Raw genomic sequence first — 288,358 nt, forward strand, 5'->3', positions numbered from 1 at the left:
TTCCTTTGCTATTTCTGGATGTTGGAAAGTAAATTCAGTGACTCAGCTGACATGAAGGTGACGAATTTCATTGTAGGTTGACATTTGTAAAATGTATTTATAGTATCAAATATTGCACATGAAAATCTGAAGCGTCAATACTCCGTTGCTGGTTTTGCCACTGTCGAAAAAGATGGAACATTATTTTTTCCAGCTGAACCTTTTCAATGTGAGATAAAAATTATCTGGCTAATGTAAGCAGGTTCTCTCACTTAGTTCAGCTCTGTATCACTGATAGTGTCTAAATGTTTCCAGTATCTACCCTCTAATTTATAATCTTGAGTAACTACTGGCTTCTTCTACGCCCTCACAATTTCATGGCCTTCTGATTACCAGCTTTCATCCAATCTATAATGACGTCATATCACAATATTCATTTATACTATTTCTTATTAGTTTTTTCTTTCAACGGGTTTTAATTACTCTCTCTACATTGTCCACACCTGTATTCTGGTATCACTGGGTTTTGATTCAGTGTCAGGCTTCGCCAATATCAACTACGAAAATAAAAGAAGCACATTAACAAATGCAACTGCACATAACATAGAAAAATGACACAGAAATATATTCATTCATCTAATTATTTGTAGTCCGTCTGATATTTATTATAGCTATTGTTCCATTTACGTGTGAACAAGTATCTTCTGCCACATCCTAAACAACAAGGTCACACTAGTAGAGTAAGATATGCTTGCTTAGTGTGCATGAGTCAGTAGGTTAAAAAATAACCAACAATATTCCTAGATGAACAAGACTTTGGTCATATACTCGCTGACATAGGAGACTTTGATGCATTTCTTCTTCCTTAGTTACTTATTTTCCATATTGCACCTTTCTCTCTTGTGTGTTATGTATATGTGTTTTATATTGACAGTTTGCATCAGTAACTCTCTGGAGTACGTCTTCCTTCGTTATTATTCATATAAACCTTGCTCTCTGTTGTATGTTATGTATACAGTACAACTGTTTAATACTGGCAGTTTGAATCAGTAACATACAAGATGATTATTAAGGTCTGGTATGCAAATAAAATCACTACACAAGCAGTACATATATGTTTATAGATAGACGCCTTAATTTCAGAATGGGAGACCAGGAATAAATCTCCTCCTTGTCACCCTGTCTATCGGCATCAGGCTGTTCTCCCTCCAGCTCAAAAAAAATCTCTGAACGAACAGAGTTATGGTTCGTCTCCGGCAACTCTGCTCGGCTTAAGAGTGATAAGTTTTTGTACTAGTAATGTTAAGTCTCGAAATAACTCTTGCTGGAGGCAGCTCACTTTCCTTGCATTAACTTCTTGCCTCTACATCTGTGACTGTTGATTCTCGGTAAAACAAAAACAAAAATAGAGCTATGGTTTTGTCAGCAACCTGTCACTGCTTGAGGCTGAGGAATGGTGTCTATTGAGGTCCAGAACAGTGCGTGGTATTTTGAAAGATTATCTAATTTACACACAGGAAATGATAATAACGAAGGGATGATGATCTGGGAGAGGAATGCCGAAAAATGATGATAGGAGTCATCTTGAGGGAGCAACCAGGAAATGAATGAATCATGAAACTTGGGCACGCTGCCGACGAATCACGAAATGGTAGTGTGAAGATGGTGTGAGGGCCAGATCCAAGGATATCTGCAGCTCTTCCCAAGGAGCTAACATACAGTTAAACCTCTGGCGTGGGTGGTGGTCTCATCATAAATTTGTCCCTGCAAGAAAAATATTTTTTGTGTGTGCCTTTAATAGCTGATTTAAGTGTAAAATAGATTTAACATATAGGCTAAAATTAGATTATGACATTTCTAGTTTCACCAAATTTACTATAATATAATCACTTCCTATTCTTACAGGATATTTGAAACACTATCGTGTTTGATGCAATTTTCGGGCATTTATGATCTTCTGTTAATAAAATTGCGTGAATCATTAAATAGGGGCTCTGTACAGGAAACCGAAATAACCCAATTTAAACATATCATAAAAATGTCACAGTCGCCTTTACAGCTTGTTATAGGGACATTCGGCAGATGGGCTCTTAAAGAATTCAATGACGGACGAAAAAAAAAAAAAAACTATTATGCAAACCAAATAAAACACATCATATTTTTTTCACTAGTTGCTTAACTCAGTGAGTCATAATCGCTAATTAGCTTTTGAATCTTGTGTGTAGCTGTAAATTAACCTCTTTGTAAGGTAGCCAGTGTATCTGTAAGGAGACTAAGTAGGGTATAGGTGAACTAAAAGTGAATCCCATGATTTAGAACTACAAACTTCTTGCTTAGGAGACGGTAAGCGACATGCAGTAAGTTAGGCATTTTCCATGGAAAATCTCACGTACAACAAGGGTTAACTGTCTTAAGGTGCAGCCTACAATGCTAGTTGTTGATATGACTCAAACAAATTGGTGCTTTGTGCATTTCTTTTTCACCCTTGTGTGCCAAGGTATGTACATTTATTTTTGGTGTCGCCAGGGGTAGCACATTGGGGCACATATATGTACCTCTTGGGAGTTTGTGCACTCTTTGAATTAGTTTAGTTCTATATTTGGCATGAGAACTTAGCCCACTATTTCTCCTAAGTTTTCATGTCTCACCACCCACCGCTGGTCATCCTAGGGTAGCGAAAAAGGGAATGCAGACGAGTTTGTGTATAGTGACTACAACACACTATTATTATAACTGCTATATATAGTGGGAAAGCGGAATATGAAATACATGATAAATGAGTAAAATTTAAGTATATATAGGGCTTTGCAATAATTACTGAATATTTTAGATCATTATCAAGGTAGTTTATAACTTAGAAGTTGTAATGAATGCATGACAATAGTTATAGACATTGTATAACGACGTTATTGAGATTCTCTGTAATTAGCTAATTCAGCTAATTTAGAATCAAGTATTAAAAACGTCGCAATCGCCAAGAAAACGTCATTACAAGGATAGTAGGTGCATTTTCATTTTCACTCTATTATATTCCATAATTTCACAAAGCTACATTTTCTTACCAGAATAATCCCTGTGAGAATGAACAACCAAATGCCGTGATCCTTGTACGTAAGGCCATAACTCAGAGCCAAGACAGATTCCGCACTTTCTTTCATAGTGTTGATTATTAGCTAGGGTGGATGATGAAAATATATATATATATATATATATATATATATATATATATATATATATATATATATATGAGCTTCAAACTGACACGATATTTTTATCAAACATTCTTCTAAAGCATTATAGTCTGATCGAAACGACAACTTGGATAAGTGATAATAATCTAATAATGCAGCTTAAATAAAGAAACTACGAAGCTTCTCTTTTTAAATATAGTAGAGGGTAATATTCTTGTTCATTAACCACATACACCTCAGAAATAAAATGGGTAGGATTAAGGAATGGGGATATGAAATAAGCAACATCAATAAAATGAGTCTTCGGCAATATAAGTCATGTACCACTTTCTTGGTTACTGAGTCAAACTTCCATACTCAGTTCTAAGGGATATATCTCATGTATCTATTTTTTCGCACTTAAAAAACACGCCAGCTATCGCCAACAAAATGGTGTTATCCTTGTCGTAAGCATCTTTACACAGGTAACAGGATTTCACTCATTTCCTACTATCACTGCATCAGTGTAGCCCGACCTACTTACTGAACATTATCAAACTCACCCTGGGTCAGGCAACTGTGGTTTCCAATCGGGAGCCAAACCTCTTCATATTCTCCTGCACCCCGCCATGGGAACGACTCTGGATCGACACTGGTGAGGGGAGGTTTATTTCTCGTACAATTGGACGTCGAATCCCCACATTGTGTATGTACTGTACTTTACCTGCATGACGGCCCCACGGAAGCAATTGCTGCCTGTGGTCGACAGGTCTATTTGCCCAGGCAAACGGGGATAAAGTAGCAACCAACTATATATATATATATATATATATATATATATATATATATATATATATATATATATATATATATATGTGTGTGTGTGTGTGTGTGTGTTGCTCTTCATTTTGTTTGCTTACCAGGCAGTAACTGAAGTAAAGCCAAGACACAACATACTTGTATAGGTTGTCCATGGTGTGAAGATAGTCATATATCATACGTAGTAAACTTCACTATGATGGATCATCGTCAGGTTACGGCCGCCATACCTTAGCAAAGAAAAGAGATAAATGACATAATTTGCACCATCCAAAGCTTAATCTACACGTATGCAACATTTCTAAGGTCAAGAGCTAATTATTAGATACCCATATATATATATATATATATATATATATATATATATATATATATATATATATATATATATATATATATATATATATATATATATATATATATATATATATATATATATATATATATCATCTGTTCCAGATATTGTTCCTCTGCTATACGATTTGTCTAGTTTGCTGGGAATTCAAGTCACTACTTTAATACCTACACTTCGATTATATTCCTGACTGCTACACACAAGCATTAAAAGACAGCAGTTATTACAGCTGATCAGTTTTGTTTCTGTTTCTGTGTCGTTCAGAAAAAACTGTATTCACTTAATTTCATATTGTGCATTCCGTCATGTCAGCCTGTGTACCGTAGTGGCCGCAGTGTTGACTGCCGACGATGAGTTGTTGATGTAAATGAAGTGACTCAGTCCCGGAAGACAGGTGGTGCACTAATTGTTTGCTCTGCCGTCAGTTCCGTAACATCCACCTGTACAAATAATATTTTTATATCCTTACAGTTCTTAAACCCACTACTTCAGTGATGTCATTATTAAGCTTTTTGTTTTGGTATTATTATTTTTCTTTGCACTTTTTTTTGTCTTAAATCTTGATGATATTATACAGGAAGGCACTCTAGGGTAACCCAAGTACTTGTGTCAAATATAAATAACCCTGACCTATATTTGAAGGTCATATACTTGTTTTTGGTACAATAATTGCATACATGAAATATCTCAGAAACTAATTGAGATACAGCTGTTTGGTTCAAAATCTATGATAAAAAAGTTTGGAGAGAATTCCAACTGAATATTTTTCCATTTAGCTTAGTGGAAAGTGCCGAATTCAAATCTGCTCAGTGTTACCTTTGCAACACGTTATAGAGAAAACCACAAAAGCCGTAAAGCTGTAACTTCACAGAAATATACCTGTGGTTCCTCTCATTATCTGAATGGAATATGGTTACACTTAAGCATACAGTCAAACAGTTAATGAGACAAATGTAAAATGTATTACATACTTCACTAATCAAACTTTCATAAGTTTTGTATTTTGCACCACTGAACTATATTTAACATATGAAACTGACATATCTCAAACACTATTGAAGATACAGCTTTTTGGCTGAGCATGCTGTGATAAACAAGTTTGCTGAGAATTCTAAGTAAATATTTTGCCATTCAGCCTAGTGGAAAGCACCGAATTCAAATATGCCCAGTGTTTTCTTTGGAACACGTTTTAGAGAAAACTGTAGCTTTACATAACTATAGCTGTGGTTTCTCGCATTATCTGAAAGGAATATGGTTACAATTAAGCATACAGTCAACCAGTTATTGAGACAAATATAAAATGTATCCCATGCTTCATTTATGAAACTTTCATAAGTTTTATTTTGCTCCACTGAACTACAGTATATTTAATAACAACAAAACTACAGTATATTTAACAACAAAATAATTTGCAAATATCGATGTTGTGAAGAGAGAAACCTGTACTTTGCACACGAAAAATCGTCCAACATATTACCACTATGCCGGGAATCGAACCCAGGACTCTCAGGTGGGAGCCAGGCAGTATGCCACTACACCACGACCAGGTAAAAGTTATCTCTCAGTGTCACAATCTTGTTACCGACGTCCCTCCACCCCCACTGTGGGCCTCAAGAGGCTGTCAAAACCCCCTGGCACTCGAGCAATTAGATGCTTTATTCCAAGCACTTATGGCAAGTCAGAATGAAGAGAGAAACCTGTAACGGTATTTGACACTGGAAAACTCATCCAATATATTACCACTATGCCGGGAATCGAATCCAGGATTCTCAGGTGAGAGCCAGGCAGTATATCACTACACTACTGTACTTCACCTGAGAGTCCCGGGTTCGATTCCCGGGATAGTGGTAATATATTGGATATCGATGTTGTGTTCATGTGAAATTTGTAGGTAGTGAATTCAAAAACAGCATTTGCCTAACTACGAAGACAATCAATACCATAAATAGTTATAGCGAAGCTTCCGTACTGGGGCTACACAGTAAGTCAATAGGTAACTAGTTTATTTTACTCTTGTCCCTAGCTTTATTCAGCTCAAAACCCTTTGACCTGGAAGGGTTAAATGTAGGCCTCATTAACTCCGTCAGTAGAGCTGCAGTACTTGATGCTGGCTTTGCATTCAGGTCTACCATATCTCTGTATTGATTATGCTTTTAATACTTAACCTCTTTCTGTTTGATGATTTGTTTTTAATTTTATACTTCCTGCCTCCGTATGTTTTTGTTTGGCTTTCAAGAGGTCTTTTGTAATGAGGGGGTCGCAGTCTGTCTCGGTTAACCCATTAACAACCAAATGTCTCTCCCTAAGTTGAATTAATAAAACCCTCTGATTATATCAATAATAAAATATGACAATATATAATTACGCTGAAAAGGTTTACTACTTCAGTGCAGTAATGTCTTTATTTCATTCTTGCCATCTCCACTTCTGTCAGCTCAGAAGAGACTTTTTGACCTGGGGGAATTAGCTGGAGCCTCTATTAATTACTTCAGTATAAGTCATTCACTGAAGTTTGGCTCTGTGGTCAGAGCCATCACACCTGCCTGGAAGGATGATGTCACTGGTCATCAAGTACACTGTTTGGGAACACATAGGGTTGCTGCAGAAAGCATGATTTTTACAGTAGTGCAAAATTAATGGATATGATATAGCATTAGTGGCTTTGGGTTGAGAGGTAATCTGCGTTAGTGATGGTGTTTGTCTGTAGCAGTTTGACGAGATGTACACAAGCCAGAGGGTAAAAAACAGTATCGGTGCATAGGGGGGCCAATGCCTGCCGTATACATTTGCTGGCATGCACATAACAGCAGTGCTACAAATGTGTCACTAATACTTAAGTGCCCTTTGTTCTGTGGAGTCATAATGTTTCACGCTTATTGTGTATCGAACTTTTTTTTTTTTTTTAACCTTGTGAACGTCCATTAAGTTTGGGAGGCAAATAGAACATCTTGTCTTAGCTCATTTGGTTATTTCTCGCAACACCATCCCATTGGTCCTGGGTACTATTTCCACCGTTGTCACCAGTGTACAGTGATTCCTGAAAAGAATCTTTCCATGGAAATAAAAGGCAGAGGGTGGAAGGGTGGGGATAGAATCGAACCCACCCCCTGCAGGATGGCATTTTGCCACATAACCAAATCAGCTCAGAAGCATTAAGGATACAACTGGAAATGAAAACGAGAAAGATGATTTTTTTTCAGGAGAGCTACATAGAAGCCTCCTAAGTCAATGTCAACAAAGATTCTAAACATTCCACATAAGCTAATCATGTGGGACGAAAAAGTCAAGATGGCCACCATCTGCATGGGGAGTGTACTGTATATAGCTTAGTGACTAATATTCACACTAAGTCATGTAATACCATCTTTTATGGGTTTGAGGAATGATAAACTCATTTTTTATATTATTCTAAGAGTTCTGTGTCACTGATATACACAGAAAAAGGGCGCCAAACCCCCCAAATAGGAAATATGGATTGATAATTTTGTTGTGAATTTATAAATTAGAGTGTACTTCACCAGATGTTTTTACTTTTCCGGTTGGATACAGACTGAAGTATAGAGGCAGAAGTACACAGATGGATAGAAGACAGTGTGAATGGAACGAAACTGCAGCACAAGAGCAGTGTGATATTTGTAATTTTTGTGATAAGCCAATCATCTCTGACCGAAGTACTGTCACAGAAAGAGTCATGTTGAACATTAGTGCTGATCCGAGGGATTTACTTTATGATTAACAATTATCCCAAGTGTTGCCAGTTCCTGCTCATAAATGGTGCAAAGAACATTACATCATACCATCATACGTAAAAAGACCTATCACAATCATTTCCTGTTTGTAAGTCACTAGAGGCTTTATGTGGTCTATATTCTCAGACAGCTGACAAGCACACACACACACACCTACGGGAATCCACAACTGCATGTGATAGCAGACACTTTCTCAACTTTCGGAACTGCGTATCACACCAATCGCCATTTGCCTACACAGGTGAATACCGTGAAAGGCTGGTCTGTATTGTTACTGGAGTCGTGGCATCTGCTTGTGCTAATGCAGATTGTGCAATCAAGTCAGGTGAGGAGGCAGCTGCACGTATCACTGGCCTAAACTACGCTGATATTAAGCTCAAAAGGAATGACAAGGTTATATCTATTGGTGCTGCAACCCGTAATGCCACTGTCCGTGGTAATGACGTTGAGGTCGAACCCACACTACTCTTCATGCAGGTCATATGTGTGATAAAGAACCGATCAGATATAGAGAATCACCTTAAACATGAGTTTAGCAAACAGCCACCAGCATTATTTAATATGGGTAGGCTACATCGTACACAAACAATGAAAGTGGTCTTGCAAAAATGCTGAAGCTCCAGTAGTCCCAGAATCTACTGAAGTTCTTAGGAACCCATACTATGTGGTGAATGGAGGACATTTGCTGCAAAATGTGACAAGGCCTGTGGCGTGCACGTATGGTAATGTGTGTGACAACTATGTGAACCACGTTTTCATTAACTACGGCAAAGAATGCACTGTCTGCTTTGACGGGTACACAAACTTAACTCTGTCAACCAAGGTAGCTGAAAGGTACTGTGGCACTGATCCAAATGCCTCTGCTGAGATAGTGTTTCATTTCAATTCATCAGTCACGGACTATCAATGCTCCATTTTAGCAAATCGTAACAAGTCATGGCTAATCAGTAGGCTGAAGGACCAGCATACATCTGAAGGCATTGCCTACTACCGATGTCAGGCTGATGCTGACTACTTAATAAGTAGCACAGCAATGACATTTGCTGAGAATATTGCATGACCTATTGTACTTGTTGCAAAAGATACAGGGTGTAGACTGTAGAACCAGTCAAGCAGGGCGGTATTCCCAAGGTGGATGGAAAGCTGGTAACAGGGGGAGGTGGAGCTCCTGTTTCATCAGCCCTCGGGACTAGTTCTTGGCCATCCCCCTTTGCTGAACTTTATGTGTCTCAGCAATACAGAGAATAGGCCACCATACTCTCCAATGCAAGTTTAACTGTCAACACCAAACTACATGCACATTACTCACTGCACTTCCTATTTAAAATTCAACGAAAATTGCGTCATTTAATCAAGCCTAGGAGTCCTGGGGGTGGGGGGGTTGAGGACAATAAATGCCCCCACCATCCTTCTCTCTTCCAGTGACTACCCAGTGAGATGCCTGGGACCACTGTTTGACTCACTTCTTATTCATTTCTGCAACATTCACGGCCTTTCCTCTAACTTTCTTTCTGTTGAGCACCACCTCTCCTCCTGTAAACCTCACCTAATCTTCCTAACTGAGACTGAGCTGTCTGAGGCAACTGATAGCAAACCCTTTTCTGTATCCTCCTACTTTCTCTATACTCACTTAAAGGCCAAAGGTGGCTGTTGCATTTATATATGCAATGACTTATCCTACTCTCTTGTTCCTGAACTTGATTCTTCTGAATTTTCTACATGCTGGCTTCGGCTTTCCTCTCGTCCTCTGACTAAATATATTTGTGCTCTTTCCTTATCCCCTAATTCTACTGACTATGAAACATTTTTCGACTATCTTACTTCTACGATGAAACACATCCTATCCATTTCTCATTTCTCTGAAATCTCCATTCTAGATTTCAGTGTTCACCACCACCTTTGGCTCTCCTCTCCTTTTGCTGATATACCTGGTGAACAAGCCTAAATCTTTTCTGTCCTCAGTGACCTAGTGCAGCTTGTACAGCGCCCTACCCGTATCCCTGACCACCTTGGAAAGAGATCCAACATACTCGACATTTGCCTTACAACTAATCCTTCTGCTTAAGCTGTAAATCTTTTCTCTCCATTGGACTCCTCAAGTCACAACCTTAACACTTTAAACTGTCGTATTGCTCCACTGAGGTCTGTGGATCCTCCAAAGAAACGTCGGTTGCGGCACACTGGAGATGTTGATTGGGACTACTGTTTCCGTATCCGAGAGCCATCTGTGTGTGCTATGCGCATCAGAGTGGTTATTCTCTCGGGCGCAGAAGCATGTATTCCTTTCTGATATCCTCTGACTATGGTAAAGAGGCCTTGGTGTAATCATGCTTGTTCTAATGTTCTCCACAACAAAGGGCAGGCCTAAAAAAGGCACCAGAGCAAACCCACCCCTGAATCTCATCTGTCTTATGTTTCTGTCTGGAATCATGCAAAGTCTGTTCTTTGCTCCGCTAAAAATTATTTTTATCCGTTTTAAATGCTCTGAACTCTCCAACTCTAATTCTTCTCGCTCCTTCTGGCACCTTGCCAAAAACCTTCTAACAACTTTACCTCATCATCCTTCCCTCCTCTTTTCCACTCTGATGGCTCTGTACCTGTTTCTTCTACTGAGAAAGCAGATCGCTCAGACTTTCTCCTGCAAATCCACGTTAGACAATTCCGGTGCTGTCCCTCCATCTTTTCCCCCCTCTTGCTTGCTCATGGCTGACATTAAAATTTCTTTAATTGATAAATTTTCTGCCGTCACGGACCTCAGTACTAACAAGGCATTTGGGCCTGTTGCAGTCCCTCCTGTTGTCCACAAAAACTGTGCTTCTGTGCTTACACCCAGCCTAGGTAAACTCTTTCATTTTTGTCTATCAACTTGCACCTTTCCCTCTTGCTGGAAGTTTGCTCTCTTTCAGCCTGTCCCAAAAAAGGATGACCATTCCCAGCCCTCTAACAATCGCCCAATTGCTTTAACATCCTGTATTTCAACAGTTTTCGAGTCTATTCTTAAAAAAAAAAAAATAAAATAAAGCCTCTTTCCTATCATAACCTTCTTTCTGATCGTCAGCATGGGTTTCGCAAGGGATGCTCCATTGGTGATCTTACCTACCTTTCAGACTTCTTGTCATCCTCCTTTCGGGACTATGGCGAAAGCTTTGCCATTGCACTTGGCATCTCAAAGGCTTTTGATCGAGTCTGGCATAAATCTTTTATTTCCAAACTACCCTCTTACGATTTCTATCGTTCTATCTGTGCATTCGTCTCTAGCTTTGTTTCTGGTCGTTCTATGGCTGCTGTTGTAGATGGACACCGTTCTTCTCCTAGAACTATAAATAGTGATGTTCCTCTGGGCTCTAACCTATCTCCAACTCTCTTCCTTTTATTCATCAGTGACCTTTTATGCTGAACATCTAAGCCTATCAACTCATTTGCTGATGAATCCACCCTTCACCTTTCCATTTGCTTCCTGCAACGTCCATCTCAGCAGTTACTTCAACAAACAAGGGATGAGGCTATGGCACACCTAATGTCTGACTTGGCTTATATCTCTGACTGGGGTTAAAATATCCTTGTTGTTTTTAATGCATCTAAAACTCAGTTCCTACCTCTATCAACCCGAGAAAATCTTCTACAGGAGTACCCTTGAATTTTTAACAATATCCAGCTCAAGCCTGCATCATCTTTAAATGTTCTCAGGGCTTCATTCTCTCGGAATTTATCTTGGATAGAACATATTACCTCTCTTGTAAAGTCTGCTTCCAAGAAATTGGACGTGCTAAGCCGACTCCATACCTTCTTTACACTTGCACAGTTATTGACTGTATACATGAGTTTTATTTGTCCCTGTGTAGAGTACAGCTCCTACGTGTGGGAAGGCTCCCCACACACAGCTCTTCTCAAGAGGGTTGAGTGAAAGGCTTTTCGTCTCATTTACGCTCCTCCTCTTACTGTCTCCCTTCAACCTCTGTCTCTTTGCTGCACTGTTGCATCTTTATCTCTTTTCTGTCACAACTTCAATGGTATCTGCTCCTCTGAACTGTCTGCTTGCATCCCTCCACCACTATGGCAGGCACGTAGCACCCTCCTAGCAACAAACTCTCATCCCTTATCTGTCCAACTCTCTAATGCAAGAGTTAACTGCTACTCCCAGTCCTCCATGTATGCAACAGGCCAACTCTGGACCTCTCTCCCTCTGTCTGTTTTTCCTACTGCCTACGATCTCCAGTCTTTCAAACGCAGTGTTAATGCAACTCGAAATGAATGGATTTTGAATTTTGCTGTCTCTTATGTTGTTTTATATTTTTCCTTTGAGGGCGCAGTTTGCAGGCCCCTGGCCTTTGGCTCCTTCTTCCTTGCATAAAAAAGATCTGCTTGTGATGTTGGCTGATAGGGCCAAAACAGACAATATCTACTTGCAGTATGCAGGAGACTTTTTTTTTTTTTTATAGCATACACAGCATCGAGCAGGCAATGCATCCACACACCCGACAACACATATTGATAGCACATGCTATCAACCGATTTGACACAGTCTCTGCCTTATATGGTACTGACAAATAGAAGGCCATGACAGTCTTGGAAAGCGAGGATTGGAGGACGTTGGATGTGTTTAAGAAGAATGATGCCAGCCATGGAGAAGTAGTCAGAGTGGGGGAAATATTCTTACTGACGTTATATAATACCAATCCGACATGTACAACACTTGATAAGCTGAGATTAGTGCAGAACATGCAGAGGATAAGCAAAGCATCCAGCAGCTTCCAACTTAAGAGCTTAGTTCCCCATCCTTAGCTGCAAAGTACCACTCGTATCGATCCCACTTCGCAGTTCACGAGTGGTTAGGCAATGCTGAAGATCTAAATGCTACTGACTGGGATTATGAGTTTCAAGGTGGAATGCTCAGTCCCATTTTGACTGACAGACAGGTAGCAACAGAGTATGTTCTTCTCACTGTGCCATGTGGGTGTAAACAAATGTGTGGCAAAAGATACAGATGTCAGAAAGGAGGACTCTACTGTACACCTATGTGTTCCTTGTGTATTGCCCAGTCTTATGCTAATTCATATTCGCCTGATAGAGAAGATACTGAGTTTCCATGCTAAAATTGTGAGCATAACTAGTTATGATTCTAAAAAATATTTTATTTCGAAGTAGTTCAGTAACTGCTACTGACAAAGGTTGGTGCTGGTTGTTGACTCTGTGTTGAATTTACCATTCCGTTTAAAATGATACATTACCTTGATCATATATTGAAGATACGTCAATAAATCATTAAAATAATAGTAGAAATGTTTTACTTATACATAAAAACCCTTAAAAAGTGGGATTACAAGACCATCTGTGACTTCTGGTTCCAAAGCTATTCAAGCGTCCCAAGCCATTGGCAGCCATTTTGGATTTTAGTCCCACACGGCTAGCTTATGTGGAATGTTTAGACTGTTTGTGGATTTCGACTTAGAATGCTTCCAAGTTGTTTTCCGGGAATATATATATATATATATATATATATATATATATATATATATATATATATATATATATATATATATATATATATATATATATATATATATATATATATATATATATTCCTCTATTTTTTTTCCAGGTTCCCTTCGAATCTGAGCTAATGCTCCAGGCCTAAATGACCAATGAAGAGTACAGTGTACTTCATTTGCTTACCAAGCTGAACGGGAATTATTAGTCGACAACTCCGGAAAGGAGAGATTATATATTTGCATGGCTTCTCCAGAATTTGTTTCAAAGCAATACTGTATATGTTGATGTTTTTCCACACAAATGATTATTAGCAGAATTCTGTAATACACTACATACAAATGAGAAAGACATGTCAAGATCCTCGTTCGTAAACAGTAGTGTCTATATAAATCCAAGTCCATGTTCATGTTTTACAATGTCACTGAGTTATGGTGGAATCTGATGATAGATATGAGTTCAGTCTGTCTTATAGTAATGCCTGTGCTTTACAATACTTAATCATCTCACATGTATCATACCGTATCTCATAAAGACATACGAATCCCCATACACTTCTTTGTACTTACACATAACTTTTGTTATCCCCTCTCCCCAAGGAAAATTTCCTCAGGGTATTTACACACACCCACACACACACATATATATATATATATATATATATATATATATATATATATATATATATGTGTGTGTGTGTGTGTGTGTGTACGTGTGTGCGTGTATATATCATCATCATCATCATCAGCCGTATGAGTACCCACTGCAGGACCGGCCTACCCTGACCGAAGTCGGGACGATACAGCCAATGTATCTCTACCAAGTGGCTTAGGCTGTCTGGTAGAGATTGTATGTAGGGTGAGAGTGCTTGTAAATGTAATTGTAGCATTGTTGTTGCTTTGGATGTGTGTGTAGTCTGTGAACCAAGTGTAATCGGCCCGCCCAACCCGACTGGGTGCAAGCATACTTTACAGTAAGCGACCCTGGTTCAACCACAGCACCCTTTGTGTCCGCCAATGCAGTACGTAGCCAGGTGAACACTTCCAAAGTTTATTACCCTGGCGGGGCGCGAACCCTGGTTCACCAGTGTACGAAACGCACACTCTACCACTGTACCACAGAGGCTCCTTGCATATAAATATATATATATATATATATATATATATATATGTGTGTGTGTGTGTGTGTGTGTGTGTGTGTGTGTGTACATGTACATATATGGGTCTACAGTATATATATATATATATATATATATATATATATATATATATATATATATATATATATATATATAATAAATTACAATAGCCCTAGCCGTGTGTGTGTGTGTGTGTGTGTTTGGGGCAGTCGAAACTACACATTCAAATCGCACCAAAATTGACACAAAAATCACAAAAAGTTCGCGGATGTGAAAAAACTTGGTCCTATCACGATTGAAAAACTTTTACTATATTTAATGAGCAATCACACTTTGACCAAAAAATGCCGCCCCAGGCGCCTGGCATAGGATCTCCATAGAATTTTTTGCCCATAAGTACAACTAAAATAAACTACAGCAGCACGAGAGCCCTCCACAGGAGCAAGTGCAAGGGGACCGAAGAGCCCACGAGCACTTGTATATATATATATATATATATATATATATATATATATATATATATGTGTGTGTGTGTGTGTGTGTGTGTGTGTGTGTGTGTGTGTGTGTGTGTGTGTGTGTATATATATATATGAAGAGAGAGAGAGAGAGAGAGAGAGTTACGTCAGTGCCAAAGTAATCAAAACAAGTATTCAGAATCAAATTAACCATTGGCTCCCAGAGTTCCTGTGCTAGGGATTTTGCTGGAAGGGTGCTGGGCGTACCGCCCTCCACCTGTCGGCTCATAGTCACAAAGCTCATAGGTTCCTACTCCGGGTTTCCCTTCTTTATTATATCTTGATAATGCTCAGTTCCGTCCTGTATTTAGGACCCTGGGCGCAAATGGGTTAATACTAATTGAGTTGTTAATGAACCACAAACTTTTCAGGATGCCATGCTAGAACAAGCATGACTGTAAAGATACCTTATCCGTGTCGTAAAGTATGTCCCACGGAAGTGGAAAATGCACATTCCTCATCTGAGGCTCATTATCTATGAAATAATGCAGTTCATGCAGGTGCTACCTTCATTGCAAATTTATAAGGACACCTGCTCAACAATGAACTCAATTCCTATCATCAAAGGTTTATCTGAATGTCGGTTAACATGACCACCCCAGTTCATACACTCAGTCAGAGGTGAACAGATTCGTCTATAGATGCTCCAACAGGAAAACAATACTGGAGTTGTTCGGACCATAAGAGGGTTACTCTCGCCAGAAGAATATCAAGAGCTTTGGACTCCACTGCGGAGGCTTTTCCTGCCACTGAGTGGCCATTCCGGATTTCTGGTGAATGGTCCTGGATCAAGGACTGGCGGCAATGGTGTCGCGGGGGGGAAGCAAAGGAGAAAATTATGGCACTGGTTATGCATTCCCCCCCCCTCTCTCTCTCTCGTGACCGACGCCTTCTCGCAGTGACACTGATTTGGCTGGGTAACTCGCCTGTCTGGTTATATAATGTCCCTAATCTTCCTCCATTTCCCGAGGGAGGGATGGTGGACTACATGAACAGGGCAAATTTAGCTTGTAGTCCACTAGGTTCACGTCCAGTTGAGGTTGCAACTACTCCCACAACAACAACAACTATAACAACAAAACAACAAGAGGTGGTGCCATGGCGCAGCAAACCCGTCCCCGGTAGTCATTTTAGTGCTGACGAATAAACACGACAGGATATCTAGTCAAAGATGTAACATATCAAATGTGGAGTAAATTGGGTGAAAATTGACGATTTTATGCCCATTTAAAATTTTAGGCCCGACCCACCTGACATTGACCCCCCTTACCGCTAACTGGAGGGTGACCCCCTGATGTAATGAGGCATGTTACAGGATGCAGATTTGAACGATGCATTTTCAGGTTTTGGTTTCATGTCGCTATGACGAATTTGAAAGGAGTTATGAAAAAAAAAACGATTTTTTTAAAAGCATTCTTTGGCATACAGCCTGGGCCTTGGCCCAATTTGGCCCAAAATTAATCAGGTGATCAGAAGATCATAACCCATGATCCCTGTAATTTTAATCAAAATTGCAGCAGTAGTATTCGTGTAAAGTTGTTAACAGACAGACAGACAGACTGACTGACTGACTGACAAAGAAACAGACAGACAAACCGAGTGAAAACAATACCAGTCCCCGAACCCTTCCGGGGCTGGGACGGAACAACAACAACGACAACAACAACAGCAATTTCTACTACTACTACTGCTACTACTACTGCTACGTAACTATTATAGCTAAGCCTCAAAATGCCATCTCCTCATCTTAAATGCTGAGTTATAATACAGATCACCGATTGTAGGGCATATCACGTTACTCACGAAGATGTGCTATGGAAAGAATGTAGAGTTCTGGCGTTGTTTTTTCCTTTCACTGAGGTAAGTGAGGTAAGTTACCAATGTTGAAAACTTTGGCCAAGCAAAGGTAAAAGAACATTAGCTACATCGGTCAAATTTTTATGGTAAAAGCTGAAAAGGATATGTAACTCTTTCAATTATATGACGCATTATGTAATCTGTTCTTGGATCTACAGGGTCATTTACTACTCTGAGGACCCTGAATGAGTCAAATATTTCAGTTTTTAAAGAATCGATTTAAATGGAATTGAGTACTTGCCGTGTTCATCACAGTTTATGTACAGTTAGAGAAACTTTTGAAACCTATTATTATTCAGCGCTTAAGCGAAATTAACCGTCGTGGTCAAAAATAGAAAATTTTCTGGGATGGCTGTCTTCTCCACCGTAATGTGCTCTTTTAGAAAATCAAATGTAAGAGGCATGTTCTAAGATTCTTTTCCCTCAAGATGTCCACATAGCCAAGAAAACACTTTGATTTAAGTCAGGAAAACAAGAAGTACGTGGTCAGTTCCTTCTAGCACCTTGCCAGAAACATTTGTAACAACTTTACCTCATCATCCTTCCCTCCTCTTATCTACTCTGATGGTTTTGTAGCTATTTCTTCTATCGATATAGCAGATCTCTTCGCTCAGACTTTGTCATCCAACTCCACCTTAGATGATTCCGGTGCTGTTCCTCCATCACTTCCCTCCTCTGATTTCCTCATGACTGATATTAAAATTTCATCAACTGATATTTTCTCTGCCATCACTGTCCTCAATACAAACAAGGTGTATAGGCCTGATGGGGTCCCTCCTGCTGTCCTCAAGAACTGTGCTTCTGTGCTTACACCCTCCCTAGGAAAACTCTTTCACCTTTGTCAATTAATTTGTACATTTCCTTCTTCCTGGAATTTTGCTCTCATTCAGCCTGTCCCAAAGAAGGGTGACCATTCCCAGCCCTTTAATTATTGCCCAGTTGCTTTAACATCCTGTGTCTCAAAAGTTTTCAAATCTATTCTTAACAGAAAAAAATTAAAGCACCTTTCCTAGCACAACCTTCTTTCTGATCGTCAGTATGGGTTCCGTCAGGGATGTTCCACAGGCGATCTTCTCACATACTGTTCTGACTCCTGGTCATACTCCTTTCGGGACTTTGGCGAAAGCTTTGCCACTGCACTTGACATCTCAAAGGCTTTCGATGAGTCTGCCATAAATCTTTAATTTCCAAACTACTCTCTTACGGTTTCTATCCTTCTATCTGTGTCTTCATCTATGGCTTCCTTTCTGGTCGTTCTATAGCTGCTGTTATTGACGGCCAGCATTCTTCTCCTATATCTATCAATAGTGGTGTTCCTCAGGGCTCTGTCCTAGCACCAGATCTCTCTTCCTTTCATTCATCGATGACATTCTGAGCTGTACATCTAACCATATCCACTCATACGCTAATGATTCCACCCTATTCGGTTCCCATAATATCCATTTCGGCAGTTATTCAATAAACAAGGGATGGGGCATTGGCACACCTAATGTCTGACTTGGCTCATAATTCTGACGGGGGTAAAAGCAATCTTGTTTTTAATGCATCAAAGACTCAGTTCATACAACTATCAACCCAGCAACATCTTCCACAGGAGTACCCATTAATGGTTAATTGTATCCAGCTCAATCTTGCACCATATTTAAACATACTTGAGGTTTAATTCTCTTGGTTTTTATCTTGGAAAGATCATATTACATCTCTTGTAAAATTTGTTTCCAAGAGATTTGGTGTGTTAAGTCGACTCTGTACCTCCTTACCCGCGCACAGCTGTTGACTTTATACACGGGTTTTATTCGCCCCTGTGTAAAGTACAACTCTCATGTGTTGGGAGGCTCCCCACAAACATCTCTTCTCAATAGGGTGGAGTCAAAGGCCTTTCGTCTCATTAACTCTCCTCCTCTTATTTGATCCCTTCAATCTCTGTCTCTTCACTGCACTGTTGCATCTTTATATTTTTTCTATCGCTGCTTCAATGGCCACTGCTCCTCTGAACTGTCTGCTTGCATCCCTCCACCTCTTCGACGGGCACGTAGCACCCGTCTAGCAACAAACTTTCATCCCTTTTCTGTCTAACTCTCTAATGCACGAGTTAACCGTTACTTCCAGTCCTTCATTTATGCAACAGGTCATCTCTGGACCTCTCTCCATCTGTCTGTATTTCCTACTTCCTATGATCTCCAGTCTTTCAAACGCAGTGTGTCCAGGCATCTCAAAAAAATGGATCTTGGATTTGGCTCCGTTTTTTTTTTTATTCTTGTTTTTTTCTTAGAAGGAACTGTTTGCAGGTTGGCCTGTGGTTCCTTCTTCCTTGCATAATAAAAAAGTTATCGAGTATGACATGATCACCGAATCATTGCAGTTGACTAACTGACGCCCAATCAACACTGGGCTTTTGAGAGAGCATTATTTCAATACCGGTAACTTTATCTTTAAGTTCAAATGTCGGAGAGTTTCTTAAATGCAGTACAAGACTGACAGACTGAAGTTTATCAGAGAGAAGATTCACTTAATTCCATTCATTATTGTTACGTCCCCATTCCAAGCTGTCACAGGCTCCAAAAACGGCAGTTCAGTACAGCAAGGACTTCACCCAGTGAGTCGTTCTTCGTAGGGTCTGCTTTTCAATGTACTGTACACAAGATCAGCTCAGGCGTTGTAAACAAACACGGGCTTCTCACGTTTGTACTCTTTATTTACCAAACTTTTACACTTAATGCTTTCCAACTACTCTTTACTGTTTTCACAAGTACTGGAGCTATATAATCTGCCACTGACACTGAATTAAACTCAAAATGAATTGAAACTCCTCTTGTCCCTTCTCCATCCTTATATAATCTTGTTTTGCACTAGAATCGTCTAGTTTACTGTAGCTACAACAATTGCCAAATCAGAGACATCCAAAACAAGCCAGAGTTACATAACACTCTAAATGCTTTAGCATATGAACTGAGATAAAATTACGGAATCTGACAATCGCATTAAAAAAAACATTAAAGAGATAAGGAGCATGAAAATTAATGCATAACTTTACAAAATAACTCCTCTCACAATAGCAAGCTAAGAGGCAACTCTGACACATAACTGAAAAATATGAGAAATACTGAGAACCTTCCAGTACTTCCTATCTAGCAAACCATGCTTCTCAACACTATTCCCTCCCAAGTCCTTTGTCGTCCCTACAAAACTATACGATATATACAAACATAAACCATAACCTAAACTAAACTTTTAAATATACACAGAATAATCCTTCAACTTATCAAGTCTTCTCCTATGCCACTTCCGACGACATCCCTGCTCCTCCACACAGTCCACTTTTCCCGGAATGTCTTTGTCCTCTTCCTAATGCACTTCTTCTCTTAGGAAACTGTCACCATTCTCTTGTACTTCAGCTCTGTGGTCCTCCTCAACATCCTCGGCTGCAGGTGAGGACGATTCCTCGGAGACATCACAGCTGTACTCCCTTGGCCCAAGGTAATGCCACACTTGTACCATCTTTGGGCGAGTCTTCCTTCCTCCCCAAATCTGGTACGTTATGTCTGATAGGCAGTCCAACACAGTGTAAGGCCTGTCCATAGGCTTTGCAGCTTTGGTGATTGTCCCTTCTTTTGCTGTGGATTGTATAACTAAACTTTGTCACCATCCTTAAAGTTTGCCTCACATGCCTTGGCATCATACTTGCACTTCATCACATCACCTGATGTTGATGTACCTCAGCCAGCCTTTCCTGAAGATGTTTTGCATAGCTGGAGATATCTGTTGGCAGCTCTTCACCAGGTGCTTTTCCCAGTAACAGGTCAACAGGTAAATGTAACTCATGGCCCAGCATCAGTTTTGCAGGGGTGTAGCTGGTAGACTTATGGGATGCAGGCCAATATGCCATCAGCAATGCAGGTAATTTCTGGTCCCATTCCATTTGTCCCTCTAAGCAGTACTTGGCCAATTCTTTTCCCAGGGTCCAGTTGAATTTCTCCACTATCCCATCTGACTGTGGCCTTAGTGGGGTCATCCTGGCCATCTTGATCCCCAGTATCTTGCACCATTCACAGAACACAACAGACTCGAAGTTTTTATCCTCTTGTGGCATCCCAAAACTACAGAATAACTGGTCAACCAACACCTGAGCAACAATAGCGGCCTCTTGACAGAGCCACTTTGTGAAGTAGTCCATGGCGATACATATATACCAGTTTCTTCTTTCAGTGAGTGGCAGAGGTCCAGCAATGTCCACCGTGACTCTTTCCATTTGTGCACCCATTTGTTACAGCTGGAGAGGGGAGCATCCACGTTTCTTGGGTCCCTTCTTGGCACAACATACATCACAGGCCTGACACCACTCTTTAACATCCTGATGCACGCCAGTCCAGTAGAACTTCTGTTGCAGCTGCCCTAGAGTTGTCTTCACTTCCAGGTGCCCACTTGTGATCTGGTTATAGGACTCATCCAAGATCTTGGACCTCATTTTGTTTGAAACCACCAGTTGCCAAAATTTGCTGATACCATCAGGTGTCTCCCACTGATTCCCCTGTAGTCCGTAGTCCGTTGTTCAAACGAAGAAGGTCCCATTGACTTCAGCAGCTCTTAGTTGCAGAGTTGAATCTGGAAACTTCATCCCAAGATGGTCACACTGACCTTTGCTGCAACTACTCTAGCATTGGTTGTACACTTGCATCCTCTTCAGGTCTTCTTCAACTGACACTGGCCCTGTCACCACAGTACGGCTGCATTTCTTGTTATGATCTACTTTTCCACTACCCTGCCGGCACTCTGGGTCACAAGGCCGACGACTCAGGTTGCCAGCATATCCATGTACCCACCCAGGACCGTGTTGCACCTCATAGTTGTGTTGGTCCAGCTTCCCAAGCCAGCGTGCAAGTTGTCCTTCCGGATTTTTTAATGTCTTCAGCCACTTGAATGCTGCATGGTCCATCCTGATGATGAAGTAGGACCCATCAAAGTAGGGATGGAAGAATCAAGGCTCTTCATCACTGCCAAGAGCTTCTTACAGGTCACACAGTAGTTCCTCTCCGGTGAGCTGAGCTTCTTACTGTAATATGCCACCACATACTCCTTGTCATCCCTCCTCTGTGACAAGACTCCACCAATACCAGAGCGCTAGCATCACAGTCCAGAATGAATGGCTGACTCTGATCTGGGTACGCAAACACTGGAGAGCTTGAGTTCATCTAAGGCCTTCTGAGTCACTGCAGTCCTCATAAACTTCTACCTCTTCTCAAACAATTTGTGCAGAGGTGCAGCTGTCACTGCAAAGTCCTTGACAGAATGCCAATAGTAGGTACACAAGCTCAGAAAACTCCGTAGTTCCTTCAGATAATTTGGAACCAGCCAGAATTCCACAGCTGCCACCTTCTCTCACTCAGTATGGACGCAACCCTCGCCTACAGTGTGTCCCAGGTACTTAGCTTCCTACTGGAACAAGTAACTCTTCTTAGGATTTAGCTTGAGGTGCACTGCTCGTATCCTGTTGAACATCTCTGACAGACTCCCATTTCCTGGTCAAAGGTCCGTCTGAAGACAATTACATTGTCCAGATAGATGAGAGCTGTCTGCCAGTGCAGGCCTTCCAGTACACGATCCATGAGATGTTCAAAAGTAGCTGGGGCATTACATAGGCCAAATGGCATCACTTTAAACTGCCATAAACCCAGTACGTATGAAAAGGGTGTTTTCTCCTTGTCTCTCTCTGCGCCTTGATTTGGTGGTATCCTGCTTTCATATGTAGGGTGGAGAACCATTAGGCACCAGACAGGGCATCCAGCGTATCATCAATCCTTGGCAAGGGGTATGCATCCTTTACTGTCACATCAGGGCTCGAAATCCAAACAGCACCTTACCGAGCCATCTTTCTTCCTACCCGGAACCACTGCTGATGCCCAAGGACTGCTGGGCTTCTCTATTGCTCCTTGACTCTGGAGATTCTCCATCACCTTCTCCATTTCTTGCCACTCGGCTGGCACCATCCTCTGAGCTAGCTGTTTAATCGGGAGGTGATCCCTGGTCTCTATACAATGCTCCACCAGAGCAGTGCATCCCAGGTCTAGGTCTCTCATGGAAAAGACATCAGTAAGCTTTGTTAGCAGCTGCATCAACTTCAACACTTGTGAGTCATCCAGGCATTGGCAACTCCTTGAAAATAGGTCTTGTAAGTGGTCTGCCAGATACCCATCTTCATTACCTACACTCCTTTTATAGGCCTTCCTCTGATGTCACTCAGGGTCCACTGCCTGGCACAGTCCCACAATTTCTCCCTCATTGATCTTCTGTGGCTCACATGAGAAATTGGCCACCACAACTGGCACTTCACCTGCACCTGTTTCCACCAAAGTTCTCCCCACCATCACTCCGGCCTTCGTCTTGCACCGTACCTCAGTCTCCACTACCCTTAGACAGCTGTCAAAAGAGCCACTCACCTTCCCCAGGAGCAATAGTTCTGATCTTGGAGGTATCACCGTAGTGCGGAGGGCCCTACCCTTATCACCATAACTGGTACTTTTCACTGCTGTGACGAGAGCCGGCTTTCCTTGAACCTTCAGCCTCATGAAGCAAAAGTCCAGCTCACATCTCATGGACATCAGATAGTCCAGACCAAGAAGGCATGGATCCTCCATCTCAGCTACATATACTGGAAGCGTGGCCTCTTGCCTTGCCATTTCAATCCGGATATCCAAGGGTCCTCTCAGTTCTGTGCAGTTCCCAGTTATGCCACACGATTGTTCTGACGACTCAAACAGATACTGATGATGTAACACATTGGGCCTCACAGAAGTCTACGCTGAGTCTGAATCAATCACCACCGGACACTTCTTGCTGCCTATTCTTCCATCTGCCTGCATGCTGTCAATCGCGTTTCTCTTGCATTTTCTCAATAGTGGGGCTATTGGGGAAAAGCCGGCCGGTGGTTGCCCCTTAATACCAGCCTTCACTAGTTTTCAGCTTCTCTCTTGTCATCAGCGGCCTTCTTCTCATTCTCCTTTTTCTTCTTTGGACAGTCAGAAATAAATTGCCCTACCACATGTCGTACACCCTTTTGTTGCATTCACAGAATTCCTTGCGCTCTTCTCGTCTTGCTCCTTCTTCCATTCGTAACAATCCTCCTTCTTGTGTCCTGGCTTCTTGCAGAACCAGCAACTTCCTCTTCCACTTGGAGCAGTCCTCCTTCCAATGTCCTGGTTTTTCACAGTACCAGCAACTTCCTTTAAATTTTTTCACTTCACTCCCTGCCCCTTTCTTGCCTTGAATTCCACACTACTACTTGCCTGAAAATTGGACGTGCTGGACTTGATGTGGAACTAAAACTCTATAGCCCTGGTTAGTGATTCTTGCATGCTTCTTGGTTGCACCTGCTTCACTTGCACTTTCAACTCTGCACCATCAAGAGCATTGATGAACTGGTCCCTCAGAAGAATAGCCAACAGGTTAGGTGCTGCTCCAGAGTATGCCTTGTGTGCCATACTCTCCAGGTCATGAGCATGCTGCTGTAGGGATTCGTCTCGAGCCAGTACATGGCTCCTTTGTAAACCTCAGTCCGGTGCATGGTCCCATATCTGCGCTCCAGTACTTCTACTAAGATTGCCAACAGTTCCTCTTCTCTATTGATATCTGGTCCAGAATCTCCATTGCAGCACCCTTATGGCTAGTTGCAAGCTGCACTGCCCTCTGCCTATCATCCCAACCATTCTGATCAGCTAATTAAGTCCAGGACTCAAAACTCCTACATTCTGATTATTCAACCCTATAATGCTACCTTTAGATGCTTGAGATTCGTTAAGATTCACCATACACTGTCCTTTATATTCATAAGCTCCCTGAACTCTAATCTCAGGCTCAGGTGCGCAATATTTCTCTACAACCTCAATTCTCTCAATTATTATCTTTAACTGGTTGTCAATATGTTGTTTGCACTCTATCACAATTCCCTCACTAACCTTCAGCTGGTTGTCTTCATGCTGTCTGCACTCCATCACATTACTGCTTACCACATACTTCTGCTGCTCTAGCTTGGCATCTGCTTCCTCCTTAAAGTGTTGTTTTTCTTCCTTAATTTCCTGCATGAAAGCATCTAGCTGTCTTTGCATCCTCAGTTGTAATTCCCTTTGTTGCTCCTGTAATACCTCTTGAAGCTGTTCATATCATTCTTTCTGTTCTTCATCTTGTGTCACTAGTCGTTCACTGTGTGCTTGCAATTGTTCTTTTATTTCTTTCTGTCCTTCATTCTTTCGAGTCGCCATTTTTATAAAGCAAAATAACTATTGCATTACACGATGCTTTGTTAATTTTTATCTTTTTTATACACAGAAAATAAGTAGGCAAGCCTGTTTTGTACTTTTACTCCTCCATCCAACAGTAAATCTGCTACAATTCATTCTTCTCGTGGGACCTTCCCTCTTTTCATACTTTTAACAGAAATGTTTACTTTGTCTGGTGTTGCCTCAGGTATTTCACTTACGTCAACTGAAAAGTTAGCTATTGGTTATATTGTCTTTGATGCATACCGTTCTTTGTAAAATTCTTCAACTCTCTTCATCATCCTATCTCTGCATTTAATGACTTCATCTCTTTTGTCTTTCAGTGATATAATTTGTTGCTTTCCTAATGCAATTTTACATCGGACTTGTTTCAGATATTTCCTTTTTTGATGGTTTCTTTGATTTGATCCATATTTCTCTTTCGTTATTCCTTTCTCTGTCTCTTGTTGATATGCTTATTTAATTTTCCTCTTTGTATTTCATCATTCTTCTTCTTTTTCTTTATTTTTTCTTCTTCTTCTTTCTTTCATCTCCTTTCCTCTTTTCATGAGCTCGGGGGTCTTTTCTGAATTCTTGTTGGCTTTGGATATATCAGCTCTCCTCACTATCTCCTCTGATTCTCATTCAACTCATTAATGTCACACTCAGCATAAACATTGAAATTTGTTAGTTATTTCTAACTTAAAGGCTGTTTTTTTTTCCCTACTTCCATTAGGTATATATTGGCTTCAGTCTTGCAAAAATGAGACGTGGGTTGGCACCACACGAGTGGCATCAGATCCTCAAGGAGGTAGAATTGAAAAGCGATTTTGAGAGTGACCATTTGAGGTGGAGGAAGTTGAGCTGATGCCATCCGGTCAGCAAGTGAAGCTGCCCTGCCCTGGCTTCACCGGACAACCCTCCCCACCTCTAGGACCTGCCGGTCCCACCACTCTCTTCATCGGCTCCCAATATCCAGGCCCCTCTGCCCCCCTTGGTGAGCCAGTGTCACCGGAAGCCGGGCCATAGTTCGTTTTGATGGCCCCTCCACCATCTTCTGCCGTGCAGGATGCTACGGCGACATCCTCGCCAGCCAGGCCGAGGAGAATGGTGTCCCCAGAGCCCTCTGTCTCGTCTTCGTCCTTGTCCAAGGCGTCCCCTCCTAGACAAGGGTGTCATGGTCCGCTGCCTGAACACGGAGAACGTCCAAGGGGTCGGAGGGCAGGCCAAAGGGTGTTGACTGGCTGACTCGCTGCCACCACCGCCACCACCACCGAAGAGGATCCTGGGTGGAGCAGTGGCCTGTTCACACCGAACCACTGGCCGTTCACTGGCTCCCTGGGGATAAAGTTGGATATTCCAACAACTCCCCTGCAGTTTTTCCAGCTCTTCTGCATGCAGAAGTTGTTGTCATACCTCACCGCGGAGACCAACCGGTACGCCACATTCCTAGGGACTCAGCTGGATACCTGGTTCTCCTGCAATGAAGAGGAGATGGCCAAGTTCCTGGGGCTATACCTTTTCAGGGAGGTCATGCACATGCCGACCATCAGGAACTACTGGAGGAGCTCCAAGTTGCACGACTCCCCTAGGGTCCGGCGGGCGATGAGTGGAAGGCGCTTCAACTCCATCCTGCAGCTCTTCCACTCCTTCAACATGCCAGCCATTTCCCAGGACAAGCAAGATCAGCTCAGCCATGTTTGCACGGTTATGGAGTACCTCCTTCAGTGGTTCCAGTCAGTGTACCTAATCGAGGAGCAGCTCAGCCTAGATAAGGGCTCTCTGGGGTGGAAGGGCCGGCTGTCCCTCTGCATCTACAACCCCCAGAAGCCCAACAAATATGCCACCATGATGTACATGCTGACCGAGTCGTCCTCGGGGTACATCTGGAACCTGGAGGTCTACACGGGGGTGCAGCATACCCTTCAGAACACCGTGTTGGGCCTCGTGGAACCGTTGAAGGATCAGGGCTATAAGTTGTTCATGGACAACTATTACAATTCTGTAGCCTTGTATGAACGACTCTTCACTGCAGGATTTTACATGTATGGGACCCTTCGGCTGCCTTGAGGAGCGCCACGCCAGCTGCAGGCCATTGCCAAGGCTAAGAGCCAGCCCGAGGGAGGCATGGAATACGGGCACAAGGACAATGTGCTAGTCCTACTGTGGAGGGACAAGTGCAATGTGAACATGGTATCCACCTTCCACGCTGTGGACACCATTCCGAAGAGGGTTCGACGAAAGGTGCGGGGTAATGATGGGCGGACAACCTATGTGGAGAAGGTCATTCACAAGCCTGTTGTTGTACATGGGTGGGTTGCATCATTTCGATCAAATGGTCCAGTACTACCACATCCAATGCCGAACTGTCAAGTGAAAGAAGATCACATTCTACTTCATCCAAATGGCACTGTTCAATGTGTTTGCCTTGTATAAGAAGTACAGATGCGTGCAACTAACTCTCCTGGAATTTGTGGTGCAGATCATCTACGATCTTCTGCATTTCCACGAAGAGGACTGGCCTGCATCTAGACACACACTCCACCAAGCCCCAGACCTACCTACCCGGCGGCCAGCACTAGCAACAACTGGCATGCAGCAGGCACAACCACCAGCATCAGGATTGGCCCAGCCACCACTAACACCAGCACAGCCTGCAGGAGACCCCACACCAGCACCACCAGAAGCAGGGCCATCACAGGTGCCACCATCACCACCAGCACCACCTGCAGAAGGCCTATCAGGGGTGCCAGAACCACCATCACCTCCAGTTGCTGGTCCACTGGGAGAACCCGTGCCTGGGCCAGCAGCTCCTGCACGACAGGACCACAGAGCATGAGGGTATCCAAGCAAGTATCGCCGGGTCATCGACGACGACTTGAGGTTGGATCACACTCTGGGCCACCACTGGGCAAGGATCCCTGACAAGAAGAGGCTCAGGTGTGCCTTGTGCTTCAAGGAAAGACACAAGGAACATATGTCCTGTATGTGATGTGTCGCTTTGCATGGGTGATTGTTTCAACCGGTACCATACCGAGCGATACCTTCACTAGTGGAGCACACACACACACACACACACACACACACACACACACACACACACACACACATAGTACAAAACTCCTTACCTTCCAACCGATCTGGTCCTGCAGGAACATCATTGCCGCTGGAGAAGTACGTGGTATTCTTTTTTTATTTATCTATTTACCTTTATTTATGTCAGTATCTTTACATATACATATACCGGTATATTGTTTTTTTACCTCAACACAAATGACAGGGAAAGAAGTACAGCTTCAGTTTCAGTTGGTAGCAACAAGCTTGGTGTTCATGTGTGGTTTCTGAGAGGACTAAAAACAAAACAGATTTAATTATATGAAATAGTTGTTTGTATAAAACCAGAGAAAGTGAAACTAGCAACCATAAAGGGTTAGCGCGCTACGGGAAACTAGCATATGTGAACGCGGCTGACTGCATTTTTCTCAAAAACTGTGAGACCTAGGATCACTGTTCTTTACTGAGAAGACGATGAAATTGTGGATAGGATGATGAAATAAAAAACATAATGGTGCCACTGAAAGTTCTTCGCAAGCCCTCCTCGAATAACAATGTTGTTTTCTGTCGAAAACGGGTTTTACTTTCTCGCTTATTACTCGGACACCATACATCGCATCAAACTGGGACCTGACCCATTCGAAAGCTAATAAAATTCTCTTTCGACTGATGGTATAACAAGTAGAGATTGATAAGTAAACATTCGACTTGTGATGTTGGGAATTGAAATCTATGATCCCGAATGTTTATTCCGAGCGCCCTAACGTATGAAGTTTTTTTTTTTTTTTTTTTTTTTTTTGCTCATCGCGTAGAACAAACATCGGCGAATAGGAATATATGGGTTTTGTGGTAAAATAAATATGTGTGGGTGGTGAAAATGAGCCGAGGATACACATTTTTCTAGCGCGCGGCGGCCAGGGGGGGGAGGGAGAAAAACCTGCTTGTTAGAGCTGGGAAAATTTAAAAACTTATCCGCGCGCAAAAGGGTTAATAATCTTTCTGTCACTTGTATAATTCAATCTGGCTATCCAACGCACCATTCAGTGGTTGCTTCGTATATTTACCATGTTGATAGCTGAGACATTTATGGCTGTGCCATTCTTATCTTTTATAATGAAGTGGATTTCATTTTTTGTTCCTCCATTTTAATTTCTCTAGGTCCATATTCTCCCTGTTCTTTTGTGAAAGAATGTGTTCATTATTCTCACGTTATATATATATATTTCAGCAAAATTTTCCACCATTTCATCTCTCTCATTCTTTTCTTCCATTCCGAATACTCCCATACATGCCTCTCCATTTTTCGATTTGCCAACTTTTTTTTAAATATAAGTCTCCCATGACTAAAGGCTATCTTGTCTCTTTTTCTTCCGTAATCTGGGAGATGTCGTCATACAACATTCATATTTCTTCATCTGAGCTTTGAGAAGTCGGTGCATTTACCTGTATTATTTTCAGGGTCAAACTTTTGCATAGTCTAATTACAGTCCATGCTACTCTGTCAGACACATTGCTGAATTTAACAATCTTCTCTCTAAGAATTCTGTTAATTAGATATCTACACCACTAACTCTTTCTTCCTGTCGTCCTATGTAGTTAAGTAGGTGGTGGCTGTCTTGGAACTGAATTAGTTTTTCTTCTTTTCTGTGGATCTCACGTAAACTTACAATATCACAACTAATGTTTTCTAATTACCTCATTAAGTTATTAAGTATGTAATCTTCTGTGAGGCTTCTTATATTGTATGTATAGATCTTCATGGATTTCAGTTTGTTTAATGTCTCTGTCTCTGATTTGCCGCAACAGTGCGTAGTCATTTTCGGTGGCACAGTGCCCATAAGCAAAGGAGGCAGTGCGGTTGGACCTGTAGTAGACGATGATCCACCAGGAACGCCCGCGAAATCAGTAACAGTTGAATTCATGCCTGATTGGGAGGATTGTGACAAATTATCTCGCCTCCCTGTCACATAGTTTCTGGTGAGATGTAATTTTTTTGCCACCTTATTTAGTATATTCGGTGGAGCCCTATGTATCCACAGGGGATCACACACACACACACACACACACACACACACACACACACACACACACACACACGATCTCATATTTACTAGGCAAGAAAATGATATTGACAGTTTAATATATCACCCTCCACTCGGCAAAAGCGATCATGCAGTACTATATTGCAACTTCAAGATAGCATATGACATAGTTAACAGCGATGAAAGTTACAAAAAGAGCCTAAACTATAAAAAGGGAAATTATCAAGACCTAAAGAAGTATTTCTTAGAAGTTGATTGGGAAAATGAGCTTAGAGGACAAGATTTAAACGCTGTATATAAAAAATTCTGTGAATTTTATGAAATAGGAGTCCAGAAGTACATCCCACAGCACAAAGAAGCAGATAAGAAAATACAGAAATGGTTCAATACAGAATGTAAAAAATCAAAAGAAAGAAGAAATTTGTTGTGGACTAGATACAGAAGACACAATAGTGAAAGGGCATTTAATAATTACAAACATGCAAGACACGATTATTCAAGAATCAGGAGGGAAGCCCAAAAAGAATTTGAGGAGGATATAATAAATAAAAGTAGTGATCAACCGAAGCTATTTTACAGCTACATCAGAAGCAAAACCAAAGTAAAAGATATAATACAATCCATTACGGACGAGGGAATCACCTATACACAAGAGAAAGATATTTGTGAAGCACTAAATAAAAATTTCCAATCAGTTTTTACAAAAGAAAAAAAAAATGAGAGGGACTATGTGGAACATGCATGTCCACACACACTACCAGATATACAAATATCAGAAAAAGTAATCCAGGAGGAGTTAAGTAAATTAGACAGAGGAAAAGCAAATGGTCCTGATGAAATTTCATGTTGGGAGCTACGAGAATGTGCAAAGGAGTTAAGTAAACCATTATTTTTAATTTTCAAGAAATCCTTGAGTCAAGATAAACTACCTGATATTTGAAAGAAAGCAAATATTGTCCCCTTATTCAAGAAAGGGAATAGACAAAATCCACTCAACTACCGACCAGTATCACTGACCAGTGTTGTAAGCAAGGTATTAGAAAAGCTTATAAGAAAAGCTTGGGTAAATCATCTAGAAGAACACAATATGATAACAGAAAGACAGTTTGGTTTCAGAAAAGGAAAATCATGTGTTACTAATCTGTTGAGCTACTATGACAGAGTAACAGACACAATACAGGAAAGAGAAGGATGGGTGGACAGTATCTAGTTAGATTTCAAGAAAGCATTTGACACAGTACCACACCAAAGACTTTTATGGAAACTGTACCATCAAGGAGGAATTCGAGGCAAACTGTTTTGTTGGATGCAAGATTTTCTCATAAAAAGAGAAATGAGAACAATACTAAGGGGAAACTGCTCATCATGGAAAGAAGTGACTAGTGGAGTACCACAGGGTTCAATGCTGGCACCAATCGTTTTTAGTGTATATAAATGATATAAACAGTAACACTGGAAATGAAAGCTATCTAAATATGTTTGCAGATGATGCAAAAATACAAAGGAGAATTACTAACACAGACTCTTGTAAAGAACTACAAGAAGAATTAAATAAACTTCATGAATGGAGTAATATATGGCAAAGGAATTCAATGTGGACAAGTGTCATGTAATCTAAGTCTGGTAAAAGTGGAAAAAGACCTGATCGGAATTATACGTTAGGAAATAAAACCCTACACACATCAGAAAGAGAGAAGGACCTAGGTGTGATTATCAATAACAGACTATCTCCGGCTGACCACATCAGTGAGAAGGTACGGAACATGTATACACTGCTTGCAAATATGAGAATAGCATTCACATACATAAATGAAGACATGCTAAGAAGGATAATAACATCATTCATCAGACCAACCCTGGAGTATGCATCAGTAGTCTGGAGTCCTCATCTCAAGAAACACATACAGTAGACAAGATTGAAAAAGTTCAAAGGGCCGCTACAAGATGGATACCAAGCTTAAGGGATCTAAGCTACGAAGAAAGACTAAATAAACTGAATCTACCAACACTACAGGAGAGAGGGAAAAGAGGTGACATGATAATGCTATATAAATGCATATCAGGGAAGGAGAAAATAGACATAAATGATTACTTAACATACGGGGAAGCATCAGCAAGAGGACACTGGAAAAAACTGCATAAGAAGAGAGGTGATAAAGACGTAAGGAAATTCAGTTTTCCAAGCAGAGCAATTGATCAGTGGAATGCACTACCGAATGAAATAGTGTGTGCCAAAACAATTCACAAATTTAAGGATATGTACGATAAATATGGTTTAAGACACGGGACAGTATGAGCTTGACTCATTCCTGTAAAGAGAGAATTAGGTAAGGTAAGGTAAGAACACACACACACACACACAGAGTAAATTACGTCACCCCACAAGAAACTTCAGCATAAACCCAGCAGCTGCAGAAAAAGCTGGATGCTCTCTTCTACAACCTCTTTAACCTCCTCCTTGCTGTCGCCAAGCAGTTATTTTTGTTTTAGGACAAACTTCCCGAACTGGAGGAGTAAGATAAAAAACTGCTATATTATTACATCCTGCCTAATTTGAAGTAATCTGAGGAGCAGTGGAAAAAAAAATTACCTATAAAAAGACATCAACGCAACGTCAGCAGCCTTAGCCATTACTGGGCTTGACTTGTCAGAGGCAGTTGGGAAGAAAGGAACATTACTATGGATTACGAGAGATCTTTTCATTACATATCCTCTCTCTCTCTCTCTCTCTCTCTCTCTCTCTCTCTCGCTCTCTCTCTCTCTCTCTCTCTCTCTCTCTCTCTCTCTCTCTCTCTCTCTCTCTCTCAATTGTTTATTCATCCATATTCTATTTACTGCAACATATTTATTCTTCTTTCCTACCCCCAAGTTACTACTTGCCTGTCGTATTTACCCTCCACCTGACAAAGTCAGGGGAGGGTGTTGTTATCACTGGGGTCAATAGGTGTCCGTCCATAGAGTTGTGCAGCAGGGCAGCTGACAGGGCGTAGAGATTTCAGTTCCGGGCCAGAACTCAGAAAGTGCTCATTATAGAGCCATGAAATTTCACAAAGATATGTGTCTTATAGTGCACGGGTTCCTTTTGATAGGTAGAATGCTGTGTCTTAAGCATTTTTGGAAAAAAAATTAAGTAAAAAATAATCCACAGATTTCATTGCGACTTGCACAAGGAATATGAAGGTCCCAGGTAATGTGTCCCTAAGGCGTTCTCCTTACGCCCACCTTTAAGAGAAAAGATTGTGTGGGGGGGGGGGAAGGGCCGTTTTGCGCTTGGTTCAGTGCGCAGGGAGGTGGGGGGTGTGTCAGACGGAGGGTTGGAGTAGCGTAGCATTGCCTACGTTTAATTTATCCTGTTCCTTCATTTTGATGATGCATTTTTACCCTCCACCTAACAAAGTCAGAGGAAGGTGTTGTTATCACTGGGATCAATAGGTGTCCATCTGTTGAGTTGGGTGGCAGGGCGGCTGGCCGGATGAAGAGATTTCATTCTCAGACCAGAACTCAGAAAGTATTCGCTATAGAGTCATGAAATTTAAAACACTTATGTGTCTTAGAGTGAAATGGTGCATTTTGATAGGTGGGATGCTATGTCTTTAGTAGTTTTTTTTTATGATAAGATAAAAAAAAAATCAGAGATTTCAATGTGATCTGTGCAAGGGGTCTGAAGGGCCAAGGTTATGTGTTCTTCAGGCATTCTCCTTATGCCCACCTTAGAAAAGATTTGGTCGGGGGATGAGGGCCGTTATGAGCTTGGTTTGGTGCGCAGTGAGGTGCGGGGTCAGATGGACGGTTGCAACAGTGCAGCATTGCCTGTGTTTTTTTTATATATTATATTCTTTTCATTCTCTGATTTCAAATTCTCTCTCTCTCTCTCTCTCTCTCTCTCGTACCAGATCTTAATTTTTATTCCATATCAGTCATGCATCACTTTTTTTCCAGTTCCCTTTTCCTGACGATAATTTAATCCGTCTGTTAATTCTTTTAGCCCTCTAACTCCTCTGTTCCAGCCTAATTAGCACAGTGTACAGTAAGAGGAAGTGGAAGATTGCACTCTTTCCAAACAACAAGCTCGTATCGGAGGATTACACTGGAGGGGGACGCCTTCATGTAGTGGCATCCATATAGCCCACCTGTTTTCGCTGCCCGATTGTACAGACGTCCCTCAACTATCACCCTGTTCCCAGAAAGTAGAATGGTGGACTGCAGAAGGAGGACAAATTCAGCCTGCTGTCTACTGGGATCACATTTCAGACAAACCTTGTACAATAACAACTAATACTGTGGAGAGTGACGCCTTCATATGGTGGCACGGATATAACCAGGCGGCTCCACAGCCTGTTTATATGAAAGTCCCTCACAAACTTCCTTATCCCCTAGTAGAAGGATGCGGCTGCAGGGATAGAGTAAATTTAAGCCCGCAGGTGGCTTGAATCACATCAATAACAGCACTAATGCTTCCGTTTCTCAAATTTACTATAAAGTTCGAATTATTTGTGGCCTTTGGGAATTTTGTAATATCTCGTCCTAATAGATTCATTTTGCACATTTCATCTCAGTATCTTCTAATGTACTACCGTTAATGCAACCACGTCGATATTAACCCATTATAAACAACATACAAGAGAAAGCCAAGGTACTACATGCTAAGTAAATGGCTACGGAAGAGAAGCTAAGCAGACACCTATGCCGCCCAGAACACGACTTAGGGAAAAAAAAGACTGAATCATAACCTATACGAGTAGCTACTCTGTTCATCGTAACTAGGCTTAAAATTGCTAAATCTCCATCTTGAATGCTGAGTTATGAGAGTAGGTTAACACAAGAACATGGTGCTAGGTACAACATTGTGCTAACGAGATGAATGCAGAACCGTGCTTAGTCAAGTTCTGCCACTGAACTGCAGGAAGTAAAACTACAAAGAGACGAAAACCTCCGCCAAGTTAAAATGATTCTGAAACAAGTCAAGGGGCTGAAGTCAACGTCAGTGATGATACTTTCTTCGTAACATCGGCAGAATAACCACTAATAACAGTAGCAACATCTATAACTACAGATAACAATGATATTTGCAGCATAATGTCAGCAGCATAGCCACCGATAACAGTATGAACCAGTACCAGTGGTAATGATACCTGCAGCATAGTAGGACCATGACGACCAATAACAATAACGACACCTAAAAACACGATGCAAGCATTGATGATGTCTGTTGGTGTTGCCTCATGTTCATCTGGGCGTAAACCCAGTGGACCGCAGTCTGAATTTGCCTTTCTCATGCAGTCGATTATTTTCTTTTCGGGGGATAGGGTGGGAGGTGACTGACGATTGTATAATGGAGCACCGGAGCCACCGATACTATTAGTGCCAGAACAGGAAGATGTCCCTTTACAGCACCAGAAGTGTTGCCTGCATCGTAACAAGGGCAGCACTGCCACTATATATATATATATATATATATATATATATATATATATATATATATATATATATATATATATATATATATATATATATTGTCTCGGATTTTCATCCTTCTGCAGCCCATTTCACGTGCCTCGGTGGCAGAAAAAGATAATGCTACGGCTCTACCCCGTTTTCATGGAACTCTTCACGACGAGTATCTTATAATAATGCATATTTATTTTTATAACTCAGCATTCAAGATGGAGAGATGTCCATTTTAGGCAGAGTTAGTGTAAATAATGCAGATGATGGAGAATGAGAGGCTGAATAAGAAAGTGTACGTGATTTAGGTGATGGAGAGAGGGATGGGGGGAAGGAAGAGATCGAGGGTAAGATGGAGGGATGGGGTGGATAGGCATATAAAGGAGGGAGGTGTAAATTGGAGAGAGGGCAGCTGGAAGGCAGAGAACATGATGATGACATGGGGGTAGTTTCGTTTGAGGCCACATCTTACAGGATTATGGCGTCTGGTGATAGATGTGAAGAGGAAGAACTTAATCACAACGCCACTACAATAATATTTTTACTTACAGCACAACAGCAGTATATAAATAAAATACAGCAAAAAAATTGTAAAAACAAAGGTATATAAATCGTAATATTACTTAAATCCACAGTAACTGAAATAACTCTTGTAAATAACACCAGGAAGAACATGGGTAACTACATAATAGCATCAGCAGCATAACTACCATAGCAGCAACAGCACATTTAACAGCAGTTTTAATATCATTGCAGAGCATCCAATTATCAATTCCATTTTTGTCTCATCATGAGGATTCGGGCCAGACACTAGGTAACTCAGTATCTAAATTTGGGGTGAGGATGACTTGCCTCCCTCTGGGTAGCTTAACGAGCACTAAACCCCAGCTATCCGGGCCTCGGATGGAAACCTTCACGGACACCATCCGGCTGGAATACGCACTAGCCCAATAGGTGTTCATTTTAATTTATGGTTGCAACCCAAAGTTTTATATGGTTTCCTGGATTACAGAAACGAACACCTTATAAAAACAACGCCAAAAACGGTGACAATTCTCCCCACTACATCTGTTCAGCAAGCTCCAGAAACTGCATGAACAAGTATGAACACAGAGTCAAGAACAGTGTTACCTACTGTATAGTCTAAAATCTGCAGCAGAACCACAAAAACTGTAAGAATATCAACGACACTAAAAGCCATGTTAGTAGTGGGATAGCAACAACAACTCTGAGTAAATGACGGTCTAGCAGTTGCGACCGGGATCTGAGATGGCTCATGGCTGGCTCGATCCTACCTACCCGACACAGAGTCTCTCATTCATCATCATCAGTATTATGGTCGTTGTCGTTCATAACGAGCAAGTGAGCTTATGTAATTGTTTTCTCGTTTGCACAGTATTATGATGCGATAAAGGTTTTGTAATTCCTAAAATACAAAACTGAAGTAATCAACCTAACATCTATAGGAAAAATAACTTCTGTAGCTTCGTTAGGAAAAAAATTATTCGATTCTGAAAAGTGTGACGGTTAGGTCGGGCCGGGACACTCGCTGTAATTTTCTGCCCACACACTGACAGTAAACTTCGCTCGCTCACTTGTAATAATAATCACTGACAAACACATACAGTTGCGATTAAAACTACTTTTACATGTCTTTTGTCCAAACAAATGAAGCGAGATTTCTAGCCAGCTCTTGCATATTATAATAAGAATTGGGCTAAACCCTCAACTTGAATAGAAAATCGTGGTTGCGTGAAATTCGATGATTTTTAGTCATAAGGTAGGAATAGGTCCGTTTAATTACTAGTGAAATTAACCCCCCCCCCCATCTGACCACACTTGGCCACCAAATGAGCTGAATGGGGTTAGGGATCTTCGTCAGGTTTGAAGAAACGTCCTAAAGTGGTACGTGCAACGGAGCTTACTGGGTTACGGCGCAGATTTGAGGCGACGTAATGGAAAAAACTGGCAGCAACTACAGTATGTGCCCCACAAGAGACTGTTATAGTGTAACATGAAAAATAAATCGGTAAGGAAGAGGTGCTACGAAGATTTCTGCGACATTAAGGCAAAAATTCTTGTTAGTGAAGGAGGTTTTCAAGCATCTCTTTCTTAGCGACTTCTCTTGACTATTATACCTTATAATTCTCAGTTATGTTATTTATTTCTCCCTACTACCTATGCACACTGTATAATTAGATACAAGGGATACCTGAAGCTCGATCTGCAGAAATAAACCGGAAACAAGAGGTGCTAATAAGCTTCTTATGGCATCTACAATGTGCAGTTTACACCTCCACTTGCCCTTTGCACACCCGGCACAAACAAAGGAGTAGCACTCCCTCGGCTACCATGGGCAAAAACACAATCATAAAAGTGACCATAAACTCTGTCTTTTCTCTTACCCAAGGGAATCACTGCCAGGTCTGCTACCACACACACGCACACACACACACACCTGTTGCTTCTTCTGTATCATCTATTCTCCTTGCTTCCTCTCCTCTTCTTCCTTTTCTTTGGAGGGGGGGGAGAGGTCCATAAGTCAGTAAGCCTGGCTTGCAACTTAAAGAATCCAAGTTTGATTCTCGAACAAGTCAGACACTAGGACAAAGATGGTTTTCCTTCCTTGGGTCTGTCTACCTAGGGACCTGGATGCTGATTCAATAGCTACGCATCATATTCTGAGGGGAGGCTGGAACTCTACAGAATCTGAACTGACTGCCGTAATGACTCACTTGCAGTCGATAGGCACTGACCCTAATAATTCTAATTCATTTCACCTCTCATCCTTAATATTCTCTTTCTCATTTTTTTCTTTTTTTTTGTAACTATGTTTGATGTTCTAACTGAACCCTTAGAAATGTGTGTGTGTGACTTGCTAGACTAGATGTTGCCAGAGATGTAGGATGGTCTCCTATACTTAGGTAATATAGATTACGGTAACCTAAATTCGGGTCCCCCTAAGCTCCGAAAGTGATGAAAGGGGATCGTGTGTAATTCACCGGGTCGGTCATGGTTATGTGATGGTTGTAATTATCAGCTTTTTACCCTTCCGGAAGAGAGCAGAGAGCTCATATACTGTGTGTGTGTGTGTGTGTGTGTGTGTGTGTGTCTGGCAACATTATGGAAGATGTATGGCATGGAATCGAAGAAAAAAGCGAAAGAAGGGAGGAAAGAAAAAATAACACATAAATGCATCAATAACTTGGAAGTGTGAATGTTGGGAGTAGGGTTGCGAGAGGCAGATCGAAAAAAACCTGGGACAAGGTCACAAAGTGTGGATTCAGGGATAAGGGACTGAAAAGGGAGGCTGGCAGAGATCAAGCAGCGTGAAGAGCTGCCATTAGGTGACCAAGGCTGACCCATGTAAGCATATTGGAGCCTTTATTAACGATACGAACAATACGACTATGAATCATCGGCGGAACAAATTTGTAAATTCTGGGCAAAATAGATCTAAGGTCAAGGTCATGCAAAACAAGAAAGGGGCAATGATGGTGCCCTAGGGAAGTATTCTTGTTCTTACCTGACTGGGCGGTAGAGTGTGGTGGTAGTGTGTGGGCAGGGAGGGGTATGGGGTGGGTGGCAGGCCTGAAGTGCTGACAGTAGGCACTGTACCTCCCTGCCATGCCGCTACACCTTCTGGGATAGATAAGTACATAGATTATATAGAGAGATAGAGACAGTAAGATAGAGACATATAGATAAGCAACGGATTGATTGGGTGATATATACGCAAATGGAGAGAGAGAGAGAGAGAGAGAGAGAGAGAGAGAGAGAGAGAGAGAGAGAGAGAGAGAGAGACAGACAGACAGACAGACAGACAGAATATTGTCATTCTTGCATTTTCTTTCATTCTTCTGCCTCGGCCCAGTTCTTATTATAATGCGTTATGCCTTCAGATATTTAAATTTTCTAGTGTAATTGAATCTGTCTCACCTTAGGCAACTTTTCCCTCAGTCTTTCTCTCCAATTTTTCATTAAAGCCTAACAAAAATCCATCCATCTATCTATCACCCTAACCATCTTCGTTTACCCTGCCATTTTAAGGACGTACAGTCGAAAGCAAGAATCAGTAACCCACCCACCCCTTGTAGCTGAAGCCATGGCCAGCGAAGAACGGGCGAGCGAACAATCTCCCCCTTCCACCCCCTGCCCGCACAGCCCCACGCCACCCCAGCCCTGTTTACAGGTTGCCGGGTAGGTCTGTGAGGTTCGAGGCTGGCGATGTAACGGTTGTCCATATCTACATGATGTAACAGTCTCGTAAGTTACCATTACCGTAAATAACATGCCAGGAAGTAATTTGCAATAGTGTGTTAATAGCTACCATATGGACATAGAAATACAAAGTTATATAAATAAGGCAGATAAAAAAATAAATAAATAAATTGTAATTTTTACTGTTTTAGTAATGTCACGTATATAATATGCATATGTCAAGTGCGTGACCCTGTTTCAACAATTTACGATATGTTACCGTCCGTAACCACCACTCAATCACTCGCCACCACCGTCACTCTTTGTTGACACGTCTTCACTGCAGAGAAAACCAACAAATCCAAGTCAAAAGAACCAGCTAACACACTTGGAGAACTATATATTAAAAATGAACAGGCGAACAACAAGATACCTCACATTATAGGAGCGAGTTGTCTGTGGTGTAAGTGGGAAGGTGAAAAACGCACAGCAATATCCATTGTTAATGTCCCAAGACCAGAGTAATAGCATCAGTCATCCATCCCCTTATCACTGATTAGCCATGTCTAGTGTAATATTAGAATCCAACCAAAGTAATGAAAATTATCACCTCCCCTGTTTCTAACCACCTCCCTCATTCCCACTCCCACAAGTCACTCACGTTTGTATATTTTTTAAATAACAGAACAGAGGAAGGAAAAACAAATGATTTAAAAAAATAATCCATACACCAGATCATTGGCGTTCTTCATTCACAAAATATCTGTAACAGATGGACTTGTACAGCTGTAGACTGAGGTTTGAGGGGAAACAACTCATGGGAAGCGAGTTCCAGAGAGATGCAGTTCGGGGATAAAAAGAATTCTGCTAGACAGAAGTTCTGCAATATAGCTGAGTGACATCTCAGTCATGAGCGCTACCAGATGCCCGTATAGCACGAGGGAAGGTTTGGAGAGGTGGCACCATGGACGCAACTTCGTCTGAGCATTTGCCATAAAAATATCTGTAAAATGATGCAAGGGAGGCAACATTCCTTCTTACTTGTAGGGGAGGTAGTTTATTAATTTTATAATAGCAGGGTTATTAATAATTCTAACAGCCTTGTTCTGAATTTTGTCTAGTTGTTTTAATGCAACCTCTCCACATCCATTCCACAAGGGTGAGCAATATTCAAGCTGAGAGCGCACATGACTCTTATAAATTATAGCTAACTGCTCATCAGTGAAGAAGTTACGGACTCCGTACATTAATCCAAGTTTCTTTGAGGCACTTTTAGCAAGTGATGTAACATGAGAGGCCCAGCTGAGGGCATTCTTAAGTGAGACACCGAGAATTTCAATACTTCTGGAGATGAGAATATTAGTATTACTGAAGGTAATATACGAATCTGGCAATATCTATCTATTAGTAAATTGTATATATTTAGTTTTACCAGCATTAAATGAGCCAAGGTTGTTTTGTCCCCATTCACTGATCGTTGATAGGTCTTGATTCATGGAGATGGCTGTACTGAGCTGAGAGCTAGAGATATTAGACTTTGTAAACGGGTGTCTGAGTGTGAATGAACTATGTAGTGTTGAGTCATCTGCATATGAGTGAATGGGATTGTGGGTGCCAGATAAGAGATCATTAATATGAACCAGGAACAGGGTTGGGGCCAGAACTGATCCCTGCAGCACGCCGGTGCTGAGTGGAAATTGGAATCTACATCATCTACTTTTACTCTTATTTTCCTGTCACTGAGATATGAAGAGATCAAAGGAATAAAAGACGTTAGTCCATAGCAAGGGAGTTTGGACAGCAGGGAACGGTGCCATACTCTATTGAAAGCTTTAGAAATACCAACGGCTACTGCATGAGTTTCTCCATGTGGGTCAATTGATTGATGGGTGGTATGAATTAAGAGATTATGTCAATGGTGGATCTTTCATGGCAAAAACCGTATTGTCTATCACTAATTAAGTTGTTGGATTCAAGATGTTTAACAATGTGCTTGTTAATTAATGTTTCAAATCCCTTACCAAGAGAAGATGTGACTGCTGTTGGTCTGTAATCAGAGGGGTCAGAGGAACTTCCTTTCTTCGGAATTGGGTGGATATTGGCTTCTTTCCATGAATTTGGGAATGAAGAAGAGCTTATGCATAGTCTGAATAATTGCTAGAACAGAGGCAAGTTCAGGGGAACACTTTTTCAAAACAATTGGCGGCATTCCATCTGGGCCTGGAGCTTTGCTGGTGGGTAAATTGTCTAGGATGGATTTTAGGTATCATGTCTGTATTTTAAGTGAAACAATTTCGGGAGAGTCAAGTTCTAGTACTGGGGTGTTCTGGCTGGCATCCTCTATAGTAGAATTTCTGGCAAATGTACTGGCAAAAATATCTGCTTTCACATGTGGGTCATTTGTAATGTTGCCATCTGAAGATTTTAGTGGGGGCATGGATGATGACTTGTTAAAGTTATTATTGAAAGAATTAAGAGTTGGCCAGAATATTCTACTGTCATTAAAGTTGTTAAGTAGTTTTGATGCTTGCTTTTGAAGAAAGTTTGATTTAGCTAGGTTTATTACAGCTTTTGCATGATTTCTAGCAATTTTAAACTGATAGAGTGATTCAGATGTTTTTGATTTTAAGTAAGAGTTATATGCTAATGACTTTTGGGCTGTTGCTCTGGCACAGTGGCCATCAAATCATTTTGGAGAGTTTGATCTTTTAGTGAACTGTTTACTTGGCATGAATAAATCCATACCAGCTAGCATTAAGTTGCAAATGTGGGACTGGGTAGAACTGGGATCACTAGAGAAGAAAGACTGCCATGGAATGTCAGCAAGATAATTTCTAAATCCATCCCAGTTTGCCCTATCAAAGCACCATCGGGTCACCCTGACAGGTTCAGAACGGGGAAGTCTGGGGGGTTAACTAATGAGGCTTTGATGGGATTGTGGTCAGAGGATCGAAGTGGTGACAGTACCTCTATCCTGTATTGATCTGGATTGTCAAGAAAAAATCCAAGAGATGGGCATCATGGTCAGGATTATCAGGTATTCTGGTTGGTTGCTTTACCAGCTGGGTGAGATTAAACGATTCTGCAAACAGCTCACACTCTAGACCACTGTCATCAGTCCTGGCAGAATGGAATAACAATTCAACATTATGTATGTTAAAATCACCCAAAATGGTAATTTCGGTGCTAAGGGCAAGGTTAAGGTTACTCAACTGTGTGGATATGAAATAAAAAACACTGTGTTCCAAAGAAGCACTGGGGGAGCGACTACACAGAGATATTTGGTAATATTTTGTCAATTTAGTTAGATTTGCCTTGTATATTTCATGAAGTAATTCAACTGTATTTAGCATTGTAATTAATAAATACACTGTATTTGGTATCTCTTAAATCCTATGAGGGAGAAAAGACTCGCCATGTTTGCACTCTGTTTCCGAAGCCCGTTCAAGTTGCACACTGTAAAATCGCACCTAAAGACGCTTGGAAGCCCAGGCAATCGACTGAAACATCAGGCCCATCGTCATTTGTTGTTCCAACTCTATCTAGCTAAGTACCTTTATGATTTGGCGAAATCTGGGAAGAACTGGCTAGGAGATAGGAGAATAATTACTGGCAGGTTAGAATATTAATCCCACCTTGATCTCCTAAGAGACTTATGTACATTTACTTTAAGGTCGTGTTTAGACTAACACTCGTCAGATAAAGGGGTGTATAAAGATTTCTGACATTTTTGGTGCCTCGAGTGAGGATAACAGATGTGTGCCAGGGCTCTGAATGATTTTAAGGTCGGGTTTGACAGGCACAGCCTATTTCCACGTTCTGTTGGTTGGAGGACGTGGAAATACGAATATACAGAGCTCCTGATGGAAGGGCAAGTTCCTTATCTGATGATGAGCAGATAAATGCCGTATTGGACTGGGAGCATGACCACACTATCCTCTTCCTGGGAGCAAATGATATTTATGAAGATGTGGAAGTTAATGATATTGTTGAAAACATTCTAGCAGTGGTAGGAGCTATTGAAGGTTTATGTAAATCCTCGGTAACCATAGCCTTTGTTGAACCTAGAAACCTACCATATGGTTCACCAGTTTGCTATGGTACGTATAAGTTAGTTAGCAGGGCCGTAAATAGGAAGTTGCAGAGGATAAGGAAGGGAAAGGATTTTATCTACTTTAATATAAAGCCCTTCCAAGCAACTCTAAAAGCCGATGGTATACACTGGAATCACCATGGAAGAGATGCGGTTCTGCAGAAATTTACAAATTACATCGAGTTTAAGAAAGAACAATTTTAGGTTGTACAGGCTTTGGGTTGTCCTGCGTTATATTAAAATGATTAATCGTTCTGAGTTCTGGGAAATATGGGTTATTTGGAAACTAAGTGTGGGGATAAAAACATAAACCCCAGAGGTTTAACAACCCAGGGAGATAGGTTTAACACCATAAACCCTATACCTGCACTCCTTAAAAATTAAAATGATTAATAGTTCTGAGCCCAGGGAACTTTGGGTTATTTTGGAAACTGAGTGTGAGGATAAAGACATAACCCCAGAGGTTTAACAACCTAGAGAGATAGGTTTAATACCATAAACTCAATCCGTACTCTCCTTCAGATTTAAAATTAATAGATAACTACTGAGCTCAGGTAAATTTGTGCTTATAAAATTGAAATTATTGTTAACTCTAGTAACTTAGAAATCCGTCAAAATATCCATTTCCTTGTTACAGAGGTCATCCAGTCGTAAGGCAGGATGAGTAACAAGAGCCATAAATGATTGTTGGCAACCATTAGATGAAACACCTCAGTCCAGGGAAAAATTAAGTAGTCTTTTGAGTATACTAAAAGACAGAGGGACTAAGTTTTAAGAAAGTTACCTAAATTTAGAAGCAACATATAGTGAAGGGCGATGATATAGATCTTCTGGAGTCGGAGACTACCAAATTTGAAGGTAAATTAGAGGAATATATGACATTAGTGAAGATATTAGAGGCAAAATTGGCTGATACGACCACAGAAACACAAGTTGCGGATCAGCGGAGTAAAGCTGCACTACCACAAATTACGCTTCCAGAGTTTGATGGGGAGCAAAAATTGGAAATCTTTTGGGGATCAGGTCAAATACTTAGTTCATGACAGAACAGTTCTACCCAATGTGAGTAAACATTCACATCTGTTAGGACTGGTCAAGGGGACACCTGGCAAGTTGAAAAAGGAATTACCTATGGAAGAAAATAATTATGAGGTGGCACTGACTATGCTTAGACAGAATTATGAAAACAGGGAGCAGGTCATCACCCAATTACTGAAGGCTGTAATTGAATTACCCATACCTAAACATGATTTTGATTACTTGCAAAATTTTCGGATTGCGATGAGTTGTAATTTAAAGGCTTTAGGTACTTACGAAGATATTAAAGCGGCAGATTGGGTGCTTTCTAGAATTGCATCCTTGAAGCTTCTACCTAGAACCAAAGATGCCTTGTACAGAATGGTAGGTACCAAAAGGATTATTTCCCCTGTGAGGAGACTGAGGAAGGCTTAATGCAACTCTGTAAACATTTGCAAGGAACAGTAAAGCCTGCTGAAATTAAACAGAAGGCTGAAATAAGGAAAAGAGCCACTGACCAAGTGGTTGGGAAGCTTAAGTCAGGGACGACTAAGTCTGTACCTAAGGAAGAGATAGGTACTTTCCTTAGGTCTTTAAAATCTGAGGAATAGGCAAGCTGATGATAATAAGGAGGTAAAAATTTCCATGGTAAGGACAGGAAGGTTTATGCATTTTGTGGTGAACAACATTCCAGTGCATTTTGTAAACATTATTCTGATTACACTTCTAGAGTAGGGAAGCTTCAGGAATTGGGGTGTTGTATAACTTGCATGAATTCCGAACACACTTCTGCTGACTGCAAGATTAATCTAAATCTTTGTTTCAAATGTAAAAGAGATCATCATAGTGCTTTATGCCCAAGGATGAAATATGAGGTTCCTAAAACCGCAAGTGTCAATATGACAGTTGCTAAAGCGAATACTCCAGTAGTAATGCCAGCTGCAGTTCCGACTGCAGATGTAAAGGTAATAATTGGAAATAGAAACATATTAGCATGTACTCTTTTTGATACGGGTGCACAGAAAACCTTCATTTCTGCAGACATTGTGAAAAAATTAAAGTTACCTATTATTGGCAAGGTAAATCTAGCCATGACAGGATTGTTAACTACTAAAGAAGCTCAGTCCTTTGATTTAGTTAGACCTGTAATACAACTTGGCAGATATAAATGCCATATAACAGCAGCCTTTTTTTTTTTTTAATGTTTCCGACTCTGGGCATAGGCTTCACAGCCTGCTATCAAGGCCCAGTAGTCCTCCTACTGTACACGCCATTCACCTCGTCATGTCACCACTACAACGGTAACACCCACCATCCATATTGAATACATGCTAGGTCTGTCTCATACAGGGCTGGTGTAGTGGTATTAGCGGGGGTATTTTTATGACAAGTCGGCAGGTCTTCTGGTAGATCAGTAAAGTCTGATTTAGTGATATTCAAATCCTTAAACTGTTCCCTGCCTCAGCGGGGATTTGAACCTGGATCCGGTAGAACTGCAGGCCACCTCTCTACCGATTGAGCCACCGCCTCCCTCTGGATAATAGGGAAATAAGTATATATATATAAAAGGACTGAAGGAAACCTCTACAAAGCTCAAGGATAAAATTGGCAAAACAGAATGTGGGTCCCATAAAAATGATAATTGGTTCAGATTACTGGGGAAGATTCTTCCATAGGGCTTTCAAGAAGAATAAAGTACAGTTGTTCAAGAGTCCAGGAGGTAACCGTATTATGGGTCAGTTGCCTTTTCAAAAGCATGCTAAATGATAGCCAAACTGGTAGACTCAATCTTTGTTACCCCCACACAGTCATTGATGGTAGCTAGAATAGGTGCAGAATTAGAACCTACTCAGATAAATGACTTGCTGGATGAAATAATTGAAACTGTACACAAGTTGTTGGACCTAGACAGTGTAGGAATACACTCTGAGGAACCAACCCCTGAAGATAAAATAACTTTGGATTTGTATGACCAGTCTGTGGAATTTAAAGATGGACAGTATTAGGCAGGATTACCATGGAAACTAAACCATTCGGAGTTACTAACAAATTACCAAGCAGCTAAGGCTCAGCTAAATTCTCTTATAAGAAAGTTGAGAGACAAACCAGAACATCTAACCATACGTGATAATATTATAAAAGATCAACTGAAGAATAAATTCCCTGTTAACCACAAAGAATGACACTATTTACCACATCATGCTGTAAGCAAGGATTCAGTAACTACTCCCATAAGGATAGTTTTCAATTGTAGTAATAAAGAGTCCAAACGATCAGCTAGCTCGAACGATTGCCTATACTTTGGACCTATACTAACAGAGAAGTTAGGGAATGTATTACTAAGATTTAGAGAGAAACCTTATGATTATACAGGAGACATTAGTAAGGCTTATCGCAGAATAGGATTGAGAGAGGAGGATAGGAAATTTACAAATTTCCTCTGGCCTCAAAACCCTCAAAATGAGGACAGTCCATTGAAAACTTACTGTTTCTGATCGGTGCTCTTTGGCTCATGTGCTAGTCCTTTCCTATTTTGCAACACTTTAAAGCATCATTTTGGAAATACCAAATGCCCAGAAATAGGGCTGGCTTTTCATATGGATAATTTGCAAGGTGTTGCTGTTACAGAGGCGGAAGCATTGAAGGCTTATGAAGTAGCCAATTCCGAATGTGGGAAGAAAATTTGCTGTTACAGAGCTGGAATGCAAATTCACCGCTTTCGAGAAATAAAATACAAAAGGACTATCTAAATACTGACATTCCCAAAACTCAAAATGTGTTGGGTCTTAACTGGTATACAAAAGCTGATGAAATAAGTTTAAAACCAATTAAATCTCTGATGTCACTCTCACCAAGAGGTCCTTGTTAAGTCAGGCCTCCATGTTATTTGACCCATTAGGAGCGGTCAGTCCTAAAGTTATTAAGGGTAAATGTTTAGTACAAGAGGCTTGGCGAGAAAAGTTAGACTGGGACAGTGAATTAGGTGAGACATATGTGAAACAATGGGAACAGATTAGAAAGGAGTTTGAAACGACATCAAGCGTATGTATTCCCAAGAAATTAAACAGTAATGAAAGGTGACACTTACACATATTTTGTGATGCTTCTTAAAGAGCATATGGAGCAGTAGCTTATTGCGCAACAGGAGAGGATAGTAAGATTATTATGTGCAAAGCCAGAGTTGTACCAATTAAAGGAAGAAGCCTACCTCAAATGGAATTGGCTTCCATATAAGTAGGTACTAAATTGGCCGGGTATTTGACCACTACTCCTGATACTCAGTTTGAGGATATCTATATATGGACTGACAGTGAGATTTGTCTTTACTGGATAGGGAAGGAAGACAGTAAAATTCCTTTCATCCGCAACAGAGTGAAGCCTATTAAAGAGCTATCATCCAGATTTAAAATTATGCATGTATCCTCCAAACAAAACCCAGCTGATCTGCTCTTGAGAGGTTCGACAGTAAACAGACTGATCAAAGATAATTTGTGGTTTAACGTTTATAAAGGTCCTAAATACTTACTCATTAACCTGCCCCATCCTGACCGCTTTTCCACCGTTGACTCTCCCCAATCCTGACCATTTTTGGAACAAATTTTTTTTTGGGCTCAAACCTCCGCTTTTGGTGAGAAACATCGAAAATTCATAGAGAAATCGTTCACCTGAGGTTTAAAATACTCGATCCAGGTAGGAGTACCTCCTTACCTTACAGGGTTTTCTATCAGGCTGGCTGCAAAGAAAACGAGTTCTATGGGAAGATAACTATTCCACACCACTCATAAACGGTATTTATTTATTTATTTGGTACGAATTTATATGTAGTACGAGAGTATATTGGTTTTCAAACGGTAATATAGGCATTATAAGCATTGTTTCACTCATTAACTCATCACCATACCTGACTTTTTTTTTTCCCACATTACCTGATCATCATTTCTGACTGTTTTTTACTCTAATGTTTGTCCTCCACATTGTCATCGATTGGGGAATCACTCTGGCCCTGAATTTCATACCGTGGCATGACATGGCTTTACTGGCCAGGTCACTGATAACAGGTGAATTGATGAGAAAAGGGCATGCAGGGGGGGGGAGGAGGTCATGCTGGGTAAGGCATTGTCCCTGCCTGGCATCTTGTAGAGGAATGTGTCCCGTGTATACGTGCCAAAAATCACTAGCGAAAATTGAAAATTGTGCAAATTAGAGACCTTGCAATTGATTCGCGTTTATGTACGTTGACGGGATTGGCAGTGACAAAACGTGTGGACGTTAATTCACATCGACGGGACGCCGCGGGTTAAAGATTGGCCTGAGCAGAAACAAAAGTATTCCTGAGGTTGTTGTAGTGCACTTGGATCCTGTAGTACCTGAGCCAGATGTGATTGACACTAGCAGATTCTCATCAATAAGACAACTTATTAACACTACTAAATTAGTTGTAAAATTTTTGAATATGAAAGTGGTGTTTAAGAAGTCTGATCCCATGGAATATTTGCTGAAAAAGATCCAGAGGAATTATTACGGAGAGATTTTTTACCTTTTATGCCAGGGCAGTGGTAGCAAGAATAACCAGATAAGAGATTTAGGATTGTTCTTAGACAGAAAGGGTCTAATTAGATGCCGTGGCCGAATAATACAGGCTGATCTGCCTCTCCAAACTAGACATCCTATATTGTTACCCAAGAATGGTTATTTTGTACTGTTAATTGTTAAGGAAGCCCATGATTTGACTCTTCAACGAGGTGTGCCACAGATTTTGGTCTGAATCCGGGAAAGGTACTGGATCCCTAAGAGTAGATAGATCATAAAGAAACCTCTCAAAAGATGCTGTTAATTATTATCACTGTAGGGGGTCTTAATTATTAACTAACATAAAGTGGAATAACAACTCACCGTTATATACAGTACAAGGAAATGGCGTTTTGATCAGTACTCAGTATAAATATTCTAAGGCCTAATGTATATGCTGAGTACTTAGCTGTGGTGTTGATGGTATTAACTGGCAGAATAATGGCTGAAGCCGATTGCTGGAGAAGGTTCGAGACACATGTGTTTACTGTCTTTTGTTAGGGAGAGAACTCAACAGCTTCGAGCACTTCATGTGTGAAGTAAATTAAATTAAACATCATAAATGAATGTATAACTAAATATGTTGTTTTCTCCATGACCATATTTATCTCTAATGATAAATAATATCTTACCCAAAATATATCACAAGAACTTATTTACAAAGAATTGTGCTGTCTTGGGTGGGAAATACAAATCCGAAACCCACGACATACTCCCCAGGCCAAAATATGGACAATACTTACATCTGTCCCATCCCAATCAGGGTACGCCATAGTTGGTAGGAACTGAGAGCGGTCCGACGTGATGTCCTGAAAGGGGCATCACATCGGTTATTTAAGGGTGTAGGGGGGTGTTGGGTAGCACCAGTTTGGTTGTAATCTTCCTTCATTTCTAATTCAATATCTAGTGGATACAGCTTAACCACCGGTCTAGTGGTCATACCGGCGCTCGTCCACAGCTGCACTACCCTACATTCTTGATTAGGACCACATAACAATTTTGTGACCTGACATAGTCGCCAGAGAAGTCGAGGCCCATCGTCGTGTATCAGCAAGATGTCCCCAACTTGAGGCGCTGTCTTCCCTTTCTTGGATTTCAACTGACGATGTTCCTCCCTGAGCGATACTAGGTAGTCAGTGGCCCATCTCCCCCACAGATCTCGTGAGATCTTTGTCACATATAGGAGACGTCGGTATATTCGCGAGTTAGTCCGCCATGTGACGTCCATGAGATAATCATCCCTGACTTCCTTTTCGGGAACTGTCTAAGACACCTCCCATTACTAAGATGTGAAGAAGTAATAGGGAGTAGATCATCAAGGTCACCATATGTATATCCAAGTGGACGGTTATTGACTGTGGCCTCGAGTTCCAATAATACAGTATCCAACCTTTCATGGGTTACTAAAGCTCGACCCAATACCTTTCTCAGGCCAGCCTTTAGGATGCCTATCACTCTTTCCCAGATGGCACCGAATCATGGCGCCCTGGCCGATATAAACCACCACTCACAGTTTACTTTTACCAATTCATTCTGTAACCTCGGATCGTTTTTTAACTCCCTCAACACACTGGCTCCACGGAAAAATATAGTGGCATTATCACTAATTATGAGTTCAGGGAAGTCTCTCCTGCTACAGAACCGACGGAAGGCATGAATGAAAGACTCACAGGAGATGTTTGACACTGTCTCAATGTGTATTGCCCTAGTAACTGCACAGGTAAACAAGACTAGGCTACAGTACCCTTTTCTTTAATGGGTAGAGCACCTGTGTAGTCTACTCCTGTTACTTGAAATGGATTCACATCCTGAACCCTAAAGTACGGTAACAGCAGAGCCTGTACAGCACTATATCGGGCACCCTGTAACCTTTTACAAGTTATACATTTTCTTAAAATCTTCTTTACAACTTCTCTGATCCTAGGAATCCAAAATCTTTGTCATGTGTAACTTACAACATAACTTACTCCACTATGGCTACACACCTTGTGGCAGTACTCAGAAAGGAGAGCCGCTAACCTATGTTTACTAGGTATTAGGATAGGGTACTTTGCTTCATTCTGTAAGTCCGACAACTGTAACCTACTTTTACAGTGCAATAGCCCACCTTCCATATAGAGGCCTAGCTGCTTCACAACATTACTTGGCATGCCCTATCCAGTGGACAAATAATGGTAATCCTCAGGGTACTCTTCCATTTGAGCTAACTTAATCATTACTGCTTCTGCTGTCATTAATTTCGGCACTGTCAAATAAACCGGCATTGCCTCATGTGTTCTTTGTCTCCTATTTTTCAGTGTCTTGATAAATCTCAATACCGATGCCATCACATGCCTTGTCTTCATATAAGAACCATATTGGCCCAATTCAATAAGGCAGGAAGGGTTTCTGATACTGGCAATGACAGGGTCTCTTCAAGGACACAACCCACGGTGGCGTTCCCAACTTCCTTAAATGGACCATTTTCCGGCCACATATTTGGTGAGGTAGCCATGTAGGCCCTCCCCACCACAAAGAGGAACCTATTAAGGATGCATGTGACGTCCCTCTGGAAACCATATCACTGAGGTTGTCCTTTGTAGACACATAATGAAATTCAGCATCAGGGACTAATGCCTTTATTTCATCAATTCTGTTCTGAACATATACAGGCAACAGTTTTTTTTACTGACAACCAATATAAAGTTATCTGGCTATCCGTCAAGTGGTATATGTTCTCTGTGCTTAACTCGTTTGCATAGGCTTCATAAATATCCTTGGCGAGATGAGCTGGTAGCATGACAGCAGTCAGTTCTAATTTTGGTATAGTGAGGATTTTCATGCATGCTACTTTGGCCTTTGCCATAGCTAATCTATTACTTCCCTCACTGACTAAGTAGGCTGCTACACCATAAACAGTGGTGCTTGTGTCACTAAATAAATGCAGCGTGACCCTTTTACTATCAGTGATTTGGCAGGGAAATACAATAGTGGTACTGTTAATCATATCCTCATATATCCCCTGCCATTCAGCCTCCATATCTCCCGGTATGGAAACATCCCACCCACATTCAATACGCCATAGATCTTGTACAAATTTTCTTGCACGGATGGTCACCGGCAATAATACTCCCAAAGGGTCAAATACACCTGAACTTATGCTCAACACCTCACGTTTTGTCACTACTGTGGGTCTACTTTCGTGTCCCTTCACCTGCAACATCCCCTTGTCAGGTAGCCAATTAATGCCAAGTAACTTCACCTTGTCCTGAACTTCAGAAGCCAATCCCTTTAGGAGGAGTATCTTACACAATTTCACACTGTTACCTATTCTCTTAAGGACAAATTGGCACTTGAAAATACTCTCAGGGCATCCCAACACAGTTGTTGTAAAGCATCCTTATCTTCTTCGGTTCCTTGCAAATTGTCAGTATACAACCCTTTCCTTAATTTTTCAATCAAGGCTTTATCTTCCTGAAAAACTGATAAATGATTTCGTACGGTGGCATTCAAGAGGAATTGGGAACAAGTGGCTCCAAACAACACTGCCTTGAACCTGTATATCAAGTAAGAGCTATTTAGATTTAAAAGTTCAACAGGCCAAAGAAATCTAGTGGCACCCCTATCCTTTTCAGATAACCCCACCATAAGAAATGCCTTCTCGATGTCACTCACCCAGGCAAAACGATGACACCAAAATTGCAACAATATCTGTGTGAGGTCATTAACCAAGGATGGGCCTCCGTGTAAACAGGCTTTCAGACTATATGCCCTCTCATGCTCTCTAGATGAACAATCAAACACTAATTGGTGTTGTTAAGCTATCTTTAGTGACACCATGATGAGGTAGATAGTATACAGGATGGTCTACCAGACTCTTGTCCTCCACCTTTTCTATGAATGCTCTTTCTAGGTGATCCTGGATGACCTTATTATTCTGTTTGCAGTAACTGGGATCCTCTATGAATTTACGCTGCAAACCTCTTAATCTGCCCAAGGCTAACTTAAAATTATCAGGTAACTTATCGTATTCTTTCCACGGTAATTCCACAACATATTGTCCCTGTTATTTGGAATATTGCACCGTTTCATAGAAGTAACCTAGTACCTTCTCTCCCTTCTTATCGGTCTCATTTGGACTAATACCTATGCGATCTAAGGCCCATAGAGATCCTTGATTTCTGGAGCAGTATTCCTGTCATCGATATTTGCTAATTCCATTACTGGATCTGGTGCCGGTTTCAGAACAGTTACCAGCTCCTCATGAGTACCTTCTTCTTCTGACTGATAAGTGCCACTTAGTGTATAACCATAAATTGTGGGTAACAAAATTATGCCTCCTTCCCTTATATAGCCAGTGTGTACAAAGTGATAATAAAAGTGCGCCCCAATCAGCAGTTCGACCATATCTCCACTAGTGACACTTGGATCTGCTAACTTTTTTTTTATGTGAGGAAGAAGGAACCAAAGGCCATGAGCCCGCAAAACTGTTCCTTCCAAGAGAAAAACAAAATACAAGAGAGAGCCAAATTCAAGATCCATTCATTTCGAGATGCCTGGACACAGTGCGTTTGAAAGACTGGAGATCACAGGAAGCAGGAAATACAGAGGGAGACAGTTCCAGAGTTGACCTGTTGAATAAATGAAGGACTGGGAGTAACGGTTAACTCTTGCATTAGAAAGTTGGACAGAAAAGGGGTGAGAGTTTGCTGCTATACGGGTGCTACGCGCCCGTCATAGAAGTGGAGGAATGCATGCAGACAGTTCAGAGGAACAGTGACCATTGAAGTAGCGATAGAAAAGAGATAAAGATGCAACATTGCGGCGAAGAGACAGAGGTTGAAGGGAGTCAGTAAGAGGGGGAGAGTTAATGAGACGAAAAGCCTTTGACTCCACCCTATTGAGAAGAGCTGTATGTCGGGAGCCTCCCCACTTGTAGCCCCGAGAGTTCAAATCCAGCACATTATGTTGTAGCCCCTTCCCTGGTTTATAGTTGGGTAGTTCATTTACAACCACGGCCCTCAACTTGCTCACCTTTCTACGACAGCGGTAAAACAACTCCACTACCTGATACTCATCACTATCCTTACAGCCAGTATATCTTTGCAGTTGTAAACGTTACTGTCTCATCTTTTTTACCTTCAAGTTCGCTAAACTTGATCTTAGAACAAAGTTACATTGTGAGCATTGATCTAATAATGCACTAACCTTGTTCTGCTGGCCCGTTTGAGTAACCAATGGAATCTGAATCGTTGGCAACAACACAGCTTTACGACTCGAAGCCACAGCCATTGTCACTGTTGGTTCTTGGGTTACTGTTTGTTCATGAGGTTCAGAATGAGAAATTGGACACAAATAGTTGTAATGTTTCTGCTGTCAACGTCGGCATGGCCTTACTTTGGGATTTGTACAGCCCTGACTGCCATGATCTGCTGACAAACACCCGACACACAGCTTCAATTGCTTTGCTGTCTTTAATTTTGTCTTCTTTGTTTTATACTTTGCACACTTAGCCCCAAAATGTCCTAGTTTATAATACAGTTTACATCCACTCCTCTGCCTAGGTTCAGCATGTTTCACGTGCTTCATTGCAAATGCTGCCGTAGCGGTCACACCAAAATAATGTTCCAAGGGATTCTGTCTACTTTCAGTATTACACACTTCCGTCTTTAGCACACGAACGTAATCATCCACATCCAACCTCTTCTCTTCAAGTTCACGTTTGATCACTTCCAAAAGTGTAATAGGGAGTTTATTATGCAACAAAACAGCACAAATTTCACTCACAGTCACTTCCATTGTATGTAGTGATTCTAATGCACATTCAAAGGATGCAGAAAAGTCTTAGTTCATTCACTTCGTGAGCTGGAGGAGGTAAATTACATAATTTTGCAAAGTGAGCAGCCTTAATGCAATCTTCTTGACCATAGGTATTCTTTAAAACTGTGACTGCTGATTCATAACCAGCTGCTACCAAACTGAATACGCTAATAATTCGGAGCACTTCACCACTTAATTGTCCCTTAAGATATGTAATTTTCTGGATGTCTGTCAGAGCTGTTCGGGAGTGCACACTACAGTGAAAGAGCTCCTCAAACCCAGCCACTGAAACGGATCACCATCAAATATTGGCAATTTCAGAGAAGGCAGTTTAAGTCCCGTTGTTTTCGGACTCTCTGTTTTCTCTTGGACAACCGAGTCCTTCGCGGGTAATTCTAGAGTACTTTTTAATTCGATCAAGTGTCTGTTGACCTTATTAACATACTCCATGTCACTGACTACTACTTCTAGATCTTCATCAGGATAAAATTCATATAATTCCTAATTGTAAGACTCGATCTCAGCAAGGATCTCAACCGTCACTTTCATACCTTTGATGTCAGGAATGGTTGCCGCATGTTCTATAAATTGTCAAGTTAGTGGTCAGTTTAGTGATAGTTCCCCTTTTTGGCTGCTCTAAGCCTCCTTAAAGATTTTATTTTATCCATTTATAACAACAAGCCAATTAAGTGATAGAAGATGACAGCAAATGCAAAATTTTAAGTTAAATGTAGTCTTCCCTGGGCAAAATCCAAATAAAACGAAATAAAACCAGGCCGAAATTCTAAATTAAACTGTTGACAAATAATTTTGTCAAGTTCCCGTGAAGGCAGTATGTTGGGCAGTGCTGGAGATCAAATCCTAAACCTCCTCACGAGTAGCTTGTTGCCCAAGAAAGCAACACGCTCTATTCAAAAGTCCGTCCAACACCCTTTTGCTGCCTGGTGCATCCAGATGTACCCCATCCCATGACAGGTCAGACTGATTCATCCCCATGAAGATAAACCGAGCCTTTACGAAGGGAAAATTTCTCTTCAGATGCAGGTTAACTTTGTTTCTGGCCCGGCTATATTCTTCATATGTCATGCCTCGGGGGTTTGTCCTTTACTTGAGGCCAACAATGTAACAGTGGCCCCCTGTCTTATCCTCGATTTCCTTAGCCATAGCTTCTTTATCGAGGGCCAACTGATTCAAGGCTGAATCTCGGGACAAGTCGTTCCCCCCGATGATCAGGATAGTCAAGTCTGGCCTGTATGCTATAAGGTCCTGGTACTCTACTATTTCTTATTGTGCTGACTTTGGCACCAGGCACGCCAAAATTGGGGACATAAAAGGCTGGAGCATCATCTGGATACTGCACCAGACCATATAACGGGAATCTTTGGACATATGAATGCCCAAAGAAGGCAGGGAGGGTTCAAACCCTACCCTGACACCCCCCCAGCCACGCACAGCCTCTCTGGGTGCCCCACGCCTAGTTGATCGCCGACACAGTAACAAACAATGCTCCGCTCTCACACCCCGCAATAGACCCCTATTAATTATCACTAGATATAATCCTGGTCACAGCACCAATTTCTCTTAGTTATTATCACTGTAGGGCATCTTAATTATTAATTAACATAAAGCAGAATAACAACTCACCGTTATATACAGTATGTTGAAGTGGCGTTTTGATCAGTACTCGGTATAAATATTCTAAGGCCTAATAAATATGCTGAGTACTTAGCTGTGGTGTTGATGGTATTAACTGGCAGAATGATGGCTGAAGCTGATTACTGGAGAAGGTTCGAGAACGTGTGTTACTGTCTGGTGGTAGGGAGAGAACTCAACAGCTCGAGCACTTCAAATGAGAGGTAAATTAAATTAAATATCATAAATGACTGTATAACTAAATACGTTGTTTTCTCCATGACCATATTTACCTCTAGTGATAAACAATATCTTACCCAAAATATATCACAAAAATTTATTTACAAAGAAATGTGCTGTAGTAGGTGGGAAATACAAACCCGAAATCCACGACAGTTGCATTACCAGGTATATGTAGGTGGTATGAATAGTGAACATATGACTATCCAGGACCACCTGCTTTGCCAAAGGATAGGGTGAATGTAAGTCGGCCCTTTTAAGGTAAATGGAATTTATTACACAGGGCTATAACTGTTACGGGTGAGGGAACTCCCCATAATGTGCATATATGTTTGTTTACTTGCACCTACAGAAGGGCAGTCCATCTAGAAATGGCAGAAGATTTAAGTTCAGAGACATTCCTGAATGTATTTAGAAGATTTGCAGCTAGAAGGTCTTGTCCTAATAATTTAAGCGACAACGGAACCAGTTTCATTGGAGCAGCACCTCTACTTTTAAATATAATGAATGACCCAAAGGTTAAGTCGGCGCTGGGAATCCAAAATTGTACCTGCCAGTTCATAGCTTCAAGAGCACCATGGCAAAATGGATTTACCAACGAATGATTGGTACTGTGAAGAACTGCCTTAGGAATCCTTACACAGACCTAAGATCACCAGAGAGGCATTGAGAACAGTGATAACTGAAATTGAGGCTAGGATTATTGATAGACCTTTAACCTATTTAGGTGACACTAGCGTTTCGATTGAGGCATTGACATCGGCTAATATGTTATGTGGCAGAAAGCTCCATCCGGTGCCTTGTGTGGATATCCTGGAGGAAGAAGATAACCCTACAATGGAAAATAATGAATTAGGACAACATCTGCAAGAGGGATATCAACGTCTGAAAAGGGTATTGGACACCTGGAATAGACATTGGAGTGAAGAATATTTTTTGAGCCTAAGAGGAAGATTTCATGGGGCTTAGGCTGCTGGCAAAAAGTCAGTTACAAACATAGGAGATGTGGTCTTATTAAAAAAGAACAACCAAGATCCCAGTCGCCATTAGCTAAAGTGATCTCCATGCACCCAGATTCAGAGAAAGGTGCTGAGACTTGTAAAAGTTAAATGTAGGGGACATACCAATATAAAAACTACCGATAAACTGGTGCCCCTTGAGTTAATGGCTACCCTGGAGACAGTGGATGGTGTAGAGTGATTGGGTCAAGATGTGCGACCTAGAAGGGCCACAGCACAGGGTTCTTGAGACCAATGGAGAGAACTCCTGGCTAAGGGTCACATTACATGATACAGCATGTAATTTTTCGCCCAGCCCCCGAACTGTGGGAAATATTTTCCCCCAGAGTGGTTGCACTCTTTACCTTTTAAAACAGTCGTCCCTGTTAAAAGCAGAGGAAAACACAGAGGGCGTTAATGACTAATTCAAGTGGTTTTATAACCCAGAGATAATGTCACTTTAATAATTCTTCTTATTAATAAATTAAATGTTGCTGTGTTAACCGTTGTGGACAACTGTATTGTAAATACATGTAATTACTTAGGAACTTTCCATTGACCTAACTGCGCTTGTGTGGTATGATGACGTGTATCCTCACAAGAAAAACGGAAAAAGGTTTAATACATATTTACATAAATAAAGGGTATATTTGGCTTTAGTTTAATTAAAACTAAGATTAATTTAAGTTAGATTGACCTTGTACACTTCATGAAGTAATTTAACTGTATTTAGCATTGTAATTAATAAATAGTTGGCATCTCTTCAGTCCCATGAGGGAGAAGAGACTCGCCATGTTTGCACTCTGTTTCCAAAGCCCGTTCAAGATGCATGCTGTAAAATACGCACCTAAGGACGCTTGGAAGACCAGGCAACCGACCAAAACATCAGGCCCATTGTCATCTGTTGTTCCAACTCTATCTAGCTAAGTAACCTTTATGATTTGGCCAAATCTGGGAGGAACTGGCTAGGAGATAAGGAGAATTATTACTGGTGAGTTAGAATATTAATTACACCTTGGTCTCCTAAGAGACATGTAAATTTACTTTAAGGTCATGTTTAGACTAATACTCATCAGATAAAGGCGTGTATAAAAATTTTCCGACATCAATCTACAGTTGTGTATGATTATGAAAGCATATGTGCTAATGTACTTGTAATATTGATGTTAAACATATAAAAGGACCATATAGACAGGCATGGTTTACTGAGCCACATTCTCTGTAGCATTACAGTCCTGCCAACACACTTCTACTTTTTGTAATATGTTTATCCGTGCAAGTGGAACATTGGTTAATGGTGCATCAAACTTCCATCACCTTATGTCTCCACTGCCTCACCATAAACAACAAGTTACCTAAAGAAACTATTGTAATAATTGTGCAAGCCCAGTTGGGGTGTCAGAGCACCTTGCAAATCTCATCTCTACGCCTCTCCATGGAAGGACCAATTTACCCAGAAAGGTTCATCTTTGTGATCCGGATACCATGCTCCTTGACTCATCAGTAGGGGTAAGACCAGCCAATGGGGTGCTTCAAAGCTAGTACTCCGCTTGATGGCTCCACAATTTGGACAAACACATTCCCTGCACTATTTAAAAAGTATATTTTTCTTTGTTAAGTATCTACACTGTTGTGTGAAACTGTGAATCATAGTAATGTCATATACTACAATATAAATAATACAAGTAGAACATGTATATTATAATGTAGCGTGAATTGTTTATATTTATCAAAAATGGAAATTAAAATATCACTGATGGCATGTGATGGCAACCCACCATTTCAGTGGTCCTATATTATTTAATTTCTGCTACATTTAACCCGTGCCATCCCGGCGACGTGAATTAACGTCCGCACATGATGTGCACTCATGTCCCGGCGATGTGAATTAACGCAGCAACATTGCAAGGTCCCTAATTTGCACAATTTTCAATTTTCACGAGTGATTTCGCAAGTGATTTTTGGCACGTATACACGGGACACCTTCCTCTATTCCTCTACAAGATGCCAAGCAGGGACAATGCCTTACACCGCATAACCTCTCTCCCCCCTCCCTGCACGCCATTGTCTCGGCAATTCACCTGTTACCAGTGACCTGGCCAATAAAGACATTCAGGGCCAGAGTGATTCCCCAATCGATGACAATGCGGAGGACAAAGTTTACATAGCATTAGAGGAAGAAACAGAAATGATGGTCAGGTAATGTGGGAAAAAAAAGGTCATGAATGGTGATCAGTTAGTGAGTGAAGCAATGCTTATCATGCTTATAATACTGTTTGAAAACCAATATACTCTTGTACTACATATAAATTCGTACCAAGTAAGTAAATAAATACTGTTTATGAGTGGATAAAATAGTTACCCTCCCATAGAACTCGTTTTCTTTGGTGCCAGCCTGTTAGAAAACCCAGTCAGGTAAGGAAGTACTCGTACCTAAATCGAGTATTTTAAACCTCAGGTATGCAATTTCTCTATGAATTTTGGATGTTTCTCACCAAAAGCGGATGTTTGAGCCAAAAAAAAAAAAAAGGTCCAAAAATGTCGGGACTGGGGCGTACCACTGCCCAGAAAACGTCGGGATGGGGCGGGTTAATGCAAGTTAGGTTCTTAACCCGCCGCATGCCAGTGCCATTTTAAAACGGTCTGACATAATTCCATGGCCAGTGCCAGTGCATTTTTAAAATGGTTTAAAATGAAATACTTCACTGTGACCGCATTTTTCAAGATTCCTGGGTAAAAACTGGTAGGCATGTAGGGTAACTGTTCCTCTACCATCCCCTAGGCTGTCAAGGCCATACACTCACTTGCAACCCCCCTCATGCTCACCCTGCCTCACTCTGCCTGTGTGCCTCACCCAGTGCTGTTTATAGTGAAGGCATTTTATAAATATTTTCATGTAAGTGTAAGTTGTAAATATTTTCTTGTAAGTGTAAGGACTATATAGTGAAGTCAAGTCGTAAATACCTCCTTGTGAGTGCCAGGACTGTATGTAATGAAATCAGGTTGTACCTATCTTCAAATAAGTGTACGATAATGCATGCACAGTGAGAAAGACACGCAAATTGTGATAGATGCTGAAGTAATAAGAAATCAGAAAAGTGTACTGAACATTGCTATACCTTCCCAGCATAAACACATGAGTATACCTTACATAGAAAACAGCTTTCTCTCATGTACGTGGTGAGCATGAGAGAGCGGCTATACCTGTACACAAGTATGCAGGACTCAATAAAACTCATTTCCGAGCCTCAATGAGCATTTTAATGGCAAAATTCGTTGTTTCCACATTAAAATCTATCATTTTAGCCAAAAAAAAAAAAAAAAGGTCGAAAAATGGCCGGCACTGGGGTGACCTATAGGGCTAAAAATAGCCGGCATGCGGCGGGTTAATGCATAGTTTGTTCAGAGTGTAAAATATGCCTAGTGGGTATTTTGGCTCATTGAGTCTCTATGTGGGTAGAAATATAATATTGAGTAAATACTGGGACTCAACATTTTGCTCACTCCCCTCATGCATGTTCATCACAAGACATTCCCGTGTTTAATTTTTTAAATGAGTGATTTGTTTTCAGAACAAATGCATGAGGACTGATGCTTAAAATAATACAATTTAGACTACTTGTTCTGGTTAGGTTAGATGAAGTAAGGTACTGTAATTGCTTTGGAGGGTCTGAGGGGCAACACGGGACTGTTTTGTGGTGTGCATGTGTGAACAAAATGTTGAGTCCCAGTATTTACTCAATATTAAATTTCTGCCCACACAGAGACTGAGCCAAAATATCCACTAGGCGTAATTTACACTCTGAACAAATTATGTATTAAGAACCTAACTTACACTAAATGTAGCAGAAATTAAATAATATAGGACCACTGAAATGGTGGGTTGCCATGACATGCCATCAATGCTATTTTAATTTCCGTTTATGATAAATATAAACAATTCACACTACGTTATATATATGTGTTCTATTTGTATTATTTTTATTACAGTGTATGACATTACTATGATTCACAGTTTCACACAACAGTGTAGATGTTCTACAAAGAAAAATATGCTTTTTAAACAGTGCGGGGAATGTGTTTGTCCAAATCGTGGAGCTATCTAGCAGAATAATAGGCTTTTCAGAAGCACTCCATTAGAGTGCAGCTGGCAGGTGTTCACGGTTGCCGGAGGCAAAGAACATCGTTGCCTACAGTTTTTACCATAGCTAACACAGATAACAATGCAATGTGAATCATGCTAATACGTTTATGGTTTTTATTTTAGGTAATTCCTGCAAATTTGCTTGTGTACATTCCCGCCGACATGTCGTAAAAATACCCCCGCTAATACCAATACACCAGTCCTGTATGAGACAGCCCTAGCATGTATTCAATATGGACGGTGGGTGTTAGCGCCGAAGTGGTGACATGTAGAGGTGTGCGGTACGTAGGAGGACTACTGGGCCTTGAAAGCAGGCTGTGAAGCCTATGCCCAGAGTCGGTCACATAAAAATATATATATATATATATATATATATATATATATATATATATATATATATATATATATATATATATATATATATATATATATAAACGTCACCTGTATTACTGCCTCCTCACCCCGCCATCCACTTCTCGACAGGATCCTGTCAGTAGATGTGTGCCAGTATGTTTATAAAAATGGTATTTTAGCGTTGTTTTCGTATAATGAGGCACATAAGTAATTTCCAGGCCAATGTGGACACTAAACTAACCAAATCTAACTCATTACACACGTTGCTAAGGCTCACAACTTTATTTTCATCGTCACTTCTTGTGATCATGTTCAGATTTGTTGTAGTCCACAACTTTATCAGTATATTCTCATTGCAATATGTTCTGTTTCACAGGTTTCTATAAATAATGTATTTTATGGCCTTTATGTATTTTCTTTATATTATTAACCTTAAATGACAAGTTTGTTTTATATATCTACAGTATATGCAGTACAAAACAGTAATAAGTAAATCTTTTTAAGCGTCTTCACAGAATACAGATGTCACCGTTACTCTGCAGTGTTTTTCTCCAATGTCGTTGATCCAGTACAATTGTTTTACATCCTATGAACGTTGGCTCTTTTGTGTTATCAAACCTGATTAACATGTTGGATACTTTGTTTTATATTTTCTATACATTATTTGGAAAATGGTAAGGGAAAGGTGAATATCGGTTCCAATTCCTTTATCTGCTTAATATTGTCTCCATTTCTTATACTCCAAAATATATCTTCGTTGTTCTATGTGTTCACATTACAATTGCTGTCCTCCTATATTTACTGTGTTCCACCAAAGTCTCAACTGTTATATTAATTTGGTTTCATTCGTTCTGAATTCTTTCTTTCCTTTATGAGTTATGTAGCAATGTTTTGTCATATTTGTAGCTTGAGCTGTCGATGCTCCCACTTCTGCTCATACTGCACATTTTGCTGTTACATTGCCATCTGTAAAATAGCCCTGTAAATCTACTCTTAAAATTTGTCCTTGTTCACTGATGATGCATTAGGTCCCATGTTTGTAATTTATTATTACTGTGTCATAAATGATCGTTTACTGAGGTAAACGCGCTCTTACAAGTATGGAATGAAGAAGCAGAGGACGTGGTCATGCCTCAGGCACACGTGCAAATCGGCCAGAGGTTATTAAGCACAGGGGTGAGATCATTGGCCGCAATAAGGTTGGTCGATCACTCAAGAGCATCAGCAGCTGTATGGGCATACACATTTTGTGGGCTTGTGGGTGAGGAAGAATGAAGTCGAGGGGCTCACTGAGACTAGGCCCAGACCCGGGGACCTAGAGTTACATCACGTGATGATGACAGGAAACTCATAGCTGCATTTTTTTAAAATAACAGAACAGAGGAAGGGAAATCAAAATGAATAAAAATAATCTATACACCAGATTACTGGTGTCCTCCATTCATAAGAAATCTGTAACAGTTGGACTTGAACAGCTGTAAGTTGAAGTTTTGGGGGAAACAGTTCTGATGAAGCGAGTTCCGAAGAGATGCAGTTTGGGAAATTAAAGATTTCTGACATGCAGAAGTTCTGCAGTATGGCAGTGTGACATTCCAGTCATGAGTATCACTGGAAGCCCGTGGAGCACAGGGGAAGGCATGGAGAGGTGGCACAATGGATGAAACTTTGTCTGAGCATTTGCCATAAAAGTATCTAATATAATGCAAGGAAGGCAACATTCCTACTTACCTGTAGGGGAGGTAGTTTATTTGTAATTGTAAGGTCATTAATAATTCCAACAGCTTTGTTCTGAAATTTGTCTAGTTGTTTTGGTGCAGCCTCTCCACATCCATTCCAGAAGGGTGAGGAATATTCCCACTGAGAGTGCACATGACTCTTACAAACTACAGCTAACTGCTCGTCAGTGAAGAAGCTATGAAACCTGTACAATAATCCAAGTTTCTTTGACACGGTTTTAGCAAGTAATCTAACATGAGAGGTCCAGCTGTGGGCACTGTTAAGTGAAACACTAAGAACTTCAATACTTTTGGAGATAGGAATATTAGTAGCACTGAGGGTAATATGGGAATCTGGCAATATCTGTCTATTAGTAAATTGTATATATTTGGTTTTACCAGCATTAAATGAGACAAGATTATTTTGTCCCCATTCAGTGATCCTTGATAAGTCTTGATCTATGGAGATGGCTGAACTGAGTTGTTAGAGATATTAAACTTTGTGAATGGGTGTTTAAGTGTGAATGAACTGTGAAGTATTGCATCATCTGCATAGGAATGCATGAGATTATGGATGAGAGATAAGAGATCATTAATATGAACTAGTTATAGGGTCGGAGCCAGAACTGATCCTTGTTGCACACCGGCATTAACTAAGTGGAAACTGGAATACATATCATCTACTTTTATCTTTCAGTCACTGAGATATGTGGAAATCAGATGAACAAAAGACGTTAGTCCATAGCAAGGTAGTTTGGATAGCAGGGAACAGTGCCACACAGTCTAAAGCTTTAGAAATATCGAGGGCTACTTCATGAGTTTCTCCATGTTGGTCAATTGATTGATGGATAGTGTGAGTTAGAACATTGGGTATATCAATGGTAGATCATTTGTGGCAGAATCCATATTGTCTATCACTAATTAAGTTGTTGGATTCAAGATGTTTAACTATGTGCTTATTCATTACAATTTCAAATACTTTGTCAAGAAAAGATGTGATGGCTATTGGTCTGTAATCAGAGTAGTCAGTGGAATTTCCTTTCTTCGGAACTGGGTGGATATCGACTTCTTTCCAAGAATTAGGGAATGAAGAAGTACATATGCATAGTATGAAAAATTTAGCTAGAACAGAAGCAAGTTCTGGGGAGCACATTTTCAAAACAGTTGAAGGAATTCCATCTGGGCCTGGAGGTTTATTGGTTGATAAGTTGTCTAAGATGGATTTTATGTATCTGGTCTGTATTTTAAGTGGAGCAATTACGGGGGAGTGAAGCTAGTACTGGAACATTCTGGCTGACTTCCTTTAACGTAAACTTTGGGGCAAATGTACTGGCAAGGATATTTGCTTAACCACGTATGTCATTTCCAAAATTACCATCCGACGATTTTAGTGGGGGAATGGGTGATGACTTGTTAAAGTTATTAATGAAAGAACTGAGAGTTGACCAGAATATTTCATTGTCATTAAAACTGTTTTTTTTTTTTTTTTTTTTTTTTTTTTTTTTTTATGTGTCCGACTCAGGGCATAGGCTCCACAGCCTGCTCTCAAGGCCCAGTAGTCCTCCTACATACCATACTCCTCTCTACATGTCACCACTTCGGCACTAACACCCACCGTCCATATTGAATACATGCTAGGGCTGTCTCATACAGGACTGGTGTATTGGTATTAGCGGGGGTACTTTTATGACATGTCGGCGGGTCATCTGGTAGATCAGGAAAGTGTGCTTTCATGAAATTCAAATCCTTAAACTGTTCCCTGCCCCAGCCGGGATTCGAACCTGGGTCCATCAGGACTGCAAGCCGCCTCTCTACCGATTCAGCTTGGTTGGAAAGAAACTATTTTATTGGGGGAATGGGTGATGACTTGTTAAAGTTATTATTGAAAAAACTGATAGTTGACTAGAATATTTCATTGTCATTAAAACTGTCTAGTAATTGGATGCTTGGTTGTAATGAAACTTTGATTTGGCGAGATTTATTACAGCTTTTGCATGGTTTTTAGCATTTTTAAATTGAATGAGTGATCCAAATGTTTATTTTTTTTTAAAGTAAGAGTTATATGCTAATGACTTTTGGGCCGTTGCTCTGGCACAATTGCTATCACCACTTTAGGGAGTCCAGTGTTTTAGTAAACTGTTGACTTGGTATGGTCAATTCGATACCATCTTGTATTAGTCATTAATGTGGGACAGAGCAGAATTGATGTCACTAGAGAAGAAAGACAGCCATGGAATGTCAGCAAGATAATTACTGAATCCATCCCAGTCTGACCTATCAAAGTGCTATCACGTTACCCTGACACGTTCAGAACATGGAGGTTTGGGGAGCCGACTAATGATGATTTGATGAGAATGTGATCAGAGGATCCAAGTGGTGACAGTACTTCTATCCTGTACTGATCTGAATTGTTTGTCAGGAACAGATCCAAAAGATAGGTGTTATGGTCAGGATTATCTGGTATTCTGGTTGACTGCTTTACCACCTGTGTGAGATTAAACGATTCTGCAATCTGCTCTCATTCTAGACCTGAAGTATTATCAGTCCTGACAGAATGCAATAACTATTCTACACTATGTACGTTAAAATCACCCAAAATGGGAATTTCAGTGGTAAGAGTGAGGTTAAATTTAGCCAACTGTTTGGATATGGAGTCGATTACACTGAATTCTGAAGAAGCATTGGGGTAGCGATAGACGCACAGATATATTTGGCAATATTTTGATAATTTAGTTTATACAGTGAATAATCAAAATTAGTTGAACTGAAGTACAAAACAGTGTGAGCTGCAAATTCAGATTTCACATAACAACAGGTGCCACCCCTGTTTCAGGCACAAAGTCCCATAACACTACCTTCATGTTAACAGGGAAATTGGGGGTGGAAAGTCATGTATGAACAACACAGAGAAGGCTTCATGATGTAGGTATGCATTGCTACATTCTAGCCATTAAGGAAGAACTAACTGGTATTCCTCGAGCAGTGCAACTGCAGTTCACTGAGCAGTATGCAGATTTTGGCCAGGAGTTCAGGCGTACTGTTATATTTACAGACGAAACTACTTTCTCTTCAGTGTCTGCTCCAGCCCGTCAGTGCTGGAGATGACGTGAGTGCCGGTTCAATGAGGAGACGATCTGTGAAAGGGCTAAAAGCAGAAGGGTCACTTTGGCAATGTATGGGTAGATGTGGTGTGGAAGTCCTGGTAAGCTTCCTGTCATTGATGGCTACTTAAATGCAGTGGAATACATTAACATACTAGAGACCTACCTGACACTCTCTGTGCATGGATAAGCACTCCCAGAACCACACCCAATTAGGTTATTTGAGACCGTTGCCCCATCCACACCTGCCATGCAGTGAGGGGAATGGTTTTCCAACAAACTAAGCATAGATAAAATAGACTGGCACCCAAATGGCTGTGATTAAATTCCCATAAAGAACCTTTGGGGGTTTATGAAGAGGGACTGGGGTGTAGAGGAGAAGACCGGGGAATCTACAGAAAGGAAAAGCAGGAATTTGTGGGGTGGTTCAACACACACTCTCAATATTTGTTCAAAATTTGTACATTCTCTCCATTCACATCTACGGGATGTCATTAATGCAGAGGGGGGTGGACTGGACACTGATTGAATGTAATAATCTTTCATATGATGCCAATAAACATGAGTTAATAAAAAAAGTATTTAATCTACCGGGTACTCCATTTTATGTGACTAACCAGTCATAAGGGCATAGGATGCTGTATGTGTAAACATTATCTTTTTCATTTGGTGTTGGCTTTGCTACAATTATTTATGCACGGTTTACATATCAACTGCATTATACTATAATTAGGTTTCTCTAGTCACACATGCATGTTAATATGTAATGGTTGCCTGCATCAGTATTATGGTATATGTTCGAGGGCTGGAGGGCCCCATGCCTTTTCCTCCATGCCTTGTAAATGTTTTAATTATACTATCTTGATATCCTATCATCCTTTATAGCCACCAAAAATTACCAAACAAAATCCATGGTGTGTGGCATTAATTTTCAATATATAGTTCTCAAAGGGTGTTGGTTGATTGTGTTCGTGAATTTGTTGGTTTGCTCTCCAGTGAAGAAGTGTCAAGAGAGGGTGTCGGTGGTGGGGAGTGGTTAAATGGTGGTGACGGACGGTAACATATCGTGAACTGATGAAACAGGTTCATACGCTTGACATATGCAGATTATTTACGTGACATTAATAAAACTGTAATACTGATAGATTTTTTTTTAATCTGCCTTTATTTCTGTCGCATTGTTTCTCCGTGTTAATTTGCTAGCTATTAACATATTATTGCAGATTATTTCCCGGTATGATATTTAGGGTAATGGCAACTCACAAGACTGTTACATCATGTAGATATGGACACAACATTACACAACCAGCCTCGAACCTCAGACCTACCCGGCATCTTGTTAACAGGACTGGGGTGGGGTGGGGGAGAGATTGTTCGCTCGCCCGCATTTCATTGGCCATGGCTTCAGCTACTAAAGGGTGTGTGTACCGATCGTTGCTTTCAGGTTGTTGCTTTCGACTGTACCCATTTGTTTTAGCGTTCTTACCTTCACACAATTTTCCTCGATTTAGGAACGATATCTTACTGGCCAAGTATAATCGTGTGGCGAAACGAAGAATAAGAATAAAACCTAATAAACAGAACGAAAACATTCAGACAAGAATGACAGTAGAGATGTCAGAATGACAGATGAATGATTACCAAGCTCAACACGCTGTTAAATGGGCCAAATATCCATTTATTTATAAATGAAGCTTACCTGTCTTCATTTTTTCGTCCATTTTTCACATCTGTTTATCGATATATTCATTGGTCTATCTGTGTATCTAACTAATGTATAAGTTCTATTACAGCTCAAGCAGCTTTTTCTCAGCCTGCTAGTCTGGTAGCCTTATTGTATTGCTTTAACCTGTCCATATCAATCTGATATCTGCCTGGATGTTTATTTTCTGTGTTGAAGGTAATAATCTGTAAACCGACAATAATTAATTCTTGCATTCTCTTTAATTCTGTTCACTACCTATATTTTGGGGTGAAAGTCAAGCCACATGAATAAGGCCAGTATTCTAAGTGGCACAGACTTAATAGCATCTCTTCCTTAGCGATATATTTTACATATTACACCTTAACATTTTCTTGTATGTTGCTTAAGTTATTTTAATAATGATTTAGTTGGCGTCAATTATCATAGAAGGTACTGAGGCATAATCTGCAGAATACATAGTCAAGGAATATTTTTATATAAAAATCTTCATAGCATGTCCCCCTATTAAAATTGAACAGCATCTACATTTGTAAACTAAAGCTATCTCTCCCATTTCTAAATTATCATCATATGTATTCCAGTCTGTTCATTCCTTGACATACCTGTCATAGGTATTAGGTCTGGGTTCCCCTCGTCAGTGTCCCTTGATGTGGTTATCGTGACAGGTGAAGGTTGTAGTTCAATGATGCTCGTGGTTGTGGTGGCTATGGAGGGATGGAGGAGGTGTTGCTGGAGGTGGAGGGTTGCTGCAGGGGGTGGGGACACTTCCCGTTCTAGGTCCTCCATCCCATCCACAATGCCTTCCTTGCTCCCAACTTGAAGGTGTGGCCGTTGAGTTCGTGAGCGTAACTTAATGCCAACGTACAGAGCCGCCACCACCACCAATATTGTCCCACCAGCACCCAACACAACGGCCAGGATGGAGGTGGTGGAGAGTGGTGAAGTGTGGGTCTGGCCAGGGGAGGGTGGGGGTTTGACGGCAGCTGATCAAGAGAAAAACATTGAGACATATTCATAAACTCTCCTAAGCTTGTGTTTAAGATTCTATATGTAGACGTTTCATGCACTGATTAAGAGAGAGCATGGGGTCCTACCCCCCCTCCTCTTTTTCGGCAGACCAATGATTACTTATGATGAAAGAACAATTTACCAGAATACAATATGCATTAAATAATTAGGTGCACTCGCCTTTCCCTACATCACTGTATTCCTATGATTAAAACAAGTTATTTGAAGTGAAATTTGATTTTTTTTCATTGTTTAAATGCATTAATTCATAATTCTTGGTGGTAGGTGAGTGCGCTCACCATCCACTCACTCGATGTAATGCTGCTCTCGGGTGGCTGCTCTTTCCTCTCTTCCTTCCTCTTATATCCTTCTTTCCATTCTTTCTTTCCATTTCCTTCTGTCTATGAGTGACTCTACACTGAGTGACAAAGCCAAATAGTTTCCTGTACACCAGGAAACAAGTTTACTACCCTGGGTGGTGACCATATAACCAAACTATGGCGCCTGGTGATTTAGTAGGTAATTAAGGCGTTCCAGCCAGACTGAGCCTGTGTCGGTTTATATCCTTTGGATGGTTGGGATTAAATGCTCTGATAATGCTACTCAGGGATGAGTGAGGCTGGTCATTCTCATCTTAAATGTCAGGACCAACTTGCCTACCCCTGGGCTCCTACGCTTCTCATAGGAAAACATAAGATTAGATAATGTATGTATGTAGCCTATGGATTAATAATTCTACTAGGAAATGCCCACTTTTTCCTAGGAGCTGGATCCAGCCCTGGATTTGTTTTCACTCATAAAGTTATTGAATACAGTACTTAACGGTAAAATCAGAATGAATATAGGGTAAAAAAATGAGTTATTATAGCTGAGTGGCATAGAGGCTTGACTGTCATAAAAATTGGGTGAAGCTTATTAAATGTACGATCCGCTGTATTTGGGTTATTTCACTCAAGAGAACTGGGTCACTTTCTCGCTTTAAGATGCACGTCAATGAAATTTGATGGGTCTTACTTTTGAAGTAAGAACGAGTTTGTGTGTGTGTGTGTGTGTGTGTGTGTGTGTGTGTGTGTGGTTATTAGTCAAACGAACCCTCCAGCTGACAACCTGGGGTGGGATTTGCCTCCCATAGCTCCAACTGGTTTTTACAAGACAAGAAAGACACGGAACATTTTCACTGTTTTTCTTTTTGAAAAATCATGGTTACAACAAGGATATTGTCTTGATTTTTTTTTTCAGAGCCTGGAAAGGAGAAAAAAGTGCAGAAACTCCTCACGTCTTGCTCTCTGTGCAAACAACCTAAGTAACAACAAGGAATCAGACAAAATGCCCCTCCTCTACTTTTCTCGGTCGATTTCTCCTGTGTTCCAGGAACAGCTTAGCATTATCAGTGTCTAACATGCTTAATTCATTAATATCCTACTCCCACTGCCATACCCACCCACACCAGCAGACTGAACCATCCCCAGAACAGAAGATATCTCCATGTGCGTTTCTAATTGAGTACTATTCATGGACCACTCTATGAGATGCTATCCAGATGTTCCCAAAATTTGACTAAAGAAGGAAATAACTTATGTCAAGTCCTAATCACCACCTAGCACTTCAAAATAAGTCTCCTTGGGCATGCAGATATCAATCTCAGCACTTCTCCCACGATTGTAATGCGTTCTGGAAGTCCTTGAGCATCAGCTTGTTAAGGATCTTTTGCGATTTTCTCCTGGATTTCCTCGATGATGTCAAATCTTAGTCCTTTCAGCTGGATTTTCATTTTCAGAAAGAGATAAAAATTACAGGAGGCCAAATCTGGTGAATGTGGGGGTGATGGACAACTGGCATGTTTTTCTATGCTAAAAACTGCAGAACAACAAGGGCTGTGTGCACGGGTGCATTGTCATGGTGAAGTACCCATTTGTTTGTGCGCCACTTGTCTGGACGTTTTCACTACACGTTTCCAGACAAAATGGTTTGGCAAGTTCCACATGATTGTGTAACAATGTCACAAATATCTTGGACTGCCCTCCTGCAATATTTGAGGATGGTCGCGCCACAAACTTTTGCCACATTGTCACGAGCTGAACTGGTGGAAGGGCGACCAGAACGTGCATCGTAATCTCTTGATGTTCATACATTTTCAAAATGCTTAACCTCCCCGCAGTGTCTCACATAAGATTAGGAGCGTTTAAGGCTGGGCAGCTCACGTAATATTACGTTTTCGTGTTTCCCGCATTGCTTTGTATAATGACGTGGAAACTACAGGCTGTCTGGCAACACTGGGATTCTCCCAGCCATGCTCCTGCCCGTTGTGACTGACCAGCCTGCCTTGAGGGGCCTCAGTCATTGTCACGTTGTTGGTATGGATAGTTCATGGCCTTCAACCTCTCGTGCCTGCTCACCTACGTTGTTTTTGTTATAGATTTTTCCACCAGAGGGTCAGAGTGGAAACGAGCAAGTGAAGCCGTCAGAGTGGTGGACTACTGGCGTGTTTACTCGCCTACATCACTCACTGCAGCTGGTAGACGCTCTGAGCATGCCACGCACTGCTAGAGTGCATGCATTTCTTTATTTTTGTATAACATACCCTACTATATTCATAAGGTTACGATTATTTTCGAGATAGCTTAGTTTCCTCTAAATATGCCTGCCTGTGAGTTACCCTATGTAGCTTCTTTGCCCACTGTGGAGGGGTTAAACCAGTCATAGCTTTGTGTAACCTCCAAAGCAGTGTCACCAAATGCACGTTATAACATTTTATGAGTTTCTGCCGCGTTCTTCCAGAGTTTCACACAAAACTTGATGCACACACGTTGCTCTTCTCACAAAATTCGCAAACTAATCCAAACACAAAAATAAAAAAACACATGCAGTGAACACATCAACACTCCACAACGCTGTTTGACACAAAACAAAGGGTGTGTACACGGCTACCTAGTATCCACACACTGTATGACAAGCGGTTTCCACCCTGCTTTCAAATTTTGGGAACTTTTGGGTAGCGCTTTGTATATCCTGGAGAATTTCACTCTGGTTTTTACTTGCAGTGATAGGAGTCAGGGATCTTCCTCAAACCAGAAAAATAGTCATAGTGGTAAAATGAATGTGTTAGCCTCGTATTTTTGCAATCAGCTAAATATTATGGCATGCGTATGTGAAAGGCTGCAGTTCATTCACCTGCAGCCTATTTCTTGTAGCTCAGTGTCAGAACTAGACAATACTACGACCCTGCATCCTTTCCACAGCAAATCTTCATGAGTAGTATCATAATCTAGTGTTAATTCCTTCTGTATAGATTAGCATTCATTGATAGAGATAACTGCAGTTCTATGCTTAGTTAAAGTGAAGAGACTACAATGACCGAAAATGTAGGATACAGGATTAACTGTAAACGAGGTACTTTCAAAGTGGTAGGGGGTACTTAATCAGTTGCTTAATATATGGTTTACAATGGAATGTCCGTGTGGGAAGAAATTTATAAACAAGGATGATTAGGAAAGGTGCTGTAATCCAATTGTTGTGTAGACAAAAATAGCCAGCTGTAACACTCTTACCTATCTGACAGCTGTAATACTGCATTACATCATTATCATAATACATTACGGTGTCACATTTGTGTGGCTTGGATAGAGACCTGCTGAATAACTTAATTAGGGACTATGTTGGCTGTGAATTAGATATAAGTGTACAGAGAGATTTCGATCGTTGGTTCAGAGTCAGTGCTGGAGTGAGCCCAGGCTGGGTGTTGTCCCAGTGCCTGTTCAGTATGTGACTGTGTGGAAAGTGCAGTTAGTTAAAAAAAAAAATAAAGAGTAATAAGGCTTGAATAAATAGTCTTCAAATTCTAGTGTTATGCTACCTCTCAAAATTCGAGATGGAGACCTCTTAGGTTTCGGTCAAGAAAAAGTGTACAGTATACAAGAGGGAGTTTGACAAGGATGATGGTAATGAAATTTTCCTCTCTTCATTCTAAGAGGCCTGTTATAAATACTTGTTTTTGGCAACTACAATCAAAATTATGTCTCAGGGAGAAGCGGTTAAATTTTTTTTTTTTTTTTAATGCGAGGAAGAAGGAACCAAAGGCCATGAGCCCGCAGTAATAGTTCTCTCCAGGAGAAAAACAAAATACAATAGAGAGCCAAATTCAAGATCCGATCATTTTGAGATGCCTGGACACACTGCGTTTGAAAGACTGGAGATCATAGGCAGCAGGAAATACAGACAGAGGGAGACAGTTCCAGAGCTGACCTGTTGCACAAATGAAAGACTGGGAGTAACGGTTAACTCTTGCATTAGAAAGTTGGACAGAAAAGGGATGAGAGTTTGCTGCCAGACGGGTGCTACGCGCCCGTCATAGAGGTGGAGGAATGCAAGCAGACAGTTCAGAGGAACAGTGACCATTAAAGTAGCGATAGAAAAGAGATAAAGATGCAACAGTGCGGCAAAGAGACAGAGTTTCAAGGGAGTCAGTAAGAGGAGGAAAGTTAATGAGACGAAAAGCCTTTGCCTCCACCCTATTGAGAAGAGCTGTATGTGAGGAGCCTCCCCACACATGAGAGTTGTACTCCACACAGGGGCAGATAAAACCCCTGTATAGAGTCAACAATTGTGCAGGGGTAAAGAAAGAGCAGAGTCAGCTTAGCACACCCAATCTCTTGGAAGCAGATTTTACAAGAGATGTAATATGATCTTTCCAAGATAAGTCCCGAGTAAATGAAACCCCAAGCATATTCAAGGATGATGCAGGATTAAGCTGAATATTATTAACCCGCGCCGTCCCGAGGACGTACTTCCACGTCCTCACGTTTTGTCACAGCCAGTCCCGAGGACGTACTTCAACGTCCTGCAATTGCAAGGTTCATAATTTCCACAATTTTCAAAATTCGCGGGAGATTTTCGTTTCGCCCGGGTACCCAAGCCTCCCCTACCTGCCGCCAGGCGGGCAGCGTCCTAGACCCCGCGTGACCCGCGCTCGCCCTTGTCTCGGTCACTCACCTGCCAGCAGTGACCCAGGTCAGACATGGCGCGGAAAGGTCTCTCAGATGAGCAAATTGCATCCGTCCTGGAAGCCTTCACTGGAGACAGTGATTCTCCACTCGATGATGATGTGGTGGATCGCGATTACGTCCAGCCAGAGGAAGAAATAAGTAGCAGTGATGAGGAGGTCCCTTCGCCCCGAAAAACGCGGTATGTGACATACCGTAAGGCAAGGGAAGGCCAGGCTGCTCCCCAACCACGTGCACAGCTATCTCTCCATCACGATTCTGATCAGGACGAGGATGAGGACGATGAGGATGACGGAGTCCTAGGACGTGATATCGCCGAGTGGTTGGGAAAGGAAAAAATATCACCACGTGGATCAGAAGGTGGGGCGAGATGACACCCAAAGTATGGTTCAAGTACTTTGTCTGGGGAAGTAGCAAGTGGTGTGGTGGGATTGCTGGGAGAAAGGGAAAGTGTTGTGGTGGCAGCGCGGGGTGAAAGTGAGAGTGGTGTGGGGGTAGTGCGGGGTGAAGGGGCCAGTGGTGTGAGAGAGGCAGCACGAGCACGTGGTGCTCGTAGGCCTAGGGGAGAGCAGGTTGAGTCACTCCCCAGCACTTCTTTCGCCCCTGAATATTCACAAACTTCCTCCCCACAGCCCCAGGATGTGGGGAAAGGAAAGAAAGGGAAGGGAAAGGGCAAAGGAAAAGGGAGAGGGAAGAGAAGTGCGAGTGATGAGAGGCGCCGCTCTCCACCTCCCCAACCTCCCCCACCACCCTCACCTCCCCACCCTGACGAAGGGGACGATGGTGACGTGGCTGGAGACGGTGGTGTCACGTGGAACTGGGAGGATGGGAGTAATTTTACTCCCATCATTCACCAGTTCACTGAGGAGTGGCGGTCAGGTTGCACGGCTCCAGGTGTAAATGCTGGGTCGTCACGTTTAGATTTTTTCAACTTGTTTTTGATGAGGCGTTTGTTGGGCGCATAGTAGAACAGACAAATATATTTTCACAATCCCAGCGCCTTGAAAGTGAATGCCTAGGAACCACAAGCAAGCATGCAGAACAGTATGACTTTCCCGTGACTATATCAGAGATGTTCCTATTTTTTGCCCTGGTAATCTTGATGGGTGTGGTGAGGAAAAATCAAATTCCTGCCTACTGGACAACGGACCCAATCATCCTAACACCTTTCTTTGGAAAGGTGATGGCTCGTAATAGATTTCAGTTTATTCTCGGCCGCCTCCACTTTTTTGATGCAGATGATCCAGCCAATGCAAATAACACCGATAAAATGAGGAGAATTAGGCTGGTATTTGATCATTTACGGGAAATGTTCCGCTCCTCATTTTATCCCTACAGAGACCTCGTCATAGACGAGAGTCTTGTGTTGTGGAGAGGCAATATTTCCTTTAGGCAGTATATACCCAGCAAGAGACACCGTTTCGGGTTCAAGATCTTTGTTATGTGTGACTGTAAGACTGGTTATGTGCAAGACATAGTCTTGTACACGGGCGCACAGACAGATATAATAGAAGATCGGAGTATAGGACTCTCTGGGGCCGTGGTGAAGACAATGATAGAAGAGTACCTTCATCGTGGTCATGTTTTGTACCTGGACAACTGGTACACTAGCCCTCTTCCCGCTAGGTTCCTCCACCAACACGACACTGGAGTCTGTGGTACAGTCAAGAGAAACCGTCGCCATATGGTCAAGATAGGGAGGAAACTTGACAATAATGAGGTGTTTTTCTTCCAGGCCAATAACATCCTTGCAACCCTGTGGAACCACAACAGGGAAGTTTGCCTCCTATCAACTGTTCACAGCCCCCTGATGCACCGCACAGACTCCGTGGATCACCGTAGCGAGAGGAGGCGCAACGTATGGAAACCAGAGTCTGTACTTGCCTATAATCTGAACATGAGGCAAGTTGATCAGTCAGACTCGATGATTTCAAGTGTTGAGTGTGCCAGGACAACGATGAAGTGGTACAAGAAACTCTTTTTCCACTTGCTCGACATCACGGTCCTGAACGCCCACTACCTGCACGCAATGACCACCGGAGTATCCGAGACCTTTGAGGGGTTTGTGAGGGAGCTGGCACGTGAAAAAATCGCCAAGCATGCCCAGGAAAGACCCCACACCGCCCCTGCGCCCCCGTGCTGCTCAGACTCCCCTACGTCTTGCAGCCCGCCACTACCCCAGCGCAATCCCTTCCGAACCAAACCGTCGTAAACCCCAGCGTCGCTGCCATGTATGTAAGCACTCGACAGTCAGACCATCAACGCAGAGAAAAGACACAAGATACGAGTGTGTCGAGTGCAATGTTGCGTTGTGCCTTCAGCCTTGTTTCAAGGAATATCATAATCTCGTACACTTCTGAAACTGTGTGGGAAGGCGAAATGACGCTCATGATAATGGTAAGGCCAGTCAGTAGGTGCTAAGTCAAATATAAAGTTGAAACGGGTGTTATTTTTTCAGAAAAGTAATGTATAAGATGAGAATTAGTGTAAGTGGAAAGAATTGTTATCAAAACTACACCCACTGTGTAAATCTGGTCAGTAAATATGTGACAGCAAGGAAATAAAGTGGAAACGGGTGTAATGTTAGCATGAATAAAACGTATAAGTTGAACATTACTGTAAGTTGTCATAATTGATGTCACGAGTACACCCACATTCTGGTCAGTAAGTATGTGATAGGAATTATATACAGTGGATGATGCTGTAATGTTAGTAGTAAGGTATTTTATAAGTTGATTACTTGTGTAAGATGAAACAAATGATATCGCGATAACACTACCTGTGTAAGTACGCGCAAATATGATGCTAAGTTCCATCGTACGTTCAGAAATGATGTAATATCAATTATATCAAGTGTTTACATGTGCAATGTTAGTGTAGAATAATTATATAAGTAAAAAAATAGGTTGTAAGTTGAATTAGTTGTCATAGCGACTTCACCGTGTGTGTTACTATGCGCTATTATTACGCTATATATTTACGTAAGGCCTGAAATAATCTCAAAACAGTTCTGTAAAGTTGAAAAGTGTATAATAGTATTAGAAAGGTATTATGTAAGTAGAAAAAGCACAATACGAGTTGAAACATCAGTCACAGCGAGTTCACTCACTACGTAAATTAGAGCTAGCATTACGCTAAATGTTATCAAAAGGCCTGTGAATACGTAAAAACAGTTCAATATAATGTAAAATGGTATAATGTTATTGTAGAAGTATTATGTAAGTAAAAAAAATTATATGTATCATGATTTTAGAATGTTAGCGATTCATGGGAACCAAGTTGGCCGATTTTGCTCGTTTCTCACGATGGTACAATGGTTATTTCTGCTCTATTTTTGTATAAAATCCAATATACTCTTTTATCACATGTTTTTATGTTTGTAATAAATTCATTTCTACTTACTTTCATTGGTTTCCCAAACTTATAATACCATAGAAAACGTTTGATGCTCACACCGCCTAGGGAGAACACGGGGCCAGGTGGGACCATCGCATACCTGGTTAAGCTAATTAGGGACCCCGGGGACCACTTTCTTTGCCACCGGCCATTGTTTCTGACCAAAAGCGAAAGTTTAAGCAAAAAAAGAAGGGGTCGAAAATTGCCCGGGATTGAGGGGTACCAGTGGTCGAAAAGTTGCCGGGACGGGGCGGGTTAAACATTAGTGGGTATACCTGTGGAAGATTTTGTCGGGTTGATAGGTGTAAGAATTGAGTCTTAGATGCATTAAAAACAACCATATTAATATTACCCCAGTCAGAGATACGAGCCAAGTCAGACATTAGGCGTGCCATAGCCTCATCCCTTGTTTGTTGAAGTAACTGTTGAGATGGGCGTTGCGGGAACCGAATGGAAAGGTGAAGGGTTGAGTCATCAGCGTATGAGTGGATAGGGTTAGATGTACAGCTTAGAAGATCATTGATGAATAAAAGGAAGAGAGTTGGTGATAGGACAGAGCCCTGAGGAACACCACTGTTGATAGATCTAGAAGAACGATGGCTGTCTACAACAGCGGCTATAGAACGACCAGAAAGGAAGCTAGCGATGAATGCACAGATAGAAGGATAGAAACCGTAGGAGGGCAGTTTGGAAATTAAAGATTTATGCCAGACTCGATCGAAAGCCTTTGAGATGTCAAGTGCAATGGCAAAGCTTTTGCCAAAGTCCCGAAAGGAGGATGACCAGGAGTCTGAAAGGTAGGAGAGAAGATCGCCAGTGGAGCGTCCCTGACGGAACCCATACTGACGATCGGAATGAAGGTTGTGATAGGAAAGATGCCTTAAAATTTTTCTATTGAGATTTGACTCGAAAACTTTTGAAATACAGGACGTTAAAGCAATTGGACGATAGTTGGAGGGTTGGGAGTGGTCACCCTTCTTTGGGACTGGCTGAATGAGAGCAAACTTCCAGCAAGAAGGAAAGGTACAAGTTGACAGACAAAGGTGAAAGAGTTTGCCTAGGCAGGGTGTAAGCACAGAAGCACAGTTCTTGAGAACAACAGCACGGACCCCATCAAGCCCATATGCCTTGTTAGTACTGAGGCCAGTGATGGCAGAAAATACATCAACTGAAGAAATTTTAATGTCAGCCATGAGGAAGTCAGAGGGGGGAAGTGATGGAGGAACAGCACCGGAATCGTCTAAGGTGGAATTGGAGGAGAAAGTCTGTGTGAAGACATCTGCTTTATCAGTAGAAGAAATAGCTACAGAACCATCAGAGTAGAAAAGAGGAGGGAAGGATGATGAGGTAAAGTTGTTAGAAAGATTTTTGGCAAGGTGCCAGAAGGAGTGGGAAGAATTCGAGTTGGAGAGTTGAGAGCATTTAGTATGGATGAAATTATTTTTAGTAGAGCGAAGAACAAACTTAGCACGATTCCGGGCAGAAACGTAAAGATGATGTGATTCAGGGGTGGGTTGGCTCCGGTACGTTTTGTAGGCCCCGTCCTTGTTGCTGACAGCATTAGAACAAGCGTGATTAAACCAAGGCTTTCTTGCGTTAGTCAAAGGATATGAGAAAGGAATGTATGCTTCCATGCCCGAGAGAATAACCTTCGTAATGCAGAAGGCACACTCAGATGGCTCCCGGCCGTGGAAGCAATTATCATTCCAGGGAAAATCAAAGAAGTACTGCTTGAGGGCCTCCCAGTATGTGGCTTCAAAATGCCACAGACGACGTTTCCCTGGAGGGTCCACAGGCCGTACTAGAGTGATAGGACAGGTTAAGGTAATAAGGTTGTGATCGGAGGAGCCCAACGGAGAGAAATGATTAACAGAGTAAGCAGAAGGATTAGTTGTGAGGAAGAGGTCAATTATGTTGGAGCTCTCTCCAAGGCGGTCAGGGATATGGGTAGGGTGCTGTACAAGCTGCTCTAGGTCATTAAGGATAGAGAAGATGTAGGCTTGTTCACCAGGTGGATCCGTGAAAGGAGAGGAGAGCCAAAGGTGGTGGTGAACATTGAAATCTCCTAGAATGGAGATTTCAGAGAAAGGAGAAATGAATAGAATGTGTTCCATTGTAGAAGTAAGATAGTCGAAGAATTTTTGATAGTCAGCAGAATTAGGGGATAAGTAAACAGCACAGAAATATTTAGTCAGGGAATGACAGGAAAGCCGAAGCCAGAGTGTAGAGAATTCAGAAGAATCAAGTTCAGGAACACGAGAGCAAGATAAGTCGTTCCGTATATATACACAACAGCCACCTTTGGCTTTGAAATGAGTATAGAGAAAGTAGGAGGATACAGAAAAGGGTCTGCTGTCAGTTGCCTCAGACAGTTGAGTCTCCGTTAGAAAAAGAAGGTGAGGTTTAGAGGAGGAGAGGTGGTGCTCAACAGAGGGAAAGTTAGAGGAAAGGCCGCGAATGTTGCAGAAATGAAGAAGAAGAGAGTCAGACAGTGGTTCCAGTCACCTCGAGTCGTCATCGGGAGAGGGGCTGATGGTGGGGGCATTTATGGTCCCTCCCCCTGGGGACTGCGAGGCTTGATGAAGAGACGTCATTTTGTTGAATTTTGAATAGGAAGTGTAGTGTGTACTGTGCATGTAGTTTGGTGTAGATAGTTAGAGAAATTTGTACTGGAGAGCATGCTGGCCTACTCTCTGTGTAACTGAGACACTGAAAAAGTTCAGCAAAGGGGGATGGTCAGGAACTAGTCCTGAGGGCTGATGAAACGGGAGCTCCAGCACTCCCTGTCATCAGCTTTCCATCCACCTCGGGAGTACTGCCCTGCTCGACTGATGCTACAGTCTATTCCTCATAAAGTGTGTGTGTGTGTGTGTGTGTGTGTGTGTGTGTGTGTGTGTGTGTTCTTACCTAATTATTCTTACCTAATTGTATCTTTACAGGAATGAGTCAAGTTCGTACTGTCCCGTGTCTTAAACCATATTTATCGTACATATCCTTAAATTTATGAATTGTTTTGGCACACACTATTTCATTCGGTAGTGCATTCCATTGATCAATTGCTCTGTTTGGGAAACTGAATTTCCCTACGTCTTTATCACCTCTCTTCTTATGCAGTTTTTTGCAGTGTCCTCTTGCTGATGCTTCTCCATATGTTAAGTAATCATTTATGTCTATTTTCTCCTTCCCTGATATGCACTTATATAGCATTATCATGTCACCTCTTTTCCTTCTCTCTTGTAGTGTTGGTAGATTCAGTTTATTTAGTCTTTCTTCGTAGCTGAGGTCCCTTAAGCTTCGTATCCATCTTGTAGCGGCCCTTTGAACTTTTTCAATCTTGTCTATGTGTTTCTTGAGATGAGGACTCCAGACTACTGATGCATATTCCAGGGTTGGTCTGATGAATGATGTTATTATCCTTCTTAGCATGTCTTCATTTATGTATGTGAATGCTATTCTCATATTTGCAAGCAGTGTATACATGATCCGTACCTTCTCGCTGATGTGGTCGGCCGGAGATAGTCTGTTATTGATAATCACACCTAGGTCTTTCTCTCTTTCTGATGTGTATAGGGTTTTATTTCCTAACTTATAATCCCAATCAGGTCTTTTTCCACTTTTACCAAACTTGATTACATAACACTTGTCCACATTGAATTCCATTTGCCATGTACTACTCCATTCATGAAGTTTATTTAATTCTTCTTGTAGCTCTTTACAAGAGTCTGTGTTAGTAATTCTCCTTTGTATATTTGCATCATCTGCAAACATATTCAGATAGCTCTCATTTCCAATGTTACTGTTTATATCATTTATATACACTAAAAACATGATTGGTGCCAGCACTGAACCCTGTGGTACTCCACTAGTCACTTCTTTCCATGATGAGTAGCTTCCTCTTAGTACTGTTCTCATTTCTCTTTTTATGAGAAAGTCTTGCATCCAACAATACAGTTTGCCTCGAATTCCTCCTTGATGGTACAGTTTCCATAAAAGTCTTTGGTGTGGTACTGTGTCAAAAGTTTTCTTGAAATCTAAATAGATACTGTCCACCCATCCTTTTCTTTCCTGTATTGTGTTTGTTACTAGGTCATAGTAGCTCAACAGATTAGTAACACATGACTTTCCTTTTCTGAAACCAAACTGTCTTTCTGGTATCATACTGTGTTCTTCTAGATGATTTACCCAAGCTTTTCTTATAAGCTTTTCTAATACCTTGCTTACAACACTGGTCAGTGATACTGGTCGGTAGTTGAGTGGATTTTGTCTATTTCCTTTCTTGAATAAGGGGACAATATTTGCTTTTTTTCCAAATATCAGGTAGTTTACCTTGACTCAAAGATTTCTTGAAAATTAAAAATAATGGTTTACTTAACTCCTTTGCACATTCTCGTAATACCCAACATGAAATTTCATCAGGACCACTTGCTTTTCCTCTGTCTAATCTACTTTACTCCTCCTGTATTACTTTTTCTGCTATTTGTATATCTGGTAGTATGTGTGGACATGCATGTTCCACATAGTCCCTCTCAAAATTTTTTTCTTCTGTAAAAACTAATTGGAAATTCTTATTTATTGCTTCACAAATATCTTTCTCTTGTGTATAAGTGATTCCCTCGTCCGTAATGGATTGTATTATATCTTTTACTTTGGTTTTGCTTCTGATGTAGCTGTAAAACAGCTTTGTTTGATCACTAGTTTTAATTATTATATCCTCCTCAAACTGTTTTTGGGCTTCCCTCCTGATTCTTGTATAATCGTTTCTTGCCTGTTTGTAATTATTATACACCCTTTCACTATTGTGTCTCCTGTATCTATTCCACAACAAATCTCTTCTTCTTTTGATTTTTTACATTCTGTATTGAACCATTTCTGTATTTTCTTATCTTCTTCTTTGTGCTGTGGGATGTACTTCTGGATTCCTATTTCATAAAATTCACAGAATTTTTTATATACAGCATTTAAATCTTGTCCTCTAAACTCATTTTCTCAATCAACTTCTAAGAAATACTTCTTTAGGTCTTGATAATTTCCCTTTTTATAGTTTAGAATCTTTTTGTAACTGTCATTGCTGTTAACTATGTCATATGCTATCCTGAAGTTATAATTTAGTACTGCATGATCGCTTTTGCCGAGTGGAGGGTGATATATTAAACTGTCAATATCATTTTCTTGCCTAGTAAATATTAGTTCTAGCACTGAAGGTACATCAAGTCCTCTTTTTCTGGTGGTTTCCCTCACATGTTGCGTTAGGAAAAACTCTTGCACGAGATCCAGGAGCTTTTGGTCCCAACAGCTTTCTTGGCTAATTATATCTATAGTATTCCAATTTATATTTGTATTAAAATCCCCAGTTAGTATAATTCTTTCCAATTTCTCTTCCATTTTATGTAGTAATGATCTTAAACTCTGAATTGTACTCTCTGCCAGGTCCTCATATTCATCTCTTTCCCATGTGTTTGATCTGGGTGGCATGTACAAATTGGCTACAATTACTTTCCCTTCAGATGTGTTGATCTCTACTGCAATCAGTTCTACTTGTGATGGTATATCTAGTTTTATTTCATTGACTTTTAGATTTTTCTTAGTTAATATTATAATTCCTCCTTTTTTTAAATTTCTGTCTCTTCTCCATATACTGTATTCCTCTAAGTTTAGTATGTCATTGGAATACCTTGGTGTTAATTTTGTTTCAATTAGGCATATTATTTGTGGTTCATTTCTCTGACATAATCATTCATCTCTAATAATTTAGATACCATTCCATCCACATTTGAGTACGTCAACTTTATCATCTTGTTTATATACTTGTCATGACATGGTTTTACTACCTTCCTCCTTTTTATTCCATCCTGTTTGTGTACCACTTTCGTACCTGCAATCCTATTACTTTGTAAAAAAAAATGTATTCTTCTCCTCTTCTGATCTTCCCTCATTTTTTGTTTTTGCTTCCTCCCTTTTCTCTTTCAGTAATTCCAGTTCCTCTTGTGTTAGGCATCTTTTTATCCATACATTTTTGAACTCCTCTTTTTCCATAAGATTCTTTGCATTTTTTAGTATCTCTTCCACAGTGTTTACAATCTGGAAAGTCACCTTTAGAGGTCTTGTCCTGCTTTTCTCGTATTTCCCTAACCTTTTGTGTTCCTCTATATCTTTACTACAGATTTCCTCTGATACTTCTTTCAGTAAGCTCATTACATTTACCATCTCCTTTTTGTCTCTTGTGATCTTGTTTTTTACTTCTTCCTCTTCTATACCAGTGATTACTATAGATTTGTTTATATCTACTGAATCTCTGACTAACTTTGGATTGTTTTGGATTATTCTTTTCACTTCCTGTTTAATGCTTTTGTCCTCCACCTTTGTTTCTAAGTCTTTCTTTACTTTCACCATTTCAGCATATGTGGTTTCCACATCATTTTTGTAGCTTTGAACAGCTTCATTCACCAGTGTTATCTTCTCCTCAATATCACCGCTCTGGTCTATAAGACTGCTTACTTGCCTAATTGTCTCTGTGTCATTTTTGAACTCTTCCATAACACTCTCGTGATTGACTACTGTACTTGCCATTACACTCATTTTCTTTCTAAGTGTACTCAATTCCACTGTTAGTTCACTGATGGTTGTGTCTTTCTTGTTGGCCTCCCTTCCTAGTTATTCTATTTCTTCCTTTTGCAAGTGCATCTGCTTCTTTGTTTCATCAATTTCATTTTTGAAAGTCATTACTAGTTTGTGTACACGTTCAACCACTCTATTGTGAGTTTCCACTTCAACCAGTTCTTGGTAGAAATCATCATTTTGCTTTCTACCTTTATCCCTTTTCAGTTCCAACTTTGCTTTACTAAAGTATGTATCCATTTTGCAATACTAAAAGTACAGAGTATGTACTTACATTCCCCATGCTGCTGTAGTCTAAACAAACCTCAGATGACTGAGCGCATTCTTTCGTCTTGGTTCTCTCTTCTGTTTGAACAAGTCTTGTTTAAACTTATTATTTTTTTCTTTTAATAATGAAAAATCATTTAGTCTAACCTGGTACAGAGCTTGACTCATACAAAGATACTAATTTAGATAATGCCACTGGCCGTGTTGGTTTGGTACGGAGCTCCGATGTCGCACGTCTGCCTCAATTGACTCCCTGTGTGTGTGTGTGTGTGTGTGTGTGTGTGTGTTCTTAATTGTATCTTAATAGGATTGAGTCAAGCTCATACTGACTGTCCCATGTTCTGAATAATTTTTTTCGCACATATCTTTGAATTTATGAATAGTTTTAGCACACACTGTTTCAGTCGGTACTGCATTCCACTGATCAGTTGCTCTATTTGGGAATCTGAATTTCCTTACGTCTTCATCACCTCTCTTTTTGTACAATTATTTTGCAGTGTCCTTTTGATGTTGCTTCATCATGGGTTATATATTCATCTATGTCTATTTTCTATTTTCCAGTGATGCATTTATATAGCGTAATCATATCTCCTCTTTTCCTTCTCTCTTATAATGTTGGAAGGTTTAATAATTTTAGTTTTTCTTCATAGATCTCTTAACCTTGGTGTCCGTCTTGTTGCGACCCTTTGTACCTTATCAGGCTTATCTATGTATTTTTTTAGATGTGGATTCCAGACAACAGATGCATACTCCAGAGTTAGTCCAATCTGACATGATAATCTTTCTCGGCATGTCTTCATTAATATATGGGAATGCTACTCCTATATTAGCAACCAATATGTACCTGTTTCATTCTTTCTCATTGGTGTGATCACCCAGAGATTGTCTGTTATTGATAATCACTCCTAAGTCCTTCTCTTTTTTTTATATGAATAGGGATGAACTTCCTGGCTTATAATCCCAGTTCGGTCTTTTTCTCACCTTCACCAAACATGATTAAATGGCATTTGTCCACATTGACGTCCATTTGCCAGCTTTTGCTCCATTCATGAGGCTTCTTTAATTCATCTTGTAGCTCTTTACAAGAGTCTGTGTTTGTAAAATTTCTTTGAATTTTTACATCATCATTTAACATATTTAGATACCTTCCATTTCCAATGTTGCTATGTCATTTATCTATAATAATAATTGGTGTCAGCACAGAGCCTAGTGAAACTCTGTTAGTCACCTCTCTCCACGATGACTAGTTTCCCCTTAGTACTGTTCACATTTCCCTTTTTCTGAAAAAGTCTTACATCCAGCAGTACAGATTACCTTGGATTCCTTCTTGATGGTGCAATTTCCATATGTGTCTTTGATGTGGTACTTTGTCAAAAACTTTCTTGAAATTCAAATAGGTACTGTCTACCCATCCTTCCCTTTTCTATAGCATTTCTGCAACTTTGTCATAGTAGCTTAACAGATTAGTAACATGATTTACCCTTTCTAAAACCTAACTGTATTTCTGTTATCATATTGTGTTTTTTCAAATGATTTACCCAAACTTTCCTTGTCAGTTTTTCTGATATCTTACAACACTGTTCAATGAAACTGGTCGGTAATTGAGTAGATTTTGTCAATTTTCTTTCTTGAAGAGGGGTTAATGTTTGCTTTCTTCCATATATCAGGTACTTAACCTTGTATTAAGGATTCCATGAATATTTAATGTATTGGTCTGCTTAACTCTTCTACACATTCACGTAATACCCAGCCTGAAATCTCCTCAGGACCATTTGCTTTTCCTTTGTCTAATTTACTCAGCTCTTCCAAGACCTCTGATTCTGATATACGTATATTTGTTAATATGCATGGGCAAGCTTTTTTATTTTCATCACTCTTAAATCTATTTTCTTCCATAAAAACTGATTGAATTTTATTGTTAATACTTCGCAAATATCTTCTTCATTGCCATTCATTCATTCATTGCCAGACGCCATGTATCCCAGACGGGGTGGCCAATGGCTTAGAGTTAATTGTTTTACAGGGAGGGGCACTAATCCTCCACCAACCCCACTTGACACGTAGGGATGCCAACAGCATCTGGTGTTATCTTCTTCATTGCTATAAATTTTCCCTTTATGAACGATGGACTGCATTCTTTACTTTAGCTTTATTCCGTATTTAGCTGTAAAACAGCTTCGGTTTGTCAGTACTTCTATTTATAAAGTCTTCCTCAAACTGCCTCTGAGCTTCTCTGCTTATCTTTGTATAATAATTTCTTGCCTGCTTCTAGTTGTTGTATGACTTGTCGCTATTATGTTTTTTTTTTTTTTTTTTTAATGCGAGGAAGAAGGAACCAAAGGCCATGAGCCCGCAGTAACAGTTCCCTCCAAGAGGAATCAAGATACAATAGAGAGCCAATTTCAAGATCCGATCATTTTGAGATGCCTGGACACACTGCGTTTGAAAGACTGGAGATCATAGGCAGCAGGAAATACAGACAGAGGGAGACAGTTCCTGAGCTGACCTGTTGCATAAATGAGAGACTGGGAGTAACGGTTAACTCTTGCATTAGAAAGTTGGACAGAAAAGGGATGAGAGTTTGCTGCCAGACGGGTGCTACGCGCCCGTAATGGAGGTGGAGGAATGCAAGCAGACAGTTCAGAGGAGCAGTGACCATTAAAGTAGCGATAGAAAAGAGATAAAGATGCAACAGTGCGGCGAAGAGACAGAGGTTGAAGGGAGTCAGTAAGAGAAGGAGAGTTAATGAGACGAAAACCTTTGACTTCATCCTATTGAGAAGAGCTGTATGTGGGGAGCCTCCCCACACATGAGAGTTGTAATCCACACACGGGCGAATAAAACCCCTGTATAGAGTCAACAATTGTGCAGGGGTCGTCTGTATCAAATTCACAGCAAATCTCTTTTCTCATTGGCCTTTTTACATTCGGTATTAAACAGTTTCTTTATCTTTATTTCTGTTTCTTTGTATTGTGGGATATATATTTGGATTCCTGTGCCATAAAATTCACATAATTTTATACATATAACATTTATGTCTTGTCCTCTTGGGTCCTTCTCCCAGTTATTTATATAAAGCACTTCTTTAGGTCATGATAGTTGTCCTTTTAGTAGTTTAGCCTCTTTTTATAACTTTCATTATTGCTAACAATATTATATGATATCCTGAAATTACAATCTACCATTGCATGGACGCTTTTGACAAAAGGGCGGTGATAAATTATGTTGTCAATTTCATTTTCTTGCCTAGCAATATCTATCTATCTATCTCTCTATCTATTGCCAGATGCCATAATCCAGTAAGGGATGGCCACAGACAAATCGCCTGCATGTCACTCTGTCCCCTGTCATTTCACTGCCCTGCTAGCAGCTCACAAATCCCTCTCTCATATACCTCTCCATTTCATCCCTCCATCTCATCCTTGACCTCCCCCTCCCTTTCCCCCCTCCACCTCACATACATACATTCTCCTCGTCAGTCTCTCACCCTCCATCCTCTCCATATGGCCAAACCACCTCAATGTATTTCTCCTAACGTTTCCTATCACATTCACACCACAACACTTCTTCCCTTCCTTATTTGTCTGTCTCTCCAAGTGATTCCACATGCTTCTCTCAAATAACTCATTTCCACTGCTCTCACTCTTGACTTCTGTCCCTCCAGCAAGGCCCAAGCTTCATTTCCATCACTTCCATATTTTTTTTTTTTTTTAAATGCGAGGAAGAAGGAACCAAAGGCCATGAGCCCGCAGTAACAGTTCCCTCCAAGAGAAAAACAAAATACAATAGAGAGCCAAATTCAAGATCCGATCATTTTGAGATGCCTGGACACACTGCGTTTGAAAGACTGGAGATCATAGGCAGGAGGAAATACAGACAGAGGGAGACAGTTCCAGAGCTGACCTGTTGCATGAATGAAAGACTGGGAGTAACGGTTAACTCTTGCATTAGAGAGTTGGACAGAAAAGGGATGAGAGTTTGCTGCCAGACGGGTGCTACGGCCCGTCGTAGAGGTGGAGGAATGCAAGCAGACAGTTCAGAGGAGCAGTGACCATTAAAGTAGCGATAGAAAAGAGATAAAGATGCAACAGTGCGGCGAAGAGACAGAGGTTGAAGGGAGTCAGTAAGAGGAGGAGAGTTAATGAGACGAAAAGCCTTTGACTCCACCCTATTGAGAAGAGCTGTATGTGGGGAGCCTCCCCACACATGAGAGTTGTACTCCACACAGGGGGCGGATAAAACCCTGTATAGAGTCAACAATTGTGCAGGGGTAAAGAAAGAGCGGAGTCGGCTTAGCACACCCAATCTCTTGGAAGCAGATTTTACAAGAGATGTAATATGATCTTTCCAAGATAAGTCCCGAGTAAATGAAACCCCAAGCATGTTCAAGGATGATGCAGGATTAATCTGAATATTATTAAACATTAGTGGGTATACCTGTGGAAGATTTTGTCGGGTTGATAGGTGTAAGAACTGAGTCTTAGAAGCATTAAAGACAACCATAATTATTACCCCAGTCAGAGATATGAGCCAAGTCAGACATTAGGTGTGCCATAGCCTCATCCCTTGTTTCTTGAAGTAACTGTTGAGATGGGCGTTGCGGGAACCGAATGGAAAGGTGAAGGGTTGAGTCATCAGCATATGAGTGGATAGGGTTAGATGTACAGCTTAGAAGATCATTGATGAATAAAAGGAAGAGAGTTGGTGATAGGACAGAGCCCTGAGGAACACCACTGTTGATAGATCTAGGAGAAGAACGATGGCCGTCTACGACAGCAGCTATAGAACGACCAGAAAGGAAGCTAGCGATGAAGGTACAGATAGAAGGATAGAAACCGTAGGAGGGCAGTTTGGAAATTAAAGATTTATGCCAGACTCGATCGAAAGCCTTTGAGATGTCAAGTGCAATGGCAAAGCTTTCGCCAAAGTCCCGAAAGGAGGATGACCAGGAGTTTGAAAGGTAGGTGAGAAGATCGCCAGTGGAGCGCCCCTGACGGAACCCATACTGACGATCGGAAAGAAGGTTGTGATAGGAAAGATGCCTTAAAATTTTTTTATTAAGAATTGACTCGAAAACTTTTGAAATACAGGACGTTAAAGCAATTGGACGATAGTTGGAGGGTTGGGAGTGGTCACCCTTCTTTGGGACTGGCTGAATGAGAGCAAACTTCCAGCAAGAAGGAAAGGTACAAGTTGACAGACAAAGGCGAAATAGTTTGCCTAGGCAGGGTGTAAGCACAGAAGCAAAGTTTTTGAGAACAACAGGAGGAACCCCATCAGGCCCATATGCCTTGTTAGTACTGAGGCCAGTAATGGCAGAAAATACATCAACTGAAGAAATTTTAATGTCAGCCATGAGGAAGTCAGAGGGGGGAAGTGATGGAGGAACAGCACCGGAATCGTCTAAGGTGGAATTGGAGGAGAAAGTCTGTGCGAAGAGATCTGCTTTATCAGTAGAAGAAATAGCTACAGAACCATCAGAGTAGAAAAGAGGAGGGAAGGATGATGAGGTAAAGTTGTTAGAAAGATTTTTGGCAAGGTGCCAGAAGGAGCGGGAAGAATTCGAGTTGGAGAGTTGAGAGCATTTAGTATGGATGAAATTATTTTTAGTAGAGCGAAGAACAGACTTAGCACGATTCCGGGCAGAAACGTAAAGATTATGTGATTCAGGGGTGGGTTGGCTCCGGTACCTTTTGTAGGCCTTCTCCTTGTTGCGGACAGCATTAGAACAAGCGTGATTAAACCAAGGCTTTCTTGCGTTAGTCAAAGGATATGAGAAAGGAATGTATGCTTCCATGCCCGAGAATAACCTCCGTAATGCGCAAGGCACACTCAGATGGCTCACGGCCATGGAAGCAATAATCATTCCAGGGAAAATCAAAGAAGTACTGCCTGAGGGCCTCCCAGTCCGCAGCTCCAAAATGCCAGAGACGATTGTTTCTGGACGGTCCGCAGGCCGTACTGGAGCGATAGGACAGGTTAAGGAAATAAGGTTGTGATCGGAGGAGCCCAACGGAGAGAAAAGATTAACAGAGTAAGCTGAAGGATTAGTTGTGAGGAAGAGGTCAAGTATGTTGGAGCTCTCTCCAAGGCGGTCAGGGATACGGGTAGGGTGCTGTACAAGCTGCTCTAGGTCATTAAGGATAGAAAAGATGTAGGCTTGTTCACCAGGTGGATCCGTGAAAGGAGAGGAGAGCCAAAGGTGGTGGTGAACATTGAAATCTCCAAGAATGGAGATTTCAGAGAAAGGAGAAATGGACAGAATGTGTTCCATCGTAGAAGTAAGATAGTCGAAGAATTTTTGATAGTCAGTAGAATTAGGGGATAAGTAAACAGCACAGATATATTTAGTCAGAGAATGACAGGAAAGCCGAAGCCAGAGAGTGGAGAATTCAGAAGAATCAAGTTCAGGAACACGAGAGCAAGATAAGTCGTTGCGTATGTATACACAACAGCCACCTTTGGCTTTGAAATGAGTATAGAGAAAGTAGGAGGATACAGAAAAGGTTTTGCTGTCAGTTGCCTCAGACAGCTAAGTCTCCGTTAGAAAAAGAAGGTGAGGTTTAGAGGAGGAGAGGTGGTGCTCAACAGAGCGAAAGTTAGATGAAAGGCCGCGAATGTTGCAGAAATGAAGAAGAAGAGAGTCAGACAGTGGTTCCAGGCACCTCGAGTCGTCACCGGAAGAGGGGCAGATGGCGGGGGCATTCATGGTCCCCCCCCCCTGGGGACTCCGAGGCTGGGTGAATTGACGCCATTTTGGTAAATTTTGAATAGGAAGTGTAGTGTGTACTGTGCATGTAGTTTGGTGAAGATAGATAGAGAAATTTGTACTGGAGAGCATGCTGGCCTACTCTCTGTGTAACTGAGACACTGAAAAAGTTCAGCAAAGGGGGATGGTCAGGAACTAGTCCTGAGGGCTGATGAAACGGGAGCTCCAGCACTCCCTGTCATCAGCTTTCCATCCACCTCGGGAGTACTGCCCTGCTCGACTGGTGCTACAGTCTACTGTATCACAATACTGTTGGTATCACAATGCTGTCATATAGAAACTATTTCACTTCCATGATTACTTGCCTGTTTCTTATCACTGCTTTCAAGGAACCAGCAACCTTTCTTCCATGTTGTACAAGCAGTATGACATCTAATAATGAGTGTTCGTCTGGTCCTCTTTTTCTGGTGGTTTTCCTTACATGTTGAGTTAGGAAAACCTCCTGTATGACATATAGGAGTTTTTGATCCCAACAGCTCCAATTGTGAGGGTATATCTATTTCTATTTCTTTGGCTTGGAGTTTTTTCTGTTTTTATCATAGCTCTTCCTCTTTTTTTTTCTTTAATTCCCGCTTCAAAATATAAGGAGTTATTGGATATCCTTGGGGTTTATTTTGTTTCTGTTAGGCAAATATTATGAGGTTCCTTTTCTTTAATATAGTCTTTAATCTCAAGTAACTTGGATATCATTCCATCTACATTTGAATACATTAACTTAGTAATGTTGTTTATATATTTGACATTGGTTGAGTCTAATACTCATTTTTTTTTTTTTTTTAGTTACTGCTGCTTATGTGCCATTTTTTTTATTTGTAACCCTATTACTTTGTAAAATAAATTTACTTCTCCCTTCATCTTACCTTATATCATTCTTTAATTTTGCTTCTTCCCTCCTTTCCCTTTAGGTATCCTCATTCTTCCAGAGTTAGACATCTTTTCTCTGATTCCTTAAGTTTGCTAGCATTTTTTAACACTTCTTCTACAGTGTTCACACTTTGAAAAGTTACTTTCAAGGGCCTTGACTTAGAATTTCTCTCGTATTTCCCTTCCCTTTAAATCCCTATGTCTTTCTCACAGATGTCCTCTGACACTTCTTTTAATATAGTCGTTTTGTTTACCATCTCCTGCTGGTCTCTTGAGATTCTATTTCCTATATCTTTTTCATCTATGCCATGATTACTATAGCTTTCCTTATCTCAGCCGATTCTTGGATCAGTCTTGGGCTGTTCCTTATTTCTTTTGCGTCCATTCTCATGCTATCTTCTCCTCAGTATCACTGTTTCTCCTCAGTATCATTGCTTTCATCAATCCAACTACTGTACCTGCTTGCCTAATTAGCCTATATATGCATGATTTTTGAACTTCAAAATTCTCTCATGGCTGACTACTGTACTCCCCATTTTGCCTGAATTCTTTTTCAGAGTATTCACCTCGGCTAACAGCTCATGTATTGTTGTGTCTTTTCTGCTCAGTTCTTTTACTAATTCCTAATTTTTCTCAGTCTGTGGGTGTAGTTATTTTCTATTTTTTTTTTCTGTTTCCAGTTGAAAGTATTTTTCCAATTCATTTACTTTCTCCACTAATTTATGTTTCCTTTTCAGCCAGTTCTGGGTAGAAGTCGTCATTGTTTGTGTGTGTGTGTGTGTGTGTGTGTGTGTGTGTGTGTGTGTGTGTGTGTTTCAGTCTAATCTATGGCATTTCTCAGACTCTTTTGACCGAGTCTTAAAGGAAATCATCTGGCGTGTGTTGAAATAAAATATTGGAATAACTGTCATGACCACAAAAATATATGACGACGGTATTAAAACTTCAGGGTCCCGTGATTCACTCTTGGCTGACAATATCGTCTGTAGTTAGCCTGAATTTACCTGTGCGTTTTTCCGCGAGATCCTTGATAGTATATACCTTGAGCGACACCATCTCTCCTCGACCCTTCTCATTGCTGGAGTACACAACAGCCATCAGGGCCAGACCTGCCTCTAGCCCCTCCACTGTGAACCGCGGTTCCTGTAAAGGTGGAAACGGGAGGAATGGATCAATTTAGTATTCCTAGATATAATCATTACTCTCTATCCCCGTCTGCTTAGGATGTTTTCCCTAAATTCTCTAACCCTCCTTACCTAGCGATTTATTTATGCATTACATCTCATTACGGTGTTTTATGGTAAGTTATTTGTATGTTTCACACCTCTTCTGTTAACATGGAATAATATTCTCCTTTATGATATTTATGATGAGGTTGTCGAAATACATTACACAGCCAAAGTACATGAGAATACATACTGATTCTCTCTCTCTCTCTTTCTCTCTCTCTTTCTCTCTCTCTCTCTCTCTCTCTTTCACACACACACACACACACGCACACACACACACACACACACAAATACACACCTGGCTAGTAACATTGGCAAGGAGTGCGTTGGTTAGAGGATGGTAGAGCTCCATAACAAAGGTTTGGCTCAACCCCCCGTCGAAACCCGCCACACAACGCACATTCACCACAGACTCCGACAGGTTGTATACAGAGCAGTTGTGTACGGGGTCTGGCCGCCCTGGAAAAGAAAGGTAGGATAGTACAGTACATCATCAGCATCATCAGCATCTCACTGGTACAGTACAGTGCAGTAGTGACTTGGGAAATGCATTTTGTGTTGAGCTCAGTAAGATTAAAGTGTGTCTAGCACAGGTTGTGGTTCAATTCAGTTCTTTATTTTAATTCACTTTTTATGTACAATCGCCGATCATGAATTTTTCCTCTGTTAAAAGTTGCCAGTAATACAGCATTTCCATGTATTCCACGGTTGTTTTCTGAGTGTGACTGTATTAAACACTCTATTTACTTCTTGTGGGTGGATATGCTTCATAATGCATGAGGAAAAGTTTAAGAATCTCCTTGCTGTTCCATTAAGGACATTTGATATCTCGTTGTTTTGTTTCTTCTGTTTGCATGCAAAGTGTTATTTCTTGATATTGCCATCAGTTTTGATTCTTTATTATCATCGTACCAGATATCTTTTTTTAAATTATACGAGTATATTTGTATTGTCTGTACTTAAATATTCCATCACTATCATCATGATCATTACATCAACAGCATTATCATAATCACCTTTATTCTCCCATGAGATCTCGTCATCCCATGAGAGAGAGAGAGAGAGAGAGAGAGAGAGAGAGAGAAGGGAGGATGGGATGAGGGAAGGAAATGATTAAAAGCAGCGGAGTTAACCACTACACCCACATGACGTTTTCATACTTTTATTATTAATGTTGCCAGAGGATTTTACTCAGCTCTGAATAGGCTTTTCGAACTGGAGGAGTTTGATATAACCATCATAACATCTCCACAACTAAGGGTTGCTGTTGTTGCTCTTGCTGAGTAACCGCAGTCCGTCTGGTCAAGCAGACCTACAGTATCAACAGCAGTCAAGCAACCACCCCTGTAGGCCCGACCTGTGCAATAAACCGATGTTCTAATATTCCGTTGTGGTCGACAGCGCCTTGCGACACCAAGATGCAGGGAAAAGTGTGGGGGTTTGGTTCCTGGATGGATACTGCATCTGCGTTTCTCCAGCTGTTTAACAGGGACACCATAGTAGATTTCAGCATTTTTTTTTTCTGGTTATATAGTTACCACCCACTTTTATAAGTAGTCTCCTGGTTTACAGAAAACTATTATGCTTGTCACTCAGTGTACAGCCATCTAAGGTGGAAAGCTGCGTGACAAGCGGGAAACAGATGTAACAAGAAAGGATGGCAGACAGAATATAGGTGAAGGAAGAAGTAAGCAGCACTACTGTACACCTACATCAAGTGAGTGGATGATGGGCGCCCCACCTAACACCAACTAGTATTGTTATATCCTATATTGAATAAAATCGGATGGTGGTAACAATAATAAAAAAGAAAGATACCTCTGCTGTTAATGCAGGAACAAATTGAGGAAGTATACCCTGCTTAATGGTTGCAAAAATTTTGCGTTAAAAACCATAGATCATTCATCTGAACTTGGTACAGATTTTCATGCTCTTATTGCTTATTTCCCTTGACTGAATGGTATAATACGACAATAGAAAAGCTATATAATTTTTCCCTACACTTCTCCATGACTAGCGCCATATCATAGAACACATCTTTTGTTATAGCTCAGCATTCATAATGTGATACATTTTTATGTAACTTGGCTTAATAGTTCCTTCTTTTCTTCTTGAGTACTAACACATAACACTATAACGTCACTAGAACATGATGTTAGTTAGGAAGAAGTGCCATGTATAGGATGTAGAGCAAAAAGATTCTTTTTCTCATCTTTGAGATACGTGAAGTATGCTCCAAAACGATGAAAAGAGGCCACGTTAGCGTGAAAATGGTATACTTAAAGTGAATAGAGTACAGGACATGTAATCCACCTCAAGGATTAACATTAATTGTCATCCTGACCCGACACAGAAGCAAAAGGATATTATAGCCTCACCTGCCTCTACTTTACTGTCGCGTTATTAAGGTCGCTAGGCAGGCTTTCAAATTGATGACCATGGCGTCAGCTTATTGCTTCCCTGATAGCATATCTGCATTAAATTCATTTTGCAGATCTCTCTCTCTCTCTCTCTCTCTCTCTCTCTCTCTCTCTTTCTGTAAGATACGGTAGTCTTTCAAATTCAATCTGCATGTGGCCATGCATCAAACCTTCAAACTTGACACATTCAGTCCAGGGTCGTTTTCTCATTATATTCCTTCCTTCACATGACGAATTTATTCAGATTCAAGTGTCGGGCTGATAGGATTAGATGAAGAAATAAAAGACTTAAACACGAGAGGTCTTTCCTTAGTTGAGTAATCGTTCGATAGGAACAGGAATAAACTGAAAAGGACGTCATCCGGAGACAGCGGGTTAGCCTACTTACTCTTACTCTTCTATTCTCCGTCTTTCACAAACACAGTTGATTACCTGTGGAACAACACTCCTCAGTTTGACTTTTCCCCAGACATCGTCTCCAGCTTTTCTGACTCAGTTTATTCCTCCGGCATTTCTAAAGGAATGCATTATGATGTTAGCTTTCTTTTGTATGAACTTCTTTAGAACCGACGTCATAAAGAGCTCCCTTCTTCTTCTGTTTGTCTATCAGTCAATGTACCTGTGTGTCTATATATCCGTTTTTCTATCGGTATAACTATCCATCTGTTTGTTATTCCACTAGGAACACACAGGCCGGGGCTAGGCTACTAAACCCGGACATTTATGGCAAGAGTGACCAGTTACCTTTCCCGAATGGCAATGTGTGTGCAGTGGACCTCAATCTCCTTAAGATATAAACCTTTAAGGACCACCTCCTGTTGGAGCACATGAACTTACTGGCCATCAGGTGTCCATTTAGATATATGGTTACCCATTAGTGTAATGGTTTCCTGGACTACAAGAAACCATCTGACTTGTCACTCAGTGCAGCGTTCTTTGTGGGTAGCACTGTATCAAGTAATTGGATGGTAGCCACCCCCACCTACCACATTTTGTTAAAAAAAAAAATCATAGTGTATATTTTGATTTCTGTTCTTGTTTTTTTTTAATTATTTGCCTGACACTGCATTCTGTGAGGGTGGTCATGACAACGGGATTTCCCGTCGTTTCTGTTCCTTTTTTATTAAACACTTTTCTCGACAAGTTCTTTCGCTTGTGTCCTATTGACTGCACTACGATTCCCTTCTCTTTTTCTTAACACAGTGTCTTTATAGCAAAAAAACTGAAATAGGTACCTAAACTTGCAAGCAGACGGTTTCCTGTCATACTGTAAAGGAACGTTTGTTGGGTGCTTTCACTGTCATTTGAATACTTCCTCTTACCATTCCTGATCCTCTCGGTCAAAATTTAGCGTTCCGTCTCGTGTTCTGCCCTAACCCCTTCCCTTTTCTTCCTCCTGATTTTCTCTTCAGCTATTCTTTTAGAATTATGCCCCTCCCCCTCGTCTCTCTCTCTCTCTCTCTCTCTCTCTCTCTCTCTCTCTCTCTCTCTCTCTCTTTTGTACCACACCTTAGTCTTTTACGGTTTCAGTCCTGCTTCACCCTTTTCCATGGAATACAACTTATGTTTTATCCTGAAGCTCCGGAAAATTGTACCAGGCAATTTAAAAACATTTTATATGACAGGCAATATAGTAAGGTGTGTTACCATGGCTGTTTGATATGTACTGTATATAATGAGATCAGTGAAGGAGTTGAAATCAAGGATCCTTGGTAGGGGAGTTGATTTGATGATATGAAGTAATAACTGGAAACTGTTTGCCCTTATAATGTAATGCGGAGATCCCGAGCTCCTAGCTGTTGACGTGAAGAGTCGCTCGGTATGCCTCCACCAAGCCTTGCGCCGGAACTCGCCATGCAACTCCCATGACCCTGCTGACCTAATCAGTTCATCGCACCACCACCATGACTCCAATATACTAACGTAATCTAAGCAGACTATCGTAACCTAGTCCTAGAAACCTTAGGAAACCCCATCTGACCAACCTAAATCATCATAACAGAACCTCAACTAAATACCATCCTAACCTAGATACTCCTGAGGGGAAACCTGTCCATATCGATAACAACTCAGGGTGTACCGAGAGAGTCAGTAGTAATTACAAAGCTGTTCCCTCACAGGGAAACTCACTGTGCCAGGTCCAATCACGAGTCGGTAATTACGATGCATTAAGTCTAATTACCCAGGCACTCACTTCATTGTAATGAGACCAACTTGATCCTTGAAATTTTTTTAGTAGAAAGGTCAGCAGATAGAAAGTTTGCTTTCAAAAGGTTTCAGGAAAATTGCTCTTTATTTAGTGTCATAAATTAGTTATTCTGTTTCCTGACGGTTTAATCTGACTTAAGAATAACTGGTTGTGCTGGAAGGGTTTATGAAGATAGTACCTAACTCCATAAGTGGTAAAATATTCCCCATAATATAAAGAATATCGTCAGCAGTTGCAAGAATAAAATGTAGATGTTCCTCGGGTGATCGACGTATGTGTCAGTTTTGCTCAGTTTTTATATTGATCTGGTCAATACAGCGATTTGGCTTCGAGAAGGCTTTGAGAACGGGCCACAGGAAATCAGTTCTTTATTGAATGACATCTTGAGTTTAATCAACCAGATTGTTTGTTACGAATGACCAGGTACTGAAGGGATTCATGAAAGTTGTATCTCACCCCGCAGCAGAATAATATAGATTAGTGATACCCAGAATAAGAAAAAAAACTACTTTCAGGCGTTGATTTTTTTTTTTTTTTTTTTTTTTTTTTTTGAGATGCTCAGTAAAAGGACAGCGCTTAGAGGAGAAGGTCCTGGGAATTCAGCTATTTTTATTCACCTTTTCAGTGTCTTGACACATTACCTTTAGTTTGTATTTGTCATCTCCGGATGATTGTAAGGGGAGGTCTCTATTCAGCTCAGAAATGACTTGTGATGCATGAGCTAATGAAGGCTATAAGTGAACCTTCCCATCCGAAAAACCTCTCCTAAGCTGAATGAAATTGTCCTGAAGTAGCGAACTAGAGCAAGCAGGCCGCCATCGGAGTGATGTGGTTCATTATTTTCTTTTTTAACTGAGACCATCCGACGTACAAGACAGGGTTCCCAGGTAATGAGCTTCTTAATTATATCCTTGTTCAGTACGTTGTCGGACTATTGTGCTTCATGTTAGCAACCTCCAGATTTGTTCCAATCACTTGATGGCAGTCTTACCAGTATTAACACTCTCAGTCTCCAGTGATACACACTCAGCTGAATAAAATCGTCTGTCGTTAGGTGGAATATCATACTAGAATTTTTCCAACCATGAGAAGAGTAATGCTGAATAAATTTGCAGCTCATGTGGTTCCCTTTCAGCTGAATAAAATCGTCAGATGTTAGCTACAATAGAAAACTAGAGTTGTGCTAACCATGAGAGGAATTTTCAAATTATGCAGCAGATGCATGGATAAAATAAAATGCCTTGGTAGAAAATCTCTGCAGGAGACGTTGCAATAATGTAATAATTAGCTAACTGACTGGAAGGACGTCTGTTGGATCAAGCATATTGTGTGTGTGTGTGTGTGTGTGTGTGTGTGTGTGTGTGTGTGTGTGTGTTCTTAATATAAGGCCATTTTTTAAAAATAATCTTTTAAAATGCCCAACTTCAGACATTTACACGGATCAGGTTTTTGGCGGAACAGTACTTTTTGGGTGCCTCACCGGGAATCCCGGTTAACGTCATATACCCTTGCTAATCGGGGGAAAAATATTTATAAATGGGAGGTTGGGGATGGGAGAAAGTAATACTCGTATGACAAGCAATTGCGTGAAAAAAGAATAAAATACAACACAAACGTTCAGATTTTTTTTTTTTCTCGTTGCTGTGTTTTTAACTGTTTGGTTGTTGTTGTTGTTGTTGTTGCTGCTGCTGCTGTTTTTGTTATTTGTGGTGGTGTTGGTGCTCCCCCAGGCTCATCTACTTGAGCGCAGTGGACTAAACCGGCCACTTCAATCTGTGTTTCACGGGATCGTTTAGGAATTTTTACTGAAGGGATTTCTGTGTCGCTATTAAGAGGTGAGTAAGTGTATTTTGATGTGTTTTGAGGCGGTGCATATACAGTTATGTCATAATGGAATGTTTGTGAGCTGTATCATCAGTGTTTGTCCTGAAACTGGGAAGAGTAATGGGCACACGGTAGTAGTGACAGAAACAGGAAAAACCTGAGTGACAAACAAGAGCACAAAATTCTAGGAACACTGATGATAAAAACAAAGCAGAAGTTGGAAGAGTCAAGAGAAAAATAGGGAACACAGACTGTACTATAGTCGCTGCGCACGACTCTGAGGTTGTCATTATCGTACCCTGGCAACCTACCATTCAAAAATCCGTCTGATTTCGTATAATATTATACAAGAATCATATTATTATGCACGAATATATATTATACACGAATATTAGTATACAGGAACATATTATACATGAATCACATGTGTCTCATATTATACACGAAATCAGCCACACATTTAAATGGTGGGTTGCCAGGGTACAATAATGACAACCTCAGAGTCGTGCGCCGCGACTATAACAAATGGTGAGAGACCAGTACAGCAGCGTGGGTTGTTATTATTATTTCATCCTGGCACCCTGATTGTTTTCCTCCTATAGCCAGATGCCTTAATTATGAAAAAGTACCCGTTAGCAAACTGTCTCCATACTACCATGTCTTCTGGCATCACGCTGCCATCTCTTTAACTCACATCACTCTCATTCATTCACTCCTGTACCTCTCCTGCATATACCCCTCTTCCCCCCTCTCCTTCACTCACATACTAGTTAGTCGGTCATTGTCCATTCCCTCCCTCCACCAGATGATTTAGTCAACTTAGGAGACCGGAGTCAATGAGTGCCATAAAAAAAAAAAAACAGCGATTGTAACACCTCCTCCGGACAATCAATCCAAAGGTCCATCCTCACGATCAGTTGGTACCTATGGTCTTGGAGTACGGTACTGAAAAACTGATGGAAAACCATCATGTAGACGTGATGTACTGAAGTCCTCGTTTCTGATTTACTGTTTAAGGCGTAATTCGTCAGACTTCGAAACAGCTGGGCAACGTGCTTAGACACGACAGGTGCCAATTGATGTGTGAAAGGGCCTTAAGGCAGAATCATTGATCCTCCCTTGTTCCCTTTACCTTTGACTGATTTATCTAAAAAAAAAATGACATATTTCATACTTACCTGACCCTCAACTCATTCTCCATGTTTGGCTCATATCAGATATAAACTGACCTGCCGCTGTGAAATTTCCCTCTGATCTATTCATCCTCGCCTAACTTTAAATCTTTCCAATAAGTTTAATCCACAAAATATCAGATTTATGTGAGTTCAGAGGCCGGATATTTAACACTGTCGTTTGATCTTTACCTTCGGTTGTTCTCAAAACTGATTCACTTCATTCTTCCCTGTCCTTCATCCCATTCCTCCCCAGCCTCGTCAAATCAACATCGGATAAAAACTGAGCTGACAAACTTGCCCTTGCCCTTGACATACGAGTATGAACACTTTTGGCGAAAAGTTAATCACACACACACACACACACACACACACACACACACATACACACACACACACACACACACACACACACACACACACACACACACACACACACAAGGAGAGACAGGCAGACAAGCCGGACCAAACACACAACTCCCTCTTGCTTTTGCGCACTGGTGTGACCGAGAAAATGAGAGGGCTGTTGTATGTGCAAAAGATGAAAATCAAACGAAATAACGTAAAAAAAAAATCGAGTACACCAATATAAAAGGACAACCAAATTAATGGAAGAAAAATTTCGTATTTCACAAAAAACAAAGAAACTAAGTAGGTCAATGGTTGGCCTGTATGTACGAGTATATGAGTATATAAGACAATTCCTCAGATATGTTATTGTATGCAAATGTGCTTAATGTTTTTATCTCTGCACACAATTTAACTAACAGAGTGATTAATCACCAACAAAATAGTGCCAACAGATTCCCGTGATGCAAAGTATTAAGAAGACCAAATAAAAAGGCCATGCAAGGTTTTCCTCAAAAAAAAAAATAAATAAATAAATAAAATGTAACTGAGGTACTGAGTTTGGACGCAAGAGACATGCACACTGAATGCAGAACTGTATTCATCACCACAATCATCCGGATCTCTTTTTCCACCTTAGGGTAGTGTGAGGAGTAGCAACGTCCAGACAGCTTAAGTTTGCCAAGTTCGATGGGCCACGCCTTCATTCACTCATCATTCAAGCCCACGGAATCCTGGCTCCGTCAGAAAGGCCAAGAAAAAAAAAATCACCACGTTCTGTAGCTTTACAGATTTTTTTTATGTCTGACTCTGGGCATAGGCTTCACAGCCTGCTTCCAAGGCCCAGTAGTCCTCCTACATACCATACACCTCTACATGTCACCACTTCGGCGCTACCACCCACCGTCCATACTGAGTACATGCTAGGGCTGTCTCATACAGGACTGGCGTATTGGCATTAGCGGGGGTATTTTTACGACATGTCGGCGGGTCTTCTGGTAGATCAGTAAAGTCTCTTTTTATTAAATTCAAACCCTTAAACTGTTCCCAGCCCCAGTGGGGATTTGAACCTGGGTCCGTTAGGACTGGAGGCCACCTTTGTGATAGAGTCAGTCCTAACTCTGACACGTTAAAAAGGGGTGCCAAATCCCTGGTTATGTGCTTCTCCGCACAAAATTCATCTAGCCAGCTCATCTCTTGTCAGTTCCTTAGCCTCACCTACTTCCAAACCTCTCTTCATCACACACATATCCACCATATCCCTCCACCTATTTCTTGGGCTACCTCGCCTCCTTCCTTTTTCAAATTTGCTCGAAGCCTGCCTTTTTAACTAGTCTATTGTCATTCATTCTCTCCACATGACCATACCATCTCAGTACACGTTCTTCGATTTTGATGTCCACATACTTCTTCACTCCGCATCTTTCACGAATTGCAATATTCCGTATTCTATCCACTTTCTGTAACCCACATGCATTCCTCAGCAGTCCATCTCCACTGCTCTTACTCCTGACTTTTCATTTTCATGCCACACCATAGTGTCACATCCGTATGTTAAAGTTGGCATTAACACACCTTCATGGAAGCCTCGTGCAGCTGCAACGCTCAAGCCTCTGTTTTTATCAAGGCTTTCATATCACCAGCTACCTTTCTTCTTTGTGTCACTCGACTTTCCACTTCTTTTGCACACCATTATTGTACTTAGGTATTTTAACTCTCTCACCAATTCCAGTCTCACTCCATTCACTGTAACATCACACTGGGAGTCACCTTCTCTCTCAATAACCATCATTTTACTCTTCTTTACATTTACTCTGAGGGCACGATGCTCACAGACATCTACAAAATTCTGCATTAGTCTACCAAGTTCTTGTCCGGAATTTGCAAGTAGCAATGCATCATCAGCATACAAGAAATTTGAGATTTTCCGCCCATCACCATTCATTACCAACGCCATGGCTCTCTCCCAAATTCGTGTTTTCACTTCTCTCATCATCCCATCCATAGATATATTTAACGGCCATTGGGACATCATACAACCTTGTTGCACCATACTGATCGTGAACCAATCACTTAGATGCCCATTTACCTTTACACATGCCTTATACCATCATAAAAACTCTTGACGACACTTTGCAGCGTACCATCTACACCATACATACGCAAAACTTTCCACAATCCTTGGCTGTCTACTGTATCATATACTTTTTCCAGATCCATAAATGCTATAAACACCTTATATTGCTTCTCACACGCCTTCTCCACAACCTGTCTTGCTACAAATATTTGATCCACACATCCTCTGCCACTCCTAAAGCCACCCTGTTCGTCACTCACTAGGGCTTCTGATGTCTCTCTTACTTTCTCTACAATAATTCTTCCATACACTTTCCCTACCTCACTTAATGGACTAATGCCACGATAATTCTTGCGCTCACTTCGCTTACCTTTATTTTTGTACTGGGGTACAATCACTGCCTTTTTCATCTGTAATGGCATAATCTCACTCATCCATGCCTTTTTACGTATCTCCAACAAGCACTTCATTCCGCTCTGTCTACTACGTTTAATCATCTCTGCATGCACCTCATCAGCCCCAGCTGCTTTCCCATTTTTCAGCCGCTTCAAAGCCTTCTTCACCAGTGCGGGCGTCAAGTTTCCTGGCACTGCATTCCTTCTCTGTACATCCCCCAAAACAACCATGTTAACAGTCGCTTTGCTCTCTCAATTCCCATTCATCAGACTTTCAAAATATTCTTTCAAACTGGTCCTTACTTCGTCCCCCTGGATTAATAATGTACTACTTACATCCTTCACACTTTCACATTTTTTTCCACTGTCACTTCTATATTTCCGCATCTCTTTCCTGAGTAGCTTCCTATTTTTAGAGTAATTTGCATTCATTTTTCTTCCTAGATCATTTACATCATTCTTTTTCCTCCTCATTTGTTTCTTTACTTGCTTCTTGATCTCAGTATATTCATTTCTTATTTCAACTGAACCCCTGTCATGTATCCACTCTAGCTACTTCTTTCTCTCTTCCTCAAATGCTCTCTCAACCTCTTCATCCCACCCTGCCGTACCTTTCTTCTTTGTTATTTCTCTTGCCACACCACACACCGCTTTAGCATATCTAACTAAGCAGCCCCTATATACATTCCACAAGCTGTCCAGATCCATTTAATTCCAATTCACTAGTTCTAACTCCTCCCCTACTTTGGACCTGCATTCATCTGCCATTTCTTTGATCCTCAGCTTCTCGAAGTTCATTCTCTCTCCCTGATAGCTCCACTCTCGCTTGGTCCACCTCATTCCTCTCAACTTGATCTTGCATACCATAGTCACATGATCTGACAAACCTCCATATCTTCCTCTCATGACCCTCGTATCAGCAACACTACCCACCATCGATTTCTCTACGAGCACGTAATCAATTAAGCTCCTTTCAACATGATGTCCATTCCCGCTGTACCACTTATATTTATGCACATCTTTGTGTTTAAAATAAGAATGACAAATGCCAGCCTCCTTTCCTGACACATCTCCTTTAGTCGCTTCCCATTATCATTCTCTCTTGGTACTCTATTATTATCCACTATAACATTCACAGGATCAGTGCCTACTCTGCCATTCATATCGCCCATCATGAGTGGGCGATATGAATGGTAGAGTAGGCACTCTACTCCTGGGCATTTCTCCTACTACTTCATCCAGCTCATCCAAAAACCGGTCTTTCTCTGTTTCACTCCTGTCCGTACACGGTGCATACGCTACAATCACTACCACTTTCACCTTCTCAGACTTGAACTTGACACATACATCTCGAGCTGACATATCTGTAGTCTCGCATTCCACTCTGCCACGCTTGATTCATCAAGAAAGGAACTCTCTCTCTCTCTCTCTCTCTCTCTCTCTCTCTCGCTCTCTCTGTGTATATATATATATATATATATATATATATTATATATATATATATATATATATATATACAGAGAGAGAGAGAGCGGGGGGTGGTTGCTTGTCATTTGCACGAAATTGTAACCAAAACGTTAAAAATTTTCAAGGGAAGCAAAATTAATGCACAAATATAATAAATAACAATGAAAATCCGATACAAATCCATCAGTTTAAAAAAAAACTTATATATTCCAAAAAATAATATTAATTTCCTGCAGGGAATTTGTGACAGAGAACTAATAATGCTAGCGAAATGAAAATGCAGGCTTAATATAGGAGAGGGAACTTATATCTTGTGTGTCCGCGATGAGGATGCTGGAGATAACATGGCAGAGCGGAAATATGGGGTCACGGATTTGGCAACACATTTTATTTTGCATAGAAAAAATTTCGTGGAATGTTTCTTGCACGTGATGAAAATGACGTTCCATGAATAGAGCATGAGGGGACCACATATTGTGTTGAACATGAAATATTTTTATACAGTTTCTATACTCCCAATCTCCTGTTTTTAACTTCCTGCTGAATCATATCATCAGAAGTTGTAAAGATCATGAGACGGGTGTGATGACTTTCCTTTATAATAAGATGATGGAGACCTACATTATGTTAAGGGCAGACCAGTTTTATATTTCTTTCATAATTGCAGGATGATAGCAGATCGGAGGAGAGCTGGGGGGGGGGGTCTTGAAATCAGAACAAAGTAACTATCTTGATTCATATTCAAAAGCTAGAGAAAGCTTAGGCTTCGCCTATCGATTGCCCGAAGATATTTAAGGCAGAAGATTTTTTTTTTTTTTTTTTTGGCTTAAAATATTAAGTCTTTGCTGTCGAATATAATAGTCTACACCAAAGAAAATATGACATCTACACGTCAAACCCCACTGTCATTTTCCCAGTCATCGTATGCGTTTCCATTCTAGCTTGTTACGTTGTTACTGAAAACGAGTAACAGAACCACTTTTCTTCAGCGCACTGTCATATACATGCCTATCAACCACCTGCAGGCTCGGATCCCTTTGATTTGAACTCTTTCCCATCGTTCTTTCAGTAACCTACACCATTTTTTTTCCCTCATACATTCTCCCGTTTACAAAAACTAATACAAAATTTATGTGACTGAAGCTGGAAGTGGCTTACCATCCTTCCTGTTCTGTCTTTAGAATGATCAAACACCCTCTACTTCAAACGACCATTCAGCAACAAATCGCCTGTCAGTGTCGGCTGTCAATCCATTCGTCTCACCCACGTATACACATAGATGTACTTTTAACTTCTGGTTTTGATTACTAATCCGTTTTTCGCTCACAGTTTTACAAGGAGCAACCCACTGTCATTTTCTCCACCCGCTTTCTACACCACCTTACACTGGATACAGGATAGGCTACTATATGGGTAGATTCAGAACTGGATAAAAACTAGGGACTATATGACAAGGTGCTCACAAAAGAACAGATGAAATGTCTGGATGGACTCTGGTATGACAGGAACTGAATGTTTCTTAGCCTGGTCGTTAAACTCTGTGTTGAATTTAAATACGGTTTCATAGGCGATAGAGAGAGAGAGAGAGAGAGAGAGAGAGAGAGAGAGAGAGAGAGAGAAGTAGCAAAATTCCAATAACACTCACTCAGCACTACTCAAGGTTACACTATACATCTAGCCACGGTTGCTATACGAATAGCAGCAATCCTGGTGGACTCATTTGATTTCCAATTTGTTCCTGTTCATCCAGCACTATAATGAACCTGAATGGAAACGACTATTGTGGGTCGTGTTTGAGGAAAATATTAGGACGTGAAGAAATAATTGTCTGCCTTAAGGCATTCATGTATTCTACAGTGTTTCATTAAAGATTTAAATGACCAACACTGACAAGTGCCAAATACGTGAACCATAGTGTAAAAAGTCTAAGTCTTACTGAAAGTAATGTAATCGACGTAAAATCAACAAGAAGCGGTGCGAAGGCACTGCAAACCCATCCCTGGCAGTTATTTTAGTGCTGACGTATAAATACAACGGGATATGTAGTCAAAGATGTCACACATCAAATTTGGAGTAAATCGAGTGAAAACTGACGATTTTATACCCATTTGAAATTTTAGACCCGACCCACTTGACACTGACCCCCCTGCTGCTATGTGGGAGGTGACCCCCTGATGTAATGAGGCATGTTATAGGATGCAGATTTGAAAGATGCACCTTTAGGTTTTTGGTTTCATGTCGATATGACGAATTTGAAAGTAGTTATGGAGGAAATAAAAAGATTTTTACAGTTTACATTTTGGGGGCCTACAGCCTAGGCCTTGGCCCAATTTGGCCCAAAATTTAAGCAGATGGTCAGAAAATCATGGTCCATCATCCCTGTAACTTTAGTTAAAATCGCACCAGTAGTTTTCGCGCAAAGTTGTTAACTGACAGATGGACAGGTAGACAAACAAACAAAAAGCTGTCAAACAGACTGAAAACAATACCCGTACCCGGGCCCCTCCGGGGCGGGGACGGAGAGTAATGGTGAAATAAAAAAGCCACGCTCAGTGTTCTGTGAACCAAGATTTGAATGGGAAACTCGGAGCATTAATGATGCAAGCAGAAATGAAGCATTTAATGGCCTGGCTGGCAAAAGGTTTGTACGCAAAAACTGTGACTTCTTTAAGAATGGAGTGGTTTTGTTTCTTTCCCATACAGTCAATATGATACCAGCAATTCTTTGCATTAACTCATAAATCCCATTTTTAAAACGTGATGAATAAAGGGTGAAAAAAAAAAAAACTAATTCCATACACCAGATTACAGTATGTCTTCAATAAAAAAAAAAAAAAATCAGCAAAAGTTAATCCTGAACTGTTGTAGGTTGGACATTAGGGGGAAATTAATTTGAGTGAGATCCAAAGAGAAGCAATTTGAGGAATAAAGGAATTCTGATAGATAGGTTCTGCAATATGGCAGTGTGACAATCCAGTCATGAGTGCTACCAGATGCCCGTGTATCATGGGGGAAGGCTTAGAGAGGTGGTACAATGTGTGCAACTTCGTCTGAGCATTGGTCATAAGGTATCTGTATAATAAAGCGAGCAAAGAAGCATTCCCTCTAAATTGTAGAGGAGACTGTTCATTTGTAACTGCTGAATTATTAATTATTCTTATAGCTTTGTTTTGAATTTTGTCCAGTTAGAGCAATGAGAGAGTTTTTTGATTGGAGATATGAATGGAAAAGTAGGGAATGTGAAGGTAGATGGAGCAGTTGCTGAGTGGGGTGTGCCTGCAGAAGTAGATGAGAATGGATGTGCTCTATATTTTGTGCAGGGAGGGGGTTGGTGATAGCCAATACCCTCATTATGCACAAAATGATACACAGGTATACATGGCGAGTGATGAGAAGGGTGGGTGGTGAACTGAATGAACAGAAGGCAAAGATTGATGTGTGTCTAGATGAGACAATGAGAGTGTATGTAATGGATGGAAGAGCATACAGATGTTGGGGGAGTAGACTTTCTGACCATCACTTGGTGGTGGTGATAGTCAACGCACAAATGCAATGGATGAACCTCTATACAAGGAGCTAGAAAGGTTGCAAGTGGATATAAAAAAAAGGTTCTTAAATTAGAAGTAGATGAGTGATTCGGTAAATATGATTTGGAGCAGACGGAGGAGGTGGAAGGTGTGTGTGTAACATATTCACAGAAGAAACCTGTGCAGCATGTGAGGTGGTATGTGGGATGAAGAGAAGACGAAATGGGATGCAAGGAACAGCATGGTGGAATAAAGATGTGAAACAAGCTGTGTCGAAAAAGAAGAAAGCATAGAGCGAGTGGGTGGAATGCAGATGCACGGAGCAAGTTGAGATACGGAAGAGAGAGCTATATGTATACAGGAAGAGAGAAGTGAAAAGTTTAGTAATAGAGGGTATGCAGCAAATGGATATGGAATTTGAAAGAAGTTTTAATGTAAAGTGAAGGGAACATAAGAAAATGTTCTAGAAGGAGGTAAAGAGAGTTAGGGTGATAAAGAGGTTGGTAAGGAAGTGAAAAATTAAAATGGTAAATTGAGAGAGGAGAACGGAAAAAATGTGAGCAGATGGATAGAACACTTCAAGGAACTCTTAAACAAAGAGAATGAAACTAATGGGAGTATACGTGGCTAAGAAATGGCTGGGAGAAGGAAGGAGGTGAGAAGAAAGGAGATCAGTAGGATGGAAGTAACGGAAGCAATAAAAAAAGTCAAAATGGAGAAAGCCCCAGGAATTAATAGAATGTTTGGTGAAATGATGAAGCATGCAGGAAAGATAGTAGTAGAATGGATATGGAAAATGTGCAGATTGACGTTGGAGGAAGGCAGAGTCCCGGAGGATTGGAAGTCAAGTATTATTATTCCCCTGTACAAAGGAAAAGGAGAAAAAGAAGTGTGTGGTAATCATTAAGGCATTTGTTTTCTTAGTGTAATAGGGAACTATATGGTAGCATATTTACTGACAAAGTTAAGGAAATAATAAAAGAATTAGTTGGAGAAGAACAGGGAGGTTTTAAAAAGGGAAGAGGTTGTGTGGATCAGATATTCATATTTAGGTCTTCAGTGGAAAAGTTTCTAGAGAGGGGAAAGAAGTTGCATGCAGCTTTCATGGATTTGGAGAAAGCATATGACTGAGTGGATTTACAAGGAATGTGGAAAATACTGACAATATATGGAGTAAATGGGAAACTACTGGATGCTGCAAAGTGTATGTATGAGGGTGCTAAGGCTGCAATGCATGTGGATGGTGAACTTAAAGAATTTTTCTATCTGAATATTGGCTTGAAACAGGGATATATGTGTCATGTCTCCATGGTTGTTCAGTCTGTATATGGATGAGGTTATAAAAAAGATACAAGGTAGGGCAGTGGATGTTGGAGCGGCCCTAATGAGAGAAGGCAGTGTTTGGAAACTTCCTGTATTGTTTGCAGATGATCCTGTACTATTAAGTGAGGACGAAGGGGGAGTGCAAGGTTTGGTGAATGAGTTTGGGAGCGTGTGTAAGGGACGGCATCTAAAGGTGAATGTAGCGAGGAGTAAAGTTATCATCTTCAAGAGAAATTAAGTCATTGAATTTACAGCACGGTTGAATGATGAGGACGGGGAAAATGTGAGTGCATATAAGTACTTGGGTGGTGTGATGAGTAAGGATGGAAAATTGGAGGATGAAGTGCTTGAAAAGGTAAAACATGGAACAAAGATTGCTTGTTCTTCGAAAACAGTGATAAGAAATAGGGAAATGAGCATAAGCGTAAAAAAGTCTCTTCATTATAGTATTTTGATGCCAACTCTCACACATGAAAGTGAAGCTTGGACCTTGTGGGAAAGACGCAAGTGAAGAGAGAAAGCAGTGGAAAATAGTTATTTGAAAGAAGCATGTCCAGTTACACGGAGAGACAGACTAACAAATGAGGAAGTGAAGGAGATTTGTGGTGTGGATGTGGATGTGATAGAAAGCATTAGGAGAAATGCACTGAAGTAGTTTGGCCATGTGGAGGAGAACTAGAGCGAGAGGCTAACGAGGAGAGTGTACTTTAGTGGGGAGGCGGGGGTGGGGAGGGGGAGGCCGAGAGTGAGATGGAGGGATGGAGTGGGGAGAGGTATATGACAGAAGGTGTGTGGGCTGGAGGGAGGGCAGTGAAATGGCGGGGGAAACGGCGACATGAAGGCGATTTGTAAGTGGTGACCCCTTACGGGATTAAGGAGTTTGGCAATACACAGATAGTTTTAGTGCCACATCTCCACATCCACCCCACAAGTCTGAGCAATATTCGAGCTAAAAGTGCACTGGAATGTACATTATAGCTACTGTAACTGTTCGTCAATGAAATAGTTATAATTCTGCACAATGATTCAAAATTTTTCAAAGGCGGTTGTAGCATGTGATCTGACGTGAAAGGTCCAACTAAGGGTAATAAGCGAAACACTGAAAATCTCAGTACATTTCGAATGAGGAGTATTGGTTGCGTGAAGGTAATATAGGAATAAGGAATTATCTGTAAATAGGTTAATAGGGTATATTTGGTTTCCTGGCATTAAATGACGCGAGGTTATTTTGTCCCTACTCACTGAATTAGATAAGTCCTGATTTTATGGAAATTACTCTGCTCAGTTGGGAGTTAAGGATTTCAAACTTTGTGAATGGATGGTTAAGTGTAAAGGAACTGTGATGCATTGAGTCATCTATATATGAGAAAAGTGGATTATGAGTGACAAATAAGAGATCATTAACATGAATGAGGGACATTGCTAGAGCCAGGAGATATTCTTGTGGCACTCCGCCATTATTTGCGTGGACATTGGAATATACCTCATCATTAACATGAATGAGGGACATTGCTAGAGCCAGGAGATATTCTTGTGGCACTCCGCCATTATTTGCGTCGACATTGGAATATACCTCATCTGCCTTTGCTCTTATCTTTCTGTTGCCGAGATATGAGGAAATTAGTGGAGCAAATGATGATAGGCCATTACGAGAGAGTTTAGAGAGCAGGGAACGGTGTTACACTCTGTGTTTTCCTTCTATAGTCATTTTATTAACTGCCTTGTGGTGAATCCGTCGAAGACTATGACAATTTGGAAACTACGACAGGAGTGCAAAGTAGGGACACAGTTTATTTAACGTTTCACCATGGGTAGCTTCCTCAGGAATTTCAGAGATAGGAGTCGAAACACTGAATAAACAAGGTCATTAGGCTGAAACTGGTATCTTCATCTTCAGTGAACTATCTTATAACTTTCTTATGATTATTTAAAATTTGCATAATATAACCGAAGCCTTCCTTACAGTACCGTCTGTCTCAGATGGTTCAAAATTTCCACAATCTGTTCACCAAACTTTAGCAAGATACGCCTTTCCCTGTGTGATTTTTCTGGTCAGCTTGTCAACTCTCGTTTCTGCAATGTTTCCAGGAACTTTATTCAACTCCATTTTTCTTCATTGGCGTTGGCTGCTTCATCTTATTTGACTGCTTTCTCATTTCCATTCTATTTACTCTTCCCTGGTTATTTCCATTTCTTATCATTTCCTCTTGCCACGTTTCTTTCCTGCATTCTCTGAAATGTTCTCAACATTTTGTTCATTCTGAAGCTTCCATTAACTCCTCCGCTAAGTACAGCTCCGGACAGATGAAACGGCTACACCCCATCCACCAGCGACTTGGTTTGGGTCTCAGTGGTTCTGGTAACAGTTGCAGGTGGAGGGAGGGGGGATGTGGGAGGGTGAGGAGGGGAGAAATGTGGGCGGAGTTATATAGGGGGTAGTGTGGGAGGGTGAAGAAGCAGCACGGTCTGGCTGGTGGGAGGGGGAGACGAATGGTTGGGTAGCGGAGACGAGAGTCTGCTGGAGGGTAAGACAGGTGAGTGTGATTAGATGAAAAGAAATTACAAAAAATGAATTATTATAATATCTGCTGCATATATTGCATTTTATCTACTATTTAAAAACCATGTCTATTATTCACCACCGTATTTGGGTATCCTACTCATTATTATTATCCTTTGGATATTAGGCAATAAATAAAGATATTGGACGGTCTTTCGGACCCGAACCAATTTTTTCATAACTTTTTTCTTCAGCTATTTCCGTATTCCTATTATCCCTCGTGCTTGAAGTCCCCCTTTTTATCACTCTCCTACGCCCTACATTTTTTTTTTTAGGCTTAAGGCAATTTAACTTTCTCTTTAAATAACCATATTTGTCAACAAATATTCCTTTCATTAATCTATTTAATTACCTGTTTTCTTTCAATATGCATTTGTCTAATAATGGGTGTTACACCTTAATTGGCGCCGCTATTTGACGTTTTGAATAAATTTGGTCTAAATTTACGCATATATTGCAGTCTCTCTCAAGTAGGCTGGCAACCTCACACATCCTCCCCCCTGCTTTCTCCTTCTCTCGCTACCCGTTCCCTCCTTTCCTTTTGTAGTACTGTTTATCTATTCTTTTTCATATTTTTAACCTCATTCCTTCTTACAAACTTTTAGTGCCATAGGAATTTCTCCCTTATCACCTACAGTCCTACTACATGAAAGTGGAAAAAACTGCCATCGGGAAAAGAATAACTGGAAATTTATGGCGAAGGTTACGATATTACTTATTTAGAATGAAAGTGTTGGCAGATACGCATTCTTGACATGATTATCACAGCCACAGCATTTCGCCTTCATAAAACAGAAGGACTATAGGTTTCATGCATTACCTCCTTACGTCCAGCATTACTGTGCATAACGCCATGTATAACACATTAAGGACCACCAGGACAGTACTGGTAGTCATCGTGATTCTCATGAATCTCTCCATAGGCTATTGAAAACAGTGCTTTATGCTCAACTTCAGAGTTATGTTCTCATCATGGCAATGATAGGCAAAAATAATAAAAACAATATATACAACCAAATTATCATTTATTATAAAACAAAGCTCAAACTGCCTCCGTGCTACCTGAAAAAAATTAAATACCTGATCATATATATATATATATATATATATATATATATATATATATATATATATATATATATATATATATATATATATATATATATGGATGATGCCATGTCGTAGCGCTTAAGGGAATAACAGGGATGACGACGGTGATAATTGTCGCAAGGGAACGAGATGAAAGGAAAATTTTCTCTACCTGAAGTAAATTATAATGGACAGTAATAATTCGAGACCCCGTTTATTGACAATAATTTTTATAGATCTGCATGTCGCCGTTATTGCGTCTCGGAACACTTCGGTAGATGATATAACTGATATAAATTGGTAAATGGGTAGAGAGATATCCTTATCGTCTATATTACTTGATAAGTATGATATAGTAATGATAATCTGTCCTGATAGAGTAAATCTTGTTGTGACGGAAGGGTATTTGTAAAGCGAACTAATTTATACCACAGACTGTATCAGAAGTGTTTCTTCTTCGTAAATTGAAGCTCGATGAATACTCTAGACTGTATGCCAGGAAGCAGGTGACCCTGGTGTTTCTTATGAGGGATCCAGTTCGTGGCATAGTATGGAGGATGCATAGAGCTCAAATTTATCAAACAAATAGTATCCTCGTAACTGGCCACCTCTTCACCCACTTCCTGAAACTCAGACATGGAGTACCGGGGTGAGAATAACGCCATAATGACTAATACACCACAAACACATGGATATTTATACATCAACGAGAAACGATTGTGGTTCACTTGTATTTTCTATGGACTGCAAGAAACACCGTTACTCAGGGCAGACCACCAGTTCCATGTTTTGTCAGTATATACTGAGATGAATGATTCTAACCGAATCAGGTAGATCCTCTCCGTCAACTGAGACAGTGGCATACTGATATGTGAATTAATTGTCATGTCTAGTTATTCTTTAGAAACAGTAAAAAAAAATAATGACTTTTTGTTTACCTGTAGAAACAAATAAAATAGTAGTTAGAGGACAAACTTGTGCCACGTGACACTATGCGAAGTCATTAGGTTTCCTGCTATGCACAGAGGTGTTAACAGAGGTATCAGCCACCCCGGGGCATCAGTCACACCGATTCAGAATGGAGGCAAGACGTAGAGAGGCAAGACGGAGAGAGGCAAGAGAAAGGAGGATTGGTTTAAGAGGGCGCATTGTAGGCATGCGTGAAGCCGGGCAGTCCATCCGAGCCATCGCTAACACCCTGGGAATTTCCACCAACACTGTCCAAAGGTGGATAAGAAGGTGAGTGTAGATATAGTTCCTCTAATAATAAATAATATAACCGTCAGTTTAGGAGTTAAAGACACATAAGGTTTATGAAATAACACCACATCATGTTCTTCCTGACCTTACTATATAATACATTTATTCTATTTCCTTCCGTCTGGCCAACGCAAGTTTAAATATGGTAACATCGCATTGCACGCTCGTGATTGGCGGAACAAATGTGGTCCTTTACCCTTGGCTTGTTAAGATAAATATTAAAAATTTATGCCTTCATAAATGTATTTTTATGAATCTTTGTGTCGTTGATTAATAAAATTACGTTAACGAAGGCATAACTTAATTGTTCATCTCAATAAGTAAAACGTAATCAACATATGTTCGGTAATCACGAACTGCCAATGCGATAGTGTCATATTTACAAATAATGCCACAATCACGTAGGCCTGACGAAATAAAATAGTATATATTGTAACTGTTTAGGGATGAAAGTTTTAATGTGTAGACAACTAAGCTAGAAAACACGCATCCCGGATAATGTTAGGGTAAGGACTGCAGGTCTACATTAAGTCAGGTGCGACTGTGTTGAATGATTCATGTAAAATCTAATGCCAGACTACTCCTCCCAAAAGCCTCGTTCCCTAGTTTAGCCATCAAAAATTGAGTAGGAGTAAGTAGAGCGGTTATTAAGACAAATTAGATAAAGAAAACTACACAGAAAAATCAGATGAAAATGTCACTGTCATATCATAAATATGTAACTGGTGGCAACGAGGTGGTTATCTCGTATCTGAGACTGATACCCGGGTCGGTGGAGTAGGTGGACAATTTTCCGAGCCAACTGTGTTCCTGATCACGTAGCAGAAAGTAGAAACTCTGATGTAAAACCGGGGGTTGCACCCTCATCTAAGGTGCCTAATTCGCCGTGAAATACTAATATATATATATATATATATATATATATATATATATATATATATATATATATATATATATATATATATATATATATATATATATATATATATATATATATATATATATATATATATATATATATATATATATATATATATATATATATATATATATATATATATTCACGTAGTTTAGGTCATGCCATAATCTACGTGACTTTGAGCTTTCTTGTGTAGGGCAAGAAGGTCGAATGTCGCCTAGTTTTTCAAAGAGGGTAATTCAAACACGACTAAGTAAACAGGATCTCAAATTTGGGATTCTGGCCAGTAAGCTCCTTCTGCTCTACACGCCTCAAATATGAATAGTATTTTTCATTGAAATATATTTGAACAGGTTTCTGTATGATGAGGTTCCTATGTGGAAAGAAATTGTGTTTTCTGGGTTACATATAAGAAATTACCCAAAGTTTTCTTTTTTCATGGCATTTTTTATCAATAACCATGATCAACACTATGAACTCTAAATTTAAATTTGTTTGCCAGAGCAGAGAACACTGACTGGTATGGTAACCTACCACGGGGAAGACCATCACGGTGCACTACTCCTGCTCAGAGGCAAGATATTGTGCAAACCGCAGAAGCCGATCCACAGACAAATGCGGTAGCCATAAGGGAATCGCTGCATCTTGATGTCAGCGAGAGGACTGTAAGACGAGTGCTGCACGAAGCGGGGTTGCATCATAGGACCCCAGCAAACAAGGAATTTCTGACTGACCAACATCGCGAGGGAAGGCAACGGTTTGCCCAACAATATGTTGACAAGCCAGAGGATTTTTGGAAGAGAGTTATATGGACAGATGAGAAAACCTTCTCCTCTTCGTGTCACGGAAGGCGCCACTGCTGGAGGAGGAATAATACTCGGTGAGTATAATTTCTGAGGTTTTTGCTTCTATAAACTAAACTATTAAGTCATACATGACCATAAGAATATATAAATAATTACTGCAGGGGAACAACCAGTTTAGTTACAACATCAGCGACATCAATAAAATAGTTACTAATAAGAGTCCATGCAGAGTAAATTGCTTTGGGTATATAGGGTTATGCAGTGTTTGATTTAGTGACTGTAAAACATTTTCCCTAAAACAAACAAAAACTTTAAATACTAATGGGATGGAAAGATCACGCTGGCATAAAGTCAACAACTTTAAATAATACCCACATTAGACAGACGCTGATTTATCCCTTGGGAATCCTAAAAGTGGTAAATGTAATAACTCTACGTGCTTACATTCAAAATGCATATTCACTTAGTATGTGTCACTGCTACCATACCAACCTGAACTATGGCACACAGACTGACAAAGACAACCTACCAAATCTTATCCCTAGCGAACAGGTTATTTAATGATCTATTACTCATACATGTAGATATCATCTTTGCATATTTCGCACCATCAATTTAGGCTTCCCCTACGTAATCAATATTTATCCTACCATTGTTCAGTTAGTAACCCTATAAATGAACTTCTATAAGGCAACCACGCATTTCACATACTTGTTCTTTAGTGTAGGCTATTCCTCAGTTGCACTGAAGTAAGACAGGCATTCATGGCATGTCATTAAAATTTCCCAATATTGTTAAGAACCTCTTGTTAGCATAAAACAAATATGCAATTATACCTTGAAGATTATTAATGCTAGTCTCCTTCTTTCAACAGATACAACCAGGAAAACGTATTTCATGTGGCCAGGAGTGGACACGTGAACGTAAATATTTGGGGGTGGTTAAGCTGGCATGGGATGGGTGACATGCACCACATAGAGGGTCGGTTCAATTCCGAGAAGTATATTGATATACTTAACTTCTTTCTGCCCTCATTTTCTGCCTGCAACCATCCCTTTCCTACTGGTCCAGTATATTTTGTCCAGGACAGATGCCCCGTTCACCATGCTCGCGTGGTCCAGGAGTGGTTCCAGGAGCACCCTCGCTTCCAGCTTCTGCCCTGGCCCAGTAAGGGTGCGGACTGCAACCCCATAGAAAATATCTGGGGATCAATGGTAACTTCGTGGGAGCCTGAACAGGAACGCACACCCCAGGAGCTACTGGACCACACCCGGCGAGTATGGGAAGTCTTCCGGGGTAAACCTGACCATGTGAAATGTCACACAGGTAATATACAAAGACGTCTTCAGGCTGTTATCGAAAAGGGTGGTGGATGGACAGGATACTGAGAGGTAGTAAGTGTTAAGTCTCATTGCTCTCATTGCTCTTGTTATTCTATGAAATATATATGTTGTTAGCTGTGCAAATAACACGCACACAATATTATATACATACATATATATATATATATATATATATATATATATATATATATATATATATATATATATATATATATATATAATCATACAGGCTCTACACTTATGAAATTTAACATCGAGTAACCCTATATGCCCAAAGTAATTTCCTCTGCATGGACTGACGTTGTAACGAAACTGGTTGTCCCCCTGCAGTAATTATTAATATATTTTTATGGTCATGTATGACTGAATAGTTTAGTTTATACAAGCGAAAACCTCAGAAATAATACTCACCGAGTATTATTCCTTCTCCAGCAGTTGCGCCTTCAGTGACACACTTCCAAAAATCCTCTGGCTTGTCAACATAACGTTTGCTAGGGTCCTGTGATGCAACCCTGCTTCGTGCAATACTCTTCTCATAGTCTTTTCGCTGATATCATGGTCTGTGCATCGGTTTCTGTGGCGTGTAGTGCAACATGGTGGTTTCCGTGTGGTCGGTTGCCATGCTAGTTAGTGTCCTCTGCTTTACCCAACACAATAAATTTTAGATCAAACAGTGTTGTTCATGGTTATTGATATATATATATATATATATATATATATATATATATATATATATATATATATATATATATATATATATATATATATATGATCATGTATTTAATTTCTTCAGGTTACATGTGATTTTGTGAGCTGGTTACGCCCTTGAGACTGCAGCACGAAGGCAGTTTGAGCTTTGTTGTATAATAAATGATAATTTGATTGTATATATTGTTTTTATTATCTTTGCCTATCATTGCCATGATGAGAACATAACTCTGAAGTTGAGCATAAAGCACTGTTTTCAATAGCCTATGGAGAGATTCATGAGAATCACGATGACTACCAGTACTGTCCTGGTGGTCCTTAATGTGTTATACATGGCGTTATGCACAGTAATGCTGGACGTAAGGAGGTAATGCATGAAACCTATAGTCCTTCTGTTTTATGAAGGCGAAATGCAGTGGCTGTGATAATCATGTCAAGAATGCGTATCTGCCAACACTTTCATTCTAAATAAGTAATATCGTAACCTTCGCCATAAATTTCCAGTTATTCTTTTCCCGATGGCAGTTTTTTCCACTTTCATGTAGTAGGACTGTAGGTGATAAGGGAGAAATTCCTATGGCACTAAAAGTTTGTAAGAAGGAATGAGGTTAAAAATATGAGAAAGAATAGATAAACAGTACTACAAAAGGAAAGGAGGGAACGGGTAGCGAGAGAAGGAGAAAGCAGGGGGGAGGATGTGTGAGGTTGCCAGCCTACTTGAGAGAGACTGCAATATATGCGTAAATTTAGACCAAATTTATTCAAAACGTCAAATAGCGGCGCCAATTAAGGTGTAACACCCATTATTAGACAAATGCATATTGAAAGAAAACAGGTAATTAAATTGATTAATGAAAGTAATATTTGTTGACACATATGGTTATTTAAAGAGAAAGTTAAATTGCCTTAAGCCTAAAAAAAAAATGTAGGGCGTAGGAGAAAGTGATAAAAAGGGGGACTTCAAGCACGAGGGATAATAGGAATACGGAAATAGCTGAAGAAAAAAGTTATGAAAAAATTGGTTCGGGTCCGAAAGACCGTCCAATATCTTTATTTATTGCCTAATATCCAAAGGATAATAATAATGAGTAGGATACCCAAATACGGTGGTGAATAATAGACAGTGTTTTTAAATAGTAGATAAAATGCAATATATGCAGCAGATATTATAATAATTCATTTTCTGTAATTTCTTTTCATCTAATCACACTCACCTGTCTTACCCTCCAGCAGACTCTCGTCTCCGCTACCCAACCATTCGTCTCCCCCTCCCACCAGCCAGACCGTGCTGCTTCTTCACCCTCCCACACTACCCCCTATATAACTCCGCCCACATTTCTCCCCTCCTCACCCTCCCACATCCCCCCTCCCTCCACCTGCAACGTTACCAGAACCACTGAGACCCAAACCAAGTCGCTGGTGGATGGGGTGTAGCCGTTTCATCTGTCCGGAGCTGTACAATCACGACTTCACTCCTGCTAGTTCCAGACGACTTTAGTATTTGGAGTCCTGTGCTTTGGAGGATTTAATGGTGGCTGTGCTAACCCCTTCGGCTTGAAAAGTTTGTCCAAAACTAAATAAATTTGCCTGACAAGAACAAGAATGAAGTATATATCAAAGTGAATATAATAAACAATGTCACGTCACTTAACCAGTTCTACAGTATAGAATAGTTTAGGAGCATATTATTTATACTATCAGGCTGTTTTGTCCAGAACTGAAAATACGCTGGTCGTCAAATAGTTAGAGATAGTAGTACCTAACCCTTAAGTTCGAAAAGTTCATCTTAAGGTTATTAAACTAGTCTAGAAATGGGAAGCTCCAAAAAAAAAAAAAAATCGCTGAGGCTGAACGAGGTAACTTCATCCCCAAAGTAATCACTTTGCACCAGACTACAACATATTATAAACAAAGTAATTTTCCTTAAAATGTGTTTACTCAGCGGATTTGATTATGATCCAGTGTTATGGTTGGTGGGGGCGCTCATCATCGACTCACTCGATGGAGTATTGCTTTGGGTGTCTGCCTTTTCCTCTCTTCCATCCTTCCTCTTCTGTCTTTCCTCTTCCTTCTGCCTATGGGTGGCTCTAGACTGAGTGACAAGCCAACTTGTTTCCTGTACACCAGGAAACCATTTACTACTCTGGGTGGTAACCAAATAACCAAATTATGGCGCCTGGTGGTTTAGTGGGTAATTAAGGTGCTTCAGTTGGATGGAGCCTGTATAGGTTTATATGCAAGGATCGGTTGGGGTTTATTGCTCAGGTAATGTCACTCAGGGATGATTGAGTCTGGTCACTCTCATTTTAAATGTCCGGACCAATTTGCCTAGCCCCGGGTTCCTATGCTCCTTACTGGGTGACATAGGACTGGATGATAGATGGATGGAGGTAGGGAAAGTTGTAAATATTTCAAACTCCCTCTCCCTCTCTTTCTCTTTCTCTCTGAATGTGTGAATATTTCTGCGCGTGTATCTCAGTGTCTGCTCCCCCCTCTTTCTATATATATATATATATATATATATATATATATATATATATATATATATATATATATATATATATATTTGTCCGACTCTAGGCATAGGCTTCACAGCCCGCTCCCAAGGCCCAGCAGTCCTCCTATATACCATACACGTCTGCATGTCACCACTTCGGCGCTAACACCCACCGTCCATATTGAATACATGCTAAGGCTGTCTCATACAGGACAGGTGTATTGGATTTAACGGGGGTATTTTTACGACATGTCGGAGGGTCTTCTGGTAGATCAGTAAAGTCTGTTTTTATTAAATTCAAATCCTTAAACTGTTCCATGCCCCAGCGGGGATTTAAACTTGGGGCCCGTAGGACTGCAGACCACCTCTCTACCGACTGAGCTACCGCCTCCCCCAGTTGCAGCACTTTTTTTAAATAGTTCCCTGTCATTGCTGTTAGGTTATTGAAACTTGTTTTATTGCGGTATTTATGAGTTTACAAAGTCAAATGACCCACGTTTTTCTTTTTCTCAGGTGATGAATACTAGTGATGGCGTGTAGTATAAAATCAAAGAAATCAATATGGCTTGTAGGGTCATTCAGTTCCACTCTCCCAGAACTGAAATTACTTTCGAGGGGTGATGTTTTGAAGTATTTGTTCCATCTGCACAAGGAAGAGACGAAATCCCTCGTTGAGTGTCTGCAACATCTGAAGTCATTACTGAAATTTGGGTGAGGGAAGGTCTACCGACAAAATATCTTTGATGTCAAAACGCCCGTCACGAAATTGCACGACGAATGGCAGTGTTTGAAGGAAAGCATTTCGTGGAAAACATAGACGAATGTGGAAAACCAGGCAGCGTTCAAGTCTAGCCTGAACAACCTTTTTGATACCGCTCATCAAGATGCCTTAACTATGATAAAAGTTCAGGAAGACAAGGACTTCCTGCGTGCTCAGAGCGATGAGGATCGAATACACAAATTTGGCAATGTCAACAAGAAGACAGCGAAGAATGTAGAGAAGGCCTGCTACAGCAGTGCACAATAAATAAAGTGAAAAGTGAAGCATGCACATGAGATGGAAGCTGCCTTTGGTAACGCTGTTTTAGAATCATCAACCTCTCAAGTCACTAAACAAGTTCTGAAAGCGGGCAACCATCTCTGCTAAATGAAGAATCTGTAGCACTGCACACTCATAAATGGAGATGTGACACGGTGGGTATCAGCTAAGTCGCCGTGGCACTGGACTGCACCCAGAAGAGCGACAGAGCTGCAGCCGATATCCTCATCCCATTGCAGGGCAAATTAGTCATGACGTCAGTCAGATTCCTCGAAGTCCCAGCCTTATTAAATCCAGGTGATATAAATACCGATCAACCCACGCAACTGAGATCAGAGCGTAGGACAAGCTTTAATGCCCGCTTGTGCTTTACTGGGACGGAAAATTAATGCCGGACCTAACAGGAAGAAACAAGACTGATTACCTGTCTTAGTCACCGGAGATGGAGTAACTAAGATTCTCATAATACCAAAACTGTGGCTCCAAGGCAGCAGTGATAGCAGGCTCTATCATCAAGTGCTTCGAAGACTGGGATCTTGGCACTAGAATAAAACCTCTTTGCCTGGACACAACAGCCGCCGAACTGGCATTCATGGAGGAGTATGCGTGCAACTGGAGCAGGCTCTCAGGGGTGGAGTGGTATACTTGAGATGCCGACATCACATTCTTGAATTGCTCCTGGAAGCATCACTTTCCTCCTTTGTTGCTGTCTCTTCCAAAGGGCCTGAGACCATGATTTTCTAGAGATTTCGTGATTTTTGGCCCATGTGAACACAAGTGAATACTGTGCTGCAGTGGATGACAAGAGTACGGCCATCGTGATCAGTCCACAGACAGGAAAAATTGTTCAAGAAGCACTGGACCTCCTAAAGCTGAAGCAACCCAGAGATGATTACAGAGAGTTTCATGAAACAGTTGTTATTTTTTCGGGAGGAATACCTCATTCCGCCGATATGCAGTGTTCATGGCACGAGGCGCTCTGCATTGAGCATGCTGGATGGTACGTGTAATCTACTTTTTCAAAATTTGTATCGTTAGATCCCAATTCTGGCTGTACATGAACCAATGTCCCTCAACTTCAAGTGAACAAAGCAAGTTTGATCTCCTGATTTCTAGCTTGCGAGATTTCTGCCTATTCGTCACCCAATATTACGTCCTTCCGTTGTTTTCAGCAAAAGAAGCAGGAAGTGCTCCACGATGCCAACTTTCCCTCCTCGAAGAGCTTCAAGCAGCCATCAACGCTGGATACAGGAGCTTTATTAGGCACCTCTGGCACCTCAGAGAGATGAACGCGGGCCGCTCACTATTTGATCATGCACCTGATGACGATGAAAAACGAAAAATTGTGGAGAATATGAACTCTTTTGAAGGGTCAATAGATCCTTCCCGACGAATTTTGGTACCAAATCCACAAGGAAAGTCACGGGCAGAATTCTGTTCTTCCAGCATGTATAAGTTAGTCACTCTTCTTGATTAACTGCAAGAGGACCCATTAAACTGGGAAAACAACACAGGTTTTTTGTTCAGCAAAGGCCAAGGTAGAATCTTTGAGGTGAACGGCATTGCAGAGCGAGGCGTTGCACTGATTCAGACTTTCACGAAGGCTGGCATAACTCGGAACGAAGCTCAGATCCATTTTCTACTCAAATTGTCGAGGAAAATAGAAAAAGTTTTCCGACAGCCTCCAAAACCAGTTTAAATTAAAAATGAACTGCGGTGTACTGTAACGTGTTGCTATTTCGTTGTTTATCTAAAACTACTGGTGACATCAATATATTGTTATTTTTGCACTGCAAACTGTTATTATATTATTTCCACTACTTTGTGAAATCACATACCAGCGATGAACAACCTCTAAATGTAACTCGATCTGAATGAAATTTGGCCAGTTTACTTTTCTCATGGATCTTCACATAATAAGAGGTTCCGCTTCCTTGAATTTTTATTTTGAAAATTCACCTCTATACCATCTTGGCACCTTAATGTATATGTCATACCCTACCCTGTATACCGGTCTTAAAATCTGGGCAAGACAGGAGAGGCTGGGAAACGGATAAGCCAGTCAAAGAAACCAATCCTCTTTTCATTTTGATTAATCTCTTGAAGCTTCCTCTGGCTCTGATCCCTGCCTATCTCTGCCTGGCTACATCTCTGCCTACCTCTCAGTGTAACTGTTTACTTCCCTAGATATCCGGATACCTATCTTGCGTGCCTGCTATTTATATATCTACTTACCTAGCAATGCGTAAGTGCATAACCCCCCCATACACATGCTTGCTTTCCTAACTATTTGCATGAATGCATGCGTGCCTTTCTGTATACCAGTTGCCTACTTAAACATATACTTATCTGCTTGTCTTCCTGTTTGCTTACATGCATGCCTACCTACTGCCTGCCTGTCTACTTGTCTGCCAACTTGCCTACTGATGCAACTGCTTGTTTGTCTGCCAGCTTGCACGCCTACCTGTTTGATTACTTGCCTACTTACTTGCCTATCTGTCTAAGAGCTCGTCTGCCAGCCTAATTAACTGTCTGACTACTTGTCTGCCTGTCTGGCTGCTCAACCCTTTGATGCCCGGCTTTTCGTCGGCTAAGTAATATCGTTTACCTGAATGAAACTCTTCGTCTTACGAAGAGTAGAGAAAAAGTTAGTCGATAGTTTTATTTTTGTTGTTGCATGTTTTGATTTCTCTCAGCTGAACAAAATATTTTTGCGGTATCCTGAGTAAAAGAACTTTTTTTTTTTTCTAATCTCCGCTTCTCTGCAAACTTGCGTGCCTTCTTATGTCTCTGGTTGCTCGCCAGTTGTAATCTATTTGCCTGCCTACCTGCTTCTCAACAAGTCTGTGAATCTTCGTGTCGGCTAAGTAATATTGTTTACCTGAATGAAACTCATCGTCTTACGAAGAGTAGAGAAAAAGTTAGTCGATAGTTTTATTTTTGTTGTTGCATGTTTTGATTTCTCTCAGCAGAGGTGAAACTCTGCTTGCCTCCCTACTTTTGTGTTTCCGTAACTACCGTCTAGCTTTTTGCCTTTCTGCACGTCTACTTTTATCTCTGCTTGCCTTCCTTCCTCTCTGTCTGCCTGTCTATATTCCTCCCTTCCAGTCTCGTTGTCTGTTTGTCTCTGTCTCCCTTCTTACTTCCCATTTTTCCTTTGTTTCTCTGTGTAGCTGTCTGTCAGTCACCCTTCTTTCTAACCTATTTCCCTGCCCTCATGCGTTCACCCTGCATTCCTCCCTACCTGCCTACTTAATGTACTTTCCTTTTTTATTCACTCTCATCCTGTCTGCCTATTCGCCTCGCTGCTTGCATGCTTTCATCTCTGCCTTCCGGCTATTTATCCCCGCCCCTTTGTTCTTTTCACCATGACCTAATTTACGCCCTCTCTCTCTCTCTCTCTCTCTCTCTCTCTCTCTCTCTCTCTCTCTCTCTTCCTGATTTCTTTCTTGCTTGCCTCCTTTTCTTCCTTTTATTCGCCTATTTCTTTGAACCTGACTTTCCAACCCTTCACTATCTCATTTCTTTAATCTGTGTGTGTGTGTGTGTGTGTGTGTGTGTGTGTGTGTGTGTGTGTGTGTGTGTGTGTGTGTGTGTGTGTGTGTGTGTGTGTGTGTGTGTGTGTGTGTCCCTCTTCCACGGCTATATCTTCACGGTAACGCTCCAAAATCGCGATACAATTAAACTTTTCCTGGGAACCTACACATTTCCTGCAGTTTTTTTTATTACCGAACTAGAACGCTTTCAGATTTAAGACAATAGGTCAGTTGCTCTTTCACTATCTGTCTGTCTGTCTGTCTATCTATCTATCTATCTATCTATTATTCAGTCTTGTTTTGCAAAGACACCAGCAAAGGGATATGAATCTAGGCTACTCAGTAACGATAATTAATGTTAGGGTGACCGGTGTTGGTCGCTCGTGAGTGCCATCATTTGAGCCATAACCCCAACCAGCTATCGGATGTAAACCTATACGATTTTGTCCGACTGGAGTGCCTTAACTCATTAAACCACTGTCGCGAAACTGTTCAGAAACTGATTAGATAGTGCTAGGTTAACGAGTAATAAAGCGTGAAGGAAGGATAGTAGTCAAAAGTTCTATCTATCTATCTATCTACATCAATCTATAGCCATACTCCCTATTCTCGAGTGGGGTGACCAATAGCAAATTGCCTCCATATATCTCTGTCCTCCGATATCGGGCACCCATTGCTCCAGCTCATACCCCTCTCTAGCATCCCTCCACATCATCCTCTGTCACCTTTCCCCCACCCTACCTCCACCTCTCTCACATACTCGTACACCTTACTAGTCAGCCTATCCATTTCCATCATTTTCACATGACAGAACCCACACAAAGTATTTTTCATAATGTTTTCAGTCGCATCCACATCAATACCACAATGCTCCGTCACGTCCTCATTTGTCTATCTGTCTCTCTTTGTATCTTCACATGCTCCTGTCAGATAACATATTTCTACTGCTCTCACTGTTGACTAGTGTCGTTCCAACAGGGTCCACGCTTCACTTCCAGATGGTCGAATTGGAATCGTAATGCTGTCATGAAGTGACTTCTTGACTTGCATACTCACTTCCCTATTCCTAATTACTCCTTTCAGTGAACTAATAGCCATCCTTCCTGCTGTACCATTTACATCCTATACTTTCCAAAATTATATCCTTGTTCAACACTACCTAATTATTTCAGTGCACTCACATTCTCCATTTTCATGGCATCCACCATCACTTTGTATTCTCTGGCTTAATTTCTCTCAAATACCATATCTTTTCACTTAGTTACATTCACATTTAGATTCCGTTTCTACATACACCCCTAAACTCATTTACCTAGTCTCAAGCCTTCCACTCATCTTCACTTAACAGTGGCGTATCATCAGTAAAAACAGTATATACAGCCTTTCCAGGGTTTGCCCCCTCTCACTAAAGATACTCTAACATCCACTGCCTTACCTTGTACCTCATTTATAACGTCGTTCATATAAACAGTAAATTGTCACGTGTGCATGATACCTCCCTGTTTTAACCCAGCATTCAGATAAAAGGATTTATTCACTCTTCACACGAATTGCGGCTCTTGCGTCCTGTACTTACCCTTGAAAGCATTCAACAGTTTCCCATTTATTCCATATACAATATTTTGAGCTCCTTCCACATGCCTTATCTATCAACTTTGTCATATGAATTCCCCAGGTCTATGAAGGAAGCATACAACTTCTTTCCCTTCTCAATATACTTTTCTGCTAAACATTATAGAAAGATTATCTGATCTGCGCAACCTTATCCTTTCCTAAAATTCCTCGTTTTTCACCAACTAACTCCTCGATCATCTCCCTAACACTATCGACATGTATTCTACTAGATATTTTTCCTATTACACTGAAAAGGAAAATATTCCTATGACTGCTACACACTCCCCTCCCCCACTTTTTTCTTTTTTCTTTTGTATAGGGGAATTATTATAACCGACTATCAGCCTTACGGAACCATACCTTCCTACCAGGCCAATCTGGAAGTGTTCCGTACCTGTTCTGTCACTATGGCCCGTGTATGTCGCCACACAGTCCATCAAATCCTGGGGTTTCCATCATTTTGATTTTTTTTTTATTGTTTCAGATATTTCCATCTTATTGATATCGTCCTCCTACCTCACTTTTCTTAATCACCTGGTGACTCACGAACCACTTGCACTAATATTGTTCTCTATAATCAGCAACCATTTAAGCCCCCCCCTCCCCTCCCCCGTCCCGTCAACGTATGGGTACGTTGCAACGTTTTGCATTTGCCAGTCCCGGCGACGTACTGGTACGTCGTGCAATTGCAAAGTGCATAATTTCCACAATTTTCAAATTTTGCGCTTGATTTTCGGTACGTATTGCCGCTTGACCTTCCCCTACCTGCCACCAGGCGGGGACACTCAGCGACCCCGCGCGACCCGCGCTAACCCACGGCGTGTTCACTCACCTGTTAGCAATGGTCCTGCTAAGCCATGGTGACGAGAGGTCTCTCAGAGGTTGAAATTCAAGCCGCCCTGGACGCCTTTACAGGTGACAGTGATTCCCCACTGGACGATGAAGTTGTTGACAAAGATTATGTGCAGCCAGAGGAGGAGGAAACCACCAGCAGTGATGAAGATGTCCCGTCCCCCAGGAAGTGGCAGTACGTGACTTACCGTGCTGCTAGAGAGGGGCAGCCGGCCAAAAAACCACATGCAACATCCTATGCCCAGCCCCAATGTGATGTGGAACCCAAATTTGATGACAAGGACGAGTACGAGGACAGAGCCGTGGGATGTGTTGCCACGTGGTATGGATGTGAGGTGATTACTCATCATGGCCCCGAGCGCACACCACGTCGGATGAGAAGGTATGGGCCTAATATTTTGTTTGGGGAGGTAGGAAGTGTCGTGGAGGGAGTGGGGAGTGAAAGGGAAAGTGCAGGGAGGAGTATGGAAAGTGAGAGTGGTGTGAGTGAGTCATTGCTCTCCCTATGTAGTGTGAGGCGGCGGGGTGTATCACGTGGGCGAGTGCGGGTGCGTTCTGTATCACATGGGGTTGTGATGGAAGGGGAAGGTGGGGAGGAACCACTCCCAAGCACGTCTTATGCTCCCCAATATCCCCAAACACGTGGGCGAGTTATGGTGCGTGAAAAATCACGTGGTGTTGTGATGGAGGGGGAAGGTGGGGAGGAACCACTCCCCAGCACGTCTTATGCTCCCCAATATTCCCGAACTTCATCCCCACAGCCCGCTAATGTTCCTCAAGGCCATAAGGGTAAGGGAAAGGGAAAGGGTAAAGGCAGAGGGAAGAGGAGTGAGAGTGGGGAAGCCCTCCGCACTCCTCCCCAACCTCCCCCACCAGCATCTCCTTCCCACCCAGACGAAGAGGGTGATGGGGATGATGGGGACGAGGGATTTGTGGGATGGAAGTGATTTTTCTCCCCTCATTCACCCCTTCACTGAGCAGGGGCGCGCTGGCTGCATTGTTCCCGGAATTCACTGTAATTCCACCAGGATGGATTTTTTCCATCTGTTTTTTAGTGAGGCATTCGTGGAGCAGATTGTTTACCAACCAACCGTTTTGCAAGCACCCAGTGCCGTGAGAGTGAAAGATTGTGAACAAGGAGCAGGCATTCTATCATATATGGCTACCCTGTCTCCCTTTCAGAAATCTTCCTATTTTTTGCCTTGGACCTTTTGATGGGTATTATACGAAAGAACAGAATTCCGGCTTACTGGACAAGGGACCCTGTTATGTTTACACCAATATTTGGGCAAGTCATGAGCCGTAATCGCTTTCAACAAATTCTAAGTCGCCTCCATTTCTATGATACTGATGATCCTGCAAATGCGAACGACACAGATAAGATGAGGCGAATTAGGTTGGTCTTTGATCACCTGAGGCAAACCTTTCGTTCATCATTTTATCCCTATAGAGACCTCGTCATAGACGAGAGTCTCGTGTTGTGGAGAGGTAATATTTCATTTAGGCAGTATATACCCAGCAAAAGGCACCGTTTTGGGTTCAAGATCTCTGTTATGTGATACTGTAGGACTGGATACGTGCAAGACATAGTCTTGTACACCGGTGCACAGACAGACATAATAGAAGATCGGAATATTGGACTGTCGGGAGCAGTGGTAAAGACAATGATAGAAGACTACCTTCATCGTGGTCACGTCCTGTACCTGGACAACTGGTACACTAGCCCTCTTCTCGCTCGTTATCTACACATGCATGAAACGGGAATATGTGGAACCGTGAAGGTGAACCGACGTCACATGGTCAAGGTAGGGCGGAAACTTGACAGGAATGAGGTTGTCTTCTTCAAAGCCAACAACATCCTTGCAACTGTGTGGAACCATAATAGAGAAGTAAGCCTCTTGTCAACGGTTCACCACCCCTTGATGCACCGTACTGATTCCGTTGATTACCGGAGCGAGAACAGGCGTCACATTTGGAAACCTGAGTGTGTCATGGACTATAACATAAACATGCGCCTGGTGGACCAGTCAGACTCCATGATATCGACGGTAGAGTGTGCCAGGAACACGATGAAGTAGTAAAAGAAACTGTTCTTTCACTTTCTAGACATCACTGTTCTGAATTGCCACCACCTTCACGCCATGACAACAGGAGTTCAGGAAACCTTTGAAGGGTTTGTGAGGGAGCTCGCAAGAGAGATGTTTGCAAGGTAGCTGTTGAAAGGCCCCAACATCGCACCCGCACTGCCCCTATTGCCCAAACTCCCCTGAGAATATCCGGCCGCAATTTCCCCACTCCTATCCCTCTCCGCCAAACAGACCTAGGCCCCAACGCAGGTGTCACGTGTGTAGCAATTCCCGGGTGGGACTCACCACACAGAGGAAGGACACCCACTATGAGTGCGTCGAGTGTGACGTGGGTCTCTGTATTAACCCATGTTTCAGCGAATATCACACGTTGATGCAATTCTAATATGGTTTGAATGCGATAGGACGGTGAAACTATGAAGTAAATGCGACAAACAGACGCTCAGTGAAATTATCAGTCATGTTGATCTGAAAATATTAGCATAAAGTGCATACAGGTATAACATAAGTGCAAAAATTGTATGTAAGTGTATAAATATGCTGTAAGTGGAAAGATACCTGCCGAGGGTTTTTTGATGCGATATTCTGTCGCTCAGTGCAATAAATAAGGCCCGTAAATATGTAAATATTATTATTGGAAATGCAAACGGGTATAAGTTCAAATTATTGTAAGTGCTGAAATATATTCTAAGTCAAAATATTCATAGCGTGTGTATAGAGATGCGATATCCTGACGCTCAGTGGAATGAATAAGGCCCGTAATTATGAAAATAGAAGTCAACAAGTGGGAAAGTGTGTAATATATGTGAAGAATTTGTATGTAAGTGTTTGAGTATTATGTTTGTCGAAACATTCATTGCGAGGGTATTTTCATGCGAACGCTCACTTGAATAAATAATGCCAGTAACTATGTATAGTGCAGTATAGGGGTGTAAACGTGTGTAATGTAAGTGGGAAAGTATAATTGGAGTGAAAAAATAAAGAAGAAGATGAAACACGAGTGTTTGAGATTGTGCTTGCTACGTGAATATGCGCTAGCATTTCGCTAAATGCCCTCGTAATGAATGTAAATAATTGAAAACATTTACAGTGGTGGAGGAAAGGTTTTATGTAAAGCAAAAAATAATAGCAAAGTGATAAAACAATTGGGTATGTTGAACGAGTCATAGCGAGTGCGCTTAGTAAGCCGATGTGTGTTATACTTATGCTGCATGTCATCGTAATGAATGAAAACATCTAAAAACATTTACAAACAGTAAAAATAGGTAAAATGTCAATGAAACAGAGGAATACAAGTAGAAAAAATGATATGTTGAGTGATACAAGAAACTTAGTACATAGCATGTTACCACTCAGACCTAACTCGCTATGCTCGCGCGAAGGTACAATGCTAATTTTCATATATATGTTTGAAATCCATTATATTGCTACTCTTATTGTTTATTAGTTCAAATTCAATAAATGTAGAGTTGTTGTTTGTTGTTTCTCTCAGTATTTCCTACCATAGAAAACGTGAGCGCCTCACACGTCAATGATAGAATACAATAGCTGGCGCGGGGGACCTCACCTGTTCCGACCACTTATGGGCCACGGTAAGCCCTTTCTTGGTGATTTTCCTTTGTTTCTCAACCAAAGAGGAAGTTTTAGCCAAAAAAAAATTTTTTCCAAAATAGCTCGGGATTGGGGGATGTCGGAGGTGCGGAAAACCTCGGGACGTGACGGGTTAAGACTTTTTCTCCACCAACTCACTTTCTCTCCCTTCTCCACGAACATTCTGCCACTTTATCTTTCACCCAGCTACTATTTCCCCTATCACCCTCTCTTCCATCTCTCATCGGCTTTAACAACTAACATTCCGGCTATTTTACACTCAGATTTGTAAAAGCTCCTCGTGCACCCTTTGCTTATTCTTTCTTACTGGCCTGTTCACCCCTCTCCTATCTCTACACATAATGCTGTCTTGTTTCCCTTCACGTCCTTCACTGTATGTACTGTATACTTCAACTCCACATCGCGTTTTAACTTTTGATTCCACCATGCAGTTGCACTCACCCCCTTACGTCTTCTCTTCACCCCGCACACATACTGCGGAGATTTCTACTATGAACAACTTACACATACCTTCCACCAAGGCTTCTGCTTCAAATCATCAACCCAATCGCTCCTCCACTTTTCAACTGTATTTCTCTTTTCTTCCTCTTGTAGCCTTTCTGTTCTCACTCTGCAGGAACTGCTTCCTCTTGTCTTTCTCTGCCCTCATTCACCCCATTGCTTTTGAACTTCTATTTAAGGCACTTTGTGTAAGTGTGTTAGAACCTAATATTGAGTTATTACCGGGTTTTGACATCAGTATTCACTGTCTCCTACGTAATCTATTGGAGTGAATCGATTTTCTACCCGCAACTGCGTGAATTGACAAAAATTACTGGAATGCAGCGTATGGGAGGGTGACTGAAAGCAGAAAATGACGAAAAAGAAAAAGGAAAAGAAGGTGAAGAAGAAGAAGGAGGAGGAGGAGGAGGAGGAGGAGGAGGAGGAGGAGGAGAGGAAGAAGAAGAAGAAGAAGAAGAAGAAGAAGAAGAAGAAAGAGAGAGAGAGAGAGAGGATAATCAGGCATTATACACCTTTCACTTAAGCCAGTCACAAAGGAGGCCAGAAACAGTCTGAAGGTTGCTGCTGATTGGCTAATTCAGTCGGTACTACGCGTGCGGTGAGCGTTCCACCCGTGGTTCACGGTCACACTAACTGCTATCCCACCACTCTCCCTCCAGCCCTACCACCCCACTTTTATCCCGTTGTGTTGGCCAGTCATGGGTATCCATTCATTCGTCCCAAATGACTGAGTTAAGTGAATACCCTTTAGTTCAGCTTGACCTCTTACATCTGACGACGTATTTTATACTGAATCCTTGCTATCGCCAGACGACTTTGTTCACCTAAGGAAAGCCCATACGTAGTGACGATAATAATGACGGATATATAACTGGCTCTTCCATTTCGGCAAATGTCCCCAGATAGCAGTAAGGTCTTAGCACAGAAATGAAAGGCTAAGAAGGTATTACTACAAATTCGACTGGAAACCGAGTGCCGCGAGTCACATCCTATGGAATTATTAGAACCTGGCAAAAGCTTGCAGTCTTCCCTAATGATCCAAGTACAATCGATAGGGAGCATTCTAAGCATTCTTGTTTGGGAAAGTCGTTTTTTCGCAGCAGCAGCAGAAGTAGTAGTAGTAGTAGTAGTAGTAGTAGTAGTAGCAGCAGCAGCAGCAGCAACAGCAGCAGTAGTAGTAGTAGTAGTATGCTAGCAGTAGCTGTTGCTGTTGATGTTGCAGATCTAGGCTCATTTAGACGTAAACCTGGTGGACTGCAGGCTGAAGTGTCCTTTATTTTACCGAAATCCTTCTTCCATTTGGGGGACAGGGAGCGGGAGGGGGAGGTAAGGGCCACTTGCATAACTAGGCATCTCCACCGCCCGGCCACGTCAGTGCTACGACGTAAAGGCATCCCTCACCGGCACTAGTTTTGTGAATCTGTATATTTACAGATTCACCTGGCGAGCAGCCTACACGAATGCGACTGGGAGGAGAGAAGTAGCGAGTCTTGGAGGAAAGTCAAACTATAACTTACCATGCAAATCAGGCAGTAATTCAGTTACCTAAGCGACTTCGAATATTATTCATTAAAGATACAGATTGGGAGTGGATAAATTCATCTGTTTGTGTAATATGTTTATCGAAGTGATTAAGAGCCGTACTCTAAGTGATGCAGGGGACTTCGCAGCACCACCTTCTTAGCGATGTATTGTGCATATTTCACCCATACATCGTCTTGTGTTATTCTTATCTTTGTAATATAAATATACTTCGTATCATTAACATACAAGCGGATACTGAGGTGCAGTGTGAAAAAATAAATCGCTGAAGAAGAGATGTTGGGAATCTCCAAAGCCATTTATAACACGACTCTAACTTGCATTAGTGTTGTCTTTATGCATGAGGGAGGCTTTTTGTGATGCTCTGGCCAACATCTTGCGTCAGAGCTTTTGGGAAAATTGAACTAATGAAAAGCAGTTACCATTTACAAATTACTTTATTAATATTTTGAATGCGAATTCCTGTTTGTCAACCGTCCCTTTCTATAATGCTTGCCTACCACCTGCCTGTTTCATACCTAAGCTTCGTTGTTTAGGATGTTGACACGTCTCTAAATGAAGTTTATCATGGATATGAATTTTGTCACAGTTCCTCTAACTGTAAAGGCAGAAACGTGTTTCGAACGGTAGTGAAGTCCTTTGACGGTTTTTGGAAATAATAATGATTATAACAACAAGAACAAAAATAATAACAACAATAAGAATAACAACAACAAGGATAACAATAAAAAAATACATCAATAATAATAATAATAATAATAATAATAATAATAGTAGTAGTAGTAGTAGTAATATTAGTAGTAGCAGTAGAAGTAGTAGTAGTAGTAGCAGTAGAAGTAATAGTAGCAGTAGTAGTAGTAGTAATAGTAGTAGTAGCAGAAGTAGTAGTAGTAGTAGTAGTAGTTGTAGTAGTAGTAGTATCAGCAGTAGTATCAGTAGTAGTAGTAGTAGTGGTGGTGGTGGTGATGGTAGTGGTAATAGTAGTAATTGTAGTAGCAATAGTATAACGTCTGTCAGCCTCTTTTTCTCTTACATTTTTCCTCGGTCAATACATATGATTTGCTAAATGCATCTGCCTTACTTCGTTTCAATCTTTCAACCTTTAGACAATTCTTTTCAACTTGGAAGAACCCTCTGGTAGAGAGCAGGTTAATAATGCTCTTTTCAACTCCTATTTTTCGAGAAGTTTTTCGTCTGTTGTGTAATGAAAATCGCCTGGATTCAATAAAAATAATACAGATATCCCCATACTGCAGGGGATAATGGCCCCCGAGCAGTACATATCCATGAATTTAAGCCTCTGTCTTCTGCTCATCTCTTCTTATATCATAATTATGCCTGTCTGTCGTTCTGTCAGTCACTCTGTCTGGTTATCTCTTACTTTGCTTGTTTGCATGTCACTGCCTGTCAACTTCCGTCACTCTCTCTCTCTCTGCATGTCTTCGTGTCTGTCTATCTCTACATATCACTCTGCCTGTCCCTCAACCCGTTCCCCTGTCAATCTACCTGTCATTCTGCCTGTCAGCCTATATTTTGCCCCGCTGTTCTCCCTTACCTGCCGGGAACACATGGAATACACAAGGCCATCGCTGGGTACCGACGCTGTTCTTCCCCCAGCATAGCAGTGTGCCGTAGTCCAACTCGGTGTTTGGGGTGTAGCTGACGGTGGACCCCGAACCCATCATCCGGATGTGGCTCTGAAAAGATTTTTTTTTTTTTTAATGTGTCTTACTATGGGCATAGGCTTCACAGCCTACTCCCGAGGCTCAGTAGCCCTCCTACATACCATATACCTCCACATGTCACCACTTCGGCTCTAACACCACCGTCCATACTGAATACATGCTAGGGCTGTCTAATACAGGACTGGTGTATTGGTATCAGCGGGGGTATTTTTACGATATGTCGGCGGGACTTCTGGTAGATCAGTAAAGTCTGACTGCATGAAATTCAAATCCTTAAACTGTTCCCTGCCCCAGCGGGGATTTGAACCTGGGTCCGGAAGGACTGCAGGCCACCTCTCTACCGACTGAGCCACCGCCTTCCTCAAGGGAGGTTAATCATAGATGGCCTGATTATTAAATATAATAGTACAGAACAAGGAAAAGCTCCAAAATACTATGTTATTCTCTGAAATATGTGATGATAGCCTTACAGTAGGTCAGGTAAAGTACTTAAAGTACTTATACAAGCAACCATGTAGTGCTGAAACGGCTAACAGTTTGAAGTATACCTCGCAAGCACAAAACCATTCCCGCCGCTGTTATTGAACGTTAGGTTAGGTTAGTTGTATTAGGTTAAGTTAGACTACTTGCCTGTGTTTCCGTATATGTGATACAACTCTGATAATTTGGAACATATCTCTAACTACTGAGGGCTATTTTTATACCTCCAAATATCCTGAAGAAAATGGACCAACTGCAGAGTGTTGACATGCCCGTGGAATACTGCCCCACTTAAGCAATATCAATTCACCTGTAGAATATCGCTCCACCTGCGGAATACCTACCAATTTCCGGAATATCAATTCATGGAATATCTATTCTCTTGTGGAATGTCGACCCAACTGTGGAATGTCGACCCACCTGTAGAACATCTGCCCATTTGTGGAATATCTGCCCACCTGTGGAACATCGACCCTCCTGTAGAATATCTACACACGTGTGGTATATCGACCCACCTGCGGAATATCAACGCTCTCTCCACTGTTATTAAAGGTCCATGTGAAGGTTGTGGGGACTGGGTGAGCATCTAGTTGGCAGGGAATATCCACCTTCTCGTACTTGGCTGCTCCGTGGTACTCCACCTGACCACCACGACACACTGGCGCGTCTGGGGTAAGGAGGAGAGAATAGACAGACACACAGACAGACAGACGGACAGATAGATACATAAACAGAGAGACAGAAGTACCGAATACTGTATACCGCTAGAGAGAGAGAGAGAGAGAGAGAGAGAGAGAGAGAGAGATTCAAACCAGACCACACAAACCTTATTATTCCTCCTGTGTGTTCCAGCCACACCACACTTACACTCGAATATGTGCTACAGAATGAGTTTTATAATCTCCATTCATCCACACAGTATGATGACGTCCATCTATAGTAGTTTATCCTTGCTTCCATCAGATGATTTTGTTCCAGAGGATTGATATGAACGGAGAAACAGAAGCCTTTCACCCAGTAGTCAGACTTTTATATGATGGGACAATAAACCCCGAGATTAAGCTACCATACACGCCAACTTCCACAAGTATTTCTGCACATTTTACATAGTTCCAAGTGACAGTTACATAAATAGTAATACGAAATGTCAGTGGTCAATATACTCACACTTGACTCTCAGCGTGACTGGACTGAAATGTTCTGACAATTACACAAATACTAACTACACTACTATCAAATAGCAGTGAGCGAGTTTCTTAGCCACAAAAACTACTGTAGAGTGACAAGATGAACCAGTACTACCGGTTTTAATTACCACGATATGTAGAGTGACGGGAAATGTCAGTGGACCTGTCAGTCACACATGGCTCTCGGTATAACTGAATTCGAATGACTATCACTCTTGTTGTTGGCAGCCATACAAAGCACAACAACTACAACAACAGTATATGGTCTTAGTTACTGTAGTCCCATTTAACTCAGCATATGACTGTGCTGGAATGCCCTTCACCCTCAATGTTGGAACCAATACAGTGTTTAGGATTCTTGGCTGAATAAACGACGTCAACGTATATTTTGTCGGCGATTTTTACGAATATATCGCATATGCTTTATATCTATCTATATGCCTATCAGTCTACTTATCTATCAATCTATCTGTCTATACAGATAGATAGACAGGCAGATAGATAGGCAAATAAATCACTAGGAACACGTGATTCATATATATGTTGATACCAAAGGGAAAAATGAAACATGAAAATATCTCAAATTCTTTCGTGTACGAGTATTCACATATTCAGAGGAAAGCAAAGTTAGTAGATGTGAATGCACGAAAGCACTTTGGATATTTTGTTTTCCTTTTTCCCTGTGGCTATCAGCATTACACACACACACACACACACACACACACACACACACACACACACACACATATATATATATATATATATATATATATATATATATATATATATATATATATATATATATATATATATATATTATCAGAATAGCTTCTCATAGTAACTAAACAGAGGGTAAAAGGTGCATTATACTGCACATATCACCAGCGAGGAAGAGATGCTACAAATCTACTTTATCAGCTGGAATACGGTGCTCTCCTACTGCAACAACTAAAATAAAGTCAAATGATAGTGGACAGAATACTCACATTTCACTTTCAGCATGACTGGATTTGAATAGCCGTCACCCTCAGTGTTGGAAGCCACACACTGGTATGGACCCGATGCCCAGCGTGTCACCCGCTGTAGCACTAGGCTCTGGTTGCTAATGATTACACCTCCACTCACGTTGTGTACAAGCTCTGTCTTCTGTTGAAGACACAGTGGATAATTACAATTAAAAATTTGTTCAACACTTCCTGCCTGCCGAGGCCGTGGAAGGTGTTACTGCCCAGGAAACACGTTCATTTCCTGACAACACGGAACACACTGCAAAGAGTAGAGAAAATAACATACACTGACATCTGGGGGGGAATGAGAAAGATGAAAGATGGTACACAGTGCTGCATAAGCTCCGTCTGTTGGAGACAGAAGGTAAGTTAAGATTAAATGTTGGCTTGCTATAATAATACACCACATCTGTTCCACAGTTAGAGGATATCTCTCTCCCTCCTACCAAGCACTTTCCTCCTTGGCTCCTAAAGATCACACGATCATTCACGATGGGCAAAAGTCCCCCCTCCCCTTTTTTTTTTTACTTGAATGATAAATTATGATCTCAGCTTCCGGTGTTGTAAAAATAAAAATAAGAAATTGGGTGATGGGTTAGAACCAAAACCCCATCAGTTGGTCATGCGTAAAATTTGTGTTCCAGATTTATTCAACAATTTTTATTCAACTTAATTAGGGAAACAGTTTAAGATCATGTACCTTGTATAACTCCTCTAGTTCGAAAAGTCTCTTATTAGCTGAATATAATCGTCTGGGTGACCAGAATAAACTAGTGTACCAATTTGAGTGGCAAATGTAAGGTAGTTGTATATATATATATATATATATATATATATATATATATATATATATATATATATATATATATATATATATATATATAATGTTGATTCCGAAAACAGTGTGGTTTAACTTGATGGCTTTTAGTATATAGTTTGGGATGATTTATGGGTGATCATTTTGTTTTAGTTTATGTGGGAGGCTTTCACGCATTGCAATGCAAAGTGAGATGTTGGAATAAAATAATAAATCCTCGTCATCGTCATCATCCTCATCACCACCACCACCAACAACAACAACAACAACAACAACCACTATCATCATCATTATCATCATCATGACCACTTTTTCACACACAGTACAGTGAGGATGGGTTCAGAAATCTAGTAGAGAGAAAGCACAACAGAAGGAGAAGCATCAGCAGCATGCCCAGCGAAAAAGGTTGACGATCATTATTATTATTTTTTATTGTTGAGCGTTGTGGAGTTAAGTACATGGAATGAATCAAAGCTGTTTGATAATTCTTGCGTGCTGACCTGAAGCGTGGTGAGAAAGACGTTTAATTTGCAAATTACAAATGTCTACAAACAACATTTACTCAGCGGCGTGAATCATTTAACCCTTAGGGTACGGGTGTTTTTTACACTTTCTTCCCACAACCTACAGGCAAGTTTCACAAAACAGCTCTACGTCACACTCTTATAGCTCGGCAACTACACAGCACAGAAGTTCAAATAAAGCTTATATTGCTCATCAACTCTACAGTATCCCTTTCCAATGCAAGTTTCTCCAGGTTGCTAGGTGGTGGCGATTTGGAGTGAGGAGGAGTTCAATGGAGGTAAATTTCGGCTTTTGGCGTGCCCGTGTTCCGATGGGTGCACTAGGCCAAGGTAAAGAGAGACACCAGGTATAGACACGCGCAGCCTTTCTGGAGGGTCAGGGGTGAAGTGACGTCAGCTGTGTGTGTGGCGGAGAGAGAGAGAGAGAGAGAGAAAGAGGTGTTGAGATCGGTACGAAGAACGGGAGACCAGCCTCGACACTCCCACACCTTACCTCGCCCCTTTCTCTGTTACGTTCCCTCCTATTTGCTGAAAATAAAAGCAGTAAAATGTTTCTTCATTAGAGTATAATGGAGTGATGAATAAAACAGAGCGACAGAATTTTTGTATATTTATTTTACAAGTTTTTCCATCTTTTTCTTTGTATATTTTTATGTTTGCAATTTGTTTGTTTAGTATTCTTATCCTAAATTACACTCTACATTTAACAAGAAAATATATAACATCATGAGGCAGATTTACATGTTTTTTTTTTTTTATTTCCGCTGACAGTGTTTGAAAACAGTTTTTCCCAGGTTTTAACCCGTCACGTCCCGAGCCTTTCCGCACCTATGACATCCCCCAGTCCCGAGCCTTTTTGGAAAAATTTTTTTTCTTATGAAACTTCCGCTTAGGTCGAGAAACTATGGAAAATCTTGAAGAAAGTTGTCTCTGCAGTCTATAAGTGGTCTATACAGGTGCGGTTTCCCCCCGCAGGTATCGTATTCTGTAATGGGCTGGATATGCGTAAACGTTTTCTATGGTAAGGAGTAATGGGACAAACAACACACAACACCTCTACATTTATTGAATTTGTACTAATAAACAATAACAGTAACAATATAATGGATTTCAGACACATATATAGGAAAAATAAGCATTGTACCATCGCGCGAGCATAGCGAGTTAGGTCCGAGTCGTATCATGCTATCTGCTAATTTTCTGTTATGAGTCAACCTATCATTTTCTACTTGTATACTTCTGTTTCAATGACAATTTACCAATTACAACTGTTTGTAAGTGATTTCAGATGTTTTCATTCATTTTGATGACATGCAGCATAAGTTTAGCGCACATCAGCTTAGTAAGCGCACTCGCTATGTCTCGTATTTCAACATACCAAATTGTTTTATCACTTTCTAATTATTTTCCCATTTACATAGAACCTTTCCCCCACCACTGTGAAGGTTTTCAATTATTTTCATTCATTACGAGGGCATTTAGCGATATGCTAGCGCCTATTCACGTAGCAACCACGATCTCAAACACTCGTGTTTCATCATCTACTTTATTTATTCACTCCAATTATATTTTCCCACTTACATTACACACGTTTACACCCCTCCAATGCACTGTACATACTTACTGCCATTATTTATTCAAGTGAGCGTGAGCATATCGCCTGAAAATACCCTCGCAAGGAATGTTACGTCATACATAATACTCACACACTTATATACTAATTCACGCACACACTTATATACTAATTCACGCACACACTTATATACAAATTATTCACTTTATCACTTGCTGACTTTTATTTTGACTAATACGTGCCTTATTCATTCGACTAGGCGTCAGGAAATCTTATCTTTATAGACACGCTGTGAATATTTGACTTAGGAAATACATCATCATATACAATAACTTGAACTTATATTATACCAGTAAGAATGTCACATAATAGAAAATATATAATAAGGGGCAGTATTTATTGCACTGAGCGACAGAATATCGCATCAAACAACCCTCTCTATGTAAGTTTCAACTTAGGGCAGATTTATATACTTACACCCAATGTTTGCACTTATGTTCTACCCGTAGGCACTTTATACTAATATTTGGCGATCCACATGACTGATTTTTTCACAGAGCGTCTGTCTGTCGCATTTACATCATAATTTCTGCGTCCTTTCGCAATCACACCATGCTAAAATTGCAGCAACGTGTGGTATTCACTAAAACATGGGTGATTACACAGACCCACGTCACACTGCACGCACTCATAGCGGGTGTCCTTCCTCTGTGTCGTGAGTCGCACCTGGGAATTACTGCACACGTGACACCTGCGCTGGGGTCTAGGTCTGTTGGGCTGGGGCGGGATAGGAGTGGGGAAATGGCGGGCGGATATTCTCTGGGGAGTGTGGGTAATAGGGGCAGTGCGGGGGCGCTGTTGGGGCCTTTCAACCTCATATTTTGCAAAGATTTCTCGTGTGAGCTCCCTCACAAACCCTTCAAAGGTTTCCTGAACTCCTGTGGTCATGGCGTGAAGGTGGTGGCAATTCAGAGCAATGTTATCTAGCAAGTGAAAGAACAGTTTCTTATACCACTTCATCGTGGTCCTGGCACACTCTACCGTCGATATCATGGAGTCTGACTGGTCCACGAGGCGCATGTTTATATTATAGTCCATGACACATTCAGGTTTCCAAACACGACGCCTGCTCTCGCTATGGTAATCAACAGAATCAGTACGGTGCATCAAGGGGCGGTGAACCGTGGACAAGAGGCTTACTTCTCTGTTGTGGTTCCACATTGTTGCAAGGATGTTGTTTGCTTTGAAGAAGACAACCTCACTCCTTGCAAGTTTCCACCCTACCTTGACCATGTGACGCCGGTTCACCTTTACGGTTCCACATACTCCCGTTTCATGTCTGTGAAGATAACGAGCAAGAAGAGGGCTAGTGTACCAGTTGTCGAGGTAGAGAACGTGACCACGATGAAGGTAGTCTTGTATCATCGTCTTTACCACTGCTCCAGAAAGTCCTATACTTCGATCTTCTATTATGTCTGTCTGTGCACCGGTATACAAGACTATGTCTTGCACGTATCCAGTCCTACAGTCACACATAACAAAGATCTTGAACCCAAAACGGTGCCTTTTGCTGGGTATATACTGTCTGAATGAAATATTGCCTCTCCACAACACGAGACTCTCGTCTATGACGAGATCTCTATAGGGATAGAATGAGGATCGAAAGGTTTGCCTGAGGTGATCAAAGACCAGCCTAATTCGCCTCATTTTGTCCGTGCTGTTTGTATTTGCAGGGTCATTAGCATCATAAAAATGGAGGCGACTTAGAATTTGTTGAAACCGATTACGGCTCATCACTTGACCAAATATGGGGGTAAACATAACAGGGTCCCTAGTCCAGTAAGCAGGAATTCTATTTTTCTTATTATACCCATCAAAAGGACAAGGGCAAAAAATAAGAACATTTCTGGAATGGAGACAGGGTAATCATAAATCATTGAATGCCTACTCCTTGTTCCCAATCTTTCACTTTCTAGCCGCTGGCCGCTTGCAAACAGGTTTGTTTGAAGCACAATCTGATCAACGAAGGCCTCACTGAAAAACAGGTGGAAAAAATCCAACCTGCTTGAATTACAGTGAATACCTGGTGCAATGCAGCCAGATCGCCCCTGCTCAGTGAAGGGGTGAATGAGGGGAGAAAAATCACTCCCATCCTCCCAATCCCACGACACAAATCCCTCGTCCCCATCACCGCCTTCGTCTGGGTGTGGAGGAGATCCTGGTTGGGGAGGTTGGGGAGAAGGAGTACGGAGGGCTTCCCCACTGTCACTCCTCTTCCCTCTGCCTTTACCCTTTCCCTTTCCCTTACCCTTACGGCCTTGAGGAACATTAGGGGGCTGTGGGGATGAAATAGTTTGATATTGGGGAGCAGAAGACGTGCTGGGGAGTGGTTCCTCCCCACCTTCCCCCTCCCTCACAACCCCACGTGATAAGGAACGCACCCGCACTGGCCCACGTGATCCACTCTGCCGCCTCACACTGCGTAGGGAGAGCAATGACTCACCCACCTCACTCTCACTTTCCCTAATCCCAGGAATGTCCATTTCACTCCCCACTCCCTCCACTTCACTTCCTACCGCCCCAAACAGAATGCTTGGCCCATACCTGCTTAGACGACGTGGTGTGCGCTCTGGGCCACGATGCGTAATCACCTCCCGCCCATACCACGTGGCAGCACGTCCCACGTCTCCGTCCTCGTCCTCGTCCTCGACCTCGAATTCGGCTTCCAAGGCATGCTGGGGATAGGGATATGACATACCACGTGCCTTCTTTGCCTCCTGCCCCTCTCTAGCAGCACGGTAAGTCACGTACTGCCGTTTCCTTGGTGACGGAACTTCCTCGTCACTGCTGGTGGTTTCTTCCTCGTCTGGCTGCACATAATCTTTGTCCATCTCCTCGTCATCCAGTGGGGAATCACTGTCGCCGGTAAAGGTGTCCAGGGCGACTTGAATTTCGCTCTCTGAGAGACCTCTCTTAGCCATGTCTGAGCAGGACCGTGGCTACCAGGTGAGTGGACGAGCGGCGGGCTAGCGTGGGTCGCGCGGGGTCGCCGAGTGTCCCCGCCTGGTGGCAGGTAGGGGAAGGTCAGGCGATGGTACGTACCGCAAATCAAGCGCGAAATTTGAAAATTGTCGAAATTATGCACATTGCAATTGCACGACGTACTGGTACGTCGCCGGGACTGGCAAATGCAAATCGTGGTGACGTACCCATACGTCGTCGGGACGGGGCGGGTTAAAGTATCTTTTCCAGGATAACAATTAAATAGTGATTCCATCACCTCCAATATCTCCATAAATTTGTTTCATACGCCTGCTAGGACTTCTGTTGTTATTATTATTTATATGTAAACATTACCTTATTAAAGGCTCAGGCAATTTTGTTATTATACGTTATACTGACCTTGTTCTGGAAGATGGAGAGAAGGCACTGCATCGGGTGGCAGTGTTCTCTGTCGTACAGGTACAGGTAGCTGTAGTAATTCATACTGTAAGTGTCTTGCATATGATGTTTGTGGAAAATGTCTGCTTCATACATTTTTATTCTTGTAATTAAAATCTGGCCTTCCACATAATTTAATCCACTCCTTTATTAGAGTCTCGTTTCTTGGAAATCTGTAGAAACGTACTTTTGATCCCTTTATATATTTCACTTCACATCCTTTCACTGCACATGCACGCATCATTTTCTACTGTAAAATGCATCAGTCTCACAAGCTTCACACCCGTCACTGTTCGTAGAAAATGGAGCTCGGCACAGGTAGGCAGCCAGGGAGAGTATGAGCGCGGGTGAGCCACTGAACCTGTGTCCTTGGACGCTGATGACATATTGCGCACCCCCCTACCAGTTTTGGCCTGCCCCTGACTATACCTGGTGTCTCTCTTTACCTTGCACTAGGCCACGTCCTCAGCGTGCGTGTGTGCGAACCGAGCCAGCCCGCCCCCCCCTCCCTCCCTGGCCTAGCACATTCAAAGCCTTGGTCTTTCACAAGACTCCCTGCCTCCTTCTGCTGCTGTCTTGGGTCATGTCTCATCACTTTGGTGCCTAAGATCATGATAGGACACTTTTTTTCAGGTCAATCCATGCTGCCATGCTGTCACAGTGCACTGAGGTGTGTGTGGCTGCAAATATCTTACAAGAAGAATGATGTGTATTACTAAGGAAAATATTCCCCTACCAGGTTTTCTGTAGAGGCTTCCCGTTCTCATTCTTATCGCACAGTGTCACATTAAACTAATTTCATACTTTATAAACATTCTGGATTATCCTTCCTCCTCATTGTGCAGCATCAGTTTCATTAACCCTTACACCGCGGGCTTGTTTCCCAATGTTTTGCGTGTCCCGCGGGCATATTCAGGCTCCGACAGACTCTCAAAAAATATTTGCCAAAAATCAGTTATTAGTCCTAGAATATTAAAATTATATATGCTTATGGCAAATACCTTCAGCTTTCTCCCGGGATGTTTGTTGAGCCTTCGTCGATTACCGTAGGACTTGTGGAGACCTCTGAATTTGGGTAACGAAGTCTCCACTTTACACTTCCCGACAACCCGTAATATGATTACCACAGCCAGATATTATCACAATAAACACTATTCTATGATTATCAAGTAGTTTGGGATCCATACTCCAAAAAAAAAACAGTGAAAGCAATGAAAATAACGAGCACGCATGACCTTCCCACTTGTGCTAGTTCGCTGTTGGTATTGTCATTTATTATTCATAAAACCCCTCACACTTTGTATTTCTATTACTATATAACACTTATATATATCTGCAGTCTTTATCCATAAGTTTCCTTCAGTAGTATTAGTTTATTGTCACTGAAGTCATTCAATTTTTCATTCAGTAAAATATGTAGAGAGCCACGGATTCACTTTCACTGTTATAACCGCAAGTATTTGTACTCATATTCTTATATTACTAATTACTTACATTACTATTTACATTTTCTATTGTATTTTCAATATTTACACTTCTATTTTACTTACACTATGTTATTCACTGTCACTTTCAGTAACATAAAACTATATTACACTGTTCAATCATATGTACTGTACATCTATTGCTTTCACTTGCTATTTACACATTATTTACATATTATTTACACATTATTTTCCTTTCCCACTTGCACTTTTAGAACTGCTTCTGGCTGTGGTAATCAAAGACGCAGGTAACACAGAGGGGAACCTGGCACTAAGCGCACTGCAAGAGGTGCGTTTGTGCTCAGGTGTGCGTCGAGTGGTATGTGCACACACCTGGCACCTGCGGATCGCAGCCTTCCTCTTGCTTGTGGCAGGCATTTGCACCAGTCTGTGCCGATCCATGTACGCCCTCTGCTCAAGTCTGTCGGGAAGTGTTACTGGATGGCGCCTTGGAATTGCTGCTGTCACCCTACCATATCTTTCAAGCAGCTGCTGAACACAAGTCCTGGCGAACAACCTCAGGGAGAAGGACTTGGGTGGCTTGACCTTCATCTTGTACAGGATGAAGGCGTTCAGCATCGTCATGTCTATGAGATGCAGAAAAACTTTCCTTTACCACCTAGTATTCTTCCTGAGGCAGTCGATCTCTCCAATCATCATGTCGGACTTGTCCACCAGCTGCATGTTGATATTGTAGTCTAAGACAGCATCAGGTTTCCTTACAGGTTCGCCTGTCCTACGGTCGACCTTCCCACTGTCTGTCATTTCCCCCTTGTGTACGGTGGTGAGCATGTGCACAACCCTCCTGTCATGCCACCGTATTGCCAGCATCTTCTCAGACTTGTGTAAGTGCACGTCTCCTCGCTGCGAGGTTCCTGCCTCTGGGAATTTAGGGAAGTGGGCACGACTACTCTTGACAGTGCCGCAGGAGCTGATGCCGTGCTCTGAAAGGTATTTGGCAAGTTTCGGTGCTGTATAATAGTTGTCTGTATACAGCACATGATTCCCACCAAAATACCTTTCAAGGAGCACTTTCACTACACAGCCTGAGAAGCCTAGGGGGTGTGTATTATCAAGATCGACAGTGCTGGCTGAATAAATGACGAAGTCAAGGATGTACCCCGTCTTACAGTCGCACAGTACAAAGAACTTGATTCCAAAGTGATGGCGTTTGCTTGGAATGTACTGCACAAACCTAAGACGTCCTCTGAACAAAACCAAGGATTCGTCAATGACAACCTTCTGAAAGGGGTGGAAGAATGTCATAAACTTATCCTTCATTCTGCTCAGAATCACCCGGATCTTCCAGAGTGGGTCGGTTTGGGAAGGTACGTCGTTGTCGGCAAAGTACAGGTTTCCCATGATGTTCCAGAAGCGATCTCTGGCCATGTACTTATTGAAGGTGGGTGAGGGTAGTAAGGGGTCCATGGACCAGTATTCTTCCAACTCATGTGTCTTTGAGTGTGGCATGAGAAGCATGAGGGTGAAGAACACATACAGCTCCTGCACTCCCAGCATGGACCACTGTTGCATCTTGGCTGCACCTGTACCACTTGCAGCACGTTATGATTCATACCTGTTGGTCTCATCACATATGTGCTGCATGACTTCGTCATTGAGGCAGGCCAAAAGGAAGTCCACACACTCAGCATCCTCGTCAAGAGTGAAGGCATGCTGTATTCCTGAGGAACTCTCGTCAAAATGGAGATATTCAGGGACAACATCGGACCCTTCTGTCCACGCAAAGGCGTCCAGGATTCCCTGTCGTGGCAGTGCAGGGTGGGTGAGGGTGGAGGGTGGCTGTGAGGCAGATTTATCAGGTTCAAGGTCATTCGCATTGACCCTGGGTTGCCGTACAGCATTAGCAGCCCTTACTCTACTAGCAACTCTTCCTTTAGGGGTCAGGGATTTACCTCTTCCTCTACGGCCTGCCTTCACTGTTGATGCTGGTGGTGACTCCGACGACGAAGACTCCGGAGATAATTCAGCAGAAGAAGAGGAAGAAATGAGTGAAGTGGGGCTTGGGGAACAGGGAGGTGAATCATCTCGGGACTCATGCCGGGCTGGGTCATGTGGGGCCATTGTTCCGGGGCTAACCCTCCGCCTTTTCATTCCCTTCCCAAATTCCTTCCCTTGCTGCACTAATGGCTCCTTTCCCTTGGAGCTAGGGATAACCTGGGACACTGAAGCACTCGTACTAGTAGTTTCTGGCACGATTTCCTCACCCGGCTCATCACACGAATCCCCCGAAGGATCAAAGTCACTATCCATCATTACCATAGATTATTCGGCTAGTTCACGTTCCACTGCAGAGTCACTTAGTCCTTTCCTGCTTCCCCCACTAGTTTTTCTGGGTGTAGAGGTCACGGGGCCTTTTGCAATGGGCGCAGAAGCGGCAGAAATGGCGGGGCGCGAGTGCAACATGCTTTGACCACAGAGGAGGACAAGGAACTAAATGGCGCAGCTTATCTGAGAAGGCAAGGGTTGACAGTGACAATGGGGCTGACAGCTGCTAACTTACATGCTAATAAATTATTGGTAGAAAATCTCGGCAATACATAAAGAAATAGGTAGTTCCAGGTGAATGTAAATGTCACTTAGGCTTCTCCCTTCCTTTCTGATATATATTTTTATTACAGAAATAGATTACAAGGCATAACTCAAAGGGGAAATTACCCTGGGAATGTAGCGAATGAATGCATGTGAGGTGTTGTCAGGTGATAATTAGCCAATTCCTGGTGTATACCACTATCACTTTCCTTATTTATTTTTTGGTATATATTATTTTGTATATGTATAGGGCATAGGGCTTATTTCAATGGATGAAATCTGTGGAAAAATCCGGGGGAGATTTGCTTAGCGCAGCGTGGCCAGGGAGGTGAGAGGACAGGGTAATGGAGGGGAGGTAGGGAGGGGAGTCAGGAACGGGGGAAAATGGCTAAAATGTCAACAATGGATGGGAGTACAGATGAGATTTGGAGTGCTGACTAGTGTTGGACATTGGCAGTACTGATAGATGATACAAGCCACCACTTGAAAGCCCAGGATAATTCAAAATAACACAGAATCACAAAAGTGACGCCCCATGGTATGATCCATTGCGCCCGAGCATCACGAAAGTGACGCCCCGCGGTTAAGAGGTTAATACCCGGCAAGATCGGGGCTATGGGTAAGGGAAAGTGCAAAGCAAAATTCTTGCATGGTGCCAGCCCTCCTGGTGCCACAACACAAACTGATGCTGCAGTCAATGCTGCCCTTCTGGCTGCTGTGTGCCATTGCACACACTCCCCCCATACTTCAACCCCAGCTGTTGGTGACCTACAACTGGAACAATTAAATGCATCAAGCTCGATGGTGCTCGAGGTGAAGATGATGATGATAGTGCCTCATGTTTCCCAACAGGGGAATGTACTGAACTGGCAGTAACCGACCTCAGCACACTGGTGCCGAGTGCCTACCACCCAGAACGGCTCTCTACCATAAATTCACACCCCTCCAGCCCTGATGGCTCTGCCTCTTCCCTCACCACCAGCACCCCTCCTGTGGACCCATACCCCCCTCCCAGGCCCCGGCTCCCTCCTGTTATACAACGAGACCAATATGTGCTCCTGACAGTTCCCTACACCTGCTGTTCACGGTGCCTTGCGCCACCATGTTTCTACCCACCACCTCATCACTTGACACTTTGAAGCCGTTCGCCTTATGTCTGCAGCACCTCCTAACATCTTGGTCAACAGGAATTATCCCAATCTCATCCAAACCCTGACAACTGAGGGGATTTATGGGATCAGATTTATACTTCATGATGCACTCCTCTGAACATGCAAACTCCTAAAGTACTTAGTCAAATGTCTGGCAGTTGACTGTTCTGTTGAAGTCCTACATAACATACCAAGTGTCAAGCAGGCACATCGCCTGTACAACTCTTTGAGCGAACCCATCAACCGTGCCACTGTTGTATAGGAGGGAGAGGACTCTCCCCCTCCCGAATTCTGCTATGAGCTGCTCCTTCCACCCAGTACCTTCGTAGAAGCCATGTCCTCACAGCCCTTGTGTCATTGCTATTATGAGTTTGGCCACATCTCATGCTACTGCCGGTCTGCAAAACGATGTGGTCTGTGCAGTGGCCCTCTTTCAACCACAACCTGCCCTGTCAGGCACTGCTCTACCGTTCACACTCCCAATCCCTGTGCATCTGACCCCCACTCACCTGAGCTCCCAAAACTGCCCCTACAACCCACATCCCAGCCCCCACTGACCCCATGGCTGCCCACCCTCATCTCCTATGTTCACCACGTTTCCAGTGCCCCTGGTATGGGTGTGAGGGCATCACTGCATGGCGCTTGTTCTGCTCAGGTCATCACTCAGCCCGCCCTGACTTCTGCCCCCACCGTCACCTCTGCTCCTGATCATCAGCTGATACACCCTTCCTCCACTGGTTCTACATCCTGCCCCCCTCCTTCCTCCCCTTCAGCCCCTGCCCCTCCCCATGCACCACATCAAGCTGTCAACTCCTCCCTCCTTCACCCCCTGCCCCATACATCAGACCATCAACTGCGGTTCCTGCAACAACAGTACGTTGAACTACGCAGGTTTCTTTTGTGTGTGCTCTCTTACTTTAGTATTCCTTCTTTCTCTACCTTACAGCTCCCATATACCAACTTCCATGTAATTACCACCCATGCTGTTATCCCTGTTCCTTCCCTCCCTCCCGTCTAACCACCACCCAGCCTTGTCCCAGGTTCACCCTTTCACACAACACTCCTCCCTTTGTGTTCCCTTATCCTCTCCTTTCCCACATACATCCTCGCCTCTCTGCCACCCCATCCCCTCCTCCATCCTCCCCCTACCTCCTTCTTTCATGGCAACTGCACATATGGGACCCTTCCTCTCTATTACCTCCCCACCCATCCTACTCTTCCTTTCCCCCACTTCCCCAACCATCCGTTCTCCAACCCTTTCATGACAACTGTCCACCTCCCTGCTTGTCCCAATGGCTCCCAAACCCAGTAAATACAAAATGATACCTTGGAACATATGGAGCATCCACCACCACCTGGCTGACATTTCTCATTATGTTTTATCTCATCACCAGCTGTTATCTGCCTTCAGGAAGCTTTCCCTCATTTTCGTTAACCCAAACCCCCACCCAGGGATACCACTGTTATCATACCCATTCTGGCCAAAACCTGGTCACAAACATAAGTCACTCTATTCCTCACACTTTCATTGCCACAACATCTGCTTCTTCTCATTCCTCCCTCTTTCACTTACAGTATTTCACCTCACTGTCAATTATGCCTCTTTGTATATATGCAACGTCTATATCAGTCCAACTAGGGGTGACCCCACCACTTTACCTACATGTTGCTCCTCACCTATCTCTTACCTTGGCAATTTTAACCCCTATCCTCAGGCTGATGTGTATGCATGACAGGATTCAGGGTGTGGAGGGCCGCCAGTTGACTTGATACACAGCACTCACCTTCCCGCCAAAGTTTGAGTGTGGGACCATTTTCTGCAACACATACGGGGTAGGTAGGACCCCCAGGTACCCTGCAGTTGTGCGGTTCAGTTTGTACTTGGCAGTGGTAGTTAGAGGAGCCATGTCATCTTCCTTGACATCGTCCGATTCCATCCCACCGCATGAAGGGCCGATTACCTCATCAACCCCCGCGAAAGTTCAGCCTTCAGTGCCAGGTAAAGAGCTTAGTGATAGTGCCATAGGACATGCCTTGATGATACTGTCTCCTCTCATACACTCAGCAAGAGTACGTCTTCTGAGGAGAAAAAAAGCTACCACCTGGAGAGCGAGCTCTCTCGCCCTCCAACCCCTACTCACTCTCCGATGCCAGAGAGGGTTCTCAGACTTCTCCAGGAGGAAGGGACAGTCTACGAGAGTGATGATTTTGGCAATGAGGAGGCGCAAGATGACCCAGGACATCGGGAAAGTGACCGCGGACCTGGCGGTCATCTACGGAAAAAAAACGCCACAGAGCCATTTCCCCCGCACCCTCGCTGCCTGCTTGCCGACGTATCTTCCTCCAACACTCTCCCACACCTCAACCTACCACTTCAAGGGCAGAAGCTTCACAACCAGGTCCTTCGGGAGTGGTATGAGTACTGAACACGTGTGTGGGGAAGTGTAAATAGTGTACAGCAGTGCAAAAGTTTGTGTATTATCATAAATGAGTGAAATGTTGGTTAGAAAATTATTGGATATATCTTGAGTTTGCCCACCTGTTACCTGAAAGAAAACCACTTGAAGAGCGGGCCACAATGAACGAGACCTGCTTCACTATACCTAAATTATTTCACTCAATACTCTGGGGGATTGTGCCAAATATGAGCATCAGTGTATCTGTGATGTGAAGTACAAATAATGTTAGTTGTGTAAAATGTTTATATGATTTTCACTATAACCCTGATTAGTACAAAGCATTCTGATTTACGTTACAAATAATTACCTCATACTCTACGATCATGCGTGAAAGAGCAACAGCATTTACTTGTCAAAGTGCAATTACCCGCAATCGTGATGTAAAATGCAGTTCAAAGTGTCTTAGTAATGGAGAAATATGATTGATTATTTACTGAAGAAGTGAGTACAGAAAAACGATGAGTTATTTCCTTTCCCACACACCTACGGGGCATAGTGGCATGGTGGTGTGGGCGGTAAATCCTTGGGTGAGCTACATGAACCGGGTGATGATTCATTTTCACGGCAGTGAATAAGGACGAGTAGAAAAAACGAGTGGAATATTCTGCATTCCAAGGACGCATGGACAGTGTTACAATCACCACTCCAGTCAATGCTGCCAACGTTAGCCGGCCGGGCCAAGGCCATGCCCAGTGGTGCGTGCTTTGGAGCCACGTGCCAAAATTTGAAAAACCACTCGTCTTCAACTCATCCTTACTCATCGACGGGACAACCTAGAGACCTCGGGATACCTTCATTTGAAAGAGGAAGATTTGATGAGTCTTATGAACTTTCATTTGATTCTCTATTATAGTTTGGAAGATATAAGGGTTTGAAGTAAGGGTATTTTTTCCAAAATTTCGGAAATCGCCCGTAGGGAGGAGTGTGCTGTGGCCGGGAACCCCCCGGGCAGCTAAGGGTTAATGACTTCCATCCATCATTTGGTGGTTCCCGTGTTTCTCCTGCTGGTCATTGTCTTCATGACTGTCAATAACCATCACCTGCATTCTTTCTACACTCCTTATCCCACTAATGTTGGGAAAGGCTATCTTAATCTAACCCCAGGTAGCAACGTGGTACAACATGCTGTCACTGTTGACACTGTCCCTACTCTTATCTCCAACCACAATGCCAACCTTGCCACATTTTCCATACCCATCCTACACTCTCAGCACTGCCTTGTTGGGAAAAAAAATTAATATCCCTATTCCTCTGCAACCCACTTTTAAGGACATGCTAACCACCTTGTTTTCCAGTCAAACATTCACCACATCAACTGAACTTTACACCTCCCTATTTACTGTATTAGAAACCTATTATGATTGTTACATACTGCAAGTCAGCAATAAAAGATCCTCTGCCTCCTAGGCTGGGGAGTGGGTACAGGATCACTGTCAACTAGACAGTGAGCAGGACGTGTGGTGAGCGGTGGTTGTGTACCACACTGACCACACAGCTGATGACCTCCACTCCCATCTCACTATGGCCAGGTCCTCCCACGACTTCAGTGTTTGCCAGGAGTATTGGCATAGTTTTCTCCAGCATACTAACGCACACAATCCTCCATCTCGGGTTTTGCAGCTTGTTAACAGAGTTGTTCAGTCACGTGAGTCCCCATCCGCTCCTCTCCACTTCAGTCCTGTGGAATATGCCAACAACCTAGTTGATAAATTGTCCACCCAATCTCAACTGACATCCCTGCCTCCCCACACCAAGGCTCACTTCTCAGCTGCTAGCGGCAACAGGTCAGCACACAATGCAGAGGCATACTCTATGTTCTCTCCCCTCGATGAACACCCCATTACCAGTGATGAGTTGTGCCTTGTGCTATTGCAAGGCACAGCAACTGCCCTGGGTAATGACGGGATCACCTATGCCACAGAAAGACTCATTGCTCGTCCCTGGCAATTCTTTACTTAAACGTTCAACTTGAGTCTTTCTGAAGACAGTCTCCCAGCAGAATGGACCCACAGCACCATCATCCCCATCCCTAAGCCTAATACCTCTGATTTCTGTCCCATTTCCCTAACTTCCTGCATATGCAAAGTCCTCGAGATAATTCTTTTAGCAAGATACCTCTGATTTCTGTCCCATTTCCCTAACTTCCTGCATATGCAAAGTCCTCGAGATAATTCTTTTAGCAAGGCTCCGCAATCTTCTTTAGGACCAGGTCACTCCTCATCTCTTTGGTTTCCTCCAAGGCCAAAGCACACAACAATGCCATGCAGAATTACTCACCTCACATCCTCCTCCTGTACAGCCTTCATTGACCTCAAAGCTGCATTCAGTGTCACAAACCGTGACATCATCCTTGATAAACTTGCCCACATGGGTGTCTCAGGCTGCTGGCTGGAAAGCTACCTGTCCCATCGCCACTCTCGGGTGCTGTTTTGTGGGGTGGTCAGTGATTACCGACTCTTCAATCTTGGCACACCTTAAGGTGGGGTACTTAGCCCCTTTCTTTTCAGTCTTCTTATGAATGACACCTCCATCATTGAGGTCCTATCCCTGGCTTCTCCCTGACCCAAACCTATGCTAAAGACATCTGCATCCACTGCCCTTCCCCCATCACTCTTCAACATCTGCTTAAGTTCAGCCAGGCTGCATCTGCTTGTGAGTTGTTCATCAGCACTGCCAAAACCACACTGTTTACTCGATCCCTCATTCATAGGTTTGGTTGCACAACCATATCACTCCTCAGCTGTCATCTTGAGGTAGTACCGGATTATACATATCTTGGAATTCCTTTCTTCCCTCTCTAACCCCCCACAGTATGTCTCCAGTATCTGCACCCACCTCCATTTAAGACTTAAACTACTTGGCTCGACCACTTGTGACTCACATGGGGTTAGCATCCCCATCACTTGATCATTTTACTTGTTATATATTCGTCCCCGTCTTGATTATCATGTTATCCCTCTCTCTCTTGTCCCCCCAACACAGCTCTGACCATTTGCTATGGTACAAAATTGGGTGATGCATCTCATTCTTTGCTGCCCCAGGTCTGCCAGATGCTCCCTGAACTCAGTCTGTGTCCTATTACCGATCTCATATTCTTGGAGTCTGCTTTGCCACACAGTGTCTGAACACATTTCCGTGTCCTGCTCCACCCTTTTCCTCGCACTTGGTTGATATTCTTTCATATACCACTCACCTCGACCGGATACGGCACACTCACGTGCTAGGCCTGGCATCCTGGCTAAAAAGAATTCGTATGGCACTCAACTGTCCTCTCCAGCTTTCTGGCCAAGATCACGCCAGTATCCATGCTGATCTTATCACTCCCTTACAGACCATTTGTCCCCTACCTGGACATACAACTCCTGCTGTGCACTACACACCTTCTGCCACTGCTTCTGACTGTTTACCAATCCCTTCACAGCTCTCCTTCGCTGAAGCCCTTAATTCCGTAGCCCGCAACTATCCTTCCCATCCTATCCACGTCTACACTGACGGTTCTGTCCTTGCTACCAGCAGGGCAGGAGCTGCTTGCAGGGCCTTTACTAACTCTGCTTTCCCCGTCTTCTCCACCTCCCACCACATTCCCAACTGGGCTGGCAGTACCTAGTGTGAACTATCTGCTACATACTCTGCCCTTGACTTCCTTTTCTCTCAACACCTACCAGGTCTCATCAGCAGCAATTCCCAAGCTGCCCTTGCCCTAATTCACAATCCCCTCCCCCGACTCCCCTTCCTTCCCTTTGCCTCCCTTTACTCCCGCCTCCAACAGGCTCATACTCTTGGTCTCATGGTTTCTTTTATTTGGATCCCAGCCCATGTTGGTCACATCTGCCATGACTAGGCAGATCGCCTGGCCAGAGCTGCCTGTTATCTCCCCCTAGCTGCCATCCACCTCCCTGTGGCCACAACAATTGTCCGACGAATCCTTCTCGAAGAATCCAGGGAGGACCTCGTCCCACTAGTGTCACCATCCGGCACTATGACAACTACTGTGAAGTGAGACACCTATGGCAAGCACCCCATCCTCACCCACTGCTGTGATGTGGCTATCGTTGGCATTCGCCAGCGGTATCGTTCCTCAGGGGAAGTCAATGGATAACCGGCCACCAACAGGCCATGTAAAGTCTGTCACAGTCCAATGGAAGAAGCATTATCTCATCACATCGTTAACTGCCCAGTTCGTCCCCCTATCAGACCCTCAGGATTATTGTTTTCTACTCTGTACCTATTTCATCACCAATTTTGATGTACTCAAAGACATTCTCAGCCTTCTCCCTGACTTCCTTTCACTGTAATGCCCTGGCTCTAGGACAATGATGGAACATTTTGGTGTATATATATATATATATATATATATATATATATATATATATATATATATATATATATATATATATATATATATATATATATATATATATATATATATATAATCTCATCAGCCATTTGAGTGTCCACTGCAGGACTGGCCTATCCCAACCGAAGTGGGGACGATACAACCAATGTACCCCTACCAAGTAGCTTAGGCTGTCTGGTAGAGATTGTCTGTAGAGTGAGAAGTGCTTGTAAATGTACTGTAATTGTAGTGTTGGAGTGGCTTTAGATGTGTGTGTAGTGTGTGAATCAATTGTAATCGGACAGCGAGAGCCGACTGGATGCAAGCATACTTTACAGCATGAAACACTGGTTCAACCACAGCACCCCTTATGTCCGCCAAGCAGTACATGGCCAGAAGAACACTTCCAAAGTTTATTACTCTGGTGGGGCGCGAACCCTCAATCTTCAGTGTATGAAAAAGCACACTTTACCTCTGTACCACAGAGGCTCCATATATATATATATATATGTATGTATGTATATATGCAAGTCTCAGTGTGTGTGTGTGTGTGTGTGTGTGTTCTTACCTAATTGTATCTTTACAGGAATGAGTCAAGCTCGTACTGTCCCGTGTCTTAAACCATATTTATCGTACATATCCTTAAATTTGTGAATTGTTTGGGCATACACTATTTCATTCGGTAGTGCATTCCATTGATCAGTTGCTCTGTTTGGGAAACTGAATTTCCTTACGTCTTTATCACCTCCCTTCTTATGCAGTTTTTTGCAGTGTGTGTGTGTGTGTGTGTGTGTGTGTGTGTGTGTGTGTGTGTGTGTGTGTGTGTGTGTGTGTGTGTGTGTGTGTGTGTTTTGTCCACACACATAAACATCAGGTGCATGTGCATGTATTGTCCTTGTGCAGGGGTTTTGAATCAAGAGATAACCTTATAATGCGTATCGTTTCTGTCTATCTGCCTACCTGTGTATGTGACTATGTATATGTATCAATTTGGACTCTATATGTATAAATAGAGTATGTCTCCCTTTATATGTACATATGAATATACTGTGTGTGTGTGTATATATATATATATATATATATATATATATATATATATATATATATATATATATATATATATATATATATATATATATATATATATATATATATATATATCATATATATGTGCTTGTAGCATGTTTATATATAGACTCCAAATTGATGTGAGTGAGGTGGAGGGGGGAAGAGGGAGGGGGAGGCCGAGGATGAGATGGAGGGATGGGGTGGAGAGGTATACGAGAGAGGGGGGTGTGAGTTGGGAGCGGGGCAGTGAAATGGCGGGGGACAGGGCGACGTGGAGGCGATACATTTGTGGCCACCCCGAACGGGATTGAGGCGTCTGGCAATAGATAGATAGATAGACAAACATCTGTACACATACCCATATCTTTATACATGCTTACCTGTCGAGTACATACAGTATGTCTGTGGCAACATGTAAGTGAATATATAAATATATGTATAAACAAACACGTATGTGTGCGTGTGTGCCTTTCTCTGCATTCGTATGTACGTATGTGTATGCCAATGTATCCCTTTGCTCATCCTAAACTTGTACTGATAATTACTGCAACAACTTTGTACCATGTGTCATTATATCTCTCTGTTCATTACTGTGCTTGTAATGATAATTGGTTCTATAACTTTTATGCTATATATGCACCCTTCCCTGTTTAGGCTTCGGCGACAATGTTTCCCAGACTGTTGGGGCTTGTACTGAATGGCCAATAAAGAACCTACATTATTATTTTTTTTTTTTAACTTTAACTTAAGACTAAATCATTCATATTGTATGCATGAGTATTATATAGAGTTATTCATACTTTTTACAATTTTATGCACAGGTGTCCTTGTCGTTACTTTTCCAAAGGCGTCACTCCCGCACGTTTTTCCACTGTCCTAATCAGCATGTCTACTAAGAGGACACTGACTGAGGTATTAACCAGCTGACTATTTTTCATGTCATCTCCACCGGAAGAAATACTGCATAAACATCTCTGTTTTTCGTGAAATCATATCACTCGTGTCTAACATAAACGTCTCACAAACGTCAGTATCATAACTATAACACAAACATTACTATCGAAAATGTTTCACCAATCTTACTTCTACGATGGAACACATTCTATCCATTTCTCCTTTCTCTGAAATCTCCATTCTAGGAGATTTCAATGTTCACCACCACCTTTGGCTCTCCTCTCCTTTCACTGATCCACCTGGTGAGCAAGCCTACATCTTTTCTATCTTCAATGATCTAGATCAATATGTACAGCACCCTACCCGTATCCCTGACCACCTTGGAGAGAGCTCCAACATACATGACCTCTTTCTTACAACTAATCCTTCTGCTTACACTACTAATCTTTTCTCTCCGTTGGGCTCCTCCAATCATAGCCTTATTATCTTTACCTGTCCTATTGCTCCAGTACAGCCTGTGGACCCTCCAAAGAAACGTCGTCTGTGGCACTTTGGAGCTGCAGATTGGAAGGCCCTCAGGCAGTACTTCTTTTATTTTCCCTGGAATGATTATTACATCCATGGCCAAGAGCCATGTGAGTGTGCCTTAAGCATTACGAAGGTTATTCTCTCGGGCATGGAAGCATACATTCCTTTCTCATATCCTTTGACTAATCCAAAAAAGCCTTGGTTTAATCACGCTTGTTCTGATGCTGTCCACAACAAGGAGAGGGCCTATAAAAGGTACTCGAGCCAATCCACCCCTGAATCCCATCTTTTTTATGTTTCTGTCCGGAATCATGCTAAGTCTGTTCTTCGCTCTGCTAAAAATAATTTCATCTGTACTAAATGCTCTCAACTCTCCAACTCGAATTCTTCCTGCTCCGTCTGGCACCTTGCCAAAAACCTTTCTAACAACTTTACCTCATCATCCTTCCGTTCTCTTTTCTACTCTGATGACAGTGTAGCTATTTCTACTACTGATAAAGCAGATCACTTTGATCAGACTTGCTCCTCCAATTCCGCCTTAAACGGTTCTGATGCTGTTCCCCCATCACTTACCCCCTCTGACTTCCTCATGGGTGACATTAAAATTTCTTCAGCTGATGTATTTTCTACCATCATTAAAATTTCTTCAGCTGATGTATTTTCTATCATCACTGGCCTCAATACTAACAAGGCATAAGGGCCTGATGGAGTCCTTCCTGCTGTCCTCAAGAACTGTGCTTCTTTCCTTACATCCTACCTAGGTAAACTCTTTTGCCTTTGTCTTTCGACTTGTACCTTTCCTTCCTACTGGAAGTTTGCTCTCATTCTGCCAGTCCCAAAGAAGGGTGGCCTTTCCCAACCCTTTAACTATCATCCAACTGCTTTAACATCCTGTGTCTCAAAAGTTTTCGAGTCTATTCTTAACAGAAAAATTTTGAAGCTTCTTTCCTATCACAACCTTCTTTCTGATCGTCAGTATGGGTTCCGTCAGGGATGCTCCACTGACGATCTTTTCACCTACCTTTCAGATTCCTGGTCATCCTCCTTTTGGGACTTTGGCGAAATCTTTGCCATTGCACTTGACATCTCGAAGGCTTTCGATCGAGTCTGGCATAAATATTTAATTTCCAAACTGCCGTCATGCGGTTTCTATCCTTCTATCTGTGCCTTCATCTATAGCATCCTTTCTGGTCATTCTGTAGCTGCTGTTGTAGAAGGCCATCATTCTCCTCCTAGATTTATCAACGGTGGTGTTCCTCAGGGCTCTGTCCTATCACCAACTCTTTTCCTTTTATTCATCATTGATCTTCTAAGCTGAACATTTAATCCCATCCACTCATGCGCTGATGATTCCACCCTTCACCTTTCCTTTTGGTTTCCACAACGTCCATCTCAGCAGTTACTTCAACAAACAAAGGCTGAGGCTATGGCACACCTAATGTCTGACTTGGCTCGTATCTCTGACTGGGGTAAAAATAATCTTGTTGTTTTTAATGCATCAAAGACTCAGTTTTTACACCTGTCAACCCGTCAAAATCTTTCACAGGTGTACCCACTAATGTTTATATATAGGCACATCTGTACACATACCCATAATAGCCAACTCAATCCTGCATCATCCTTGAACATGCTTGGAGTTTCATTCACACGGGACCTGTCTTGGGAAGATCATATTTCATCTCTTGTAAAAGCTGCTTCTAAGAGATTTGATGTGCTAAGCCGACTCCGTTCCTTCTTTACCCCTGCACAATTGTTGACTCTATACACTGGTTATATCCGCCCCTGTGTGGAGTACAACTCTCATGTGTGGGTAGGCTCCCCACATACACCTCTTCTCAATAGGGTGGAGTCAAAGGCTTTTCGTCTCATTAACTCTCCTCCTCTTACTGGCTCCCTTCAACCTCTGTCTCTTCACCGCACTGTTGCCTCTTTATCTCTTCTCTATTGCTGCTTCAATGGTCACTGCTCCTCTGAACTGTCTGCTCGCATCCCTCCACCTCTATGAGGGGCATATAGCACCCATCTAGCAACAAACTCTCATTCCTTTTTGTCTCCAGCTCTCTAATGCAAGAGTTAACCGTTACTCCCAGTCCTTCGTTTATGCAACAGGTCAACTCTGGAACTGTCTCTCTCTGTCTGTATTTCCTACTTCCTATGATCTCCAGTCTTTCACACGCAGTGTGTCCAGGCATCTCGAAATGAATGAATCTTAAATTTGTCTCTCTTTTAGAAGGAACGTTTTGCAGGCTCAGCCTTTGGTTCCTTCTTCCTCGCATAAAAAAAAATCACTAATTTTCGTGAAACCATATCACTCTCTTGACTAACGTAATTATTCCACAAATGTCACTATATTAAATAGTGCAAAAATGTCAAAATCATAAAAATTTCATAAACGTATTCTCATGAATAATAGACAAACGTGACAATCGCAAATATTTAACAAACGTCACTGTTGTATAATTATATAACACAAATGTCACTGTTGTATATTTCACGGACTTTCACTATCGTTGTTATTTCACAGTTAGTTCTTTATCAACACACATCTCATATATAATCTTTCCAGTGTATGTTAACCAAAGTAGTACTTCGTGCACACAGGAACCTCACAACCTTCGCATAGGTACTGTTATGGGCGGCGGTTGTTTTACATGCATAGAGGTCATAGCCTAAGAGCATTACGGATATGCCTAGAAAAAAAAATCGAGAAAGCTGTTTTTTTCATGAAAGCAACATAGAAGCCTCCTAAGCCAAAATCAGCAAACATTTTGAACATTCCTCGTAAGCTAACCATGTGGGACGAAAAATTCAAGATGGCCACCATTGGCATGGGGCACGTATATAGCTTAGTGACTAAAATTCACACTTGGTCACGTAATACTGCCTTTTATGGGCTTTGAAGAGTGATAAATCCATATCTGCTATTATTCTACAAATTCTATGTCACTGATATATCCAGAGAACGTGCGCAAAAGCAAGAACTCGGAAATCTGTATTGATAATTTTGCTATGAATTTATAAACTAGAGTATACTTTGTCAGATGTTTTTATATTTCAGGTTGGAAACAGACTGAAGTGTAGAGGCAAAAACACATAGACGGATAGAAGACAGTGTGAATGGAACGAGTTGGCAGTAAAAGAACAGTGTGATAATTGTAATTTTTGTGATAAGCAAATCGCCTCTGACCGAAATACTGCCACAGAAAGAGGCCTACCAAGCATATTGAACATTAGTGCTGATCTGAGGGACGGACTTGATGAAAAGCTGTTATCTAAAGTGTTGCCAGTTCCGGCTCATAAATGGTGCAATGAACATTATATCATGCCATTATACATAAAAAAGAAACAAAAAAGGGAGTCAGAAGAATCGGAGAGACAAGTGTAAAAGTAAATCACCTGCTATTCACAGGCCACTACCTTTAATATGAAACAAGAATGCCTGTTCTGTGGGAAATATGTGGATTGTGGACTATAGTAAGATCGCTAAACAACCAAAGGACCAACGTGAGGCGACTCATGAAGCAGCACCACCTGAACTATTATCATCTGTTGCAGCCAAGACGGAGCGAGCTGATAAATGGGAAGACTCTGTATATATATGCATTCAAAATGTTGGTGATCTTCTGGCAGCTGAGGCCAAGTATCCCTTTCTTGTCAAATCCGTTTTCATGATGGGCAAGGGCTTCAGAGGAAACCAAGAGGGAGGTCTTCAAGGTCAGCCAACACCAGAAAATGACGCGCATTATTAAAACTCGGTGAGCACACAGATAAAGTTAATGAACATCAGTTCTCCATCACAGACCCAGAGTCATTGATAAGAAAGTACTCTGATGTCGGTGAAGGCTACACTACCAAGCGCTTGAAAGATAAGTAACATGTGCACTGCAGAGATGCATGATAATGACATGCGACAATGGAAAAGGCATCATACACATATTTCTAGATGAAGGTACGAGGATACTGAGGGAGAAATACAAAGCAACAGGTCTGACACCTGAGGATGTTGTAGACATGGCTGCATCACTTATTGATGACCAAATGAGGACAATCATGTATGGTCCATATAAATATCCCAAATTTTCTGACATGGACATCAGTGAACATATGGTGTCAGAACTTCTGGTATGTTTACTATCTTGGCTGATCAAAAGTAAGCGCCATCAAATAGGAAAATCACACAGAATAACAAGTGCAACATGTCCCAGATCTTTCATATCACCAATTCTATTGGCGATATCTGTATATATAAATTCTAGGTTAGAATCTCGTGAACTAGTAGATTTGCTTAGTAGTTGAGGATTTGCAGATGACTATCGAGAGGTACTACACCTGTATAATGCAATGATACCAACTAGGGAGAAAGAGTATGACTGGGAAGGGGCATTTGTTAATTTTGTATATGACAATGCAGACGTTAACATTCGCACATTAACTGGACATGGAACATGGCTTGCTATAGGTGACATTGATGGCATCCCCCTGGAAAGGACTATGCTGAACCACAGCTCCCTCGTTCAACCACAGTACGGTCAGCTGCTACTGCTGGTCGATATTCTAAGATACCACACAAGAAATGCAGAAAGTCAGCAGTGCCAGGTCTGAAATATGTACTCATTTGCCCTCCAGAACCACCAAACCTTAACCCGGCAAGTCTGAAATTTGCAACAATTCTGGACAATATGTAGCTGGCCACCTATTTTGTATCCGATCCTAAACGGTGTCCTGGAGTGGAGTGGGTTCAGTCAGACAGTAAACAGACAGGGAAAGTTTGATATAAGCAGAACTGAGATTTTTTCAATCCTGAACCATAATCCCAATCAACCACACACTATTTACTCAGCTCTTGCTTACGCACAAAAACTGACTACTTTACTTAATAAGTAGCACAGCATTGACATTTGCTGGGTATATCACACAACCTGTTGTACTTGTGGCAAAGGATACTATTATCTGCTTGTCATGTTGGCTGATAGGGCCACAACAGACAATATCTACATGCAGTACGCAAGAGACTTTGTTCCTAGCATACACATCATCCAGCATGCAATGCATCCACACACCCAACAACACATTGATTGCACATGCTATCACCGGATGTGACACAGTCTCTGCCTTATATGGCATTGGCAAAAAGAAGGCCATAAAAGTCTTGGAAAGCGAGGACTGGAGGACGTTGGATGTGTTTATGGAGAGTGATGCCAGCCATGAAGAAGTAGCCGTGGGAAATATTCTTACTGAAACATAATGCCAATCCGTCATGTACAACACTTGATAAACTGAGATTTGCGCAGTACATGCAGAGGATAAGCAAAGGATCCAGCAACTTCCAACTTTAGAGCCTACCTCCCTCATCCTTACCTGCAAAGTACCACTCATATCGAGCTAACTTAGCAGTTCAGGAGTGGTTGGGCAATATTGAGGATCTAAATCCTACTGACTGGGATTCGGAGCTTCAAGGTGGAATGCTTAAACTCATTTTGACTGACAGACCAGTAGCAACAGAGCATGTTCTCATTGTGTCATGTGGGTTTAAACAAATTTGTGGCAAGGGATACAAATGTTGGAAAGCAGGACTCTACTGTACACCTACCAGTATGTGTTCCTCGTATATTGACCAGTCTCATGCTAATTCATGCCCACTTGATGGAGAAGATCCTGAGTCCTCATGCTATAACTGTGACGATAACTACTTATGATACTAAAAAAAAAAATCTTATTTAGAAGTGGTTCAATAACTGTTAGTGCTGGTTGTTGACTCTATGTCGAATATACCATTTTGTTTAAACTAGTATATTACTTTGATCAAATCCTGAACATATGTCAGTAAATCACTGAAATAATGGTAAAATTGTTTTCTTATACCCATAAACCCTTTAAAAGTGATATTACATGACCATCTGTGACTTTCAGTTCCAAAGCTATATAAGCATCCCATGCCGTTGGTGGTCATCTTAGATTTTCGTCCCACATGGCTAGCTCGTGTAGAATGTTTAGAATGTCTGTGGATTTCGACCTAGCATGTTTCCAAGTAGCTTTCCTGAAAAAAAGAAAAAAAAAAATCAGTTTTCGTTATTTTTTTTTCCGGGGTTCTTTTCGAATTTTAGCTAATGCTCCTGGCCTGTCAATTGCCCTTGGCTGGCAGATAGGGAATCGGATGATGTGCTAAATTACTCCATGACAATAATCACTCGTGGTTGCAGGACAATAACTGATAGGTTCAATGAAGTGCTCTGCTGTGTCAGCTGATTGCAGGGAAGGGAAAGATGGAAAAAATTCCTGAGTAAATGTTCAATGGCACAAAAAGTAGTCACGTTCAGGGGTGGAGGCCCGGAGCCGCCCTGGGATGAGCTCCACCCCATCCCTTGACGGGGCCTGCAGCATAAAGGTTGACATACGTTGTTCAGTGTCCAGAAATATACATAATTTACTAAACTATAGGAAAGAGAGAAAATTTTGCAGCAAGAAATTAACAGATGTGCATTTGCAAAGAAAAGGATTATATATGTATGTCTAATAATAATAATAATTGTTGAGACATTGTGACAGATGTATATGAGTGGTGTAGAGAATCACAAGTCTGAGACAGAAGGTTATTTCTAACTAGTTTCACACAGAGGCTTCTTCAGACGAATGAACTTTTTTCTGGATCAGTCTGACTTATATGGCCGGCTGCTGGATCACACTCTTGGCTAATCCGTAGTCTGCAGGTCGCTGATTGGACCATTACCTTTCCTTCTCTGACCTGACCATCTGTGCTGCCATGAAAGACCACACCACGTCACCTACTCTTTTGTTGTTACTATTTTTATTGTTTGTTGTGCAGAGTGCCTCCAGAGCTTTTTTTTGTCCCTTTGTTAGATTTTTCTCCAATATTTCTGCTTCACTCCGTTTTGGCAGATGATGTTTTCCATCTATTTGGTTGACCAGGGCACTAGCTATCCGATGATGACTTACATCACCTTCATGCTCCCTCAGCCTCGCTTCTATGCCCCTACTGGTTTCTCTGTAGTCGGCTGCTTCACAACCACTACAGGGTATCCCGTATACTGTGCTAGTTTCATTTTGAGGGTCTTCTTCTTTCTTTCATGTCATTTATTTTCTTGCCTGATGATGCCACCATGTTTATGTTGGTATGGCACAGTGATTTTCCAAGACTCATGACTATGTCCAGTTTGGTACTATTACGTGTATATCCTGTCTTTTTATCTGACTTTCCCCATTTGCTTTTTCTTTCAGTGTGGCTAGAAGGCCCTTGGGGTATCCAAGTTTTAGAAAGGCACGTATAATGTAGTCTAATTTACTTAGGAGATACTCTACGCTACTAATCCTGAATGCTCTTAGAAAATATCCAATTACCACTCCTGACTTTCTGTTATCATGAGTGCTGAAGAAATGAATGAAGTCATCTTTGTTGATCGGTTTTCTGTACACAGTGAATTTTGCTTGATCACTGGATCTTATAATTAGTGTCCAAGAAAGGTGTTTTTTCATCATTTTCTTCTTCCACTGTAAACTTTATCTTTTCACTTTCATTATTTAGCTTAAGAAGCAAACAGTCAATGCTGATGTTTCTGTTTATAATCACTAGTACGTCATCCACGTATGCACTTTGTACCTTTCGGCAATATCTTTTTGTAATGATCCCTTTCAGGGAAGAAAATAATTGATAAAATAAGAAAGCCCTCAAAATGAGTATAGCATAGTATACAAGATACCCTGTAGTGGCTGCAAAGCAATATACCATGGAGAAACCAGTAGGGACATAGAAACGAGGCTGAGGGAACATAAAGCTGATGTAAGACATCATCGGATATCTAGTGCCATAGTCAGCCATATGGATGAAAAACATCATCTGTCAAAATAGAGTGAAGCAGAAATACTAGAGAAAAATCTAACAATGACACAAAGAAAAGCTCTTGAGGCACTCTACATAACAAACAATTGAAATAACAACAGAAGAGTAGCTGACATGGTGTGGTCTCGAATAGCAGCGCAGATGGTCAGGTCAGAGAGGGAAAGGTAATGGACTAATCAGCGACCTGCAGACTAAGGTTTAACCCGTACAATCCCGCCGTCGGCATGGTGCCGACGGTACAAAGCATCTCGAGTAATCCCAGCGACGTGATGGTGCTGACAGCATAATTCGAGCGCTGTAGCGCGTCTCTCACTGCTTCAATCTAGCTAATTTTTTGCTAAGGAGTAGCTTAATGTATTGGTAACATTGTGCACAAGCACTTGTAGCACTGAGTTTGGTTCCACATGGCTGAGTAACATCAGTGTGCCACTGTCCATCACAGCATTAGAATGTCACGGAAGTCACGCCATTTTTCTGCCTCATTGCCCTGGAGGAGGTGGTTGACACTGTCACATGAATCCTCTGTCCCTTCATTTAGTGATTCAATAGAAGAGGAAGACCTGGACAACTCTTCTGGGGAGGAACATGAGCCAGTGGAGAAGGATATTGAGAACGAGGATTCCTCCATTCTCCTCCCCCGTTCTCTCTTATCCCGCCCAGCTGGGTGGGAAAACATAACTCATGGCTTTGGAAACTGGGCTAGATACACGATGGACGGCCATCCTGCACTTATTTCTCCTATAAGAAGTACTTTTTTTTTCCTTTTCCTTGATTTATATGTCATTTTGGATTATTTTATGCAATAAATTTTTTTTTTTTCGTTTTTGGTCCGGGATTGGGTGGGTATAAAATTGCAAAAATGCCCGGGATGGTACGGGTTAATCAAGAGTGTGATCCAGCAGCCGGTCATATAAGTCAGACTGGCCCAGGAAAAAGTTCATTCCTCTGAAGAAGTCTCCATGTGAAACTAGTAAGGAATAAACTTCTGTCTCAGGCTCGTGTTTCTCTACACCACTCATAATACTACTACTACCATTAATAATAATAATAATAAGAATTATTATTCTTAGATCTTTAGTGGAAAAGTTTCTAGAGAAGGGAAAGAAGTTGTATGCAGCTTTCATGGATTTGGAGAAAGCATATGACAGGGTGGATAGACAAGGATTATGGAAAGTGTTAAGAATATATGGAGTAGATGGGAAGTTGTTGAATGCTGTGAAGAGTATGTACGATGGTGCAAAGGCTGCAGTGCGTGTGGATGGTGAACTAAGTGAATTTTTCTCTTTGAAAGTTGGTTTGAAACAGGGATGTGTCATGTCCCCATGGTTGTTCAATCTGTACATGGATGGGGTAATAAAAGAGGTACAAGGTAGGGTAGTGGATGTTGGAGTGGCCCTGGTTAGAGAGGATAGTGTTTGGAAACTCCCTGTACTGTTGTTTGCAGATGATACTGTGTTGTTGAGTGAAGACGAAGGAGAGCTGCAAGGCTTGGTGGATGAGTTTGGGAGAGTGTGTAAGAAACGGAATCTAAAGGTGAATGTAGGGAAGAGTAAAGTGATGGTCTTTGAGAGAGGTGAAGTCAGTGAATATACAGCGAGGTTGGATGGTGAGGAATTGGATAATGTGAGTACGTTTAAGTACTTGGGTAGTGTGATGAGTAAGGATGGAGGTTTGGAGGGTGAAGTGCTTGAAAGGGTACAGCAGGGAAGAAAGGTTGCTGGTTCTTTGAAAGCAGTGTTAAGAAACAGGGAAGTGAGCATGGAAGTGAAAAAGTTACTACATGACAGTATTGTGATACCAACTCTAACGTACGGAAGTGAAGCTTGGACATTGTTGGAAGGACACAAGTCAAGAGTGAGAGCAGTGGAAATGAGTTATTTAAGAGGAGCATGTGGAGTCACATGGAGAGACAGGCTGACGAATGAGGATATAAAGGAGCGTTGTGGTGTTGATGTGGATGTGATAGGAAGCTTTATGAGGAACACACTGAGGTGGTTTGGCCATGTGGAGAGGATGGAGGGTGAAAGACTGACGAAGAGAGTGCATGTGAGTGAGGTGGAGGTGGGAAGAGGGAGGGGGAGGCCGAGGATGAGATGGAGGGATGGGGTGGGGAGGTATATGAGAGAGGGGGGTGTGAGTTGGGAGCAGGGCAGTGAAATGGCGGGGGACAGGATGACTTGGAGGCGATTTGTTTGTGGCCACCCCAAACGGGATTGAGGCGTCTGGCAATAGATAGATAGATAGATAGATTGAATAGTAATAATAATAATAATAATAATAATAATAATAACAATAATAATAACTAGAATTCTGCAATTGTCCTATGGACAGTCACTAGTCTCTGCCTACTGTTTCTTCGTGACCTTGACCCCACTGGGGATATTTGGAACTTTTTCTCAATCAGCAACGGTTCACACCAGGACACATAACCTAGGCCCCTCAGATTCCTTGTGCCGCATCCGGATCTCCTGGAATCGTCGCAAGACTCCGAGGCCTGAAAAATAATAATTAGTTATGCATTCCTATTGTGTAGCCACATTAAGGAAGCTTCACCATGTGGTAAAGTATATGCAATATAAACAAGATCTGAAGACCCTAAGGTAACTTCTTGTGTAACATCAACAAGGAAGCCAAAGGTGTTGAAGAACGCATGTGTCTGCTACTCTTTCTGATGATGATCTTGACCTCATTGTGGAGACCTGAACTTTTCTTTCTATTAGTAATGGCCCATGCCAGGACACATGACCTGGGCCTTTCAAATTCCTTGCACAGTCTCCAGTTCTCCTGGAATCGTTGCGAGACTCTGACGCGAGAATAATAATAATACTAGTGAAAACAATAGTCTCAACCTACATAGTGGGTGGAAACTAACTAGTACTCTGTACCTGTCCTACAGATGGGAACTAATTTCCATCTACTGTTTCTCAGTGACCTCGACCCCATTGTGGAGATTTGGATTTTTTTCTATCAGCAACGGTCCATGCCAGGACACATAACCTGAGCCCTTCAGATTCCTAGCGCAGTCTCCGGTTCCCCGAGAATCGTCATGAAACTCTGAGGCCAGAATAATAATAATTACTTACCTAACCTAATTGTATAACTACAATAAAGAAGCTTCACCATAGACCATGGTGAAATATAAACAAGATCTGAAGACCCTAAGGTAATCTCTTGTGAAATGGCAACAAGAGATCTGACAAGGTGTTGAAGAACACGTGTGTCTGCTACTGTTTCTTTAAATGATCTTCACCCCATTGGGGAGATTTGGGTTATTTTCTATCAACAATGGCCCATTCCAGTACACATACCCTGGGCCCTTCAGTTTCCTTGTGCAGCCTCCGGTTCTCCTGGAATTGTTGCGACACTCTGAGGCGAGAATAATGATAACAATACTAGAGAAAACAATAGCCTTCACCTATGTAGTAGGTGGAGACTAATTATAATTGAATAATAATAATAATAATAATAATAATAATAATATCTAGAACACCAAAAATTGTCTAAGGACAATTTTCAAAGGAAAAACTTCACACGGTCATTGCCTGCTAGAAGCCAGGCAATAAAGGGGCCTTGATGTCAAGATCACTGATCTTGTGCATGTTAATGTAGGTTATCACAGTCTATAAATCCACGACGATTGGTGGCTCTAGCCTTAGTCCTTCATGGAAAATTAGGTGCCATCAGGAATATCTGGAAAACTCCCAATTTTCTTACCTCAGGTGAAGTCAATGTCACTGGACTTGTGCAGGTCACCTTAGGACTTCACAGTCTGTAAGTCCACCAAGTTTGATGGCTCTAACTTTAGTAATTGACGGAAATTTTGGAGACATCCAAAATGTCCAGAAAAGTCCCAAATTTTTACCCTAGGCAAGGTCAAGGTCACTGATCTTGAGCATGTCACCTTAGGTCATCAGTGTATAAGTCCACCAAGCTTGGTGGATGTAGCTTTAATCATCATGGAAAATGAGATGACATCCAAAATATCCGAAAAATACCCAGTTTTTGACCACAGATGAGGACAATGTCACTGATCGTGTGCATGTCACCTTAGGTCATAACAGTCTGTAAATCCTACGAGTTTGGTGGCTCAAGCTTTAATCCTTCATGGAAAAGTTGGAGACATCTGGAATATCCATAAAAAGTCCCAGTTTTTTACCCCAGGCGATCTTAGAGAATATTCAATCGATTTGAACCATACTCGTTTTTACTATGTGTCCACCTTAAGGCTATATTGTAGTAATATTTCAGCTTCCAAGCTGCAGATGTTCTTCAGACAGTATAGCTGACTCTCTTTTGTGTGCTCAGATGATATCTGGAGATTCAGTTGACAAACTATCACCTATTTTGACCAAAAAAAGCAGACAGATGTTCAACAAAGTTGATGAAGTTAATGGCTCTAGGCCAAATGGCCTTTGAAATATCGCAGTTTCTAAATAAGTAATAATAATAGTAATAATATTGACAAGAATAATAAAACTTCCCACAGGGAACTGGGAAGTTTTAATAAGGGTAATATTAATATTGTTATGCGGCGTATTTTGAGTCCCGACTTCTTGTGTTCGGGTATGGTGCGACCTTGGGTTCTTTGTTCTCGACCGGGTCAGTCGCAGGCAAGGAAGGAAAGTCCAGACACAACTGGTCAAAGACACAATTATATATTAACAATAAACAACTACACACACAATCCATGATCAAAACTATGTGACACAAAATAACAAGACAATCTCACAAGACTAGTTCTTACACTAATTGTTTCCACCTAGTTCAGCGAGTTTGACCAATACACAGTACTCTACCTTTTCTCATATAGGGCAATTCCCACACAGTGATACACATATAGCCCACACAGTACACCAGGTGTGCTCTGTCCTCAGGTATATGGCAAATATAGTCACATATATCTGTCCCAGAGAAGGATGACCATTCCCAACCCTCTAAAGATCGTCCAATTGCTTTAACATCCTGTATCTCAAAAGTTTTTGAGTCAATTCTTAATAGAAAAATTTAATGCATCTTTATTATCACAACCTTCTTTCTGATCAGTATGGGTTCTGTCAGGGACGCTCCACTGGCGATCTCACCTACCTCTTCCGGGACTTTGGCGAAAGCTTTGCCATTGCACTTGACATCTCAAAGGCTTTCGATCGAGTCTGGCATAAATCTTTAATTTCCAAACTGACCTCTTACGGTTTCTATCCTTCTATCTGTGCCTTCTTCCATAGCTTCCTTTCTGTTCGTTCTGTAACTGCTGTTGTAGACGGCCATCGTTCTTTGAGTAGAGCTATCAACAGTGGTGTTCTTCAGGGCTCTGTCTAATCACCAACTCTCTTCTTTTTATTCATCAATGATCTTCTAAGCTGTACATCTAACCCTATCCACTCGTACGCTGATGACTCCACCCTTCACCTTTCCATTCAGTTCCTGCAACGTCCATCTCAGAAGTTACTTTAACAAAAAAGGGATGAGGTTATGACAAACCTAATGTCTGACTTGGCTCGTATCTCTGACTGGGGTAATAATAATCTTGATTTTAATGCTTCAAAGACTCAGTTCTTACACCTATCAACCCGACAAAATCTTCCACAGGTGTAACCACTAATGTTTAACAATATTCAGCTTAATCCTGCATCATCCTTGAACATGCTTGGGGTTTCATTCACTTGGGACCTGTCTTGGAAAGACCATATTACATCTCTTGCAAAATCTGCTCCTAAGAGATTGGGTGTGCTAAGCCGACTCCATACCTTCTTTACCCCTGCACAATTGTTGACTCTATACACGGCTTTTATCCGCCCCTGTGTATAGTACAACTCTCATGTGTGGGGAGGCTCCCCACATACAGCTCTTCTCAACAGGGTGGAGTCAAAGGCTTTTCATCTCATTAACTCTCCTCCTCATACTAGCTCCCTTCAACCCCTGTCTTATCACCACATTGTTGCCTCTTTATCTCTTTTCTGTCACTACTTCAATGGTCACTGCTCCTCTGAACTGTCTGCTTGCATTCCTCCACTTCTACGACAGGTGTGTTGCACCTGTCTACCAGGAAACTCTCATCCCTTTTCTGTCCAACTCTCTAATGCAAGAGTTAACCGTTACTCCCAGTCCTTCGTTTATGCAACAGGTCAACTCTGGAACTGTCTCCCTCTGTCTGTATTTCCTACTAGCTATGATCTCCAGTCTTTCAAACGCAGTGTGTCCAGGCATCTCAGAATGATCGGATCTTGAATTTGGCTTTCTCTTGTATTTTGTTTTTCTCTTGAGAAGGAACGGTTAATGCAGGTTCTTGGCCTTTGGTTCCTTCTTCCTAGCATAAAACAAAAAGTATACCCAAACGCATGACATAGGCGGCAATATATACTCAGGTCTTTATATATACTCGCATAACATGAACAGCCTTCTATGCTAGTTATTGCATCTGCGTGACACAAACGATAACCTAGCTACCCTTATGCTACGTGCATGTGACATAAGATGGGAGAATATAACACTTACTGTCTATTCGCGTGACAGGGGCCGGAAGGGGAGGGGAGAATACTATGGTGGCATAGATTTCCCTACGAGGCTGATTACTGGGAGTTATATACAATCTTCGGCTTACATTGACATGGACAGGTCCAAGAAAGGGGGGGAGAGAGGCGCAACACTGGTACTGCAGGGGGGAGGGGGGAAAGCGAGTCTGCTGTGCATAACACTTGGGGGGGGGATAGTTCACAGTTGGGGCAACCAAGGGCCTGGCGCCACACACTCCACGCGCGAGCCTCTCTGTGGGGAATTCACTGTTCTGCATGGGAGAGGTAACACAAGGGTGGGGGGTCAGAGGGGAACACTGGGAGCACTGGGGAAGAGGGGGGGGGGGCTGGTGCACTGAGGTCGGGTCTTACAGTCACTAGAGAACAAACAACATCAGAGTCTGTTACTCACGGGGTAGGCGGAGAGAGGCGTTCAGGTACACTGGACAGGCAGCCCTTACGCCGGGAACTACAGGTGGCGTCTGGGCATCAAGGGTGGGCTGGCTGGAGTGTAGTCCAGGGGTATGTCACCTGTGAGGTCACCATGCATCCTGTAGGAGTTGGTTGGTGGCATGGTGGGTGGCCCTCTTTCTATGGAGGCCTTGGGCAAGGCTGGGGCCCCTGGGCTAGGGCCAAATGGGGCCAGGAGGTGCACAGCACGGCTCTGGCTCTTAGTCGTAATTGCGGTCCTGGAGGCAGACCTGGGGAGGCCCGGGCTGAGGGTTGGCTGCGGAGAGGGTGGTGCCCTGGCTGGGCCGTGGTCTCGTCCGGAAGGGGCAGCCGTCAGGAGGGGACTGCGGCCGCCTGCGCCGGGGGAGGTCTGGCGGCTGCAGCAGGCATCGGGGGTGTCCCACTGACTCCAGGGGTTGAGGCCTCGCCTGCGGGAGGAGGCCGTCAGGGCCTCTCGCTCCGGGGAAGTCCGGCAGTGCCTGGGGGTGGTGAAGAAGGGGCTGCAGCGACAGGACACCTGGCCTCGGGGACATCTCGCCTGGTCTGGTCTCTGGCGGGGTATCTGTGGGGGAGCAGATCCCACCCTCTCGAGGAGAGGCGGGGAGAACGGCGCCTCGCTCTGCCACAGAAGGGGCTGACTAAGTAAGAGCACTGCCCTCGATAGGAGCTCTGGGACTCATGGAAGAGGAGCGACCAAAGGCCTGCTACCCGGCTTAGCGGGCTTGACGAACCCTGCCGAAACTCCGGTCTGGGGAGAGAGAGGGAGGCCCTAGGGACACTCCTTTTGCCAGGCAACCCCGTCGGACATTGCCTGATCTCCTACTCAGGACAGGGGCGAAGGAGTCTGAGGGGACTCCTTCAGGTGCTGCAGAAGCTGGCTATGGTGGTAAAAGGCTGGATGGGCTCTCTTGGTGAAAGCCGCTGCTCCAGTTCAGTATGTTCTTCTGCCATCAGGACTGGGGCACCTGTCCCGGGGATGACGGCAGGGGAAGGTCCGGTGGACACTCCTGGTCTAAGCCACAGCTCTGGTGGAGTCAGTCCTTCGTTCATTGTGGTTGGGGCAGCCTTGGGGGATGACCGGTGGCCTGTCCCGAGTGGTATCTTGGTGGAGCCTGCCCCTGGGCCCGCCTCCCTCCTGGAGAGTTCCGGAGAAGGTCGTCTGTAGGACGTGCCGATGTGCCGTCTCTCAAAGGTGGGTGGCAGAGGATGGAGAACCGGTGGTCACTCCACCCACAGTAGACTTGCTGGGCACTACTGTGCTGCTGCTCCCCTAGGGTGTAGCAAGTCTAGAGGCTCCTCCTGAGTCCTCTTGTTTTATTGAGGCCAATCCGCTGGATACAGCATCCGAGGGTTTGCTTGGGACTTTTTGTATGCAAGTCCCACCCCGATTCTGGCGAGTGTTTCCTATGCTGGAGTGTAGTGTACTTTCACTGTACACTGCCAGGTGGTCTGGTTGCGGGGAAGAGAGGCGTCAGGTCATGGGGGAGATATGTCATTCCTGCCTGGATGGCTCGTCAGGAAAAACAGCCTCCCTGTCATCTCCTCGAGGGTGGGTGTCACCCTCCTGTACTCTCCTCCTGGAGTGGTGTTGTTGGGCTCACCCTGCCACTTAGGTATTTCAAATATATTAACCCATACCATCCCAGGCATTTTTGCAATTTTATACTGACCCAATCCCGGACCAAAAACGTAAAAAAGCGTTTATTGCATAAAACAATCTAGAAGGACATAGAAATCAAGGAAAAGCAAAAAAAAGTACTCCTTATAGGAAAATTAAGAGCAGGATAGCCGCCCATCATGTTTTTAGCCCAGTTTCCCAAGCCGTGAGCGACATTTTCCCACCCAGCTGGGCGGGATAAGATAACCGGGGAGGAGAATAGGGGATTCCCTGTTCTCAATATCCTTCTCCACTGGCTCATACTCGTCCCCAGAAGTCATCCAGGTCTACCTTTTCTGAAGAATTACTAAATAAAGGGACAGAAGGGTCCATGTGACAATTTCAACAGCCTCCTTCAGCCCACTGAGGTGGAAAAATGGCTTGATTTTCACGACATTCTGACACTATAATGGACAGTAGCTAATTGATGTTATCCAGCCATGTAGAATCAAACTCAGTACTACAACTGCTTGGACACAGTGTTGCCAATACATTAAGCTACTCCTTAGCAAAAAATTAACTAGACTGAAGCAGTTTGAGACTCACTACAGTGCTCAAATTTTGCTGTCGACACCATCACGTCACTGGGATTAATCAAGACATCTTGTACTGTCGGCACCATGCCGTCAGTGGTGTCAGGACTCCATATTATAAAAACAAATCATAACAGATAGCATGATGGATAGATGGATTGATAGATAGACAGAGCACCAGACAAGGTGTGGGAATGGGAAATTAGCTTGCAACTCTTTAAGTGAAGGAATGTTGGTCGTGCACCGGAAGCAGTTCATATACACAAACATACAGTATTCTAGAAGCTTCCACGACAGTTTAGCACACGTGACACTACCCCTGCTAAACGAGAATGTAGGAATCAAAGCTCAGAAAGGGACTGGCCATAGAACCGGCACGTAGTGGAGAGAATGAATAAGAAGAGGGGTCCAACTAGACTTAGTTAGTATATTAAGTCCCTTGTAATATATATGCTGCTCAACTAAGACTTTCTCTGAAGATAATAAACCAAGATCAACTCCCTGTATTCATCTTTAACTCCTCCTGCTCTTTGATTACCAAAATAACCAAAACTCAAGAATTAAATATTACAAGACTAAAAGGTTACATATATATATATATATATATATATATATATATATATATATATATATATATATATATATATATACATAAGGTTGTAGATCTTGTAAGGGAGCACACTACAAATTATGTGCTCAGAGAAATAACTGCTGATGTTTCCACGATCAAAAGAACATTATTAACTACATTAGAAAACTCAAACTGGATAACAGGAGATGGAAAGATATCCCCAGACCTCGTTGTGGACATCACTGGTTATGTAGCTGCCTTGTGTAAATTACCTGATAGGACCCTTAAGATCGCCAAGACGATCGCGTACACCCCAAGTATGTGCTTAGGCTACTAGACTTAATAAACGAGGTAGAGATGCAGTGTAGCAAAGCAGGGGTGATCGAAACACAATCACATTCTAGTAGAATGAGAGTGCCTGAGACAGTATCAGCTGTGAAAACAGCTATAACTACCCCAAACAGAGAACAAAATTGATTGCAACCCGAAAGCAGGCAGAGCAAACAAACAAATGTGTTGAGGCATCAGTCACAAACACCAAGCCACAGGCAGTTTCATAAGTTTCCGCACAGCCCGAGCAGATCTCGCGCCACAGACGCCACTAAAAATGGGAAGTCATCTCGTAGATCTTAGTCAGGAGATAGGTCCTCTTTATCCACCATCAATCACTACGACATCCTCAATCATGCACACAAACATTTCCACCCACTACCTAATATGGACTTAAACATGAGCACAGGTATTAAGTTGACTTCACCTAAGTCTGAAACTATGCAACTGATCAATGAAACAATGAAGCCCTGTGAATATTTAGTCTGAGTATGTTCAACCCATATTATGTGTATAGCCAAGCACCTACTGTCTTTATAATCTTCTGTATTGTATTTGCAGTAGTGCTGTTCGCAATGCACAGAATGCATGCAAGAATTGCAAATTTGGAGTCAGTATTTAGTGGGGGTAGAGTAACCATTCAAGTTAACCCCCATGAATGAAGTGTACATATTTTGTATACAGTATTACTTTTATAAAAAAAAAAAAAAAAAAAAAGAATGACACATGATATGGAAGTGTACCAGTATCATTAACTCTATATGAAATATTAATAGCTCTTACCGTAATCTTAACTTTGAACTTTTTTTTTTTTTTTGCATATATGCATTTTACTGTTATACATACACATCTTACAAAATGTCATACAATAACCAATTTAACCATATTGCATTTATTCAAGTATGTATACAACTTGTTTAAAATGTAATGTTACTGGATCACTGCGATATTAACATGCATATTATATCTATACAATATTATAATCAATGTTATGTATTAATAGATTAGAATATGTCAATAATGACTGCTGTCGAAGGACCGCTAGTTGGCATGACTGAGCGATGTCAGGACTCCATATTATAAATACAAATCATAACAGATAGCATGATGGATAGATAGATAGTGTCACGAGTCGGCTAGTGACATTGACTTTTGTGGGAAACCGCGAACTCAAGTGGAATCCCAGTTTATCGTTCAGTTAACCGCTCATTCGGGCGGAAGCTTTGTCAAATCAATTTTTCATTGTCATAAGTGATCGTCTTTGTGTGAGACATTAGCGCTTCCGCTGAGCGATTTGTTTTGGGCGTGTTTCGCTCACTCTAGCCATTAAAAATTGCGGCCTAGCGCTCTCCTTTCTTTCCCACGAGTTTATTCAGTCTTTTGTGTGCTGTGACGGAGAGAGGTTCTGTGCTCCAGAAGTGAGAGGTCAACCCTGGGCTCCACTAGACTACAGTTCTCCAGACTCCTACCCTTCTTTGGGTGATACACCGCATTCATTGACCAGTATTTCTTTTCGTTTTCCTAGTCTTAAGAGCTTAATTAAGGTGTTTTTTCTAGGCGTAAGAATTTAGCTCGAGTGAGTGAGTGAGTACGATCTCTTTATTTGAATTCATTTGAAGTGTAACGTTAAATTTATTTTGTAATCAATAAATTTAGCAGTTCTTTTGCCTGAGCTTAATGTAATGTAAACTCTTGTTTCATTTCTCCGCCATTAAGCTTATTTCACTTATAGCTCCTAGCTTGCATAAACGTTTGCCATTCATAACTGGTACTTAGGCCAGTCTTGTGTATTAAGCTTAAAATTCGTTGTGCCTCCTAGGAGTTAAGCATCAGCAAGAACCTGATACTATTATTAGTATTAGTTATTTATTGTCAGGGGTGAAGCAACTTTCTCCAGAGGCTAACAGTACTAATAAACAGCAATTGAGTAATTAGTCTCTGCTGTGTACTGTTGAGAAAGTTTATAAATTCTCGTTCTTAGAGAATCGTGCAAAGTAAGTCAGCATAAGGTAATCGTTGCTTGATTTAGCAAGACAGTCATTGTCCCTACTGTTCAATATTATTGAATAATATTATCAATTAAAAATATTAGCATTTATTTTAAAAACCCCGTGACAGATAGACAGATAGACAGAGCACCAGACAAGGTGTGGGAATGGGAAATTAGCTTGCAACTCTTTAAGTGAAGGAATGTTGGTTGTGCACTGGAAGCAGTACATACACACAGACAGAGTATTCTAGAAGCTTCCACAACAGTATAGCACACGTGACACGACCCCTGCTAAACGAGAATGTAGGAATCAGAGCTCAGAAAGGGACTGGTCATAGAACCGGCAGGTAGTGGAGACAGCAGATAAGTGGAGTGGTCCAACTAGACTTGGTTAGTATATTAAGTCCCTTGTAATACATACGCTGCTCAACTTAGACTTTCTTTGAAGATAATAAATCAAGATCAACTCCCTGTATTCATCTTTAACTCCTCCTGCTCTTCGATTACCAAATAACTTTAACCAAAACTCAAGACTTAAATATTACAAGACTAAAGAGTTTATATATATATATATATATATATATATATATATATATATATATATATATATATATATATATATATATATATATATATATATATAAATGGTGGCTACAAAGTTTTACAGCAGGATTGTACAGGTTAACCCGCTGCATCCCGTTGACGTACATATGTGCCCGAACGTTTTGTCACTGTGACTTCCGTTGATATTTATAAATGTGCTGTAATTGCTAGGTCCGTCATTTGAACATTTGTCAAATTTTGCCCATGATTTTGGGTACATATACGTGGGACACCTTCCTCTACCCGAGGTCTGGTGGGAACAATGCCTTATCCTGCTTGACCTCCTCCCCCCCTGCATGCCATTATCTCAGCAGCTCACCTGTTACCAGTGACCTGGCCAATAAAGACATGCCTGCCACGGTACAAAATTCAAGGTGAGAGTGATTCCCCAGTTGATGAAAATGTGCAAGACAAAGTTTACATGGTGTTAGAGGAAGAAATGTGCAGATGTGATGAGGAGGTAAAGTTGCCAAAGAGGGTGTGGTATGTTGATGTTTGGTGAGTGAAACAATGCTTATCTCGCCTATATTACTGTATGAAGACCAATATATTCTTGTACTACATGTAAATTCGTGTCAAATAAATAAGTAAATACCTATTCTGAGTGGTTGGGAATAGTTACCCATCCCACAGAAAACATCTTCTCTGGAGCCTGGCTCAAGAGAACACGGTACCAAGGTGAGGGTACTGTCACTTGTACCGGCATTTCTAAACTCAACTGAGTACTTTCTTACTTTTTTTTATATGTTTCCCATAGAAAGTGGAGGTTTTAGCACAAAAAATAAAATAAAAATAAAAATCTGCCAGGATTGAGGGAGGTCATAGATGAAAAATTTGCTGGGATAGGGTGGGTTAAGATAGCAGTGGATCAAAAGAAGAAGAAGTGGCTAAAGTGGTTGCAGGACAGAAGTTCAGTTGAAATAAGAACTGAATATACTGACAGCAAGAAGCAAGTAAACAGACTAGTGAAGAGGAAAAAGAATGAGGTAAATGATGATCTAGGAAGAAAAATGAATGCAAACTAATCTGAAAATAGAAGTAATTCTGGAAACAGGTGCGGAAATATAGAAGTGAAAGCGGAAAGAAATGTGATGGTCTGAAGGATGTAGGTGGTAGATTATTAACCCATGGGGATGAAGTACGGACCAGGTGGAATGAATGTTTTGAAAGCCTGATTAATGGGAATAGAGAGAGCAGAGCGGCTGTAAACATGATAAAGAGTGCTGTGAAGCAGCTGAAAATTGGGAAAGTGGCTGGGGTTGTTGAGGTGTATGCAGAGTTGATTAAGCGTAGTGAAGGCAGTGGAATGAAATGCTTGTTGGAGATGTGTAAGAAGGCAGGGATGAGTGAAACTGTGCTAGCAGAGTGGAAAAAACAGTGATTATACCATTGTACAAAAATAAAGGTGAGGGAAATGAGTGCAAGAATCATCGTGGCACAAGTTTATTGAGTGTGGTAGGGAAGGTGTATGGAAGAATTATTACAGAGAAAGTAAGAGAGATATCAGAAGTCCTAGTGAGTGCTGAACAGGGTGGCCTTAGGAGTGGCAGAGGATGTGTGGATCAAATATTTGCAGTGAGACAGATAGCAGAGAAGGCTTGTGTGTAGGTGACATTCATGGATCTGGAAAAAGCATAAGACAAAGTGGACAGACAAGGATTGTGGAAAGTTTTGCGCATGTACAGTGTGAATAGTAAGTGGCTAGGTGCTGTCAAGAGTTTTATGATGGTAGTGGAGCATGTGAAAGGGTTCATGAGCATCTAAGTAAATGGTTCACGATCGGTGTGGGCGCACGTCAAGGTTGTGTGATGTCACCATGGTTGTTCAATATATATATGGATGGAGTGATGAGAGAAGTAAAAACACGAGTAATGGAGAGGGGGGATGGTGTTGGTAATGAATGGTGATGGATGGAATATCTCAAATTTGTTTATGCCAATGATGCAGTACTGCTTGCAAATACCGGACAAGAACTTGGTAGGCTAGTGCAGAGTTTTGCTGATGTCTGTGAGCGTCGTGCCTTAAAAGTAAATGCAGAAGAGAGTAAAGTGATGGTTAATGAGAAAGAAAGTGACTCCCAGTGCGATGTTATAGTGATTGGAGAGAGACTGGAATTGGTGAGAGTTCAAATACGTGGGTACAGTGAGAGAAATGAGAGGAAAATGTGCAAAAGAAGTGGAAAGTAGAGTGACACAAGGAAGAAAAGTAGATGGTGCAATGAAGGCCTTGATAAGAAACAGAGGCTTGAGTGCTGCAGCTGCATGAGGCTTACATGAAGGAGTGTTAGTGTTAACTTTATGATATGGATCTGAGACTATGGTGTGGCATGAAAATGAAAAGTTAAGAGTAAAAGCAGTGGAGATGGGACTGCTGAGGAATGTATGTGGAGTACTGAGGGTGGATAGGATACGAAATAATGTTATTCGTGAAAGATGTGGAGTGATGAAGTCTGTGGACACAAGGACTGAAGAGAGTGTACTGAGGTGGTATGGTCATGTGGAGAGAATGAATAACAATAGAGTGGTGAAAAAGGTATATCTGAGCTAATCTGAAGGAGGGGGGAGGCGAGGTAGGCCAAGGAGAAGGAGAGATATGGTGGATGAGTGTGTGAGGAAGAGAGGTTTGGAAGTCGGTAAGGCTAAAGAACTGACAAGAGATTGAGCTGGCTGGATGAATGTTGTGAGGAGAAGTGCATGATCAGGGATTTTGCACCCCTCTTTAACATGGCAGCGTCCAGATTGACTCTATCGGATACGTTTATGTGAAGCTACGAAACATCGTGAATGTTTTTGGCGTATCGGATAGAGCCAGGATTCCGGGGGCTTGGATGATGAGTGAATAGAAGCATGGCCCATTGGATCGGGCAAATTTGGGCTGTCTGGGCGTTGCTACTCCTCACGCTGCCCTAGGGTGGGGAAGGAGGTCCGGATGATGATGATGATGATACTTTCCTTCTCATATTTTCTGTTTGTTGCCTCGGCCCTCTCTGCTTGCCATCATAATATCGCTTATCAACATTGATTTCCTCTTTCGCTTTCTGCCCTCCTTACCTGTCATCTTTGCTCCCTTCCTGCTCTCACCTTTCCCTTCTACACTTTTTGCATGTTTTATTCTCGCTCTCACTACTTTTTTTTTTCCCCGTCATCTTTGTCTCTACATTGTATACCTGTCTTTTCAGCTTCTAAAGCCCTCACTGCCTGTCTATGTCTTTCTTGTTCCTGTATCTTCTTTACCTTTATTCCCTCTGTGTTTGTCATTTACCTTGTCTGCCTTCATCTTTTCCTTGTTGTTCTCAGTGCCCGAGCCTCTCTCTCTTGTCTCCCGCATCGCTTTATACATCAAGGTTATCTTAAAGTTTTGCATCACTTTATGGAGCAACACTTAGTCTTCTTCTATTCTCCCTGTATTAGCCCTCTTCTCCACTTTTTCTGCCTACTACCTCTGACTGTACATCCTGCCTTCCACCTTACCTCGTGCATCCAGGCAATCTTGTACACCCACGGGTTGGCCTTGATGGCACACTCGAAGTACACGTCGTCGCCCTCCTCGATGTTGCTCAGGTTGAGGGACCCACCGGGGCGCAGGCGGGTCACAGGCACGTCTAGGGGTAAGGAATTGGGGCGACTAAACAGAAAATAAAATAGACATAATGAAGATATAATCTTGTTCTTGTATCTGGAAGCAGATGAGTCACAGGCACGTCCGAGGATATAGTATTTCAAAAGCTATGAGGGAAATAGGGTTAGAACAATGATGATAGCCTATTCTTTGTTTTTGCCATAACCTGAAGCATTTATAGAGCATCTGAAGGGCCTCATGTTGTGCTTGAAGATCAAGTGACTTGAGAAGGCTCTGGTCTCTCTTTTGTCTTTCCTTCGAAAACAATAGTTTAACTTGTGGATGTCAGCCCACTGTGGTTGAGAAAATAGCTACAAGTTAGCCCCCTGCACTACGAAAGTCCTTTCTAGGTTGTAAGAGCGCGTTTGACTTTGATGAGAATTATCATTTTCTCTCCTTACTGATTTAATAACGATTTACAGTATAATGTCTGGTGGTAGGGAGTGGGGCGAAAATAAGAAAACCCCTTCAACCGAAAGAGGTAGAAAGGAGCTATTACAGGAACATGAAAAACTACAATTAAAGTAACGTAACTAATACATATAAATTATAAAGTTAATTCGCACTTTATAACTTGCCACTGAAAGACAGTGTGGCTTAGACATTCATGTCGCCGACGAATGCAATGAACAACGTTTGTGCAAGCAATTGGAGACTTTTTTTTACTGCAAGGAAGAAGGAACCAAAGGCCAAGAGCCCGCAAACCGTTCCTTCCAAGAAAAAACAAAAACAATGCAAAAAAGAGCCAAAGTCAAGATCCGTTCATTCCGAGATGCCTGGACACACTGCGTTTGAAAGACTTGAGATCATAGGAAGTAGGAAATACAGACAGAGGGAGACAGTTCCAGAGGTGACCTGTTGCATAAATGAAAGCCTGGGAGTAATGGTTAACTCTTGCATTAGAGAGTTGGACAGAAAAAGAATGAGAGTTTGTTGCTAGATGGGTGCTACACGCCCGTCGTAGTGGCGGAGAGATGCAAGCAGACAGTTCAGAGGACCAATGACCATTGAAGCAGCGATAGAAAATAGATAAAGATGCAACAGTGTGGCGAAGAGACAAAGGTTGAAGAGAGCCAATAAGAGGAGGAGAGTTAATGAGCGAAATATGCATTTTACTCCACACTATACAGAAGACCTATACGTGGGGACCCTCCCCACATATGAGAGTTGTACTCGACACAGAGGCGAACAAAACTCGTGTATAAAGTCAACAACTGTGCATGGATAAAGAAGGTATGGAGTCAGCTTAGCACACCCAATCTCTTGGAAGCAGATTTTACAAGAGATACAATATGATCTTGTCAAAATAAGTCCCGAGTGAATGAGACCCCAAGCATGTTCAAGGATGATGCATGATTGAGCTGGATATTATTAAATATTAGTTGGTACTCCTGTAGAAGATAATGTAGGGTTGATAGGTGTAAAAACTGAGACTTTCATGCATTAATAATAACAAGATTATTTTTTCCCTAGTCGGAGATACGAGCCAAGTCATATATTAGGTATGCCATAGTCTCATCCATTGTTTGTTGAAGTAACTGCTTAGATGAGCGTTGCAGGAACCGAATGGAAAGGAGAAGGGTGGAATCATCAGTGTACGAGTGGATAGTGTTAGATGTTTAGAAGGTCATTGATGAATAAAAGAAAGAGGGTTGGTGATAGGACAGCGCCCTGAAGAACACCACTGTTTATAGATCTAGGAGAAGAACGACGGCCGTCTACAACAGCGGCTATAGAACGACCAGAAAAGAAGCTGTAGATGAAGGCACAGATAGGAGAGAAACCGTATGAGGGCAGTTTGGAAATTAAAGATCAGTTTGGAAATTAAAGATTTATGCCAGACTCGATCGAAAGCCTTTGAGATGTCAAGTGCAATGGCAAATCTTTTGCCAAAGTCCTGAAAGGAAGATGATCAGGAGTCTGAAAGGAAGATCGCTAGTGGAGCACCCCTAACGGAACCCATACTGACAATCAGAGAGAAGCTTGTAATAGGAAAGATGCTTTAAAATTTTTCTGTTAAAAATAGACTCAGAAACTTTTGAGACACAGGATGTTAAAGCAATTGGCCGATAGTTAGAGAGTTGGGAATGGTCACCCTTCTTTGGGACTGGCTGAATGAGAGCAAACTTCCAGCAAAAAGGAAAGGTACAAGTTGAAAGACAAAGGCGAAACAGTTTACCCAGGCAGGGTGTAAGCACAGAAGCACAATTCTTCAAAACAACAGAAGGGATTTCATCAGGCCCATATGCCTTGTTAGTATTGAGGCCAGTGATGGCAGAATATACATCAGCTGAAGTATTTTTAATGTCAGCCATGATGAAATCAGAGGGGGGAAGTGATGGAGGAACAGCTGTATTTTATTCTTCATAAAAGTCCAATCGAGGTATCCTCCACAATAACTTCACCCAAAGATAATTATTATGGGACCCACGGTATCTGCTTTCACATTCTGTTTAGCCAGCTTTATTCCCAGGCTCTGTACATAATCAGAGGTTTCCCTCGGTGCTTTGATAAATACACTTGTTTCCATCTTGTCCAGTACAGCTGCTATTATATGGCATTTATACTGACCAAGTCTAAGTCAAAGGAATGTGCGTCCTTAGTAGTTAAAACACTGAAATGGCTAGATTTACTTTGCCTCTAATGGGTAACTATAAATTTTCTAAAATCTTAATTATAATGATCCGATTTCTGTTTGTTAGTTTGGTGGTTTGCCCGTTTGTGACCATAACACAGCAAAAACGGTGAATTGTGGCGCAATTTTTTGTTAGAGCATGGTACTGATAAAATGTTCTAACTTGAAGAATAAAACAATTTCCAGTCCAATCTGGCCACTGGTTCCTGAGTTATGACTCATCTCTGGCCTTTTACTCGGCAGCCTTTAGGCAGATCACTTTCTTTGAGGGCACTGAAGTTTCCATAACACAGCCGAAAGTAGAGACCGTAGTGCAATTTCTGTTATAGGAAGGTACCATTAAAGTGCTCGAAGTTGAAAAATAAAAACAATTTCCAATCCTATCTGAGCCACCGGTTCCCGAATTATGACTCATTTCTGACTTTTTGACATCGAGCACAAAGGCTGCCGGAGACTGCCTTTGAGAGAGTAACAGCAGAAATGGAGGTTTTCTGTGCGTCAGTATAATAAAGGTTACATGCTGATACACCTCCTTTTTTCAATCAATATGGATTGGAGCAGATGGGGGACATGGAAGGTGTGTGCAAGATATTCACAGATGAAATCTGTGCCACATGTGAAGTGGTGTGTGGAGTGAAGAGAAGATAAAAGGGGTGCAAGGAACAACATGGTGGAATGAAGAGATGAGGCAGGCTGTGGCACAAAAGAAGAAAGCATATTGTAGGTTATAGTGAGTGGATGAGAAACAGAGGTGTAGAAGAAGTTGAGATACAGAAGAGAGCGTTAAATGCAGAGAGGAAAAGAGAGGTGAGAAGATTAGTAAGAGAGATTAAGAGGAGAATGGATGAGGAAATTGGAAGGGATTTGAGTGTAATGTGGAGAGACTGTAAGAATATGTTCTGGAAAGAGGTGAAGAGAATAAGACAGGGTGGCAGTGAAGCTAGTAGGGGAGTGAAAAATAAAAATAGTAGATTGCTAGTAGAGAAGGGGTAAAAAGTGAGCAGAAGAAGAGAAAAATTTAAGGAATTGTTTAACAAAGAGAATGAAAGTTATGTGATTACAAGTGGCTGGGGAATGGCTGCGTGACGGTAGGATGTGAGAAGAGAGGAAGAAATCAGTAGGATGGAAGTTGTGGAAGGAATGAAGAGAGTCAAAATGGGAAAAAGCCCCAAGAATTTATTGATTTTTTTTTTTTTTTTTTTTTTTTTTTTGTCCAACTCTGGGCAAAGGCTTCAGGGCCTATATCTCGGGTGCAGTAGCTTATACCAAGGCCCAGTAGTCCTCCTACACATCCACATGTCACCACTTCGGCGCTAGTACCCACCATCCATATTGAATACATGCTAGGGCTGTCTCATACAGGACTGGTGTATTGGTATTAGAGGGGTATTTTTACGACATGGTCATCTGGTAGATCAGGAAATTCTGCTTTTTATGAATTTCAAATTCTTAAACTGTTCCCTGCTCCAGCCGGGATTCGAACCTGGGTCCATCAGGATTGCAGGCCGCCTCTCTACCGATTCAGCCACCTCCTCCCCCGGCAGGTGAAATGTTGAAGCATGAGGAGAGATAGTAGGTGAATGGATGTGGAAGATGTACAGATTGGCCTGGGAGGAAGGTAGAGTCCTGGAGGATTGTATGTCAGGTATAATTATTCCCCTGTACAAAGGAAAAGGGGAAAAAGAAATGTGTGTAATTATAAGGGCACTTGTCATCTTAGTTTAATAGGAAAAGTATATGGTAGGATACTTATTGATAGAGTTACGGAAATAACAGAGGAACTGGTTGGAGAAGAACAGCGAGGTTTTAGGAAGGGAAGAGGTTGTGTAGATCAGATATTCATTCTTAGGTCTTTAGTGGAAGTGTTTCTAGAGAAGGGAAAGAAGTTGCATGCGGTCCTCATCGATTTGGAAAAAGCATATGACAGGGTGGATAGACAAGGATTGTGGACAGTATTAAGAAGATATGGAGTAACTGTGAATTTGCTGAATGCCGTGAAGAGTATGTATGAGGATGCTAAGGCTGCAGTACGTACGGATGAGTGACTTTTTCTATTTGAAGGTTGGATTGAAACAAGGATGTGTCATGTCTCCATAGTTGTTCAATCTCTATATGGATGGGGTTATAAAAGAGATACAAGGTAGGTCAGTGGATGTTGGAGCAGCCCTAATGAGATGGGGCAGAGTTTGGAAACTCTCTGTGCTGTTGTTTGTAGATGACTCTGTGTTTTTAACTGAAGACGAAGGGGAGCTGCAAGGCTTGGTGAATGAGTTTGGGTGAGTGTGTAAGAAACGGATCTAAAGTTGAACGTAGGGAAGAGTAAAGTTATGGTCTTCGAGAGAAATGAAGTCAGTGAATGTTCGGTGAGGCTGGATGAGGAGGAAATGGAAAATGTGAGTGCGTTTAAGTACTTGTGTAGTGTGATAAGTAAGGATAGAAGTTTAGAGGATGAAGTGCTTAAATGGGTACAACAAGGAAGAAAGGTTGCTGGTTCCTTGGAAGCAGTGATAAGAAAGAGGGAAAGTGAGCATGGAAGTGAAAAAGTTACTGCATGACAGTATTTTGCTACCAGCTCTAATGTATGGAAGTGAAGCTTGGACCTTGTTGGAGGGACACAAGTCAAGAGTAAGAGCAGTGAAAATGAGTTATGTGAGAGGAGCATGTGGAGTCAAATGGAGAGACAGATTGACAAATGAGGATAAAAGGAGCTTTGTGGTGTGGATGTGGATGTAATAGGAAGCATTAGGGGAAACACACTGAGGTGCTTTGGCCATGTGAAAAGGATAGAGAGTGAGAGACTGACGAGGAGAGTGCATGTGAGTGGAATGGAGGTGGGGAGAGGGAGGGGGAGGCCAAGGATTAGATGGAGGGAAGGAGTGGAGAGGTATATGAGAGAGGGGTGTGAGCTGAGAGCAGGGCAGTGAAATGGCGAGGGACAGGGCGACATGGGGGCGATTTGTTTGTGTCCACCCGTTACGGGATTAAGGCGTCTGGCAATAGGGAGATAGACAGGCCTTCACATCTGCAATTGGAACTGTAGCTTGCATTGTTACTGGACTATTTGATTTTGCAACAGTCATATTGAAACTTGCAGGTTTTGGAAACTCATCCTTGACCATTTATGTACATATAGCACTATGTTGTTTTCCTTTTTTTGTACTTGAAACAAAGATTTAATCTACTTTACCGGTATGCAGACTCTAAGGACACAGTTCCAGAAAGCACCTAATCTGCTGCTTTTACATCTTCGCAAGTACTCAAAGCTTATAATTACAAATAACTGCAATCCAAATGTTATGCAAAAAAAAAAAAAATCAAAATCATGTTTAGGCATGGGTAATTCAATTAGTCTGCAGTAATTGGGTAATGACTTACTCCCCATCCTCATAATTCTGTCTAAGGATGTCAAAGCCACCTCACAAGTATCATCTTCAAAAGGAAATTCACTTATCAACTTATAAGGCATTCCCTTGACCTGTCCTAACAGATAGAAGAATTTACTAACCTTTGAGAGGTCTGTTCTGTCATGGACTAAGTATCTGAATTTATCCCCAAAGGATTCCTAATTTTGCTCCCCATTAAATTATGGCGGCGTAATCTTTGGTGGTGTGGTTTTACAACCAGGCCTACACCTGGGTGTTCCAGCAGAATAATTAGCTAATTTTGTTTCAAGGAAATTTACGATGTTTATATATTCCTCTAGGTTATTTTCATACTTCGTACTTTCCGATTCAGGCAGATCTTTATCATCTTCCCTCATAATAGCTGCTACTAAACTGCTATAACTTTCATCATACTTAGCCCATCTGTCCTTTCAGATGTTCAAAAGACTTCTTAATTTGTCTTTTGACAGTGGTATTTCCTATTGATTCTTTACAGTCGTTTTTATAGCTCTTGTTATCCATCCTGCCTAATTACTACTCGTTAACTTCTTTAACAGTGAATTGGACATTTTGGATGATTACCTTAGGTTCATATTATAACCTTCAAAATTCCTATATTATCACATTAAACTTAGTTGATGGTGGGTAAGGTTTTAAATTCTCCCCCCCCCCGTTGTTAAACTGCTTGGGTTGTTGTTTTCCCCCACAATCATAATCCCACAAATTAAACAACTAAATTTATTACCATGAGCCCATATGCAGTTGTTTCTCCAATATTCCATTGGACCATCCATGGCTTCTACCGCATAGAAAGTGTCCCTCTTACGTTCTGTGTAATTTATGAATTTCTTCAGGACAGCCTTTTTACTTTGATGGTTCCAGTGAATACCATCAGCTTTAAGGGTTGCCTGGAATGGTTGGCCATTAAAATGAATAATGTCCCTTCTGCTGCATATTCTCTGCAACTTCCTATTTATGGCCCTGTTGATTACTTTATATGTAGTAACAAACTGGTGCAACATGTGGTAGATTTCTAGGCACGAGGAGTGTTATGGTTACAGAGGAATTACTCGACCCTTCATTAGCCCCAGTCACTGCAGTAATATTCTCCACGATGTCATTCACTTCCACATCCTAAAAAATATTATTAACTCCCAGAAAAAGGATGGTATTGTGGTGTTCCTAATCCAATACGGCATTTAACCTTTCATCACTTGAAAAGGAACTAGCTTTTCCGCCCGGAGCCTGGTATTTGCGTATTTCTGTGTCTGGCAACTCTACCACGCGCGGAGTCAGGACATGTCGTACTAAAGGAGTCTGAAGCCTGCTTAAAGCCTCTACACACATCTGTACTCCTTACTCGGGGCACCAAAATGTAAAGAATTGTGAGGGTCTTCTTCTGTCAAGACACCAAAGTTAAAATAATAGGAGTCTCTTTCAATGAGACACCGTAACTCACCTATTATATCCTTTATCCTAGCTAACTCCCTCTGAGTTTGCCAAATCTTAAAAGATACTTAGCTAGGTACGTCAGACCGACTGATAATGATGGGCATGAGGTCTTGGTTTGTTATGTGGGTCAAATCCAAGCATCCTTAGTGCAGTATATACAGTACTTTCGTGATAGCTAGCCGACTAGAACGGAACTAAAAAAAAACTATGTCCTTCTCCTTTACTGGATTCAGAGATGCAAATATTATGTAATTACAATTACTTAAATACAATGAATTACTTCATGAAATTTACCAGGAATGTCTAACTTACCAAGTTAACATTAGTTTTAAATACAGAGTACAGCCAAATATTAATTTTATCTATGTTAATTTATATAAAACCTTCTTCCACTTTTCCATGTCACCATAGCACGCATGTGCAGCCATGCACATGGAATATTCCTATAATTATAGGAATTATATAATTGTTCATAAAAGAATAAATGCAGTAGCATGTAACTGAACAAGAACAATGACTATTAACCAGAAAACTATAGCAAATCTCTGGGTTATTATAGCACTTTGAGCCAGCACTATACGTTCACTGGTAAATTCCTCCCTCTGCTTTTCAACAAGAATATATATATTAAAAAGTGTACATATACTGCTACACACAGGATATCTCCTTCTCGGGGAAATAGTTTCCTCAAGAACAAACAGCCAGAAGATCTTGTGGACAGCAACTTAGCCTCTTTGCTGTATCATCTCAAAATTCTCATCACACAACCCATTGGGTTAAGAATCCCCTCCTCCCATCCATTGCACATTGTTTGAAAACAGCCATGGAGATAATCCTCAGCTATCTGACTCAGTATTAGGGTCTTGACACCGACACTCTGCATCTAGTCATTGCACCGCCACAAAGCAACACTCCTGTGGACAAACGTACAACAGAATCGCCCATTCGGATGTATTGGAGCCCAGTAAATGTCTCGTCTACACTTTAACACACTTTCTGTGGCTCTGGTGTTGTGACTCCTACTTTTACTAAGAAAGAGGAGAATGTCACTTACGTACACCATAACCTGCATGCTGTAGTGTTTTTGTAGTTCACTGTTGTGAGGGAGAGTACTCATATCTACTGTAGTGTAGTGCCTTAAACAAAGTGCAGTGCTTTAATGTTGTAGAGTCTTCTTTACTGTAATATACAGTAATATTTGGTGTGCATGTGAGCGATGTGAGCATGCGGTACCATGCAAAATTATGTGTTGTGCACTATATGCTTTTCTGTAGTGCAATATGCAGAAGTTTCATAGAGTGCATGTAAGTGTTTGATCAGATGCATAATGCATGTTGTAAAATGTTATGTAGTTTAATGTTTTATGTTGGTCAGTGTGGTTTAATGTGTTTAATGTATTACATGGTCAATTTCACCAAGAATAGTGTTTTACTCGTTTGCTTTGGTTTACTGAAAGAATGACGTAAAGTGCGTATCATACCGAGAACACTGTTGTGTTGTAGGATTGTTGTGAAACCATTCCCAGCTGGAGGGTATTTTCAATCTTAACTCATTTTGCTCACAGATATACCACTCCACTGGCCTTTCCAACCAAAATACAAGGTGATCTGATGCTGCCTTGCTTTTCAGCCAAATTTGGAATTTATTTCTCGGCCTTGGTCGGTATTTTGTGCGCAGTACAATTTTTATGAACTCTACCCCAGATTCGTTTCATCTTTGGTTTCTGGATTTCTGAAAAGACTCTCATCAATCAACGAATTTTTATTTTTCACGTGAGCTGGTGAGATATAAAGATGTGAGATAATGTTGAACTCCCTCTCTCTCTCTCTAAGTGCACATTGTGTGTGTGTGTGTGTGTGTGTGTGTGTGTGTGTGTGTGTGTTCTTACCTAATTGTTCTTAACTAATTGTGTCTTTACAGGGATGAGTCAAGCTCGTACTGTCCTGTGTCCTAAACCATTTTTATTGTACATATGCTTAAATTTATGAATTGTTTTGGCACACACTATTTCATTCGGCAGTGCATTCCCCAGATCAATTGCCCTATTTGGGAAACTGAATTCCTTCACATCTTTATCGCCTCTCTTTTCATGCATTTTTTTTTGCAGTGTCCTCTTGCTGATGCATTCCCATAGGTTATGTGATCATTTATGTCTATTTTCTCCTTCCCTGATATGCATTTATATTGCATAATCATGTCTCCTCTTTTCCTTCTTTCCTGTAGTGTAGGTAGAGTCAATTTTCTAGTCTTTCTTTGTAACTTAGACCCCTTAAGCTTGGTATCCATCTTCTAGCAGCCCTATGAACTTTTTCAATCTTAGCTATGTGCTTTTTGAGATGAGGACTCCAAATGACTGATGCATACTCCAGGATTGGTCTGATGAATGATGTTATTATATTTCTTAGCTGTCTTCATTCATGTGTGTGAATACTATTCTCATATTTGCAAGCAGTGTAAACATGTTCCGTACCTTCTACCTGATGTGGTCAGCCGGAGATAGTCTGTTATTGATAATCACACCTAGGTCCTTCTCTCTTTCTGACATGTGTAGGGTTTTACTTCCTAACTTATAAATCCCAATCAGGTCATTTTCCACTTTTACCAAGCTTGATTACATGACACTTGTCCACATTGAATTCCATTTGCCATGTATTGCTTCATTCATGAAGTATATTTAATTCTTCTTGTAGCTCTTTACAAGAGTCTGCTTTAGTAATTCTCCTTTGTATTTTTGCATCATCAGCAAACATATTTAGATAGCTTTCATTTCCATTGGTACAGTCTATATCATATATATACATTGACCCGCCCCATCCTGACCACTTTTCCACCACTGACTCCCTCCAATCCCAATCATTTTTGGAAATTTTTTTGTTTGGCTCAAACCTCCGCTTTTGGTGAGAAACATCGAAAAATCATAGAGAAATCGCTCACCTGAGGTTTAAAATACTCGAAACAGGTAGCAGTACCTCCTCACTATCAGGCTGGCTCCAAAGAAAACGAGTTCTATGGGAGTGTAACCATGCCACACCACTCATAATTGGTATTTATTTATTTATTTGGTTCGAATTTATATGTAGTACAAGAGAATATTGGTTTTCACACAGTAATATAGGCAATATAAGCATTGTTTCACTCATGAAACACATCAACATACCTGACCTTTTTTGGCGACATTACCTGATCATCATTTATGACTGTTTCTTCTTCTAATGCTATGTAAAGTTTGTCCTCCACATTGTCGTCGATTGGGGAATCACTCTGACCCTGAATTTCGTACCATGGCATGACATGGCTTTACTGGCCGGGTCTCTGGTAACAGGTGAATTGCTGAGACAATGGCGTGGTGGTGGGGGGTAGAGGTCATGCTGGGTAAGGCATTGTCCCTGCCTGGCATCTTGTAGAGGAAGGTGTCCCGTGTATATGTACCAAAAATCACTCGCGAAAATTGAAAATTGTGCAAATTAGGGACCTTGCAATTGATTCGTGTTTATGAATGTCAACGGGATTGGCAGTGACAAAACGTGTGGACGTTAACTCACGTTGACGGAACGCCACGGGTTAAAAACATTATTGGTGCCAGCACTAACCCCTGTGGAACTCTGCTAGTCACTTTCCTTAATGATGAGTAATTTCCCATTAGTACTGTTCTCATTTCTCTTTTTTTCAGAAAATCTTGCATGCAACAATGAAGTTTGCCTCGGATTCCTCCTAGATGGTACAGTTTCCATAAAAGACTATGGTGCGGTACTCTGTCAAATGCTATCTTGAAATCTAAATAGATACTGTCCACCCATCATTTTCTTTTCTGTAATGTTTCTGTTACTTTATAATAGTAGCTCAACAAATTAGGAACACATGATTTTCCCTTTCTGAAACCAAACTGTCTTTCTGTTATGACAGATGATTTACCCAAACTTTTCTTTTCAGCTTTTCTAATACCTTGCTTACAACACTGGTTAGTGACACTGGTCGGTAGCTGAGTGGATTTTGTCTATTCCCTTTCTTGAATAAGGGAACAATGTTTGCTTTCTTCCAAATATCAGATAGTTTACCTTGTCCCAAGGATTCCTTGAAAATTCAAGATAATGGTTTACCTAACCCGAGGAGTCCTGTCGACGTATGGGCACGTCGCAACATTTTGTCACAGCTAGTCCCATCGACGTGGCAGTACATCGCGCAATTGCAAGGTTCATAATTTGCACAATTTTCAATTTTCACGTCTGATTTTTGGTATGTATACACCGGACACCTTCCTCTACATGATGCCAGGCAGGGACAATATCTCACCCCGCATGACCTCCTCCCCCCGCACGCCACTGTCACAGCAATTCACCTGTTATCAGAGACCTGGCCAATAAAGATATTCAGGGCCAGAGTGATTCCCCAATCGATGACAATGTGGAGGATAAAGTTTACATAGCATTAGATGAAGAAACAGTCAGAAATGATGATCAGTTAATGTCGCCAAAAAAGGTCAGGTATGTTGATGTGTTAGTGAGTGAAACAATGTTCATATTGCCTATATTACTGTGTGAAAACCAATATACTCTTGTATTACATATAAATTCGTACCAAATAAATAAATAAATACCATTATGAGTGGTGTGGAATAGTTACCCTCCCATAGAACTCGTTTTCTTTTGAGCCAGCCTGATAGAAAACTCAGTAAGGTAAGGAGTACTGTTAGCTGTATCGAGTATTTTAAACCTCAGGTGAGTGATTTCTCTATGAATTTTCGATGTTTCTCACCAAAAGGGGAGGTTTGAGCCAAAAAATTTGTTTTCCAAAATTGTTCGGGATTGGGGGGAGTCAGTGGTGGAAAATTGGTCGGGACGTGACGGGTTAACTCCTTTGCACATTTTTGTAGCACCCAACATGAAATTTCATCAGGATCATTTGCTTTCCTTTTGTCTAATTTACTTAACTCCTCTTGTATTTCGTTTTTTGATATTTGTATATCTGGTAGAATGTGTGGGCATGCATGTTCCACATCATCTGTCTCAAAATAATTTTCTTCTGTAAAAACTGATTGGAAATTCTTATTTAGTGCTTCACAAGTATTCTTCTCTTGTGTATAGATGATCCCCTCATGTGTAATGGATTGTATTTTATCTTTTACCTTGGTTTTGCTTCGGATGTAGCTGTATAATAGCTTCGGTTGATCACTACTTTTATTTACGATGTCCTCCTCAAACTTTTTTGGGCTTCCCTCCTTATTCTTGTATAATCGTTTCTTGCCTGTTCATAGTTGCTATATGCCCTTTCACTATTGTGTCTTCTGTATCTGTTCCACAACAAATCCCTTTTTTCTTTTGATTTTTTACATTCTGTATTAAACCATGGCTTTTTTTTCTTTTCTGCTTCTTTGTGCTGTGGGATGTACTTCTGGACTCCTATTTCATAAAGTTCACAGAATTTTCTTTATATAACATTTAAATCTTGTCCTCTAAGCTCATTTTTCCAATCTATTTCTAAGAAATATTTCTTTAGGTCATGATAGTTTTCCTTTTTGTAGTTAAGGCTCTTTTTGTAATTTTCATTACTATTAACTATGTCATATGCAATCCTGAAGTTGTAATTTAATAATGTGTGATCACTTTTGGCGAATGGAGGGTAATACATTATATTGTCAATATCGTTTTCTTAACCAGTAAATATAAGATCTAGTATTGATGGTATGTCAAGTCCTCTTTTTCTGGCACTTTCCCTTACATATTGTGTTAGGAAAAACTCCTGCACAAGGTCCAGGAGCTTTTGGTCCCAACAGCTTTCCCTGGCTTTATATATATAGAGTATTCCAATTTATATTTGTATTGAAATCTCCAGTAAGTATAATCCTTTCATATTTCTCCTCCATTCTGTGCAGTAATGCTCTTAAAGTTTGAGTTGTTTTCTTTTCCAGGTCTTCATATTCGCCTTTTTCCCAAATGTTTAATCTGGGTGGCAACCATATAACCAAACCATACGTGCTCCCTACATGTCAACAAGTGGGTTGGTGGAGGGTTGGTGCCCCTCCCTGTAAAACAACTAACTCAGTGTCAAATGGTCACCCTTTACGGGATTATGGTGTCTGGCAATAGATAGATAGATAGACTTTCCCTTCAGACGTACTAATCTCTACTGTGATCAGTTCTACCTGTGAGGGTGCATCTAGTTCTATTTCTTTGACTTGCAGATTTTTCTTTGTTAATATTTTAATTCGTCCTCCTTTTTTTAAGTTCCTATCTCTTCTTCATATATTGTATCCCTCTAGGTTTAGTGTATTGTTTGATATCCTAGGTGTTAATATTGTTTCAGGCAAACAATATGTGGTTCCTTTTCTTTGATATAATCATTCATCTCTAGTAATTTAGATACCATTCCATCTACAATTGAGTACATCAACTTAATCATCTTGTTAATATACTTGTCATGACTTGGGTCTACTACCTTTCTCGTTTTCATTCTCTCCTGTTTATGTACCACTTTCGAACTTGCAATCCAATTTCTTTGTAAAAAAAAAATGTGTTCTCTTCCTCTGATCTTCCCTCATTCTTTGTTCTTGCCTCCTCCCTCTTCTCTCTTAGTAATCCAAGTTCCTCTTGAGTTAGGTATCTTTTTGTCCATACAAAGTGCTCTTTTTCCATAAGCTCGTTTGCATTTTTCAGTATTTCCTCTACAGTGTTTACACTCTGGAAGGTTACTTTTAGTGTCCTTGATTTATTTCTCCCATATTTCCCTAGCCTTTTGTGTTCCTCTATGACTTTACCACTTATTTCCTCTGACACTTCCTTCAATATGTTCATTACATTTGCCATCTCCTTTTTGTCTCTCGAAATCTTGTTTTTCATTTCTTCCTCTTGTAAACCATTGAGTACTATAGATTTGTTGATGTCTGCTGAATCTTTGACCAATTTTGGATTGTTTTGGATTATTTTCGTTACTTCCTTTTTTTTTCTCTCTCTCTCTTTTCTTCAACTCTTGTTTCTAAGTCTTTATTTATTTTCATCATTTCACCATGTGTGGTTTCCACATAATTTTTGTAGCTTTGCATCGCTTCATTCACCTGGGTTATCTCCTCCTCAATATCACTACTATGATCTATCAGAGTTCTTGCCTGCCTTATTGTCTCTGTATCATTTCTGCACTCTTCCATAATACTCACATGGTTGACTGTGTTTGCCATCTCACTAATCTTCCTTCTAAGTGTACCCGCCTCAATTGATAATTTGTCTATTGTTGTGTTTTCCTATTAATCTCCTTTATTAAATTTTCATTTTCTTCCTTCTGCATATGCGACTGCTTCTTAATTTCATCTATTTCACTCTGAAATGCCTACTCTAATCTGTACACTCGTTCTACCAGCTTATTATGTGTCTCAATTTCCACCAGTTCCTGGTAGAAAACACCATCCTGCTTTCTACCTTTCTCCCTTTTCTTAACTCCTTCCAAAGATGATTTGCTAAACATAGTGGTCGTCTTCTGGTACCAACAGAGTGCTTTTACTTAAAGTTTTGCGTTCCTCTATGTCGCAGACGAAACAGTCAACTCTGAAGCAGCTGATTTGCTTGTTAGGCATTTCTGCCTGCTTCGGTGTATTGTGTTATTTGAACAACACTTTTACATAAAGTGTGTGTGTGTGTGTGTGTGTGTGTGTGTGTGTGTGTGTTCTTACCTAATTGTATCTTTACAGGGATGAGTCAAGCTCGTACTGTCCCGTGTCTTAAACCATATTTATCGTACATATCGTTAACTTTATTAATTGTTTTGGCACACACTATATCATTCAGTAATGCACACCACTGATCAATTGCCCTTTTTGGGAAACAATTTCTTCACGTATTTATCGCCTTTTAATGCATTTTTTTGCACTGTCCTCTTGCTGATGCATCCCCTAAGGTTATGCAATCATTTATGTCTATTTTCTCCATCCCTGATATGCATTTATATAGCATAATCATGTCTCGTCTTTTCCTTCTCTGCTGTAGTGTAGGTAGTACAGTCACTCATAAAAGAAACGACTCCCCCGGCCAAGACACCTTTCAACCAATATGATATCGGTCCTGGTAACACTGTAAATGACGTCAGGTGTGGGGGTGTGAAGCTGCGTTTGGGGGAAGTTCATTCAAAGTTCATTCCAAGTGTGCCGAGCCCATTCATTTAACCTTTGAGACCGAGGGTTTCATTTGCATCATGTGCGGCATTAATGCATAAATGTTCGGGTATGGGATTGTTATCACCTGAAAGTTCTTTGTTCTTGTAGCATAAAGTTAATTTTGTGTGAAGGACAACATAACAAGTCAGATATAAAGTATGTTTGACTCGAAATGTGGATTGAAGCAGTGTTTCGTGCAGATTAACTCTGTCCTCCTCTCAAACACCCCTCCTCATCCCCCCATATGGCTGACGTCAAATACACTGTTACCAACACTGAATATCCCGAGTTATATTGCCTCTAAGGCAGGGGGGGTCTTTTCTTTTATGAGTGACTGTACATTCAGTTTTTCTAGTCTTTCTTTGTAGCTTAGATCCCTTAAGCTCGGTACCCATCTCGTAGCGGCCCTTTGAACTTTTTCAATCTTATGTATGTGTTTTTTGAGATGAGGACTCCAGGTTACTGATGCATACTCCAGGGTTGGTCTAATAAATGATGTTATTATCTTTCTTAGCATGTCTTCATCTATATATGTGAATGTTATTCTCATACTTGCAAACAATGTATACATGTTCCGTACCTTCTCACTGATGTGGTCAGCCGGAGCTAGTCTGTTATTGATAATCACACCTAGGTCCTTCTCTCTTTCTGATGTGTGTAGCGTTTTGCTTCCTAAATTTTAATCCCAGTCAGGTCTTTTACCATTTTTACCAGACTTGATTACATGACACTTGTCCACATTGAATTCCATTTGCCATGTATTGCTTCATTAATGAAGTTAATTTAATTCTTCTTGTAGCTGTTTACAAGAGTCTGCTTTAGTAATTTTCCTGTTTATTTTTGCATCATCAGCAAAAATATTTAGTTTTCATTTCCAATTTTGCTATCTATATCATATACATACACTAAAATTATAATTGGTGCCAGCACTGAGCCCTGTGGAACTCTGCTAGTCACTTCCCTCAATGAAGAGTAATTTCCCATTAGTACTGTTCTCATTTCTCTTTCTTTCAGAAAATCTTGCATCCAACAGTGAAGTTTGCCTCGGATTCCTCCTTGATGGTACAATTTCCATAAAAGTCTTTGGTGCGGTACACTGTCAAATGCTGTCTTGAAATCTAAATAGATACTGTCCACCCATCCTTCTCTTTTCTGTAATGTTTCTGTTAACTTATCATAGTAGCTCAACAAATTAGTAACACATGAATTTCCGTTTCTAAAACCAAACTTTCTGTTATCATATTGTGCTCTACGTAATTTCCCCAAACTTTTCTTATCAGCTTTTCAAATGCTTTGCTTACAACACTGGTTAGTGATACCGGTCGGTAGCTGAGTCTATTCCTCTTCTTGAATAAGGGAAAAAAGTTTGCTTTCTTCCCAATATCAGTAGTTTACCTTGTCCCAAAGATTCCTTGAAAATTCAGGGTAATGGTTTACTTAACTCCTTTGCACATTCATGTAGCACCGAACATGAAATTTCATCATGACCATTTGCTTTTCCTTTGTCTAACTGACTTAACTCCTCCTGTATTTCTTTTTCTGATATTTGTATATCCGGTTATATGTGTGTGCATGATTTTTCCGTATCAACCCTCTCAAAATTATTTTCTTCTGTGGAAAATGATTGGAATTTCTTATTTAGTGCTTCACAGATATCTTTCTCTTGTGTATAGGTGATCCCCTCATCAATAATGGATTGTATTTTATCATTTACTTTGGTTTTACTTCGGATGCAGCTGTAAAATAGCTTCGGTTGATCACTTCTTTTATTTATGATGTCCTCCTCAAACTTTTTCTGGGCTTCCCTCCTTATTCTTGTATAATCGTTTTTTGCCAATTCATAGTTGTTATATGCTCTTCACTATTGTGTCTTCTGTATCTGTTCCACAACAAATCTCTGTTTTATCTTTTGATTTTTTACATTCTGTAATAAACCCTCTTCTTTATTTTCTTTTCTGCTTCTTTGTACTGTGGGATGTACTTCTGGACTCCTATTTCATAAAGTTCACAGAATTTTTTATACATAGCATTTAAATCTTGACCTCTAAGCACCTTTTCTCAATCTATTTCTAAGCAGTACTTCTTTAGGTCATGGTAGTTTCCCTTTTTTTATAATTTAGGCTCTTTTTGTAACTTTCATTGCTGTTAACTATGTCATATGCAGTCCTGAAGTTGCAGTTTAGTACTGCATGATCACTTTTGCCGAATGGAGGGTGATATTTTAAATTATTGTCAATATCGTTTTCTTGCCTAGTAAATATAAGATCTCGTACTGAGGGGTCATCAAGTCCTCTTTTTCGGGTGCTTTCCCTTACATGTTGCGTTAGGAAAAACTCCTGCACGAGATCCAGGAGCTTTTGGTTCCAACAGCTTTCTTGGCATATTATATCTATCATATTCCAATTTATATTTGTATTAAAATCTCCAGGTAGTGTAATTCTTTTCGATTTCTCTTCCATTCAGTGTAGTAATGCTCTTAAACTCTGAACTGAACTCACTGGCAGATCCTCGTATTCGCCACTTTCCCATGTGTTTGATCTGCGTGGCTTGTATAAATTTGCTACAATTACTTTTCCTTCAGATGTATTGATCTCTACTGCAATCAGTTCTACTTGTAAGAGTATATCTAGGTCTATTTCTTTGACCTTTTTATTTTTCTTGGTTAATATTATAATTCCTCCTCCCTTTTTTGAGTTCCTATCTCTTCTCCATATATTGTATTCATCTAAGTTTAGGATGTCATGTGACATCCTTGGTGTTAATTTTGTTTCAGCTAGGCATATTATATGTGGTTCATTTTCTTTGATGTAATCATTCATCTCTAATAATTAGATACCATTCCATCTGCATTTGAGTCCATCAGCTTAATCATCCAGTTTACATACTGTCATCACTTGGGTCTACTATCTTTCTCCTTTTTATTCCCTCCTGGTTATGTACCACTTTCGTACCTGCAATCCAATTACTTTGTTAAAAAAAAAATGTTTTCTTCTCCTTCTCTGATCTTCCCTCGTTCTTTGTTTTTGCTTCCTCCCTCTCCTCTTTTAGTAATTCCAGTTCCTCTTGAGTTAGGCATCTTTTTATCCATACATTTTTGAATTCCCCTTCTTCCATGAGTTTCTTGGCATTATTTAGTATCTGCTCCACAGTGTTAACATTCTGGATGGTTACCTTTAGGGGCCTTGACTTATTTCTCTCATATTTCCCTAGCCTTTTATGTTCCTCTATGTCTTTATTACAGATTTCCTCTTCAATATGCTCATTACATTTGCCGTCTCCTTTTTGTCTCACAAGATCTTGTTTTATACTTCTTCCTCTTGTATACCAGTGATTACTATAAATTTGTTGATATCTGCTGAATCTCTGACCAAGTTAGAATTGTTTTGGATTATTCTTTTCACTTCCTTTTTAATGCTTTTTTCTTCAACCCTTTTTTCTACCTCTTTCTTTACTTCATTTCAGCATAAGTGGTTTCCACATCATTTTTGTAGCTTTGCATTGCTTCATTCAACTGTGTTATCTTTTCCTCAATATCACTGTTCTGATATATCAGACTGCTTGCTTGCCTAATTATATCATTTTTGAACTCTTCCATGACACTCTTGTGGTTGACTACTGTACTTGCCACTTCACTAATTTTCCTTCTAAGTGAACCCACTTCTATTGTCTTTCCTGTTGGTTTCCTTTCCTAATTTTTCTATTTCCTCTTTCTGCATGTACAACTGTTTCTTAATTTCATCCATTTCAATCTCAAATGCCATCTTAAATCTGTTTACCCGTTCTTCCAGCATACTGTACATCTCCATTTCAACCAATTCCTGGTAGAAATCACCATCCTGCTTTCTACCTTCATCCATTTTCTTTTGTACATTTGCTTTAATAAAGTTAGTGGAGATCATGCGGTACTAAGAGCACAGATTCTACTTACATTCCCTGATGCAGACAAAATAAATTAGCAGATGCTGCTGGGCGCATTCCTGCACTACTTTGTTTATTTTGCTATTTGAACAACACTCTTACTTAAAACTTCCTCTTTTATATCAGGACACCATTTAGTTTAACCTGGTACAGAGCTTGACTCATATAGAGATACTAATTAGGTATGGCCACTTGGCCAGGTTTGGCCAGATGCAGAGCGATGTGACGTGCGTCCTGTCTGCCCGGTGCCTCTCGTGTGTGTGTGTGTGTTTTTAATTGTATTTTTGTGTCTGCGTGTTTTTGTGTTTGTCTGTGCATGTTTGTGTGTCTATAAGTGTGTTTATATGTGTGTCTCTGTGTGCTTATGAGTGTGCTTGTGTGTGTACGTATGTGTTTGTGTGTCTGCTTCTGTGTTTGGGTGTGTGTTTGGGTGTGTCTGGGTGTGTCATTGTGTTTGTGTGAATCTGGGTATGTCGTTGTGTTTGTGTTTGTTTGGGTATGTCGTTGTGTTTATATTTGTGTGTTTGTGTTTGTATATGTGTTTCTGTTTGTGTCTGTGTTTGTGATTGTATGTATGTGTTTGTGTGAGTTTGTCTCCGTTTGTGTTTCTTTGTGTTTCCTTGTGTGTGTGTGTGTGTGTGTGTGTGTGTGTGTGTGTGTGTGTGTGTGTGTGTGTGTGTGTGTGTGTGTGCGTGTTCTACATGTACCCAAGAATCCTCAAGTTCAAGACCTAGCCTACATGATTTCTTCCTCAATTCGTTGCCCAACCCTGACGGTGCACCGCAAGCCAGTGGCTCAGACCTCATTAGTGGCCTTCTAATTCCTCTCATTAGGAGGATCCATTGCCTATGAGGAGACTAAGTTTTGCTTCCACAGTCTTTGTTTCGGGGGGATATTATTTATCTATATACCTAGGCTACTTCCCCTAAAGAAAGGACGACACACTCCCAGTTTACTCATCCAAACACACACATTTATTCGTATCTTAGCCCCAAGGGGACTAACCAACGAAACTTTTTTCGTCTGTTTGCGCTTCTGCAGTCAAACTTGCTGGTGATGTTGGCGAGCTTACAAACTATTGACACGAGTATTATTAGACCATTTAGCAGGGAATCCTTCATGAACTCCAAACCTCCTAGTGAACTATACTTTACTGGGCATTCTCTTCACTGAGATGCAAACAAATTAACTGTAGAAACAACTTAAAGTCTTCACCCTAAGGAGAATCTCTATGGGTAATGCATTTAGCCCTCAAAATGGTGCACCAAACTAGCTCGGGCTCCAAATATGAGATGAATTGGGGTACTAATGGTTTGGTATCCATCTGGTTGCTGTTTGCATCAACTGCATACACTCGTTCTAAAATGGTCAAAATTAAATGATAATATGCATGCACATAACTGCAAAGCTTAAAAGAGAAAAACAATATTTTATTGCAATACATTAACAGACTCCTCGCAAAATCTATGAACACGCACGCACACACACACACACACACACACACACACACACACACACACACACACACACACGCACACACACACACACACACACACACACGCGTGCGCGCGCATTTAAAGCTACATTGCAAAATGTGTTAAAAGTGCTTTGTTACAGGTACAAAACAGCAGCATGGAAACAACTCGGTCGGCAGAAGGCAGAAACGGCAACTGGTCAGATTCACAATGGACCAGCATTTTCCAGGAGTCACTGAGTTGTGGTGATTGTCAGTCAGTTTGCGATAGGTGGCCGTATTCTAGTGGCATATGAGGCTCCGTAGCACCTGTTCCCTAGCGACTTACCATTCATATTACACTTCAACGCTGTCTTGCATTCTGTTTATATAACTCAAATATTGTCTGAGATTGGGTCAGTAACATTCAAAGGAACAATGAGGTGCAGTGTTCAAAATGAATCGCTAAGGAATAAGTGTTATCCAAAACCATGTACAATATGATCCAGCAATGGTAAATCGTCCAACTCACAATGGACTTGTAATTTCCAAGAATCAGTGAACGGTGGTGTGCTTGGTAGCGGTGACTGTGCCCGACATGTCAGCACAGCATCCTGGTCTCTCACACTGGGCGTCCACCGAAGCTCACTCACACTCACATTACCGTCATCGCGAACCTGTGGGGAGAAGGGAGTGTGTGACATAGTGAGTAGTAGACTGTGTTACAGCGAGATACTGAGTGTGTGGCGAGTTCGAATAAGCTAGTTTGATTGTGAAATCGTTACAGAGTCAGTAAACGATCCTGATACAGCGAGATAAAGAGTGACAGAATGAGTGTGATAGTGAAATAGTAGGACAGGGAGAGGTGACTGCCCAGCATTTTAGCACCCCACCTGGTCCCTCACACTTTGCGTCCATCGCTACACTAACATTACGCACATAACGAAACTACAGTATAAGGGATAAAGTGTGGCTGTTACAGTCCGATTGTTTTCATTTGATGGAATGAGACCACTCCCAGAATTTCAGTACTGAGTCGTGGTTGCATCACATTCTGTAAACTGTATTTATCGTCACTATATTCTTGCTAAATCTGGACGATTATATGCAACTTAAAAAAAGAATAACTAACTGACGGAGTAAACACAAACTAAACTAGCTCCAGAGTCTCTCCAGGTTTGAATAGCCTAATATCATCTATAATTAGACAAAGTAAGGTAGAAAAAACAATCCCATAGTGAACAGGTTAAAGTCTGGTAATATCAGACTGTGAAGAGACTGTAGTTGTAGACAAAAAGCATCTGTAAGTATGATTTAACTATATATTTAACAGGTGGACGAAATTTCACTGAACAAGAGAAGGCGAATTGTATAAACTCTTGTGCACAAGACACACAGGAAAAATGATGTTTAACTACGCAAAGGAATTCTAACTGCTTACTTGATATTCTGACTAAAGTCAGATAATATCCTAGTATACTTCTGCGATGAAAAAAAAAAAAAAAAGCTACTGGTCTTTCTCACGATCTTCTCATGACCCTAGAGGAACTTACTGTTTAGTGAACCTAAAAATTAAAAATATGTAATGAAACTACAGTAACAGAGAATAAATGATTGTTGAAAAAAAATTCAAGGAAAACTAGCAAACTGCTTAAGAAAGGATTAGTGTGAGTTATAGTAGAGATCAAATGAATGAGGCACTAAGGGAATAGAAAAGTGGCAACTGACTGTGACACCCTAAAAGAGTACAGTAGGCTCGCCCAGTGCGCATCATCACAGTGCGCGAATCGCATTGTGCGCGAGTAACCAAAAACCTTGAATGCGTGAGTTTACCCCACAAAACACGAGGTAGAGGCAAGAAGTGGCTTAAAAACGCCATTTTCCATCAGTACGCGACCCCCACACACACACGACGCGCCAATAGTGACCTAGAGGCTCATGGGGAAGGTGCTCAAGAGGAGTCTACAATAAGATATCGCCAATAACAGCTTCAATAATAACGTTTTCGGCAATAACAGTAAGTTAGAATAGATACCCAGTTTCTATAATAATGATGTTTATTTTGTGAATACTAAGTTGTTATACTGCCAATACGTCCATAACAAGATGAGGAATGAAACAAACAAGCAAGAAGAGATGAAGGAAATTGCCGAAAATGTGAGCAGTAGCGAGGAGGAGAGGGAGGATCCTCCCCTCACCACCTCCCCTGACTCGCCCACCGCCGTCTTCCACTGCCCCACCTGACTCACCAGCCGCCTCCCTCTCCGCCTTCACAGCCCCACCTGACTCACCTGCGTCACCTGGCATACCTGCAACCCCCACCATAATGACTGTTGCTGCATTCTGGAAGAAATGTAACATACAACAGGCCGTAAATTTCTTCGTCAAAGCCTGGAATAATACAACATTGGCAACCGTTAAACAAGCGTGGTGCGGCCGGGGTGGTGGCTGGGGCACTGTAAGTGCGTTGCCGCGCCTCAGAACTCTTGTTGTTTAAATCCATCAGGCCTGTTGTCTACTGTTATTAAGGTGACTGCCCATATTTTTGTTATTGCAGCTATATCTGTAGTACAATGTCTGAAAAATTTGACCTTTTTTATGTCTCTAAGGGCCAAAAAATGTCCAGGCATTAGGGGGTACCGCCCATATGTAATTTTTCCCATAAGATTATGTATTCTCAGTGCACGAATTCCCAGTGCGCGAGGTCGTGGACCGCCCAATCTCTCGCGCACTGTACGAGCCTACTGTATTTGGACAAGACTTACTGTTAACAGGTCGAAACTGCTCTGTCTTTTTATAAACTCTGTTTCCGCTGGAGGGTATAAATACTGACTTTTAGGTAACTCACATCCCGTACACTCACCCACCTTCATACAGCCTAAACGATGTATTACCTTATGTTCCAGTTTGATGTTTCCCAATTGCTCTTCCTCTGTGTATGTCACATACCTGCTGCCTCACCTGATGGGAATGTGTGGTGAGGGGTGTATCGTTGAGCAGCCAGGATATGCGAGGAGCAGGTCGCCCTCCTACCGCCTCACACTTTATATCATAGGGTCGTCCAGCACTCACTGCGCCTCTCTCGCCAAGTATATGCGTCCATAATGGAGGGACTGAGGGACCAGGAGATAGTGTACTTAGCATACCAAGTGTTGAGATTTGGATGAAGTTGATATATACAGTACAAAGGACTACTAACCCACAACCTCACACTTCATATCACTGGGATGGCAAGCACTAACTGCACTTTTTCCACAAAAGGCACGAGTCCACAACAGATTTTGGGAAGAAATGATGGTAGTGGAGTTAACACGTCGGGTATCGAGGTGCTGAAAAAACTGCATCATGCAGAGAATAAACACTGACAGCCTTGGTTTAACATACAAACTTTTCATCATCATCATATCCTCATCATTGTGCTGGCACAGCATTGTCAGTGAATTTTATACAGTTTTTAAGCGCTCACCTTACAGTTATAAAAGTAGTTATAAACGTGCATTGTAGTGGTGATGTTTATTTTTTTCTGTTCGCTCATGAACTGATAAAGAAAAAGCTAAGAGAGAGTAAAAGAGTATCATTTCGCATCGACTTACAGTTCATGTTAAGAACGACTGAAGCAGTGAGTGGCGTGGTGAGGTTGGTGTTAGAGGCCCGGCAGGTCAGAAGTTTGTGAAGGTCGCCCCGCGAGAGTTCACTTATGGTAAGGGAGTTGGAGACGATTCCTTCTGTGTCGTCTTCCCTCTCCTCCTTCCGTTTTCCATCTCCCACCTTCCCCATATCCAGAAAAACGTCCCCCTCCCACCAGGTAACGGGGGGGGGCGGCGCACCCCCTGTGACGTGGCAGTGCAAGGTGAGGCTGTCCCCCACCAGGTAGGGTCCAATGCGGCCTTTTACCTCATCTCCTTCGTCATTGTAGATTTTTAGGCTTTCTGGCGGCACTGTGAGGGATAAAGGGTCATTTAGTGGGCAAAAGTGAGGGATTAAAGTTACGAGGCTCTATTGGAGGTACTACATACATGTTTGTTAACGATGAGACATAAGCGAGTAGGATGATACACAGAAACGTCAGTACTATAGGAAGTTTCTGAGTAAAGAGGGATAGAGAGGGTCATTTACTGAGTAAAAGTGGGAGATTAATGAAATGAGGTTCTAATAGAACTCCTACGATAAAGTTGAGAGGAGACGCACAATAGAGATAGATCAGTATAATGGGAGACTGGAAAATAAATAGGGATGCATTCATTAAGGAAGAAAGTAATAATGCACACAAGACATTTCTACACAAGATGTTCGTTATTTAAATTCTCTTCTGTTTGATTTCTAAATGCACACTTGGGCACTTGCAGAACTGTCAAATGCACCACATCCGACAATGAAACCTTACTCCTCGTTCTGATGAAGGAAAAATATTTCGCTCTGGCCTCCCGAATACAATATATACATGTACTGAATCATCTCCTTATTTCAGTGTGCCAATTACACCCAAAGCTGACATACAACCAACCTGAGTATCCAATAAACCATGTACTACTTGCATTTACGCTCTTTGGTGTGCATGAGCAATGGTATATTCTTAATTTTTTCGTTTTCGTCTCTCAGACACTGATGGATGTTGTGTAGCCATGGTAATGGTACTGACAACAGTAACAGTCATGATGGAGATAATGGTGATATCAGTTATGACAGAAAGAAAATGGTATTATAGTTATAAAAGTAGTTATAAACGTGCATTGTAGTGGTGATGTTTATTTTTTTCTGTTCGCTCATGAACTGACCTGCAACGCCAGGTATGTGGATAAAAATCAGTATGAAAATATCATTCTTCAAAAATACAAAGTCGTCCATATATAACGCTCCTGTTCCGCTCCGGTGGAAGGACTGAGTTGGCCAGCAGCCAAAAAGACTAATTCCTACCGCATGACTAAGGGATATCAAATTATATGCAACCACAGTTTAATATGAAAGTTGTGAAAGTGACCCAGTTCCATCAGGTGAATATATCCCGCCTCTGCCTACCAATGACACTGAGCCTGGTGGAGAAAACGAGTGTTGGGTTGGTACGGAAGTCAACCCTGCACCAGTAGTCCCCGGCGTCCTCCTCCTTCACCCTCTCCACCCGCAACCTGGCGCCCTTCGCGTGGAAAGTGGCGCGGCTACCCAACAGTTCCACGCTCTTCCAGTGGGTAGCAGGCCCGTTGTTACGCATGTCGTAGCTATGGGAAAAAGAGAAAAGGAAAACCTTATTTATTTGCATACTGACTGCATGAGAGAGAGAAAGAGAGAGAGAGAGAGAGAGAGAGAGAGAGAGAGAGAGAGAGACAGACAGACAGACAGACAGAGACAGACAGACAGACAAACAGAAAGAGAGAGAGAGAGAGAGAGAGAGACATAAGTGTTCATTGTGTGTGTGTGTGTGTGTGTGTGCATTGGTTCTTTCTGAAATGTGATATTTATAGTATGTATCCTACTCCTTTTCCCGCAGATGAGTCTAAAATGAATACCGGTAATCATCTTCTTTCTGTCCTGGCCCTTTATTGCAAACCGTCTTCCCTTCACTCTTTCACACTAGCTAAAATAATCCGGTCCATATATAGATCTCTCATAGGACAAATGCCATATAAGTTTACATTTTCGTCTAAGGAATACTGAATCTCACATTCCCATTATTAGGTAGCAAAGACATGTAACGTTCATAGTCAATCACCAGCTGGGACAAGAAACAGTCTGAGGTGATATTCGCTAATACCTGCAGATGTATGTCACAAAACTCGTTAATACCATCACGCAAGGCCTTGAGACAGCCCTAGCATTGTTCAAGTATAGCCCATACAGTTTTAATCTCGAAGTGATGAAATGCGAAGGGTGCGGCACGATCTCATTCACATGGGAAGGTTGATGAGCCTCAATAAACAGCTTATGTAGCATTTTAGCCTGTGATCAGAGCATAATACATGAATATGTCTATCTATTTATATGGGATTCATTGTGTAAAACTTCTTGTTCTCCCAGTTTCATTTGCTGTACTCATCCCACAGTGTTACTGCCGTACTACATCACTCTTCTGCAATCTGCTTCTCACTGTTATATTCCATGTTCAGTCATTATCCAGTAGTTTTTACATTCCTCTACCGTCACTTTTGAATCCATCTAAAAATATATCTATATCTATATCTATCTATCTATCTATCTATCTGTCTATCTATCTATATATATTCTGGAATATTCAGGCAACTAATTCATCTGTGCGGAGATCTGGGACCGTCGAAAATTATACATTTAACTTCCCCAAACTGGCTAGATACTGTGGGTCAAGAAAAGATTTACTATTCATAAATCACTGAGGTTCCTTGCAGAAAAAGTCCTTTGCCTATGAATGTAACGTGTGACTATAAACAAGCTTATGATGAAAGTATGGTGTTACTCCTGAGTCAGTCAACAAGAACGTGTATCAAATGTCAAGCTATGTCGCACGAGGGTGGGCGAGCTAGTTGAGTGGAGTGTCAGGGGAGAGATGGATAGTGGAACAGGGTGAGGTGTGTTTGTACAAACTGGGTTCACAGTGGTGTAAAATCGTGCTCCAAGTTCTATCTTCCAAACTAGAGGAACTATTTTGAATACCTTCTTTATTAAAAATCTGCCCAGCCTGAATACTGCCGAGTGACAGGTGAATAAAAAAGTCATCGTGTCGAGAAGATATCAAATATTTTAAGAAAAATGATGAACAAAGTCAAGACTCTGCATCCCTAAATATTAAAGAGAAATTGCATGTGTGAAAAGGCAATGCACTCTTTTCATTTAGCCTCTGGACTTGTGGAAAATGGATATGAAAACTATTCTGTGGTGAAACACCTCTATTATTATGAAGTGTTGGCAATGTACAATGTTATTAATCTTCCTATTTCATCACAGGACTTGTGGCAGTGGGCACTGAACTTAGTGGCTAATTAAATGCCTGTATTGTTCAGAGAGCGATTAAGTCAGATGATACCAATGTTGTCAACTTATATCAGAAATTCTGTCTACCCATCTATTGCCAGACGCTTTAATCCCGTAAGGGGTGGCCATAAACAAATCATCTCCATGTCGCCCTGTCCTCCGACATTTCACTGCCCTTGTTCCAGTCCCCCCCCCCTCTTTCATATACCTCTCAACTCCATCCGTCCAACTCATCCTTGGCCCCTTCTTCCGTCTCCCCCTTTTCACCTCACTCACATACACTCCTTGTCAGTCTCTCGCTCACCATCCTCTTCATATGCAGTGGCGTATCCAGGATTTTTGCCAGGGGGGGGGCAAACACTTGGAATATTTCCCCTAAATATCTGTCACCCCAAATTTTCCTAGATGTGATGCTTTATATCATCAGAAATAAATTTACATCATTTCTGTCGCCTATGTTGCAATGTCTTAAAGAAAAACTATCTTTTCCTCGCACATTCACAGTTTTGTTGGAGTAATTTTAAGTAAATAGCTAATAATCCTTTCAGAGGAGATTATGTAAAAACACACGTACATAATATTACCAGAGGTCTCCTCTTTCATTAGAGAGCAAAAGGAAACACCAGCATTAACTTAGAAGGCACTGGAGTTTCCACGCAAAGACATCTTGTCATAGTATCATTGGTCATCATGGTCAGTCTCGTAGATGTTATTATTATCGACATGTGCATGCTAACTTCCGTCCATTCTACCTCAAAACAATTTATTTTCTCGATACCACTAATTTCTTGTGCATTTTTAGTACTGAAAAAAAAAAAAAAAAAAAAAAAAAAGCACTGTCACACTGTACTCTTAGCGCATCATTTACCTGCTGTCTTTATCTCTCTGTACATTTAAGGAACTACAGATATTTTGCATAATAACCTTCGAAATTATGATGAAATATATCACGCATCGGCATAGCACCTACCATACGGGAGGTAATGGCGTCCACAGTATCTGTTTATATGCGGAAATAAACCTTATATTTTGACTGGCTGCTTGAAGAAAAATGGTGGAATGGATAGGCCAATGAAAACATTCGTGATAATATCGTTATTTTTTCTATATTCCTTTGCGGTTCTCTCTCTCTCTCTGGGAGCACGGTAGCTCAGTGGTAGGGTGTCGGGCTCATAATCGTGAGGTTGCGAGTTCGCGCCGCGCCCGGTGGCTGCTGTACTGGGAGGGGTAGCGCTCTCCTGTGACCCTAGCAGGGCTATATGATCTGATGAGGTCTAGATCGGGGATTATTCCCCCTTCTCTCTCTCTCTCGCTCTCTCCACTTAGCACATATGTGTAAATTAAAATTCGCTGCCGCACCCACCTCCAGTCTGGTATTCTGTTTTGTACTACTGCTGTGGTGGTAGCCAATGGAAATTCTGTTTTCCAGTACTTATTCTTTTAGTTTGATTCTCATTGGCTCAAGCATCAGGGGTGGTGCATACGTCAAGACTGACCTAAGTAAATAACATCTGGTGGGATTAACCTCTCTTAATCCTTGACTCAGATGACCACTCGACCTGCCCCGCTCAGCAGGGAATGACTTTCACATCACCCGTACTGTACTGTATAGGAAGGATTTTTCCATTAAGAAAAAAAAATGTAAAACGGCTTAAAGCTATTCATTCTGAAAATTCTCACCAAGAAAAGTGGGAGGGACAAAAGATACTCTGTCCCCCAAGCTCCAAAAAGTGGGGGGGACACGTCCCCCTGTCCCCCACTCAAATAAGGCCCCTGGCACGCATATTTATATCTGCTTACCTTCTAAAATGTAGTCTGAGGTGATCAAAATGGCTTCATGCAGTCTTGAAAAATTCTGCTTGTTTCAGCTGTTTGTAACAATAAATGTACAGCGTTTGTTTGGAACTGGCTACAGGGTGAGAGGATACGGCTGCAGGGTGTGAGAGGATGTGGCTGACGGGATAGCAAAGCCATTTTTACACCTCATCCGTATTCAAGTGCAAAGCATCATTAGAACTCTAACATTAACCACATAATCTAAGGTGATAGGGGAAATTGTTAAGTTATAGCTGGTCATTTTTTCTCAAGGGTTTTATAACATTTAGTCTAGCTTTCAATTTAAAAGGAAATTATTTTCCCACATAAATATATTTGGAAATAGATAATGTTGTTTAATATACTAGTGTTAAAATTAGGAAAACTGTATTTTTATACAAGAAGTATGCCAAAAATCCCTTTCAGCATTTCCCTCAAATTTTCCCAGTGAGGGCAAACTGCCCCCTGTGATCCCCCAGTGGCTACGTGTATGTCCATATGGTCAAACCACTTCAGTGTATTTCTCTTAACGTTTTGTATCACACCCACATTCACACCACAACACTCCTTCACTTTCTCATTCTGTCTCTCCATGTGACTCCACATGCTCCTCTCAAATAACTCATTTCCACTGCTCTCCCTCTTGACTTGTGTCCCTCCAACAAGGTCCAAGCTTCACTTCCATATGTTAGAGTTGGTATCACAATACTGCCATGCAGAGACTTTTTAACTTCCATGCTCACTTCCCTGTTTCTTATCACAAAATTAAAAGAACCAGCAACCTACCTTTCTTCCCTGTTGTACCCTTTCAAGTACTGCATCCTCTAAACTTCTATCTCTAATCATTACACTACCCATGTACTTAAACGCACTCACATTTCTCATTTCCTCCTTACCCAACCTCACTATACATTCAGTGACTTTATTTCTCTCGAAGACCATAACTTTACTCTTCGCTACATTGATCTTTAGATTCCGTTTCTTACACACTTTCTCAAACTCATTCACCAAGCCTTGCAGCTCCCCTTCATCTTCACTTAACAACACAGTATCATCTGAAAACAACAGTACTGGGAGTATCCAAACACTGCCCTCTCTCATTAGGGCTGCTCAAGTATCCACTGCCCTACCTTGTATCTGTTTTATAACACCATCCATATACAGATTGAACAACCATGAAGGCATGACACATCCCTATTTCCATCTGTCACGAGTCGGCGCGATTTTGCATTTGAATAAACTTGTGACATCAACTTTGGTGGGAAACTTCGAATTCTAGTGGAATCCCAGTATTTATCACTCAGTCAACCGCTACGTATTCACCCGGTCGGGAGTGTTTTCAGAACAATTTTTCACTGTGTCATAAATGATCGTCTTTGTGCTAGACATTAGCACTTCCGCTGAGCGATTTATTATGGGCGTGTTTTGCTCATTCTAGCCGTTAGCAATGCGGTTCGACACTCACCTCTTTCTCACGACTTGAAGTCAGTCAAGATTTGAGCGCCGTGAAAGCAGGTTGAGCCCAGTGCTTAGCAATGCCACAGTTGTCCAGTTTCTGAATTTCCACCTAGTGTGATTGGCAAGAGACTTAGAGTGTGCAGCGTCCTTCCTCATCGACGCCCAGTCATCTGCTTGGTCCACTTTTCTGACCAGTATTTTCTTTTCGTTTTCCTAGGTTTAAGAGTTAGCTTTTGAGTGAGTGAGTGAGTGCGATCTCCTTATTTTGAATTCATCTTGAAATGTAACGTAAATTTATTTTATTGTAATCAATAAATTTAACAGTTCTTTTTCTCGAGCTTAATGTGATGTAAACTCGTGTTTTATTTTCCATATTAAGCTTATTTCACTTATAGCTCCTAGTCTGCATAAACGCTTTGCTATTCATAACTGGTACTTAGGCCAGTCCTTTTGTATTAAGCTTCAAATCCGTTGTGCAACCAGGAGTTAATGCATGAGCATGAACCTGTTATCATTAATAGCATTAGTTATTGACTGTCAGGGGTGAAGTCACTTTCTCCAGAGGCTAGCAGTACTAACAAACAGCAACTGTGAGGAATTAGTCTCTGCTGTGTACTGTTGAGAAAGTTTATAAATGCTCGTCCTTAGAGAATCAGCGAAGTAAGCCGGGATAAAGTAATCATTGCTTGATTTTCACAAGACAATTCATTGTCCTGTTCTTAAGTATTATTCAATATTATCCTTTATTATTGCATACTTTTAAAAACCCCGTGACACCATCCAACCTTCAAATAGAAAAATTCACTCACTTCACTGTCCATACACACTGCAGCCTTAGCACCCTCGTACATACTCTTCACAGCATTCAGCAACTTTCCCTTTACTCCATATATTCTTAATACTTTAAACATTCCTTGTCTATGCACCCTGCCATTTGCTTTCTCCAAGTCCATGAAGGCCACATACTACTTCTTTCCCTTCTCTTGAAACTTTTCCACTAGACCTAAGAATGAATATCTGATCTATGCAACCTCTTCCCTTCCTAAAACCTCCCTGTTCTTCTCCGACTAATTCCTTTGTTATTTCCCTAACTCTGTCAACAAGTATCCTACCATATACTTTTCCTATTACATTAAGAAGACAAATACCCCTATGATTACCACATACTTCTTTTTCCCATTTTCCTTTGTACAGGGGAATGATTATACCTGACTTCAAATCCTCCGTGAATCTACCTTCCTCCCTGGCCATTCTGCACATCTTCTACATCCATTCCACTACTATCTCTCCCCCATGCTTCAGCATTTCACCACACACTCCATCAACTCCTCGGGCTTTCCTCATTTTGACTTTCTTCATTGCTTCCTCAACATCCATCCTACTGATTCCTTTCTCACTTCTCATCTCCCTCCTTTTCCCAGCCATTCCCCAGCCAGTTACATTCGCATTACTTTCATTCTCCATGTTTAGCAAATCCTTAAAGTGTACTTTCCATCCACTCACTTTTTCTCCCTTCTCCACTAGAAATCAACCATTTTTATCTTTCACTCCCCATCTAACTTCTTTATCACCCTGTCTAACTCTCTTTACCTCTTTCCAGAACATTTCAAGAGCTTATGGATACAAAATCTAGTGCCTAAAGACCCACCTCTTCTGTGAGATTATAACACTTATCAGAATTAATCGTTTCAAAACACATAACACTGGACAGAATACCTAATGCCTAAAGTCCTACCTGTATATGGGCTTGTGAACGCCAACTTTGTACCAGAGGACCAGCCTGGGTGAGTCCCCAGGGAGGGGTGAGGTTACGTTACAGGTGAGGTCAGCACCACCACCCGCTGCCGCCCACACCACTCGCGATGGACCTGTGGGTAGAAAAGACTATCCTAAATCCAATTATTTCCTAGGGACCGTGGACGTTATGTTTTGTTTTAGTCTTCCCACATCCAAATGATTATATTTACTTTAGAAGACCTCCTTCGTACTGTAAGGATGACGAAAGCTATAACTAATCCTTTCCGTTTGTAATGAATTTCTTCAGATGAGTATTGCCCAGCTGAGGCAAGAATATAGTAAAAAATTAATGTCATCATAGGATTAATGTTAAGAGAGGGATGACAGATAGGGCCATAAAAAAGTATGGATCTGTCTGTCTGTCTGTCTGTCTCTCTCTCTCTCTCTCTCTCTCTCTCTCTCCCTCGTATATAAATCATTTATACGAACCATTTATACGAATGAGAAATAGAAGAAAACCTTAGGCTGAACCTTCTTGGAATCCAGTTGCATGATCGACATGATAAAGGAAAAATGAAATAAAAATTAGGGACAGAGATTGAATACAAATATGTGAAATGAATGAACATGCTTTAGTGAAAATAAATTGAATTTGGACATATTATAAAAAAAATGAATTTCTAATTTCATCTTAAGTGTACCATTGTGTCATGTCCCGACTGCTTCATTTGCCTGTTACATAGGGATCTGATAAGGAGCTCCATTCAGTTAGCATAACATGAATAGAAAGTATACAGTGAGAAATGTGGGCCCTGGGAAGTGGGCTGTACATTCTTATGTAAGTGATTCAGTGCTACTGATCGTTTTTTGTGTAACCCTGAACCTGATTGCATTAATGATTTTGTATAAAAACATTTGTGTTTATTTAATGTTGAAGAATTAAGATGAATGTGATCTGTGCATTATACTGTAATAGTGACTGGACATTGTTCGATAGGGGTGCATGTGAAAAGGTGGTAGGTGGTGGCGACCATCTTCCGCTCACATGATGTAGTGCTGCCTACTTCATCCTTTACCTTTATCATTCTTTTTCTGTGTCTGCTCTCTCTCTCATCCTATTTCCCCCATCTTTCCTGTCGCTTTTTATTACTCTTCTTTTGTTTCCAGGTGACTTTGCTGTACACTGAGTGACAAGCCCAATGGTTTCCTGTAAGCCAGGAAACCATGTACATTGGTGGGTGGCAACCATACAACCAACCCATACGTGTTCCCTACGTGTCAGCAAGTGGGTTGGCTAAGGGTTGGTGTCCCTCCCCATAAAACAACAAACCCAAAGATAAACGACTACTCCTTACGCGATTATGGCGTCTGACTATGGATAAATAGATATATCATATCTTAGAAACATATCTTAAACATATTTGCCCTTCTTCTGCAATAGTTTTCAAGCTGGAATTTATTATTTTTACCGTCTGCGTGGTAAAATATCTCCAGCCTTCCTCTGCTGTGGAAACTAGGGAGTCTCTGTGATAAATGAAGGGCCCAAAAGCCTTCACGTGACGTAATAGGTATATACTTTAGCAAATGGACATTCCTCTACACCATCTCATTCTCCTGGGAAACACTGTGACAAATGGAGTTCTGCTGCATTATTTAGGAGACTCCGACATAAAAGCCCCTTCAAATGGCTGAAATGAACAATAAAAGAGGCCCTCCTAATCTACTAAACATTTTTGGACCCACAGCAAAATTTATTTACTGTCTTCACTTTGTCCTCTCATTGTTCGATTTGTGAACACAATAATATGAATAATTTAAAAAATGTTTGTATAATATAACATTTTAATACAAAATTAAAAAGAAATTTCATTGAAATATAGCACAGTACAAATGTCAATCGATCCATTTAATATTGTTCTAAATTAACTGAAAATTAAAATATTTAGTCAGTGTAATTTTTTAAACATATACGTAAAAGAAACAACACTCTATATTCCATGACTCACGTGTAACTTCTCTAGTATTTGTTACTTTATCAGTTTTTTTTTTTTTTTTTTTTCTTCAAAACTTCATTTGGCGGCCAGTTGTTTGTACTCTTTTTCTGGTGCATCCTTATGAATCATCCAGCAGTAGTTCATCATACTGACATCCCAACGTTCCTGAATCCTTCTTTCCATGTCCTTGATATCCTGATGGAATCTTTCACTCAGTTCTTCACTCACAGCTCCAAGATTTGGGAGGAAGAATTCCCAATGCAAATCCAAGGAGTGAGCTTTGAGACTCTTGTTGCAACCCAACTCCTTACACTTGACCAACAAATTTCTAACAAATTCTTTGTTGTTTGGATCCTTATTGTTACTTATAAACTCCGAAATGACTTCTTTGAATGATACCCAAGCCTCTCATTCCAAGTCGTTCATTACACCATCAAATTCAGCATCAAAAATCAGTTTTTTAATATCCAGTCCAGTAGATATGTCCTCTTCCAATTTAGCTTCAGACAAACCAGAAAATTTCTTACACAAAAACATAAAACAGGCTCCAACATTTGGCAAACTGCTTCATTAATCCAAGCTTAATGTGAGGCGGTGGTAGCAGCACTTTATCTGGATCCACAACGATAGGTCTGATGATGTGCTTGGCACCAAGCTGTAGATTTTTTCTGTTTGGCCATTCTTTCTTAACTCAGTTTAAATCCTTGGCTCTGCTGTCCCACTCACAGAGAAAATATGGGAATTTTGTGTACCCTGACTGCTGACCCAGTAAGATACACAGAACTTTCAAGCCCCCACATATGAACTAACGGTATTCATTGTGGTTGAATTTCTCGAGAAGATTTGCCAAATTCTGGTACATTTCTTTTAAATGCACAGAATAATCAACAGGTGCTGATGCATATTAATTACCATTATGAAAAAGTATTCCTTTCAGGCTTCTTTTAGATGAATCTGTTGTCTCCAATCGTCTTCATTATAATCTCACCCAAGTTTCAGCACTAGACCACTTATGTCTGTGAAATAAACGAAAAATCGGCGCAAGAAACGACTGTTTTCAATAAATGTCGCTGATAAAAAAAGAAACACTCCACTGAAAGTAATTTACAAGTGCACTAGTCAATGGAGTCACATCGAGATATGTTTACTGCACTCTAATGCTGGTATGACCCATCACTGTGTTGTGATCCAGCTATACTCTGGCTTATTACCAAATAAAATAACCGTTTTGTTTTAAACATGGATGTTAATATTAGCAAAGACTGAATTCAAACATTATCATTGTAATAAAATATCCATATGTAAGTGATTATATAGTATGAAATTATTTTAAAAAAAATTAACTGATTACTACAATTTTTTTTTTTTTTAATGCTACTTGATAGAGAAAAATGTTTTCCATTTTTGAATTCAGCACCCAAAAATATATGTAAATCTATCTATCTATCTATTGCCAGACACCTCAATCCCGTTTGGGGTGGCCACAAACAAATCGCCTCCAAGTCGCCCTGTCCCCCGCCATTTCACTGCCCTGCTCCCAACTCACATCCCCCTCTCTCATATACCTCTCCACCCCATCCCTCCATCTCATCCTCGGCCTCCCCCTCCCTCTTCCCCCCTCCACCTCACTCACATACACTCTCTTCGTCAGTCTTTCACCCTCCATCCTCTCCACAGTGTATACCTGTGTTATTATTGGAATCCTGAATGAATCTGTAATATCTTAGGAATGAACAATAGGATTGAAGCAGCTTCTCTCTGCATCAACCCAACAGATGCAAGAGTAAAAGAGGAAAATGAGCTATATCAGTATGTCTTAATTCTGCTGTGGATGTGTGGTTGACTGTTTCCTTTAATGTGATGGGAGGGCATAAGTGAACTAAAGAGATGAGATGTGCTGTGTGAGGGAGTGATGACACATAAGTATGGGAGATGAGATGATGAGGAGTTGTAACGCCAGGAATTTGTTTATCCCACCACTGTTATTCTTCACCCAGCGTAATGCTCGATATTTATATTCTTACCTGTTGTGGGTACGAATCAACTCATCCATGGATAATACAAGTGGTACTCGACTTAGTATAACAGTTTATAGTAATTTTAAGAAATATTGTGGTAGCGTTTGTAGTTTTTGGCCGAGCTTAGATTTAGTCAGTACCACAGGTGGTTGTCGTTCCCTCAGCGAAGGAATCTTGAATTGGAAGGGGAGTGAATTTGGCTTGAGGACATAATTTCCTTGATTAGGTACACCAATAAAGAAAAGAAAATGATATATACTTTACTCTACTTTAATAACTTGGTGCTAGTTTCCACAAAACATTTTTAATTGCATGGCCCTTTTTAGTATGAGAGAAGATTGTACATTAAAACATGGTTTGGATGATCATTCCTCTAACTTTACCAGACGAAACAATTTGATACAAGCAATGTATGAAGTCATTGTATCATATTTTCTTTTTGTCAGTTACTCTTGGGCTCGACAATAGCCTCAAGACAGGGACCTTTTTACGAGCATGGGTTATCTGTTCGGGCTGGCATAGCCTCGAACCAATAAGAATGATTACTTGTGTTCATTTTCGTCCATATAATATACTCTCATCATGTAATTTTCTAGAATCCAATGTCAATTCAGTACTATTTACAGTTCATAATCATCATTGCTATATAATCACTAGAAATACATAATCACTCGGGCTTGTCTAGCCTCGAGGTTCATTTCAAAAATTACATCATTGCTCACAGTCACTAAGTTCCCTTCCACGCTCCTAACTTCCTTAGTTACCAGAAAGAAAACGGTTACTGGTTTGAATTACGCTCTTCCGTTACCAGTTTACATCACTTTCAAATTTCTATTTCTTATTTACAAAATAAAATTCACTTGATAGATCAATATTACTAATACATTTGGTTTATATAATAATAATTCATGGATAGTGTAATGTGTGTATGCTCAAGTCCTTGGACAATACTATGGGAAAAACGTCGTTCTCACACTGACGTCGCCGGTGTCTGGGGGACTGAACAAAGGTCCATTAGATACGACGTCTGGGGCTCGTGTGACTACGTTAAACTTTCAACAATATTACTTCATATTTTCCATAACAAGTAAGGATTAAACAAAGAAAAAAAAAGAGGGGGAGGAAGAAGAAATGTGGACGGCTCACCTGAACAAACGTCCATTAGATACGACGTCTGGGGCTCGAGTGACTACGTTGGGAAGCCACTGCTTAGTCAAATGAGATGGTGTTTTGGAAATATGGTGGGTTTCAATTCTCTTTACAATTTATTTAGCAGTGTACCCATGACGCCAGGACTTTTCATTGAATTGGGGAAAATTTGAGATTTATTCCTTACTTAATTTAGATACTGATTCTATCACTATCTCATTTGAATCTGAGAGCAGCTCATGCCATCTAGTGACGGCCAAGATAAACGGGACCTTTAAATCCTCACAAATGACATTATTTAGGCCTTTTGGACTGCTAATCTTACATATTTGGGTTCTAGCAGCTTCATCAGCAAACATTTCACAACTAGGTTATGGAAAGAATTGTATATTCATCATTATTCTGTTTAAGGTTTAAACTCGGCACCCAACAACGACACACAAAGGAAGGGGACAAGCTGCGCGCATCTGTTATCCATTACTCGACTTGACTGAGGAATTCCCATAGCTCAACATCCACAATTACATCACCCACTGCATAGATACAGAGATACATACATATAAAAATAGAGTTAGCCCTACATTAATTATTAACATATGAATTACTACTTAGGGTAGGAACTTATAAACTAATATTCAGGTTACACCCTATCTAACTCAAGATTACAGTACTACTAAAATGAATAACAAATGTGTGGCACTACACGGCTCCCACGTTCAGAAAACCAATTTTACCCAAGTCAATTTTCTATGACATGTGCATGGATGGAATGTTGTTACTCTAATAACTGCTATGAACACTTTGAATTGGAATACTTTTCCCCACAATCGGTGGCACCTGTCGGTCCACATTAAACACCTGATGCGTACCTCGGAAGGTCGCTTACTCACTACATTAGGAGGTATGATCACTCCTTACTCGAGATGTTATGAGAGAATTTATGCCCCAGTCAGCCTCAGGTTTTGGAGGATAGCTTGTCGCTCACCTGAGCTCGACAGGGTCTCTCGAGATTGAGATCACCACGGGAGGCGCTTCCTTCCACTCTTCCATTCGCAATCACATTCACTCTGTCCTTTTGTTTCCAGCTTTCCGCCCGCAAGAGGTGAGCGCTCATTCTGTCCTGAAGACTCCACTACCTCACAAACCGTGCTAACTGTAAGGTGAGGGGATTGATCACTCCCCTCGAAGTAAGGCACTTCCCGGTTCCAACAGGAACTCTTCTCTCTTTTCCTTTTTACACCCACTCCTTGGGGATGAGTCCACCCGGAACACAACTTTACAGTTATGTTTCACAACATTCGTCACATGCACTTGTCTACTTTTCCAACTTACACTCCTCTATGAGCCTCCGAGGGGCATTCCTCACTCGCGGTGGTAATCGCTCATCTTCGGGCTCCGGGGCGAGCTCCTGTTGCAACGGTTCTAAGAGCCATTCCTCGGTACCGTAATATGGTTTTACCTTTTCAGCAGCCCTTTGTATTTTTTTCCACTAAATACATTTTCAATGATATAAACACTTCCATCTAGCAGCACTTCAATCACTTTATACGGGCCGTCCCATTTGGCATTCAGTTTTCTACAGGTACCCGGCTGCATGGTCTCTTTTTTCGCCCACACCAAGCTATTGATTCCAACCTTCTGTGCTCTCCTCCGTTGTCCAGGACGATACCTCGTGACGTCCCCAAAGTCGATGAAGTATTGCCCAAGACAGTGTATGATGTTTTGTGTATGTTTTGTCTCTGGGTAACATTTGTTTAAAGAACATATAATTACCTAACCCTAACAATCTAAGCTAGAAAGAAGGAAAAGTGAAGAATTAGCATTAAGCTGGGAGGAAACATGGAAATACCAAGACGAGAAGTAGGACAGAAAAGCAGAAGAGGACAGGAAGGAGACAGACTGGAGATAAAAAGGCCCCCTTTAGTCGCCTCTTACGACAAGCAGGGATACTGGGGAAGTATTCTTTCCCCCCTTCCTCAGGGGTAACCGTATCTAGTACACTATTTGAACCTCATTACTACCAGGATGTTCTGAATAGAGCGTTGCGGAGGTATTTGGGAATGATCAACCAATGCTACCCTTAGCATTCTCACTTCTCTTTGCTCTTCACTTTCTCACCAACGCCACTAATTTGGGAACGATGAATATCCCACTGCTATTGCCACCAGTGTAACGCCAGGAATTTGTTTATCCCACCACCGTTATTCTTCATCCAGTGTAATGCTCGATATTTATATTCTTACCTGTTGTGGGTACGGATCAACTCATCCACGGATAATACAAGTGGTACTCGACTTAGTATAACAGTTTATAGTAATTTTAAGAAATATTGTGGTAGCGTTTGTAGTTTTTGGTCGAGCTTAGATTTAGTCAGTACCACAGGTGGTTGTCATTCCCTCAGCGAAGGAATCTTGAATTGGAAGGGGAGTGAATTTGGCTTGAGGACATAATTTCCTTGATTAGGTACACCAATAAAGAAACGAAAATGATATATACTTTACTCTACTTTAATAACTTGGTGCTAGTTTCCACAAAACATTTTTAATTACATGGCCCTTTTTAGTATGAGAGAAGATTGTACATTAAAACATGGTTTGGATGATCATTCCTCTAACTTTATTACCAGACGAAACAATTTGATACAAGCAATGTATGAAGTCATTGTATCATATTTTCTTTTTGTCAGTTACTCTTGGGCTCGACAATAGCCTCAAGACAGGGACCTTTTTACGAGCATGGGTTATCTGTTCGGGCTGGCATAGCCTCGAACCAATAAGAATGATTACTTGTGTTCATTTTCGTCCATATAATATACTCTCATCATGTAATTTTCTAGACTCCAATGTCAATTCAGTATCGTACTATTTACAGTTCATAATCATCATTGCTATATAATCACTAGAAATACATAATCACTCGGGCTTGTCTAGCCTCGAGGTTCATTTCAAAAATTACATCATTGCTCACAGTCACTAAGTTCCCTTCCACGCTCCTAACTTCCTTAGTTACCAGAAAGAAAACGGTTACTAGTTTGAATTACGTTCTTCCGTTACCAGATTACATCACTTTCAAATTTCTATTTCTTATTTACGAAATAAAATTCACTTGATAGATCAATATTACTAATACATTTGGTTTATATAATAATAATTCATGGATAGTGTAATGTGTGCATGCTCAAGTCCTTGGACAATACTATGGGAAAAACGTAGTGCTCACACTGACGTCGCCGGTGTCTGGGGGACTGAACAAAGGTCCATTAGATACGACGTCTGGGGCTCGAGTGACTACGTTAAACTTTCAACAATGTTACTTCATATAGTCCATAACAAGTAAGGATTAAACAAAGAAAAAAAAAGGGGGAGGAAGAAGAAATGTGGACGGCTCACCTGAACAAACGTCCATTAGATACGACGTCTGGGGCTTGAGTGACTACGTTGGGAATGTCATCGCTTAGTCAAATGAGATGGTGTTTTGGAAATATGGTGGGTTTCAATTCTCTTTACAATTTATTTAGCAGTGTACCCATGACGCCAGGACTTTTGATTGAATTGGGGAAAATTTGGGATTTATTCCTTACTTAATTTAGATACTGATTCTATCACTATCTCAATTTGAATCTGAGAGCAGCTCATGCCATCTAGTGACGGCCAAGATAAATGGGACCTTTAAATCCTCACAAATGACATTATTTAGGCCTTTTGGACTGCTAATCTTACATATTTGGGTTCTAGCAGCTTCATCAGCAAACATTTCACAACTAGGTTATGGAAAGAATTGTATATTCATCATTATTCTGTTTAAGGTTTAAACTCGGCGCCCAACAACGACGCACAAAGGAAGGGGACAAGCTGCGCGCATCTGTTATCCATTACTCGAGTTGATTGAGGAATTCCTATAGCTCAACATCCACAATTACATCACCCACTGCATAGATGCAGAGATACATACATATAAAAATAGAGTTAGCCCTACATTAATTATTAACATATGAATTACTACTTAGGGTAGGAATTTATAAACTAATATTCGGGTTACACCCTATCTTACTTAAAATTACAGTACTACTAAACACATACATGAATAACAAATGTGTGGCACTACAGAGTGACAGATTAATAAGTGTAGTGAGTGAGATGCATGTGTGTGTGTGTGTGTGTGTGTGTGTGTGTGTGTGTGTGTGTGTGTTACCTAATTGTTCATACCTAATTGTATCTTTACACGAATGAGTCAAGCTCGTACTGTCCCGTGTATTAAACTATTTTTGTCATACACATCCATAAATTTATGAGCAATTTTGGCGCAGACTATTTCATTCGGCAGTGCATTCCACTGATCAATTGCCCTATTTGGAAAGCTGAATTTTCTTACATCTTTATCGTCTCTATTTTTAAGTAGTTTTTTCAGTGTCCTCTTTCTGATGCTTCCCCATAGGTTATAAATTCACTTGTCTATTTTCTCTTTCCCTGAGATGCATTTACATAGCATAATCATGTCTCCTCTTTTCCTTTTCTCCTATAGTGTTGGTAGATTCAGCTTTTCTATCTTTCTTCGTACCTTAGTTTCCATAAGTTTGGTACCCATCTTTTAGCTGCCCTTTGTACTTTTTCAATCTTATCCATGTGTTTTTTAGATGAGGATTCCAGACCACTGATGCATACTCCAGGGTTGGTCTGATGAATGATGTTATTATCTTTCTTAGCATGTCGTCATTTATATATGTGAATGCTGTTCCCATATTAGCAAGCAGTGTATACATGTTTCGTACCTTCTCATTGATGTGGTCAGCCTGAGATAGTCTGTTATTGATAATCACTACTAGGTCCTTCTCTCTTTCTGATATGTGTTGGATTGAACTTCCTAACTTATAATCCAGATCCGGTCTTTTTTCACTTTTACCAAACTTAATTACATGACACATGTCCACATTAAAACCCATTTGCTATTTGTTGTCTCATTCATGAAGTTTATTTACTTCTTCTTGTAGCTGTCTGCAAGACTCTGTGGTAGTAATTTTCCTTTGTATTTTTGCATTATCAGCAAACATATTTAGATAGCTTCCATTTCCATTGTTACTATGTCGTTTACATATACTAAAAACATAATTGGTACCAACACTGAGCCCTGTGGAACTCCGCTAGTCACATTCCACTGTGATGAGTTATTTCCCCTTTTCTCATTTCCCTTTTTCTGATAAAATCATGCATCTAACAGTACAGGTTGTCTTAGATGCCTCCTTTATGGTACCGTTTCCATAAAAGTCTTTGGTGTGGTACTCTATCAAATGCTTTCATGAAATCTAAATATACACTGTCCACCTATCCTTCTCTTTTCTGTAATGTTTCTGTAACTCTATCATAGTAGCTTAGTAGATTAGTAAAACATGACTTTCCCTTTCAAAAACCGAACTAACTGTCTGTTATCATACTGTGTTCTTTTAGATGGTTTACCCAAACTTTTGTTATCTGCTTCTCTAGTATCTTACAACACTGGTCAATGATACTGGTCAGTAGTTGAATGGATTCTGTCTATTCCCTTTCTTGAATTGGGGAAAAATTTTTGCCTTCTTCCAGATATCAAGTAGTTGACCTTGGATTCCTTGAATATTAAATATAATGGTCTGCTTCACTCTTCTGCACATTCATTTAGCACCCCACCCGAAATTTTGTCAGGATCATATGTTTCTCCTTTGTCTTATTTACTTATCTTTTTCTGTACCTCTTTTTTCTGACATTTGTATATCTGGTAATACGTGTGGGCATGCATGTTCTATTTCATCTCTTTCAAAATTATCTTCTTGTGTAAAAACTGATTTGAGGTTTTTATTTAGTCCTTCACAAATATCTTTCTCTTGTGTCCCCCTCCCCCTCCCCCCCGTGGCAGAGGGGACACAATCTGGCCGCACAATGGGATGGTACTACTATTCCGCAGGCAGGTAGGTAGGAAGAATTCTGCCACCGTGTTCCCTGCATGCCATAAAAGGTGACTAAAAGGGGCGGGACGAGGGGAGTAGGGACCCCCTCCTCTGTTTATTTATTTATTTATTACAATGAGACAGGGAATAGAGAGGGATGGAGGATTGAGTTATCCCCTTACCCTGAAGACTGGGTCTATAAATGTGTGAGGATTTAGAACGATTGAGGCTAAGAGGGAGGAGATTGGGAGAATGTTTATGAGAAGAAAGTTGGATGTGTTAGCTTTGAGTGAAACAAATATGAGAGGGAAAGGTGAGTCTAAGTTTGGAAGTGTGAATGGAAGGATGTCAGGTGTTGACAGAGGTAGGGCGAGAGAAGGTCAGGCCTTGTTAGTGAGCCCAGAAGTACAGCAGTGTGTGACTGAATGGAAGGAGGTGTCACCGAGACTGATGTGAGTGAAAACAAAATTTGAACGTGAATTGTGGGTATTTGTGAGTGCACATGGGCCTGTTAGCGAAAGGGACGCAGAAGAGAGGGAGTCTTTCTGGAATGATGCTGATGAGTTTCTGCAGAGTTTTGTAGCGAATGTGAATGTGGTAAAGATGAGAGATCTGAATGCTAGAGTAGGAAATGTAGCAGTTGAAAGTGTAGTTCATATGCATGGTGTGCCTAGAAGAAATGAAATTGGGGATGGAATGATAGGGATGTGTGCTGAGCAAGAGATGATAACTGGAAATTGTTTGAGAAGAAAGATAATTACAGGTATACATGGGTGAGACAGGAGGGTGGAAGGGTTATTGAGAGAGCATTGATGGAGTATGTGGCTGTGTCCGAGAATGTAACAGGAAGATTGTTGGATGTGAGAGTTTTGAGAGGGGAGGGCAGAGGTATGTCTGACCTGAGGGAAAGTTGAGAGTAGTTAAGAGATGGGTGAGAGCTAGGAGAGTTAGGTGTGACCGGGAAGTTTACAAAATTAGTGAGTTGGATAAAAGAGAGAAAATGACAAAGTATCAGGAGAAATTGAAAAATGAGTGTGTCACGAATTAATTCGCAACATTGTATTATTATTATATAAGGGAACGTTTAAATTTCATTGATATGCAATATTTTCACTCAGACCGTTAACTGACTTGCTTTTGTACTCAGATCATAATGAGTTTCATAACCCTTGTCATTGTTTCATAAGTGACTATCTTTTTGTATAGACAGTGCATTTCAATGAGCGAAAATTTTTATGTAGTTGTCGTTCTCACATTGCCTCTTGACCATTGGGCATTGCCCAGCTTGCTTACATGAGTCAGTCGGTGTCGAGCAGCCAGGGGAGGAAGTTCGTTGTGCAAGAGTAGAGAGAGGAGGTCTTCTAGCGCCTACAGTCTCCAGAGTTCAACGATTCCCTGTATTTCCCCGCAGAGTTTGGTGAGCGGTTGCAGTGAGCAGAGCCAACGAGCAGCAGCCTGCCCCAGCAGAAGCGCCCAGTCTTGTGTAGCTTCAGCTCCGTTCCCTTCACTGGCCAGTATTTTCGTTCGTTATCTAAGCCTTAAGTCTGATTAGCTTTTGAATGAATGAGTGAGTGTATCTCTTTTGTTATTTGAATTCATTAGTCCCCCTGTTACAGTGAATTCCCTCTTTGAATTCATTTTGAGATTCATGTAATGTAAATTTATTTTATTGTAATAAAAAAATTTATAGTTTTGTTTTTATTAGCTTAATGTAATGTATTAATGGTGTTTGATTTCTCCACATTGAGCTTACTTCAGTTTTCCGCTCCTAGTTTGCACAAACTCCTCACATTATTCACGACTGGTATTTAAACCAGTTCTCTTGTTTTAAAACTTAAATCCATTGTGCCAGCCAGGAATTAAGCATCAGCAAGAACTTGTTTATTGCTATTATTAATTATTGATTATCAGGGGGTAAAGATCACACTTTCTCAGAGGCTAACAGTACTAATGATACAGCATTCGTGAGTAGAGAGTCTGTGCTGTGTACTGTTGAAAAAGTTCATAAAATTCTCGTCTTTAGAGAATTGGCGAAGTAAGCAAGCATAAAGTAAAATTTACTACTTGATTTCACAAGACAATTCCTTGTCTTTACTTTTGAGTAATATTGGCATTCTATTCTTAAATTTACATCCCCCCATGACATCTGGCGACCTCATTCCAGGATATTAACTCCCAGCTCTAAAGTTATTAACGAAATAATATTCACTCACTCACACCTAGGTATTTGTCATCATTAAAGGCTATAGGCACTAGTCGTGATTCACTAGTCCCCTGCAACAGTGAATCTACCAGTTTAGTTAGATAAGACTAATCACGATTCATTAGTCCCCCTGTGACAATGAATCCTACCAGTTCAACTAGATAAGACTAGTCACAGTTCACTAGTCCCCCTGCGACAGTGAACGTTTCCAGTTTAACTAAATAAGACTAGTCATAATTCACTAGTCCCCCTGCGACAATGAATCCTACCAGTTTAACTAGATAAGATTAGTCCCGATTCGCTAGTCCCCCTGCAACAGTGAATCCTACCAGTTTAACTAGATAAAATGAGTCACAATTCACTAGTCCCTCTGTGACAGTGAATCCTTCTCCACAGGAGATAAAATGAGTAACAATTCACTAGTCCCCCTGCAACAGTGAATCCTCCACCATAGGAGATAAAGCTGGTCACAATTCACTAGTTCCCCTGTGACAGTGAATCCTCCTCCACAGGAGACAAGACTTGTCACCATCAGCATGCACTTATATTCTTTACTTTCGATTATTAGCACATTTCTACGAAACAGTAGTCAGTATTCAGTCTTTAGTCCACTCAGTTGAGTTAGCACCATGGCTACTAGTCCATATGTACAGGAAGCCAAAGATATGGGGCTTACCGATCCTCAGGAAATTAGAGAATATGTGCTCTCACGGTAAAGTTATGATCAGCAACGTGAGAATGATGCCCGTAAAGAGCATAGAATTCAATGTGAACTCGAGCGAGAACAGCATGAATACGAGAGAGAACAGCATGAATACGAGCAAGCCGAGTGCGAGGCACGTGAGAAGCACAAGCTTGAGGTGTTGAAGCTCAAGCGAGACTCCTTGGCTTCGGGCACATCTGGTGCAGCTAACCCAAGCTCCACAAGCGCTCTCCCTGCACATGTTCTGGCAACCCCACACCTCAACCTTCCTTCGTACAAGAAAGGCAAGTGAATTGAGCTGTTCATAGCTCGTTTTGAGGACATGGCGCAGCTGTACCAGCTGGATGAGGCAGCTAAGTGGCTCCAGTTTCTTAGCTTGTTTGGAGGCCCTGCCCTCGATATTCTCCACTGAATTCGTGGAGACAATCTCACATATGAGATGATGAAGGTCGCACTCATCAAAGCATACGTTCTCACAGTTAATGACGCCAGGAATCAGTTCATGAGGGCACATCTCCAAGAAAAGACGACTGCTGTTCAGTTCCTCAATCGGCTTACTACTTACTTAGATGAGTGGATGGAGAACAATGAGACCCCACACATGTGAGAGGGGATAATTGACCTTATGCTACACATACAGCTATAGAATTCATGGCCTGCTGAGCTTATGGCTCAGCTTAAGATCTGCCAGGTAAGGGATGCCAGCCAAATGGTGGAAAAGGCTGATGCATTCTTCAATGTGTACGGGTAACACACTTGTAAGCAACAGACCTGGAACAGGAAAGCTGACAAGTCTGGGCAGCCATCTCAGACTGAACCCCAGCATCAAGGCCATTCTCAGAATAATGGCCAAGGTCCAAACAAACCTCAGAAGAAGGACCAGGGGCAAAACATGCAGAAACCCGATTGGAAGAAGTACAAGCAGAACCCTAACCAGCAGCAGTATCCTAAGCAGCAGCAGAGCAAGGACAAACCACGTAACCCTCAGTCAGGACAATCAACTTTAGTGTATTGGAGGCAGGATGCAAATCCAGCCTTCATTCCACAACAAGTGCACGGTGGTGCCATCCCCACCAGTATAGGTTCTGTTCCACAGTTCAGCAGTACCCCTGCGACAGTGAACTCTCCATCACATGTGGTCAATGCTCCAACTCCTCAGATGGTGAGCACGACCCCTCAGGCATCTAGTTCTCAGGGTGCCACATTTGCTGCATCGTTTGTCCCCCAGGCTCATCAATGACTGGCTGCTACCTCCTCAGACCCTTCCACCAGCAACACTGCCTTTCTTGTTCAGCCAGGGTTTGTGGGAGGTGTTTCCACAAATGTTCTGAGAGACAATGGTTCCTCAGATTGCTACGCCAAGAAGAGTTTAGTTCAGCCTGATGAGTACACAGGTAGGCAGATCCAAGTTAGACTTATTGATGGATCAGTGAAACTGTTCCCTGAGGCACGTATCCAGGTGGCATCTCCTTTCTACACTGGCTTGACAGCTGCTGTTGTCATGCTGGAGCCTTTGTTTGACCTCATTGTAGGTAATACACCAGACATCAAAAATAGTTGCGCCGTAGATATTGCTACTCAGACTTAGGCAGTTGCAGTAACACAAGCCATGGCCAAGGCTCCGAACTGTGTCACCCTGATAACCGTTGCAACACCGCAAGATCTGATTCGTAGTCAAGATGTTGTCCAAGAACAACAATCTGACCTGATACTTGCCTCAGTGCATAAGAGGCTGGAGGGTAATGTGATTAAGTATTCATGGGGAGGTCAAGCCAGGTTCCTTCATAAGCAAGCATGGCCGTACCGTGAGTCACAAACATCCCAAGGCTAAGTTCGACTGCAGTTTGTCATTCCTACGAAGTATCGCCGAGCAATGTTTGAATTAGGTCATTGTTCAGTGATGGGAGGTCACATGGGTCAAAAGAAATCCTCTGACCGTATCTATGTCTACTTTTTCTGGCCAGGAATGGGAAAGGAATAACTAGGCTTGTGCGTTCCTGTGATGTGTGTCAGCGTACCACTACTGGGGACGTGTCCGTCCTGCGCCACTGAAACCAATGCCTATGATCTCTGAACTGTTCAAGAGAGTAGCAATTGACATTGTTAGGCCACTCTCTCCTAGGGCTAGTGATGGATCAAAGTATATCCTCACTATCATTGATTAAAGCACATGGTGGCCTGAAGCCGTGGCCCTTAAGAACACAGAGGGTGTCACCGTTGCTGAGGCATTAACTGAAGTGTTCTGTCGCATAGGTATCCCCAAGGACAGGGGTCGGCAACCTTTTGAACATGGTGTGCCAATGTATAATTAATGCCAATTTTTTCGCCACTTTGCATGTCAGGTAAGATTTTTTAACACTGTAGTGACAGTGTAAATTGATTTAGTAAGAAAGGCTGTGCCCACCTCTCTCTCTCTCTCTCTCTCTTTCTCTCTCTTTGCATTTTCAATATTTTCTTTGTTACACTGGATCATGTTGAGTGCCATAGTATAGCACTTCACATGCCAAGTCTGGCACACGTGCCTAGGGTTGCCGACCCCTGCCCAAGGAGGTCTTAAGCAACTGGGGTTCGCAGTTCACCTCTGCGATGATGAATGAAACATTCAGGTTGTTGTCCATCCGTGGCTTGTGAATTACGTCCTATCATCCCATGTGTAAAGGGTTGTGTGAGAGGTTCAATGGGACTCTCAAGAAGATGTTAAAGTGCATGGCCGCCGAACAACCAAAGGAATGGCCATGGTTCATTGCGCCTCTTCTATTTGCTTACGAAGAAGCCCCACAGCATTCTTTGAAGTTCTCACCTTTTTAACTGGTGTATGGAAGGTCGGTCCTTGGGCCACTTCAAGTTCATTGCGAGTTATGGGACAATGAAGAACCCAACCTTGAAGTCAAGACCACCTACATCTACGTTCTTGATTTAGCTGACCACCTCCAGTCAACATGCGAGTTAGCTAAGGAAGAATTGATCAAGGCACGCAAAGTTCAGAAAGCTTAATATGGTAAGAAGGCAAAGCTTTGGAAGTTCAGTCCAGGCGATAAATGCTTGGTGTTACTCCCTACTTCCCAGAACAAGTTGTTGGCACAGTGGAAGGGTTCATATGATGTAGCAGAGCGCATTTCAGATCTCAACTACATAACTCACATGGGAAATCTTCGTAAAAGGTTTCACGTTAACATGTTGAAGGCTTATCATGAGTCAAAGCCCGAGAAGACTAGCCCATGAGTAGCCAATGACAGCAACCAGCCACTGGAAGAAACTGGGGCAACTGCTGTGATCCCAGCTGATGACCATGATGACAAGCCTTTAACCATTCAGTCCCGTCAGAAGGAGACTGTCGGAGATGTCTTAACACTGACTTAGTATTAGGTGACCAGAATGCCATAAGGTCACTGCTCTGTCGGTATGCTGATGTCTTCTCTGACCAGCCTAGACTCGCAAAGGTTGAGTATCACAAAATTGAGTTGCCCAGCAATACTTCCGTAAAGGTTAAGCCATATCCGATTCCCATGCAACTACTGGATGCAGTAGGCTAGGAAATTGCCGACATGGAGACTGCAGGTATTATTGAAAAGTCCTCAACTCCTTACTGTAGTCCAATGATAGCAGCCCACAAGAAGGATAGTGGAGTCAGGATTTGTGGCGATTATAGGAGGCTAAATGCAAACACCAAAATGGATGCTGAGCCAGTGGGTGACCATATTGCCATCTTCTCCAAGCTGGCAGGGTCACAATATTTCACAAAGTTCGATTTGGCGAAGGGATTCTTTCAGATTCCCTTTCACCCCGGAAACCGTCAGTTCACTGCCTTTGCTACTCCTAGGGGGTTGTATCAGTATAAAGTCCTCCCATTTGGACTTACCAATTCCCCAGCAGTATTCAATCGTGCCATGAGACAAGGAAATTGTCTTCAGTAGACTCCAGAGTTTCATCATGACTGTGAAGCCTAGCAAGTGTAAAATTGCGCACAGTGAGGTGGAGTTCCTCGGAATTATTATTGGGAACAATTGCTGCAGGTGTCAGGACAAGAAGATCAAAAAGGTTAGGGAAGCCCCAAGACTCGTGACCTCAGCCTAGTAGGGTATTATAGAAGTTTATCCCCAACTTTGCTCTCATTGCCCAACCGTTGTACAAGGTGCTTCGGAAACATACTCCAAACACCATTGAATGGGGAGAGGCGCAAGAGAGATCTTTTGCCTCCCTCAAGAATATGCTGTGTAAGGAACCTATCTTACAGTTGCCTAATTCCAATAAACCTTTCGTACTGCACATTGATGCTTCGCAAGATGGAGTAGGCGCTGTACTAATGCAAGAATCGGAAGGTGGAATATTCCCAGTGGCATACCACAGCCGTAAGCTAAAACCCGCCAAGAGGAAGTACAGTGCTGTTGAGAAGGAACTCTTGGCCATGGTTGACGGTGTTAAGAATTATTACTATTATTTATATGGAGCACCATTCACCCTGGAAACTGATCATATGCCACTCACTAGTCTCAGCACGACTAAGACGGCTAATGCAAGACTGACACACTGGACACTGTATTTGTAGCAGTTTAACATTGTTGTGAGATACATCAAGGGAAGTGACAATGTTGACGCAGACCTGATGTCTTGCCTGCTAACTGATGACTATCGGGCAACTTTTGTACACTGGGGTCCATAAGACAGGGGTCCTGAGAGATATGAGTTATGCAAGGACTAGCTTGGCTCCCAGTATCTTGCTCGTAGGTCACATAGGACACATTATGTCCAGAGTCTGTACATACGTAGGTACCGTAGGTTAAGGGGAAAGTTTGAGACCCCCGTAGGGGCAATCCTAGGCTGTGTCTGAATTACCTTGTGGTGACTCAAGCTGTGGGCCTCTCTGAGGATTCCCAGAGAATGCACATTGTCCACATGAGTGTTCACACCACATTAGGTGTTAAAATGTGACCTGCCCGAAATTGTGTGGGGATTCTCATCTTGTCGATATTAATCGTAAGTATAGAATTAGGTTTAACCAGTAAACTGCCTGTTCTGAGAGATTTGAGCAATCCAAGGACTAGCACGTTTCCTGGCTAATAATGTAGATTTAACTAGTAAACTACTGGCCATCCTCAGAGATTTATGCAATCCAAGGACCAGCATGTTTCCTGGTTAAGAATCTAGGTTTAACCAGTAAACTACAGGGGTCCTCAGAGATTTATGCAATCCAAGGACCACGTTTCCTGGTTAATAATGTATCCCTTAAGAAAATAATAGTGTACTTTTTGTAGCATATGTACTGACTACTAGGCAGAGAGAGAAATTGTAATTTAATAAAAATTGTTTGTCGCACTGACTCTTTTGATGCTTCACATTGATTGATCTTGCAGGTACAGTTGGCGGGAGTAGCAGTTTTCCCATGCAGATCAGCTGATCATCTCTGCAGCATGCTACTGCCTCTTCTCTTCTGCCTCGTCATCTCTATGTACTATTCATTTGCATTACAGTATATCATTTTACACATAGGTACAGTTACACTACAACTGTTACAACTACACTATGTATTACATACACCATGGTACATAACAATTAGTTGTTAATGTAAATGCAGCAAACTTTTTGCTCAGCTTGACCTGATTACAGGATTTTTCACTGTCGTCACAGAGTTTTTTCCTCAAGCTTGCTTCTGTTAACGTAAAAATGAGGTTTTTACGCTCATTGGCAACAGTGATTTTCTCCTATAGCAGGATAGTACACACACCACAGTGAAAATCTTGTGTGACTGAGTTAGGATGTAAGTATCACCTACTGTTAAATTTTCTATGAAAAACTTCATTTTGATGGGGCATAATGTCAAGAATTAATTTGCGACATTGTATTAGCATTATATAAGGGAATGTCTGAATTTCACTGACATGCAATATTTTCTCTCAGACCATTAACCCCTTAACCGCGAGGCGTCACTTTCGTGATGCTTGGGAGCAAGGGTTCATATCGCGGGGCATCACATTTGTGATTCTGTGTTTTTTTTTAATTCGCCCAGGCTTTCAAGTGGTGGCTTGTATCATCTATCAGTACTGCCAATGTCCAACACTAGTCAGCACTCCTAATCTCATCTGTACTCCCATCCATTGTTGACAATTTAGCCATTTCTCCCCGTTCTTGACTCCCCTCCCTACCTCCCCTCCACTACCCTCTCCTCTTGCCTGCCCGGCTGTGCTGCACTAAGTAAATTTTCCCTGGAATTTTCCACTGATTTCATCCATTGAAATAAGCCCTATGCCCTATTCTTATACCAAATAATATATACAAAAAAGAAAGAAGGTAAGTGATAGTGCCATACACCTGGAATTGCCTAATTATCACCTGACAACACCTCACGTGCACTCATTCGCTAATTTTTGCTGTTTATTTCCCCTTGAAATATGCCGTACAATCTATTCTCATAATAAAAATATATATAAGAAAGGAAGAGAGAAGCCTAAGTGATATTTGTATTCAACTGGAACTACCTAATTTATTATGTATTCTCTAGATTTCCTGCCAATCATTTCATAGTGTATATAATAGCAGCTGTCACCACGCTGACATTGGCAGCATTGCACTCCCCCTAAGCCACCACACTGTATTCAGTTTACTGTCGTCTTTCAAGATGAAACCATGTCGGATTCACGCCTGTCCAATTCCGCCGCTTTTTAGCCCCATGCAAAGGGCCCTGTGACCTCTACCCCCTACTAAACCTCGTGTGGAAAGGGGTAAAGGGCTAAGTGACTGCTGTGGAACGTGAACTGGCTAATTTATCAAAGAAAATGATGGACAGTGACTACAATCTTTCTGGTGAGTAAAACAGTGCAAGTGGAAATGTTAATAATGTGTAAATAATGTGTAAACAGCAAGTGAAAGCAATGAATGTAAATATAAGTGAACAGTGGAAATTAGTTTTATAAGTTACTGCAAGTGACAGTGCATAACACAGTGTAAATAAAATAGAAATGTAAAGAATGTAAATAAAATAGAGAATGTAAATAGAAATGTAAATGAGTAGTAATATAAGAATACGAGTACAGTCGACCCTCTGTCCTCACGGCTCCTCTGTTTGCGGTTTCGATTGTTTGCGGTTTGTCACCAGGGAAACCAAATCACCTTTTTTGAAGTCCAGAGAAAAATGGAAACACATTCAAATCCCACGCCACATACTGCATACCGCCCGCAGCGCCACTCGCGCCACCCCCACATTGTTTTGAATCTCTCGCGGCAGACTCTCTCATTCTCAGGTTCCGAGATAATTTGCCGTCAAGTCAATTCGCCGTCAGACCATTCGCCGTCAAAACATGGACGATTCCCCGTCATTCTATAAATATACTTATTTTTGAATAATTAATACTTTAATAACTAATTTTCAGGGAGATCTATCAAAGTCTATGTACATTCAATAGCGTATGCTTTGGATATCATTTACAAGTTGCACTTTCAGCCAATAATTAACGTGTTTCTACTTAGCTGTAGTCGACTTTGAATTATATTCTAGCCTCACCCGTAGCTGTCTTCATTAATTTTCATTGGTATATTTTAACCCGCCCCGTCCCGACCACTTTTTCACCACTGGTACCCCCCAATCCCGACCATTTTTGGACCCAAATTTTTTTTGCTAAAACTTTCGCTTTTGGTCAGAAACAATGGTCAATCACCAAGAAATTGTTCAACGGGGTCCATAAGTGGCCTAAACAGGTATACCTTCATCACACCTGGTACCGTGTTCTCTGTAGGTGGTCTGAGGCTCTCACGTTTTCTATGGTATTATAAGTCTGGGAAACCAATGAAAGTAAGTAGATATGTATTTATTACAAACATAAAAACATGTGATACAAGAGTAAATTGGATTTTATAAAAAATAGAGCTGAAATACGCATTGTACCATCGTGCGAACCGAGCAAAATCGGGCAGGCTGGTCACGATAAATCACTAACATTCCTGAATCATAATACATATCATTTTTTCTACTTACATAATACATCTCCAATAACATTATACCATTTTACAATATATTGAACTGTTTTTACGTATTCACAGGCCTTTCGATAACATTTAGCGTAATCTATCTATCTATCTATTGCCAGACGCCTCAATCCCGTTTGGGGTGGCCACAAACAAATCGCCTCCAAGTCGCCCTGTCCCCCGCCATTTCACTTCCCTGCTCCCAACTCACACCCCCCTCTCTCATATACCTCTCCACCCCATCCCTCCATCTCATCCTCGGTCTCCCCCTCCCTCTTCCACCCTCCACCTCATCCTCGGTCTCCCCCTCCCTCTTCCACCCTCCACCTCACTCACATACACTCTCTTCGTCAGTCTTTCACCCTCCATCCTCTCCACATGGCCAAACCACCTCAGTGTGTTCCTCACAACGCTTCCTATCACATCCACATCAACACCACAACGCTCCTTTATATCCTCATTCGTCAGCCTGTCTCTCCACGTGACTCCACAGGCTCCTCTTAAATAACTCATTTCCACTGCTCTCACTCTTGACTTGTGTCCTTCCAACAATGTCCAAGCTTCACTTCCGTACGTTAGAGTTGGTATCACAATACTGTCATGTAGTAACTTTTTTACTTCCATGCTCACTTCCCTGTTTCTTATCACTGCTTTCAAGGAACCAGCGTAATGTTAGCACTAATTTACGTAGTGAGTGAACTCGCTGTGACTGTTGTTTCAACTCGTATTGTGTTTTTTCAACTTACATAATACTTTCCTAATAACATTATACACTTTTCCACTTTTAAGAACTGTTTTGAGATAGTTTCAGGCCTTATGTAAATATTTAGCGTAATAATAGCACATAATAACACAGATGGTGAAGTCGCTATGACTACTATTTCAACTTACAACCTATTTTTGTACTTATATAATAATTCTCCACTAACATTGCACATGTTTACACTTGATATAATTGATATCACATAATTTCAGACCTTACGTTTCTACTGAGCGTCATATTATCGCATATTTACACAGTGAGTGTTATCGCTATATCATTAGTTTCATTTTACACTAGTATTCAACTTATAAATTACTTTCCTACTAACATTACACCCTTTTCCATTTTATATCATTCCTATCACATACTTACTGACCAGAATGTTCTACTGAGCGTAATATTTTCGCAGATTTACACAGTGGGTGTACTCGTGACATCAAGTGTTACAACTTACACTATTTTTCAACTTATACGTTACATTCATGCTAACATTACACCCGTTTCCACTTTATATTCTTGCTATCACATATTTACTGACCAGAGTGTTATACTGAGCGTCATATTTTCGCAGATTTACACAGTGGGTGTAGTTTTGATATCACTTCTTTCAACTTACACTATTTCTCAACTTATACATTACTTTCCTGAAAACATTACACCCGTTTCAACTTTATATAAGACTTAGCACATACTGACTGGCCTTGCCATTATACTGAACGTCATATCGCCATCCCACACAGTTTCAGTAGTGTAGGAAGTTATGGTACTCTCTGAAACATGGCTGAAGGCACAACGCAACATTGCACTCGACACACTCGTACCTTGTGTCTTTTCTCTGAGTGGCTGGTCTGACTGTCGAGTGCTTGCATACATGGCAGCAGCGCTGGGGTTTACGACGGTTTGGGCCGGAAGGGATTGTGCTAGGATAGTGGCGTCCTGCGAGGCGTAGGGTAGTCTGGGCAGCCATGGGGGTGTGGGTGCGATGTGTGGGTCTGTCCTGGGCATGCCTGGCGATTATTTCACGTGCCAGCTCCCTCACAAACCCCTCAAAGGTCTCTGATACTCCGGTTGTCATGGAGTGCAGGTAGTGTGCGTTCAGGACCGTGATGTCGAGCAAGTGGAAAAAGAGCTTTTTGTACCACTTCATCGTGATCCTGGCACAGTCAACACTGGAAATCATCGAGTCTGACTGATCCACTTGCCTCATGTTCAGATTATAGTCCAGTACAGACTCGGGTTTCCAGACGTTGCGCCTCCTCTCGCTACGGTGATCCACGGAGTCTGTGCGGTGCATCAGGGGGCTGTGTACAGTTGATAGGAGGCAAACTTCCCTGTTGTGATTCCACAGGGTGGCAAGGATGTTATTGGCCTGGAAGAAAACCACCTCGTTCTTGTCAAGTTTCCTCCCTATCTTGACCATATGGCGACGGTTTCTCTTGACTGTACCACAGACTCCGGTGTCATGTTGGTGGAGGAACCTAGCGAGAAGAGGGCTAGTGTACCAGTTGTCCAGGTACAACACATGACCACGATGAAGGTACTCCTCTATCATTGTCTTCATCACGGCCCCTGAGAGTCCTATACTACGATCTTCTGTTATATCTGTCTGTGCGCCCGTGTACAAGACTATGTCTTGCACATAACCAGTCTTACAGTCAACATAACAAAGATCTTGAACCCGAAACGGTGTCTCTTGCTGGGTATGTACTGGCGAAAGGAAATATTGCGTCTCCACAACACAAGACTCTCGTCTATGACGAGGTCTCTGTAAGGATAAAATGAGGAGCGGAACATTTCCCGTAAATGATCAATTACCAGCCTAATTCTCCTCATTTTATCAGGGTTATTTGCATTAGCTGGATCTTCTGCATCAAAAAGTGGAGGCGGCCGAGAATATGCTGAAATCTATTACGACTCATCACCTTTCCAAAGAAAGGTGTGAGGATCATTGGGTCAGTTGTCCAGTAGGCAGGAATTTGGTTTTTTCGTACCACACCCATCAAGAGAACCAGGGCAAAATATAAGAACATCTCTGAAATTGTCACGGGATAGTCATATTGTTGGGAATGCCTGCTCGTGGTTCCCAAACGTTCACTTTCACGGCGCTGTGTTTGTGAAAATATGTTGGTCTGTTCCACTATGCGCCCCACAAATGCCTCCCCAAAGAACAAGTGGAAAAACTCCACCCTAGAGGAACCCGCATGCACACCTGGAGCCGTGCAACCAGACCGCCACTCCTCAGTGAAAGGGTGAATGATGGGAGTAAAATTACTCCCATCTTCCCAGTTCCACGAGACACCACCATCTCCAGCCACGTCCCCATCGTCGCCTTCGTCAGGGTGGGGAGGTGAGGGTGGTGGGGGAGGTTGGGGAGGTGGAGAGAGATGCCTTTCATCACTCGCAATTCTCTTCCCTCTCCCTTTTCCTTTACCCTTTCCCTTCCCTTTCCTTCCTTTCCCCATATCCTGGGGCTGTGGGGAGGAAGTTTGGGAATATTGTGGGGCGAAAGACGTGCTGGGGAGTGGCTCCACCTCCTCTCCCCTAGGCCTACGTGCACCACGTGCTCGTGCTGCCTCCCTCACACCACTTTCCCTTTCACCCCGCACTCCCACCACACCACTTTCCCTTTCACCCAACACTCCCACCACACCACTTTCCACTTCCCCAGACAAAAGACTTGCACCATACCTTATTTGTCTTCTCACCCCACCTTCTGATCCTTGGGGTGATATTTTCTCCTTACCCAACCACGAGGCGATATCACGTCCTAAGCCGCCATCATCCTCATCGTCCTCATCCTTGTCCTCATCAGATTCGGGATGGAGAGAGGTCCGTGCACATGGCTGGGGTGCAGGCTGGCCTTCCCTTGCCTTATGATATGTCACATACCGCTTTTTCTGGGGCGAAGGGACCTCTTCATCACTGCTTGTTATTTCTTCCTCTGGCTGGACGTAATCGCGATCCACCACATCATCATCAAGTGGAGAATCACTATCTCCAGTGAAGGCTTCCAGGGCAGATGCAATTTCGTCGTCTGAGAGACCTTTCTGCGCCATGTCTGACCTGGGTCACTGCTAACAGGTGAGTGACCGAGACAAGGGCGAGCGCGGGTCACGTGGGGTCTGGGACGCTGCCTTCCTGGCAGCAGGTAGGGGAGGCTTGGGTAGGTGGGCGAATCGAAAATCTCGCGCGAATTTTGAAAATTGTGGAAATTATGAACCTTGCAATTTCAGGACGTTGAAGTACGTCAATGGGATTGGCAGTGACAAAACGTGAGGACGTGGAAGTACGTCTACTGGACGCCACGGGTTAAAACGACTCTGAAGAGGTACAAGTATATATTCATCTTAAATGACAATATCCAACGTGTTATTCTGATCGGCCATAGTGGATGCAAACCGTGGGGAAAGATATGGCTGAGCCTCAACAGATGTCACTGCATTTACTATAAAAACAATAAACCACCACCTCTTTTAAAACTTGTATATTTAAAAGACTATTACAGTATGTAAATAAATGACAGGGAATCATCCTGACGGCGAAAAGTCCAGATAGCGAATTGTCTTCTTATTGTTGTGACTGCGAATTGACTTGACGGCGAATTGTCCCGAAACCCATTCTCACTGTGACCATGCTTGTGTGTGCTTGTACTCGCTGATCTCTCCGTGACACCATCATTTTATCTACCATGGGCCCTAAGAGAACAGCCAAGACATCTCCTGAAGGCACCCCAAAGCTCCAGAAGAAGGTAATGACCCTGCTGGAGAAGGTAGAATTGCTGGACAAGTTACGGGAGGAAAAATCCTGGTAACGGTGGTGGAGGGTGAGAGTGTAGCTGTGACAAGCAGTGTGAGCGGCCATCCACCTACGCAATGAAACTATTTTTTTTATACTTTAATTATAAATAAAGTGTTTATTGACATGTACACAGGGGTTTTCTTTCATTAAAGAAGGAAATGGGGGGCTAGGGGTGTTTTTAGGGGGGCACCAATTTTACATGAATTTTCGATCTTCGCGGGGGTCTCAGGCCCCTAACCCCCACGAAGACAGAGGGTCGCATGTTTATATACTAGGAGAAATGAAAGTGAAAGTTTCACTGTAGCATGTTTGAACACTATGAGTTATGAAAGTGGAAGTGAAAGTGACAGATTCGCTCTCAGCACTTGTATACAGGACGAGAAAGTGAATGCTACGTATTTTACTGAAAGAGAAATTGAATGCCTACAGTGACAATAAACTACTATTACTGGAGGAAACTTATGGATAAAGACTGCAGATATATATGTTATATAGTAATAGAAATATAAAATGTGAGTGTTTTTATGAATAATAAATGACAGAACACCAGCGGCGAACGAGTGCAAGTGGGAAGGTCATAGACGCTCGTAATTTTCATTGCTTTCACAGTGTTTTTTTTGGAGTATGGATTCCAAACTATTTGAAAATCATAGAATAGTGTTTCTAGTGATAATATCAGGCTGTGGTAATCATATTATGGGTTGTCGGGAAGTGTAAAGTGGAGACATCGTTTCCCAACTTCAGAGGTCTCCACAAGTCCTATGGTACTCGACGAAGGCTCAACAAACATCCCAGGAGAAAGCTGAAGGTATGTGCCATAAGCATATATAATTTTAATACTCTAGGACTAATAACTGATTTTTGGCAAATATTCTTAGAGAGTCTGTCGGAACGCGAAAATGCCCATGAGACACGCAAGTAAAGTCAAAACAACCCCACAGTTTAGGGGTTAACCGACTTGCTTTTGTATGCAGATCATAATGAGTTTGATAATCTTTGTCATTATTTCATAAGCGACTGTCTTTCTGTATAGACAGTGCATTTCACTGAGCGAAAATTTTTGTATAGTTGACATTCACACATTGACTCTCGACAGTTGGGCCATGCCCAGCTTGCTTACATCAGTCGGTGTCGAGCAGCCATGGGAGGAGGTTCGTTGTGCAAGAGCTGAGAGAGGAGGTCTTCTATCACCTAGTCTCCAGAGTTCAACGATTCCCAGTATTTCCCCGCAGAGTTTGGTGAGTGGTTGCATTGGACAGAGCCAACAAGCAGCAGCCTGCCCTAGCAGAAACGCCCAGTCTTGTGTAGCTTCAGCTCTGTTCCCTTCACTGACCAGTATTTTCGTTCCTTTTCTTAGTCTTAAGTTTGATTAGCTTTTGAATGAGTGAGTGGTGTATCTTCTTTGTCATTTGAATTCATTAGTTCCCCTGTGACAGTGAATTCCCTCTCTGAATTCATTCTGAGATTCATGTAATGAAAATTTATTTTATTGTAATCAATAGATTTACAGTTCTTTTCTTTGAGCTTAATGTAATGTATTAATGGTGTTTGATTTCTCCACATTGAGCTTACTTTAGTTTGCCGCTCCTAGTTTGCACAAACTCACATTATTCACGACTGGTATTTAAACCAGTTCTTTCGTTTTAAAACTTAAATCCATTGTGCCAGCCAGGAGTTAAGCATCAGCAAGAACTTGTTCATTATTAGTATTATTATTGATTGTCAGGGGGTAAAGATCACACTTTCTCAGAGGCTAACAGTACTAATGATACAGCATTCGTGAGTAGATAGTCTCTGGTGTGTACTGTTGAGAATGTTTATAAAATTCTCGTCTTTAGAGAATTGGCGAAGTAAGCAAGCATAAAGTAAAACTGACTACTTGATTTCACACGTCAATTCCTTGTCTTTACTATAGAGTAATACTGGTATTCTATTCTTAAATTTACATCCCCCCGTGACAGAGTGGAACGCAGTGAAAGATCAGAAAAATGGCAGTGTGGAGTTGTTCAAAAGTGCTGAGGTGAGGCATGAAGAAGAGGTGTGTTGTGAGACAAGTGGATGGTGGTGTAAGAAAGGGAAGTGAATGGTAGCGCGAGGAAGTAAGTATGGCTGTGGCTGGGAAGAGACGTGCATTTGAAGTGTGGCTGCAGAGGAAGGATGAGGCGTCATATGAGAGGTATAAGGAAAAGGGGAATAGGACGAGAAGGGCTGTGCGTGATGCAAAAGTAGCAGCAGATGAGGTGGGGTAGGAGGTTGACTGAGAATTTTCAATAGAATAAGAAAATGTTTTGAAAGGAGATGAAAAGGGTGTGAAAGGAAGAGTCTGAGAAGGAAGAAAGAGTAAAAGTTCAGGATGGAAGGATGTTCATTGAGATGGTTGCAGTAAGCAAGAGATGGGCAGAGTATTTTGAAAGATTGTTAAATGTTGAGGAGAAAAGGGAGGTTGAGATTCTTGCAGATGGAAGGGTGCAAGGAATAAATGTGTTGGGAGAGTTGAATGATTCTTTAATCACGATGGAGGATGTGCAGGGGGCAGGAAAGGTGATGAAAACAGGGAAAGCTGTGGATATGGATGGGTGTGCTGTGGTATGCCTGAAAGGTGGTGGAGCGACTATTGTTGAGTGGGTAGTAAGACTGCTGAATGTGTTTTGTGAGAGGTATGGTGCCAGTTGACTGGGCAAGTGCTTGTGCCGTTAGGCTGTATAAAGGTATGGGTGATAAGTAAGAATGTACTAGCTTTAGGGGTCTAAGTCTGTTGAGTGTTGTAGGTAAGGTGTATGGTAGAGTGATAATTATGAGAGTTAAAGAGGGTACAGAGGGAGTGACTGGTGATGAGCAGTATGGCTTTAGGAGGAGGGGAAGCATGGATCAGGTGTTTGCTGTGAGACAGGTGTGTGAAAAGAATTTAGGGAAAGGTAAGGATGTGTTTGGGCATTCATGGATTTAGAGAAAGCGTATGATAGAATTGATGGGGAGGCTTTGTGGACTGTTTTAAGATTGTATGGACTTGATGGTAGGTTGCTAAATGGAGTGAAAAATTTTTATGCGCATAGTACAGCGTGTGTAAGAGTGGGAAATACTTTGAGTGATTGGTTTCCCGTGAGAATGGGGCTGTGGCAGGGATGTATGATGTCACTTTGGTTGTTTAATATTTATATGGATAGTGTTGTAAGGGAGGTGAATGCAAGAGTGTTAGGTGGAGTTTAAGTCTGCTGAATGCTGATGATAGAGAATGGAATCTGAAGCAGCTACTCTGTGCTGATGATACTGCACTGGTGGCTGATTCAGGGGATAGACTGAGACAGTTGATAGAGGAGTTTGGAAGGGTGTGTGAAAGGAGCAAATTGAGAGTAAATGAGAGTAAGAGTAAAGTGATGAAGTGTACGAGATTGGTGGATGGTAGGAGGATGAATAAAGTTTTGAATGGTGAGTTGCTTGAGCAGGTAGACTGTTTTATGTATTTAGGGTCACATGTTGCTGTGGATGGAAGTATGGTTGCAGAAGTGAAGTTTAGAATGAATGAAGTAGGAAAGGTGCTGGGAGGAATAAAAAAAAGTGTTTAGATGCCATTTGCTTAGAATGGATGTAAAGAGAAGGTTGTATGAGGGTGTTGTGGTAACGAGTGCGTTATATGAGGTCAAAACGTGGAATATGGGTGTAGCAGAGGAAAAGTTTGAATCTAATGGAGTTAAGGTGTCTGAGGAGTATGTGTGGAGTGACGTGTATGGATCGAGTGAGAAATGAAGAAGTGCAAAGGAGAATTAGAGTTGTGTAGGAGATGGCTGATCGACTTGAGCAGAGGATGTTGCAATTGTTTGGGTATATGGAGAGAGTGGATGATAAGCAATTGGTGAAAAAGATAACTGGATCGGATGTGAGAGGTGTAAGGCTGAGATGAAGACCATGAGTAGGATGGATGGGCAGTGTGAAGACGGTATTGGATGTGAGAGGGAAGTCTGTTGAGCAAGGAAGAGTGGCTGCGTGTGATAGGAATGATTGGAGAGAAATTGTGAATGAATACTGTAAATGAAGATGCAGCCCTGAGGGGATATTCTCCCACATTTGGTCTGATCAGTTGATCAGGTCAGGTGCAGGTAAAGGGATGGGTCCATTACGATGTGGCAGGGGTAACCAGCTATGCTTTTGGGCCCTGCTGCGGATGTCGCAGATTGCACTGTGCAGTTGATCCTTGTGCAATGTGTTGTGCTGAGGATCTGTCCCTTCTTCCTCTGGGGCTAAGTTGTGAATGAATATGTGTGTGGATGAGTAAATTGGGAGTGTGTCATCCTGTCTCAGCTACCTCCCTTTCTTTGGAGGAAGCAGCCTAGGTATGTACAGTAGATAGATAGACAGATAGATAGGTAGATAAGTAGATGATCCCCTCGTCCATAATGGACTGTATTTTATCTTTAACTTTGGTTTTGCATCGGACGTAGCTGTAAAATAGCTTAGGTTGATTGCTACTTTTATTTATAATGTCTTTCTCAAATTGTCTCTGAGCATCCCTCTTTATCCTTGTATAATCATTTCTTGCCTGTTAATAGTTGCTATATGCCCCCTCATTATTGGGTCTTCTGCATCTTTTCCACAGCAAATCTCTTTTTTTCGTTTGATTTTTTACATTTTGTATTAAACAATTTCTTTTTCATTTTTGTTTCTTTGTGCTAAGGGATGTAATTTTGGACCGCTATTTCATAAAAATCACATAATTTTCTTTAACATTTAAATCTTGTCCTCTAAGCTCCTTTTCCCAATCTGTTTTTAAGAAGTACTTCTAAAGGTCATGGGAATTGCCCTTTTTGTAAATTAGATTCTTTTTGTAATTCTCATTACTGGTTACTATGACATATGCAATCCTGAAGTTACAATACTGTATGGTCACTTTTGCCGAATGGAGGGTGATACATCATGTTGTCAGTATCATTTTCGTGCCTAGTAAATAAAAGATATAGTACTGATGGATCATCAAGTCCTCTTTTTCTGGTGTTTTCCTTTACATGCTGTTAGGAAAAACTCCTGCACAAGATCCAGGAGCTTTTGATGCCAACAACTTTCATGGCTCCTAACAGCTACAGTATTCCAATTTATGCTTGTATGGAAATCTCTAGTTAATATAATTCTTTTAGATTCGTCTACCATTCTATGTAGTAAAGTTTTTGTACTCTGAATTACACTTTCTGCCAGGTCCTCATATTTGCCTATTTCCCAAGTGTTTGTTTTGGGTGGCATGTATAAATTTGCTACAGTTACTTTCCCTTCAGATGTGTCAATCTCTAATGCAATCAGTTCTACTTGCGAGGGTATATCTTGTTCTATTACTTTGTTAAGATTATAATTCCTCCTCCTTCTCTTAAATTTCAGTCTCCTCTCCATCATTTTATTTCCTCTCAGTTTAGGGTATCGTTTGATATCTTTAGAGTTAATTTTGTTTCAGTTAGGTAACTAATATGTGGTTCCTTTTCTTTGGTGTATTCTTTCACCTCTAATAATTTAGACACCATTCCATTTACATTTGAGTACATCACCTTAATCACCTTGTTTACATACTTGCCATAACTTGAGTCTACTGCCTTCCTTCTTTTTATTCCCTATTGATTATGTACCACTTACGTACCTGCAATCCAATTACTTTGTAAAGAAATTTACTCCCCTCTTCCTTTGATCTTCCCCCCCCCCTTTTTTTTTCCTCCCTCTTCTTTAGTATTCCTAATTTCTAAGTCAAGCATTTTTTTAAATTCATACTTTTTCAAATTCCTCTTTTTCCATGAGTTTGTTTGCATTTTTTAGTATTTCTTCCACAGTGTTCACACTCTGGAAGGTTACTTTCACTGGCCTTGACTTATTTCTCTCATATTTCCCTAGCCTTTTGTGTTCCTCTATATCTTTATCACAGATTTCCTCTGATATTTCCTTCAATATGTTCATTATAATTGCCATCTCCATTTTGTCTCTCGAAATTTTGTTTCAAATTTATTCTTCATCTATACAGTGATAACTATGTATTTGTTGATATCTGCCGAATCTTTGACCAGTTTTGGGTTGTTTTTTAATGCTTTCTTTCACTTTCTTTCTAATGTTTTTTTCTTCGACTTTTGTTTCTCTTTCCTTACTTTCAACATTTCAGGATAAATAGTTTTACTTCATTTTTACAACTTCTCAACACTTCATTTATCTAGGTTATCTTCTCTTCAGTATCATTGCTTTGGTCTATCAGAATACTTGCGTGCCTAATTGTCTTTGTATCATTTCTGAACTCCTCCGTAATACTCTCATGGTTGACAATTGTACTTGCCATTTCACTAATAATCCTTCTAAGTAAACCTACTTCAACTGACAGCTCATATATTGTTCTCTTTTTTGTTTAATTCCTTTACTAATTTTCATTTTTTTCCTCCTGCATGGATAATTGCTTCTTAGTTTCATCATTTTCACTTTGAAAAGTTCTCTCCAGTTAATTCACATTCTCTACTAATTTATTATGTTTCCATTTTAACCATTTCTGGATAGAAATCATCATCCTGTTTTCTACCTTTTTCCCTTTTCTTAATTCCTTCCATATTCACTTTACTAAAGATGGTGCTCATCTTGTGGTAATTTTCACTTAGAAAGATAACTTCTAATCAAAAGTTTGCATTTCCTTACCACCCGCCTGGTGACAGACGACACCCAGCTGATGATGTGTTGTATCAGTGGATTCTTGCACTAATTGGACGTACTGTACAGTATTGTATTATTTGGACAACACTTTTGCTTATACTTGCTCTGCTATATTAGAACATCATTTGATTTAGCCTAGTACAGAGACTGACTCATATAACGATACTATTTAAGGGCTCCGAGGTGACGGACGTGCTGCCTCTCTGGTGTGTGTGTGTGTGTGTGTGTGTAGACGAAGGTGTGATGGATGATGGGTGAAGGTTAGTAGGCAATGGAGTGATGCTGTGTCTAGCCACTGACTGTTGGATGTTTGGATGGCTGGTTGCTAAGAGACATACCATTCCAAAATAAAACATGTATTATCGTTTGGTACACGGTTATGGATTAGGTTTGATGCTTATCCACTGAACGATGGTTACTGAGGCAGACAATCAATACTAGTTAAGTCTTAAACTTCTGCTAGACTACAATACACCACAACAGAATATTCCAAAGCACCAGTGACACGGCAAATCAGTGTCAATGAGGGTAGATAGCATGATTGATAGGATGGAAGGTGACTGAAAAGGGCTGACCGGCAGTAAGCAATGGATATATGACATGTTCGAAGGATTGGCTGGTGGGGTGACGGCGGTGGGTGGGGACGGGGTTGGAAATGAAGGGATGGAAAGAGTGGAGAGGAGTCATAAGGGGCAGAAGGAATGAGGAGAGGGAAGAAAGAAATAGAGATGGGGAGGGAGAGGGGAACAGGATGAAGTAGAAAAGGATAGAAGGGAAGAAGGAAGGGAATGTGGGGAATGCAGGGAGAGGGAGTAGTGAGAAAAGAAAAGGAAGAAGGGTGGGAGGACAGGAGAGGGAAGCAGAGGAAGTAAGTAAGGAAAGAAGGAAGCAGGACAGGAGAAGCAAACGATGAGTCAGGGGAGGTGGGAAATACGGGAATGTGGAGGGGTAATAGAAGGGGGATTAGAGTTCTTTTACCTTAACTTGGCCCAGATCTTCGTCCTTTTCTAGCTTATTACACGTACAGTAGGTCAGCAGCAGCAGAAGATAGTGATATGGCTCTGTACCCCCTCCGCAGTACTTCTTCATGACTAGTCTCATGTTCTATAATTGATTCCCTGTTAACACTCAGAATTCATGATGCGGAGATGACAATTTTTATGCCAAGTTAAAGTAAAGGGAGTGTAATGAGGAAAGAAGAGATCGGGAATGAGGGCGAAAGGGGAATGAGGGAAAGGTCGGTATAACAAAGAGGGGATGAAAGGAGGAGAGAGGAGTGGGGGTAAAGCAGGAAAGAAGTGAGGTGGTGAGGAACAAAAGAAAAGTAAGTAAAGGAGGTGGAGAGTAGTGGACGAATAAGAGATAATGGGGAACCAAGCTAAAACAGGGGAAGGAAGGAAAGGGGAAGAAAAATATAAGGAGGGGCGAGTCATAGTGTGTCCTTATTCATCCTCAAAGTCCCCCCCCCCCTGTGGCGGGGGGGACACAATCTGGCTGCACTATGGGGTGGTACTACTACTCTGCGGGCAGGTTGTTTTAGGAAGAATACTGCCACCGTATTCCCTGCGTGTCGTAAAAGGCGACTAAAAGGGGCGGGGTGAGGGGACTAGGGATCCCCTCCTCTGTTTTTTTAGTTCCTAAAAAGAGACAGGCCAGAGAAAGGGATGGGGGATGGAGTTATCCCCGTACCCTGAAGATTGGGTCTATGAATGTGCGTGGATGTAGTACGATTGAGGCTAAAAGGGAGGAGATTGGGAGAATGTTTGTGAGAAGAAAGTTGGATGTGTTAGCTTTGAGTGAAACGAAGATGAAAGGGAAGGGTGAGTCTGTCTGGAAGTGTGAATGGAAGATTGTCAGGTGTTGATAGAGGAAGGGCAAGAGAAGGTGTGGCCTTGTTAGTGAGTCCGGAAGTACAGCAGTGTGTGACTGAATGGAAGGAGGTGTCATCGAGACTGATGTGGCTGAAAGCGAAATTTGAACGTGAGTTGTGGGTGTTTGTGAGTGCATATGGGCCTGGTAGTGAAAGGGATGAACAAGAGAGGAAGTCTTTCTGGAATGATGATGATGAGTGTCTGCAGAGTTTGTTTTGGAGCGAATGTGAATGTGGTAATGATGGGAGATCTGAATGCTAGATGGGAAATATAGCAGTTGAAGGTGTAGTGGATATGCATGGTGTGCCTGGAAAAAAGGAAAATGGGGAACGAATGATAGCGATGTGTGTTGAGCGAGAGATGGTGATTGGAAATACGCTGTTTGAGAAGAAAGATATTTGTAAGTATACATGGGTGAGACAGGAGGGTGGAAGGGTTGTTGATAGAGCTTTGATGGACTATGTGGTTGTGTCTAGGAATGTAATAGGAAGATTGTTGGATGTGAGAGTTCTGAGAGGGGAGGGTGGAGGTATGTCTGACCACTACCTGGTGGAGGGAAAGTTAAGAGTAGGTAAGAGATGGGTGAGAGCTTGGAAGGTTAGGTGTGGCAGGGAGGTTTTGAAAGTGAGTGAGTTGGATAAAAGAGAGAAAAAGATAGAGTATCATGAGAAATTGAAAGATGAGTGGAACGCAGTGAAAGATCAGGAAAATGGCAGTGTGGAGGAGGAATGACAGTTGTTTAAGAGTACTGTGGTGGGTCATGCAGAAGAGGTGTGTGGTGTGAGACGTGTGGGTGGTAGTGAAAGAAAAGGAAGTGAATGGTGGTGCGAGGAAGTAAGTATGGCTGTGGTTGAGAAGAGACGTGCATATGAAGTGTGGCTACAGAGGAAGGATGAAATGTCATATGAAAGGTATAAGGAAAAGAGGAATAGGGCGAGAAGGGCTGTGCGTGAAGCTAAAGTGGCAGCAGATGAGAGGTGGGGTAGGCAAGTGACTGAGAATTTTCAACAGAATAAGAAAATGTTTTGGAAGGAGGTGAAAAGGGTGCGAAAGGGAGAGTCTGGGAAGGAAGAACGAGTAAATGCAGAGGATGGAAGGATGTTAATTGAGATGGATCCAGTAAGGAAGAGATGGGCAGAGTATTTTGAAAAATTGTTAAATGTAGAGGAAGAAAGGGTGGCAGAGATTGTGGCAGATGGAAGGGTGCAAGGAATAAATGTGCTGGGAGAGTTGAATGATTCTTTGATCACGAAGGAGGAAGTGGAGAAGGCAGTAAAGGAGATGACAACAGGGAAAGCTGCAGGTATGGATGGGTGTGCTGTGGAATGCCTGAAGGGTGGTGGAGTGACTATTCTTGACTGGTTAGTAAGATTGTTGAATGTGTGCTTTGTGAAAGGTATGGTACCAATTGACTGGGCAAGTGCTTGTGTGGTCCCGTTGTATAAAGGCAAGGGTGATAAGTATGAATGTACTAGCTTTAGGGGTATAATTCTGTTGAGTGTTGTAGGTAAGGTTTATGGCAGAGTGTTAATTAAGAGAGTTAGAGAGGGTACAGAGGGAGTGATTGGTGATGAGCAGTGTGGCTTTAGGAGAGGGAGGGGATGCGTGGATCAGCTGTTTGCTGTGAGACAAGTGTGTGAAAAGTGTTTAGCGAAAGGGAAGGATGTGTTTTGGGCATTCATGGATTTAAAGAAAGCGTATGATAGAACTGATAGTGAGGCTTTGTGGACTGTTTTAAGATTGTATGGATTTGATGGTAGGTTACTAAAAGGGGTGAAAGGTTTTTATGTAAATAGTAGACCGTGTGTAAGAGTGGGGAATGCTGTGAGTGATTGGTTTCCCGCGAGAGTGGGGCTGCGACAGGTATGTGTGATGTCGCCTTGGTTGTTTAATATTTACATGGATGGTGTTGTAAGGGAGAGGAATGCAAGAATTTTAGGTGGAGGTCTGAGTCTGATGAATATTGATGGTGGAGAGTGGAATCTGAAGCAGCTGCTGTTTGCAGATGATACTGCACTGGTGGCTGATTCAGAGGAGAGATTGAGACAGTTGGTAGAGGAGTTTGGAAGAGTGTGTGAAAGGAGGAAATTGAAAGTAAATGAGAATAAGAGTAAAGTGATGAAGTGTACGAGGTTGGTAGATGGTAGGGGCATGAATATAGTTTTGAATGGCGAGTTGCTTGAGGAGGTAGAGTGTTTTAAATATCTTGGGTCACATATTGCTGTCGATGGAAGAATAGATACAGAGGTGAAGTTTAGAATAAATGAAGTAGGAAAGATGCTGGGAGGAATGAAAAAAGTGTTTAGATGTCGTTTGCTTAGAATGGATGTAAAGAGAAGGCTGTATGAGGGTGTTGCGGTACCGACTGCGTTATATGGGGCTGAAACATGGAATATGAGTGTAGCAGAGAGGAAAAGTTTGAATGTAATGAAGATGAGGTGTCTGAGGAGTATGTGTGGAGTGACGCGTATGGATCGAGTGCGAAATGATGAAATGCGAAGGAGAACCGGAGTTGTCCGGAAGATGGCTGATAGAGTTGAGCAGAGGGTGTTGTGATGGTTTGGGCATATGGAGAGAATGGATAATGAGCGATTGGTGAAAAAGATAACTAGATCTGATGTGAGAGTTGTAAGGCTGAGAGGAAGACCACGAATAGGATGGATGGACAGTGTGAAGAGAGCGCTGGATGTGAGAGGGATGTCTGTTCAGCAAGGAAGAGTGGCTGTGCGTGACAGAAATAAATGGAGAGAAACTGTGAATGAATAAGTGATGACGCAGCCCTGAGGGGATATTCTCCCGCATTTGGTCTGATCAGCTAGTAAGGTCAGGTGCGGGTAAGGGGATGGGTCTATTATGATGTGGCAGGGGTAAATCAGCTCTGCTATCGGGCCCTGCTGCGGATGTCACTGATTGCATTGCGCAGTTGACCCTTGTGCGGTGTGGTGCGGTGAGGATCTGTCCGTTCTCCCCTTTGGGGCTAAGATGGGAATGAATGTGTTTGAATGGATGAGTAAATGGGGAGTGTGTCGTCCTGTCTCGGCTACCTCCCTTTCCTTGGGAGAAGCTGCCTAGGTATATAGATAGATAGACAACTGAGTGATTGTATCACTGATTTCCTACATATTTGTTCGTTAGAAAATAGTTTTGCTAATATATTGACTCTCGTCAAACGGATCGTTATTTCACATTTTCTGTACATTTAATCCCTTTACTCTGATGACTTTTATACACGGGCTAATAAAGAATATGAACATGAATGTATATATCATGAGGAAGACCTAGAGAACTGAATTAGTAAATGAAGACTAAATATATCCCGAAAGCAAAAGAAAGACCTAGAGAAGTGAATGAGTAAACGAAGACTTAATATATTTCCAAAAGTGACAAAAAAAAAATAATAATAATAAACTTGTCTGGAGATAGCAAGAATAAAATATGACTGTGTGCTTCGGCTGAATAGTTAGCTCTGACTGCCAATGGCAGGTAATTGATATTCAAGCTGACTTGCTGGAAACTCATGAATTATTCAGCTGTACAAATAGCATGGTCTGAGATGATGGATCTCAAAACTGCAATGTATTCAAGTCTACCAGATCTGAATGAACTTTTTAATCCATGGATTTTATAGGCGATTATATCTAGCAAAGCTAAAGCTAATTCAAGAGATTTAACAAAGCTATATCTAACACTTGCAAATTGAGAAGACTACTTTAGTTTGAAAAAAAGTGGTGAGAGGGCAATAATGAAATAACAAAGATGTCCCTGTGTTCACAGGGTTGGTTTGTGATCTGGTGCAGTGATCACTCCAGAAACCCAAAACTTAGGTCATCTGCTGTCTGTTCTTATGTAAGTATTCCTAGTTATCCTTAGCTTCCAAATTCAGGAAAGTCATATTCTTATTGCTTCCAGTCATTTATCTATTGCTCTTGCTCTTATATAATGACCTGTTAATTCTATTTACTGTTTATTATGAATATCGCACTTCACTGTTGAAACAGCACAAGAACGACGCAGCAGATCATAGATAACGCTGACAGCAAAGAAATAGTGGAAGAGGGATGGTTAAAGTGATTAAAACCAGGCAGATTCAAAGATAACTAGAAAGCACTCAATGAACTCCTACCTTTGTGAACCCAGGAAAGTTTATAATTTGCCATTGTAATTCATCTTTCCCATTCATCCATCCATCCAATATCTAATCCTACGTTGCCCCATGAGGAGCGTAGGAGCCCGGGGCTAGACTGTTAGTCCTGACATTTTAAGATGAGAGTGACCAGCCTCACTCATCTCTGAGTGGCATTATGTGACCAATAAACCCCGACCATCCCTTGGATATAAAGCTTCATCGGTTCAATCCGACTGGAGCGCAATCATTACCCACTAAACAACCATGCGCCAAAATTTGGTTATATGGTTACCACCCAGCGCAGTAAATGGTTTTCTGGTGTACAGGGAACCATTTGGCTTGTCAGTCAGTGACAAGGAAAAGAAAAGAATGAAGGAAAGAAAGATGTAAGAGGGAGTGGAAAGTCACCCGTAGGCAGAAGGACGAGGAAAGACTGAAGGAAAGACAGAAGATGAAGGAAGGAAAGAAGGATGGAGGAGAGGAAAGGGCAGACACCCGAGAGCAGCTCTACATCGAGTGAGTGGATGGTGAACGCCCCCACCTACCACAATCATTCCCACCAAATGAAAATACTTACGATCTCAGTTATTTCTACTGTCAGTCTACCCTGTTACCCCTCTGATGATGGCTCATAAACCAAAAAAATATTTTATCACCTTCAAAATAATGTTTTGAAGATAATGAACTCATACATGTCCCCCCTCCCCCAAAAAAAAATCTGATTTTATACAATTATAACAGTTTTTATGTAGTAGGTGGGGGTGCCCATCATCCATCCACTTAGTGTAGTGGTACTCTGTTTCTAGGGTAGCTTTACATCGAGTGGCAAGCCAAATATTTCCTGTACACCAGGAAAACATTTACATAGCTGGATGGTAACCTTATAACCAATCAACATGTGTTCCCTACGTGACAGCAAGTGGATTGGCAGAGGGTTAGTGCCCCCTCCCCGGAAAACTACTAAAAATACGAACAAGAAGCCTCGGACCAGGACTGACCAAAAGATGACGACTAAGAACCGAACAAAGGACATGATATGGAAGGCAACGTCGAATATAAGGAGTGCAAATGACGAGGTGAAAGAGAGAGAGATTGTCCAGGTACTTGATGGGGCAAAAATGGATGTATGTGGATTAACTGAAACTAAATGGAGAGGAGACAATGTGAGAGAATGGGAGTATGGATGGGGTATATGTGCAGGAGTAGGTGAGAATGAGAGGTCAAAAGAAGGAGTGTGTATTGCTGTGAGTAACAGATGGAAGGATTGTGTGGGGAAGATTGAAAGTTGAACTACAAATGTGGGCGATTGTGTGCATGTATGCGCAAATGCAAGATCGTGCAAGCAGAGTGAGAGAAGAGTTCTGGACAAATGTGGAAGTGTTCATGCAAAAGTTTGAAAGGAATGATAGTGTTTTTTATTGGCGATATGAATGGTAAAGTAGGGAATGTGAAGGTGGATGGAGTAGTTGGTGAGAGGTGTGCCTCCTGAGATAGATGTGAATGGCGGTGCTTTAGTGGATATTTGTGTCGGGAGGGGGTTGGTGATAGCCAATACCCTCTTCAGGCACAAAATGATCCACAGGTATACATGGCGAGTGATGAGAAGGGTGGGTGGTGAACTGCATGAATGGAAGGCAATGATTGATCATTTGTGTGTGGATGAAAGGATGCAAAGATGTGTATCGGATGCAAGAGCATATAGAGGCTGGGGAAGTGGACTTTCTGATCACCACTTGGTGGTAGTCAGAATCAAGGACCAACTAAAATGGAGAAAGAGAAGAAAGGAAGGACGGGAGGAAGGAGTAGATGCAAGGAGAGTGGAAAGGTTACAAGAAGATGAGAAAAAGGCAGAATATAGGAGAGAAGTGGGGGAACGATTGGGTAAATATGAATTGAAGCTGATGGGGAACGTGGAAAGTGTGTGCAGGATATTCACAGAAGAAATATGTGCAGCAAGTGAGGTCGTATGTGGGGTGAAGAAAAGATGAAAGGGGGTGCAAGGAACAGCATGGTGGAATGAAGAGGTGAGATAGGCTGTGGCACAAAAGAAGAAAGCATATAATGAATGGATGAGAAATAGGGGGGTGGAAGAAGTTGAGAGACGGAAGAAAGAGTTATATGTAGAGAGGAAGAGAGAGGTGAAAAGATTAGTAAGAGTAAGTAGGGAGTGGATGAGGAATTTGGACGGAAGTTTAGTGTAACTTGGAGGGAATGTAAGAAAATGTTCTGGGAAGAGGTAAAGATAGTTAGGGTGGCAATGAAGTTAGTTGGGGAGTGAAAGATAAGAGTGGTAGATTAATAGTGGAGAAGTGAGAAAAGGTGAGCAGATGGAGAGAACACTATAAGTTGTTGAACATAGAGAATGAAAGTGATGCGAGTATAAGTGGCAGGACAATGGCTGGGAGAGGGAGGGAGGTGAGAAGATAGAAAGAAATCAGTAGGATGGAAGTTGTGGAAGCAATGAAGAAAGTCAAATTGGGGAAAGCCCCAGGAATTGATGGAGTGAATGCTGAAATGCTGAAGTATGGGGGAGAGATAGTAGTAGAGTGGATATGGAAGACATGCAGATTGGCCTGGGAGGAAGGTGGAGTCCCAGAGGATTGGAAGTCAGGTATAATTATTCTCTTGTACAGAGGGAAAGGAGAAAGAGAAGTGTGTGGTAATCATAGGGGCATTTGTGTTCTAAGTGTAATAGGAAGAGTATACGGTAGGATACTTATTGACAGAGTTAGAAAAATAACAAAGGAATTAGTTGAAGAACAGGGAGGTTTTAGGAAGGGAAGGTTGAGTAACTCAGACATTCATTCTTAGGCCTTTAATGTAAAAGCTTCTAGAGAAGGGAAAGAAGTTGTATGTAGCCTTCATGGACTTTAAGAAAACATATGGCAGGGTGGCTAGACAAGGACTGTGGAAAGTATTAAGAATATATGGAGTAAAGGGGAAGTTGCTAAATGCCGTGAAAAGTATGTACGAGGGTGCTAAGGCTGCAGTCCGTGTGGACAGTGGAGTGAGTGAATTTTTCTATTTGAAGGGTTGAAACAGGGATGTGTCATGTCTCCATGGTTGTTCAGTCTGTACATGGATGGGGTTATAAAAGAGATACAAGGTAGGACAGTGGATGTTGGAGTGGCCCTAGTGAGAGAGGGCAGTGTTTGGAAACTCCCCATGCTGTTGTTTGCAGATGATACAGTGTTGTTATGTGAAGACAAAAGGGAGCTGCAAGGCTTGGTGGATGAGTCTGGGAGAGTGCGTAAGAAACGGAATCTAAAGATGAATGTGGGAAGAGTAAAGTGATGGTCTTCGAGAGAAGTGAAGCCAGTGAATGTATAGTGAGGTTGGATGATAAGAAAATGGAAAATGTGAGTACGTTTAAGTACTTGGGTAGTGTGATGAGTAAGGATAGAAGTTTGGAGTGTTAAGCACTTGAAAGGGTACAACAAGGAAGAATGGTTACTGGGTCCATGAAAGCAGTGATAAGAAACAGGGAAGTGAGCATGGAAATGAAAAATTTACTACATGACAGAATTGTGATACCAACTCTAACGTATGGAAGTGAAGCTTGAACGTTGTTGGAGGGACGCAAGTCACGAGTGAGAGCAGTGGAAACGAATTATGTGAGAGGAGCCTGTGGAGTCACATGGAGACAGATTGATAAATGACGAAGTGAAGCAGCTTTGTGGTGTGGATGTGGATGTGACAGGAAGCATTAGGAGAAACACAGTGAGGTGGTTTGGCCATGTGGAGAGGATTGAGAGTGAGAGACTGACGAGGAGAGTAAATGTGAGTGAGGTGGAGGGGGAGAGAGGGAGGGGGAGGCCAAGGATGAGATGGAGGGATGGAGAGGAGAGGTATATGACAGAGGGGAGTGTGATGGCGGGGGACGGGGCTACGTGGAGGCGATTTGTTTGTGGCCAATCCGTATAGGATTAAGGCGTCTAGCAATGGATAGATAGATAGACAGATAACAGTTTTTGAGGGTGGCCAGTCCTGCTGACCATTTGGCATCTGGGCTACCAAACATTTGAAATACAGTTCATTTTTTACAGAAACTGATAAGCAATAATTATAATAAACCGTTTACACACAGAAACTACCTACAGCTCAAAAGTGCTAAGACCCATAGTGTAAATGCCCCTCGGTTATTAACAGTAAGTACGCCAGGGCCTTGATTTTGTGACCCAAACTCCTGGTGTTCAGCACTACTGACCACCTATATTTAGGCTCCGCATGAATCTATCGAAATTGATTTTGCCATTTAAATGCACTGGGAACTTTCAGTTCATGCATATTAAGTAGATATTCTGTAGGCTTACTATGATTCATCATAAGACTCAAAGTAATCTACCACTGATTACACACAGATTTGTGTAACAAAATAGTGGCTCTAAAACTTAGATGCATCAGACGTAAAATAAAAATAAACACAAGTTAAGCTACTTCATTTTCTGTGAAGGGTATACCCAAAGTAACAGGAGAAAACAGGAAGGGATGACTGAAAAAATCTAAAACATTAAGACCATATGTAGCCTATAGGTGGCTAGCAAAGCTAACAACAAGCATTAAAGAGTTACACAATTTCAGGGACACATACCTCCAACAATGCCAGTGAAATTATTGATTTATTTCTGTACCTAGAACCTGATAAACCTCAAAATCTAACTAACTTATCTTTGACCCCTGCCCACCTATCCAGTAAATTTCACTGAAACCCAATAACAACTTTTTGAAATCTGTATTTACATAAAAAGACAAACATACTAGGGTGATTGAATAATCTCTCTCCAGCTTTGCTGGATGATGTAAAATCAGACAGATGTACACGAATCTCGCAACACTAACATCAGTCCAAAGAAGTAGGCTACCCTAACGCATGATCCTAGGCAAGCTACATTATTCCACTACAGCCCATATACATTAGTAATACACCTACTGAACTAAACTGTCCTCAAGCTGTTTATAACTCTGTAGTCAACCTATCCATTGTCATCTCTCACACATCAATATTTCAACCAGCATCTCACATACTCAAACAAGCTTTCCTAATTTCTCTGCCATCACGTCGTCAATTCTAGTCCCAGTTTTTCCTACCATTCTTCTCGCATCCTCTACAGACTGTCTTATAAATGATATTAAAGCCTAGTTTTTGTTTTCTTTATATAACAATATATAAATAATAAAGTAGATGTGCATTTTTATAATGTGCTTTCAGAGAAAACGTGGAATTACATACTCAATCCTGTGACGTATGCCAATTTAATTGAAATACATGAGCTCAGTTTCCCATATTTCTGACTGTTTTTATTTTGGTAGGTAGGCTGACCCTCAATTAATCACTGTGAGGGTCATGATCCCCAAATATCACATTACAGATGAGAGTTCTTTGTACAGCATGTACCAAAATGTCAAAGCCATATTTGCAACCCTTTAAAAAATTATTTGAGTTTTTATATTCCTGAGGGGAGTTGACCCCTGATAAATCATGGCTGGAAAACTGTGCATAGTGGAAGACATTCCCAGTAACAAAAATCTCACCTCTCATTCAAAATTTTCCTCTATTTCTGATAATTTTTATACATTTTATCTAGCATTGTGGACGAGAGTCCATTGTACAAAATGCACTACTATATCAAATCCATATCTGCCCTCCTTTCATCGTTTCTGAGAATTTTTATTTTGGTAAGTTGGATAATCCCCCTAAAAATAATTGCTGGAAAACTGTATGAAGCTGACGACCTTCAAAGTAGCAGACGCATTAAACTGGGAAGTTATATTCAAATGTTTCTCCTACTAGTATTTTTTTTTTGGGGGGGGGAGGGGGCTGACCCCTCAAGAATCTTGGGACGTGTAGTGATTTCATTGATATTCATGTGGCTGACCCCTTCAAGAATCATTGGGGACTCACACTCTCCAAATATCGCATTACGGATGAGAGTCCATTGTATAACATGTAATAAGATATCAAAGCTGGATCTGCCCTCCTGTCACTGTTTTTGATAATTTTGAATTAAGTAAGGGGGCTGACCCTCCTGAATGTCAGGGATGGAAAATTGTTCATAGTGGAAATCCCTTCCCAGTTACTAAACGAAATCGCCTGGGAAGTTTCATTCATATATTTCCCTCATCGTTTTCATTCTTGACCGAGGGTTGACCCAGCTTCCCCCAAGAATCATTAGGAGGAATCAGACTACCCAAATATCACATTCTGCATGAGAGTCCATTGTACAACACGTACTACGATATCACAGTCATATCTGCCATCCTTCCCTTACTTTGTAGGCTATCCTTTATAAGTTTCGGAGAGGGGGAGGGCTGACTCCCGTAAAAACCTTGGTGAAAAATGTTATGCAGTGAAGGACATAATCAAGTTACAACCCAACTGACCTGTGCAGTTTAGCTGAAATCCATCTGCCCACTTTCTCTTATTATTTATGATTTTTGTTTTTGGTAGGGGGCTGACCCCCCAAGAGTCACTGGGGGGTCACGATCCATAAATATCGCATTACGGAGAAGAGTCCACTGTACAACATATACCACGAGATCAAAGCCATATCTGAGGTCCTTTCATTATTTTTGAGAATTATTAATTGGGTTGGTTGGGGGGGGGGGTTGAGCCCTCCGAAAAATCATGATTAAAAATCTGTGTACTGTATAGTGGAAGACCTTTCCAGGAACCCTACCAACTCTCCTGGGAAGTTTCATTCAAATCCATCAAATAGCCTAGAGGAGTTCACACACACACACACACACACACACACACACACACAGCTTAAGTATAGTGATACGGTATATTGCGCGTTGCCGAGAATGATACCATCATCATTATCAACATCCTATTCACTACAAAAAAAAAGAGTACGATAAAATTACGATATAACAAATGGAAAGCACATAACTTTGAGAAAAATTAAAAGTCTTTTGTCAAATAAATCATTCATTCAAATGTTCTTTCTTCAAGGCTTCGAAGATCTCAAATCCATCTCACGTACCTAATTATTATTATAAAAAGGGTGATATGATATAATCAGACGCACATTTGGCACGCAACCAACAAGTTCAGATGTCGATTTTGGGGCGCCCATGGGTTGGTTTGGGTAAGGTCTTCCTTACCTCAGCCTGTTCATACCTAGAACAAAACTAGGGACCTAGATCTCATTCAACGGTTGCGAGTTATTTTCCGTGGAGAGATTTGGGCTTACAAAACATTATCTTCCTGTGTGACCCTCCTGTAGTCGATGGACATTACAGAAGCTATTTCTTCGTCAAAAAATATGGTTCGTATTATCCCATGGGGCACAGACAATTTCGTCGTCCGTCAAGTAAACTCCCGTTAATCCAATAACGTATTTTTCATTCACGCACCGATATTTTTCATTCACTTTACATGCACACTGCCGCTGTATCATTCAGGTCTGGTGTGACGTTAGGCTACTAGCGGGGGGGTCTAAGGCATGTCGGTGGGTTAGTGTGGATGAGCAGGAAAGTCTGTTTTAACAATATTCAGTTCCTTGTCCAAGCACAACACCGAATTCACATCCTTTCAAACAACCTACGAAATCTCAAACCATTTGACTATTACCTTTCCAAGCCAGTTAACCGACATGATGAAAAGCCCAAACTGGCATTTTTAGCTCTCGTTCGCGATATATATACCAGAGATACCGAACATGTAGCGTATTATCAGTTCTTTTATGTACAACGGGTCTGCTCTGTTTTGAAATCTCTCTCTCTCTCTCTCTGCACTTTATATTTACAGAGCATTATGTGTATGTATATGTGTATTTACTGTGTGTGTGTGTGTGTGTGTGTGTGTGTGTGTGTGTGTGTGTGTGTGTGTAATTCACCGGGTCGGTCAGGATGACTTGATGGTCGTGATCGTCAGCTTTTACCCTCCCGGAAGGGAGCTGAGAGCTCATTACAGTCCGATCTAAGGGCAAGGCTGTGACCTTCACACATGCACACACCCGTCCCCTTGCTCAAGGGGGACAGTAACCACCCACTTCGTCAGTGAAACTTTTCGTAACTTGAGCGAGGCGCGAACTCCCATTTACCAGATGGCAAGCGAGAACGCTACCTCTGAGTCAGTGTGTGTGTGTGTGTGTGTGTGTGTGTGTGTGTGTGTGTGTGTGTGTGTGTGTGTGTGTGTGTGTGTGTGTCCTTCAATGTCATTTTATAGTTCAATATTTAACGAAAGCCTACAAGCGTAGTGAAAATACATAGGCTATCAACCGGAGAATTAGATTACAGTTTACTCTGTACCTGTGTGCCTACGAGCTTCAGGCATTAATGGGATATATTCCCGCACAAAACAGTTTTAACTGCTGCCATAAAAGTGGTTCATGTTGGTTTACCACTGAATGATGGTGACATTATTTCAGAATACACCACGATTATCTCCACAATGGCCCGTGCCAATGACCTATCATTCACCTGTGGCCTTATGGAAGGCCTGAATGACAAGTGGTCCTAACAGAGTAACAACAAAGGTCACTGTCAGCGAACAGCAAGAATATTCTAGCTTACAAATACGCGAATTTCACATGCAACGACTGAATAAAGTAGAAGGTGCCTCTCCAACTCATGTCGGGAGGTAGTGAGATCAGAGAAAAGTCATAAAGTCATAAGAAAAATTACAAACCAGTGAACCATCCCTTAGCAGACAAAATGAGTGGCATTCCTATATTTCGTTATTGTCACGAACCAAGTTATTAGTCGATTACCTTCATCTGCTTTTTGTGTAAACTGATTGACGACTAACGTTTATTCATGTTCTCCAGATATTAAGCTAATGAACAACAATAATTTAATAATTCTATAAGACAATAGCAAAAGCACTCAGAGTCACAAGATCCACAGTAGTTAATACGAGAACCCTCACCAAAACTGTTTTCACTGCCCTTAACTTGAAATTAACTCAGTCTACATATCTATCTATATCTAACTACCACTTTGTCAGTTTATGTACTGCCAGACAAACGAATCTTTTCCATGTCATTGTTCCCCGCCATCAGGCTGCCTTTTCTCCATATCACATCCCTCACGCACCACTTCACCCCATCCCTCCATCTCTACCATAGTCTCTCCATTTCCTTCCTCCCCTTCATCTTGTTCTCGTACACTTTCCTAGCCATTATTCCCCATTCTCTGCACACATGATCACACAGTTTCTGCCCGCTCTTCCAAGAAATGACCATCAAAATAAAAGGCAAATATGGAAGTGTGCATCGAAAAGTTTGAAATAAATGAGAGAGTGGTTTTCATTGGTGATATGAATGGTAAAGTAGGGAATGTGAAGGTGGATGGAATAGTTGGTGAGTGAGGTTTGCCTGCTGAGACAGATGACAATGGCAGTGCGTTAGTGGACATTTGTACCGGGAGGGGGTTGGTGATAGCCAATACCCTCTTCAGACACAAAATGATCCACAGGTATACATGGTGAGTGATGAAAAGGGTGGGTGGTGAACTGAATGAAAGGAAGGCAATGACTGATTATGTGTGTGTGGATGAAAGGATGCAAAGATGTGTAATTGATACAAGAGCTTATAGGGGTTGGGGGAGTGGACTTTCTGACCACCACTTGGCGGTGGCCAGAAACAAGATCCAAGTAAGATGGAGAAATAGAAGAAGGGAAGGACGGAAGGAAGGAGTAATTGCAAGGAGAGTGGAAAGGTTACAAGAAGATGAGAAAAAGGCAGAATATAAGAGAGAAGTGGAGGAACGATTGGGTAAATATGAATCGGAGCAGATGGGGGACGTGGAAGGTGTGTGCAAGATATTCACAGAAGAAATATGTGCAGCATGTGATGTGGTGTGCGGGGTGAAGAGAAGACGGAAGGGGGTGCAAGGAACAGCATGGTGGAATGAAGAGGTGAGACGGGTTGTGGCACAAAAGAAGAAAGCATACAATGAATGGATGAGAAATAGGGACATGGAAGGAGTTGAAAGGCAGAAGAGAGAGTTATATACAGAAAGGAAGAGTGAGGTGAAAAGATTAGTAAGAGAGAGTAAGAAGAGAATGGATGACGAATTTGGAAGGAATATGAGTGTAAAGTGGACGGACTAAAAAAAATTTTTGGAAAGAGGTGAAGAGAGTAAGACAGGGTGGAAGTGAAGTTAGTAGGGGAGTGAAAGATAAAAATGGTACATTACTATTGGAAAAGGGAGAAAAAGTGAGCAGATGGAGAGAGCATTTTAATGTATTGTTGAACACAGAGAATGGAAGTAATGCGAGTATAAGTGGCTGGGGAATGGCTGGGGGAAGAAGGGAGGTGAGAAGACAGGAAGAAATCAGTAGGATAGAAGTTGTTGAAGCAATGAAGAAAGTCAAATTGAGGAAAGCCCCAGGAATCGATGAAGTGTGTGGTGAAATGCTGAAGCATGGGGGAGAGATAGTAGTAAAATGGATGTGGAAGACATGCAGATTGGCCTGGGAGGAAGGTAGAGTCCCGGAGGATTGGAAGTCAGGTACAAAGGAAAAGGGAAAAAAGAAGTGTGTGGTAATCATAAAGGCATCTGTCTTCTTAGTGTAATAGGAAAAGTGTATGGTAGGATCCTTATTGACAGAATTAGGGAAACAACAGAGGAATTAGTTGGAGAAGAACAGGGAGACTTTAAGAAGAGAAGAAGTTGTGTAGATCAGATATTCATTCTTAGATCTTTAGTGGAAAAGTTTCTAGAGAAGGGAAAGAAGTTGTATGCGGCCTTCATGGATTTAGAGAAAGCATATGACAGGGTGGATAAACAAGGATTGTGGAAAGTAGGAGTATTAAGAATATATGGATTGGATGGGAAGTTTCTGAATGCTGTGAAGAGTGTGTATGATGGTGCTAAGGCTACGGTGCGTGTGTATGGTGAACTGAGTGAATTTTTCTCTCTGAAGGTTGGGTTGAAACAGGGATGTGTCATGTCTCCATGATTGTTCAATCTGTACATTGATGGGGTGATAAAAGAGATGCAAGGTAGGGCTGTGGATGTTGGAGTGGCCCTAGTGAGAGAGGGTAGTGTACTGTTGTTTGCAGATGATGCTGTGTTGTTAAGTGAAGACTAAGGGGAGCTGCAAGGCTTGGTGGATGAGTTTGGGAGAGTAAGAAACGGAATTTAAAGGTGGATGTAGGGAAAAGTAAAGTGATGGTCTTTGAGAGAGGTGAAGTCAGTGAATGTTCAGTGAGGATGGATGAGAAGGAAATGGAAAATGTGGGTGCGTCTAAGTACTTGGGTAGTGTGATGAATAAGGATGAAAGTTTGGACGGTGAAGTGTTTGAAACGGTGCAACAAGAAAGGTTGCTGGTTCCCTGAAAGCAGTGAAATGAAACAGGGAGGTGAGCATGGAAGTGAAAAAGTTACTACATGACAGTATTGTGATACCAACTCTGACGTATGGAAGTGAAGCTTGGACGTTGTTGGAAGGACACAAGTCAAGTGTGAGAGCAGTGGAAATTAGTTACTTAAGAGGAGCCTGTGGAGTCACATGGAGAGACAGGCTGACAACTGGGGATATAAAAGAGCATTGTGGTGTGGATGTGGATGTGATAGGAAGCGTTAGGAGGAACACACTGAGGTGGTTTGGTCATGTGGAGAGGATGGAGGGTGAGAGACTGAATAGGAGAGTGTATGTGAGTGAGGTGGAGGGGGGTAGAGGGAGGGGGAGGCCGAGGATGAGTTGGAGGGATGGAGTGGAGAGGTATATGAGAGTGAGGATGTGAGTTGGGAGCAGGGCAATGTAATGGAGTGGGACAGGGCGACGTGGAGGCGATTTGTTTGTGGCCACTCCGTACGGGATTAAGGCGTCTGGCAATAGACAGCCAGATAGATAGATTTCATGCCTTCTTTTTCAAGGAAGTAGGAACCAAAGGCTAAATGCTTGCAATATTGTTCTCCAGAAAGAAGGAGAGAGAGAGAGAGAGAGAGAGAGAGATCCGATTGTTTCGAGATGTCTAGACACATTGTGCTTAAAATGACGGGAGGGAGGTGATAGGCAGAAGGAAATACGGACAGAGGAAGTAGTTCAGGAGATATCGTGATGCATACGTCAAGGACTGGGAGTATCAGTTAGTTCTTGCACTAGAGAGATGGAAAGAAATTAAATGAAAGTTTGCAAGCAGACAGGTGCTACACTCCCGCCTGAGTGGAGGAGGGATGCAAGCAGACTTTTCAGAAGAGCAGTGAGAATTAAAATAGCGGTAGAAAAGAGACGAAGAGACAGAGATTGATGGGAGCCAGGAAAAGGGGGAGACTTAATGAAATGGAAAGACTGACTCCTCCCTGCTGAAAAGAGCTGTATGTGGGGAGCCCCCCCCCCACGGGAGTTGTACCCATTACAGGGACGATTAAAACCCCTGTATAAAGTTAATGGATGTGCCGTGGCACAGAAGGAACGGAGTTGACTTTGCACATCTAATTTCTTGGAAGCAGATTTTGCAAGAGAGGTAATATGATCCGTCCATGATAAATCCCGAAATAATGAAACCCCAAGTATGTTAAGAGATGATGCAGAACTAGGCTGGATACTGTTAAATATTAGGGGATACTTCTATGGAAGATTTTGACTGGTCGAAAGATGTAGAAACTGAGTTTTTTGATACGTTAAATAACCCTAACTGGAGATATGAGCCAGGTAAGAAATTGGGTGTGCCACAGATTCATCCTGTGTTTGTTGATGCAGCTTTTGTGATGGGCACTGTGGGAAGCTAATGGAAAGGTGAATAATAATAACTTCAACTTCTTGTTCCAAACTGCCATCCACATGAATAAAATTCAGAGAAGGAAAAATCGTGCCAGCACATTGAGAAGCTGTTTATTCAGAAGTTACATCAGTTTCGGCTCACGCCATATCCAAGGAAGTTCCACATCTAGCCGAAAACATTGTATCCTCTGATCATCCAACTCTTCCACAAATGGGTGGTTATCATTCTTTCATTTGAGCATTTCACGGTCTTTGATACATAGACACATCTAGATCTCGCTGAAATAAACGTCTGATCAAATTAGCTACTTCAATACGGTGCATTTTGAAAACAATTACAGGTGTTCTTATGAAGCTAGTAACAATTTCTGTTACCGAAGGAGACAAAGACATCTAAGCCCTTAGTTCGAAAAGGTTATATAAAAGTTATGCAGTGTATAAAAAACCACCTGGGGGCTAAAGGGATAAAACTAAAATACGCCAACTTAGTTCAGAGGAAATGATGGTATTTTGTGTCAACTGTCATTACGCTGTTGGTGGATAAATTACTGTTTTTATGTGTGCTAAACTTTGATAATAATCGTGTTTGTAGATGGATCGTTTTGCTGGCAATGAGACGTATAATCAATTACGATAAGGCCAGTAAATCGCAAGTGTAAATATCGGCACTCAGAGAGAGAGAGAGAGAGAGTATTAGTATTTTAGGGAAAAAACGTTACTGGACAAGTGGAATATAAGTGAGATTAACTCGCCACGTGCCGGCTATTTTTAGCCCTATGGGTCACCCCAGTGCCGGCCATTTTCGACCTTTTTTGGGGGGGTTAAAATGATAGGTTTTGAAGTGGAAACAATGAATTTCGCCATTAATATGCTCACCGAGGCTCAGAAATGGGTTTTATTCAGTCTAGCACACTTGTATACAGGTATAGCCACTCTCTCACGCTCACTATGTACGTGAGAGAAAGCCGTTTTCTGTGTAGGGTGTACTCAGGTATTTATGCTGAGAAGGTATAGCAATGTTCAGGACACTTTTCTGATCACTTATTACTGCAGCATCTATCACAATTTGTGTGTCATTCTCACTGTGAATGCATTATCTTACACTTACTTGAAGATAGGTACAACCTGACTTCATTACCTACAGTCCTGGCACTTACAAGAAGGTATTTACAACTTGACTTCACTATAATATTATAGTCCTTACACTTACAAGAAAATATTTACAACTTACACTTACATGAAAATATTTACAAAATGCCTTCACTATGTACAGCACTGGGTGAGGCACACAGACAGAGTGAGGCAGAGCGGGCGTGAGGGGGGGAGCGAGTGAGTGTATGGCCTTGACAGCCTGGGGGATGGTAGAGGAGCAGTTGCCTTACATGCCTGCCAATTTTTACTTGCAATTCTTGAAGAATGCGGTCACACTGAAGTTTTTTATTTTAGACCGTTTTAAAATGGCACTGGCACTGAGTGCGCAATTACGTCAGACCGTTTTAAAACAGCACTGGCACGGGGCGGGTTAACACGAGTATAACTTTTTTTAACAGAAATGCCTGAAGCATTATGAGAGATATATATTGCTAGAAAATTAAATTATGATTTATTCTGAGTCAGATAAATACTATATTCGAGCCTCAGTGGCTGATGGCAGATATGTAGGCTATTCAAAAAACAAGTTTAATTACTGGCATAACAGCGGATCTGGTGGTTTACCACTGAAGAGAGGCTGACATTAGGCCAGGATGAGCCACGATTTACCTCCACAACTGATTATCATTGCCCTGACATTCAAGTTTGTCCTTGGAAAGGAACTGAGTGAGTGATTGTATATATATATATATATATATATATATATATATATATATATATATATATATATATATATATATATATAACACTTCCTAACACATCCACATCCACACCACAATGCTCCTTCACTTCCTCATTTGTCAGTCAGTCTCTCCATGTGACTCCACATGCTCCTCTGAGATAACTTACTTCCACTACTCTCACTCTTGACTTGTGTCCTTCCAACAATGCCCAAGCTTCACTTCCTTAAGTTAGAGGTTGCATCACAATACAGTCAGGCAGTAACTTTTTAACTTCCATGTTTGTTTCCCTGTTTCTTATCATTGCTTTCAAAGAACCAGCAACCTTTCTTCTTTGTATGTAGCCTTTCAAGCGCTACTCTTTCTACTCTTCCATCCTTACTCATCACACTACCCAAGTACTTAGATGCACCCACATTTTCCATTTCCTTCTCATCCAACCTCACTGAGCATTCAGTGGCTTCATTTCTCTCGAAGATCATAACTTTGCTCTTCCCTACATTCACCTTGAGATTCCGTTTCTTACAAACTCTCCCAGACACATTCACCAAGCCTTGCAGCTCCCCTTCATCTTTGCTTAACAATACAGTATCATCGGCAAACAACAGTACAGGGAATTTCCACACATTGCTCTCTCTCATTAGCGATGCTCCAACATCCACTGCCCTACTAAGTATTTGTTTTATAACCCTATCCATGTACAGACTCAACAGCCATGGAGACATGATACATCCCTGTTTCAATCCAACCTTCAAATATAAATATTCACTCAGTTCACTATGCACACACACTGCAGCCTTGGCACTCTTATACATACCCTTCAAGGCATTCAGCAATTTCTCATCCGCTCCTTACATTCTTAATACTATTCACAATCCATGTCTATCCACCCTGTCATATGCTTTCTCCAAATCCATGAAGGCCGCATACTACTTCATCCCCTTTTCTAGAAACTTTTTCACTAAAGACCTAAGAATGAATATCTGATCTACACAACTTCTTGTCTTCCTAAAATCTCCCTGTTCTTCTCCAGCTAATTCCTCTGTTATATCCCTAACACTGTCAATAAGTATCCTGCCATATACTTTTCGTATTACACTAAGAAGACAAATCCCCCTATGATTACCACATACTTCTTTTTCCCCTTCTTTTATAAAGAGGAATAATTATACTTGACTTCCAATCCTCCGGGACTTTACCTTTCTCCCAGGCCAATCTGCACATCTTCCACATCTCCCCCATGCTTCAGCATTTCACCACACCGTCCATCAATTCCTGGGGCTTTCCCCATTTTGACTTTTTTCATTGCTTCCATAACTTCCATCCTACTGATTTCTTCCTCTCGTCTCACATCCCTCCCTCTCCCAGCCATTCCCAAGCCACTTATATTCTCACTATTTTCATTTTATATGTTCAAGGATTCCTCCACAAGTAATCTACCATTTTTATCTTTCACTCCCCTACTAACTTCTTTAACACCCTGCCTAACTCTCTTTACCTCTCTCCAGAAGCATTCCCTGCACTTTACACTCATATTCCTTCCAAATTCCTCATCCACTTTCTTCTTACTCCCTCTTACTAAAGTTTTCATCTCTCTCTTCCTGTCTTTTCCTCTCTACATATACCTTGTCATTTCCTCTCTACATATACCTGTAACTATCTCTTCCATATCTCAACTTCCTCCACATCCGTTTCTCATCCACTCACTATATGCTTTCATCTTTTGTGCTATAGCCTGTCTCACCTCATTCCACCATACTGTTCCTTGCACCCCCTTTCGTTTTCTGTTCACCCCACACACCACCTTGCATGCTACACAGATCTTTTCTGTGAATATTTTGCACACACCTTTCATGTCCCCTTTCTGCTCCCAATCATATTTACCCAATGGCTCTTCCACTTCTCTTATATTCTACCTCTTTTCCCATCCTCCTGTAACCTTTCCAACAAACTTGTATGAACTACTTCCTCCTGTCCTTCCCTTCTTCTGTTCCTCTATTTCATTTGAACTTTGACTCTCAGCACCACCTCTATATGCCGTTGCATCCACAACACACCTTCTAATTCTATTATTCACACATACTTAATCAATCGTCGCCTTCCGTTCATTCAGTTCACCACCCACCCTTCTCATCATTCGCCATGTATTCCTGTGGATCATTTTGTGTCTGAAGAGGGCACAAATGTCCACTAGAGCTCCGCCATTCTCATCCGCTTCTGTGGGCACTCCCTAGTCACCAAATACTCCATCAACATTCTTATTCCCTACTTTTTCATTTATATCTCCGATCAAAAACACTCCCTCCTTTCAAAATTTTCCATGCACACTTTTACATTTGTCCAGAACTCTTTTTTCAGTCTGCTTGCACGACTTTTCTTTGGTGCATACACTCACACAATCGCCCACATTTGTAGTCCAGCTTTCAGTCTTACCTACACAATCCTTGAGACCATGATTCATACTCTCTGATATTCTCCCTCCATCTCTTGCACACAACAATACACTCACCTTCTTTTGCCCTCATCCCCGTGCATATGCCCCATCCATACTCCCAATCTCTTTCACTCTTACCTCCTCATTCAGTTTCATTGAATACACATACATCCACTTTTGCACCCTCAGGCACCTAGACAATCTTTCTCTCTTTCACCTGATCATTTGCACCCCTTACATTCCATGTCGCAGTCAGTACCATGTCCTTTGTTCGGTCCTTTGTCATCAGCTGCTGGTCAGTCCTGGTCCAAGGCTTCTTGTTCATATTTTTAGTTAGTTGTTTTCCGGGCCAGGACATTAACCCTCTGCCAAGCCACTTGTTTTCACGTAAGGAGCACGTGTTGGTTAGTTATAAGGTTACCACCCAGCGCTGTCAATGAATTCCTGGTTTACGGGAAATAATTTTGCTTGCCACTCAAGCTACCCTGTAGACAGAGTACCGCTACACTACATGAGTGGATGATGGGCACCCCCACCTACATTGGTTATATACTTTTCATTTCATACATGCTGGCAAGCTGTTTTTGATGATGTCTCTATGTTTACCGAAAACTTTCCATGCAATTGTAATACATCTTGTTATTTCGCTATCGTGGGTTTTTGCTAGTTTTAGTAATTGCGCCAGTAATTGAACTCCTTGATTTGTTCAAGAATTTTTTCGCTTATTCCGATAACGCTTTTAGTGTATTTGGTTTAAACATTACTATAGTTTGGTGAGTGTAGCCTATACACTGTATATGGCTAGTGAGGGAGTAATCGCCCTCTACCTACACAGATCAAAAGCCCTCGGGAGCAGGGGGGTGGTTGCTTTCTCAGGCAGAGGAACTCCTTGAGAGTGAAATGGCTGGGAAGCATGCTGGCACGTGATTGGCTACAGCATAGCTGGGTCTTTCGGGTGTGGGCAATCAGGCAAGTTAGCTGCCTACTGCGACTGCAACACAATGGCGAGGTGTTCAGGAAGTTAGCCAAAGAAACCTTGATGGACTCTGAAAGAACAATAATGGCCCCCAGTCCCGTGCAGCCCTTAAATGGGCAGGGGGTGCTAAGAATCTCACGGTTGCCTCAGTTACAATCTAATTCCTTTGTCAATGCAAAAAATACAATTAAAATTGGTAACTGGAATGTGAGAACGCTAAATCATGACGGTAAAATCGATGAGTTAGTGAAGGTTTTTCAAAATTACGGACTTGATATTTGTGCTCTGACAGAAACTAGATTAACTGGAGTCGATAAGTTGGATTTGGAGGATGGTATACGTTTATTGATATCTGGCCGACAGGACGGAATGCATTATCAGGGAGTAGGATTGTTGCTGGGTTGTAAAGCAAATAAGGCTTTATGTGAGTGGGATCCTATAGATGAGCGATTGCTATACGCACGGTTTAAATCAAATCATGGCAACATCAGTCTGTTTGTGTGTTATGCACCTACTAATGATGCACTCGATGAAAGGAAAGACACATTTTATGAAAAGTTGCAAGAAGGAGTAGGAAGGGTACCTAGACATGATGTTTTGATCTGCGTTGGAGACTTTAATGCAGTAATGGGCTGTTCAAATGAGGGATTTGAGGCATGTATGGGTAAGATGGGAGTTGGTAGTAGGATGAGTGAAAACGGAGTGAGGTTTGGAAGCTTCTGTCTAGCAAATGACTTAGCCATCGGGGGCACACTCTTTCAGCTTTGCAATATACACAAGACAACTTGGGTGTCGCCGTGTGGAAAATATAAAAATCAGATTGATCACATCGCTATCAGTAGGAGGCATAGAAGTTCTCTGCTAGATGTTCATGTTAAACGGGGAGCGGATATTGGTAGTGACCATCAACTCAGCATTGCAAAAATAAGGTTTAAACTTAAAAATCAGAAGAAGGAAAAATCTGGTGTTGGTAGATACGATATTGTTAAGCTTAGAAGAGAAGGAGAAGAAAAGGAGGAATTCAGATTAGAATGCAGAAATAGGTTTTTGGTGTTGGAAACGTTGGAAGAGGGGGAGAGAAGTGTAGATGAGATGTGGGAGGATGTGAACAAAGTTTTGCATGAGACTGCTGAATGTACGATTGGAAGGAGACATAGATTCAGGAGAAAGAAATGGATATCAGAGGAAACGTGGGATATGATAAAAAAGAGAAGTGAGGCTAAATTGAGGAGTGAGATGCAATGCGTTGATGAACGAGAGATTGAATTAGCAAGAGCTGCGTACTGGAGTTTGAATTCAGAAGTAAGAAGGTTAGCTAGGAGAGATAAAAGAAGATGTGTGGATGAAAAGGTTGCAGAGACTGAAATCCTAATAAACAAAAATGATGGACAGAGTCAGAGAATAGCATATGAATCGATTAGAGAACTGAGTGGTAATGCAGGTAAACGCAAGGAAATACCAATTAGAGACAGGGAAGGAAATTTATTGACCAAAGATGGAGATATTAAAAATAGATGGAAAAAGCATTTTGAGACAGTTCTTAATAGACCAATACCACCAGAAGAGGATATACCGTCTGCTCAGGAAGATTTAAATATAGAAACAGGAGAGTTGAGGCTTGCAGAAGTGGAGAAAGCAGTAAAACAGTTAAAGAATAATAAGGCACCAGGGGAGGATGGTTTATTTCCGGAAATGTTTAAAGTGGAGGGGGATAGATTAATAATGATCTTGACCAAGCTATTCAATAAGATATGGGTGACGGGGTTACTACCATCAGTTTGGAAGAATGGTGTAATTGTTAAAGTTCCGAAGAAAGGAGACCTGAGTGAATGTGGTAATTGGAGGGGAATCTCTTAGTCACCGATAGCTTTGAAAGTTTTCAGTAGAGTGTTGTTAAATAGGTTGGAGCCGGTGGTTGAGGGTATTATGAGGGATGAACAGGCTGGTTTTAGAAAGGGACGTGGTTGCAATGATCAGATCTTTATAGTTAGGCATTTGATGCAGCAAATTAATGAAATGAGAGTACCGTTAAGTCTTTGTTTTGTTGATTTTGAAAAGGCTTTTGATAGTGTTTCGAGAGAGTCTATGGGGAAGATCATGAGACATTATGGAATACCAGAGGAGTTTGTGAGGGTCATTATGAACATGCATGAGGACACATTTTGTAAAGTGATGGTTGATGGTTGTCTGAGTGATTCGTTTGAAGTCAAGTCCGGAGTAATTCAAGGTGGTGTTCCATCGCCTTTACTATTTATATTGGTCATTGATTACATTATGAAACGTGTTGGAACAGAAACCGGTGCAGGTATACTTTGGGGAGAGAACAGGAAACTTTTGGATTTAGATTATGCAGATGATATAGTTTTGATTTGTGATGGGCCAGAAGAGATGCAGAGAGTGTTGGACTGTTTGGTGAGTGAAGGTCGCAAGGTGGGTTTGGTTATTAATTGTGGAAAAACTGAAATAATCAATATGAATATGGAAAATGCGCAGGAATGTGTAATTGGAGGTATGGTTGTAAAGCAAGTTGATAGGTTTAAATATTTAGGTACTTATTTAGCCAAGGATGGTTCTTTGAACTTTGAATTCGAGGAAAGGTTAAAGAAGGCTAATCAGGCAATGGGAATGCTTAAAAATATTTGGAATAATAACAATTTCTCTGTGCATACAAAAATCAAACTTTATAAGGTAATGGTTAGGAGTATCTTAATTTATGGACACGAGTCTTGGTACAGCACAGTGACTATGGAAAATAAATTCTTGGTGTTTGAAAATAAAGCACTTAGAAGAATATTAGGAGTTAAGTGGTGGGAAAGGATACCAATAGTAGAATTTGAGAAATAACGGGAGTGCAGCCGATCGATGAATATGTTAGATTCTCACGATGGAAGTGGCTAGGACATGTGTATAGGAGACAGGGAATAGTACGAGGTACACCAGGGTGGGTGGCACCTGGTAGGAGAGGTAGAGGAAGGCCAAAAGAGACGTGGGTGAGGACAATGAGACGGGAAGCTGGAGATGAGTGTTGGGGAGATCTTGAGGAGTTAGCACAAGATACGATGTGGTGGTGTGAGTTTATCGAGGCCCTATGCATCCCCGAGGGTGCCACAGGAAATGATTGATTGATTGATAGTTGTACTCTGGTTCATCTTTAGCCCTACATTGAGACCTTTCTTCATTTAGTTCATTTAACTTTTCTTGCAATGTCTCTGAGATAAGGACAATGTCTTCTGCAAATTTTAAATGGTTTATATTTTCTCCATCTATGTCTACTCTTTTGTTCTCCGAGTATAGCTTTCTGAAAACGCTTTCTAGGCATGCTGTATATAATTTTGGTGATACTGTACCTTCATAATGCACTCTCTTCTTAGTCTTAATATTTCCCAAGTCGTTATGTAATTTGCCCGTAGCAGTTCCCTTTTATTATGTTTTCGAGCAGTTTTACAATGTCGTCATTTACTCCTTCCCACAATGAACTTATAATTGTTATGTGCTCCAGTGAGTCGAAAGCCTTTTCGTAATCAATAAAACTCAAGCACAGTCGTTTATTATATCCTGTAGTTTTCTCAATTAGCTGATTCATTGTGTGTAGATAATCCGTAGTCGAATAGCAGCTTCAGATTCCTGGCTGTTCACTAGGTTGGTTTTCTTTCAATTTTTTTGTTATTCTGTTTGTAAAGACATTAGTGATGAGTTTGTAAATAACTTGTAATAAGCTAATGGGTCTATAGTTACTAAACCTTTTGAGTCGCCTTTTTTGGAAAGAAAAACAACTATTGCCTTACATCATGTTATGGGAAATTTCTTCTTTATACACTGAGTAAATAAGTGGGAGAGCCTGTTTTGTACTTCTATTCATGCATGTGACAATAAATCTGCAATTATTCCATCCTCTCCTGGGGCCTTCCCTCTTTTCATACTTTTAAGAAAAATGTTTACTTCATGTAATATTACCTAAGATATTTCACTTGATTCAACTGAAAAGTTAGCTATTGGGGTTATTGACTTTGATAAATACAGTTCTTTGTAAAAATCTTCAACTCTCTTCAAGTAATGACTTTACCATTTTTGTCTTTCAGTGATCTAATTCGTTGCTTTCCTAGCGTCATTTTAGTCCGTATCTGTCTCAGGCTTTTTCCCTTTTTTTATGGTTTCCTTTAGCTAATCCATTATCTTTTTATTTTTTTCTTCTCCCTGTCTCCTGTTGATAAGGTTATTTATTTCAGTTCGTTTTATTTCATCTGTCTTTGTTTTTACCTTTATCTCGCTTTTTTTTTTTTTTTCCATGAGCTCGATGGTCATGTTTGAATACTTGTTGGCTTGGGTTGTAATAACTTTGCCTACTACCTCCGCTGATTCTCCTAGCGCTTTGTTGGTCTATCATTCAGCTCATTCATGTCCCAGTGAGCATAACTTACAGTCTGAAATTTGTTCGTTATTTCTAACTGAAAGGTTTCTTTGTTCTTGCTTACTTTTATTAGGCATATCATTATTATTTTTAATTAGTCTCTTTCTTTCATTTCTGAAAATTAATCTTGCTGTAAAGCCCACCAGTCGTCCGTCACTTCCCATATTTACTTTGTTGATAACTGTGATATTTATGATCGTGTTCTTATCTGCTTAATGAAGTCAATTTCATTCTTTGTTTCTTTATTTGGACTTCTTCAGATCCATTTTCTCCCTGTTCATTTGTGAAAGAATATGTTCACTATTCTCATGTTATACATTTCAGCAAAATTAATTACCATTTTACGTATGTCATTCTTTTCTGCCACCCCGAATTTTCCCTTGCAGGCTTCTCCATTTTTCGATTTTGCCAACTTTCCATTGAAGTCTCCAATGAGTATAGTATATGTGGTCTTTTCTACTTTAATAGTCTAGGAGATGACGTCATAGAATGTTTCTGTTTCTTCATCAGAGCTTTGAGAAGTTGGTGCATAAACTTGTATTACTTTCAGGGTGGATCTTTTACCTAGACTTATTACAATCCATGCTACTCTGTTAGATACACAGCTGAATTTAACAAAGTTCAGTGCAAGATTTATGTTTATTAGAAATCTGCACCACTATTTCATTTATTTTGCCTTCCTCTGCAGAAAAAAAGATGGTAGCAATCTTGGAGCTGAATCAATTTTTCTTCTTTTTTGTGGATCTCACTCAAACCTACAATATCCCAACTAATTTTTCTAATTCAGTCATCAAAATATCAAGTCTATAATCTTCTTCAAGGCTTCCCACATTGGTCCTATACATCTTCATAGACTTCATTTTTTTTAACGTCCCGGTCTTTGATTTGCCGAGAGAGTGCCTACTCACTTTCGGTGGCACACTGCCCTTAAATCCAGGAGTCACTGCAGTTGGAACTTCAGTAGACGGTGATACAACAAGAACGCTCGACAAATGTGTACCAATAGAATTCATGTTTGGTTGGTGAGATTGTGGCAAATAATCTCACCTCCCTGCCATATACTTTCTGGTTAGAAGTAATTTTTGTACCACCTTCTTAGTATATTCGGTGGAGCCCTATATATCTTTATGAAGCCTCTGTGGTAGTGTGTGCGTTTTTGTATATGGGAGAACGAGGGTTCGCGCCCTGCCAGAGTAATAGACTTTGGGAGTGTTCACCTGGCCACGTACTGAACTGCCGGACATAATGGATGCTGTGGTTGAGAAAGTGTCACGTACTATAAAGTATGATTGCACCCAGTCGGCTTCCATGGGCTGATCATACTTGGTTCATAAACTACACACACATCCAAAGCCACTACAACATTACAATCATACTTACAAGCACTTCTCGCCCTACTATACATACAGTCTCTTCAAGACAGCCCATGTCATTGGTAGAGATACATAAGCTGTATCGTCCCCATTTCAGTTAGGATAGGCTGGTCCTGCAGTCGACACTCCACGGCTGATTTTTTTTTTTTTTTTTTTTATGCAAGGAAGAAGGAACCAAAGGCCATGAGCCCGCAGTAACAGTTCCCTCCAAGAGAAAAACAAAATACAATAGAGAGCCAAATTCAAGATCCGATCATTTTGAGATGCCTGGACACACTACGTTTGAAAGACTGGAGATCATAGGCAGCAGGAAATACAGACAGAGGGAGACAGTTCCAGAGCTGATTATATATATATATATATATATATATATATATATATATATCTCCGAGTGTAACAAAAAAGATCATTGCTACCGAACAACAAGGAGCAGAATAAAATACAATTACACAATCTTTACATAAGCATCCTAAGATCACCAAAGTCACATTCAGTAACAATACATTTGGCGATGACTGCTGCTGTCTCAACACAGGAAAATATCTCCCTCCGCTCATATCTGGAGGGTGAAAAGAACGACAAAGAGTAAGCATTATGTATGAATCAGTGCAGAACAGTGAACTGTTCCTTCGATAACACAGTGACAGTCATCCCTATCTATTGCTACTGAAACAAGCCAAGTTACTAACCGTATAGCAGTGTGTTTGTGTGTGTGTGTGTGTGTGTGTGTGTGTGTGTGTGTGTGTGTGGGTGGGTGGGTGGGTGGGTGTGGATGTGTGTGTGTGTGTGTGTGTGTGTGTGTGTGTGTGTGTGTGTGTGTGTGTGTGTGTGTGTGGATGGGTGTGTGTTTTAAGTGGTTAATATTAATCACTGATTAGATTCCTTTTTCTGTATTTACCTTGTTACCTAGCATTGTGGGTGTTTTTCTTTAAGTGATTAATATTAAACACTGATTACCGTAGTTTCCTTTTCTGTATTTACCTTATTAGCAGTAAAAGTAAATTAATACTTTAATATCCAAAGTTCTTGGAGTCATCAGAGGTTAGCTGTTGATGTAAGAAACCATTACTTCCTCATGCAACACCTGAAAATGTGACCTCATATGATCGCATGAAGTTTTCTCCCGCTAGTTCAAGAAAAGACCCATCCTCAAAAAATGAAGGTTTAAATTTCATGCCTACTTGCCTGCAAGAAAGTCATTAAAGCAGACAGTCCACATTTGTTAAGTCCCAGTCTTCCCCTAGAACACTTTCTATCCATCAATCTATCTATTGCCAGACGCCTCAATCCCGTACGGGGTGGCCACAAACAAATCGCCTCCACGTTGCCCTGTCCCCCGCCATTTCACTGCCCTGCTCCCAACTCACACCCCCCTCTCTCCCTAGAACACGATACTCATTAATTTGTTTACATCTTGGTCCCCCAGTCGTGCTGCTGGGTGAACAGAGACAAATGATAATCACTGAGTCCAACATCTGCAGGATCACCGGTGCTCGAAATTGCCGTTATGTCCCCAGTTTTTGCTGCAAGATGACCATATATAAGAGCAGAATTCGCGGACGGAAGGATCATACCCTTGTATGATGCACGAAAGAATTATGTCACATAAGGACGATTAATGAATACTAATCACATATAGAAGATTAAAGAACTGTAATGACAAACTGAGGACTAAAGAATGGTACCCATATATGGAGGAAAAAATCTTTATCCGCATATGGAGGACGAAAGAGTTAAATATACATGTGGAAGGAGGAATGATGGAAAACCTCTTTATTCTGCATATACACTGGTTTTGGCCCAACTCACCTGAAAGATGGCCAAGGCCCGTAATGAGTTAGATTAAGGAGGCTCCCTAACCCTCTTTCTTTGACAGTTTATTTCTCCACATAGCAAATATATAGTCTCTTGTACGGTATCTGTGCAATCAATATTGGCTTTTGAAAAAGACAGACAACATAGGGGCGAATAATTCAGTGTAGTTTACAATAGAAATTGTTGAAGATGAAATATTAGAAAGACTCCTAAGCTGACGAGAATACGAGTCTTAGTCCATTATATTTTCTAAGTGTGTAGTTTTTCTGTATCTTGGTATATTTCTACACCCCTCATGGTTTAAGTCTAAGGGCAGGTTGAGGCTTATAGCTAATATAGTGTCACACAGGGCAATCAAGGCTGGTCGCCCACGTCTTAAATGTCTGGACTGAGAAACCTAGCCCAGGGCCCCTACTCTCTTCATCAAGCAGAGAAAGATTGGATGACGGATAAAAAGATGGGCATAGTTTTTCCATATGAGCATTTCATGATATGATGAAATCAAGACAGAATATGCGAACGCTTACGCATGTTCTGGAGGGCTGGCATTTATCGTGATCGCATTCAAATCAGCATCTGATGATAATTATGTTTTCACCACATTGATATTACTTAAAGTTTATTCTTGCAACATACAGGCGATTTTGTTACATCTTTGGAAAGGCCTCTCTTATGGATGGGAACAATCTCTGCAAAATCTAATTCCCTAAGTTCGAAACATTCTCTTTTATATAGAAAAGCAAGGAATAAGCATAAAAATACATCATAACTGTGAGGGTTAATAAATGAGCATGGTGTGAGCTGGGTGCTGGAGAGGGATGCCTTGTGATGGCACCATTGTAACCGGATGGGTCAGCTGCCTAGTTATACAAACGTCTCTCAACTACTTTCCTATCCCCTGAAGGGCTGATGGTGAACAGCGGGAGAAGAGCAACTTATCCACCGAACTCACGTTTCCGATGAGCCAGGGTTCAGAACAGAAAAAAAAATGATACAGTGAAATCAAGACCCAAAATACGAGACCATTTATGCATCCCTGCGGAGAGCTATGCAAATCCCTAGATCGCGCTGAAGTAAGTATCTGATGAAAACTGAACATATCAATATGATTCTGTTTATATATATATATATATATATATATATATATATATATATATATATATATATATCATCATCATCATCAGCCATTACAAGTCCACTGCTGAACGAAGGCCTCCCTCAACCCTCTCCACGAATTCCTTGACTGAGCCAATCTTTGCCACGTTTTCCCTGCAAATTTCTCTATCTCATCTCTTCATCTCCTGTTGGCTTTTTTCTGCTACACTTACCATCTCTTGGTGTCCAGTCAGTCAACCTCTTGCTCCATCGATTATCCCTTGTTCTTGCTATATATATATATATATATATATATATATATATATATATATATATATATATATATATATATATATATATATTCTTGGAAGATAAACTCTGTGGTAGGTGGGGCGCTCACCATCCACTCACTCGATGTAGTGCCGCTCTCGGCTGTCTGCCCTTTCCTCTCCATCCTTCTTTCCTTCCAGTCTCTTCTGTCTTTCTTTCCTTCATTCTTTCCTTGTCCTTCTGCCTACAGGTGACTTTACACTCCCTCTTCTGTCTTTCCTTCATTCTTTCCACTTTCTTCAGCCTGTGGGTGATTCTACAGTGAGTGACAAGTCAAATGGCTTCCTGTGCACCAGGAAACCATTTACTACACTGGGTGGTAACCATATAACCAAATTTTGGCGCCTGGTGGTTTAATGGGTAATTATTGCGCTCCAATCGGATTGAGCCGGTGAAGGCTTATATCCAAGGGATGGTTGAGGGTGATTGCTCATGTAATGCCACTCAGGGATGAGTGAGGCTGGTCACTTTAATCTTAAATGTCGGGACCAACTGCCTAGCGCCGGGCTCCTACGCTCCTCATGGGGCAATTTAGGATTGGATGATCCTATTTTATTCATCTCTGAAAGGACTTCTGCATATCTAAATCTTACGAACCGAAAAATCTTTTACACTTAAGCTGAAAAATATCATCTGGAAGTATAACAAATGAATGTGAAAGTACGTCATCATTCTGGAAGGGTTAATAACATTTAGTATGAGCTGTAAGTATAAGTGCGGTAAGTAAACTACATTGTTTTTATGTGTTACACCTTGACAATCACGGTGTTATTGGTAGGATAGTTCTGCTGAATAAGATGCGTATAAGTAACCTGCACCGCCCTACGAACGTAGATATGTCCCCCTCTAAAATGCCGGAGACGTAGGTCTACATCCTGCAGCACTGAGAAGTCACTGTAAGCAACCGAAGGAAAGTGGAAGGTAATAACGTATCTCATTAACTTCAGACATTTCTCCGCTATGCCTACAACACTGATTTAGGAGCGCGGAAGGCGGACAACAGTCTTCACAGGCTTACAGCCGCTCTGCATTCTCAGTAACCTCGAACATTTCAAAGGTCGACCGGCACCAACCCGACTAGATTCAACCAACTTTCTGGCTTTGGTGATTAGTTTTGTTAGTGCCGGGGATCTTATATTGATGTATTAAGCCTGTTTAGCCAGAAAAAAAAAAAATGCCTGGCATAGAAGTGTAACATTTTTTCTTTTTGTTTTCTTTCTTGCCCAGCACGGCACGGGTTAAGGAGGAAGGGGGCAATCAGGGCGGAAATGGTCATTATACATTTGTGCAGATATTTCAACCTTCCATGAAGTCAGCCTTAACGGAATCTTCTCCACAGAACATCTGGTGGAAGCTTGCCCATCTTTTCGTCCCGATTATCCCTTTCATCCTGAAATTATGGTTCCCACGGAGCAAGTTTCTGCCAAATATACTACGGAGAAGAGTTCGCTGATGATTTCTTGGGAAGTTGAAGCGTCTGGACAAGTATATGATGACAATCTCTGCTTTGATATATCCTCTTTATCCTGAAATTACGGTTACCAAAGAGCAAGCATCCACCAGAGTATAATTAATTATAAACTAAACATGGAGAGAGAGAGAGAGAGAGAGAGAGAGAGAGAGAGAGAGAGAGAGAGAGAGAGAGATAACTCCGTACTCGTCACATAACAGATAAGTGTTATACTGTACACTCGGAATACTCAGATTATAAGAAAAATTCCATTATGATCGAACGAAATGTTAGTCAAATTAAAGGAGCATAATTTTTTATTGGAGTGAGTTTACTTAATCGAAAGTGTCAAAGGAGAGATGCTGCCGAGGAAAAAGAAATCCGAGAGAGAGAGAAAAAAAAAAAGTAACAGAACAGACGTGATAAGGATCATGCAAGAAAATGAAAAAAGGATCGAGGTACATCAACAACGGAAAAAAAAAAAAAAAAACTATAGAAAAATGGTAGTGATCAGCATGAATGAATTTGGGGAAATTAAAAACGAAAAACTATAGATCAATACCCTACTCAAGGAAAAGGCAGCTATGGGAGTAAAGCCTATCGACAGCACAAGTCACATTATTCCCTGGGATACAAAGTGTTACCGTCGATGTATCGAGATCCTCTAATATACTTCTGGATGAAGATGAAAAATGAGGATGTAAACTTTTTCCTAGGGTTTGACTTCCGAGGAATTCCCTTCTCTCCATCACTTCCTTCCTTCCCTGTAGCTTAATTTCATGGGAATCTAGTGCTTGGGAAGTCCCAGTCAACCTTGCATAGGTTCAATTTCCAGGAGATGATTAGAGGCTCATACAATCATAACATTATTACTTTAACCTGTCCTATCGCTCCAGTAAAGCCTGTGGACCCTTCCACAATGCAGTGGCACCTTGGAGCTGCGGAGTAGGAGGCTTGGAGGCCCTCAGACAGAACTTCTTTGACTTTCCCTGAAATGAGTATTGCTTTCATGGCCAAAAGCCATCTGAGTGTGCCTTGCACATTAGGGAGGTTATTCTCTCGGGCTTGGAAGCATACATTCCTTTCTCTCATCCTGTGGCTAATGCACCATATCCTTGGTTTAACCCCTACCCCTCGGATGTCGGTCAGGACCAATGCAAAATTGGTGGAGTGACGCCACCGGTTTCTGCAATCGTTTTTGTGCCACAGTTTGGCATGGCCTGCATTTGATCTTGTCACCAGAGGGTAGAGAGTCTCTCGGGAGTGCACACAAGCATGACTCAGTCTGTCCCATGCCTTGACGAGGTAAAGAGCGATATCATGTGAAGCACCTTCATCCGATTTTGTCTCCGCTTCAAGGGACCTGATTGAGTCATCAACCCCAGTCAAACTTCTGCCAAAGAAGGCTGGGAAAGGGCTCTGTGATAGTGCTATTGGGTGTACGTTGGACATGACTGTATCTAGTTTATCTGACAGTGGAGAAACATTCTCTGAAACACAAGGAAGATATCACGTAGAGAGTGAAGTGTCAAGTGAACCAACCCCTGCCCACTCTGAGCCATCTGAAAAGGCCCCCCCAGAGCTTCAGAAGGTGGGAACGGCCTCTAATGCAGAGGAGGACGAGCCTGGAGCAGGGAAAAGTGAAGGAGACGGTGGTGATGCTGATGGTCACATCCACCAAAAACGCCGCTGCCTCAGGGAGTCCCCAATTCATGTGAATCATCACCCTTGCCTTCCCCCACCTCCACCTCCACCCCCTTGCCTGTGGCCGTGCCCATGGCCTTGCCCATGTCCCAGGCAATGCCTGTGGCAGTGGGAATGCTTGAGGTCCTAGGAGGCGTGTGAGTGTGAGAACATCATGTCCTAGCAGTCCAAGTGCCAGCAGGTTGGACACTTTTGTGTGGGAGGAGGGTGAAGGCTTCAAGCCAGCAATATGTGTCTTTGATGTGACCGTGGCAGGTGTACAGAGGGAGCACCTGGAGGCAGGAACACCATCAATCCTGTCCTTTTTTCAGGGCATTTTTACAACCACAATAATGCAGTACCTTGTGGTCGAAATAAACTTCCACCAGGCTATCTCTGTCCACTGGATGGAGATGTCTCTGAGCAAGAGCTCTAAAATGAAGGAGTGGAAGGCAGCAGAGGTGGGGGAAACGTATGTGTGGCTTGTGCATACAATGATGATGGCCCACGTGAAGAAAACATGTGCTCCACAATTATTGGTCAGTAGACGAAATTTTCCACATGCCTGTCTTTGGGAAATATATGGCCCATGACAGGTTCCTGGCCATTCTTAAGTTCTTGAATTTCAACAGGAATTATGGTCCAGCACCCAGTGACAGGTTGAGGAAAATTGGGCCTGTCATTATGATGCTCCAGGAGTCATTTGTTAGGTTTCTCTGGCCATTTCATAAAGTGCTAATCGACGAGTTGCTCATGCTCTTCTGGGGATGCCCTGCATTTATTCAGTATGCGCCATCAAAACGTCATTCATTTGGATTAACGTTTTTTGTCCTATGTTATTGCCAGACTGGATATGTGTAAATGTAATAGTTTGTTCTGATACAGATATGGATATACCTAGTGATGATCCCCATGGGTTTACTGCTGCTGTGGCAATAGTGCTGAGGGATAGGTATTTCAACAAGAATCACATTCTGTACACGGATATTTATTACACGTCCCCGGTGTTGACAAAGTATTTACTTGAACATGGGCCTGGAACCTGTGGAACTATTCGTGCCAATAGAGGTAATATTCCCTCTACATAGGTGGAAAGATGATAAGTGAAGTTTTGTTTGTAAATATCTTGAGTCACCCTAGCACAAAACAAAGAGAACCCAGTTCGCGCCTGTAGAAAACTGCTTTTTGGGGTGACACTTCTGTATAGTTCATGGCCATGTATTTATTATGCAAATTATGTGATATGCACTGTAAATGTGATATCAAGTGCAAATAAAATAAGTGCAACAGAACTTAAGTAGTAAGGTAAGTACTATTCCTACACCAGAAAAAAGTGCTAAAAATCATAAAAATCTGTACAAGTGTCTACATCACAGTGTATCATAAGTTAGGAAAAAGGTTCTCATTACACTAATGCATGTTACAAGAGGAATAAATACTATGGGAAAGAGAGTTTTCTCTCAAAGTGAATAAAAAGTGCAAAGTTGGTAGAAAATAAGGGGAAATTTAGTATTTATTTCTTCGCCGTTTATTGAATCTGAGTGAGTTCTCCCACACACCCACTGGCCAAAGCATCACTCTGTTAAGGCCAGAAAACCAAGACGAGC

The 288,358-nt window shown here is 41.4% G+C and overlaps 1 protein-coding gene across 1 annotated transcript; it reads right to left on the reverse strand.

Moving 5' to 3' along the window:
• Positions 1 to 27,879: 27,879 nt before the first annotated feature.
• Positions 27,880 to 220,380, reverse strand: LOC145418134 (protein turtle homolog B-like). The gene is made up of 18 exons (XM_080286657.1): positions 220,329 to 220,380; positions 217,523 to 217,655; positions 210,595 to 210,791; positions 209,172 to 209,516; positions 208,540 to 208,691; positions 206,111 to 206,255; positions 184,453 to 184,583; positions 139,639 to 139,798; positions 137,981 to 138,132; positions 136,856 to 136,997; positions 94,873 to 95,033; positions 94,350 to 94,488; positions 70,029 to 70,409; positions 54,926 to 55,032; positions 52,134 to 52,286; positions 50,482 to 50,547; positions 28,033 to 28,131; positions 27,880 to 27,972 (listed from the first exon to the last, which is right to left on the reverse strand). The coding sequence occupies exons 1-18, from the start codon at positions 220,378 to 220,380 to the stop codon at positions 27,880 to 27,882; spliced, it is 2,808 nt and encodes a 935-aa protein (XP_080142783.1).
• Between the last annotated feature and the right edge of the window lie 67,978 nt (positions 220,381 to 288,358).

The sequence above is a fragment of the Coenobita brevimanus genome, chromosome 112 (assembly GCF_032717465.1).
Source record: "Coenobita brevimanus isolate Jiangsu-jjx chromosome 112, ASM3271746v2, whole genome shotgun sequence".
In the NCBI taxonomy this organism is placed as follows: domain Eukaryota; kingdom Metazoa; phylum Arthropoda; class Malacostraca; order Decapoda; family Coenobitidae; genus Coenobita; species Coenobita brevimanus.

Bases quoted from the DNA above. Each gene is read 5' to 3' on its own strand.
- LOC145418134 (XM_080286657.1), bottom strand. From the start codon at position 220,380: ATGTACCAGAATTTGGCAAATCTTCTCGAGAAATTCAACCACAATGAA. The intron at 208,692-209,171 runs GTAAGTCGATGC...CTGGTCCCTCAG, and splicing joins AGTCGTTCTTAACATGAACT to TCCCTCCATTATGGACGCAT. The intron at 206,256-208,539 runs GTGAGGCAGCAG...TTCTCCCCACAG, and splicing joins TCACCACACATTCCCATCAG to GTTCGCGATGACGGTAATGT.